This window comes from Carcharodon carcharias, chromosome 7, assembly GCF_017639515.1.
Source record: "Carcharodon carcharias isolate sCarCar2 chromosome 7, sCarCar2.pri, whole genome shotgun sequence".
Taxonomy (NCBI): Eukaryota; Metazoa; Chordata; class Chondrichthyes; order Lamniformes; family Lamnidae; genus Carcharodon; species Carcharodon carcharias.
The window spans coordinates 19,673,117-19,879,510 of record NC_054473.1 but is presented as its reverse complement, the minus strand read 5'-3'; the positions used below and the strand labels follow the sequence as shown (position 1 = coordinate 19,879,510).

The 206,394-nt window shown below is 44.1% G+C and overlaps 1 protein-coding gene across 2 annotated transcripts; it reads right to left on the bottom strand.

The window, feature by feature from the left end:
* Positions 1-4,737: 4,737 nt before the first annotated feature.
* Positions 4,738-153,087, bottom strand: LOC121279971 (sodium-coupled neutral amino acid transporter 3-like). Of its 2 annotated transcripts, XM_041191592.1 has the most exons (16): positions 152,999-153,087; positions 103,497-103,649; positions 99,042-99,129; positions 98,742-98,857; positions 77,465-77,538; positions 76,150-76,242; positions 70,917-70,998; positions 50,183-50,265; positions 44,853-44,911; positions 41,805-41,972; positions 40,214-40,293; positions 38,473-38,573; positions 33,161-33,285; positions 29,369-29,513; positions 10,317-10,420; positions 4,738-6,345 (listed from the first exon to the last, which is right to left on the bottom strand). In XM_041191592.1, the coding sequence occupies exons 2-16, from the start codon at positions 103,604-103,606 to the stop codon at positions 6,241-6,243; spliced, it is 1,533 nt and encodes a 510-aa protein (XP_041047526.1). In that variant the 5' UTR covers positions 103,607-103,649; positions 152,999-153,087; the 3' UTR covers positions 4,738-6,240. The 2 variants fall into 2 exon arrangements, with proteins under 2 accessions (XP_041047526.1, XP_041047528.1); XM_041191594.1 differs by lacking the exons at positions 4,738-6,345; positions 29,369-29,513 and having other exon boundaries at positions 10,323-10,420.
* Between the last annotated feature and the right edge of the window lie 53,307 nt (positions 153,088-206,394).

Sequence of the window (206,394 nt, the reverse complement as noted above, 5' to 3'; positions counted from 1 at the left end):
ATCAAAGATAGGACGAGAAGCTGGTTGGGAGGATAGGTGCAAATTTAGTTTTGGACACTAAATTAACAATGAACAGCACAAGGTGGAAAGAGTGATGCACTGAAGGATTACAGACTGATGGCATGGAGGAAGAATTAAGCTTTAAGGGTTTCAACTAATTGAGACTCAACAGCAGAAGGAGGTATAAAAGGGATGTTATATTTGTATAATTTCTTGCACAAGCTCAGGACCTTATTTAACCTTGAGAGCTTTACAGCCAATTAGCTCCTTTTGATTTGTAATTACTGATTTGTAATCTGGGAAATGGCTGCCAATTTGCACATGACAAGGTTCAGCCACAAACAGCAATGTGATAATGACCGGATAATTGTTTTTATTAGTGATGCTGGTTGAGGAATAAATATTGGCCAAGCAAACTCTTCTTAAAACTAGTGCCCTGGGATTTTCCTACATCCACTCGAAAGGGCAGTTGGCGTAATGCCTCATCCAAAAGACGACGCCTCCAACAGTGCAGCACTCCCTCAACAATGCACTGAGGTGTTAGCTTCATGCAACAGTGAGACTTGATCTCAGAACCTTCTGACTCGGGTGAGAGTGCTAACTACTGAGTCAAAGCTGAATGCATTGACAGGCTGCAGCCTGACTAACACACTGAATGACAAGACAAAAAGAAATTTGTTTAAGGACCAAAACTAACCAATACAGCGAACAGCATAAGTGGCAGAATTGGAGACTGACTGACTGAGCAACAGGATGAGGGATAGAGGGTCTGGCACACTGAAAAAAAGAAGGCAAGTGTCCTGACACATTGCAGGGTTAAAGAATGACACACTGGCAGATCAGAAACAAAAGGCCTAAGGCATATTTACAAGGAAATGAGTTGGATCTCTTATGTGCTTTATAAAAGTTGAGCAAAGTTGTATTGCTGAGGTGGGTATGTGGAAAATGCCAATCTTGACCATATCATGTATGTTAGTTCCCCCCCAACACACATCATGTGACACACATCTCATGTGGAATACTGTACATTCAAAAAGATTCAGCGTTACAATTTACAGAGTACTTGCACAGGATTAATACAAGACACAAGTATGTTGTGTAATTTAGCAAACAGTCAACTACAAAAACATACATAGTTTTTTTCACACAGCCAGATACAGCTCTATAAGGCTTTTCCACAGCTATGCAGAACATAAAATATTAAAAATCTTTAAACCTTTATATTTTCTATTAAATTAAAATTTAATTAAACATTTAATAAAATATAAATATTGTGTATAGGAATCTGACAGATGAGCTTCATTTCTAAACATGACTAATGCAATCTAACAAAAATAAATCCATAAAGCTTTAGAGCAAAGGTTACTGTAGGTTTCCACCAACACTATTAATATTGCATAGACTACACGCGTCAAAAATAAAACCCAGCTCTCATTTAATCAATGTCGTTGACATTATTGTCACAAAATAAAATAATTTTTATCCTTTGCCCTCAGAATTATTACTTTATAAAAGTGCTGAGATGTTTCTGAACCATAAGAAGATAAGTAATGTACTAACTGTCCAGTAGCCATTTTGCTGCACACCCATTATATTAACAGTTCACGGTTACATTCCCAGTGAAGAATGAATCATTTAATTTACTTATTAAAATTCAGACATTAGATGAAATCATTAAATGCATTAGAGAATTACCTCCTTTCCCCTACATTTAAACGAAAACATTTTTAGATTAATAAAAAAAAATCATTCATAGAAATGTTTTTTTTTCTTTCAAATGGCAGCTGTTAAATCCACCTTCTCCCATCTCTCCATCCTACAAACAGATATTACTCTACCACTGGGAAGGTGTGATAGCAGGTCCATCTTCCTAATGGGCTGACCAATCTTTATAATGGGCTGGCCCATCTTCCTGTGGGGTTGGACTATCTTCTTGATGGACTGACCACCGTTGAGTACTATCAGTGCCATACAGGGGAAGGAACATATTTGCCCTGTTCACTGTTTCTAGCAGATGACTTCACAATAGCAGGAATACTGCAGGGATCAGCCTCTCCCTTTATTCATTCAAGGGATGTGGACTTCACTGCATAGGCCAGCACTTATTGCCCATCCCTAATTGCCCTTGGGAAGGTGGTGGTGAGCTGCCTTCTTGAACTGCTGCAGTCCATGTGGTGTAGGTACACCCAGTGCTTTTAGGGAGGAAGTTCCAGGATTTTGACCCAGTGACAGTGAAGGAACGGCGATATATTTCCAAGTCAGGATGGTAACTGGTTGGAGGGGAACTTCCAGGTGGTGGTGTTCCCATGTGTCTGCTGCCCTTGTCTTTCTAGATGGTAGTGGTCGTGGGTTTGGAAGGTGCTGTCTAAGGAGCCTTGTTGAGTTCCTGCAGTGCATATTGTAGATGGTACACACTGCTGCTACTGTGCATCAATGGTGGAGGGAGTGAATGTTTGTGGATGGGGTGCCAATCAAGCATGTTGCTTTGTCTTGGATGGTGTCAAGCTTCTTGAGTGTTGTGGAAGCTGTACTCATCCAGGCAAGGGGAGGGTATTTGATCAAACTCTTGACTTGTGCCTTGTAGATGGTGGACAGGCTTTGGGGAGTCAGGAGATGAGTTACTTGTCACAGGATTCCTAGCCTCTGACCTGCTGTTGCAGCCACAAAATTTATATGGCTAGTCCAGTTCAGTTTCTGGTCAATGATAATCCCCAGGATGATGATAGTGGGGGATTCAGTGATGGTAATGCCATTGAATGTCAAGGGGCAATGTTTAGATTCTCTCTTGTTGGAGATGGTCATTGCCTGGCAGTTGTGTGGAGCGAATGTTACTTGCCACTTGTCAGCACAAGCCTGAATGTTGTCCAGGTCTTGCTGCATTTGGACATGGATTGATCCAGTATCTGAGGAGTCATGAATGATGCTGAGTATTGAGCAATCATCGGTGAACACCCCCACTTCTGACCTTATGATGGAGGGAAGGTCATTGATGAAGCAGCTGAAGATGGTTGGGCCGAGGACACTACCCTGAGGAACTCCTGCAGTGATGTCCTGGAGCTGAGATGACTGACCTCCAACAACCACAACCATCTTCCTTTGTGCTAGGTATGACTCCAGCCAGTGGAGAGTTCTCGCCCAATTCCCATTGACTCCAGTTTTGCTGGGGCTCCTTGATGCCAGACCTGCTCAAATGCTGCTTTGATGTCAAGGGCAGTGACTCTCATCTCACCTTACCTTTCTTTTCTATCCCAGTGCCTTTTCTCTGCTGGGCACTGCATCTGATAGGCGGTAGTAATTCATTCTTCGGTGGATGGGTTGGTGGAAACAAAGACATGGGCGAGAAATATCTTTATTTGATCCTGAGTATTTTAGCTTGAGAAATGATGCAATCAATTCCTTGTACATCGCTCAACTATTTTTTTATTCATTCATGGGATGAGGGCTTCCCTGGCTGGGCCAGCATATTTTGCCCATACCTAATTGCCCTTGAGAAGGTGGTGGTGGGCTGCCTTCTTGAACCACTGCAGTCCATGTGATGTAGGTACACCCACAGTGCAGTTAGGAAGGGAGTTCCAGGATTTTGACCCAGTGACAGTGAAGGGATGGTGATATATTTCCAAGTCAGGAAGGTGAGTGACTTGGAGGGGAACTTCCACATGGTGGTGTTCCCATCTATCTGCTGCCCTTGTCCTTCTAGATGATAGTGATAGTAAGTTTGGGAAGGGGCTGGTCAAGGAGCCTTGGAGAATTCCTGCAGTGCATCTTGTAGATGGTACACACTGCTACTACTGTGCTTCAGTGGTGGAGGGAGTGAATGTTTGAGGATGGGGTGCCAATCAAGTGGGCTGCTTTGTCCTGAGTGTTGTGGGAACTGCACTCATCCAGGCCAGTGGGGAGTATTCCATCATACTCTTAACTTGTGCCTTGAAGATGGTGGACAGGCTTTGGGGAGTCAGGAGTAGAGTTACATGTTGTAGGATTCCTAGACTCTGACCTGGTCTTGTAGCTACAGTATTTATGTGGCTAGTCCAGTTCAGTTTCTGGTCAATGGTAACCCCCAAGATGTTGCTAGTGGGGGATTCAGGGATGGTAATGCCATTGAACATCAAGGGGAGATGGTTGGATTCTCTCTTGTTGAAGATGGTCATTGCCTGGCACTTGTATTGCACAAATATTATTTGCCACTTGTCAGCCCAAACCCAGATATTGTCCAGGTCTTTCTGCATGCGGACATGGACTGCTTCAGTATCTGGGGAGTTGTGAATGTTGCTGAACCTTGTGTAATCATCAGCAAACATCCCCACTTCTGACCTTATGATGGAAGGAAGGTCATTGATGAAGCAGCTGAAGATGGTTGGGCAGAGGACACCACCCTGAGGAACTCCTGCAGTGATGTCCTGGAGCTGAGATGATTGACCTCCAACAACACAACCATCTTAAACTAAAACAAAAATACCTGGAAAAACTCAGCAGGTCTGGTAGCATCTGCAGAGAGGAGCACAGTTAACGTTTCGAGTCCGAATGACCTTTCAACACAACCATCTTCCTTTGTGCTGGATATGACTCCAACCAGCGGAGAATTTTCCCTCTGATTCCTCTTGACTTCAGTTTTGTGAGGGCTCCTTGATGTCACACTTAGTCAAATGTGGCCGTGATGTCAAGGGCGGTCACTCTCACCTTACCTCGGGAGTTCAGCTCCTTTGTCCATGTTTGAACAAAGGCTGTAATGAGGTCAGGAGCTGAGTGGCCCTGGCGGAACCTAAACTGGGCATCAATGAGCAGGTTATTGCTAAGCAAGTGCCGCTTGATAGCACTGTTGATGTTGAATTGGCTCACCTTTCAGGAGTAGTCTCCTGGATTGCAACCCAGGTTTTCCAGTCCCGTGCACAGTGCAGCAAGAAGCTTCACCAGGGTGGCTTGCAGGCAAGTCTTACAAATTGTGTAAAGCAGCCTCACAGACTGGGAAGCCGCATATCTGTTAATGAGTAAGTGTTTCCCGCTGTCAAAACGGCCCACCATAAATAGCCGTCTGTTTTCCAAACTTTATTGTGAACTTACTGTTTTCACGAATGAATATTCAGGCCAGCAAGCTTTCCACTAGCACTGCTGAGCTTGTAATCTATGTGAGATGAAGGCCAAAAAGGACCATTTTCATTTCAAAGAGCAATCTTCCCACTACTGTGTATTTAGAGAGCAAAATCTAAGCGCTCCATTAATCTGCTAAATATCTACCTCTGAATCATTTAAAATATATATCTACATTGCTCAACATGTGACATGTTAAATTATAATTTGATAGATGAGGTCAGTCTTCTCGTACCTCACCCAAGTGGCCAGATTCCACATGAGTGGTCAGTGAGTCTACAGGCTATGTCACCATGGAGACATAACAGTTGAGCTTCAGCATGATTTGATTCAGGATCTACAACATTCTGCAGGGTTGTGGATAGTGGAGCCCCCGACTGATTTTGTTCCCCTCACTAGCCTAGGGAACCCCTTTACCACGACCTGACCGAGACCAGCTCATTCGGCACAGAGAAAGTTTTGCACCAGGAGAACGGCCAGGCATAGATGGTTCACCACCAAACCATGCAATGCATTTACCTACCTATACATCAAAGGCTTTTTTTGTTAAAATTAAGTAATCAGGCATCAGAACTGCTGTTATCTATAACAAAAGGTGCGCACAGCATTTAGCAGGGCCGTTGGAAATGGGAACCGTGAATGGCAGTTCAAAATCTCTTTTTTGTTTTGCAATATTCCGAACCATCTTTAAACATGCTTCTGTATAGTGTTCAGTTGTGTCAAAAGAGCACAATGTAAAATATATATTATAAAAACAAGACTTAGCCGCCAGTATACCCAAGGTGCTAAATTCAGGCCCCAGGCAACGATACCTGTGGCCCTACACTATACTAAGCCAGTTATTTCACAGACTATAACTCTGAAAATGCCGCCTGTGTCCTAGATCTATACAAAATAACTTAGAAATGTTGCAGTTTTATAAAATCTCATGCACACATTTTCATCAATTCATTACTATACAGTTATATGGTATAAAAATTGCTGGTGTGCAAAACTATATATATGTACAGTACTACCAGTGTGTGTCTCATTACAGAGGACGCAGGGTGGGCATTGGGGTTTGTTGGCAGTTTTCTACAGCGATTATCTTGCTCCTTGAGGTTGAGGGGGTGTGGAGGGGGCACTTAGCTCTCAGTGGATGAGGCACTCTGTTGTCTAGTGGCCTCCGTTCACATTACCACCTCCTGTGGACCAGTCGATGAAAATGAAGCTGAGGCTCATGGTCATGAAGAGAACTCCCAGACCCGCAAAACAAGCAGCCTGGAAAATACGGCAAACAGGAGGAAGAAATGGTTAACATGTAGACAGGGCCAAGTTCCCAAACTAACATGGGGCCTGCCAGTGTAAAGGGTGGGGGAGCTCCACCTGTGACCTAACTAGTGTTATATACCAGTCCAGCATGACCCCTAAGCTCTTATATTCTATGTTTCAGCTGAAAAGGACAAGTGTCCCATCAGCCTTCTTGACTGCCTTATCTGCCTGCCCAGCCATCTTCAGGGAGCCTCTGTTCCTCTACACTTCTCAGTATCCTACCATTTATTGGCTATTCCCTTGCCTTGTTAGTCTTCCCCAAATACATTACTCACACTTCTCTGGATTGAACTCCATTTGCCACTGTTCTGCTCACCTGGCTAATCCACTGATGTCTTCCCATTGTCCCCAGTTTTCTTCGGTTTTCTTTGGCCAATTTTTCTATCGTCTGCAAACTTCTTAATCCTACCTCCTGCATTCAAATCCAAACCATTGATACATACCGCAAAAAGCAAGGGACCTAGTACTGAGCCCTGCAGAACCCCACCGGAAGCATCTTTCCAGCCACCAAATTACCCATCAATCATTACCTTTTGCTTCCTGCTTCTGAGTCAGTTTTGGATCCAACTTGTCACTTTGCCTTGGATCCCACTGGCTTTTACTTTCGTGACCAGTCTGCCATGTGGGACCTTATCAAAAACCTCGCTAAAATCCACATAGACCTTTTGACCCTCCAGACATGACGTTCCCTTAACAAATCCATGCTGGCTGTCTTTCTAAATGAAGATTTAGCCTAAACCTCAGAATTTTTCTAATATTTTTCCCATCACTGAGGTTTGGTTGTCTGGTCTGTAATTACTCGGTCCATCCCTTTCTCCCTTTTTAAAATAACTGTACAATGTTAGCAGTCCTCACATCCTCTGGCACCATGGCTGTAGCCAGAGTGGGTTGGAAAATGATGGCTAGAGTCTCTATTTCTTCTCTTGCTTCCTTTAACAGCCTGGGATGTCTTTCATCTGGGTCTGGGGATTTATCCGCTTTCAAAGATGTTAAATGCCTTTATACTTCCTCTCTCACTATATTAATATCACCTAATGTTTCACACTCCTCCCTGATTGCGATGTCAGTATTATCCCTCTCATTTATTTTATTACCAAATCAAGGTCCTGCGCCTCAACATACAGGTTACTTTTATGGTCCCTAATAGGCTGGACTCTTACTATAGTTACCCTCTTCCTCTTTATACATTTATAAGAAATTTTTGGCATTTCCTTGATTTTACTTGTCAATATTTTTTCATGCCCTCTCTTTGCTTTTCTAATTTACTTTTTAATTTCACCCCTACACTTTTTATATTCCTCTTGGTTTACTGCAGTATTGAGTCCCCGGTGTCAATAATAAGTTTCCTTTTCTTTCTTTATCCTCTCCCTTAAGCCACTTGTTATCAAGGGGGCTCTGGATTTGTTCATCCCACCCTTTTTCTTTACTATCTCTGAACCCTCACTTTCTCTTCCTTGAATACCTTCCACTGATCTGGCACTGATTTATCTTCATGTTTCCATTTCACTTTAGCTAAATCGCATTTCAGCTTAATAAAGTAAACTTTTCCCGACAGAGAACTTTTATTCCTGGATTATCTTTACCTTTTTCCATAACTACCCTAAATCTAAACGAATTATGATCGTTTCCACCAAAGTGCTTCCCAGCTGATACCTTTTCCACTTACCCAGCTTCATTCCCTGAAACCAAGTCCAAAACAGTCCTCTCTCTTATTGGGCTTGTTATGGATTGGTAAAAAATTTCTCCTGAATGCATTTTAAGAACTCTGCCCCTCTGTCCTTTTCACTCTAATTTTATCCCTGCTTAACAGTGAGCTATTTTAGTCCTCTGATGAAGAAAGGAGAAACAAACATCACATGGCAAAAAAACCTTCAAAACAGTGAAATAAACATGAGCAGAATGGCACAATAAGTTCATTATCAGGACGTTCCTAGTAACCAAACTCCACCCACATCTGCCATGCAAATATCTTTTTGTGTCAATCCCAAAAGTTAATAGCGTTCACTTGTACATTTTAAAACCTGCTTTTCCAATGACAACTATATTCTGGGTCAGTGCAATCTGTGCTTACATTTCTGTTCCTTAGACAGTGAGCCAGTGAGATGAAGGAGAGAAGAACCAAAAAGGTTTTCTCCTCGAACGCATATGCCTATGTTGGATTTAGAAAGTTGCTCCATTAAGTAAGCTGCATTCAGCTCATACCACCTCTTTCTTTTTGCCTTGAACAGAATACGACAAATATTTACTCTGTCCTAGGTGTGGCATCTAATAATGGCCAATGATTCTGCCACTGTGTCTAGGCTTTTGAGTCCATTTGTAAACATGTTTTCCCTCCAACTGCCTCTGACCAAAATCCAATAAATTTGTCCTTAAACTGTCCCTATCATGCCAGGGTCATGAATGTGACACTAATTGGTGTAGTTTCTGCTCCATATTCTTGGGTTGGCTGTAGCCTATACTGCAGATACAAACTGCCTAAAAAGCATGACATCAGTGGGCAGACTGCACCGGAAATGTCGGACTCACAAACATGACATATTCCAGTTAAAGGTGGGTCGATTACCCCGCTTCTGGCATTGGTGTCTTAGTGTTAGATCCTGTATATATGCAGCAGTTCACTCATGTCTGATACCAAAAAGCTGGTCTATATGCCAGTTCCTGTTGGGCAGTTTGGATGTTGCCTGTCTACATAATAGAGACTGAAATTCAATACCATTCTTGGTTGCAAAGTGCTGCAGGTCATCGTGCGGACAGGGTTTTCCCTTTGGGCTTCTGGACCCCACTGTCAAGGTTAAATGGGGGTCAAAATCCTGCATCCTGTGTGGGAAACTGTCTCTCGGCTGTGAGTTTCCTTGAATTGGCCAATCAGTGCTCAATTGGAGGGTGAGCCTATCCTCTAAGTATGGTGGGTGGGCTCTTGAGACTGGAGGGCCAATGGGAGGTCCTCCAGCTTGAAAGCAGAAGCTCAATGCCAGAGCAGGTTAAGTGAGAGAGGAGGTGCTTCAAAATGGAGTTGCCCTCTCTCCAAACTTCTAAAATTAAAATAAAAAAAATTAATCCAGCAGCTAGGCCACTATTGCTGGGGGGAGTGGGAGGTTAGTGGTAGGGAAAGTGCGGGGGTGTGGCTGGGGGGGTGGAGGTTTTGGGGGGGGTCAGAAGGAACCCTTCCAAATAGCAGTCTGTGGCTGCCATTCGATTCGGGCAGGCTGGGGGGGGGGAGGGGGGGGGGGTGGCAGGGTGGGGGGGGCCTCTTTGCCTGCCTGGAAGACAAGCTTCCTGGTCTGTCTCCAGGAGGCCATCTCCAGTGTTGTTCCCCAGCTGCTGCCTGTGGGGCTCAGGTAGCACCCTGCTACAATTGATCTTAAATGGCTATGAGCAGGGTTAATTGGCTACTGCTGCTTGTGGGTGGGTATCCCTTCCGCCAGCATAATCTGGTAGTGTGTGTAGGTTTCTGCGTATCTCCATGCTGGGTGGGGCCAATTGATTAAAAACCCCAAAAGACCTGCAAGACACATCCAAGGCAAGCCCCTTTAACAACAGCTGCTCCTGTTATTGGCGTTCCAGTAGGTGGACCATTGCGTCCGAGCAGTGTCAGGCACCCTCTGTGTGCTGGTCAGCCTGCATTGTTAGTGAGCCCCATTCCAGCAAAATGGATCAGCTTCGCGACAGCAGGTGCAAGTCCTGCCTCAACTGACCAACAGCAGTGAATCCACCATGGAGGAAAGTTCAGCTCCAAGACCACAATGTTCACTGTGCTGCCTGTGCTATTCATGTCAACAATGCCCTTGAAAACAGAAACCCCAGAAAACTGATTTAACATAGTCCATGGTGAGGTGTCGTTTAGCAAGAAATGCTCTGAAACTGATTAATCTAGACAGTATAGCTTCCGCATTTTTGGGCTTTGCTCATTGGAGACGTACCAGGATTTTTGGATGCGACCTTATTGGCTCTTCTTCTTTTGGCACTATCCGCATGTAGAACACAGCTGGGAAGATGAAAATTAAACATGGGGCAGAGGTAGCACCTGAAGAAAGAGAAGAGGAACCAATGGTCATTAGCATCAGGCTGGCCTTTCAACACACAAGCATTTTTAGAGTTTATATAAATTACACATTTTCCTTAGGCACCAAGTCTTCGTCAAAACTTTATAGTTTTGTTTTAACAAGCATTTCACAAAAAAACGTGTCAACTCTGGGGAATGGGATGTTTGGTTGCTTCCTACACCTTTGTGTCAGCACTGAGTACCGGCTCAGACACAGCTTACATTCAGTGCTAAGTGCATCGCTCCCTCTCTCTGTCAAATAGTCAATCTCCATCCAAACTATTCTAAAGTGGGGAGGAGAAGTACAGCTGAGCCCAGTCCTGTTCTCGCCTAACATTCACGCAAAAGCTTGGCTCACCAGATAGCAGCCAGAGTAGGAAATCTGGCTTATTTCTCCCTTATGTTGACTAGTTGTTACAACTTTCCTGCTTCCTTAGCTGAGAGTAACATACACCATGAATCTGGGATCATATGGTTCTGCGTTGCTGAGCATCACATTGCCCACATCTTTTGGTGGCTTTTTAAATATGGACCAATAGATCTCCCACCATACCGCTTCTGAATATGAGACCTAGAATGCTCGTTTCCTATTTACCAATATCCCAATGGAGTCTGATGCAGTCTAACCTTTGCTGTAAAGTGGCAAATTTACTGAAGCATTGCATCATACAATTGACTGAATCATAGGATTTGCAGCATTTGCTTGCAGCACAAGTACTTGTTTTTTCCCATTATTTACATGGCTATGTAGAAGATACTTTTTGTTGCTTTACTTCCTGTGTGTGATTTGCTGTTGCTGCTGAGATAGCCAGGTGTGGAAATGCCAGGGAGATTTGCCCCATGTCAAGTCCCCATTGCTGTCCCTCCCTCCACAAAGACAGCCTGGCAGTTGCAAGATTTCAAAAATTCTGAAAGGGCACTGCCATCTTGAGGCATCCTCTATCTCCCTTACCTGCATTGAACTCTTTCAGTGCCAGAGGGCCTCCTATTGGTCCTCCAGCTTCCAGAGCCTAGCCGCCATCCTTAATCGGATGGTGAGCGTGCTCTTTGTCCATTAATCAGCCTTTCAATAAAAAACTGTTGTGTAGGTGTCATGCCCATCTCTTGTGGTGTCAGGACCCGGAAATTATCCCGGCGTAGACGTCCCAATCTCAAAATAAAACTTCATCCCTATAACTCCCGTGTCTTATCTTTCTCACACACACGGTATTTCTCCACAGGAGCTAGAACAACCCAGTTATTTCCTACCTTTGGTCACCTAACATGGGCTTCTGTGGATATTATAAAAGCAGGTTTCCTGGGTCAACTGGGAAAGGAGTCACCATAATTAAGAGTCTCCAAACCAAGATGTGCACAGTTTCCATTTGCCCAATGCCATGCGTAAACTTTCTCCTTGCAGGGACACTCCCACTTTCCCAAGTGCAGAGAGCCTTAGTGCAGATTGGCAGAGGCCACATTTTGAGACCCATAGATGAACACAGGGATAATCCATCATTCATCTCTCTGTTGTATGAGAAGGAAGTCGCAAATCCGCAGCACCTCAGCCCAGTGACATTTCTGACTCAAGTTGCAAGTTTCAGACAGAAGGGCCTGCACACCAAGCAACCAAATTCATGGGTAATTTGAGTTTTTTTTTAATGTTATGTTATAAATATTTTTTCTAGCTCTATACAATGATTTGAGTGAAGGATAAAAATGGCGACTGAAAATAGTGTGAAGAAATGATTTGATCAATTTATTAGTTTGTTTTGTGGTATTAGCAGGTACGCAAATAGTAATCTTGAATAGACTTGAGATTTAATTACTCAGTTTTCTGTAGACAATCCTGCAATCATTTGTACTTTTTCATTCCTATATATTTGCATACTTGATAGTTCAAATCATGGTTCATCTGTTGTTACCAATCATAATTTCTTTGCTTTGTTGAGATGTGACATCTTAGTGTGTGACACCCTGAGACATATCTGAGACATGTATTTTCAGATGCAACATCTTTGAAAGCTGTGACAGGATAAGCATACACCATGCGCAAGAATTCAACTATGTAGAAAGATAGGATTATGGGTTTTGCACACAGACAACCTCCACTGACATAAGCGACCACAAAAGGCAAGATTTAAAGAAATTTAACTTCACAAAGCACTATTAGACTGGAATGCTTCAAAGAAAAAACTGGAATGGCTGAGAGGGGATTAACAGAATAGAACATGTTGTGAGAAGATTTTACTTTGTAGTTACTAATATCATGCTTGGAGGTAGAACTGGCAATTTTCAATACCTTGAGTTGTATTCTAAATGTGAAAGGTTACAGCTGTCATTGTTAAAGCATTGTTGCTTTGTGACCTGTAGGGAACACAAGTGACTGGGAAACCATTCTGTTTCACTGGAATTCCATGCTGGATAAGAAATGGATTTCACTGAAGTGCTCTCCATTCCATTGCCTTTATCTCAGAGCCATCTGAATTATAGCCAAGCCACAGGAAGCACTCAAAGATGAAGTGAGGAGGGGTGCCAAAGTCACATTTGTTCTCTTTCTCTCAATTTATACATTACAAGGGCAACCCCGTCAAAAATAAACACTAAACACTTCACGTATTAGTCAACATAAAATATGCTATCCAAGGCAATAAGTACCATATCTCATAAAAGCAAGCTGACTTAAAAATGTACACCTACAAGATTATCACAAGGGCCAGCATTTTCCCCTGGTCATACGGGCTCGGTGGGGGTGGACGGGAGGGATTGGGAAGCCAACCATTGCCCGCGGTCGGACTGTGATTTCACGCTGGCCCAGTGTAAGGCGTGCTTCAGCACTGCCTGTGTGGAGGGTGAGAGCGCAAGTTCGTGCATGCATTTGGGTGAGCACTGGAAAAGCCTCTTGAGGCACAGAGCTGCCTCAGGGAGATGAAGAGTTTTGCAAATTAAAAATAAAGATTTTTAAAATGTTGAAAAACATGTCCCCTCGTGCGACTCTGTCACGTTAGAAATTAGAAATGAAATTAGGATGAAATTTAAAGAAATTTTTTTTAATGACGGATCGAAACCTCATCCTGCCCATGGATGAGATTTTGCAAAAAATGCAAAGGCCACTTGACCTTTTCGCCTGCCCGCCAACTGTAAGGTTGGAAAGGCAGTGAAAAATTGAATTCAATTACATTGTTAGTGGCCTTAATAGGCCTGTTAATTGTCAGCGGGCGTGCTGCCGACTCCTGCGTGTGCCTGCCGACCGAAATATCGCGCGAGTGTGCAATGATGTCGGGACGCTCACCCGACATCATCATGCGTCATTTTATGCTCGAGTGGGTTGGGTACGCGCCTGCCTGCTCAGTGAAAAACCCTGCCCAAGTTGTTTGAACCAATAAAAACACAATGTAAAACAGCTTAATAGATAACATTTAAGATAACAACATCCATCAAAACATTGTCACACAAGATCATTAATCAGCACATAACGCCATCCACCACCACAAAAGATCTTTTATCTCCACACAAGACCGTCAATCACCACACAAGACCATTTATAGAGCATCCATCCCCGTACAAGACCATTTTTCATCAATCACCACCCATTGTCAAACAATGCTACCCATTGCTACACAACATATATAAGCCAAAATCAACCCACACACAAGTTGAAACCATCTCATAAAAAGTGGCCTACAATAAGGTAGCATAAATACAAACTAATGCAACAAAAATACACAACACATTAAGTTGCAACATACATTAGCAGAAACCAAACATTAACAACACATTTATTAGAAAATGCAATTGAAAAAACACAGGTTGCCAGTAACTATTGACCTTGCTAAGTAATATATTGCACAGCATCTAGTACTGTTACTATTTTGAGCAGCTACAAGCACAACTGTGTAATGCCAGCTGTATTATAAGATCCATAACTGTTACAAGGATGTACTTTTAAAGATATAATTTCTATTTTTTTCTTTTTTTGGCTGCATTTTAAAAAACTGGAACCCTCTGAGAGACAATGATGGAACTGCCCAGACTGCAGCAATAACACAGTCGCATTCCACCAAGTGGGGTGAAAGAAAGCAGAGCGTGAGAGACCCAGCCCCTGTTGGCTTCACACCATCCTGAGACTTTTCAAATGTTTCTGAGATGAGACATCAAAATACAATTACCTGTTCCAAAAGAATAACTGCAGGAGACATGGACTAATAGAACTTCTCTGGAATATACAGCCAGCAGAGTACTTTAAGGGACTGCTCCCCAAGCAGGAGGGAGAACAAAATGCCAAACTGAACACAGGCTGTCAAAGCTCTGTGCTCTCTCTGTCTCTCTCTCTCTCTCTCTTGTAAGTGCTGCCCAGTTTGCAAAGTAACCATCCTGAGAAGAGAAATCTACTATGAACTGAGACCTTTTTGGGAATAAAATGTAGAAATCTGTTCCTTACAACTATACCCAGGAAGACAATTGAACAAAACAGCTGCAATGTGGAATTGGGACCAGCCAAGGAACAGCTAACTATATACTCTTCTGTTTTATGTTTCATAAACTGTAAAAATCCTATAAGCCTATCTTCTTACTCTGCGGTCTTTATTGGCGTGTGTGTGAGCCCAGACGAATGCATGTGATGTATGAATGGTAGTTGTGATTTATCTAGTTCTTTTAGTTCAGGCAATAGTTTCAATAAACTGACCTTGTTCTTTGTTTAACCTAAGAAAACCTGTCTAAATCTTTACAGCCTAAAAGTATACATAATGGGACTCTTACAGAATTGGCAAAGCACATCCTCTCTAAATTCACTAAAAAAACACCCTGTTATGGTCAGACCCGGAGCGGGTGAATAGGGGAGTCATTTCAACCCTCCTCACATGGTAACAATAACATTTATTAAAAAAACGTCTGTGCACATTTCTTGTCAACTTTTCCTGCACAAATTCCTACGGTTCCAGTTATAATGGAAACAACCATCCCTGAGCTGCAGTCAATACCCCCAGCACTTTCATTACAAATTTCAGTGATGAAGTGCTTTTCAGGGTTGGGGGCAAGCACCAACTGATGAGTTCATATCCTCTTCATTCAATTCAATATATCTAGTGGACTGTAGGAAAAATTAACCAGATTATAGATGGGAGTGGATTGCTTCAAAATCTATTTATTCTAGTGCTACACAAAATCAGTGATGCTGAATACCTTCTAAAGTGGCCTAGCAAGCTACTCTGCTGTAAAAGCAAATACTTCAAGAAGGTTTTTTTATAAGTTGATCCTAATTCTTTATAATGGTGTTGAGATAGAGAATCAGCAGGATCATAATGAATGGCGGAGCAGACTCGAAGGGCAGAATGGCCTACTCCTGCTCCTAGTGTCTATGTTTCTAGAATGGTTAAAGCAACTCTTCCTTAAAGAAGAGTTGAAATGTTGAGAGCTCCATTAATATATGTGTGCTTTAACTACATTCACACTGATAAATTTACATTAAGGTTTATCCTTATGCATTTAGGCCAAGAGTCTCCAGTGCCTGTAGGGGGCTCTGCAATCCCGGAGGTCTGAGCGGAAGCAGCTTTGAGGAAATTTCCAGCATTACATTTTTAAAAAAATGGCTCCCATCCTTGAAAGTACTTTGGCTTTGCAACTTGTAATAAAGGCAACCTTTACTGCTGATGTTGTTGTACATATTTCGCAAGGATCCCTGTGGTGAGCTCTAGTAATCTTATCCGAACCAGGTCACGGCACTTTAAATAGTAAACACTGTTGGCAAACAAGGAAAAGGGGGAGGAATGGTCACTTTTCCTTCCTTGGTTCATGTGACTGAGAGATAAGGACTCGCCTCCTCTGCCGACTTGCATATTTTAATTCAAAGGCACATTGAAAAGTGACATAAGGGGAGATTTTCCGCTTTAAGTCTATCTGGTCGGATGCTGGGTGTACACACTGAATAATGTGCACCATCAGCCCATGATTTTCTGCTCATTGCAAGTGGAAAAGCCTGCCTGATTCATTCTCCATTGAGGGACTCTGAGAACAGGTTACTTTCCTTTCTCTCAAACTCCTCCATAATATTATAATCCTATAGTTAGCAAGCCAGTATCTGTAGGTGATTGGTCACTTTGGATGGTGGGATGATGAGATAAATGAGATGGCAGGGATACTAACAATTAATTGAAACACAAAAGGCTCTTTGTTACTTTCCACTGAAACAATTACTTACACAGAGTTCATTTTGAACAACTGAGTTTGTTTTTATTTGGGAATGAATAACTGAACACAAGCCCTCGCTCACTGTGCCCTCTAAAAAGGAGCCATGTTCTACCTCTGACACAGTGTGCAGTCTGGTGACTGAAGAAAGAACTTGCATTCATATCATGTCTTTCACAACATCAAAACATCGAGAATGCTTTACAGCTGATTAAGTATTTTTTGTAATGTAGGGACTTTGTTCTACATCTCTCCCCATTTTTATTTGCATTGATTTTAATAAGCAACATAAAATGAGCTGTTAGGTTGCTATTACCAGTTTTTTTACTTCTCTCACGGTCAAAATTGATCCTATTGTCACTGTTGTAATGTTGAAAATGCAGCAGCCAAATTGCACAAAGCAAGATCCCACCAGCTGTACTGAATGAAGTGTCGAGCTCACCTGTTTTTGGAGTTGGTTCAGGGATCACTGTTGGCCAGGGCATCAGGAATACGCCCTGATCTTATTCAAATTGTGCCATTGGGTTTTTATTTACTCCAAAGTGGGCAGATGAGTCCTTGATTTAACAACAGATTCGAAGGATGGTACCTTTGACAGTGCAGTGTTCTCTCAGTACTGCCCTGAAGCGTCAACTTCCATTGTGTGCTCAAGTTCCTGGCATTGGGTTTGAATGCACAACCTCTGAGCTACCCAGATGCCATGGCCTGAATTTTTGCTCCTGTGTCGGGAGCGCAGAGTCTGAACAATTCCCAGGTCCTCAACCTGACCCAGGAGAAAATGCCCCCCAAAGGTCGGATTTTCAGTCCAAGGAAAGGACCAGATGAAAATGGAAGTTGTGGTGGGTGATCCTGGAATAAGTGTGGGGGCTGCTGGGTGCAGAGGTCGACTGGGTGGAAGGCCTACCTTGGTGCACTGGCACTGGGTTACATTTAAAAAAAATACAATGAAACATAAAAATGCCCTCCATTCCTCATCCCTTACAGTCCTTCACCCCACCATACATTCCCCATGCCCTATCCATACCACCTCATGCTCCCACCCATCTTCCATAGTCTCTCAAACCCTCCATGCCAACCTATGCCCCTCTACCCACTCCCTGCAGCCCTTTATAGCCCCTATGCCAACTTAGTACCAACTAATGCCAACCCATGCTCCCAACCACCACCCTTTGCCTTTACACCTACCATGCCAACTCACCCAGTATCCACCAGGGGTAGACCTCAGGGCCCAAGCTCAGATGAGATAAAGTACAGTTCTTAAGGGTCTATTGAAGAATTCACAATTTCAAAAAGAACCATTCTCATTGATAAAAAAAACCCATTCACTACATTTAACTTGCTTTAATCCCTTATTAAAAACAAATATTGGAATTCATAGCCCCACTTCAAACAGTCTATAACCACTTGGAGCTGTCAATCAAACTGTGAATTGAGAGACACTCCAGGTTGTGAAATCATTCATGCGGCACTAATCCAATAATGTTAACTCTCAGGCTTATGCCAAAGACTGAGTGAAATAGCAATTACTGATGTTTTGTAAACACTGAGGAGTTCTTTTCTCAAAAAATTTAAAGGGCAGGAGTTGTAAATGCTTTGACAGCTTGACAGTTCCTTTCGACAGTTCCAATGAGCCTGAGAGTTCCAATGAGTTTATGCACTTTTTATGCACATTCATGTCTACTTTTAACAATCTCAAAGGGCATCTTACCTCTCCCAAAGGTGTCGTGGGACCATATCCAAAAGGGTACCTTACCTTTGCAAACCCCTATCTAAGTAACTCCATAAAGTTTAGACCTGCTCCTACCAGGTGTACTCTGCACATATTGTTTCCCACTCCTAGCTGGTGAAAATCCAACGTGGCTGGAGGCAGCTGCTTTTATATGGGGAGCTGCATCTTTGAACCAAGGATGCAAATGAAAAGCCCTGCCCCCAACCTCCCACCCAACGCCTACACCAATCCTGTGAAAATGGTACATGCTGTGTTCCGGGGACAGGACTTCCAGATCTATGCCTCAGCAGGCATTTTTGTAACGACAGATAGGATCTCCATCTTCACGAGAATTCAGGTCCGTGCAATAGTGTATAAATCAAGTGTCAACCGACTTCAAACTGAATTGGAGAGAGACTACTTTCCTTAAGAAATCTCATGCTCTGTTGCTGCTTTATGAGTTGGGTACTGATTTCCGATTCAGACTGTAATTACATTGTAAAGGCACATTGCAATGAATCCAAACAACTTTGCTATGTTATATTATAGCTCCCTAAGTGTCTTAGACACTGAACTGTGAAAGATAAGAGGTGATAACTACAAGATAACCACGTTTTAGCTGCAAGATGTCAAGTTTTAATTTTGAGAGACTAAACAATTAAAAACAACTCCTGTTCATAAAGCTCCATGAACACAATAAAACATCCCAAGGCACTTCATGGAAACAATATAAAACAAAATATGATACAAAGCTATATGAGGAGATATTGGGTCAGATGACCAATTACTTGGTCAAAGAGGTAGGTTTTAAGGACTGTCTTAATGGAGGAAAGCAAGGCAGAGTGACGTAGGGAGGGAATTCCAGAGCTTAGGGCCTCAGCAACTGCAGGCACGGCCACCAATGGTGGAGTGATTAAAATCAGGAATGTTCAAGAGACCAAGATTATTGAATGATCTTGGATCTTGGAGAGTTGTGAAGCTAGCAGAAATTACAGATATAGGGAAGGGGGAGGCCATGTGGGGATTTGAAAAATAGGATGAGAATTTTAAAAATCAAGATTTTGCCAATGTAGTTCAGCAAGCACAGGGGTAATAGATGAATAGGACTCAGTGCAAGTTGAGACAACAGAGTTTCAGATAACCTCAAGTTTACAGAGGGTAGAATGTGGGAGACCAGCTGTAGGTGAATTGGAGTAGTTAAGCCTAGAGGTAACAAAGGTATGAAAGAGGGTTGCTGAAACAGATGAGTGAAGGCAGGGTTGATGTTACGGAGGTAGAAATAGGCAGTCTTAATGATGACACGATTATGTGGTGGAACCCCATCTTGGGTTACATATGACACTAAGGTGCGAACATATGAATTAGAAGTAGGGATGGGCTATTTGGCCTCTTGAGCCTGCAAGTCGGTGACTAGGGAATGGAATTAAAATCACTGGTGGATTAATACACTTAAAGTTTTATATTATCTCTGCTTTATAAAATGATAAAGCCAGGAACAGAAAAGCACCCTGGAAAGTGTTAGAAATGTGCAGTTTGAGCAGCCTCTGAGAGATAGTAATGGGATAATGTTTCAGATCTACCTCTGATCTGCTGGAGGGTCCCACCAAGAACTTTAAGCCATCTGTTTCTTTCAGACGTCATCACTTCTGACATTTTCTGTGTTTTTGTATTTTGGAATGTACAGCATCTGTAATTTTACACAGTTTCCCCTTTGAGGTTTTTGTTTAACACAAAAGAGCTGCTAAATGTTAGGCTTGTTTAACCAGTGATCAGGCAGACTGGCTCAGAACACTGTGATAGCTGTCCTATGAAAGCCTCACAGTAACACCAGAGCATACAGCTCCTGGGTTGATGACTGTACTACTAACCAACATTAATTGAGCTCCACAAGACTCTTTTACCAAGCCTGGTAACCTCCGGTCCTTTAATGACATCTTCGCAACTCAGTTGAATCAAAATATCATTTTCAAAGAGCAGACCATGGAAGAGATGAGGTAATGTCTTTGGAGGGTCAGGTTGGGGTGCAGGGGGGTGGGGTGCAGTGTGGGATCTGCGTCTTACAAAGAACTTATGTCATCCAAGCTTTTCCCAAGATTCTCTGGAACAGAAGTCCTCTAAGACGTCAGGCTGCCCAGCCAATACATTACCCAACTGGATTTTTCTCCCTAGATTTAGATAATTGGACGCTAATACAATCCAGATGTGGCTCCCGATTGATGTACTCTCTCAGTGAAATGCTTCTTAACTCTGTTACAAATGTAGCATTCCTTAAAAGCGGAGATGGTATTTAACCGTATATACCCAATACCACACATACAGCACCATACACCATCAGCCCCTCTGTGGAATTGCTCACAGTGAGTTAGGGATATGTTTAAAAACAATGGGCAGGATTTTTCGCTCAGCATGTGGATGCGCACTCGATATGCCTGAGCGTAAAATAGCGAGCGACGAGGTCGGGCGAGTGTCTCGATGTTATTTTGGTTGGCGGGCGTGTGTGAGAGTTGGCAGTGCGCCCCCTGCCAATTAAGAGGCCCACAAAGACAAGTAATGCATTAATTAACCTGGACTTTTCGTTGCCCGTCCAACGTTATGGTTGGTGGGTGGGCGAATCGAGGAAACCTCGCCCAAGGGCGGGATGAGGTTTACGATATTAATTGCAACGAAAAATAAAAATGTTTGGGCAGAAATTTTATAATCTACATGTTTAGGTGAGCGAGTCCAATCTGTGGACGTTTTCTTCCCCCTGCATTTTAAAATCTTTATTTGATGGTTTTAAATTCTTCAGCTCCCCTGAGGCAGCTCCCTGCCTTCAGGCAGCTGGCAATGCGCGCTCCCCCAATGCCCGCGCTGGCTTCAGTACTCACCCTCACTCCGGCAGCGCTGAACCTTTCAGCGGGTCTTTCACACTGGCTGCTCATTAATTGGCCGGGGGTGGGGGGGGGAGATCGCGAGTGGTGGGCCACTTCCCGGCCGCTCCCAGGCCCCTTCGCCACGCCCGCTCGACAACCTCAAAATTCTGCCCAATAATGTTACTGTCAACTAAGTGTGATGCCGAAAACGTTACAGCAAATAAGTGCATCGTCCACAGGAATGTGCACTGTCTGCAAGATTTTTAACTATATACACAGTTTTCTCAATCCACCAGGAGGTGGCAACCTTTCAAATGAAGTGGCCACCTTCTCCATTTTAGGGGCCCAGAATCATAGTACAACACAGAAAGAGGCCATTCGATCCACTAAGTCTGTGCTGGCTCTTTTGTGGAGCAATCCAGTTAGTCGCACTCCCCCATGAAAAGAGAACATCTCTGTGCCAAACTGTCTTCTGTCACTCTCGTCACTGCTAATGGTTGTCCAACAAAGGGGAAGGAGGTTTTCGATCTGAAATGTGGCTCTGCACTGGCCGGGGAGGGCCGAGTTGGGGTGGGGGCCTGTTGGCCGCCGGGTCCAATGACGACCTGGCGGCCAGTTTAAAAGTGGCCCAGGCAGCGAGGACGGTCCCTGAACCAACACGATGGACCCGAGTGCGGCTGGCCACAGCTTCTCCCCTGCTTCTCTGATGAGTGCCTCGCTGTCCCCCTGGAGGAGGTGGCTGCCAGGAGGGGCTGCACCTCATCAAGAGGGCATGGGAGGAGGTGGCAGCACTGGTCAGCAGCTGTGACGTGATGCGGCGCTCCTGGGTGCAGTGCCGGAAGTGCTCCAATGACCTGCTGCCTTCAGGAAGGGTGAGTATCCCGTTGGCAATGGTCAGTGTGCAGAAGTGTTATCCCCCCATGGACCTAAGGGGTGTTAGAGTCTGAGTGCCAACTGTCAATCGTGCTGGAGCTGGCCAACAGTGTTAGCCCATTGCTTGGACTGAGTGCCCTGCAGCTTGAGGGCCACGACACAGAAGTGCCCAGCCAGGTGCTCCTTAGCTGGGGTTGGCCAGGCTGTAGTGGCGCTGCATGTCCAGGGTGGACTAATCAATGCTCCTCTGTTGTTTCAGAAGATGGCCCACAACAAAGGTCGTGGACTGGTGGAGTCCCTGCTAGCCTCCTAATGCACTAGAGGAATGAGGTTCACCAGCAGGCGTTCGATCTCCGGACCCTGAAGAGCCACCCCTGACACTGGAGGACCACCGGGTGCCATTTGCACCTGCGCCACACCTGCTCTCTGAAGCAGGCACCAGCGCAGATACCAGCACCTCGTTGGGCATTAGAGTGGCAGCTGGCATCTCAGTGCACATTGGTGAAGGCACCTCACAATCACAATCACAATCACTTGAGGTGCAGGCAGAGGCAGAGAGTGCCCAAGGCACCGGCAGTCGGAGGACTGCTGGGGACCAGGACGATGCTCAGTCGAAGGCTGATGATGAGCCTCTGGAGTCGACCATTAGGAGGCACAAGCTGGATGTCCAGAGGGATGTGCGGGAGGATCAGACGAAGATCCATGCGGGTGTGCATGCCATGGTCTCCATGATGGAGGAGTCCATGTGGAGCGTGAGCACTGCATTGACCAGCAGGGCTGAGCGCACTGCCTCCTCCATTGAAGCAGTGGCAACTCTCATGGAGAGGCAGCTCCAAGGACAGAATGAGGGGTTCCTGAGGTTGCGCTTGGAGCTGCAAGCCCTCACAAAGGCACTGACCTCAGGTGGTCAGTGTCAGTATGGGAGCTAGATGTCCCACCTAGGTGCCCCTCCATCAATGGTATGCAGGAAGGTCCAGAGTGACCTGGCTTTGGTGCACGAGTTGCCTGTGGTCTCTGTGGGCTCCTCTCAGGGCACCCTGGAAGATGGCAGCAGCTCCTCCGCCTTTCCACCAGTGACCGTGCCATCTGATGAGGCTGCAGCGACTGGGGAGATGCCAACCATGGCACTGGCCACGACCTCCCAGGCAGGGCCAACGCAACTGCCCAGAGGACAACCACCAAGGTCATCAAGGCCAACAAGACAGCAAAGTCAGCAGGCTGTCTCCAATGCTACTGTTTACTTTCTGTATACTGGTCTGATGTTGAAACCAGAAACATTTCTGTCAAGATTATTGAACTGCCAGAATGACATAAATTGTGTTTTTGTGGTCATGGTCTGTGAATGCTTCACCTTTTTATCTCATTGTTGCGGGGAACGCCAGTATGTAAAGCTGGATGTAGGTGACTCTGAACTTTATTGCACAGGCACCGAGATTCTTTGGGTTCAAATGAAAGGATACTTTCAGACATCCGGGATGGAAGCGGCAGCCTTGGCATGTGTTTGAAGCTGATCGTGGTAGCCTAGCTGAAGGAGCATTGGATCCTGCAGGTTACTGAGGTCTGGCTCCATGCCCTCAATGTTCTCCTCACCTCGCTCCTCTTCGGACCCACTACTGGACTCATCATCTGTGGTCTGTGGAGCTGCTTCAAGATCCTCTTCCTCCAGTGGGTCCCCCCCTTGTCAGTGCCAGATTGTGGAGAGCATGATATGCAACCACAATCAGTGACACCCACTCTGGGGGTATTACAGTGCACCCCCTGAATGGTCCAGGCATTGGAAGTGCATCTTGAGAAGACCTATGGTCTTCTCTATCACCGCCCTTGTAGAACCATGACTCATATTGTAACGCTTCTCTGCCTCTGCTCTTGGGTGGCGGAGAGGCGGCATGAGCCACCTTTTCAAGGGATAGCCCCTATCACCCAGCAGCCATCCATCCATTCGGGCTGGAGCAGTGAAGAGCCTCGGCACCTGGGAGTGTCTCAGGATGTAAGGGTCATGGGAGCTCAGGGTACCTTGCACAGACTTGCAGGATCTGCATCCTGTGGTCACACACTATCTGGATGTTCATTGGGAATCCCTTCCTGTTGACGAAGGCACCCGGCTGACCCGCTGGCGCCCTGATAGCCACATGTGTGCAGTCGATTGCACCCTGGATGTGGGGGATCCCAGCAATCACTGCAAAGCCTCTGGCTCGCTCAGATCTGGCTGGCCTAGTCCTTATTGTAAAGAATAAAAGTCAGTACCTGCCTGAACAGGGTTTCTGTCACCAACTTGACACAACTGTGGACAGCTAATTGGGAGACTCCACACAGATCCCCCACTGACTCCTGGAAAGAGCCGGAGACATGGAAGTTGAGGGCCACTGTGACCTTCAGAGCCACTGGCATGGGGTGTCCACCCACACAGTCGGAGCTGATCTCAGGCCCAATCATCTGGCAAATGGAAGTCCCTTGAGAGGTGGAACCTCCTTCGGCATTGCACCTCGGGCATATTGAGGTAACTGCATCGTTGCCTGTAAATCCTGAAAGCAGGATAGTGGCATTTCCTGCAGCCCCTTCTGTCTTGGACTTCCTGCTAGCCCTGCGCCCTATGTACTTGCGTGTCTCCTCCCACAGGTCCCTCCCTTGGAAACTGCACAGACACACGTGGCCTCCTCTTCCTTCTGCCCCTCTCTTCCCCCTTAGAGGAGGGGCCTCCAGTGGAGACCACGATCCCCATTACCAGGGTAAGAGGAGGCTGCCTGATACCTGGAAGGCCCCACACGGTCTGAATCCTCGGGGGGCCCGGCAGACAGCAATGAGTCCTGAAATGAGGGGGAAATGCTAAGAATGAAGCCCCGAACAGAGATGAAGCTGCCAAATACCAATAAGCAACCAGCTGCAAACTATCTCCAAAACTCCTCAGTACTCACACCGGCAATGCTGCCGAACCCCTTTTTATCCCGCCCTTTGTGAAAATGTCGGCTGCCCACCTGCCCATTTCGTCCGTGCGGCGAACAGAAAATCACACGGGCAAGGAAAAAAAAAATCACTGTCAATTGAACTGTCAAGGGCCTTAAGTGGCCACTTAATTAATGACGGGCACCGCTCTGGCACCCGCGTGTGCCCACCGAGTGGAATATCGCACGATGGCGTCGGGACACTCGCCCGACATCATCGCGCAGTATTTTACTCCTGTTCGGGTTGGGCCCGCGGGATGAAACATTCTGCCCCTGGAAAATCTCCCTCTCTTCAGGGTTCTCCTGGCACGTTCCTCCGATGACACAAAGCTAGGGAGAAATTTGGAGAAGGAATTGACAACCCACTGGAAGGCTGGAGAATACGCTGGCGCTGTTTTTAATCTTTGTTAGCCTCTGCTTCTCCACACCCCCACCCCCGCCCCCCACCCCACCAACAAGCCCCTTACCCACTGTGTCCAGTTCTATTTCCAGAAGGCTGAAGTCAGACTGCACAAAGATCCCATAAAGTTCATAGTAAGGAAGCAACGGCTTTGTTCCAGTGCATCGTGCACGATCTTTTAAAAACCAAAGAATATTTGAAACAGGGTCACAGACCCGAAACCTTGGGCAATCTTTTCATCCTCAGGTGGAAGCAGCTTTGGGAATGGGCGAGTCGGCAATTCCTCACCACCAGCTGGTGAGCCGATTTGCTGGGATGTTCCCAGCTCTGGCCTATTTTCAGGGAGGTGACTTGTGGTGGTGGTGTGTGGGTGTGCGAGGTGGGGGGGCTTGGGGGGGGGTGGGGGGAGAGGTGACGGTTACCTGCCCACCAGCAGCAGGTAGCCAATTTGGCCAACTAGAGAACTGAAAAGTGCCAATCGGCGGCACTCTTGACTTACTGTCTGGATTTTCCAGATGGAAGGCGTGGCTGGAGCCCGAAGTGTTAAGGGGGCTGCCAGAGGAGCATCCATTGGGCATTTCCATCCTCTGGCGGCCTCTCCCTCTTCAACGATAGCCTGGCAGCTGTGGCCACAACATATTCTGTAGTATTTACCAGTCTTCCTGCGGAGCTGCCAGTTGCCCAGAGTCGCATTTGCTCCCATTGCCCTCTACCATTCCACCCCACACCCCAAACCCCAGATGACTGTGGAATCCACCGACTGTCCTTAACAGGACAGTGTTCCCGGAGGCGGCCTATTCATTGGCCGCCCCCTTGAAAATCTACTTCAGGGTCCCACCATGGGCACTTCCGTGGCATCAGGATCCATACCTTGGAACCAAAATTCAGCTCCTTGGCTCTGTTTCTCGCTCTGCTGATGCCGTCTGACCTGCTGATATGGTCGGGATTTCCTGTCTACATCCAAGATTTCCAGGAATTCCAAAGCATTTTGTAATTTTGTATTTATGCAGATTGGGCTAAAAACATGATTTTGTAAATCGGAAAGAAATATCTAAAAATAAATGTCTTTAGCATCCCAATAAAGTCAAATCTTCACTATGGGCCACAATGGCATGAGGTTTCGTGGGGTCCGGAGCTAAGGCCTTTTTTAAAATTGGCAATAGGGCTTGGATGTTAAGGGAGTGCTTGGTGTTTTAAACAGTTGTCCCTGGCTTGGAGAAATAAATTGCAGTGAACATGGGGATAAGGCATATATGCTAAATAAATATAACGAGTCACAGTGCAACGGTACGAAAATTAATCTTCACTCTGATTGTGCCCCCCACCCCGCCCCCCCTCCAAGACCCTGGTTTCAAATAGGCTTGATCTGCTTTCACTAATAATAAACATGCTGACACTTGGATCTTTCGCAGCCTGTGAATTCAATCGCATGTTACCCTGGTCAAGGTCACACAGAACATGAGCAGAAGTTCCGAGAATGTCAGGGAGGATGGGCAGATTTTGGATGTGTTTGGAAAAGCACAGTTTAACTCAGTTAATGTGGAATAAAATGGCCCCACTGTCTACCCACCCAGAAAAATCCTCAACTTCTTCAGACCAAAATGTGAGGATGTGCAAAGAAGTTAAATTGCTTACCAGCTGCATGTGTACTTAATTATATTCTCCAACTTGTGGTACTGAAAGTTGCTTCAAGGACTGGCTTACAATCAAGTCATGACAAAAATCTTTTCATTCAGCTCTTAGGTAGGGAAGAGATGTGCCACTGTGAGCAAGCATTGTTATAAAGAGGTGCTAAACAATAAGATAGGGGTAGGAAGACACAGCTCATGACAGACATATAGGTGGGCTCAGATTCATCAAGCTGCTGAAATAAATTTAAATAAAGCTACTGGTTAAAGTGGAAGTCTCACACCACTCACACCCTGCACCGCCCACCCCCTCCACTCCCTCACAACTCGTCCCATTTCCTCACCCCTACAATTCAGTCTGCCTTGAAGGAAGGTGGGGCCTCCTGTGATGCAACATGAACTGGCCAGGAGCTGCTGGTACCAGAACAGAGGAAGGTAGGAAAGTATTTGGTCAGAAGGGGCCTGGAGATCCCTGCCGGTGAGACAGTTAACTGCAATACTTTGCATATTTGTATGAACCTACTGGCCCACATACCTAGCAAAGAAAGCACCTGTATACCATCGTTCACAACCTCAGGACATTCCAAAAACGGGTTTACAACCAATGAAGTACTTTTGAAGAATAATCACTGTTGCAATGTAGGAAACATGTGAACAGCAAGATCCCACAATCAACAACAAGATAATGACCGGATCATGAGTTTTAGTGATGGAGCTTGATAGGGATACATTGGACAGAACACTGCGGTGAACTCCCCTGCTTATCACTGAAATACTGCCACATGGGATCTTCTGTCCAGCTGACAGGCAGATCAGGCCTTGGCTTAATGTCCCGTCTCAAATGATGGCACTTCCTCAGTACCGCAATAAAGTGTCAGCGTGGGAGTCTCCGGCGTAGTAACAAAATTGCTGACTCCGGCAAGAGCGCTACCAGTGAGCTAATCAGATACCCGACCCAAATTTTTAACCCTGAGGTTAAGGGGGTAAGGAAACAATTCTCCCCCGAGCAGACAGAGCACCTCAATATCAAAGAAGCTTCCACTGCTTGCCCGTAAAAAATACCAGACATCAGGCCAAATGAGTGTACTCAGTAGCTGATCTCCTCTCAGGCCTAGGCCAATGCCAATCTGAAACATGAGTATCCAGGGTGATTCCCCTTTGATTTTCATTCCCTACTCAGCACTGTACTTGCGATAGAGGACACAGCACACAGGACATTACAGGCACAAAACTGTGGGCTCCTTCCTGTTCTGTAGCAACGGGGCATTTGAGGCTCTACACCTACAGCCCTACCCTCTCATTGTTCCATCCACAACCAGGAGAGGACTTTCCCCCCATTGTGGGGGGGGGGAGGGGGTTGTGCGGGGGGCAGGCGCAGGTGGGTGCGGATCCGATCGGCGCCCCTGATTGGGTCCACTCTGCCACTTTACATGGGCGGGCCTATTAAGGCCTGTGCCCAGCGTGGCGCGTGCCCAGAAGCGCTGTGCGCTCCTTGTGCGGGTGTTGGGGGGAGGGGGTGGAGATTGGGTTCCCTGAGTCAGGAGTGCACTCTTTTGCGCGCAGAGGTGCCTCAGGGAGATAAGTTTTAAGTTTTAAAAATTTTAATAAAGAAAAAAACATTTAAGACATGTCCCCTCATGTGACTGTGTCACATGAGCTGGGACATGTCAATGAACAGTAATGAAACAATGTATTTAATTTATAAACCCTTCATGAAACCTCATCCTGCCTGTGGATGAGGTTCCATGAAAAATGTGAAGGCCGCCTGGGCTCTTCATGTGCCTCCCCCACCCCCCCACCCCCCCCCACCACCCCCCCAGCCCCACCCCCACCTCGCCAACCTGAAGGGTCGACAGGCAGCTTTCTCAAGAGCCTTAACTAGTTAATTAATGGCCTTAATAGGCCTTTGACAGTTCAACAGGTGGGCAGCCCCGCCAAACTGAAAATCTAAACGACACACGGTGAGGTCGAAACGGTGAGGCCCTGCCCCCCATTCACCGAGCTGAAAATTCTCCCCCAGATTTCTCTGATTCAACAAAGGGTGTTTTTTATTCGGTGGGAAGCACCTTTGCTGTTTTTTAAAGGGCTCAGACAAATAGCCCTACTGATGGGGTGTCAATATAGACATTATCGCGTCTGCACATCATACAGTTTCACTGTTAGCAATAAAGCAGTAAAAGCATACATTATATAGCACAGTATCTACATTATCATTGCGTACATGGTTTATAAGGGAGCTATGACCAAGCATCAGTCAGCCTTGTTCAGGTGTTGTAGGATATCTTAGATTAGGTCACTCTCCAAGCTGTTTAACTTTATTACAGCATAACTCTCCATCACCTATTCTAAGTGGCTGCTTCCCACTTACCAATAATTCCAAAGATATCAAGTATGTTTGGTGCAAAGATAACCAGTAAGTTGATCAAAGTAAGCAGGCTGATGGCAATGATGAAATGTCTCAACCAACTAAAGGGTTTATTCTGGAACAGCATTTGCTGGATAGCTCGGCGCACCTGCAAACAAGCAAAATTAAAGAAAAAGATTTAAAAAGGAACATTCCAGAAATATTCCTCCAGATTCTCATTTCTGCCTTTGGCAGTCATGCCCTCCAGCAGTTGTGATGGTGGAACATTGAAGACTGTTGCACTCTTCATGACTGTTAGGAAGTCCAATCCCAACTTGGTGGGACTGTATCTGTCCCCGTGTTAAAAATGCCAGTCTGGCCTTGGCCTGGCCTTAAGGTAGCTGCAATGTAGGAAATACATGAAGAGTTGTTCTGTGTTTTGTTGCATGTACTTACCCCATTGCACAAATTCAACAATAGTAATTAGGAGTGGTATTATGCTACAGTCCCCACTGGAGTTCCAACATCTCCTAGGATATTAGCTTGCTGGACTGAGTTGTGAAGTTCTTAAAAACTATGCCGGCCACAACTGCCATGTCCTTAAGCTTTAACAGTAAATATTTCAATGGTTTGACCAAAGCCAAATTGTCTGGCCATTGTACTGAATTGCGTGCCAATGGATTGTGGAGAATGATAGCTTGAAACACAAGCGCAGTGCCATTTTAATCTTTTGCCGCTTAGCTTCATTGTGGAATGGGTTTCCTAACAAAACCGATTCCCAATAAGCCTTGAGTTACCTGGCATCTCCCACAATAGCCTAAAAGAGCAGCAGATAGATATGCATTTCCGGTGTCATCCTTGTAAATCTTTGCACCCTCTCTCCAGTGCCTCTGCAACTTTTTTATTACGTGTTGACCAGAACTAAGTGTGGTCTAACCAAGGTGTGATACAGATTTAGCAGAACTTCCCTACTTTTCGGTTCCCGCCCTCCAGAAATAAAGCCTCGTGCTTGGTTTACTTTTTTTTATGAACTAGCTAACCTGTGGCTTAAGCATTTACCTATGACAAACTACAGTAGAAGTTACTGTTGACAAAACATTTCAAATAAAACAGGTTAGTTTTTAAAAAAAATTGTTCTTGGGGATTTAGGTGATTCTGGCAATGTCACATTTCCTGCTCATCTCCAGTTGCCTGTGGTTTGTGGTTCCTACCATTTGGCTTCTATTCTGTACGTAGACAGAGAAAGAGAATTGATGGTGGCCCTTCTTCTTAAACTGTTCATAGCGATTGTTTATACAACTTGCTAGGCCTCATCAGAAGTTACCAAAAGGCAACCAGGGAGTGTGGAACTGCAGTCATGTGTAGGCCATTCTGGACAGAGATGGTAACAGTTCCCTTCCCTGAAGGACACAAGAGAGTTTTTACTCATGAGCTGGCAGCTTTCGTGGTCATTTTTCTAATCTATTAGAAAAATGCAGAATGAAGAATTTGGTCCAAGTGCACTTAATAATTTTCTGATAATATCAACGGCAATAATTTCTACCCTTATATGGTATTGCCTAGCTTTGCTATTCACTAATGTTAATTGGTCCTCAATGGGATATGTTCCCAGAGTAAATTACAATATCTTTGCAATAAGCTACACACCAACAACAATAATTTGTACTTATATAGCAACTTTAGCATAATAAAACTTCCCAAGGCACTTGACAGGAGCAACACTTGACAGCAAGTTACATAAGGTGATTTTAGGACCAATGGCCAAATCCTTGATCAAAGAAGATAGGGTTTAAGAGGAGTCTTGAAGGAGGAATAATGCCAGGGATTATCATTACCCTTAGTGAAGAGTTGTCAATAGTGATTTTTTTTTTGGTATAAAACTATTTTAATATTTTTATACATCAAAAGTTGAAAATTCCAGTAATCCATCAATTAGGATTATTTTCTTCTGTCAGCATTTTATTTCCTTTTGATGTTCAGAGATCTAAAACGAATGTTATTACTTTGCTGTGGTACATGAGCCCTGCCATTTGGACTCTGTGCAGTAAAAAAGGGAAACTGTTAACCTTAAAGAGAGAAGAAAAAGGATCGAAAGAGAAACTTTCAAGTGGGAAATAAAGTGGAGAGCATGAAAAATCACAGAATTGTAATGGCGCAGAAGGTGGCCATTCGGCCCATCGTGTCTGCACCAGCTCTCCGAATGAGCAATTCACTTAGTGCCATTCTCCCACCTTCTGCCTGTAACCCTGCACATTCTTCCTTTTCAAAGAACAGCCTGATTTCCTTTACAATGATTCGATTGAACGTGCCTTGACCACACCCTCAGGCAGTGCATTACAGGTCTTAGCCACTCGCCGTGTGAAAAAGATTTTTCTCATATCACTTTTGCTACTTTTGCCGATTACTTTAAATCTGTGCCCTTTCGCTCTTGGTCCTTTCGTGAGTGGGAATAGTTTCTCCCTATCTACTGTGTCCAGACCCCTCATGATTTTGAATACCTCTATCAAATCTCCTCTCAGCTTTATTTTTCCAAGAAAAACAATCCCAACTTCTCCAATCTATCTTCGTAACTGAAGTTCCTCATCCCAGGAACACCACTCTTGTGAATCGTTTCTGCACTCTCTCCAATGCCTTCACATCCTTCATAAAGTGTGTTGCCCAGAACTGGACACAATACTCCAACTGAGGCCAAAGTCATTTCTTATATAAGTTCAAAATAACCTCCTTGCTCTTGTACTCCATGCCCCTTTTAAGAAAGCCCAGAGGCAGGATCGTCCCCCTGTTGGAGGGGGGGGGTGTGGTTGTGCGGGACCGGGCGGGTTCTTGATCGGTGCCCCCAGTTGGGGACGTGCCGCCATTTTACGTGGACGGGCCAATTAAGGTCTGCTCAGTGTGACTTGCACCCGGAAGCACTATGCGCTCCCAGTGTAGGCGGGGGGTGGGGGGGGTGTGATTCCCTGAGCCGGGAGTGTGCACTTTTGCGCATGCGCGCGTAAGAGTGCACAGGTCTCCCTGAGGCTAAGTGCTGCCTCAGGGCGATCGGCTCAAATGTGAAAAACAGATTAAAGAATGGAAAATATTTCACTGACATGTCCCCTCATATGACACTGTCACATGAGCTGGGATTTGTCCTTAACTTTTATTTCAAGAGTATGTTAAGATTTTAAAACCCTCGTGAAACCTCATCCCACCTGTGGATGAGGTTTCATGTTTTTTCTGAAGGCCGCCTGGGCTCTTCGCCTGCCCGCCAACCTTAAGGTCCATTAAGTGTTTTAAGTACCTCACTAATGGCTTTAAGCGGCCGTTGACAGGTTGGCAGGCAGGCAGCTGTGTCGGATGTGCGGCCACCGAACTGGAAATCTAAATGATGCACGGTTATGTCGGGACGCCCGCCCTGCTCCCACTCGCCGAAGGGAGAATTCTGCCCCAGGATACTGTATGCTTTATTAACTGCTATCTCAACCTGTCCTGCCACGTTCAATGACTTATGTACACATACACCCAAGTCCTTCTGCTCCTCCACCCCCCTTCAGAGTTGTACCCTTTATTTTATATTGTTTCTCCATGTTCTTCCCACCAAAATGAATCACCTCACAAGAAAAAGAAACATTATAAAAGGAAATAACAAAGAGAGAGAGAGAGAGAGAGAGAGAGAGGGCGAAAGTAGTAGCATTCAGTACCGAGACCAGAGATTTTATAGTGCGGACCATCAGCTAATAGAAGCTCCTGTTCAATAAATCTGCAAGTTTTCTGATCCCCTGTTCTAGTAACGTAAAATAAATCTGTTCTGAACCAGATTCAGATCCTTGCACTTACCGGGAAGAGCACAATAGGCACTGTGAGGGTTACAGCAATCAGCACAGCTACACGGACACACAGAATCAGTGTATCGAAAGGGTCAATCTTACTGTATGTATGCAGCAGCTCTGGCTCAACTCTGCCTGTAATGAAGAAACAGAGCATCAGATCTGGTGTTCTGTGACAGGAATAGAAAAATGGGTCCATGATTGCAATGAACAGCATGTCAATGGAAATAGGCATCATTGCTGAATAGGCTCAATGTGCTTAATAAAGCATATATATTTTTTCTTTATTCTTTCATGAGATGTGGGCATCGCTGGCAGAGCCAGCATTTGTTGCCCATCCCTAGTTGTCCTTGAACTGAACATTTCAGGGGACATATTGCTGTGGGTCTGGAGTCACATGTAGTCCATATAATCAATATTTGCATACAATTACAGGGAAAAGAAAACTTACATTTATATAGTGCCTTTCACAATCTCAGGACGTCCCAAAGTGCTTTATAGCCAATGAAATGCTTTTGAAATGTAAGAAGCGCAGAAGCCAATTTGTTCACAACAAGGCTCCACAAACAGATAAACTATCTAAACAAAAGCAAAATACCGCAAATGCTGAAAATCTGAAATAAAAACAGAAAATTCTGGAAATACTCAGCAGGCCTGGCAGCATCAGTGGCGAGAGAAACAGAGTTAACGTTTTGAGTCGAGTATGACTCTTGTTCAGAACTATTTGAGTGATATTGGTTGAGGGTTAAATGTTGTGTTGGCCAGGGTGCCATGGAGAGCAACACTGTTCTTCTTTGAAATAACCCATGGGTTTCTTTCTCGTCCACCTCTGAGGGGGGTCAAGGCCTCGGGTGTAACATCTCATCTGAAGAACAGCACCTAAAAAAAAGAGTAGCACTCCTCAATAATGCACTGGGAGTGTCAGCCTGGTTTAGGTGCCAAATCCCTGAAGTGGGACCCTTTTCCAGAGGTGAGAGCGCTCCCAACTGAGCCACAGCTGGCACTGTGTCAACTACCTGTACAAATCAAGTATTTAAAAAATGACAGATGTTTGTAAAATCAACTTTGGCACCAACTTAAAATAATAGGAACACAGGAGCAGGAGTAGGCCATTTGGACTTTTGAGCCTGCTCCGCCATTCTGGTTGTGGTCTCAGCTCCACTTTCCTGTCTGACCCCCCATAACCTTTGACTTCCTTGCCTAACAACAATCTGTCTAACTCTGCCTTAAATAAATTCAAAGGCCCACCCTCCACTGCTTTCTGAGGAAGAGAATTCCACATCAACGACCCTTTGAGAGAGAAAAGTTTCTCCTCATCTCCATTTTAAAAGGGAGTCCTCTTATTTTTAAACTATGTCTCCTAGTTTTAGTCTCTCCCACATGAGGAAACATCTGCCAGGTATCCACCCTACTAAGTTTCCTCAGGATCGTAATATGTTTCAATAAGATCATCTCTCATTCTTCTAAACTCCAAAGGATATAGGCTTAATCTGTTTAGCCTTTCTTTGTAAAACAACCCCTTCATCACAGGAATATGTCCAGTGAATCTTCTCTGAACTGCTTCTAAAACAATTGTATTTTTTTTAAATAAGGAGTCCAAAACGGCATATAGTATTCCAGATGTGGTCTCACCAAGATCCTGTACAACTGTGGTAAAACTTCCCTACATTCCTCTTGCAATAAACACCAACATTCCATTTGCCATCCTAATCATTTGCCAAATCTGCATACTAACTTCATGTCATTCGTGTACCAGGACACCTAGATCCCTTTCTATCACCAAGTTCTGCAATCTCTCTCCATTTAAATAGTATGCTGCTTTTCTATTCTTCCTGCCAAAGTGAAGAAATTCACTTAATAAGTGATGCAATTTCAACACCAACTCAAAACAAGCCCCAAGCTTTCTCCTTTTCCCCTGAATTCTCCAGCAGCTGAGGGCAGGATGGTCTGGATAGTGAAAATCTTCACAGCTACAGTCAATATGACTCTTAAACTGACCCCGCAGGGAAGACCAATCATCTGATTTTGTGTACCACCTTTTTTTTTGAGACAAAATGCCTTGTTTCCATTTGCTGGTTTGTTTGGTGGTCAAAGGAAGCGCTATCAAAAATCAGCAAATGGGAGCTGTTGGCCAATCTGATTGGTGGGCATCTCCATGCATCAGTAAGTTAGTGGGTGATATAATGGAATGAGTTAGTGTATTTAACAGACAGCCATGTAGTTAAACCCAGTGGAAGCGAGTGAGTGCATGACACTACTGTCCTAGGATTGGAACCCAACTGAGGCAAGAATGGACAAGGGACTGGGAGAATACCTTAGGTATTCAAAAGTGATGAGTTGAAAAGATAATCAGCCATCCTGGGGCTCAAAGTTAACTGAGGCACACCATGATCAAGAGACAGAATATGGCTGTAGGTCAGCTGAGTCCAAGAGTATGGGACACAACCACACTTCTTGGGAATGGACCCCAACTAAGTTGAAATGAGAAGAGAAAGGAAGTTGTATCGGGATCTCAGATACAACTGAGCTGAGTGCAGGAGACAAGTGCCCTGGGATTGTCACGGAAGTAAGACATGCCAATGCATGAGGTGACAAGCCTACCTCTGACCTTGTCAAATGCTCAGACCTATATTGTCTCTGACCTCAAATTTCATCACCTGTCTCATTGCTGCTGAAGTAAGTTCTAAGAACTCCTGGCTCTGCCAAAAAGCAGACACTTTTCTTTTGGCAGAAGACATCATCTTGCATGCCTCATTTTAGCCACTGGTTTGGTTGCCAAAATGTGCTAGGAATACATAGTTAGAGTGTAAAAATTCTCACCTAGTTGCTACTTTCCTCATCTCCCACCATCCTGTGCCAGTATAGCCTGGCTGCTGAAATGAATAGCCAAGTACTGTGCAGTGGCTCTAGTGCATTTGTGGAACAAAAAAACTGCTGTTATCTATCTCACTCCCCCTGACTAAATATCACACCTCTGGTGAGCTACTATAAGTGTCCTGGAGACCTTCTGCATATAGTTCATAAAGTAGGTGTTAAGCCAAAATGATTGTGGGATAAAGGGAGAACTAAAACAGGCAATTTGTGAGTGCACACAATTTGTGGGAAATTTTCAGGTGAGGGATGTAACCTAAAGTCTACAGAACCATGGCCACTGGGCTGATGAATATCAAATTATATTTAATCTTGCAAAATTTAAGGTGACTTTGGAAATAGCAAATGTGAATACACAATGGGGGATATATAATTACATAAATTGCAGTACAGAAGAGCTGGCATAATTCCGATTATTGAGTGCTAAAATGCGTGAAGATCAATAACAGACAGCAAAGAGTTACAGAGATCAAAAATGGTTTAAAGGTGCAACAAGAATAGCAAATTGATGAATTATCAAATGAGACCAAGGAACCCAAGTTTGGGAAAACAGGAAAAAAATGATGGAGGGAAGCTGCAATAACTCTCAATGCTAACTGGATCACTTTAACAGTCATTGCCCGAATATTAATGGGGGGGTGGTGGTGGTGGTGGGGGTGGGGGGGGGATGGTGCAAACAGCTCACCCCCTCCCCCCACCCACCCGGACCAAAGCTGGTGTAGAGCCATCCCACTCTGTGCCAGCCTGCCCTGTTGCCATGATGTGCTGCGGGCAGGGTAAACAAAGGCTGACCGCCCTTGGGCGCTGCCAGCTAACCCAACTGGCAATTTGATGGCAGTTCCATCCCTCCCGGCAGCACACCAAGGTCACGTTAGTGGGCATTGTTGGGGCTTCAAGAGGAGGAGGAAGTCCCACAGATCCCCAGAAGCAGGTAAGTCTGGGTCTTGGGCAGGGAGGGTTTGAGCAGGTCAAGGGATAGGGGGTAGCGGGGAGGGGGCAGGGTGGGGCTGGTTTAAGGCTGTGAGCAGGTAGGAAGAAATGGGCGGTCCTATCTTAGAGGGGCCACCACCCAGTCAGCAAATGGCAGCCCCGAAGATAGAACCACTCCCCCTCCCCCGACCTTTGAAGAGATTATTTTAAAAATTGGGTTGCCCACTCCCTTCCAACTGTCCATGCCAAACATTTCATGGCATGGGTGACATATTATCAGGTTCAAATGGCTTGGTAACAAGCCTAATTGATCCTTGGTTATCTATTTAAATAGGTGGGCAGGCTGTCAATTTTGGCAGTCCCCACCCCCCCCCGTATTATGGGGGTGAGCTCATGGGATGGGTGGGAAGGTGGTGAGGTGGTAGAAAGGACCTATTTTTTATTTTTCTTGGACTGTGGCTTTAAAATTGGACTATGACTTTAACAACTACTATGGCTGCAGTTGAAAGACATGTTTACTGCAGCAGGATGAGGAATATCTACAATGTTGCTATCCTGGAACATTGTGTGCCTTGGAGGAAAGGGATGGTGCGGAAAGGACTCCTGGACTAGGGGGATCCGCCTGATGACAGCATTTTAATTGGCTCCTGACCAGGTGACCAGGGATTTTTTTTTGTGTGGTAACTGTGTGGAGAGAACAGCTCCTAGCCTGCAAAGAAGGCCTGAAACCTCTCCCTCCTAGTGTTTCTAAGATTCCAGCAATTCTGCCATATTAGCTAGCTGGCTATCCCTCACATCTCTGTAACCTGCTTTATCTGAAAACCCCTGTCAAGAGGAATAGGGGGAAGAAATCACCACTAGAGACATTGAAAAGTAAGTTTTTCAACCACAGGCTGAAAGTGCTGGGAGCACACCTGTGTTGACAACTGCAGACTGCAAGGAATTTGGAAGATATCAATCAAAATCAACCCATCTAATCCTGCACTCCAGATTGGTGTTATTGAACTGTTTTATCTTACCCTTAAAATCCATGTTTTGTGTGTCTTGTGTGTGCGTGTCTGTGTATAGGGTTTTAAGCAGGGGTAGAGTTTTAAGTTATTGAGTTAGAAATTAGCAGTTCATATTTCTTTCTTTTGCCACTAATTAAAGACAATTTGTTCAGTAATCTGAAGAGTCTGATGATGACATGGGCTTTGGTCTGTTTGATTACAATTAAAAATATTAAAATTGAATATAAAAAAGTTATTTACTTAGAAAGTTTACAAACCTGATGCTCGTATTCTGTTAATTTAAATTAAACAGTTGGTAGAATTGGGACAATCTGGTGGTTTGGTCAAACTTTTTCACATTTTTCGCAGCTCAGGGAACAGCGGGGCTTGATATTACACCGCGCTATTGCCAGTGAGTCGTGACAGTGGCCCCAAACACGCCTGGCGGGGCAGGTAAAGTGCCACCCCTTGTCTCTTCCTCTGTACATGAGAACGAAATGAGACAAAAGATATGTGTATTCTTTGAACTCACCATAAAACGTCAAGTATCCAAAGAGCGCTGCGAGAAAGTACATGACGTACATGACCATGATTGAGATGTTCGACACGTGCTGCATTTTTTTCTTGGATGGGCTGAAATACAATTTGTTCGTTTCAGACATAAATCACCAACAAGCACCTGGAATTGTCATTAAAGAAGAAAACACCACCTGACATTTCATAAGACACTGAATTTAAGCATGCAGCTCTGCCAGAGATACCTTCTTATGTTCCGTAGTAAGTGCCTCAGCATTTTATTTTTTCTGAGAGTTGATTCACACTGGCTTATGTCTACTTGGAAGTATATAGGCCAGAGATGGGACAAAAAAATCCCCATGGTGAACTTAAATGAATAGTTGTGCCTTTTGTCTCTTCAAAGGTGAAATGAGCCATCACTGGCTGACATATTTGATGCAAACAGGTAATGTACTAGAACTCATAATAAGGTGAACATGCAAAACAAGTTAGGACCAAACTCACTTAATACAAACAGTACAACTTATCCTTGTGTATTGATACAAAATAAAGAACATGCCATGTCACTCCACTTCTGTGAAGTGTCTCACTTGACTTCCAGTTCCTTTCGATGGAAAAATCAACAAATCCTGAAATGTGACATGTGGCATAATTTTAATTCACCCAAAACCTATTCACTTACACAGAGTCAGATTCAGGCCCATAATATTTATCTTGTTCTCTCTTCCATCTCCTTTGAAAAAGGGTGATTAATTTGATTTTCGCTCTTCAAAATCAGTTATAAAAAGAGCCTTCTTTCTCTACGTTCTCCCTCCACTCCAAAAGCTCGGGAAAATGCCTTCCTTTTATTTCCGGGATTCCTGGAAAAAACAGAGCTTTTGTCTCTCTCTCTCTCTCTCTCTCTTTTGCTCCCTAATTCTTGGCTCCTGTTCTTCATGGTTCAGAGCCTTTCCTCCCTCCTGCTTCCTGTCTGCTGGGCACCTTCTTTATGCTTCTTGTGCACTAAAGATCTTCATGCGACTGACTTTTTTTTCATTTGTTCATGGTGCCGCTGGCTAGGCCAGGGTTTACTGCCCTCGTTTAGAGGACATTTAAGAGCCAACCTCATTGCTGTGGGTCTGGAGTCACATGTAGGCTAGACCAGTTAAGGACAGCAGATTTCCTTCCCTAAAGCACATTATTGAACCAGATGGGTTTTTATGACAATCAGCAATGGTTTTATGGTCATCATCAGACTTTTAATTCCAGATTTTTATTGAATTCAAATTTCACCATCTGCCAGTCCCCAGAGCATTACCCTGTGTCTCTGGAGTACTAGTCCAGTGACAGTACCGCTAAGCTCCACCTCCCCTTTCTGATTGCAGTAGACTCAACTGCAAGGAAGGCTCACTTCTCGTGACAATCCTAGTCAAGGTCTTCCACTCGCCTGTGATGTTCTCTCCATTTATTTTATTGGAGTGGGAACTCATTTGTCGACAAGCACACAGTGGGAAACGCCTGGCCCCAATGTCTCTCTGCCTGCAAAACCTGCTTTACTCATCAAATGCGGCTGGAGTTTGTTATACCTGAGAAGCATCAGACTAGTAATGTGAGGTCACATCTCACTGAAGCCACCCAATGTCACAGACCATGGAAAGAAAGCTGGATCGTTAAAGTTACAATGACTTCAGGACTCAAAATGCATCAATGCTGCATGGTTGCTCAACCCCCAAGCAAACAGATCCATTTGCCTGATCAAAAACCTCACTTATACATACTTTTTCAGCTCTGTGTAGATAGGTAGTACCTCTGGGTGACAGACAAAGGCAAAGGCCAAGATGGGAATAGTGTACGCAGTCTGCGAATGAGAGACAGAACATTGAATTTATTTAAAACAATGAAGGAGGGATATAAATACCCACAACATCAGAGCCCAATCCACAGCCTCCAGCTTAGTTACTCTTTCTCAATTGGGGAGATCATCATTCACTGCCATTACTGTATCAAACATTGTATTCTTACCGCAAACATTACCATGAGAGATCCTGCAACAAGCATTAAAAAAGACCTATTCAGTAACAGGGGCCGGGGTTTTCCAGCACCACCTTGGCCGGACCCGCCGCAGGAGGTTCACCAGCCCAGCCAAAAGTCCATGTTCGGAGGGACCAGACGATCCTGGCAGTGGGCGGGGCTGGAGAATCCCACCCAGGGGTTCCTCTCAACTAGGACTTCAACTATGTTCAAAGTACAAGTTCTGGAATGCTTTACACATCAATTCTCTGTACTACAGATTCACAGGTCTGGATTTTCACCAAGTCGGGCCGAGGTGGGAGACTCTTAAAAATGACAGGTGGAATCAACTTTGGGATTTCTGGCCCCCATTCCCATTTCCGGCAATTTTTGCTCGCGCATGATGAGCTTGCACCCGCCATTGCCAGCTATATTGCAGGGATAGGCAGCTCAAACCACCATGCAGTTTTGATTCAGTCAGGCCCCTTCCATTAGGAGACATGATTCACGGCTTCTCAGAGGAGTTCTGAACCAAGGGGAACCCTCAGTCCCCAGTGGGGGATGAAAGAAACCAGCCACCTGTTCCTGGAACTCTTTTATTGATAAGTCATTTGCTTTGAAATAGAGGAAAAAAATCTGTCCTTTCAGTTTTAATAGACTCCAGTTGTCTAGAGCTGTAATGATTTGTTTTGACAGCTGAACCCATTATGAATGCTTGGCTGGTGAACCATTTAACTCATCAGACAGTTAAATGCACAGTTTGATTGACAGTTTTAAGTGGTTATTAAAGGGTTATCTGACCTTGATGTGGTTTATACATAGATCTTTGTTTGTTTTACGACTGACAATTGCTTGAGGGAATTTATTCTTTTTTCATTTCTTTTCAGTATGGTGTGTTTGAGTAACAGCTCTATTTGGATTGTTAAAAGATTTTTTCACGTCCATTTCAAAGGCTTCCTACTGCTATTACATGGCTCCTGAGGTCTGTCTATGGTGAATATTGTGTGAGTTGCTATGCAGGATACATGGGGGGGGGGCTATGGGGTGGGTGTGAGGGCTTCAGGGCTTGACTGTTATGACTGGGCCGACATCCCAGTAAACAGAGGTGGACATTCTAGCCAGCCTGCATTGTCATCTGCCCACCTCTGATGCCACCTTGAGCCTGCCTCTGGAGGCAACAGGACCCGGCTCCATCCTGCCTTGCCTCCTCATAACATAAGCATGGCGAGCAGGGGCCTCCTTAATGGGGGCGGGTTTGTGGAGTCAACAATTTTCCCGACTCCCAACACCTGACTTCTTGACGAAAATTCGGCCCACAGTCTCAATGTATTTTCCTTATTGTTCCTGCTGATATGTTACCTGAGAGTTCAAGGTAAACAGCCGTGGGGAGCATTGGTCCTCAGTGACTTTGTGAATGTCGCTGTTGTTGCAGCTGGTAGTATTCTCGTAACTGACGCTGCCCAGAAAGGAACTGTTTGCATGGATGTTAGTAAATGGACAGGGAATCTGGAACTTCTTGTAGATCACCTAAAACATCCAAATAAAGATCAAAATTACTATTGGCAATATTAACATATAAAGACTTTGAGGGCTTGTGTTGAGTTATTTTCTACCATTTTAAGAGAGCCTGATAAAAATAAATCTGTTCATTTGATTAACTCACTAAACCAAGTGAGGGAAGAATGGGACACAACCACATGAAGAATTCAAACAACAATGTCAACCCTATCAGGAATTAATTAATTGGATAGACTTGAATTGTTTTCGTTGGAGCAGAGAAGACTGAGGGACGACCTGATCGAGGTGTACAAGGTTATGAGGGGCATGGACAGGGAGCAGCTGTTCTGCTTAGTTGAAGGGTCAGTCACGAGGGGACACAAGTTCAAGGTGAGGGGCAGGAGGTTTAAGGGGGATGTGAGGAAAAATGTTTTTACCCAGAGGGTGATGATGGTCTGGAATGAGCTGCCTGGGAGGGTGGTGGAGGCCGGTTGCCTCACATCCTTTAAAAAGTACCTGGATGAGCACTTGGCACATCATAACATTCAAGGTTATGGGCCAAGTGCTGGTAAATGGGATTAGGTAGGTAGGTCAGGTGTTTTTCACATGTCGGTGCAGACTCGATGGGCCGAAGGGCCTCATCTGCACTGTGAGATTCTGTGATTCCGTGAATTGAAACTTTCTGCTGGAATCTGACCACGGAGTTCAATTCAGCACCTGAAAATGAAAGACAGACTTGCTCTGAACCAGCCAATGTTTTCTCCTGGGTAGTCAAGGTAATCTCTGTCCCTCCTCTTCTCCCTGCAATCTTTGTACAAATTGTTTGACCTGCGTTCTTCCAAATTGAAACATCAGCAGAACCCCACGACTGACTTATAGGGATGAATTTTACAGTCGGTGGTGGTGTGTGTGTGGGGTTGGTGGGATTGCTTGTCCTCTTGGAAGAATAGTCAGTTGCAAGCCAACCAACTTTAAAAAAAAGGCCACCTCACAGCAATAATACGCTGCGGGCAGTCTAATTAATCTGAGGGTCGGACTTTCTCCCTTCAGTGGAAGGAAATCCCTCCCTTAGGAGCTGCCGGATGATCAGATTCTCAGCAGCACCAGAAGACAGTAGGGACTGCTGGGACTGCAAAGGGGCCCACAATGAAGTGTCATAGACACTGGAGGCAGATAAGTCCTGGGCTCTTTGGGCAGGGAGGGATCGGGCACCCTAGAGAGGGGGCCAGGTTTTGAAGGCCAGACAGAGAGGTATACGATCATGGAGGGGGTGCTCCCAATATGCACAGGGCACACCCCCCCCACCAAAGGATGTACCCCCACTTCCTTACCACCTTCACCTACTTTGGTGAAAAAACAGCCTTACCATATTTCTCACAGCCACCAAGAACACAAGAAATTGGAGCAGTAGACAACATGCCCCATGAGCCTGCTCCATCATTCAGTGCAACCATGGCTAATCTTGGGCTTCAACTCCACTTTCTTGCCCACTCTCCATATCCTTGTCCCAAGAGGTCAAAAATCTGTCTATCCCAGCCATAAATGTATTCAATGATGGAGCATCCCCAACCCTCTGGGGTAGAGAATTCCAAAGATTCACAACCCTTTGAGTTGGGCTCAATGGGCTTTACAGCCAATGAAGTGCTATGGAAATGAAATCACTGTTGCAATGCAGGAAACTCAGCAGCCAATTTGTGCACAGCAAACTCCCAAAAACAGCAATGTGATAATGACAAGATAAAATTATTTTTTGTGATGGTGACTGAGAGTTAAATATTGGGCTAGGGCACCAGGGATAACTCCCTTGTTTTTCTTGGAAACAGTACCATGGTATATTTACATCCACACGAACAGGCTTTGGGACTTGGTTTATTATCTCATCTGAAAGACAGCACTCTCTCAGTATGAGTGTCAGCCATGATTTTTGTGCTCATGTTCTGGAGTGGGAACTGAAATCTTGTGATCCAGAGGCAAGAGTTCCACCAACTAAACCACAGTTGACACAAAATGATGAACAAGAGCAGGTCAGAGGCTAGGAATCCTGTGGCGAGTAACTCACCTCTTGACTTCCCAAGGACTGTCCACAAGGCACAAGTTAGGAGTGTGATGGAATACTCCCCACTTGCCTGGATGAGTGCAACTCCAACAGCACTCCAGAAGCTCGACACCATCCAGGACAAAGCAGCCCGCTTGATTGGTGCCCCATCCACAAACATTAACTCCCTCCACCACCGATACACAGTGGCAGCAATATGCACCATCTACAAGTTACACTGCAGCAACTCACCAAGGCTTCTTAGACAGTATCTTCCAAAACCACGACCACTACCATATAGAAGGGCAAAGGCAGCAGGTAGATGGGAACATCCGCCAACTGTAAGTTCCCCTCAAAGTCACCCATCATTCTGACTTGGAAATATATCACTATTCCTTTACTGTTACTGGGTCAAAATCCTGGAACTCCCTTCTTAACAGCACTGTGGGTGTACCTACGCCACAGAGACTTCAACGGTTCAAGAAGGCAGCTCACCACCACTTTCTCAAGGGCAACTAGGGATGGGCAATGAATACTGGCCCAGCCAGTGAAGCCCACATCCCGTGAATGAATAAAAAAAACATAACTAGCCTTATAATGGCTACTGAACTTTTTAATACTGAGTTCAATAGATTTTTGTAAAAGGTATCAAGGAAATATGAATAAAAGGCACAAAATGGAGTTGAGTTATGGATTAGAATAGCCTAACCCTGTTCCAAATCTATTATTCAATCACTTGTGTGTCGTTGGGCTATCATTGTTTGTAGAATAAAATTCTGCCATACACACGGCCATCACATTGGGAATCCTCTACAGAGGGATATCTCATCTACTTTGACTCCCATCTACCAAGCTATTGATGTTAGCATACTTACCACAATTAGAAAGAAAACCATGCAGCTCAGGGAGAAACCGCTGGTGTATCCCAGGTAGCCTACGATTAAAAGATGCATAGAAAACATTACTCTTCTGAGTGTACCAAAAATATTCAGTAGAATTCCCTCTGATTTGCCCTGTTAGGATGCAGGAAGTGAGATAGTGGAGTTCTGTTGGGCAGTTTTGTTCACTTGAATTGTTACATTAGCTGAAAAGATATGAAAGGCCATATTTTGTGCATTTGAATGCCCTTCTCAGTGCCCTTGGTCCTATGTTTTTCACTTGGCAACTGGTGGCCACAGACTGCCTGTGAGCAGCAATTTCATGGTGAATCTCCCTCCATATGATAGCATAAGACATTAAATGTGGAATTCCAGTTACACTACAAATGGGGCATTCCCACTAGTTGAACTGTTGCTGTCTGGGATATAGGGCAGGAGGGGAACAAGAAGAAGGGAGGATGGGGAGAAGGATGGGGAAGGGAAGGAAGAAGGAGGTCCTACAGATTGTGCCACCTCTTGATGGTTTAAAATGCAAATGCTGGGAACAAGGGAAGTTTGTGAGACATTGGCCACTCTGCAGATATCTCCTCTTCATAGAATAAACAGGTTTTGTTGCAATGCAAATAAATCCCATTAGGGATTGATCCAGTTTCAGGATCAAAGTACAAAAGCCATGGTCACTGAAGACATACAAAAAATCTTCTTGAGAAAGATGGCAGACCAACAATCAACTAGAATGAAGAATTATGACATTAATCCATGGATCTATTGTAGTCCTTTGATAACTATATAAAGCACTTTGGATTAATGTTTACAATACCATTTCAGCTAAAGCATTTGCAAAGAGCTGAGTTTTTTACTGGGAATTTAAACACAAGGATTCTATTCCTTGATCCTTCAGCTTGGACAAAAGGAGGGAGATTATTTGTGCATCAAATCATCAGTTTTTTCATCGCAACTTAAACAGTGAACCAAACCCCCGCAGTGAAGGAAAAAATACATTCTGAGGCTGATTTTGGTTTCTCAACCAGACCATTTTCTTAGTGGGAAGCAGGGTGACAGTGAAATCAAATTCACGATGATGAATTTTCCACTCGATTTACACTGTTGCCTCTCCAGCCATGAGACTGAAGCGAGCCACAAAACAAGCCTCTATGGCTTTCCACAGGAAACATGCAGGAGCCTCAAAAGCGTAAGCAGATCTGGGTCCAATCAGAACAGAACTCTTGAGTGAAAACGAGCTTTCACGTATGCTGTGAAAGCCCCGCACACTCAGTCATGTTAAAAGCAGTCCTTAAGGCTTCTTGCTTTCTCAGAAACACAAAAACTGGGGGGAGAGGGAATGGGGAAGGCTTTGTGACGTTTGCCGATCCAGTTTCCTTTTATCCAAGCTGAAGGCCGAGGACTAGCGGAGATCGGGTCACCACCAAGGTTGTAGAGGAAACTGAAAGACATGGTAGACCAAGCAATCCTCTTCTGGAGCCCTCGGGTCTCAAAATCCTGTAGGCTATAGAAGGCATGGAAGACTGAAGGAGGGGAGGGGTTCCACAATGTTGAAGTCCTGGGAGTGAATGAGTTCAAGTGAGAGGTTTCATTATTAGATCTTCAAAGCACAGGACAGTTGCACTAACATGCAATTTTGTAGTGGGGGGAAGTGATGGGAGATTTCTACAAACACAGCAGCTACTAATTAAATGTTCTTTTTCACGTTCGTTTTGCCTGCTATTACCTATGCCGTGGAAGACAGAACAAGCATTGCCCTTCATTGGACTCAGATTAAAAATCATTTGAAACAACACCCAGATGACAAAACAGAACTTGATTTTTTTAAAATTACTTAATAAAAGGCTCCAGAAACCCTGAGAGGATTATTGAAAAATCGCTGTGACCTATTTCTTTGGTCCAACTCATTACGAAGAATTTAAGTTGAACCTTGTTCAATCTTTCAAATTTCTGCAGTACATCAATAATTAATGAGCATTCAATTTGACAGACAAAGGTCAGACTGTTCATTGTGATGCAAGTACACCTCCTGTGGCTAAGAATTCCTCTTTTCAAATTAGATGCAAGTTCGCAGCCAGTGCTACTAATGTCCCCTTTCACTTGCATTTTGAGAAGGGTTCTCAGGATGTGTCTAAGCTGGTGGGGGCCGGGGTGGGCAGTTGCAGAACAATTTGATGTTCCATTGCACTGGGTGTACATTGCTAGCTCACAGATTTGCAGGGGAGAGAAGGGAATAGAGGGTAATGATGATAGATTCGGATGGGGAAAGATGGGAGGAAGCTTGAGTGGAGTATCAACACTGGTATGGATTAGTTGGGCTGAATGGCCTGTTTCTGTGCCGTATATCCTATGCAATCCTGCAGTCTGCAAGAGATTGTTGAATGGTTTATGATTTCGTTTGCAATATTTCAGTTGTGGGTCCAGGAGCCTGTGATGTTGAAGTTTACAGCTGTTGACCTGTTAGTGAATCTGATAATTTACTTAGATATCAGTTAATTCGTTCCAAATTAGATTACCTTTCCTGAGTGGTTATAACTATCAGGAAAGACTGAACAGGCTTGGACTCTTTCCTCTAGAAAAGAAAAGGCCGAGGGGTGACCTAATAGGCCTTTAAAATTCTGAAGGGGTTTGATGAGGTAGGCATAGTGAAGGCACATTCCATTTGCGAGGGAGACAAAAACTCGAGACCATAAATGTAGTTACTAATAAATGCAAAGGGAATGCAGGAGGTATTTCTTTACCCAGGGAATAGTTAGAATGTGGAACTTACTACCACATGGAGTGGTCGAAGTGAATGGCTCAGATGCACTTAAGGGGAAACCAAATAGGTGCCTAAGGGAGAATAGAAGGATAGACTCATAGACTCAGAGATGTCCACAGCTCAGAAGAAAGCCATTGGCCCATTGTGTCCGCAAGTGAATATCTAAATACGCTGGTGGGTAAGATGAAGTACGGCAGGAGCACAAAAGCTGGCATAGACCAGCTGAGCCAAATGGCCTATTTCTGTGCTCTACTTCACATGCAATTCTGTGAACATTTTTATTATTTCAGCAAATGTCTTCATTTAAACAAAAACCTGAGGAGGGGAGAGGGAGAATCCATAAATGAATCATAATTTTAAGTACACAACTGTCGCAATCACATGCCACCAGTCAATGCTTCAACGTGACTGCTGTTGGCCCTGAACCACATTATCCAGAATAGCTTGCAGCAGAGGCAAGACATTCAGCCAAATGCATGGGGGAAATGTGCTCAGGGGTCACAATGTCACTGGATGCACTTCTGCCACTTTTACTTGCTAACTTGTCAGAAAGAATGAGGCAGCTCTCCTTAGACCTTCATGTATATTTGCACTATTCTTTGCCCAAGAACGGCACTTGGCTGGTAACATACAGCCCTCCAGACCAAGCCAGTATCACTCTAGGGCTGACTAGTGGGTGATGCCCAATGTGGCCTTCGGGGAGGCTCCTTCCAAGATTCCCTTTCTCCCCAGGTTAGATTTTGCCAAACAGGGGGCAGGATTTTCCCCTCGTCGGGTGGGCACGGTGGGCAAGCCCAGGAGCGGTTGCAAAACGACCTTCCACCTGCAATCGGGCCCTGACCGCGATTTCACACTGGCTGGCCAATTAACAGGCAGCCAGCGTGAATTGTGTGCTAATAGCCTCAGCGCTGCTGGGGTGGGGGTGGGGGAGGAGAAGCGTGAGTGCAGAAATCTGCGCATGTGTGGGAGGTGCGCTCACTGAAAGCTCCCTGAAGGCACAGAGCTGCCTCAGGGAGCTGAAGATTTTTAAAGTGAAAAATGAAGATTTTACAAATAATATAAACACGTCCCCACACGTGGCTCAGTAACATGAAGGGGGACATGTTAAAAATGAGTTTAAAACAATTTTTAAAAAATTTATTGTTGTAAATCTCATCCCGCCCCCCACTTAAAATTAGGATTCACTTATTGATTCCCTCTCTCTCCCCGTCAGGTTTTTGTTTAAATGAAGACATTTGCTGAAACCCTGATGAGGTTTCGCAAAAAATGCAAAGGCCGCCTGGCCTATTCGACCGGTTGGACGGGCAGCGAGAAATTCTACTTAATTTGCTGCTTCAGGGCCTTAATAGGCCTCTTGATTGTTGGTGGGCACACTGCCAACTCTCGCTCGCCCCTGCCAACCAAAATATCGTGCACTATTTCACGCTCAGCCGTGTCGGGCACGCCAAGCTGAAAATCCTGGCCAGGGAATTTTTCCCAATGCAGGATGCGACATAATGCATTCAAAGCTGGAGAAAAATGTGCTGGGCGGACTGAGATTTAAATGACTAGCGATCTTTAGCTTTGAACAAAACGACCCTGCCATGGAATTTAAAAATCTAAACACCTGCTACACTCCGCTGATTGACAGGCAATCTGCTTTGAAATGGAAATGAACATCATCTGTACCTTAAAAGAAAGGGCATCTGGTGTTTCAGTTTCAATGGGTTGCATTGTTGACATTTCCCAGGGTTCATTTTGGTAGCTGGGCCAATTATGAATGTTTAGCTGAGTTTCAAAAAGTCCAGAACCACTTATCTCAGCAGGGAACAGTGTTCACATTTTGATTGGCAGTTTTAAGATGTTATCAAAGGATTATCGTCTTTGATGCTTAAGTGGATAAGTGTTTGTTTTTACAACAGAATTACCACTTGAGGGGAATTAACCTTTTTGAATGGGTTTTATGGAGGAGAGGTTTTTTTCAGTATTAAGTGTCTTTGACTATCTCAGCTCTATTAGCTTGTTAGATTTTTTTTTAACATTCATTTTCAAGATATCATGAGGTCTGCCTATATTTGATATTGGGAGGGTGGTTATGGAGAATACGTGGGGGATATGGAGACATGAAGGGAGCACGGCCCCCACATTCCTCCAACTCTGCCTCTGGACCTGGAAATCCCAAGTCTTGCCCGTCCAAATCTCCTGGAGATGAAAATATGGTGGGTATAGGCAGAGGCGATGGGCTCGGGTTTCTGAACTCAGGAAATGCTCCGACTCGCATTTCCCAAGCCCGACACAAAAATCCAGCACAATGTTTCAGGTCGATGAACTTTCACCTGAGCCTGCTGAGTATTTCCAACATGTTCTGTTTTTACTTCAGATTTCCAGCATCTGCAGTATTTTGCACTTGTATTGGTGTTTAATTCCCTAAACAATATAATTATCTTTGGTGGAAAAATTGTTCAAACTTTTACCCTTATCTGGTATCTCAATGTGAAGCATTAATCAATGACAATGAAAGTGGATTTTGTCACACTGTTTCACAGAAATATTACACACACAACGTTCGATTCCTGTGACTAACCGAGTTGCTTCATTAACGCCAGAGGCAAAACGACCGTGGCTGATGCTATGATCACCAGGTAGTTTCCATTCAGGTACCACTCGCTGAAAAAGGAGATAAAATTAAAATGAAAGTTTGCACAGATACATATGTGAGAAATCATCACAAACGACGGGTCAAGTGCAGATTTCTTTTAAAAACCTGAGCTCTGGGAATCTAAAATTTTAACAAAGAATGCTGCAACTACACAACTTGGACAATTTGTAAAGAGAAAAGTGAGCAGGCCTTTTGGGATAGTGACCGTTCTTCAGAGCTCGGGCTGTTAGTGAAGCAAAACCATTTTGGGGAAACATAAGCTTCATCTTAACTTTGACAGTGCAGTTAGGGGTGGGCAAAAGATGCTGGCCCTGCCAGCAATGTTCACATCCCAAGAACGAATAAAAAAAAACTAAGCTTTTAAAGAATATCGAACTTTCCTTTTACTGATATATTTCGCACCCTCCCTCCTTTAAAGCACCTGGAGAAAATGGGTTGGTATTTGAATTAGCTTCCCCCATTTCTCCTTGAAAATAGCCATCAGGGTCCCAGAATAAGCATAGGACCCCACTTAACATATCTAAATGGCCTCTTGCCTGTTTTGAGCGCAAGCGCTGGGTGCCTTTTTAAATTTCTGCCTAGAAAGATGACTCAGGTGAGTTACTGGGCGCACAAGGTCGCCACCAGACTTTCCAGTACTGGTAGCTCATTTTTCAGACCAGAAACAGGCAGCCAGTTGCTGAAAGTCTCTTTCATGGTTTGATGATCTGGCTGAAGCATTCAGCAAATTTTGTGATATAATTAGTATCCCTGCACTCATTGCAACTTGAACAATTCACACTAAAGGTTTCTTCTCCAAATTCCTTGTGGCCAAGTGACCTCTGACAGCGGAGTTCTTGTGCTATGTGAACCCAGGGTGAATCATATGGTGATTTTCATTCTGTCCATGAAAGCTCCTTCCAGTTGTCTCTTTGACTCAGTTTGTCTGAGTTAGAAGTACATTGGTTCAAGTCCCAATCCTTAGGGCTTCAACTCGGCTGACACTTCAGTGCAATAAATGAGAAGTTAAACTGAGACCTTATCTGTCTAATCCTATATTTCAGGAACATGTTGACGATCTTTTGTTGAAGTTCTCCTTCAAGCAAAGCCAGCAAAAGACGGACTGGTCATTAACTGGTCATTTAGCCATTTGATGTTTGTGGGAATCTGCTGATCACAAATTGATGAAATCATTCTGCTTCAAAGTGATTCCTTATACATGAGGCACTTTGAGACATTTTGGAGAGATGTGATAAAGTATTACATAAATGTGAAGTCCCTTTCTCTCTGTGCAATCATGTGGCAAGGATTGGGGTAAACAAATGTTGTATTCTACAGCCCTTCAATTGTATGCACTGGAGAACCAGCACAATGCGCCAACCTTCACCTCTTGTAGAAACTGAATCATTCTGCACTCCTCAATAGACTAACCCCAAAACAGACCTTCTGTGAGTATTAGTAAATCATTGACAATATTCCTTTCATGAAAAGCACCAATGCACTTTATTTCCTAGTCACTGCAGCGTCTCTTGGAAGACAGATGACTGAAGCAGCTCAAGGTAGTCTACATGTCGCTATGTCTCCAGATGAGCATTGCACAAATGTTTTAAAAGTTACTCACCACTAGGTAAGCAGGTCTTTATTCACAACATGCCTAGAATAACATTTCATTGGCCCTTAAAAAAAAGTTATTTCATTGGTTCCCCATTAGTTGAAGGGTCAGTCACGAGGGGACATAAGTTCAAGGTGAGGGGCAGGAGGTTTAGGGGGGATGTGAGGAAAAGTTTTTTTACCCAGAGGGTGGTGATGGTCTGGAATGAGCTGCCTGGGAGAGTGGTGGAGGCAGGTTGCCTCACATCCTTTAAAAAGTATCTGGATGAGCACTTGGCATTTCATAACCTTCAAGGCTATGGGCCAAGTGCTGGTAAATTGGATTAGGTAGTAGGTCAGGCGTTTCTCACATGTCGGTGCAGACTTGATGGGCCGAAGGGCATCTTCTGCACTGTGTGATTCTGTGATTGGGCTGATTTAACGTGGGCAACGGGGGTCTCACCCATCGGTTGACAAACCGGCAGGACACCCACGTCTCTTCCATAGGGGAGGCCCAACCGAATTCAGTGCCTGTCAGGCACGGATCTGGGCAGGTCAGGCATTCACCAGGATTTAGGGCCTAAGGGACAGAAGTTCCACCTGTACAGAGCTGCCAGCCAATCAGAGGCCGGCAGCTCTCCATTGCAGGCAGTGCCACCGGAGGCAGTGACTGCTGCTGGTAATGATCCGTGGGTCGCCATTGGATGGCGAGTGAGGGTGGGATGGGGGTCTCAGGGAAGGGTTTACGAGGGGGTGGGGGTGCAGAGGCTTTGGGGGCAAGAGCAGAGAGTGCCTGACAATGAGGGATCCCACCCCCAGTAGGCCGCTAGCAAATCTGACAGGATGTTTTACAGGGGGGCACGGGAAAGCTGTGCGGATCCCACTTAATCCCTGATCTGCATTAAATTTCGGTGGTTGAGGGATAGTTGGTGACAATTGGCTCATTAATGAGCCTAATTGACAAATCGCTGGGAGCAGGCGAGTTTCTCACATCAGCCCCTTTCTGTCTCTGACTGATTGTGGTAGGTTGTCGCACCACCAGCAGACTGATGCACAGCCTTTCCCATGATTAAATGGGCCTGACCGCAATGTTTCACGCCATGGTTGGGCTGGATTAAATTCCACCCATTCTTTTGATAATTGGACTCATAAATCTGCTTCATAATCGTCAAATCACTTCATAAATTAATTCAGTATGGCCAAGGTTGGTTTCCATTTTCTATCCATTTTCATTGGAAGAGTGATCAGTGCTTGGTCACTCCTTATAAACTCAGGACATTCCAAAGTGCTTTACAGCCAATGAAGTGCTTCTGAAGTGTAGCCACTGTTGTAATGTAGGAAACAATTTACACAAAGCAAGTTCCCACAAACACCAATGAGATTATTGACCAGGCAATCTGGTTTGACATATTTTTGAGAGATAAGTTTGGTCATTGCATTACTCTTCCTCAAAAAGTGCCAGGGATACGTTATATCCACTTGAGAAGGCAGCCTGGGTTTAACATCTCATCCAAAAGATGATACCTTCAACAGTGCAGCATTCTCTCAGTGATACATTGAGGTGTAGGCCTAGATTATGAGGTCAAATCCTGGAGTAGATCTTGAACCCATAATTGGCTGACTCAGAGGCAAAGAGCACTATCACCGAGCCGTGGGCGTCACCTAGTACCACAGAGCTGAAAAGCCACAAATTAATTCAAGGATCAGTTGATGATGTGAGACAGCTTTTAAGAACATAAGAACATAAGAACTAGAAGCAGGATTAGGCCATTCGGCCCCTCAAACCGCCATTCAATAGGATCACGGCTGATCTGCCCCAGGCCTCAACTCCTATTTTGTGCCAGCTCCTCATTACACTCAACTCCCCAATATTTCAAAACTCTATCTACCTCCTCTTACTTTCAGTGATCTAGCCTCCACAACTCTCTGAGGTAGAGAATTCCAGACATTCATTATCCTCAGAGAAGAAATTCCTTCGCATTTCAGTTTTAAATGAGTGCCTCCTTATTCTGTGGGCAGGTTCCCGATCGGCGCCCCCAGTCGGGGGCGTGTCGCCATTTTATGTGGGTGGGCCAATTAAGGCCTGCCCAGCGTGATGTCCGCCAGGAAGCGCTATGCGCTGCGGGAGTGCGCTTTTTCGCGCATGCGTGCAGAAGAGCGCATATATCGCCCTGAGGCTAAGTGCAGCCTCAGGGAGATCAGCTCAGATTTGAAACATTAAATAAAGATGAGAAAAAAAATTTGCTACCATGTGCCCTCCTGTGACACTGTCACATGTGTTGGGACATGTCCATAACTTTTATTTTAAAATATTCTGAAATTTCTAAATCCCTCATGAAACCTCATAGATGAGGTTTCATGTTTTTTCAGAAGCCCACCCGGGCTCCCAGCCTGCCCACCAACCTTAAGGTTGGACGGGCTTGTCCATTAATGATTTCAATTACATTTTTAATGGCCTTAATAAGCCGTTGACAGGTTGGCGAGTGTGCAGCCGAGCTGGCTGCACGCCCGCTGACCTGAGAATGTAAATGACGTGGGGTGATGTCGGGACACCCACCCAACACCACCCTGTGTCATTTTACGCGCCAGAGAGCAGGCCCTGCCCCCCCACTCGCTAACCGGAAGAAGCAGCCCTATGTCCCCTAGTTTGAGATTCCCCCACTAGTGGGAACATCTTCTCAACATCTACCCTGTCAAGCCCCCTCAGAATCTTATACGTTTCATTAAGATCATCCCTCATTCTTCTCAACCCTATTGAATAAAGCCTAACCTGTTTAGCCGTTCTTGATAAGTCAACCTCTTTATCCCAGCAATCAGCCTAGTAAATCTCTTTTGAACTGCCTCCAATGCCAGTATATCCTCTCTTAAATACGGGGACCAGAACTGTGCACAGTACTCCAGGTGCGGCCTCACCAATACCCTGTACATTTGTAACAAGACTTCCCTATTTTTAAACTCTAACTCCCTGGCAATACAGGCCAAAATTCCATTTGCCTTCTTAATTACTTGCCGTGCCTGCATGCTAATTTTTTGTGTTTCATGCACAAGAACATCTAGATCCCTCTGTGCTGCGCTTTTTTGGAGTCTCTCTTCATTTAAATAATAGTCTGCCTTTCAATTTTTCCCACCAAAGTGCATGACTTCACACTTTCCTACGTTAAACTCCATCTGCCAAGTTTTTGACCACTCGCTCAACCTGTCTATATCCCCTTGCAGATGCCTTATGTCCTCATCACAACATGCCCTCCCACATAGCAAATTTGGATCCATTACACTCTGCCCCCTCCTCCAAGCCATTAACATATTGAGGATCAATTAACAATTGAGACCCTAGGACTGATCCTTGTGGCACTCCAATAGTTACATCTTTCCAACCTGAAAAAGACTCATTACTCCCAACTCTGTGTTAACCAATCCTCAATCCATGCTAATACATTACCCTCAATACCGCGAGCTCCGATCTTGTGCAATAACCTTTTATGTAGCACCTTATTGACTGCCTTCTGGAAATCCAAATACGCTACATCTACCTTTATCAGCTCTGCTTGTAATATCCTCAAAAAACTCTAGCAAATTTGCCAAACATGATTTTCCTTTCATAAAACCATGTTGACTCTGTTTGATTGCATTAAGCTTTTCTAAATGTCCTATTTCTTTCTTAATAATGGACTCTAGCATTTTCCCAACGACCGATATTAGGCTGACGAGTCTATAGTTTCCTGCTTTTTGTCTCCCCCCCCCTTCTTGAACAGGGACGTCACATTAGCAGTTTGCCAATCCGCTGGGATCTTCCCGGAATCCAGTGAGTTCTGGGATATTTCGAGCAATGTCTCCAATATCTCTGCAGCCACTTCCTTTAAAATCCTTCGATGCAGGCCAGCAAGTCCTGGTGACTTGTCTGCCTTTAGTCCCATTAGTTTGTCAAATACTTTGTCCCTCGTGATAGAGACTGTTACAAGATCTTTCCTCCCATTAGCTCCTTGCTTATCTGACATCTTTGGAATGTTTATACTGTCCTCCACCATGAAGACTGAGGCAAAATATTGGTTTAAATTATCTGCCATTTCCCTGTTCCCCGTTATCAATTCTCCAGTCGCATCCTCCAAATGTCCCACACTCACTTTAGCTACTCTTTCTTTTTATATATCTGTAGAAGCTCTTGCTGTTTGTTTTTATATTTCTTGCCAATTTACTTTCATAGTCAATTTTCTCTATCTTTGTTAGCTTTTTAGTCATCCACTGCTGGCTCCTAAAATATTCCCAATCCTCTGGCCTACCGCTAGTTTTTGCTGCTTTGTATGCCTCAGTTTTTGATTGGATACTCTCTTTGTCTGCCTTTGTTAACCACGGGTGGTTCATCCTTCTTATCGAGTCCTTGTTTTTGACCAGGATAAATTTTCACTGAGTGTTATAAAATATCTGCTTAAATGTCTGCCACTGCTCATCTACTGACCTTCCCCTCAGTCTTTTGCCAGTCCGCTTTAGACAATTCTTTCTTCATACCTCTGTAATTGCCCTTATTTAAGTTGAGGACATTGGTTTGAGACCCAAGTTGCTTGCCCTCAAACTTAATTTGAAATTCTACCATGTTGCGATTGCTACCCCCTAGGGGATCCTAACTATGAGTTCTCTTATTAATCCTACCTCATTACACATTACTAGATCTAAAATAGCCTGTTCCTGGGTAGGTTCTGCACCATATTGCTCTAAGAAACAAACCCTGATGCAGTCTACAAATTCGTCTTCCATGTTACCCCTGCCAATCTGATTTTTACAGTCAATATACAGATTAAAATCACCCATGACAATTGTAGCACCTTTGTTACATGCCTCCATTATTTTCCGATTTATACTTTGTCCTACAGTGAGGCAACTCTTCTGCCTGTGACTTTATTCCCCTTGCTATTCCTTATTTTTACACAATCTGATTCCACATCATGATCTATGGCACCTATATCACTACTCATCACTGCACTGATACCTTCCTTTATTAACAAAGCTACCCCACCTTCTTTTCCTTTTTGCCTATTTTTCCAGAACATTGAATACCCTTGAGTATTGAGTTCCCAGTCTTGGTCACCTTGCAACCATTTCTCTGTAATAGTTATCAAATCATATTCATTTATTTCCATTTGTGCTGTCAACTCATCTGTCATGTTACAAATGCTGTGTACATTCAGATAAAGAGCCTTAAGCTTTGACTTCTTACCATTATTACTCATTCTGTTCTAATTTCTGCTCCACTCTTCTGCTTATATTTTCTGCCCCTTCCAGTCACATTTTGATTATCGTTCGTCCCTTCACTACCCTACACCTCTGCTCTCTCATTTCTTTTTGAATTTTTAAACTTCCCTTCAAACCTCCCTGCAGTGTGTACCATCTACAAGATGCACTTCAGGAATTAACCAAGGCTCCTTCGACAGCACCTTTCAAACCCACGATCATTACCACCTAGAAGGACAAGCATAGCAGATAGATGGGAACTCCACCATCTAGAATTTCCCCTCCAAGTCACTCACCATCCCGACTTGGAAATATATCGCTGTTCCTTCACTGTCGCGGGGTCAAGACCCTGTAACTCACTTCCTAACAGCAATGTGGGTGCACACACACCACAAGGACTACTGCAGTTTAAGAAGGCAGCTCACCACCACCTTCTCAAGGGCAACTAGGGATGGACAATAAATGCTGGCCTAGCCAGCGTAGCCCACTTCCCATGAACGAATAAAAAAAAATTGACCCCTTCCCCCACTAATTAGTTCAAAGCCCTACCTACAATCCTAGTTATATGACTCGGCAGGACACTGATCCTAGTGTGGTTCAAATGAAGCCTGCCCTAACGGAACAGCTCTGTTCCTCCCTAGTACTGGTGCCAGTGCCCCATGAATCAGAACCCATTTCTTGCACACCAATCTTTGAGCCATGCATCTACACCTCCAATCTTATTTACCTACGCCAATTTGCATGTGGCTCAGGTAGTAATCTGGAGATTATTACCTTTGTGGTTCTGCTTTTTAATTTAGTCCTGAGCTGCTTGTAGTCCCTCAGCAGAACCTCTTCCCTAGTCCTACCTATGTGCCTACATGGTTCACAACAGCTGGATCCTTCCCCTCCCACTCCAAGTTCCTCTCCAGCCCAGGAGAGATGTCTTTAACCTTGGCATCAGGTAGGCAACACAGCCTTTGGGACTCTGTCTTTGCAGCAAAGAACAGTATCTATTCCCCTAACTATGCTATCCTCTATTACTACTACATTTCTCTTTTCTCCTCCCACTTGAATGTACCATGGTGCTGTGGTCTGTTCACCTATCCTGTAGTCTGTGCCCTTGTCCATACCGGAAGCAAGAACCTCATACCTACTGGACAAGGGCACCGGCTGAGGCTCATCCAAAGCTAAGTTCTGGATCCCCATACCTTCCTCACTCACAGTCACACCCTCCTGTCCCTGTACCAAATTTGACGTACTTAATCTAAGGGGTGTGCCTGTCTCCTGAGACTAGTGTCCCGGTAACTCTCCCCCTCCCTGATGTGTCGCAGTGTCTGCAGCTCGGACTCCAGCTCATCAACTCTGAGCCGAAGTTCCTCGAGCAGCCAACACTTGCTGCAGGTGTGGTCACCGTAGATCGCACCGGCGTCCACCAGCTCCCGTATACCACAGCTGCAACACATCGCCTGCCCAGCCATCTCTATTCCATTTAATTAATTAATTTGGATGTTAAATATTTTAACAGTGAATTTCTTAACTGTACTCTAAAGCTGTAGATTTAAACCACTTGGCCAATTGAGACAGGGAAGAGATATCCACCCAATCACCGGCCTGTTTTCCTGAGTCACACTCTGGCTCTGACAGGTAGAAACAGATTGAAGGAGTTCTCTGCTGCCAGTTTTTATCTCCCGCTGCTGCAAGGCTTCTCACACAGGTCTGCTCCCCGTGTGCTCCCAGCTCTCCTCTCGCTGTTTTAAACTGTAAAAATCCCAGCTCTCCTCTCGCTGTTTAAAACTGAAAATCCTGGCTCTCCTCTTGCTGTTTTAAACTGTAAAAATCCTGACTCTCTTCTCGCTGTTTTAAACTGTGAAAATCCCAGCACTCCTCTCGCGGTTTTAAACGGTGAAAATCCCAGCACTCCTCTCGCGGTTTTAAACGGTGAAAATCCTGGCTCTCCTCTCGCTGTTTTAAACGGTGAAAATCCCGGCTCCCTCTTGCTGTTTTAATCTGTGAAAATCCCGGCTCTCCTCTCGCTGTTTTAAACGGTGAAAATCCCGGCTCCCTCTTGCTGTTTTAATCTGTGAAAATCCCGGCTCTCCTCTCGCTGTTTTAAATGGTGAAAATCCCGGCTCCCTCTTGCTGTTTTAAATGGTGAAAATCCTGGCTCTCCTCTCGTTGTTTTAAACTGTGAAAATCCTAGCTCTCCTCTCGCTGTTTTAAACTGTGAAAATCCCAGCTCTCCTCTCGCTGTTTCACACTGACAAAATTAATTTGTCTTTTTGGATGGTTGAGGTAAAATGGGCCAAATAATTGTTTTCTCACCTATATTCACTGTGTAATCTTGTGAAACCTAAATGGCTAAATTTTCATGCATAAAATCACTTGAGTTTTCAGATATGATCTCTCAACAATGGTCTCAGCCATGCTCAGTTGATAGCACACTTGACTCTGAGTCAGAATGTTGGGTTCAAATTCCACTCCAATGATTTGACACTGGGCTGACAGTACTATTGCCTTGTGTCTCAGTTGATAGCACTATTCCCTCTGAGCTCAAAGGCCCTGGGTTCAAATCCCACTGCAGAACTTGCTGGCCATTGGAAGTGGTGTTCGTGATGCAGTTCATCCAGCCTGCAAATCCTTCCTGTGCTCTACACCATTCTCCAGGGGAGAAAGGAGTGTGAACATGTGCAGAAACAACCAAATGCTCAGGGAGTGCTGCACTGTCAGAGGTGCCATCTTACAGATCAATGGAGAGGCCCAAGATCTGCCCATGTTGCAGACTGGGGAAGAAAATGGAGAATTCAGAATATCTCACTAAAATCTATATTTGAAGAAAATGAATGCTTGTTTTAGTTCAGAAGTTACCTACTTATCAATGAATAAAAAAAATCACCATTGACAAACTTAGCAACCACCCATAATTAACTGGACTTTAAAATAGATAAGTCACCAGGAGAGCAGCTTGGGGCTGCTCCTTCATGTCTCCTAGCAACTAGCATAATTGGAGGTGCAAGATCTGAGGAAACCTCAAGAAAGAGGAGAAAGCTAACAAAATTAGGAAGGAAATGATAAATTTTCGAAGAGGCAATAATAACATCTATCAAAAATAATTTTCCTGTTTCAGAGAGAGGTTACGCTTTAGTTGAGTACAGGTTGTGGAACCCCAACATGGTTTGCAGCAACCTTATCAGAAGCAGTCCGATTGTTATGTCAGTGTAGTACATTTCTAAAATTAATATTTACTTTTACCTTTTTCATATTTATTTTTAATTACTCACCTGACATGTTTGAACAGAATTACTGACGACTGCAGATGCATCATCAATTATATCCTACTTGAGGCACTGACCAAACTCACAAGTGACATATGTGGTTCCTTGGGTGTTAACAGGTCAATGCACTCAAGGGACGAAAATTGTAGCCCACAGCCTCTGTGTTTTAAATGGGTGGGAAAGAGATGCGCTTAGATTTTATCCTTTACTATTCAATAATTCCTGCTGAAAAGTGAGAGTGTGGGCTTATTTATATGTGTATTTGTGTGTACACACCAGGTTAGGACAGGATCAGGCTTGTCAGGAGAGTCTGTGTTGTCTCTCTCCCCCCCAACATCAAATAAACCACCTAACATTCCTGTGAAAAATAGCCACTTGATTAAGGCACCAGAAACGAACTGGCGAACATCATGATGAGGCAAAAAACTGGAATGGGATATTTTAAAAATCCAACGGTCAATCTTTTTGCAATTAATTTTTGAACTTGTCAGGTTAGAAATTGACATAAAGAGCCCCCATTTTCCAGGAATCAAAAGGGCACAATGCTGACAAATGTAGCAGTGGGATGGCCCACACACAATGTATGTGAGCACTCGGCCTACCGTGACTTTGGTTGGGGCCAGTTTTGAGGCAAAGCAGACGGCCACCTAAAGCAAGCGTTAGACTTCTTGTGTATACTAATTACGGTCTGATGCCTGTTTAAGGACCCCTCCGGGAATTTGCTTTCCTACGAGCAGAGCAGATGTCGGAAGAACGGTGACTCCTCAACTGACACAGTCAAAGCAGATTGACTGGTGATTCCGCCTCATGTCTGTTTACCAACAAGGCAGCAGTCACGGCAGTTCAAAGAAATTAATTGAGTGGAGCACTTTGAAGACATTTTGACACAGAAAGGTGCTATTCTAGTGCAAGCACCGTCTTTAATAGGGAGCACTCTCAGGCAGCTCGAGTGCTGGGGTCAGCCATGGTTGTGATGTTACAGCTTAGCAGCCAGTGATTTTCCATCAAATACGTCTGAATGAGCCCTCTCAGAGAGCAGCAGCTATCCTCCCGTGTGCCAGGTTCCAGTGGTCATGGAACCTACCACTGATAAGGCCAGGCAGCTGAGCCGAAGGACAGTGGCATGATAGAGACTGAATAAGAGGCTGAAGCTGTAAATCACACAATTCAGATGTCACAGTGTGAAATGTTATTGGATTTAATAGGAAGCACGAATTGTCCAGCATCAAATTTTAAATAAAAATAACTTTGTAAAGACTTATCCAACTGTTTAAGTGCCATTTTCCACAACATGTTTTTTTTTCTTTTGCTGGTTTCTGCTCTTTTTCTTTGGATTGTTGAGGGAGGCCATTTTCTCCCTGGCATCATGCCAGGTCATTGAGATATGTCAAAAATGAATTCACACATGCTCCTCTGTATTTATTCCCCAGCGTCACACTCCACCTGTTTAGAATACATCAGGCTGGATTTTAACTCTGTGCTAGTGGATGGCTTTTGAGCGAGTTAAAATCTTGCCCACTCTGTTCAATGTTCAATGCCAAGGGTGGCTGTGCTTTCCTTTTCAGGCAAGGTGAGAGGCCAAGACTCCTGGTAAATGTCAGGTTGAAAAGAGTAAAAGGGAAGAGGAGGTAGATTTGTGAATAGCGATGAGATGATGCCAAGTTTAGGTTTCCAAAGGAGTATGTCCACACACCTACAAACCCACAGCCCAAAAGATAAATTAAATCTGAACTTCACTTTTCTGTATTGCTAACAGAACTCATGATTCATTAAACTGGAGTTGCAACTCAGTATCCAGATGGTACACTTAATTTAGAAGCATTTGAATCACAGTTCCATATATGTAGCAATACATAGAATTTACAACATGGAGGCAGGACATTCAACCCAACAGGTCTGTGTAGGCATTTACCTGCCTTCTGCTGTACTACTGTGCAGCCTCTGGATGAATAAAGAAGGTGCTATAATAGGTCTGCTGGCTAGACATTTAGATATGTCTCTGCTTACCCAAGTATTAAAAAAAAACCATCTTGACTGGTACTGGGCTGCTGTAAAAATCCAACTGGTTCACTGATGAAGGCAATCCACAATCTTTACCTAGACTGGCTCTCTGCGACTCCTGTCCCGAACCAGTGTGCTTGAATCTTACCTCTGAAGTAGTCTAACAAGCCATTCAGTGGTATCAAACCAGTGCAGAGGTTCAAGATAAACGTCCACCAGCACCTTCTGGAGGCAAATAGGGGTGGGCAATAAATGGTGACCTTGCCAGCAATGCTTACATCTCAAGGCTGAACTTTTAAGCAGTTGTACTCGCAGCCGAAAGTGCGCAGCTACATCAGGCTGAAGGATGTTGTGCCTGTTCTCTGCAGAGGCTTATGTGAGATTCCAGAGGTAAAATGCACAGGGACAGACTTCTAAGGGCAGCTCCTGCCTCACAACTTCAATCCATTGCCTCTGCTGTGAAGGATGCACTTGTGTGAATCTTATATATTTTTTAAGTGCTCTCCGTTGCATTGTGTCAGTGAGATGCCAACAAGAGCTTGAATGCTAGTTTATTTTCTTCCACTGATTTCCATGGGCCTTGTCCTGAAGATAGGGCAGGATTGAGACACCAATAGTACACTCATTCTCGATGTCATTTTGCCTGAAAGAACCCAGTGTTTTCACATTGGCACAGACACTAGCAGCAGTCTTTGGTCTGGGCCTCATAATCCAGTTACATACAGTCTGTTTTATGGTTAAAGGCCTGAATGGGTGACGCTGTTACCGGACTGCTCAACACCTCAGAATAGAGACTGTAATGGGAGTCTGCAGCCAAGTCAAGCTAATCCCTTAACCCCTTCATTGCTAGCATAAGTATATTCATTTCATGAGTTACTAAGGTTGCAGGGGAAGATTTCCTCTTGTGCGCTTTGCATAATAAAATTAATATCCCTTCTATAAAGAACAGATTGATGATTTCATGGCACATAACACCACAGGGGAACTGCTCTGATTACATTTTGAACATCTGTTTTAGATCTAAGAATCAGTGTGGTACTTGAGGAACAGCTTCGATTACTTACATACCAAGCAAGTTTCAAACCTGCATTCGCTCCCTTCTCAGATATTCAAAACCTGAGAAGACATGATGGGGAGGAAGAAAAAAAAGGGAAAAAAATTGAATTGGACTGCAGCTCCCATGTTAAAGCATTAGTATCTTAATTTACTTCAAAGAAAGATTGATTCACCCAGCAACCCAAGCTGCACCAGCGATGAGCAGAAGTTACTCCGCAATTTCAAATCTCTTTCTATGAAAAGCACCAATCAGTGGCCTTAGTTAAGGCCCTCCTCCCAACCTCTTTATAAATGTTTCTGTCTCTATAAAGTTGTATTAATCCTGTTTGAAAGAGGGAAGAAAGCTAAACCCAGCGTTTGCAGGCCAATCAGCCTAACACTGGTGGTGGCGAAACTTCTTAAGGCAATAATCTGGGACAAAATGAATTGTCATTTGGAAAAGTATGGGCTAAATAATGAAAGTCAGAATGGATTTGTTAAAGGCAAATGGTACTTGACCGATGTGTTCTTTGATGAAGGGTTGATGAGGGCAGTGCAGTTGATGTACAGCAATGTGTTTGGGCTTTTGGAAAGTGTTTGACAAAGTACCATATCACTTGTTTGTAAAATAGCCTATGGGATTAAAGAGACACTGGCAGCATGGGTACAAAATTGACCAAGGGACACAAAGCAGAGTGCATTGGTGAACAATTACTTTTCAGACTGGGGCGAAATGTACACTGGGGTCAGTATTAGGTGCATGGGCTTTTATGGTATATATTAGCAGCCTGGACTTGGATATACAGGGCATTATTTCATAGTTTGCAGATGGTAAAAGCTTGGAAATTTAGTAAACAATGAGAAGGATAGGAACAGACTTCATGGCAACATGGACAGGCTGGTGAAACGGGCAGGCACACGGCAGGTGAAATTCAAAGGATTTTAATATGAAGATTGAGGTGTATGCAAACAAATCTTCAAAGGTTGCAGAACAAGTTGAGAAGACTATTAATATACTGTGTAGGACTTTCGGCTTTATTAATAATGGAATAGATTCCAAAAGCAAGGCAGTTTTGTTAAACCTGTATAAAATATTAGTTAGGTCACAGCAAGAATATTGTGTTCAATTCTGGGCACCAAGCTTTACGAAGGATGTCAAGGCCTTGGTGAGGGTACAGGAGAGATGTATTAGAATGGTAAAAGGGATCGGAAACTTTTGGGTGGAGAGACTGAAGAAGCTGGTGTTGTTCTCCTTTGAGCAGAGAAGATTAAGAGGAGACTTAATGAAGGTGTTCAAAGTCAGCAATGGTTTTGATTAGAATAGATAAAGAGAAACTGTTTCTGGTGGCAGAAGGATCGGGAACCAGAAGACACAGACTTAAGGTGATTGACCAGAGGCAACATGGCAAAACATTTTTAACAACGAGTTGTGATCTGGAATGCGTGAAAGTGTGTTGGAAGTAGATTCACTCATAACATTCAAAAGAGAATGTGAGTAATACTTGAACGGAAAATATCTCATGGCTTTGGAGAAAGAGCAACAGATTATTTGGATAGTACTATCAAAGGGTAGGCCCAGGTATGATGGGCCAAATGGCCTCTCTCTGTGCTCTAGCATTCGATGATTCTATGTATTGTGCAAATGAAGTGTTTTTTGTGTGTGTTTTTAATAAATCAATTTTAAATTATATTTTAAGCTGAAATTTGTATATAAATACTTAAGCATTATTTTTGTTGCTGTGGTAATTCCCTCCAACAATATTTTTATTATATTAGATACAGCACAGAAGGCCATTCGCCTTATCATGCTTGTGCCAGCTCTCTGAAAACCTATCAATTAGTTCCACTCCCCTACTCTTTACCCACCTCCCTGCAAAATGTTTCTTGCTAAGGACATACCTTACTCCCTTTGGAAAGCTGCTATTGAATCTGCTTCCACCATCCTTTCAGGCAATGCATTCCAGATCATAACAATTTGTTGAGCGAAAAAATTTAGTTTCATCTCCTGTTGGCTTTTTTTGTCTATTATCTTAAATCTGTGTCCTCTGGTTACCAACCTTCCTGCCAATGGTAATGGTATCTCCCTTTCAACTCTATCAAAACCCCTCATAATTTTGAACCTTATTAAATCCTATTAAATTCCCTATTAAATCTTATCTTAAACTTCTTTGCTCTAAGCTTTGATTCTTTGTTTTGGTCATGCCTTCAGCTGCGTTGGCCCCGAACTCCAGAATTCCCTCCCTACACCTCTCTCCTTCACTTTCCTTCTTTAAGGCACTCCTTAAACCCTAACTCTTTGACCAAGCTTTTGGTCACCTGAGCTAATATTGCCTTATGTGGTTCGGTTTGTTTTATAATGCTCCTTTGAAGCGCCTTGGGATATTTCATTACATTAAAGGTGCTATACAAATAAAAGTTGTTGTTGTTGTAAGGAGGATAATCCCAGCATCTCTAGTCTTGGCATAACTCGATTCCCTTCTTCATGCCATCTTCTCCCTTTTGTCATGTTGATCCAGGATGCGCCATTCGACAGCCAAGTTGGCAGCCAATTTGCCCTCACTATATTTACTCACCCTTGGCCCGGCTACTCAACCCCAACCCCTTAATAACTCTTGTCTACTTTAAATCGGGGGCCCTAAGGGAGCAGCTGCGAATGAATGCCCTCCTGTTTGTTAGTATTAAGGCCTGTTTCACAGCATACTTTCACAATCCTCACTCCCTCCCCTGGGGAGGCTGATGCAAACACTGCTAAAGGTTGCACTTGCTTTAAGCTCCAGCAGCTCAAGAAGGCAGCTCACCATCACCTCCTATCACCTTCTCAAGAGCAATTAAAGATGGGCAACAAATGCTGATCTTGTCTGTGATGTCCGCATTTGTTGAATGAAATAAAGTATCAAACGCAGTCTAAAACTATTGTTGGCATCCTGTAAATACCTGTAAGGCATCTGTGTAACCATGAAACTTCAAGATTCCACCAGTGGAAATCCTGGACTTAAGAGACAGCTTCCAACCACCTGAGCCAACCACAGCTAGAACAGTCCGTATATAGACTGGGCAGTGATCAGTCTCCATATCTCTGCAGCCGTCCTGTTCCCTTCACTGTCAAGGCTTCATTGGGGATTGCATCACTTCTGTGTACATCTAGTCAAATGACAAATGTTATGTCTGCAAGAATGACCCAAACCTCCCTGTCGCTTGCCATTTTAACACTCCACCCTGCTCTCTTGCCCACATGTCTGTCCTTGGCTTGTTCCAGTGAAGCCCAATGCAAACTGGAGGAACAGCACCTCATCTTCCGACTAGGCACTTTACAGCCTTCTGGACTGAATATTGAATTCAACAACTTTAGATCTTGAACTCCCTCCTCCATCCCCACCCCCTTTCTGTTTCTTCCCCCTTCCTTTTGTTTTTTCCAATAATTTATATAGATTTTTCTTTTCCCACCTATTTCCATTATTTTTAAATCTTTTATGCCCTGCTAGCCTTTCCACCCCACCCCCACTAGAGCTGTACCTTGAATGCCCTACCATCCTTTCTTAATTAGCACATTCGTTTAGATAATATCACCACCTTCAACACCTTCCTTTTGTTCTTTTGTCTGTCACATCTTTTGATTATCTGCTCGTATCACTGCTTGCTTGTCCCTACAACCACACCACCTCCCCCACTTCTCTCCCGCCATCCCCCCTCCCACTTTAAACCAGCTTATATTTCACCCCTTTCCTAAGATTCACTCAGTTCTGTTGAAGGGTCATGAGGACTCGAAACGTCAACTCTCTTCTTCTCCGCTGATGCTGCCAGACTTGCTGAGTTTTTCCAGGTAATTCTATTTTTGTTTTGGATTTCCAGCATCTGCAGTTTTTTGTTTTTATGACAAATGTTATGGGACAGCTCTGCTTCAGCACTTGCAAATGCAGAGGTAGGGGTTTTGCACCCAGGTTTAATATTTAACTTTCTTAAGCCGTACTCAAATAAACAAGGCTGAACTCCAAAACAAATCCCACCACCAATGATTTGCCTTTAACAGTTAACCTGCTGAACAAACAGGAAATCATCATTTGGCAAATGCAACAACTGCTGTGACATTTGACTTAATCTCTACCCTGGTGCATAACCAAAAGCACAACAAGGATGCACTGTGCATAACCATTACTCTGCTGAATAAACATGAAGTCAGTAGGTGCCCAGAGCATAACCCTTACTCCTGTTCAATAAACAGCAGCGCCCTTTAGTAACACAGTGAGTAACCCTGACCCTGCTAAGCAAGAGTGGTATCGAGCTTCATGAGCGTAGTTGGAGCCGCACTCATCCAGACATGAGTATTCCATCAAACTCCTGACTTGTGGATGGTGCAGGTTTTGGGGAGTCGGGAGGTAAGTTACTCTTCGTAGAATTCCCAGCCTCTGGCCTGCTCTTGTAGCTACAGTATTTATATGGCTGGTCCTGTTAAATTTCTGGTCAATGGTAGCTTCAAGGAAGTGGATAGTTGGGGATTCAGTGACGGTAATGCCATTGAATGTCAAGGGGGGGATGTTTGAATTCTGTCTTATTGGAGATGGTTATTGCCTGCCACTTGTGTGGCGTGAGTGTTACTTGGCACTTACCTGCTACTTCTTCCATGCTAGGGGGTCTCCTATTGGCCCTCCAGCTTTGAGAGTCCACCCTGCCTCCTTAATTGGACAGTGAGCTCAATAACTGGCCAACATGGGGAAAATCACAGCCGAATGACTGCTCCTCACACAGTGCAGGCCTCTGGTCTCCCCATCTGACCCTGTCAGTTGGGGTCCTGAAGCCCGCGGCAAAAATCCTGCCCTCAATTTCCCTATCATTTGCTCTGCAGAAAGGCCATCTCCATGAATGTTAGTAACCTCCCCTTATCCTGCTAAAACACCTACACAGCAAATGGTCCTTACCCCACTGAGCAAACGAAAACCGTCAGACAAACTGCAGTTCCTAACCTTCACCTTGCTGATCAAACAAGAATATTGTACAGTTCAGCATTGAGCAACTATTTTCCTCTTGAGCCATGAACTCATATTTTTAGCGCTATATCTACTCTGATTGAAAGTTAATATAAACACACATTTTTTCCCTTTCTTTTCTCTTATATCACCATATTCCGGTCTCCAGTGGAATGAACAGGCAGTCAACCTGCTCTCAGTCTCTTCCAGAGCCATTATCAACCAATAATAAATAAGCAACATTGGGCAATTTCTTCCACTTTGGTTAATCGCTACTCTTAGAAATATCCACAGGGTGTTCCCTGATCTTCTGTTATCACATACGTCACTCCCACGGGGTTTTCTTTGATCTTCTGCCAACATTATGTCAAGAGATCGGGAACCCCCTCCCCCCTATGGAACTTCTACCTCCAAGCCTCTGGTGCTCATTTCCAAACTATGTTGTGGTTAATAACGATAAAATTGCCACATAAGATTGTGAAACTTCACACACGGAGACATTAATGCAATGTGCCACCAAAATGGTGGTGCTTTGATGCTACCAACACAGGTCTCTTGTTAGGCCTAGGGTTCTGAAACAAAAGGGCCAATTTTAACTCAGTGCAGATACTTTGGGTGCCAAGATGGTTGGGGGATTGGGGGGGGGGTGGGGTGCAGGTGGCGGAACCATCGAGTCCCTCTTGAAACATGATGCCCAGGAGATTTAATCTTAATGGGCTAATTTGCATGGTCCGTCTCTGACTTCTGCCTTAGCCAGAGGGAATGATTATTTAAATTTAAATAAGGCTTCCGCTTCTCTGAGACAGAGAACCATCCCATACCTGTAGAAGAGAAAGGAAAAATGATGGCGGACAGAGATGTGGTGTGACCTTCTGCCATTTTGCCTCCCCCACCACCTGACCCTCGCCACACTTGGTGGGGATTTAGAATTGGCTGTTAAGATTCTATTTGGATAACACGTTCAAATTTAAAACAAGAAACCAGGTGAAGAGAAAGCCTCTGTATCGTGTTCAAATATCTGTGACAGCCTTCTATCTCTTAAGGAAACGGTTTGCATTGTGTGTTAATCATTGCCTGGTGTGGCTCAGGAGCTCCACTGTGGCAATGCAATCTCTGCTGCATTTGCTGAAAAGGAAGCCTCTGGGCTGGGAAGGTGCATGATTCGCTGGCCTCTGTTTTCTCTGGATCCTTTTCTCGGCCAGTTAGGTTTCTCATTTCTGCTCGCCTCTTCCAATGCCCTTCCAAACAATCAGATTCCGGAGATCAGGACCGTCAGCGACCTTCTCCCCGTTGTCAGTGTTAATATCTGCCATCTTCATATCTCACTTGCAGGTGTCCTTGTGGTGAAGGTATGGACGTCCAGGAAAGTTGTGACCCAGTGGCCAGTTCACCGCACAGATCTTTGGGGTAAACAGCTGTCATCCACGTGGTGAATGTGGCTGAACAAGTGCCGACGTCGTTGGCTTAAAAATGGAATTAGCACACTCCAGGGCCTCTGAATTGGTGACCTTGTCCTGCCAAAAGATACTGAGGATACGTCTGAGACAACAAGACAAAGTTGCCTAACATATGTTGTCCAGGTCTCATCCCTGTAGGGGAATGCACTGAGGACACAGGTTCAGCAGACTCGCAGTTGGTGTTCCCACTCAGGTTGCTGTGGTTCCTAGCTCTCTTACTCAGCTTGGACATAACAGCTGCAGCTTCTGCATTGGGTGTGTTTGTTCAAATGTAACAAGATATTATTTACTAAATACACTTGTGGCACTGGGACTATAGGAGATCAGTACAGCACTGGACTTCATTTTCATTGTATTCACTGGCTCTTAAATTGGACAGCCCGGATCCTTTCTATTTTGTCCAACTGGAATATGAAGCATTTACTGGATAGCTTCCTTCATGGATTAATGGGTAAATACACTGTACGATATGATACCAAGACTATACTGACAGTTCTGTTGAAGGGTCATGAGGACTCGAAACATCAACTCTTTTCTTCTCCGCCGATGCTGCCAGACCTGCTGAGTTTTTCCAGGTAATTCTGTTTTTGTTTTGGATTTCCAGCATCCGCAGTTTTTTTGTTTTTATCTCTATACTGACCAGGAAGCTTTCAGAATTGATACATAATCTGACATTCTTAGTTGAAGTAAAAAGAGTTAATGCTTCGAGTCCAATATAACTATTGGACTCGAAACGTTAACTGTTTCTCTCTCTCTACGGATGCTGCCAGATTGGCTGAGTTTTTCCAGCACTTTGTGTTTTTATTTCAGATCTCCAGCATCTGCAGTATTTTGCTTTTATTCTCAGCTGAAGCACTGCTGAAGTCCTCTAATCAGTGCCTAGGTTCAGTAATGCAACTTATGGCTGTTACCTCACTCTTATTCTAATACTTTAAATATTCCAGAGCTTAAAGAAAGACCATAGGTCAGAATTTACTGGGGGCTTCTTCTGCTCTGCTGGTGGATGTTTGGTGTAAACCCCATTTACACAGATTAAAACGGGGTATACGCTAAGCTGAGCAGCAGTAATGGTTGAGGGATGGGAGCAGACCCTAGGGAATTTACACCATACCCTGAACATTTATTCCACCCTTTCCTGCTTTCAGGAGCTCCTACTCACCCAGCTTTCTCCTCAATGTTCAGAAAGGCCTGTATCACCAGCGGAAGTTCATACTTCACAATGTAGAGATAACTGGACATGGCTGAAAACAGACAAAGGGCATCAGGATGAACTTTCTGCTTAAACACTAGCAATGATCGCAGCAGGGAGCGCACATCTCCTTCTTGGGAACTGGCTCTCTAAAGATTTCAGACTCATTGGTCAGAATTCTACCAGCCCCCGGGAGGCAGGCTGGGAGACACAGAGGGCGGTAAAATTGTGGGGAGACGGGTCGGAGTGGGGAATTTTACTAACAGTGGGATGGGACGCGGCAAGGCTGCTGCCCCGAGCTGGCAGGCAGCTGATTTGCATAATTAGAGGCCCAATTAGGGGGCCATTTTACTGTGCCTTTGGCATTTTGCCTCCAAGAGGGGGGTTAGGGTGTTCATCATGTGGGGAGACTGCCAGCTAAATGCAAGTGGTCTCCCTGTCACAGTCTTGTGGGGACAGGGGGGGAGGGGGGGGGTGGTAAAGCTCCATAGGCACAAGAAGAGGCTGTGGATGGGGAAAGCAGCACTCATGGCCCCAACAACTGTTTTACCCTCTGACCCTTGGCCCTGTCATTCATTTTTTAAACTTACCTCTCGTTGGTTCCAGGTCTCCTGTGTTCCTCAGCTTGCCATTTCCCTCCCCGATTCTGCCGCTTGCTGCCTCTCCTCAACCCTCCTGTTCACTGCTTCCCTCCCCAACCCTCCTGTCCACTACTTCCCCGGCCCTTTCACACCCACTCACAGCTCCTCTGGCTCCCTCTTTCCCTCTTGCCGCCCCTCTCCCAAGTCCTCACTCACAGCGAGGGAAACAGTGAGCGGGAGGGAGCGGCAGAGGGAAGCAGAGAACTCGAAGGAAGCAGCAAGTTTGGGAGGGATTGAGAGAGGTTGGGGGCGGGAGGTCGGAGAGAGGGAGGGACAGCATGCAGAAGGGGCCAGGGAGAAGACGAGGTGGGAGAGGGAAGTGGCAAGTGGGTGGGTTGAGGAGGCAAGCGGTGAGTGGGACGGTCAGGAGAAGGAAGTGGTGAGCCAGAAGGTTGGATGAGGGAAGAGCAAGAGGGTTGGGGAGCAGGAGGGACGGTGAGGAGGAGGTTGAGATGGCATGTGGCAAAGGGCCAGTTTGTTTTTAAAAAAGGCCGAACATGCTCGGTAACCACTCCAAAATAAAAATAGCGGCGGTGCTGTTGGGGAAGTCCCTAATTTACCGATTGTGCTAAAATGAGAATGCGCTATTAGAAACGCACTTTAGACGGGGAGCACCTGCATATATCTACAAGATCTCACAGGCTGTATAAAACCCTTTGGTGGGCTGCAAGTTGGACAGCCCTACCATAGATGGTTATATGGTGAAATTGGCAGGGGCTGAATTCATAGGCAACCTACCAGCATTCTCCAATATAAAGTGGCTAATGGAGAGCTCAGTAAAGAGAACAACAAAAACAGGGGATGTGCTTCAGAGACTTTATTTGCTGTATTGTAATCGTATTTATCAGTGCGAAAACTTAATTGAATTATACGCATGTAAGAAAGTCACAGGCGCTGCCTACTGGATCCACCTACAGAATAAATATTACGTGCAGTGGATCATCATTACACAATATAATTAGGAAGAGTCAAGTTGAGGTCAGTGTGAAAGGTGTGAGTGCACTTGCAGAAGATGCGGTTGTTATGGAGCATATCAGTGAGTACATGATGTCAATATAACAATGAGAACTATGTTGTAATATCCTGGCAGTAATTATACAGGCAGTTTTCATTGAGTAGCAGGGCTGTAGCACATCAATAAGTGGAGCTATAATGAGATGGATAGTGGAAGAGGAATAATAATCTTAGTGAACAAGGACATGGCAGAACAATTAAACAACTACTTTAGTTCTGTCTTCATGGACGGAGACACAAATAACTTCCCAGAAATACAAGAAATCAAGGGTCTAGTGGGAAGGAGGAATTGAAGGAAATTAGTATTACTAAAAAAGTAGTGCTGGAGAAATTATTGGGACTGAAAGCCGATAAATCCCCAGGGCCTGATAATCTACATCCCAGGTGACTAAAGGAGGTGGTCATGGAAATAGTGGATGCGTTCATTGTTATCTTCCACATTTCTGGTGGATTCTGGAATTGTGCCATCAGATTGGAGGGTGGCAAATGTAACCCCAGTATTTAAAAAGGGAGGGAGGGAAAAAACAGTGAATTACAGGCCAGTTAGTCGAACATCAGTGGTAGGGAAAATGCTGGAGTCTATTATAAAGGGTGTGATAACAGGGCACTTAGAAAATATCAACGAGATTAGACAAAGTCAGCATGAGTTTATGAAAGGAAAATCATGGACAGGATTTTCAGGTCGCCAGGTGGGTGTGGCGGACAAGCCTAAGGAGCGGCCGAGAAACGGCCCCCCAACCGCAAGTCCAGGGTGAAAGGCGAACTGAGGAGTTCAGCGCTGCCGGGGTGGGGCGTGGGAGGAGGGCGAGTGCCAAAGCCTGCGCATGCACGGGGGAGTACTCGCTGAAAGCCCCCCGAAAGCAGGGAGCTAAAATATTTTAAACCAATGCATAAAGTTTTTAAAATTCTGGAAAAAATGGCCACACAGCGGACTCACTCATCCTGACACGTATCTTTGAAAAATTCTGCCAAACATTTCTGCTTTTAAATTTAATTACGGAACTCTCACCCTGCCCCGTGGATGAGGTTTCCTTAAAAATCCAAAGGCCACCTGGCTGATTTGCCAGCCTGCCAACCGTAATGTTGGACGGGCAGCAAAAAATACCTATTAATTAATTGATTAATGGCCTTAATAGGCCTCTTAATTGTCGGTGGGTGCGCTGCCGACTCTCGCATGTGCCCAACTGAAATATCGCGCGATGACATTGGGACGCTTGCTCAACGTCATCTCGTGCTATTTCTCGCTCGGGAGTGTCAGGCGTGTGCCTGCACACTGAGTGGAAAATCGTGCTCCATGATTGACCAACCCACTGGGGATTTTGGAGGACATAGCTAGCAGAATAGATAAGGGAGAACCAGTGGATGTAGTGTATTTGGATTTTCAGAAAGCTTTTGATAAAGTCCTACATAAGAGGTTAGTGTGCAAAATTAAAGCACATGGGATTGGGAGTAATATATTGGCATGGATTGAGAATTGGTTAGCAGACAGGAAACATGGAGTAGGAATAAATGGGTCTTTTCGGAGTGGCAGGCAGTGACCAGTGGGGTACCACAGAGATCAGTGCTCGGGCCCCAGCTATTCACAATATATATCAGTGACTTGGATGAGGGAACCAAATGTAATATTTCCAAGTTTGCTGACAACATGAAACTTGGTGGGAATGTGAGTGGTAAGGAGGATGATAATAGGCTTCAAGGTGATTTAGACAGGTTGAGTGAGTGGGCAGATGCAGTATAACGTGGATTAATGTGAAGTTATCCACTTTAGTAGGAAAAACAGAATGGAAGAGTATTATTTAAATGGTGATAAATTGGGAAATGTTGATGGACAAAGGGACCTGGGTGTCCTTGTACACCAATCACTGAAAGCAAGCATGTAGGGGCAGCAAGCAGATGAGAAGGCCAATGGTATGTTGGCTTTCATTGCAAGAGGTCTTGAGTACAGGAGCAAGGATGTCTTACTGCAGCTATAAAGGGCCTTGGTGAGGCCACACCTGGAGTATTGGGTGCAGTTTTGGTCTCCTTACCTAAGGATGGATATACTTGCCATAGAGGGAGTGCAGCGAAGGTTTACCAGGCTGATTCCTGGGACGGTAGGATTGTCATATGAGGGGAGATTGGGCCGATTAGGCCTGCATTCACTGGAGTTTAGAAGAGTGAGGGGGATCTCATTGAAACGTATAAAATTCTGACAGGAATGGACAGGCTGGATGCAGAGATGATGTTTCCTCTGGCTGCGGGGGAGTCTAGAACAAGGGGTCACAATTCAGGATACAGGGTAGGCCATTTAGGACTGAGATGAGGAGAAACTTCTTCACTCAGAGGGTGGTCAACCTGTGGAATTCTCTACCACAGAAGGCTGTGGAGGCCAAGTCGCTGAGTATATTTAAGAAGAAATAGATAGATTTCTACACTCTAAAGGCATCAAGGGGCATGGGGGGAGAGCGGGAATATGGCATTGAGTTAGAGGATCAGCCATGATGGCAGAACAGGCTCGAAGGGCCGAGTGATCTACTCCTGCTTCTATTTTCTATGTTTCTATGTCTCCAGGGGAGGTTGAAATCCCTGTTTTAATGAAAAATGAGTTAATGTCCATTCTTCTCTGTTAGAACAAAATCAAGGGAATACATGTCAATGAAACAGCAATTTCTGAAAATGTGATTTCTTCAATTATGGAGAAATTTAAACCTTCTTCCATGTCATCGTGGAAAGAAGGGTTTCATGTTAATGTTTTGATGGAAGCAGTTCTTTGTGGCTGATGGGTAAAAAGGAAGACTGGCTGATTTGGGTTTTAAAATTCAGTCTGTTCTGAGATGCCCATATAAGGAGTGGAAGTCGTTCAATGGCCATCATGCACAGTGGATGTGCCTCCTTTGGCTAAACTAGGATTTATTTTTCTCTCTGGGATGAGGAGTTAATGGTCTGCAGAAGGTCAGCCTTCCCATGCAGTACTCTCACCAAAAGTAACGGTAACCTTGATATCTCTGATAACTGATGCCTCAAAGATACAGGGATAAAAGCAGGCATTGAGGTCATTTTGGGACATAAGAAAGAGGAGTAGGAGTGGACCTTAGTCCCTTGAGCCACTCAATAAGATCATGGCTGAACTTTTACATCAACTTCATTTTTTCCCTCTACCCCCATATCCTTTGATTCCCTAAAAATCTATCAATCTCTACTTTGAATATATTGAGCATTCACAGATCTATAGGGCAGGAAATTTCATAGACTACCTCGTCTCAGTCGGTGCTACAGCAGGGAACAGCAAGATTTTTCTCGCGATTTTTTTTTAGGGTCTCACTTTCAAATGCTGGATTGTCCCAGTACTGGCTTTTGGTACCGAAAGGTCACCAGTGGACAATGGAAGCAGCAGAACATCTTAAATATGGCACTGTATTGACAGCAAAACAGGATATCATTTCTCAGTTTTCTCCACAAGTCTCACTCCGTGTGCATTGTATTCTTTGTCACCATGCTAACACTATCAAAAGACAAATAGCTGATCTCAACGCTGAGGAATTTTCAAATCATTTGTTTTGACTTCTTACCTCCGATATTCTGTAGGGTGATTGCTACAGCAGCTGCTAACTTTCCAGGAGTCCCAAACGCCCTGAAGCCAAGCTGCTCGTATGCACGGATTCCTGAGAGAGTGAAGTAAAGGTGAAATGAATCAGGAAAAATAAGGCCCAGAGTTTCCAGACGTGCATTTGAATACTTCAAAGGCATTTGTTAAGAACAAAAGGCACTCAGACCTACTCTCCCAGAAGGAAAAGGCAGTAAAACTTGGGAAATGACGAGGACTGGCCCAAACTGGTCTTGTATACCTTAAAATGGAACCTCCAGTTCAGACCAGTACCAGCCACTTCCAAGTTTCCTACCATATCTGCCCAGGTGAAGTGGATTCAGCTGGTCTCATTGAGGGAATAGGTGTAGGAGGAATGGATAATTTGTTGTAAAGTTTTTTATAGGGAAGATACCAGAGCTGAAACTGCATTCTGGTGTAATCCCAACAGAGCATTTGCTCTGAAGAAGAGTCATACGGACTCAAAATGTTAACTCTGTTTCTTTCTTCACAGATGCTGTCAGACCTGCTAAGTTTATCCTGAGCATTTTGTTTCTATTTCAGAGCATTTACGGGACTGTCAAGTCGGTCAAAATCTCACCAAGTCTCAGATACATGAACTTTCTAGATGGTCTTGTGGGATCCCTTGCAATGCCATTGTTATTAAAGGGCACAGAGGGCTGATTCCTGTATCCAGCCTTCAGGTATATGGTCAGGACGAGCATTCATGGCAAAGCTGGAGGTCTCTGAGGTACAGAAGGAATATTTCTCGGTCTAGTGATGGTGCATAACGTGTGGGAACTAAAGCATAGGGGGTTAAACTATGTAGCAGAGTGTCAGAGGCAGCAGGCAGAAGTCTCATTCATGGGCCTCCTTTAGTCCTAGAGCTGCCAACAATGATTGGATGTATTCCTGAACGTTTTACCTCGTGACCTTCCACCTCCAACTGCCTAGGCTGGTATTTAAAGAAAAAACCCTACAAATGTTTTGAAAGCTCCTATGATTTTTCTCTGATTTTGCTGACAGCAGTGTCCAGGAGATTAATCCTAGATTCCTGGAGGTTTGGCAACCTTTAGTGCCACTGGGTGTATGGGAGACCATCCTGCAATTTTCCTTTGGAAAATTACCATATAAGTCATTGTAGCCACGGCCCTTACATGCTCCAAAATAGCAGTAACATCAAAGGAAATTAATAACAGATGTTTTTGCGTTGAGTGAGTTCTTCAGTAAATTAAAGGTGTGTGATTTGTTTCCCCTTGGACAAAATGAAACGTAGATAGGAGCCATGTTAATTCACTTACCAACTACCCCAGAAGCTTTCAGAAGCAAGTGGATGGAATAAGATGAGAGTAAGGCCACAGTCGTCAACAGAAAGCTGAAAGAAAATTGGAGGAAAGGAAAGGCAATGGATCATTTCCAAATCAAACACATTGGCTGTGCACTGTAAAGTCTATGTCATAAAATTAAATTATTGACTATCAGTTTCTCCATTTCTGTATTTAACACGATTTCCTCAAGAATTGTTTTTTGCAGCATGGTGTTTACCCAGTATGGTGTATGATTTTTGATTATGTTCCTTCTTCATAAGTCATGGCATTAATGACTGATAACGCAAGCACACTTCGAAGCTCAACCTCATGCTGTCCCATCCTTCAGTCTTTTTTGAATTGCAACCCTCACAAGGAGTTAGGAGTAGATTCAGGGAGAGGATATGAGGCTGTCACCGGAGATAACGAAGCCCCATATGGAAACTCCCATTCTAATGTGAGCTCTCCTTTGCAGGAAGATGCCTGGAACTTAATCGTTGCAGGGTTAGAATCCACAACTGCTCTGTCTGTGACACTGCTAGTTGGTGCTCTACTGCACCAACCCTTTCTTTATTGCCCTCCCCCTCAGGGTTTCAGCCAATAGCACACTGGGGCTGCCCAATCAAATGTGTAGGAGCATGGGATGGGCTGATACACCCTCCGGCTTACCCCTCTGCTCCCACGTTCTTGTGGAAAGCTTCTCGCTTACACCAATCAACAGCTCAATTAATTGGGAATCACAGGCCCAAATTTTTCCTTTGAGAGACAATGTGTTGGTGTTTCCTGTGGTACAACTAAAACAGGCAAATCTCTTGTTGTCTAATTGAATTGAAGCTTCACTCTAATTTCTCATTCTTGACTGTAAGGGATAAAAGGAAATAGCCTTTCCACATGCTCAGGTTCCAGCCACCACTGGCCTGTTCTCAAAGTGTCAAAGTTTTCAAAGGGCAGAGGTGGCAGCTGTGGGAAACAGGCAATGGGGAAGGTTTATGTTTTGCTATCAACATCCTAGACTGAGTCTCTTAATCACAGAGATTTCTCAGCTCAGGTATTGTTTTTGAGTGCTCTGTGCTCTGGTCATAAAGATGGTGCCATGAGAACGTTCTTCGAATTAGGATCACTTGTGTTTTGAAACATGTGGAATGCACTCATCATGCTTTCCAGTGTTAGGATTGGATAGAAAAAGCCTGTGCAAATGGCCAGATGACTGGATGAAAATGGTACGACTGACAGAGATACTGGGATTAAGAGGCTGTAGACATTGGGCTCTTCCTTCTCTAATAACTAGCCTACAGCCTACCATTGCTTTTGACCACCTTCGCCACCAGCGATCAGTCACATCTGTTCACCGTGCTCTAGTTGTGCTGGAGCCCTCTTTAATTGTCAGAAAGTTGTGTTAGGATTGGGAGAGTGGTGGAAATTTTACACAAGATATCTGGTCTCAGGCAGCACTACATAATAACCCACAGGACAAGGTACATTGACTGGGCCAAGAGCATTTGGTAATACATGGAAATTTGTGGAATTTTGTTCAAATCCCTTAACATTTAAGTCCTTCAATTTACTAAATTGAGGTGTTAATTAATCAGAACAGTTATTTCTTATTCATAGAATCATGGAATGTTGTTGCAGCACAGGAGGAGCCAATTTGGCCCATTATGCCTATGTCAGCTCTTTGGAATAACTATCCATTTAGTCCGACTCCCCTGACGTTTTCCCTATGGCCCTGCAACATTTTTTTCCTTTTTAAGTATATGTCCAATTCCCATTTGAAAGTTATGATTGATTCTGCTTCCACCACCCTTTCAGGCAGTGCATTCATTTTAAAAAAAAAATTACCCTTTTTATTTATCTATTTAACTTTCTATCTCAAGCTAAATGTCACATTCATTGGCTGGGGAGATGGGTGACAGTGCCTCCAGTGTAATTAACCTCCTGATTTTCCCTCCCTCAGCTGAGGTAATGGGGGTTCTTCACTGTTTGTTCCCACTCCCAATACCACAGTCTTCATTTCTAAATAAGGAGGGGTTGGGGAAAATTCTAATCCCCGTCCACCAATCCCCTTTCATCATTTTCTCTCCTAGCCTTCCTGGTGAGGTTGGGAATTGGCAGCGAAATGGAGGAAGGTGGTAGGATGGGAGAGGGCGGGTGGAGGAGTCACAGGGCGGATCCTTAACCAACCACCCAGTTCGACACGGCTTGCTGAATATTTCCATCCCTGCTCTCCTGAACGCCCCCAGACCCTTCCCAACATTTAATTTGCCTCCACCAGTGGTTGCAGTCATCTGGGCATCTCCCAAGTGCTCATCGTGTGTAAACTTAGTCAGAGGCTATACACTGGCTGTTAAAGCCGTAGGGGTTATCACCGTCTCTTGTTACCACCCAACAACTACACTCATGGGCTTTCTGGCGAGGGGCAGCAGATGACAATCAGGGTGAGAAAGATGCCTGACATCCTCCGCAATCATTTCCGGGCCCCACGGGGTTAACTCTGCTGCTGGGGCAGCCGTGATCAGGTAACTCAGCACAGCCCTGAGTTCAGCACTGAACAGGCAATCCCGCTCAGAAGGGAGATGCGGGAAAGGGGAAAATGCCAGGCTAATGCAACAGGGAACGCTCTGCTGAAGATGGAACACTGGGGAGAATTTTAACGCGCAGAATTTTTCACTCAGCGTGCAAGCGCATGCCACGCGCGATAGTTTAGTCAGCGGGCGCGCTAAGCTTGGAAGCGCGTCCGCCGATAATCTAGAGGCCTATTAAGGCCACTAAGGTTGTAATTAATGGAGATTTCTTGGTGCCCGTCCCACATTACGATTGGCAGGTGGGCGAATCAGCCAGGGGGCCTTTGCATTTTTCAGGAAACCTCATCCACGGGCGGGATGAGGTTTCCAAAATTAAATTTAAAAAATTAAAAACGCACGGACAGAGTTTTCATCTTGTATGCGTTCAGGTGACTGATTCTGACCTGTGGCCATTTTTTCCGGAATTTAAAATCTGTTTATATCGCATTTAAATTCTTCAGTTCCCTGAGGCAGCTCTCTGCCTTCAGGGAGCTTTCATTCCGCGCTCCCCCTGCGCCAGCGCTGACTTCAGCGCCCGGCCTCCTCCCTCCCCCACCCCAGCAGCGTTGAGCTTCTCGGTGCGCGTTCCACACTGGCTGGCTGTTAATTGGCCAGCCAGCGTGAAATCGTGGTCGGGGCCGATTGCAGTCGAGGGTCCTTTCCCCAGCTGCTCCTGGGCCTGCTGATCGCGCGTACCCGCTGAATTAAAAACCCTGCCCAACCTTATCCACCTCTCCCCCCCCCAACCCCCCACCCCCCCAGGAAACCAGAGGGATCAGATGTCATGCTGCTTTTACACCCTGCTCGATTTTATTAAACTCACCAGACACCAATTTTGGGCAGGTCGTTAAGCCAATGACGTGACCAACTATGTGAGAATTTGAGTTAGATTAAAATGACCCCCCTTTTTACGAGCACCCGCAGATTAAAGGGATCTTCACTCGGCATCGAAACTTACCAAGGAGTACGCGCTCCCAGCATGGGCTGCAAAGATCGGAGATTGTTTCCATTTGCCAACACTAAGACCCTCAGTCAGCAGGGTAAAGAGGAAAGGGTGGGAGGTGTAGCCCTAGCTAGCTCGCTCTTGCAGGGATCTGGCAAGGGCTTAATTGGCCTGTGCACAGTTCATTGAGAACTGGATACTGCTGAACATGTAACTTTTATAACAAAAAGTGACAACAATGACATGCTTATGAGCTCCGTAGTTTAAGGAAGGGCAGATTTTCTAAAAATTTCTCTTTTCCCTAACAGCAGTGATCAGATGTTTCACAAATTATCAGACAAGTAACTATGCTGTCTGCAACACGATGGTTGCTGAACATACAAATCAGGGTATTCTAACGTCTGGTGCCAGAGTGATTGCCAAAAAGGTTCCATTGACAAAAGCCCTGTTTCTCACAGATAAAAACCCCTTCAGTGTAAGAACATATTCATAATAATTTTAGATACCAGCGCATTCCAAAGCAGTTTTGTTTTCTTTTCTTAAAACACTTTCTCTTTTCAATCCTGTGTGAATTTTTAATTTCGATCCCCTCAGTTTTTTGTTAACTTTGACCTCGGCAGTGCAAGAGGATGGAGCACTTTCCAATCCTTAGCACTCCGAGGGAAGGCTCTGTGCTCCTTCGTCAGGTTGCCAACTCCTATTGTGTGCGCTCTGGAGATTTTATCACACGTCCTTTCTTCCCTGGTATTCAAGATTTTTGAATAACTCGCAAATGGAAGTGAAAAAGCATCTTTTACAAATCCCCATATGATTTTTCTTTAAGGATTAATCTCGAACTCCTGGAGGCTCCGAGGCAACCCTGGAGCATTGGCAACCCTCCTCCCTCACTAACGTATCTCAGCCCCAATCTCACAATAGCATGTAGCCCAATATATTCTTCACACCAGTGTTCTCTAGACGAAACTGCCAGTTTGTGGCTGAACTTTGGCCAATTGCTTGCTACGTAATCATGCCATTAAGGCAGTGTAAAATTATTCCAACTCTTTTTAGCTGGGTGCCCTGTGTAAACTTAGACTTGTTTGCCATCTTAAGAAGTCTTAATGAGCATCCATTAATCAAATGTGGTGCCATTTTATTATTTAGCTTCTAAACTGATGACTGTACTAGCCTGAAATCACCCCCTCCCCCACCACTGACAAATCAAGCCCTACCCTACACTTACTGCTGCTCTGCTGCTCAGCTCATGGTGAGCAAATCATGAGTAGAGCGCAGCACAGTTTGTGCCATCAGATGAGATTGACTGGAACATCTGGGAGAATTAATGCCATGGATTAGCGAAGGAGGAAAAGAATCATCAAATCCTCCTTCCTTTATCAAAGAGCTAAAATCAGGAATTAAATCCCAGTAGCTTTTAAGATGCAAAGAATTTTCAACTCAACTTTCGAAAAAAAGAGCTACATGCCTTATAAAACATTTCACACAGTGTGTAAAAGCAGTCAATTCAATCATATCTGATAGCTGCAATCTATATAACCGTGTTGTGTAAACTCAAGGAGGTTATGTTACCACCACGTTAGAGAAGCTGAGAACTGAGAGCCCAGGCACACTGTCTGTGATGGAAGAGTTTGTATTCACTAATACATCAATACATACTCTGTAATACAGAAACACCCTATTCTCATATCTGTCAAATAAAATATCATAACATTTCAGTTGCAAACGCAAATCCCTTTCTCTGGTAAATATTTTGGTTTAGTCCCATATTACAAGGGTTTCGTAAATTCACTCCTTGATATATAAAACTCAACCCTTTGCCTCCATTAGTCTCTATTATTTACTCCTGACCAGTAACTCTGAGAATGTTGAAGGGTCATGAGGACTCGAAACGTCAACTCTTTTCTTCTCCGCCGATGCTGCCAGACCTGCTGAGTTTTTCCAGGTAATTCTGTTTTTGTTTTGGGTTTCCAGCATCCGCAGTATTTTTGTTTTTAACTCTGAGAATTATTTAAGAGTAACGATGAACTGGGTTTTGCAGTTCACACTCCTGCCCGAGTTCCAAATTCTCCTCAGTATCCGTGATTTGGTGTGCAGTAAATAAGATAAAGATTAATACTGTACATGTGCAGTTTACATTTACATGTGTTGGGGGCGGTGGGGGGAGGGAAATGGGGCTGGTTAATCAAGCTTAAATTGGGAACATTGTATCATCTAACTTCTGCTTGCTGTTCGAGGCTGGCGTATTTTACGGCGTGGTCTCTAAGATTGACATGCAGCTGTGCATGCCCGCACCTTAAAAGGAACGATAAGTGTGTGTGGCGCTTTTGTGCCTTTCATGGTACATTCCCAATTGCTGCATAACCAAGCACCTGCACAGCTTAGCGAGAATTTGGAATGTAGGAACATAGGAATCCAAGGAGGCCATTTAGCTGCTTGGGCCTGGTCTATCATTCTTGAACCGCTGCAGACCATATGGTGTAGGAGGGGGTTCCAGAGGTGTTTAGTGAAGTGAAGCAATGGCAATATAGATCAAAGTCAGGAAAAACTCAGCAGGTCTGGCAGCATCAGTGCAGAGGAACACAGTTAATGTTTCGAGTCCGAATGACCCTTCAACAGAACTAAGTAAAAATAGAATAGAGGTGAAATATAAGCTGGTTTAAGGGGGAGTGGGACAAGTAGAGCTGGATAGAGGGCCAGTGATAGGTGGAGATAACCAAAAAATGTCACAGGCAAAAGGACAAAGAGGTGTTGAAGGTGGTGATATTATCTGAGGAATGTGCTAATTAAGGGTACAAAGCAAGACCAGCAAGGTACAGATAGCCCTCGTGGGGGTGGGGTGGGGTGAAGGAATCAAAAAAGGCTAAAAGGTAGAGATAAAACAATGGATGGAAATACATTTAAAAATAATGGAAGTAGGTGGGAAAAGAAAAATCTATATAAATTATTGGAAAAGGCCGTATTCAACATACCCCCTGACCTTCCCCTCTCTGACATGGAATGTTCAGTGCTCAGCAAAGGACTTAGTTTCATATCCTTACGCCCTCATCTCAATGAATTTCGGGCTCGGCACGATGCTGAACTCTTCTTCCGCTGCCTTGGTCTCCGTGCTCACTTCTTTGGGCAGGAGTCCTCTCCCCGTTCAACGGATCCTTTTACCCACCTCCAATATTCATCTCCACCTGGACCCCTCCCCCTGAATTCTTACCTTCTCTTGATCTTATCATTGAGAACTGTCGGCGCGACATTAGTCGTCTCAATTTCTCTGCTCCTCTCACCCACTCTAACCTATCTCTCTCTGAACTTTCTGCACTCCGTTCTCTCAGATCCAACCCTAACATTGTCATCCAATCCACTGACAAGGGTGGTGCTGTTGTTGTCTGGTGGACTGACCTCTACCATGCAGAGGCTGAGCATCAACTTGCAGACACTTCCTCCTACCTCCCCCTGGACCATGACCCCACCAATGAACATCAAGCCATTGTTTCCAGGACTGTCACTGACCTCATCTCCTCTGGAGATCTTCCTTCCACAGCTTCCAACCTTAGAATAGTCATCCAACCTCAAACGGCCCACTTCTAATTCCTACCCAAAATCCCCAAACAGGACTGTCCCGGCAGACCGATCGTGTCAGCCTGTTCCTGCCCCACGGAACTCATTTCTTACTATCTTGACTCCATTCTCTCTCCCCTTGTCCAGTCCCTTTCCACCTACATCCGTGATTCCTCTGACACCTTACATCATATCAACAATTTCCAGTTCCCTGTCCCCAACTGCCTCCTCTTCACCATGGATGTCCAATCCCTCTACACCTCCATCCCCCACCAGGATAGTCTGGTGGCTCTCCACTTCTTCTCAAACAGAGGCCCGAACAATCCTCATCCACCACTACTCTCCTCCGTCTGGCTGAACGTTCTCACACTGAACAATTTCTCCTTAATCTCCTCTCATTTCCTCCAAATAAAAGGTGTGGCTATGGGTACCCATATGGGCTCCACCTATGCCTGTCTCTTTATGGGGTATGTGGAACATTCCTTGTTCCAGTCCTACTCCAGCCCCCCTCCCACAACTCCTTCTCCGGTACATCAATGATTACTTCGGTGCTGCTTCACGCTCTCGTCTGGACCTGGAAAAATTTATTAATTTTGCTTCCAATTTCCACCCCTCCATCATTTTCACATGGTCCATCTCCGACATTTCCCTTCCCCTCCTTGACCTCGCTGTCTCAATTTCTGGTGATAGACTGTACACCAATATCCATTACAAGCCTACCGACTCCCACAGCTGCCTCGACTACAGCTCCTCACACCCTGCTTCCTGTAAGGACTCCATCCCATTCTCTTAGTTCTTTCACCTCCGTCGCATCTGTTCTGATGATGCCACTTTCAAAAACAGTTCCTCTGACATGTCCTCCTTCTTCCTTAACTGAGGTTTTCCATCCACGGTGGTTGACAGGGCCCTCAACCGTGTCTGGCCCATTTCCCGCGCATCCGCCCTCACGCCTTCTTCTCCCTTCCAGAAACATGATAGGGTCCCCCTTGTCCTCACTTATTACCACACCAGCCTCCGCATTCAAAGGATCATCCTCCGCTATTTCCACCAGCTCCAGCATGATGCCACCACCAAACACATCTTCCCTTCACCCTCCCTGGCTGCATTCCACAGGGATCGTTCCCTCCGTGACACCCTGGTCCACTCCTCCATCACCCCCTACTCCTCAACCCCCTCCCACGGCACCTTCCCATGCAACCGCAGAAGGTTAAACACCTGCCCCTTTACTTCCCCTCTCCTTACCGTCCAAGGGCCCAAACACTCCTTTCAAGTGAAGCAGCATTTCACTTGCATTTCCCCCAACTTAGTCCACTGCATTCGTTGCTCCCAATGCGGTCTCCTCTACATTGGAGAGACCAAACGTAGACTGGGTGACCGCTTTGCAGAACACCTTTGGTCTGTCCGCAAGCATTACCCATTCCTCCCTGTCGCTTGCCATTTCAACACTCCACCCTGCTCTCATGCCCACATATCCGTCCTTGGCCTGCTGCCTTGTTCCAGTGAAGCTCAACGCAAACTGGAGGAACAGCACCTCATCTTCCAACTAGGCACTTTACAGCCTTTTGGACTGAACGTTGAGTTCAACAATTTTAGATCATGAACTCTCTCCTCCATCCCCACCCACTTTCCGATTCCCCCTGCCTTTTTTTCCAAAAATTTATATAGATTTTTCTTTTCCCACCTATTTCCATTATTTTTAAATGTATTTCCATCCATTGTTTTATCTCTACTTTTTAGCCTTTTTTGATTCCTTCACCCCAACCGCACTAGGGCTATCTGTACCTTGCTTGTCCTGCTTTGTACTCTTAATTAGCACATTCCTCAGATAATATCACCACCTTCAACACCTCTTTGTCCTTTTGTCTATGACATATTTTGGTTATCTCCACCTATCACTGGCCCTCTATCCAGCTCTACTTGTCGTTCCCCACCGCCCCCCCCCCCTCCCGTCCCCCACTTAAACTAGCTTATATTTCACCTCTATTCTATTTTTACTTAGTTCTGTTGAAGCGTCATTCGGACTCGAAACGTTAACTGTGCTCCTCTGCACTGATGCTGCCAGACCTGCTGAATTGTTCCAGGTATTTTTGTTTTTGTTTTGGATTTCCAGCATCCGCAGTTTTTTGCTTTTATCTTAGGTCAAAGGCAGGATGGTGTGTGACTTGGAGGGGAGCTTCCAGATGGCGATGTTCCTGTGTATCTATTGCCCTTGTCCTTCTAGGTATTAGAAGTTGTGGTTTTGGAAAGTACCTTTGGAGAAGGCTGCAGTGCATCTTGTAGATGGTACACACTGCTGCCGCTGTGTGCCAGTGGTGTAGGGAGTGAATGTTTGTGGATGGGCTGCTTTGTCCAGAATGGTGTCAAGCTTCTTGAACGCCGTTGGAGCTGCACTCATCCAGTCAAGTGGAGAGTGCATCACACTTCTGACTTGTGCTTTCTAGATGGTGGACAGGGTTAGAGGAGTAAGGAGATGAATTACTTGCTGCAGAATTCCCAGCCTCTGACCTGCTCCTGTAGCCACAGTATTTATATGGCTGGTCCTGTTAAGTTTCTGGTCAGTAGTAATCCTGAAGATATTGATGGTAGGGGTTCAGTAGTGGTAAAGAGGAGATGGTTAGATTATTACTTGTCATAGGTGGTTTTGCCTGGCACTTGTGCGTCTCAAATTGTCCTGGTTACTTACCAGCTCAAGCCTGAACATTGTCCACATCTTGCTGCATGCAGGCATTGACTGCTTCAGTATTTGAGGAGTTATGAATGGCACTGAACACTGTGCAATCATCAGCGAACATCCCCACTTTTGATCTCATGTCTTACTGGGGTGATGGTTAGCTTACCACAAGTGGCAGGTAGCCAAATAGATCAACTAAAGGGCCTATTATGGCTCTTTAGTTCTGAAAAACAGTCATATGGACTCACAACATTAGCTCTGTTTCTCTCTCTCCACAGATGCTGCCAGACCTGCTGAGTAATTTCCAGCACTTTCTGTTTTTATTTCAGACTTCCAGTATCCACAGTATTTTGCTTTTAGCCTTTTAAGGCTACTCTGCAGATGCCGCCCCTCCACAATGATGGCCTGACAGCTGTGGCCTCTTTGATGTTAAGAATTTGTAAAAGCTCTCCGGGGGGGTGCATCCATCTTGTGGGACCCTCTCTTTCCCCACCTGCTCCCAACACTGACAGTGGAGCTGCTAATCTCTCAGTGCTGGAGGGCCTGGAGTCCCAGGAGCCTGCCTGTCTGCTGTCCTTAATTGGACGGGGCTCTCGGAGGTGGCCACTTAATTAGCCACCTCCGCGAAGATCGCCCTCTGGAGCCTGGCGACGGCGTGTGTGGGTTCCCACTTTGCATTTTCTCCCAACAGCGGGATCGTGACCAACAAACAAAAATCCAGCTCACAACACTGTTACTGGATTAAAGGCCTGGAACTCCTTCCCTAATAGCGTACGGGAACACTTTTGCCTTATGGGTTGCAGCAGTTTAAGAAGGCAGCTCAACACCAACTTGAGGGATAGACAATAAATACCAGCCTTGCCAGCGATGCCTGTGTCCTGAAGAATGATAGTGCTGTAGAGCGAGCCACTAGGAGGCATGTGAGCATGCTCCATGCTCACTCACTTATCCCCAATTCCTTGTGGAGAAGCACCTGAATCTTCCCCATTTCTGCTACAGCAAACTTGAAAGAGGTCAACACATTATGTATGCTACTTTTAAGGCATCTTTCAGTCTAACGTACTGCCAAGGGTGCGGGGGCATAAGAATGACAATGATATCTACTCAGTCATGTCTATCAGAACTAATTGTAGGTGGAATGAAGAACATGAAGCAAATCTCAAAAAGCATGTTGGCATTGTTTATCCTTCAGAAGACACAGATGTGACATTCCACTCTAAAGACTTGAATACAAAATCCAGGCTGACACTGCAGTGCAATACTGTGTAGCGCTGCACTGCCACTGGTCACATCTTTTGGATGGGATGTTAAACCATCTGCCCTCTCAGGTGGATGTAAAAGATCCCATGTCACTATTTCGAAGAAGAGTAGAGGAGTTCTCAGTATCCAGGCTAATATTGATCCCTCAAACAACATCACAAAAACAGATTATCTGGATTTTGTCAAATTGCTGTTTGAGGGAGCTTGCGGTGCGCATATTGACAACCGTGTTTCTAACATTGCAACAGTGGCTACAGTTCAAAAATATTTCATTGGCTTTTGAACAGCCTAAGGGCATAAAAATGCTAGATAAATGTAATTTTTCTTTGCTTCATTAGCACTGAACCCGGGCCTGGTCCTGAGCCCAGCCAGAAACTTCCTCAAACGTCTACTTTAAAGATTCAGAAGAGCACTTAAACAGGCAAATACTTAAGGACAAATGGAGGAGAGGGGGGTGGTCTGTCACCCAAAAAAAGTATTTTCTAAAATGAGTTATTAAACTATACAAGGCTGATTCCTTCATGTGACTATCAATCAATCCCTGCTCATGCAGAGAATTTGTATTGTGAATTCTAGCCAGTAAACCTCTCTTCATTTAAAGGTTCATTTTGTAGGCATAAATTTATTTAGTATTTACAATGATTTTGACAGTGTTCATAATCCATCACTTGAAACAACATCTGCATGTTCTAGGGCTTTTCGGCCCTCTGTTAAACACCAACTCATACAAATGAACGTGTGCAGTACAAATGTCAGTAAATATTGGGATAGTCAAATACTCCTGTTGCCAATTTGTGGGAGGACTCCAAGACTAGACTGAGGAGGAGGGGAAAGCGAGGGCATTTGAAAACACAAGGACAAGATTTGAACTCTGATAAGTGCTGCTGGGAAGAACCACTAGACTGAAGGCACTCTTGCCCTGTTGCACCTGATTAATTGTTGCTCTTATTTAAAGAGAGCTGTACTATGCAAGATGACTGAATGAGGACGTCAGTTCAGGCTTCGTGACGTGGTTCAATATTTTGTTTGAATCCCTGCCCATTCCTATCGCAGACACACACAAGCACAAGCCAAACACGTAGACACAACTGAGGGTAAGTTTTAAAAAAAAGAGGGCCAGCAGGAAACAATTTCCATCTGTGCTACAAGGCATCCTTGCCATTGGCAAACTCACAAATGTATTTTTATCCTTTTCAGACTCACATATTACGAATTAAACTTGATTTCTTTTTTCTGCTGTCGGCTTGCCTGCAGGAATTTGCAGGACACAACTGTATAAATCAGTGTTAGGAACATAAGAACATAGGAAATAACAGCAGGTGTAGGCCATTCAGCCCCTTGAGCCAGGCCCACCATTCAATTAGGTCTTCCACCTCAATGTCATTTTCCTCGCTATCCCTATATCCCTTGATGCTTTTAATACATAAAAATCTGTCAATTTCTGTCTCGAACATACTCAATGATTGAGCATCCACAGCCCTCTGGGGCAGAGAATTCATAGGTTTACCACCCTCTGAGTGATGAAATTCCTCATTTCAGTCCTAAATGGCCTGCGTCTTATTCTGAGTCTGTGTCCCATGGTTCTAGACTCCCCAGCCAGGGGAAACATCCTTCCTGCATCTCCTCTGATGAACCCTGTAAGAATTTTGTACATTTGAACGAGATCAGCTCATTCTAAACTCTAGAGAATACAAGCCCAGTATCCTCAATCTCTCCTCAAAGGACAATCTTGCCATCCCAGGAATCAGTTTGCTGAACCTTCATTGCACTCCTTCTGCAGCAAGTATATCCTTCCTTAGGTAAGGGGACCAAAACTGCACACAATACTCCAGGTGAGGCCTCACCAAGTCTCCATACAATTACAGCAAGATTTCTTTACTCCTGTACTCAAATCCTCTTGTAATAAAAGCCAACGTAGTAGCCAGAATTTTACGCTGGTTGTGCGGGTGCGTGCCCGACCTGACAGATTGCAAAATTGCGCGAGAAGAGTTCGGGTGCGCGTCTTGATGCCATCGTGTGCTTGCGCGATATCTCACTCAGCGGGTGTGCATGGCAGTCAAGAGCGCGCCAGCCCACCATTAAGCGGGCAAGTAGGCCTTTTAAGGAAGCAATTGAGATTGATTTTACATGGCCCGTCCACTCTTATGGTTGGCAGACGGGCCAATCGGCCAGGCAGCCTTTACATTTTCGCTGAAACCTCGATCCAGGGCAGAATGAAATGTCTGGGGTGAAATACAGTAAAGAAAGACATCTGGGGACTGATGTTTTTTGAGTTCTGCTGTCAGGTGCTTGAATGTGCTGCATAGACACAGTTTGGTGCATTTTTTTCTTATCATTTGATCTGTCCAAGTCAGCAGCTCTCTGAGGGAACTCGCTACAAGCACCCACCCGCACCCTCACTTTTGTTAGTGCCCACCCAGTTCCCACCCCCCTCAGCAGCGCTGAGGCTTTCTCTGCACGCGTTTCACACTGTCTGGCCATTAATTGGTCAGCCAGCGTGAAATCGTGTTTGTGGGCCAATTGCAGGCGGAAGCGCATTTCGCATCTGCTTCCGGGCCCAGCGATAATGCATGCCTGACGAATGTAAGATTCAGGCCAATATTTGCCTCCCTAATTGCTTGCTGCACTTGCATGTTAGCTTTCAGTGACCCATGAACAAGAACTTTCAGGTCCCTTTGGACATCAACACTTTCCAATCACTCACTCTGCATTTCTGTTTTTCCTATCAAAGCGGATACCTTCACATTTTCCACATTATAATCCATCCGTCATGTTCTTGCCCACTCACTAAGTCTGTTTAAATCCCCTTAAAGCCTCTTTGCATCCTCCTCACCACTCACATTCCCACCTAATTTTGTGTCATCAGCAAACTTGGAAATATTACAATTGATCCCCACATCCAAATCATTGGTACAGATTGTGAACAGCGGGGACCCAAGCACTGATCCTTGCGGTATCCCACTCGCACCGGTGTTATCTCACTGCTGAGCATGAAAATCAAGGCTGACACTCCGGTGCAGTACTGAGGGAGAACTACACTGCCCGAGATGCCACCTTTTGGATGAGGCGTCAAACCCAAGGCTCCATCTAGCTGCTTGGGTGGATATAACAGGTCCCATGGTACTATTTTGAAGAGGAGCAAGGGGAATTATACTGGGTGCCCTGGCTGATATTTATGCCTCAATCAACATAATAAAAACAGATTAGCTGGTTATTATCACATTGCTGTTGTGGGAGCCTGCTGTGCATAACTTGGCTGCTGCATTTCCTATATTGCAAGTGTTTCATTGGTTGTAAAGCGCTTTGAGACATCCAGTGGTCATGAAAAGCGCTATGTACAGTCTTTTTTTTACTCTTGATCAGCTGATAGTCTGTGGTTCTCGATTACCTGGGTCCTACTTGGGCATTGGTGAGAATCAAGCTGACAAGGCCACTTAAATCTTGCTGCCAATTTATGCAATAATGGCAGCAGGGTGCTTTAGGTCAACCTACAGATCAAATGAAAAGATAGAACTAAAACAGTGGAATTAAGTGGTAACCGGGGAGTTTATAGTGTATCCATTTCTCTCCTGGAATCGATTGCTAGCATCCTTGAACATTCACACATCTCCAATTTTATTTTTGAAGGCTTTATTTTCTCTCAGCTATCACCATCTGTGGCCCCAGCCAATAAGATAGGCAGATGACCTACCCCACCCCCACCCCGCCCCCCAGACTGCTGCCAAAGGCTGCTTTGGCACTGCCAAAAAAGGACTGGAAAGTGACCTTCTCTCTCACCCTGTGCATTGAAGCCGCTGGCTCAAACTCTGCATGTCCTGTCCAACATCATCTCTGGGGGGGTAATAGACCTTGTCTTGTGCATAATTATAGCCTCAAATCAGCATCGTGCCAATTTGTGGTCACCACACTGGCCTTTCCATGTGCAAAGCAACTGTGCAACCATCCATCTCTTATTTCAATGAGTGATGCAGGTCAACATATGCTCAATTTATCAACTTATGTACCTGTCTCAAAATGTCCCTCATCCAAACATGGGTATATGCACAGATTAACAATGAATTACTTGTCATAACTTCACATCCTTATTGATGCCAGCAACTAGAATTATCGTTATTCTTGGATTAAGATAGCTTTGTTTAGTAAAACAATTACATTTAAATATGTAATTTCAAAATTAAAAGTGACTACTCTGTTAATCTATTTCTCCATATGAATATGCCTAAGAAGGTGACCATCTTTTTTTAGTTATAGTGGTAATTCAGGTAAGATATTTATTCATGTCATCAATAACAACAACCACTATTGCGTCTTTCACATATATAAAATGTTCCAAAGTGTTTCACGTAAGTATAAGAGAAAGAGACATTGAGCCAAAGGTCAGATTAACCAACAGTTTGGTCAAGGATGGATTTTAAGAAAGATCATGAGGAAAAGATGAGGATTTGTATTTACAAAGTGATTTTCATGCCTTCAGGACGATTACTTTACATCCAATGCAGTGCTTTTGAAATGTAATCACTGTTGACATTTAGTCAAATGCAGTAGGCAACTTGTGCACAGCAACTCCCCACTCCCTCGGGATCGCACTGAACCAATTATAGTGCTTTAGTCTCTGAAAGTGGTCTTGAGCTCAGAAGTGAGAATACTATCACTGAGTCAAGGCTAACACTTAAAGTAGAAGAGGGAGGTGGAGATGTGGAGAGGGTTAGGAAAATTATTCCAGAGAGTGGGACTTAGGTGATTGAAGGCTTGGCCACCAATAGTGGGGTGAAAGGTCATAAGGGTGAATAAGAGAAGTCAGTAGGTAAGACACAGCACAAGCTATAAGAACTAACAACAATGCTTATAGTGGAGCTGTGAGGCACACACTGTAACAAAAATTGGGTGCCATTTGTATTGCATGAGCAAAGATGCCAAGCAACAGACTCTCTTCAGCAGGTTTTCTGTTCCTCTGCTTTGATGGGCATACCAATTGCCCAGGATAACTGAAGGCGGGATTTTCTGGCCCCACAGTGTGCCAGACTGTTCCTTTTCACCCACTCTGTCCTATATAGGAATTGATGTGTTGACAGAAAGGCAGTGAATTCCTTGGGATGGGTGGAGGTGTGGTGGGATTTTCCCAATCAGCTGCTATAACTTTGGCAGAAGATCACCGGAGACCCTGTTTGTACAACTGAAATGAGGTTTCATCCAAAGTCACATCGGCCGGATTGGAGAATCACTGAAGCAAATTCCCTGAGAAAGTTGTACATAAATGTGGAGGAGAGGATTGTTAATTTTTATCCAGGATATTTGTCACTATGTTTATTTTCTGGGTGTAAAGAATGAGAGTTGACATAGATAATTTAATTACTTCCTGTTTGTGGAATCATTCACTCAGAAAAGAGAAACACAGCTTGTTGATTAATTTGCTAAATTGATAACTGTATTGATGCTGTTTCCTGTTCTCACCCTGAACAGGGAAATTTCATCAGCTTGGCTTCCAATTTTCACCCTTCTCTCACATGGTCCATCTCCCACTCTACCCTTTCTCAATTTCTGTCAACCAATATTCACCCTAAGCCCACTCACTCCCATAGCTACCCTACACTTCCTCACACCCCAATTTCTGTAATGATTCCATTCCACTCTCCCAGTTTCTCCGTTTTCGTTGTATCTCTTCTGACAATACAACCTTCCATTCTAAAAGAAACAACATGCGTTTCTTTTTCCTCAACCGAGGACTCCCCCCTTGACCGTGTCTGTCCCATTTCATGCACTTCTGCTCCCACCCTTCTCCTCCCTCCTCCTCACCTTCCAACCCATCAGCCTCCATATTCAACAGATCATCCTCCACCATTGCCGCCACCTCCAGTATGATGCCACCACCCAATACACCTTTTCCTTCCCTGCTCTTGCAGCATTCCAAAGGGAGCATTTCCCCCACAACAACCTGATCCAATCACCCCCCCTCCCACCCACAACACCCTCTCCACTCCCCAAGGCACCTTTCCATGCAAGCACAGGAGAAGTAACCACTGCTCTTTTACCTCATTCTTTCTCACTGTTCAGGCCCCAAAATTACAGGTGAAGCAGCAATTTATGTGTACTTCTTTCAATTTAGTATATTGTATCCACTGCATACGGTGCAGTCTCCTCTACACTGGGAAGACCAAACGTAGATTGGGTGACTGCTTTTCAGAACACCTCCGTTCACTCTGCAAGCGTGATCCTAATATTTCCAGTCACTTGCCGTTTTAATTCTCCATCTTGGTCTCACATTGACCTCACTGTCCTGGGCTTCATGTTGTGTTCGAATACACCTCAGTGTAAGCTTGAGAAACTGCAGCTAATCTTTTGATTAGTCATCTTACAGCCTTCCAGACTTGACACTGAATCCACCAATTTCAGATCATAATCTCTGCCCCCATTTTGTTTCCTTTCCCTTTGTTGGCTTTGGTCTTACTCTATTGCTTTTCTCTCTTTTTTGTTTGTTTTCAGATGACAACTGCCCATGATTCTGCCATTCACACCTTCGCTTGGCACATCTTCTGTTTCTTCACTTGCCCCACTACCACTCCCTTTGGCCTTGCAAAGCTCTTTCGTTATTTAATCCCTCCTGTCTTCAACCTGATCACAGGCCTTCCCTTTTTTATCTTCCCATCTTCCCCACTTTCACTTGTTTCAAACCTATTCCATCTCTAAATTTTCCCAGTTCTGATGAAAGGTCATCAACCTGTTGGGCTGGATTTTGTTACCACAGCAGACATCTTGCCAACGGGCCCATGGGGTGGGAGTGGGGGTTGGTTTGGGGGGGGGGGGGGGGGGGGGGCTCCGAGGCGGTGGTGTGGTGGAGGGGGCGAACCCCCTTCAGTAGTCTGCAGGATGCAGGGCTACATCTTATCCATAGAAGCCAGCTTATTGGCTGCCACTGGGCAGCTGCCACTGTGGCTGCCAGCCAATTGGAGGGCCGGCAGCTCGGCAGCGCCACTGCGAGGGGTGGCCACTGCTGGGGCTGCACCTCGAAGAAGAGGATGCAATGGATGGCTGGCACTCTCAGGATCAGGTAAGTGGGGCCAGTCAGGCAGACCCGGTGTGGAGTGAGGAGGGGAGGGTGTTGGTTGGTGGTGATGAGGGCAGGCAGTGCATTTGCCATAGGAACAGCCTTTGCCGCTGGGGGGGTCCACAGATAAGCAAAAGAGTGCCTGAGTAGGAGAATCCTGCACTGAGACTGCTGGGAGGCCACCGAGGTTCACCAGGTGGTCTCCCTATGCAGTACTGTCCACACGCCACTGGTAAAATGCCAGTGGTGGCAGGAACAGGCCCTTAATTGGCCATTTACGAGGTTGTACTAGCCTCTGGGTGGAAGGGCCATCCTCCAGTACCCCGCTACTTGCAAACTGCCATGGCAGCAGAAGGATGACAGACACTCCACGTCTAACCACCGCTTTCCTCCCACACCAACCACCACACCCCCCCCCACCCCCCAAAAACCAGGTCTTCCCTCACCATTGTACAGCCTCCCAACTGGTCACAAGAGGGCTAGTTAAATGCAGTCCATTAACTCCGTTTCTTTCTCCAAAGATGCTGCCAGACCTGCATTTCCAGCATTTCCTCTTTTCATATCAAGCCTATTCAGTTATGTCTGACACCGTGGAGTTCATGTCCAGCTTCCGTACATGCCGGCTTAATAAGGAACAGTTCAGTCCTGCCCGGTGCTTTCTAAACGATAATTCACGTGTCTTTTCCCCTCAATCACACGGACTTCCTGAGCAGTGAAAGTAGTGAACAATAATCAAGAAAATCAGTGTAAAAGTAAAAGGATGCAGCTTTGAAGTGTGTGTCATTGCTTAAATCACTGCAAAGCTTCTGGAAAAACAAATTAGATGCACATCCCAGTAATTCCTAAGTGTCTACGGATAGAAATAAATTCCCGAAAAGAGGCACAGATCACCCTAGTTCAGCGTTTTGATGGAATATCTCGCATAACTGAACCGATTCTCAGTGTATTTTCTAACACCCCTCAGAATCCATTCTTCAAACCTCAAGCATTCAAACAGTACAGTACATGTATTGTTGATGTAAGCTACGTGCATAAAAGCCCGTCCACAGTACTGACACCATTACTGTAGAAGTCAAAAGCACCTCTTTATGCTAAATCTATTTCCAAGTCAAAACAGTCTCAGATTCAACATAAACATGAAGTCTGACATACCGTCAGATTTAATTTCGGTGCACATTGGTCAAAATGGGAAACAATCATCTCCTTGCCTAGGACTGCTGTAGATGGCAAATGAATTGACTGTGGGAATCTCAGTCCAATTGACAGGCCAGTTAATACCATGCATACAGCCTCCTCCAGCTCTACAATTTTGGCCTCTTGAGCATCCTTGATTTCCTTCCTCCCCACCAGCAGCAGCCGTGCTTCCAGCTACCTAGGCCCTAAGCTCTGAAATTCCCTCCATTAACTTCACTACCTCTCTGCCTGTTTACCCTCCTTTAAGGCGCTTCCTAAAATCTACTTTTTTGACCAGGTTTTTGATCATCTGTCCTAATATCTCCTGTGTGGTTCGATGTCAGATGTTGTTTGTAAAATAAAAGCTTCCTCAAAAATGTGACGGCATGGATAATTTCTCTTGTCAGGCCATGTTAGTATAGCCCAATGCCAATGAGAGCCTTTCCTGAAAATTCAAATGAAATAAGGTCACCTTTGCACTAGTATGCCACATTGTCACGTGAATGTGAATACACTTGTCTATGAGCAGTAAGACAGTCAGAAACACATCAATAGCCAGTAAATGCAGGAATAACTATTACTTGGGTTAGTAGCACCTTCCCATTGCATCTAGTAACACTTATCTTAAATTCTGGGTACTTCCGCTAGCTATGTTTTTATCAATACAAGCAAATATGCCTCCAGACAAGTTATTTACTCTTAGTATTTAGAAGTAGATTAAAGCAGATACCTTAATATGAGGGAAAAATAGAGACATGACTTGGTTCCAGATGGATTTTTATAAACCAGAAGGCCAAATTTCAACTATATTGGATAATCCAAGTTTATCTTTGTTATACAGGTAGTTAACAGGGTTTACCTAGCAATATAAGAGATGTACAATTTCACAGAACTTGGTGATGGTGAAGTGCTGGGGTTGGGAGAATGCCTGTGCAAGATATTGTTTAACTTTAGATTTGTGGTGTGTGGCACTGCCAGCAAAAAGATGAACAAGAACCAAAATGCCAAATTTCAATGCATAAGAAAATTCAAGTTTGCTTGGGTTCTCCCAATTGCCAACCCCAAATAGTGGTACAGACAAGGCAATGGCACCATCACTGTACTTCTCTCATCATCCACAACTGATGTGGAGGAAGAATGTCCAAACTGCTGCCCATGAACTATTTCTAGAACTCAACATTTTATGATATAACAGCTCCAGATATTGGGTTACGCATTGGTGGAGTATGTGCTTGTGCCTGTGATTTACCGGCGAGTGACTGTGGTTTTGGGGAAAGTTTTGGGGAAAACCACTTCTCCAAAAGGAGGGAGGGAAGAAAGCAAGAGGGAAGTCATTCCAGGCTACCCTAACACACTTCTTAACAGCCAGTCAAAGAATAGTACAGACAGGTGCCTAACAGTGGGCAATGCTGTAAAACTCTGGTTAGGCCACAACTAAGGTGACCAGCTCTGGTCACCACACTTTAGGGAGCTTGTGAAGGCTCTTGAGAGGTTTTGGAGGAGATTTACCAGAATGGTTTAAGGGATGAGGAATTTTAATACAAGGTTAAATAGGAAAAGTTGGGGCTGTTCTCCTCAGAGCAAAGAAGATAGAGGGGAGAATTGTTAAGGGTGCACAAGATTATGACAGGTTTATATAGAGTAGCTAAAGAAAAGCTGTTCCTATTAGCTGATGGCACAAGAACTAGTGCTCACACATTAAAGTTTTTGGGCAAGAGATGCAGGGGAGATGTGAGGAAGAACTTATTTATGCAGCAAGTGGTAATAACCTGGAACATGCTGCCTACCAGGGTGGTGGAAGTGGAGACCGCAAATAATTTCAAAAGAAACCTGGGGGTGGGCACTTGAGGGAAATAGCCTTGCAGGGCAACAGGGATAAGGTGTGTGAATGGGGCTGGCTGAATTGCTTTATAGAGAGTCAGCATGGACATGATGGGCCGAATGACCTCCTTCCGTGCCATAGCCATTCTGTGACTCTATGACTGGCCTGTTCCCTCTCTCATGGATGCTGCGTGGCCAAAGCATGGAAGGGGAGAGAAAGGTGACTGATTAAAATAGATAAAAGGTGTACTTACAGGAAAAGGACAATGCCCGTGTTGGCCATCGCATACGCCAGACCCAGAATGCCACTGCCCATGATAGCATTGCTCAGGTTGAATACTGACATTCCAAACGAGGTTTTCCCTTCAAACTGCAATGAGAAAAGTCTTTAAACACCGAAAACCAGGGAGGCTAGAAAAGGTCGAATGATTAACTCTCAGAATTGCCAATCATTCATTTGAGGACCTAAGTTCTGCTCTGATCCAATTGACTAAATTCAGCACTTTCTCCAGTTGAGGAACAAATCTTTCTTCACAAATAACAAAACAACTTACATCTGTGAATCGAGTAGGTTTCTTCTCATTATCTGAATGAGGCAGGAATTCATCGCACTCAGCTGAGTTTCCTTCAGTTTCTTCATACCTTGGTTGGATGGAGAGAAATAAGAATGAAGTGTGCATAAATGTAAAGTTTCTGCAAATGGTTATTTAATCCTAGCTTCACCTCACCCCTACCCCCGTTGCTTTTCATCCCCATGTAATGGAGGGGGTATCTGACTCTTTGGCCGGAATTTTCCAGTGGGAGAACCCACAGGGGGGCTGGTGAGCCACTGAAATCTCCATTCACCAGAAGATCCAGCCAGTGTGCAGGGCTGGAAAATTTCAGCTTCTGTTTCAGGGGAAGGCAGTGACATAGTGGTATTGTCACTGGACTAGTATTTCAGAGGTCCGGGTATTGACCTAGGTTCAAATTCCACCATGGCAGATGGTGAAATTTGAATTCCTTAAAAGAATCTGGAATTAAAAGTCTGATGGTGACCATGAAATCACTGTCAATTGTTGTAAAAACCCATCTGGTTCACAAATGTCCGTTAGGGAAGGAAATCTGCTGTCCTTACCTCATCTGGCCTACATGTGACTCCAGATCCACAGCAATGTGGTTGACTCTTGGCTGCCCTCTGAACTAAGGCAATTAGGGTAATAAATGCTGGCCTAGCCAGCGACACCCATGTCCCATGAATGAATAAAAAAAAATTTCAAAGAGTAGAAGGGGAAATAAATTAAATTAGAGGTTTACTTTTAGTAATATGACATTCCTTCAGTAAAGTTCTTGCTGAGAATTGAGCAAGCCATTACAGATACAATACCATTGATGGCTATTGAGTAGTTTTTTCTTTATTTGGTCATGGGATGTTGACGTCACTGGCAAGGCCAGCATTTGTTTCCCATCTCTAATTGCCCTTGAACTGAGTGGCTTGTTAAGCCATTTCAGAAGGCTGTGAAGAGCCAAGAGTCATGTTGCTGTGATTCTGGTCCACACTGGTCAATCCGCGCTCTTACTCTGAAAGACTCCTACACCTGAATGTTTAGCTACCGTGCCTAATGAGGAACATCAAATGTGCATGTTGTGGGAGGGATGGTACTTTGCTGAAAATAAGCTGCTCCCTCAAGTGACACCTCTAACTGAATACTCCCTGTGCCCAGAATGGAAGGGATAATGTAATTCCACCCTTAAAGGGAGGGGAGCATCTTCTAGTCCATCTCTAATTGCTTTAAATCTTCACATACATGAAAATTCTAAATGAGAAACTAATCCCCTAATATGATAAAATATTCGCCTGTCTGCCTGAAAAATATACTCTCAAACTAACTTTACAAAAAAAAGGGCAAGTGAACTTAAGAAAAAAACACTTGTCATATGGTGGCATTTGACAAAATTGTGTAAAAAAAATTATGGGAGCCGTTCTGACTCTGTTAAGATGCACAATATCTGCTCAGTCACCGGTTAAAAACCTCTCCCAAATTCCGTTTCCCTGGCGAGTTTCTATAGTGGTTGAGCCAGCAGCATCCACTGCACTGCACTTATACCACTGGACTGGCCTATGTGTCATGAGAGCCAAACTGAACAGGCTCCTGATACCAATCAGCGATCCAAACCTCCTTATGTTACTTTTTGGGGATTGGGGGTGGGAAAAAGGTGAAGGCGTACGGTAAACACTCTGACCCTGAATCTTAGGATACTAGCTTCTGAATTCTCACCCTGAAATTCTTCCCTGCACTATCTTAGTGGAGGCCTTAACCTATTTGTTTTAAATGGATTAATTCTGCCAATAAAGGAAAGAAATTGCATTTATATAGCACCTTTCGTGACATCACAATGTCCCTCATCACTTAGCCTCCAATGAAGTATTTTTCAGGTGTAATCACTGTAGGGACATTACACACAGCAAGATCCCACAAACAGCACTCTGATGATGACCAGATAATCTGTTTTAAAATTTTGTAGGATAAATGTTGATCAGAACAAATTCAACTACACTTATTCAGTACTTCGGCATACTTCTAGGAGAGCTTGGTTTAACATCTCATCTGAAAGATGGCATCTCTGACAATGCCATACTCCCTCAGCACTGCACTGGAGAATCAGCCTAGATTTTGTGCTCAAGTCATTGGAGCAGGATTTGAACCCACAACCTTGTGAATCAGAGGTGAACTTGCTACCATTAAGTCACATTTTGGTACAGCTGAGTTATTTAAAAATCCCAGAGGGAAACTTTGAACAACTATCTAACCTATAATTTTAAGTGTTATGTTTGAGATGCAACTCTAAATTCAGGAATCAGACCATTAGTTCTTGAGGTTTTGTATTAAACTAAATGAAACATTTTATTAATTTACACAGGTTAAAATATATGTACACATGGCTCCAAATTACTACCATCATAACTTTTAAGAAATTCCCAGACTAATCTCCATCAAGGCAACAGCAACCCATTCACTTAACCAAACACCAGGCAAAGCATTTTCACCTTACAAATTCAAAATGAGGTTCTTTTCACTTTGGTTCCTGTGGAGACAGTTGGAGGCTTACAGCTACCTTTTGATCTCAGATTGCCTCTGCACAAAACGCTGAAGTTATACCTAGCACATGCTCATTGAATGTAAATTCACATGGTATCACCAGCCTCTTCTAATAATAAAACCCATTTCATAGTACCAATTTTATTAGTAATATAAGCATATTGCTTGGTATCAACCAGGTAGGTGTCAGTTTTCACCTCACTTCTTGAATGCTCTATTCAAAAAAATGCAAATACACGCTATCTCCCTTACACATCAAAACTAGTACACATCAAAGCACCCAGACTAGTTGGCTTTAATCCAATCAAGACACACCCACAGACTAAACCTCTATTTTATTGGAAAAATATTTTCCAATAATATTATGTACATTAATATCTTCATGACACAAGGGAAAAGGAGCAGAAAGGCACACAAATGTATTAAGCATTGCTATGCTAGTACCCTACTTTGCAATTTGAGGGCCAATATATTTTGGGTTGGGGCTGAGAACTTTTAAGTTACGAGAAGTAAAATTAATAAGGACTCCAGAATCGAACATTCAGACACCTTCCAATTTCTTTCCTGTGTCTTTCTCAGTCACATTCTGGAGTGGGAGAGTTGCACCAGCAACTGAAAGGCAGGAATCCCTAGACCCCAAGTCAAATTAACAAGAACAGAATTGATTGCTTTTAAAAACGAGTTTATTAGGAGACATTTCCACAAGTGTGTCATTTCTGAGGGGCAAGAATAAATGTTTATGCAGTGAACCTAAAAATAGAGCAACAAAATATGTCAATTTTAGCTTTGGCTCATTTACCGTATTTATAATAACACCTTCCAAAATAAATATGCAAAGGGTTTTCTGGAGTAAAAGCAAAAAGGATGTAGTTCTCAAGAAGGAAATGGAAATGTCTGGTGTGTTCTACTGTTAGTAAATGATTTCTGAACTGGTCCCTAGGAATTATTCTGTTTCCAAACCAATTGACTCTAAGTAAAGAAATCCTTAAAGCTCGGTGCAGCAAAGATGTTAGCAGTTAAGAGATCTCGCTTGGAGATCCTAAAATAATGACAAGAGCTATGCATATCAGAGGCTGACTGATGCTTGGGGCTGGAGACACATGCAGAACGATACTCTAGAGGAGTCTAAAACAGACTGGTCCAATTACCACTCATCTGAGAAATATATCCCTATATCTAAAGGGGAGAATAACTCCAGGCATGGAGTGGGTGGACAATGGGCAGAATGCCCCTCCATTCCTGCTGGCAGCAGGCTTGATTGGGCACCACCTTCGGCTCAGGACTGGCAAAAATTCGGCCAGCTCTGAACCACATCCAGATGACAGGAGGTGGTTCTGGGGAGTGGTGGGAGCAATTCCCAAGGAGGGAGGCAGGGAAGAGAGCCCAGGGCAGCAGTGTCACCCATTACTGCTGTGGAGCACAGAGAAGAACTCCTACTCCACCATGATAATTTCTTACATATGTTTTTGGAGCCATTTCCTCTTCAAGGCCTTTTCCCTCTAAATTGCATCAGGGTCTTATTTATGTTGCAGGACAATAGTAATGAGGCTTCCTCCTGATTTAGGCAAGCACTGATGACGCATAGTGGAAGGTCCCAGTGAATATGGCAGTGGAGCTAGAGAGATGGCTTCAGGAGGAGACAGGTTTGATTCGCCTTCTGTTTGATTTGACAGATGGCTGGGAGCAAACTACAGTCTCAGCCACGCATGATGCTTGACACGGGGGAGGCCAGGGGCAACAGCGAGTGGAGATATTATCTAGAATAATTTGCAATTATTGTTTTAATTGGGCATAAAAGGCCATTGTGTTGCTACAACAACCATGCACGTGTCTCAGCACCAGCAATAAGAACTTCCAGAAGCTGCGACCATTTTTTTGTGAAAATAACAAACCTAGTTTTGCCAACAGTATTCAGTTGCCATCACTTACCTGTCCTCCTCAGGTGGCATTTTGATTGGTACAGTCAGATCTTCCACATGATTGCCATTTGGAATAATTTCCACCATTTCAGCCTCTTTGGCCACCTGAACGCACTCCATGTTACTCCGCTTGTTGTCCAAACACGCGTGGAAATTACTAGTACTGCAAATACAAAAAAATGAAAACATTTTAAAAAATATATTGTCAGCTGTGATCTTTATTTCTCATTGGGCCAGATTTGGCCCTCAGCAGCAAGCATACTTTACACTTATATTTGCCCATTGTTGTTTTACACTGGAACTATCTGTGAGTTCAAAGCCATTTCAATGCAGCAGCCTCCACAGGGTATTAGAGACCTATGTGAACAGGCGAAGCAACTGTGTATCATCTTAGCCAATCAGATTGAAGGTTTCTTACTGAGCAGCACAGAGTCTGAACCAGGAAGTGTTAGCTAGAATATAAGACCATAAGACCATAAGACATAGGAGCAGAAATTAGGCCATTCGGCCCATCGAGTCTGCTCCACCATTCAATCATGGCTGATAAGTTTCTCAACCCCATTCTCTCACCTGCTCCCCGTAACCTTTGATCCCCTTACCAATCAAGAACCTATCTATCTCGGTCTTAAATACACTCAATGACCAGGCCTCCACAGCCTTCTGTGGCAATGAATTCCATAGATTCACCACTCTCTGGCGAAAGAAGTTTCTCCTCATCTCTGTTCTAAAAGATCTTCCCTTTTCTCTGAGGCATTGCCCTCGGGTCCTAGTCTCTCCTACTAATGGAAACATCTTCCCCACGTCCACTCTATCCAGGCCTTTCAGTATTCTGTAAGTTTCAATCTGATCCCCCCTCATCCTTCTAAACTCCATCGAGTATAGACCCAGAGTCCTCAAACGTTCCTCATATGTTAAGCCTTTCATTCCTGGGATCGTTCTTGTGAACCTCCTCTGGACCCTCTCCAGGGCCAGAACATCCTTCCTGAGATACGGGGCCCAAAATTGCTCACAATATTCTAAATATGGTCTGACCAGAGCCTTATAAAGCCTCAGCAGCACATCCCTGCTTTTATATTCTAGTCCTCTCGAAATAAATGCCAACATTGCATTTGCCTTCCTAACTACCGACACAACCTGCAAATTAACCTTAAGAGAATCCTGGACTAGGACTCCCAAGTCCCTTTGAACTCCAGATTTCTGAATTCTCTCCCCATTTAGAAAATAGTCTACGCCTCTATTCTTCCTACCAAAGTGCATGACCTCACACTTCCCCACGTTGTATTCCATCTGCCATTTTTTTGTCCATTCTCCTAACCTGTCCAAATCCTTCTGCAGCCTCCCTGCCTCCTCAATATTATATGTCCCTCCACCTATCTTTGTATCATCTGCAAAGTTAGCCAGGATGCCCTCAGTTCCTTCATCTAGATCATTAATGTATAAAGTGAAAAGTTGTGGTCCCAACACTGACCCCTAAGGAACTCCACTAGTCACCGGCCGCCATTCTGAGAAGGACTCCCTTATCCCCACTCTCTGCCTCCTGCCAGACAACCAATCTTCTATCCATGCTAGTACCTTGCCTCTAACGCCATGGGCTCTTATCTTACTGAGCAGCCTCCTGTGCGGCACCTTGTCAAAGGCCTTCTGGAATTCCAAGTAGATAACATCCATTGACTTTCCTTTGTCTAATCTACTCGTTACCTCCTCAAAGAATTCTAACAGATTTGTCAGGCATGATCTCCTGTTGATGAAACCATGTTGACTTTGCCCTATTTTACCATGCACTTCCAAGTATTCTGAAATCTCATCCTTAATAATGGACTCCAAAATCTTACCCAACGACCGAGGTCAGGCTAATCGGCCTGTAATTTCCCATCTTTTGCCTCACTCCCTTCTTAAACAGGGGGGTTACATTAGCGATTTTCCAGAACTCTGGGACCCTCCCTGGCTCAAGTGATTCTTGAAAGATCACCGCTAACGCCTCCACTATCTCTTCAGCTATCTACTTCAGAACTCTGGGGCGTAATTCATTTGGCCCAGGTGATTTATCCACCTTCAGACCTTTCAGCTTTCCTAGCACCTTCTCCTTGGTAATGGCCACCATACTCACCTCTGCCCCCGACTCTCTTGAACTTTGGGGATGTCTTCCACCGTGAAGACTGACGCAAAGTACCTATTCAGTTCCTCTGCCATTTCTTTGTTCCCCACTACTACTTCTCCAGCGTCATTTTCCAGCGGCCCAATGTCCATTATTGCCTCTCTTACCCTTTATATACCTAAAAAAACTCATGCAATCTTCTTTTATATTACTGGCTAGTGTACCCTCATATTTAATCTTCTCCCTCCTTATTTCTTTTTTTGTTGTCCTCTGTTGGTCTTTGTAGGCTTCCCAATCCCCTGGTTTCCCACTGCTCTTCGCTGCATTGTATGCTTTCTCTTTAGCTTTTATGCTGTCCCTGACTTCCCTTGTCAGCCATGGTTGCCTCGTCCTCCCTTTAGTATGCTTCTTCTTCCTAGGGATGAATTTTTGCTGTGTCTCCCAAATTAGTCCCAGAAACTCCTGCCATTGCTGTTCCACTGTCTTTCCTGCTAGGTTCATCTCCCAGTCAATTCTGGCCAGCTCCTCCCTCATGCCTCTGTAGTTGCCTTTATTCAACTCTAATACCGTTACATCTGATTCCAGCTTTTTCCTCTCAAACTGCAGGGTAAATTCTATCATATTATGGTCACTTCCTCCTAAGGGTTCCTTCACCTTAAGCTCCCTTATCAAATCTGCCTCATTACACATCACTAAATCTAGAATTGCCTGTTCCCTAGTGGACTCCACCACAAGCTGCTCCTAAAAGCCATCTCGTAGACATTCCACAAATCCCTTTTCTTGAGATCCACTACCAACCTGATTTTCCCAGTCTGCATATTGAAATCTTCCATGATCACTGTAACCTTGCATTTCTTATACGCCTTTTCTATCTCCTGGTGTATCTTGTGCCCCACATCCTGACTACTGTTCGGAGGCCTGTACATAACTCCCATTATGGTTTTTATACCTTTGCAGTTCTTCAACTCTACCTGCACAGATTCTATTTCATCTGACCCTACGTCATTTCTTGCTATCGATTTAATTTCATTTCTTACTAAGAAAGCAACCACATCTCCTCTGCCAACCTGCCTATCTTTTTGATAGGATGTATATCCTTGGATATTTAGCTCCAGTCCTGATCCCCTTGCAGCCATGTCTCCGTGATGCCCACCACATCATACCTGCCAATTTCAATCTGCACCACAAGCTCATTTACCTTATTTTGTATACTGTGTACACTCAGATACAACACCTTCAGCCCTGTATTTCCCATCCTCTTTCTCATTGTCATCCCTTTATCTGATGTGCTTGAATTTAGATTCCTAGCCCCATCCAAACACTCTGTCCTATTTTGTGTTCTGGAGACTTTAATAGCCTCTCCTGGACTCTCCTTTCTTTTCAGTTTTTTCATAATTTTCCATGAAATTGAATCCACCCCCCATCCCACCACCAACCCCCCCACCCCACCCCCCACCCCCACCCCCACACACACATGCTAACCTGCTGCTTTGTTTCCCATTAGTCATACTTCTCTTCCCTCCCACTTATATCCCCACCCCACCAATATTCACTAATATTGAATTAAATGTCAGATCAGATACAGTCAGCAAAACAAAGAGAGGGAAGAAGGATAGAATAAGAGACAGAAAGAAAAAGTTTAAAAAGATAATATTTTTTATTTTATAAAAATAGTACAAAGGGATGAGTCTTCACACTTATAAAAGTTAATTTTCAGGGCCAGGGAGGTTGTTTAGTCGTAATTAAAACTTACCACACCTTTAAAAATGTACTTACACTGGAATGGACAAACCCTAACTTTTTTTGGCAAACTTAGTGGGTATCATCACATAAGCACAGCAACCTGATGCAGTTCCATGTGTTTCAATGTAGGGTCTTTCAGCAAGACACCAGTATAAGGAAGCTTTGAAGGAGCAGTGAAACTCGGGCTGCAATTTCCTGCAATCTCCAAAAGTTACCAACTAATTCAGGCTTTAATATCAATAAGTGCTGATAGCCTCAGCCTTAATTTAAAATCCAGGCTATTATTTTCTCAACATCTTCAGGCTTGCTATGCTGCACCTTAATTCTATGGTAAAGGGACAGGTCAAGCAGTTTCGGCCAGAGCTTAGGACCTTCTAGAAGAGGATGGAGGGGACAGGAAAACTAAATTATTGGAGTTTGAATCTATTTAGATTTCACATGCTACATTTCAAGTAAGTAATAGAGGTGGAATCAGCTGACAGGACTCAATGGATTGATAGTTAGTCCAGATCAGTGACTGCCCTACATAGTGATTGGCTGAGTATTTACCTCTCTGAAGTTCTGCTTAAGCTCTGAAATTACCCCTGACTGCAGATCTCCGATTGAGAGAAAAATTAAAAAGGAAATGAATGGCAAGTCACCAGAAGGCATTCCTTTGGCTTATTAAAAGTTAGATCCAAAGTGCCATTGGCAGAAGCCAGGAGGTAGACTAACCACCAGGTCCTCTTAGTTGGTGACATTGTTGGAGGAAAATGAGATTGGGAAAAACTAAGACACTCTGAGGGTAAATTTCAACTTTGGTAGGGCACAAAATGAGCAGTAGTGAATTGACCACCCATTATACACTTGGCAGAGTTTTTCTTTCCAATGTTGGGACATGCTTTCCCATGTCTAATGACACATGAGGCAGACAAAGTACATTCTTATGTCCATTTCCATAGCTAGTTTTTCCTGGAACAAGTCACCTGAGGCTATAGTTTGAGGAGCGCCGCTCCAACATCAAGCATGGCTGACCAGGGGACTCTCTCACTCATACCACCTGCCATAGGCATATTGGAAGGAGTTACATGTTGACAATCAACCTGTTTGGCCATGGTATGAAAACACCTTCTATGACCATCAAGTCCCCGAGCTGTACTCAAACCCAAAGCTGCTGGCCCAGAGGCAGGGAATCAACCCACTGTGCCACAAGTCCTCCTCAAGGGTGTATAACTAGTGGTTAATTTGCTATTGTCTGTTTTGCACCCCCACTAAAGTTAAATTGGTCCCATGTTATAGACATATAAATCTCAGCAGAGATTTCCCTCATACCTGAGCAAATATTATCATACACAATGGTACTGCAATCTTCCTCTTTCCTGTACTCAAGATAACACAAAAAGAAGCTAGTTTCAATAGCCTGTTGGATTTTTTTTCATGCATAGATTTTTAAAGAGACAATTGTGCTTGATGAACCTTTTTGAATTCTTTGTGAGGTGGTAAATGGGCTAAATGCTGTGGGTGTAGTATACTTGGGCTTCCGGGAAATCTCTGACAAGATATTGCTTAAAATGTTACTAGAGCAGATTAAGGGGTATGATATCAGGAGAGGATAGCAAACAGGATTAAAACTTGTGTGGGAAGGAGAAAATGGAGGGTAAGGGTTAAGGACAGTTTTTCAGGTTGTTCAAGTAGTGGTGTCCCACAAGGTTTAGTTCACGGCCACTTCTGTACTATATGCCCATAGAGAGAGTGCTGCCGAAATTTGCAAATGTTACCAAAGTAGGAAGTACAGTTAATTTTTTGGATGAAAGGAGGCTTGATGCTGTAGAAGAGCAGGGTTTTCTAGGTACAGCTTCACAGGGTATTGAAGGCAGCATCTCAGCTTGATAAAGCCATTAAAATGTCTAGTGAAATTCTAGGTTTTATCACGTTATCTAGAATTTAAAAGTCACAAGGTAATGATAGTAAACCCAATAAAAACTCAATCAGACTAATGTGTGCAGTACTGAGCTCCATACTACAGGGAAGATATTAGGGAAAGGCACAATGCAGGTTCACTAGGATGCTGCCTGGTATGATGAAATACAGAAACAAAGAAAGACTTGATTAACTGGGGATTTTTTCATTAAAACAATGTAGGGTGTTTAAAGTTATGGAAGGATGAAACAGGGAAGACTTTATTCTTTCATTGAATGTGGACACCACTGAAGACCAGCATTTGCTGTCCATCCCTAATTACCCTTGGCTCCTTAGACCATTTTAGAGAGCAATCAAGAGTCAGTTACATTGCTGGAGTCACAAGTAGGCCATTCTGGGTAAGAATGGCAGATTTCTTTCCCTAAAGAACATTAGTGAACCAGGTGGGTTTTTATGACAACCAACAATAGTTGTCATAGTCACCATTACTGAGACTAGCTTTACATTCCAGATATTAACTGAATTTAAATTCCACTAACTGCCCTAATGGGATTTGAACTCATGCCCCCAGAACATTAGCCTGGGTCTTCTGGATTACTAGTCTAGTGACATTACCACTACACCACCATCACTCTTTAACAAGAGACTATAGAAACCAAATTAAATGTAAGGGATTTAACAAAAAAGGCAGGCGGGAAGTGCTTGAGGTGGTTGAATTCACATCCAGGGATAGTAGCTGAAGTAGAAACCAGGTCAACATTGAAGAATAGGTAGGAGAAAATGAAGCAAAAGAAGATGAAAAGGTGCTCGAAATAGGTGGGTAAATGTGATTCGGAATATTTGTTCATTCGGGAGGTAAATGATGACATGGGCTGAATAGCACGTTTCTATGTTGTAATTCCATGTATCCTACGATTACCAGGTCAGCCAGAGTTGTTTCAGTGCCAAAGTGGTGAGGCTGATGAGCCTCCTGAAGCCAGAACGGGAGTAGAGGACATTGTGGTGGGCCTCCACAGCATCCACAAGGCATCCCAGGGATGCGTCACTGAATCAGCGGCTGCACTCTTCTTGGCTTTTGGGGCTATGTCTTCACCAGAGCAGTCCTGGGCTGCAAGTATTGAGAAGTGTGTGTGTGGCTGCAGTTTAAATATGGCGCCCAGCGTGAGGAAGCAGCGAAGTAACAGCGTGGCGGACCAATCGGAGGCTGTCCTCCAGCGAGACGGCAAGTTTCCTGTGGCTACATAATTAATGAGGTGGGAAGCAGAAGATGTGGTGTGAAAACCCTCTTTTGCGGCTGGTGGGTAAAAGGTCTTTCTCACACCTGATACCGCACTTAGTGCAAATCCGGGACAATTCTGCCCAGTATCTCTTTCACATACTACACAGCAGTTACTTTAGAATAACACCTACGTATTTGAGCTTGCACAAGAGAGGTGGGCGGTGGCATGTAAGTACAGGGAAATGTTACTAAGGGACTGGCATCTCTCTCCAACTTTATTTTAACCAATGTTTGCTTGGACATCTGTCAAAGGTCTTTTTGGATGCCAACATGTGTTTAGACATGGACTTGCTGCTCTTTGTAACTAGTTGATGTATCACTGACCTATGATAGCGAGTGGGTCTTCCTTTGCATAAAACTTGGATCTGTGCACTGTAAATAATTCCTCAGTTCACGGAGCACAAACTGGATCAACTAAAATGCTTTCAGCTGCAGTCCCTCTCTATTTCATGCTCTGATTAGACACCTTAGATTTAAAGGCCAACAACCCTTTGGATTTCACACTCATACCTATGTATCAGAACAACACGTTATAAGAATTAACAGCCAATTGATATCTACTTTAAATCTGTACTTGGCTGGTTTTCTATTTTTCTCTTGCCTTTAATCTCCTTAAATACATGATCCCAGATGGTGGCTGGAGTCTAGAACAAACTACCTGAAAGGGTGGTGGAGGCAGGTTCCATCGAGTTATTCAAAAGGGAATTGGATTGCTACCTGCGGAAAAATTGTCCCCCCATCAGGTGGGGTAGTGCGGAAGCAGGAGCACCTCTAATCGGCGCCCCCAATCAGGGGTGCAGCGCCATTTTACGCCAATTAAGGCCCACCAAGTGTGATGTCCGCCAGGAAGCGCTATGTGCTCCCTGTGCGAGCGGGGGGAGGGGATTCCCTCAGCTGCATGCACGCGAAAGAGCGCACTGATCTCCCTGAGGCTAAGGGCTGCCTCAGGGTGATCAGCTCCAAATTAAAATTTGCAATGCAAATGATAGAAAAATTTTCCTGTAATGTCCACTCATGTGACATTGTCTCGTGAGTTGGGATATGTCCATAACTTTAACTGAACCTTTTATTAAAAATTTAAATGCCCTCATGAAACCTCATCCCACCCCTGGATGAGGTTTCATGCTTTTTCTGAAGCTCACCAGAGCTCCCGGCCTGTCCGCCAACCTTAAGGTTGGACGGGCAGGTCCATTAATGATTTTAATTAGTTTCTCAATGGCCTCAGTAGGCCATTGACAGGTCAGCGAGAGCACAGCTGATTCGGCTGTGCCCCTGCCGACCTGAAAATGCAAAAGACACGGGGTGATGTTGGGAGTTCCAGCCGACATCATCCCGGGTCATTTTACACGTTGGCAAGCGGGACCGGTCCCCATTTGCCAACCGGAAGATCCTGCCCCTGAAAAGAGAGAATGTGCAAGGTTACGGGGATAAGGCAGGGGAGTGGGACTAGGTGGAATGCTCTTTCAGAGAGCCAGTGCAGACTTGATGGGCCGAATGGCCTCCTTCTGCACTGTAAAGATTCTGTGATACATACACCCGATGGATTGCATAACTTATAAGGTTTATAACATAAATATAATTTTCAAATGTGCTGCATCACAGTGAACATACAGAGGTTAGTTGGATAATGCATTCAAATCCTATTTACGTTCCATTTAACTCAAAACTTACCACAAAGCATAGAGAATGATAAATGGCTGGGAATTCATTACAAGGCTGCTAAAATCAGCAAAGCCTAAAAAGTTAGTAATTTAAAAATGGTCTATGTTATGGGTTCATCATAAAACAATGTCTGTCTCACAGTTTTACAGTAGTGCCATGCTGGGAAAGGTGGAACAATAGTTGGTGTCATGGGATGTTGGGATGTTAGCATGTCACTACAAGTAAGTGCTGAGGCAAGGCCACATTGACCAATTAAGAGTTGAGCTACAAAAGCAAAATACTGCAAGACTGGAAGCCAAAAGTGCGGCATGTCCTGATCAGAGAGCTTCTGTTTGTTGATGATGCTGCACTAGTTGCCTAGGTAGAAGGCCAGCTCCAAAGGTTCATGGATTGTCCATCCCATGTCTGTATCATGTTCTCCCTCATCATCGGTGTCAAGAAAACTGTAGGTATGGGACAGGTTGTTGTGTCGCCGCCTGTGATCAGACTCAACAACACACCACTGGAAGCAGTCAGCAAATTCTGGAAGCAGTCAGCAAATTCTGCTTCCTTGGGTCAATGGTGACATACAATCTGTCTCTTGACGAAGAGCTCAGTGCACACATTGGAAAGGCAGCAATAAAAGCAAAGAACTGTGGATGCTGGAAATCCAAAACAAAAACAGAAACAGAAATACCTGGAAAAACTCACAGGTCTGGCAGCATCGGCGGAGAAGAGCACAGTTGACATTTCGAGTCCTCATGACCCTTCAACAGAACTAAGTAAAAATAGGAAAGGGGTGAAATATAAGCTGGTTTAAGGGGAGGGCGTTGTTGGGACAAGAAGCCAGTAATAGGTGGAGATAACCAAAAGATGTCACTGACAAAAGGACAAAGAGTTGTTGAAGGTCGTGATATTATCTAAAGGAATGTGCTAATTAAGAGTAGAAAGCAGGACAAACAAGGTACAGATAGACCTAGTGGGGGTGGGGTGGGGTGAAGGAATACTAAAAAGGCTAAAAGGTAGAGATAAACAATGGGTGGAAGTACATTTAAAAATAAGGGAAATAGGTGGAAAAAGAAAAATCTATATAAATTATTGAAAAAAACAAAAAGGAGGGGGATGAAACAGAAAGGGGGTGGGAATGGAGGAGAGAGTTCATTATCTAAAATTGTGGAACTCAACATTCAGTCCGAAAGGCTGTAAAGTGCTGTTAAAGGCTGGAAGATGAGGTGCTGTTCCTCCGGTTTGCGTTGAGCTTCACTGGAACAAGGCAGCAAGCCAAGGACAGACACGTGGCTTGAGAGCAGGGTGGAGTGTTGAAATGGCAAGCGACAGGGAGGTCTGGGTAATGCTTGCAGACAGACCAAAGGTGTTCCGCAAAGTGGTCACCCAGTCTGCGTTTGGTCTCTCCAATGTAGAGGAAACTGCATTGGGAGCAACGAATGCAGTAGACTAAGTTGAGGGAAGTGCAAGTGAAATGGTGCTTTACTTGAAAGGAGTGTTTGGGCCCTTGGACAGTGAGGAGAGAGGAAGTGAAGGGGCAGGTGTTGCATCTTCTGCGGTTGCATGGGAAGGTGCCGTGGGAGGGGGTTGAGGAGTAGGGGGTGATGGAGGAGTGGACCAGGGTGTCACGGAGGGAACGATCCCTACGGAATGCCGCCGGGGGGTGAAGGGAAGATGTGTTTGGTGGTGGCATCATGCTGGAGTTGGCGGAAATGGCAGAGGATGATCCTTTGAATGCGGAGGCTGGTGGGGTGATAAGTGAGGACAAGGGGGACCCTATCATGTTTCTGGGAGGGAGGAGAAGGCATGAGGGCAGATGCACTGGAGATGGGCTGGACACAGTTGAGGGCCCTGTCAACCACCGTGGGTGGAAAACCTCAGTTAAGGAAGAAGGAGGACATGTCAGAGGAACTGTTTTTGAAGGTAGCATCATCAGAACAGATGCGACGGAGGTGGAGGAACTGAGAGAAGCGGGGTGTGAGGAGCTGTAGTCGAGGTAGCTGTGGGAGTCGGTAAGCATGTAATGGATATTGGTGGACAGTCTATCACCAGAAATTGAGACAGAGAGGTCAAGGAAGAGAAGGGAAGTGTCAGATATGGACCATGTGAAATGCTTTCAACCTGATAGTCACCCAACCTCAGATGGCCCGCTTCTACCTCCTACCCAAAATCCACAAACAGGACTGTCCTGGCAGACCGATCGTGTCAGCCTGTTCCTGCCCCATGGAACTCATTTCTCGCTATCTTGACTCCCTTCTCTCTCCCCTTGACCAGTCCCTTCCCACCTACATCCGTGATTCCTCTGACACCTTACGTCACATCAACAATTTCCAGTTCCCTGGCCCCAACCGCCTCCTCTTCACCAGGGACGTCCAATCTCTCTACACCTCCATCCCCCACCAGGATGGTCTGGTGGCTCTCCGCTTCTTCCTCGAACAGAGGCCTGAACAATCCCCATCCACCACTACTCTCCTCCGTCTGGCTGAACTTGTTCTCACACTGAACAATTTCTCCTTTAACTCCTCTCACTTCCTCCAAATAAAAGGTGTGGCTATGGGTACCCGCATGGGCCCCAGTTATGCGTGTCTCTTTATGGGGTATGTGGAACATTCCTTGTTCCAGTCTTACTCCGGCCCTCTCCCACAACTCTTTCTCCGGTACATCGATGATTACTTCGATGCTGCTTCATGCTCCTGTCGGGACCTGGAAAAATTTATTAATTTTGCTGCCAATCTCCACCCCTCCATCATTTTCACATGGTCCATCTCTGACACTTCCCTTCCCTTCCTTGACCTCTCTGTCTCAATTTCTGGTGATAGACTGTACTCAATATTCATTACAAGCCTACCGACTGCCACAGCTACCTCGACTACAGCTCCTCACACCCTGCTTCCTGTAAGGACTCCATCCCATTCTCTCAGTCCCTTCGTCTCCATCGCATCTGTTCTGATGATGCCATTTTCCAAAACAGTCCCTCTGACATGTCTTCCTTCTTCCTTAAACGAGGTTTTCCACCCACGGTGCTTGACAGGGCCCTCAACCGTGTCCGGCCCATCTCCCGTGCATCCGCCCTCACACCTTCTTCTCCCTCCCAGAAACATGATAGGGGCCCCCTTGTCCTCACTTTTCACCCCACCAGCCTCCGCATTCAAAGGGATCATCCTCTGCCATTTCCACCAACTCCAGCATGATACCACTACCAGACACATCTTCCCTTCACCCACCCAGCGACATTCCGTAGGGATTGTTCCCTCCGTGACACCCTGGTCCACTCCTCCATCACCCTCTACTCCTCAACCCCCTCCCACGGCACCTTCCCATGCAACCGCAGAAGATGCAACACCTGCCCCTTCACTTCCTCTCTCCTCACCATCCAAAGGCCCAAATACTCCTTTCAAGTGAAGCACCATTTCACTTGCACTTCCCTCAATTTAGTCTACTGCATTCGTTGCTCCCAATGCGGTTTCCTCTACATTGGAGAGACCAAACGCAGACTGGGTGACCACTTTGCAGAACACCTTTGGTCTGTCCGCAAGCATTACCCAGACCTCCCTGTCGCTTGCCATTTCAACACTCCACCCTGCTTTCATGCCCACATGTCTGTCCTTGGTTTGCTGCATTGTTCCAGTGAAGCTCAATGCAAACTGGAGGAACAGCACCTCATCTTCTGACTAGGCACTTTACAGCCTTTCGGACTGAATATTGAGTTCCACAATTTTAGATAATGAACTCTCTCCTCCATCCCCACCCCCTTTCTGTTTCTTCCCCTCCTTTTTGTTTTTTCCAGTGATTTATATAGATTTTTCTTTTCCCACCTATTTCCCTTATTTTTAAATGTATTTCCACCCATTGTTTATCTCTTCCTTTTAGCCTTTTTAGTATTCCTTCACCCCACCCCATCCCCACTAGGGCGACGTGTACCTTGTTTGTCCTGCTGTCTACTCTTAATTAGCACATTCCTTTAGATAATATCACCACCCTCAACACCTCGACACTCAAGTTCTGTCGAAGGGTCATGAGGACTTGAAACGTCAACTCTTTTCTTCTCCGCCGACGCTGCCAGACCTGCTGAGTTTTTCCAGGTAATTCTGTTTTTGTTTTACCTTCAACACCTCGTTGTCCTTTTGTCTGTGACATCTTTTGGTTATCTCCACCTATTACTGGCTTCTTGTCCCAACAACCGCCACCACCCCACCCCCCCTTTGAACCAGCTTATATTTCACCCCTTTCCTATTTTTACTTAGTTCTGTTGAAGGGTCATGAGGACTCGAAACGTCAACTGTGCTTTTCTCCGCCGCTGCTGCCAGACCTGCTGAGTTTTTCCAGGTATTTCTGTTTCTGTGTTTGTTTTGGAAAGGCAGCCACCAGCTTCGGCCAACTAACAGAATGGAACAACAAAAACATCCACAGGACCAAGATGCTTATCTACAAGGTCCATCAACACATTGCTGCGTGGCAGCGAAGCCTGGACAACTTACACCTATCAAGAGAAAAGACTCAATAACTTGCATCTCCAGTGTCTACAATGCATCCCTGGCATCATATGGAAAGACAAAGTCACCCCTGAAGCAGTCTGTTCTAGTGCAAACATGCTAAGCGTGCTAGATCTAATCAAGCAAAGAAGGCTTTGTTGGCTTGAACTTGTGCATACGATGGAAAGTGGCCACATCCCCAAGGGTGTGCTATATGGGGAGGTTGCCCCTGCCAAGAAACCAGCAGGGTGCCCAAAGCTCCACTTCAAGAATGCTGTCAAAAGAGACATGGAAGTCCTCCACACCAATCATGGCAAGTGGGAAACTCTAGCTGACGATCGAAGCCAATGGTGACATGTGGTTTCAGAAGCTCCAAAGCTGACTCCAGCCCTGCAAACAAGGCGGCAGCAGAGATCATCCCACACCACCAGCAAGGGACGGCCTCATGTGCAGCACTTGTGGCAGGCTTTGCCTTTCCAGAATCAGCTTGTTCAGCTATCAAAAGAAATGCAGCAGATGGTCTCACCAAATTTGAAGGCTGCATTCCCATTATTTCTTGCAGATGGAGGGACGCCGACAAGCAAGTGCTGAGCCAAAGCCCCCTTGTCTAATTAAAAGTGGAGTTACAAAAGCAAAATACTGCAGGTGCAAATAATATGGAAATGAAAACAAAATATGCTGGAAATATTCTGCAGGTCTGGCAGCATCTGTGGGGAGAAACAGAGTTAATTTTTCAGCTTGATGATCTTTCATCTGAACTGGGAGAAGTTGGAGATGTAGCAGGTTTTAAGAAAATGAACAGATGGCATTCAACGTAAGTTCGAGGAGCAGCACCTCATCCATTGATGATGCACTTAATAGGCTCAGCATTGAGTTCAACAATTTCAGATCATAACATCTGCCCCATTTCTTTCTTTTTTCTTTGCTAGTTTTGATTTCTCTCCCTTATTTTTCTCTTTATGGGCAGCAGTTGTTCATGGTTCTGCCATTTATACCTCCTCCAGACACATCTTTTGTTTCTTTACTTGCCCCATTACCACTCCCTTTAGCCCTGCACCATCAATTCTTTTGCCATTTAATCTCTCCCGCCTTCCACCCTATCAGAGACCTTCCTTCTGTTCACCATCTCACCAGCTTCTGCTAGATCAGTGCACCTCCCTTTCCCTTCCCATTCCCAACTTTGTAGCTTGTTGTTGTTAAGGTTAGAGTTAAAGTAGCAGCATTTAAGGGAATCTGAAAATTTGACTCTCAATAAGATAGAGAACTTCTTCAATGAATGGGATTGAATTGTGGGACAGTGAAGATTGCAAAAGAACTTTCATTCCTCTGTGAGGTGATGTGTCCCTCTATTTTCAGGTTTTCTCTCCTTCTTTTCCAGAATTTCCTGGAGCACATACTAACTGTGTGTACGAAAGAACATTGGTAATATGCCTACTAACTCTGATCTTCATCTACCCTCTGTGAGATGTTAGCAAGTAACCTGTTATTAACTGATTTTCCATTTCCACCTCCTGCTCCCCCCTCAAATGATGAACTTTTCTGACCTTGCCTCAGCAGCATTATAATCCACATCTTAAGACTCCATGGAACCAACTCTGGTGCTATATGGCACCATAATAAACCCCTGGTCCTTATTCCCTTACATGGTCATCAGGTGCATTACTGTAGCTAGGAGCTGGATGCTGGGAAATGAAGCATGAAGGTTAAATGTAAATGTGCTGCCAATAGTTTGTACTGTAGCAGTTGAGCAAGAGTTAGCAAAAGCTACAGGAGGTATTTGTGGAGCTGGCTCTCATTCCACAGCAAAATGATTAACAAAAGCAGAATACTATAGGCCAAAGTTGCCTTGAATCAAAGTTGGCTTTTGTTACATTCCTGTGCTTAATTTATGGATGTTGTGTTGAGAATATACATTATAAAATTATTCAATCATGGTGAGATGGTGGGGGGGGAGGAGGGGGAGAATTGCAATTCCACAGACGATGAGCTCCTGATCTCAGCAATGTGATCATGGAAAGTTACAAGTCATAACCCTGACTGTATGATCCATTGCTTTGGAGGATGTATGCTCCACTCCATCTCAAGTACGTACTACAAACAATTGCTAAGGGTTGTCTTCAAGGCTCTCAACTTGTCAAAGCTGCATACGGTTTTTAGAACTCATACTTCTCTTTCTCTTACTGTATTCTGACGTCTGAAGTGTAGGATAAAGCCACAGTTCCTTGACACCATTATTCTGTGCACATCCATCAATTAGGTGATTATTAAGAGAAGTTAAAAATGGTACAAGATTAATGGAAGAGGCTCATAAATTTTGACAAAAAGAGTGGTAAACCTGAGGGTTGGGAGGAATATAGAATTCAGCAAAGGAGTTGATAAAGAGAGATAAAATAAAATCTGATAATAATCATGAAGAGACATAGAAACAGATTGTAAAAGTTCCTATTGGTATGTAAAAAGGAAGAGATTTGCGAAGTATACATGGATCCCATACAGGTACAGACAGGAAAAATTATAATGGGGAAGGAGGAAATGGCAGAGGCATTAGACAAATATTTTGTACCTGTCTTCACAGTAGAAGATACAAAAAATGTCCAGAAATAGTGGGGAACCAAAAGTCTAGTGGAAATGAGGAACTTAGGCATATTATTAATAGTAAAGAAATAATACTACAGAAATTAATCAAACTTAATGTCACCAAATCCCCTGGACCTGATCGTCTGCATCAACAGCTAAACAACAAATATATAAACATAAGTTGTTGTTGTTGTATACTAGGGTTTTAAACGAGGTAGTTACAAACATAGTGGATGCATTGATTTTGATATTCCAGGTATTCCCTGGATTCTAGAACAGTCCCCATGGATTAGAAGGTAGCAAATGTGACCCATTACTCAAGAAAGGAGGGAGAGAGAAAATAGTGACGTATAAGCCAGTTAGCCTGATGTCAATGGTAAGGAAAATGCTAGAATCTATTACCAGGGATGTGCTAACAGACCACTTAGAGAATCATATGATTAGGCAGAGTCAACGCAGATTTCTGAAAGGGAAATCACGTTTGACAATCCCGCTGGAGTTTTTTTGAGGCTGTAACTAGCAGAGGGAATAAGAGCGAGCCAGTGGATGAGGTATATTTGAATTTTCAAAAAGCATTTTATAAAATGGCAGACAAAAGGTTATTACACAAAATTAAGGGCTCATGGGATTGGGGTAATATATTAGCATGGATAGAGGATTGGTTAACAGACAGAAAACAGGGAGTAGGAATAAGCAGGTCATTTCATCTTGGCACACTCTAACTAGTGAGGTACAATAAGGGTTGATACTGGGGCCTCAGCTATTTATAAGCTACATGTCAGACGTCTAAAATATGGCTGTCTGAAAAGGGAATTGTCCAAAAACCAGACATTTTTGAAAATATTCAAATTTGATTTCATAAATGCCTAATCTACCCTGGTGCATTAATGATAACTCTATGAAGAGTTTTACAGCTGGTAAATTAAATTAATCATCAAATGGTTTATCATTTTCTCTTGAAAGATCTAGGTGCTGCTCTTGGAGCAAAGTGCGGGAATGAAGAGGTCATTCTCGTGCTGATCCCAGAGGACGGAATCAGCGAATGCTGTGTGCACACAGGACCTGAGTCCATTTAAGATCTGTCTCCCCGCTCTAGCCCTCCCTATTCTCTGGACATAAAGCTGCCTGTTCCACAGGCGGCTAGTTGGGGATTCTCCATACTTGCGACTGCAACATTCCCGGGCACTTTCAGGGGATAGGATCTGAAATCAGTTGTTTCTCCTTGGGAAGTCTGTGTGAAGGAGTTGGTTGGTAATCTATATGTTTTTGCTTTTACAGTGAGCTGATATTTGCTCTGTTTTAAATTGCTGAACCTATTATCCAAAGTCTGGGAAAATCCGAAATCCGGCAAGCGCTTGGTCCTGAGGGTGCGGGATTTTGGACATTGAACATTAATAACTTAGACAAAGAAATCAAGTTTAAATTTGCTGATGCTCCAAATTTAGATGAGAAAATAATCTGTGAGGAGCATGCAAGGAGGCTGTAGTGGGATACAGACAGGTTAAGTGAGTGGGCAAGAACATGGCAAATATCATGGGAAATGTGAAGTTATCCACTTTGGAAGGAAAAATAGAATCACAGAATCACACAATGCAGAAGAGGCCCTTCGGCCCATCGAGTCTGCACCGACACGTGAGAAACACCTGACCTACCTACCTAATCCCATTTACCAGCACTTGGCCCATAGCCTTGAATGTTATAACATGCCAAGTGCTCATCCAGGTACTTTTTAAAGGATGTGAGGCAACCTTCCTCCACCACCCTTCCAGACCGTCACCACCATCTGGGTAAAAAAGTTTCCCCTCACATTCCTCCCTAAACCTCCTGCCCCTCTCCGGAATATTTTTTAAAATTTCAGAGACTGGGAAATAGTTTTTACAGGAATCCGGGTGTCCTTGTACACAAATCACAGGAAGTTAACATGCAGACACAGCAAGCAATTAGGGAAACAAATAGTATGTTAGTCTTTCTTACAAAGCAATTGCAGTATGAGTGAATAAGTCTTACTGCTATTGTATAAGGACTTGGTGAGTCCACAGCTGACGTACTGTGTACAGCTTTGATCTCCTTCGCTAAGGAAGGAACTAGCCTTGGAAGGAATGCAGCAAATGTTCACTAGACTGATCCCTGGGATGATGGGATTGTCCTATGAGTAGAGATTGAATAGAATGGGCCTACATGCATTGAAAAGAATGAGAGGTGATCTCACTGAAACATATCACGTTTTTGATATAGTAGACACTGGCTGGGGAGTCTAGCCATCATAATCTCAGAATAAGAGGTCAGCCATTTAGGACTGAGATGAGGAAAAATTTCTTTGTTCAAAGGGTTGTGGATCTTTGGATTTCTCTGCCCCAGAGAACAGTGGATGTTCAGTCGTTGAACATATTCAGGGCAGAGATTGACAGATTTTTGGATACAAAGGGAATTATGGGACATGATCTTAGTACAAGCAGGTGGAATTAAGGTAGAAGACTGGTATGATTATATAGAATGGCAGGGCTGGCTTGAAGGGCCGAATGGCCTACTCCTGTTCCAGTTCCTCATATTTTTATGTTCTCATATATAATCAATGTTACCCTTCCGAGGATTATTCCTCCTTGCTCATTCAAAGCTATCCATTGTTCTACATGGCAAAACATGTTAAACTAAATATAGAACCTTTGTTAGATCACAGTTCAAGGATGGTGCATAATTCTGGTCTCCAGATTATAAAAAAACACATATAGACGCACTGGAAAGTTCTAAAAGATCTATAAAGATGATACCAAGCTGAGAGGTTCTAATTGTCAGGTAAGACTGAAGAGGCTGGGACTTTTTCTCTATGAAAGAATGAGGTAATATAATACAGGTCTTTAACAGTTTGAAGATGCTTGATAGAGTAAATGTAGAGATGGTGTTTCCACTTGTGGGGAACCTAAAACTACATGTCATAAATGTCACTCATAAGTCCAATAAGGATTTCAGCAGAAACATTTTTACCCAGAGAGTGGGGGTTAGAATGTGGAACCTGCTGCTGCATGGAGGTGAATAACATAAATACATTTAGGGGAAAAGCTAGATAAACACAGGAAGGAGAAAGGAATAGAAAGTTATGCTGATCGGGTAGATGAAGTAAGTTAGGAGGAGAGTCATGTGGTGCATTAGCGCTGGCATAGACCAGTTAGAACAAATGGTCTGATTTCTGTGCCGTAATTTTTATGAAGTTCTAGCTAAATTCAGTGATCCGACATTCCAAGTGGGGAGTCACATTTGGTCAAAGCACCAATCAGAGAATCAATAGTTCTGTCTCCAACCTAAGCTCCCTTTGATTTCAGATTCCCTGCTGGGAAGGCAGGATTGATGGATTTCCCAAGTGAACCCCTCAATCAAGTTTCGGCCTTTGATTTGTACTCCTTCACATCTAAAATTCTCTCTCCGGATTTAAGCTTTGGGAACAGAGGCCACTATGTGTGGCTGAATATTTGAGCAGCACAATGCTGATGTTTCCTTTCCCCTACTTTTCTCTGGAACTCTAACTGACACCGGCTTTGAGCTGAACTGACATTTGCTAACGAATCTCTGCCTAAAGTTTTGTTTACTTGCATTTCTCCTTCAAAATACGTTAAACATAAAATAGATTTTCCTACCTATGCCAGCAAAAGCCGTGACCTTTATTTTGGCCTTGAGCTGCCTATCATCATGTCAATACTTTCCATTAATTTTGCTGTTTTTCTTATCTGTTAGGTTCTGGACTGGGCTAAGTTTTGCGACTTCTAAGGTGCTTCACATTCCACTTGTTCACTGATCACTTTGCTACAAAGAAAGTGTTGTAACTTAGGCCTGCTGATTGCTTCTATCAAAATACATTTTCACCACATTGCCCCAATGTTTGTAGATTAATTCCTGATCAACCCTTGCTAGGTTTTCTTTCACTCTAAATGTTTCTGCTCAGTTACTTCTGGAAAGCGAAGTTGGAGGTTAGGGGGGGTCAGTGAAAAACTTCTTAAATGCTTTGCCTCCGACATACTGACTTATGGGGTAAATTCAGGGATCTGGCGCTCTCTGTGGGCAGCCATGCCTTCAAGGTAGCATGGGTCAGAGATGGGATCATAGGAACAGGACAAGGCTGTTGCTACCTCTCCGGCCTGTTTCATTAATACAGTTAGAGCAAGGCTGATCTATACCTCAACTCCCATTTATCTGTCTTTGCTACAAATCCCTCGCCTTATCAAAATTCAGGTTTTCAAATGACCTCGCCTCCAACATCTTTTCGAGGAAGAGAATTCCAGATTTCCACTAGACTTTGTGTGAAGAGTTTCTTCCTGTCATTATCCCTGAATGGCCTAGCACTAATTTAAATGATATTCCCTTTTGTTCTAGACTCCCCCACCAGTGGAAATAAATGCTCTCTATCTACCCGATCATATCGGTTCATTGTGTGGAAAATTGTTTAAATATGTGACACATGCAATTGTGATTGTGCAGCTGCTATTAAACTTGTATGGTTAATCCCCTTCCTAGTTGAGAATGATTTTACCCTATAATAAATTAAGGAGCTTCTGTGACAATATTAACCACTCATTTTTGCACACGTCTGACAACTGCCTGCGTGCTCTCGTGGAGTCAGTGAGTGCTCAGCGTGAGATCCTCTTGCCGCGGAATGGCAAGAAGAGGCCATCCCATCAGACCAAGAGGGCTTGGATGGAGGTGGCTGCCCAGGTGAGCGGGTATGATGTTGTCTGCCACACATCGATTCAATGCCGGAAAAGGTTCAATGATCTGCACTCCGCAAGGGTGAATACCAACTTGGCATGGAACTGTGTATAGACGTCTTGGAGAGTGGCTATTCTTCGTGGCGCTCAGAGGAGTGAGATGCACTGGGCCGACCAAGGTTAGGAGATATGCCATTTGCTTTGGGTGTGCACAAGGGTGAGCTGTGCCAATCTGATGGGCACCTCAACCTAGGTCTCCAGGGGTTTGGGGGCCAGATTGGTATGCTGTTGCAGGCAAAGGATGGACTAATGAACACACTTTTGTCCGTACAGAAGAAGGGAAGCCATAATGTGCTGGAGTGCACACCAACAGGCAGTGGGCTGGCCAACCTCCTGATCCTTTTAAAGTTGGAGTTGGACGCCCTTGGCTTGGAATGTGAGTGTGGAGCAAGGTCCATAGGTCGGAGAGAGGAAGGGGTCTCAGAGGAAGGTAAGAGTCCAGTGGACAGGTGAGAGACTGGGGGAGTGTGGAAGAGATGGAGGGTTGTGACATCTCCAATGAGAATTTCAAATCAAGAATCCCCATTGCTCATCCAATCACAATGCCTCAATGAGGCCGTTGTCCATTGTGACAAGCAACCGTCATGCAAGCACAGTCACTTTGTTATGACGTTATCAACTGACATATTCTCTTCCTCCTTCAGATGCACCATTGTCATGATGCCCCGAGGACTCTCCCTTGACACCCAAGGAGGAGCCGTGGACAGATGCACCCCCATCACATCCTCTCGCTGAACCAAGCACCAGCGCAGATCCAGGCATGTTGGTGGGCAATTGTGCATTGGTTTAGTTAGCAGTGCACAATGGTGAGGGCATGTCACATTCGCATGAAGAGCTGGTAGAGGCAGAGAGTGCCCAGTCGGAGGACTGCTGGAGACCAGGAGCATGCTGAGTCCGAGGCAGCTGATGAACCTCTGGAGTTGTTTATCAGGTGGCAAATGCTGGATGTCCAAAGGGATGTGCATGAAGATCTGGCGGAGGTCCCTGAGGGTCTGCTTGCCTCTGTCTTGAAGGAGCATGGCGTTGACCCAGAGCTCTGAGTGCACAGCCTCTGCCATAGAGAGAGGGTGGAGACTGTCATGGAAAGGAAGCTTCAGGTACAGAATCAAGGGTTTCTGGGGTTACGCTTGGACTTGCAAGCCCACACACCAGCAGTAGCCTCAGGAGGTCACTGCCTGTGTGAGAGACGGATGAGGTACCTGGTCATTCTGCTAGCTAACTCCTCTCAGGGTGCTCCAGCCGAAGGCAGCAGCTCCTCAACCCCTCTGCCAGCCCTCGTCACACCTGATGAGGCTGTGACAACGGAGGAATGCCCAGGCATGGTGCTGGACGCTCCCTCCCAGACGGAGCCGACGCAGGCTTCGCCGGCCAGAGGACGTCCGCCAAGGTCATCAAGGCCGACAGGACATCGCAGTCAGCGGGCTGTCTCTGATGCTGCTGCCAGCGAGGGGTGGGGGGAGAGGGAGGGGGGCACCAATGTGCAGCACTCGCAAGCAGAAGTTTAAGGCACTATAAATAGAAGAGGGGTTGTCACGAGTTATATAACTTCAGTTAATATAGTCCTATGTACAAATTGTTTTAATGGGACTGACCACCATATAAAGATCTCATGATGTATCATGGCCTGAATGTGCTTCATGTTTTTCATAGGTGCTGGGCACGGGAGTCGCTTGTGACAGACGGAAAGGGCTGCTGACTTTATTTCAGAGGTCACTGGACCTCAGACATGTCCAGGTAGCTACAGCGCTGCCTTTAGACTCTGGCTTCAGGTTAAGGTGTCTTTCGTGGACCCTCCCACCTTGCACTTCATGCAGACCCTGCATCCCCTCTGGCTGCTCCTCGCTTCACACAGTTCACTTTCTGGGATGCTGCCTGAGACATGTGGCCTCCTCTCCCTTCTGGCCCTCTCCTCCTCAACGGAGGAGGTTACTCCAGCAGGGTAGGCAATGCCCATTTGCTGAAATACAGATGGCAAAGGACAATGTCCTGAAGGGGGCATTCAGTAGAAAGCCTCTCAGAAAACTTGTAAGCCAAACAGTCCTCCAGAAAACACAGAAAATGTAATGAACTGCCTGAAAACCACCTCCAACCAACTCACGCCTAAACTCCTACCTACTCAAATTGCCTCGGCCCTGGTTGACTTTTATCCCGCCCTGGATCGAGTGTCAATTAAAAACGGGGTGACCACCTGGGCAAGTGTCCTGTGCGCCAACCACTAAATTGCACGGGCCACATAAAATTTCCGACAACTGCCTTTTTAATGGGCTTAATTGCCCCTTTAACTGCCAGCGGGCGCGCTTCCAACTCTCACGCGGCCTGCCAAACGTAATATTGCACAATGACGCCGGGAAACCTGTCCAACGCCTTCTTGAGCAATTTCATGTGAGTTCGGGTCTGCCGCATGCCTGCTTCGGGACTATAAATTTCTGGCCATGATCTTTTAGAAGAAGCAGGGTTAATGGGATAAGAACGTAGTTTGTTCGATGGGAATAGCTTGAGAATTTTGTGAGATTGGCTGCGGCTCCTTCTCCTCTTGCCCTTCACCCCACAGTCTCAGTTGTAGGTACTCGTATTACCCTATGACCCACTGGACTGTTAGGGCAAAAGAAATACTAGACAACTATAACTCCACTCTCACTAGGCTGCACATTGGCCAGCAAAGCCTCCTTATACTGTCCCATGAATCACCAACGATTGCTACTTCCGCACTTGGGTGGCTTAAACTGCCATTATAAAAGTTTGTTGTCCCTTCTAATTGCCGATAACACTTGCCTTGCAGTGCCAATTCCCAGCCACTGCATATACACATTGGCATGCGTCACATATTCAGTTTTGTTTACTTCTAAAATGTACCACCATCTTCCCACAAGGCTAGTTCTTTAACCTCAGCCAGCCAACAAAAACAGCTTGACAACTGTACAGTGCCTTAACACAAAACAAAACGTCCCAGGGCGCCTTAAAGCAGGAGTGATGGATATCAAGGGGGAAATAGGAATTAACTTGAGGAAGGTGATCAATCACACAGCAAAAGTGGTTAGCTTCGAGGAGGCTTCTGAAAGAGAGGAGAGTAAAGAGATTTAGGAAGAAAATTCTAGAGTGAAGAGGCAGCAACCATATTAGGGAATGTCACAAGTCGCTTCAGAGCTTCACCAAAGGAAAAGTGCTAAATTTAAAAACATTATAACTAAGGATAGAGCCATATGGAATACTCTTGTGCATCTCGCAAAGGCTGGTTCAGGAACGTCCTTAACAGGGGACTAGAAAAGATTATCTGTTAGGGCTCTAAGCTTCAAATTGCTCGGACACAGTGGGAGAACGAAGATGACAATTCTTTTTTGGAACACGAAGAATCCCCATGTTGGTAACGGTGTGTGGGCGAACTGAACGATCTGTGCACTGACCCAGTGTGACGATGAAAATTCTTCATGCACAGCATGGGTAAAAGTTGATCCATACACACAGATTTCTGCTTTCAAAAAAAAAATCTTGGCCTCCCTGCAAGTATGTCATTCACAGTGCTGAACAGAACAGGTTGGAAGGTTGGAATGATTACTAATGATATTAAGGCTCCAGGAAAAACAATGAATGTATTTGAAATGCAGCAACACCGTAAAATAGTTGCTTTTAGTTCCGTAACCTTTGAATAGTAGGCACTGTTCATAAGTTTTTAAACCCTGTAAGACAGGACTAAAGACCTGTGTTTGGCTTTCAAAATACATGTGTTTTCCTTTTATATTATGATATCTAAATCTGCTAGAAATAATATGGCAATTGCCACTAGAAACTTACAAAGCGGAAATAGAGCTGCGCAAAAAATCAGCAAATACATCTTAAAGTTACAGCATTGGAGAGTTTTCAAACAGGTTCAATTCTTTGAAGTAGCCAGCACTGAAATCTCCTTTCAAAATGTTATCTGATTGGACAAAAGAATGGTTTGTGTCACACTTCCCCAAAACAAGCCCTTTGCAAAGAGCTTTCATTTTCTTAATCTTTACGCTTAATCGAATGTTAATTTCTAATTAAAGGCCCAATTAGTGATGTAGCCACACCTTACGTCAGCACTAAATAGGTCACTCTGCAATCTTCACAATATACACCTGGCAAAGTGCCTCACGTACGTGACAATAATAGCAAAAGAAAAATACTGTATTTATCTACAAAACATTTTACTGCCAATGGAGTACTTTTGAAGTCTAGTCACCAGGAAACGTGGCAGCCAATATGTGCACAGCAAATTCCCATGAACAGCAACATGATCATTATCAGATAATCTGTTTAATTAATGTTGATTGAGGGATAAATATTGGCCAGGACATCGGGAGGCGCTCCCCTGCTCTTCTTTGAAATAGAGCCTTGGGATCTTTTGTGCCCCCCCTGAGAGGGCAGGCAGAACTTCAATTTAACGCCTCATCTGTGGCACGGTACCTCCAACGGTGCAGCGTCCCCTCAGTACTGCACTGGAATGTACCCTTAGATTATGTGCTCAAGTCTCTGGAATTGGACTTGAACGCACAACTTTCAAGTGTGGTTATAATTTACACTATTTCTCTGGCCAATGCAAGATGGCCGCCAATAGCTGTCTGAACATATGCACATGGTCTGTGCATGTGCGGGAGTCGCTCGCAGTGACATAACAGAGTAAAACATTAGAACTGCGCAAGCATAGCACTGGTAACAAACACAGCCTATAATTGATACTTAATTCACTTAAACGGCAACCTGTAAATTTTGTTCCCATTTTACTACCTGACTCAAAAATCTGCTTAAATCCTCAATGGGTTAAACCACCCACAGAGAATCTCTCTTTACTCAATCAGTTTGATTTTTTAGACTACAAGTAACCATGGAGCTATCAGCTTGTCGTTGCTTCACTAACTTTCTGCCTTTACTGGCCTATATGTGACTCCGGTCCCGCACAACATGGTTGATTTTTAACTGTGCTTTGAAATGCCCCAGCAAGTCATTAAATGGCAATTAAGGGTGAGCAATAAACACCAGTCTTGGCAGTGACACCCACACCATAAGGGCAGTCATTCGAAAGTGTACATGCTGCAGTGCATTGCATTACTTAATTGAACATTGTACTAACAAAGTGATGCTTGTGAATCAGAATTATCCTGTTAGACAATTAGATTATCACACACTCCCTGACCCGTGAAGGGCCTAAAGAGTTAAAAAAGACGACATCTGACAAAGTTGACCATTTGAATGATATCTATATATATTGTATAAGATTCAAACAGCACAACTGAGGTCAAACGTTGGTAAATTCTCATTTTTTTTATTCATTCATGGGATGTGGGTGTCGCTGGCTAGGCCAGCATTTATTGCCCATCCCTAATTGCCTTGAGAAGTTGGTGGTGAGGTGCCTTCTTGAACCTCTGCAGTCCATGTGGTGTAGGTACACCCACAGTGCAAATAGGTAGGGAGTTCCAGGATTTTACCCCAGCGACAGTGAAGGAACGGTGATATATTTCCAAGTCAGGATGGTGAGTGGCTTGGAGGGGAACTTCCAGGTGGTGCTGTTCCCATCTGTCTGCTGCCCTTGTCCTTCTAGATGGTAGTGTTCGTGGGTTTGGAAGGTGCTGCCGAAGGAGCCTTGATGAATTCCTGCAATGCATCTTGTAGATGGTACACACAGTTGCAACTGTGCATCAGTGGTGGAGGGAGTGAGTGTTTGTGTAGGCTGCCAATCAAATGGGCTGCTTTGTCCTGAATGGTAGCTTCTTGAGTGTTGTAGGAGCTGTACTCATCCAGGCAAGTGGGGAGTATTCCATTACACTCATGACTTGTGCCTTGTAGAGGATGGACAGGCTTTGGGGAGTCCGGAGGTGAGTTACTCACTGCAGGATTCCTAGCCTTTGACCAGCTCTTGGAGCCACAGTATTTATGTGGCTAGTCTAGTTAAGTTTCTGGTCAATGGTAACTCCCCAGGATGTTGATAGTGGGGGATTCAGCAATGGTAGTGCCATTGGATATCATGGGGCAATGTTAGATTCTCTCTTGGAGATGGTCATTGCCTGGCAAGAGTGTGGCGCGAATGTTAATTGCCATTTGTCACCCCAAGCCTGGATATTGTCCAGGTCTTGCTGCATGTGGACATGGACTGCTTCAGTAACTGAGGAGTCGTGAATGGTGCTGAACATTGTGCAATCATCAGCGAACATCTCTGCTTCTGACCTTGTGATGGAAGGAAGGTCATTGATGAAGCAGCTGAAGAAGATAGTCAGGCTGAGGACACTACCCTGAGGAACTCCTGCTGCTGTATCATGGAACTGAGATGATTGACCTCCAACAGCCACAACCGTCTTCCTTTGTGCTAGGTATGACTCCAATCATCAGAGAATTTTCCACCTGATTCCCATTGACTCCAGTTTGCAAGGGCTCCCTGAAGCCAGAATCGGTCAAATGCTGCCTTAATGTCAAGGGCAGTCACTCTCATCTCACCTCGGGAGCTCAGCTCTTTTGTCTATGTTTGAACCAAGGCTGTAATGAGGTCAGAAGCTGAGTGAACCTGGCACAATCCAAACTGAGCGTCAGTGAGCAGGTTATTTCTAAGAAAGTGCTGCTTGATAGCACTGTTGATGACCCCTTCCATCACTTTATTGATTATCGAGAGTAGGCTGATGGGCGATGATTGGCTGGGTTGGATTTGTCCTACTTTTTGTGTACAGGATATACCTGGGCAATTTTCCACATTGCTGGGTAGATGCCAGTGTTATAGCTGTACTGGAACAGCTTGGCTAGGGGCGTAGCGAGCACTGGAGCACAAGTTTTCAGTATTATTGTCAGAAAGTTGTCAGGTCTAAAGCCTTTGCAGTATCCAGTTTGTTCAGTCATTTCGTGATATCACGTGGAGTGAATCGAATTAGCTGAAGACTGGCATCTGTGATGCTGGGGACCTCCAGAGGAGGCCAAGATGGATCAACCACTCGGCACTTCTGGCTTAAAATTGTTGCAAATGCTTCAGCCCTATCTTTTGCACTGATGTGCTGGGCTACTCCATCATTGAGGATGGGGATATTTGGGGAGCTTCCTCCTCCAGTGAGTTGCTTAAATGGCCACCACCATTCATGAATGGATGTGACAGGACTGCAGAGCTTAGATCTGATCCATTGGTTGTGCGATCGCTTAGCTCTGTCTATCGTTTGCTGATTATGCTGTTTGGCACGCAGGTAGTCCTGAGTTGTAGCTTCACCAGGTTGACAGCTCATTTTTAGGTATGCCTGGTGCTACTCCTGGCATGACCTCCTGGACTCTTCATTGATCCCCTGGCTTGGTGGTAATGGTAGAGTGGGGAATATGCTGGGCCATGATGTTAAAAACTGTGATTGAGTACAACTCTGCTGCTGCTGATGGCCACAGTGCCTCACGTATGTCCAGTCTTGAGTTGCTAGATCTGTTCAATATCTATTCCATTTAGCACAGTGATAATGCCACACAACATGATGCAAGGTGTCCTCAATGTGAAGACACGACTTTGTCTCCCCAAGGACTGTGCAGTGGTTAAGGACAGATGCATCTGTGACAGGCAGATTGATGAGGATGAGGTCAAGTATGTTCTTCCCTCTTGTTGGTTCCTGCCACAGACCCAATCTAGCAGCTATGTCCTTTAGGACTTGGTCAGCTTGGTCAGTAGTGGTGCTACTGAGTCACTCTCGGTGATGGACATTGAAGTCCCCCACCCAAAGTACATTCTGCACCCTTGACATCCTCAGTGCTTCCTCCAAGTGATGTTCATCATGGAGGAGCTCTGACTCATCAGCTGAATCAGCAGGAGGTTTCCTTGCCCATGTTTGACCTGATGCCACGAGGCTTCATGGGGTCTGAAGTCGATGTTGAGAACTTCCAGGGCAACTCTGTCCCAACTATACACCACTGTGCTGCCGCCTCTGCTGGGTCTGTCCTGTGGAGGGACGGGACATACGCAGGGATGGTGATAGTAATGTCTGGGACATTATGTCTAAGATATGATTCTGTGAGTATCTTGGCACAAGCCCCCAGATGTTAGTAAGGAAGACTTTGCAGGGCCAACAGGGCTGGTATTGCTGTTGTCGTTTCCAGTGCCTAAGTCGATGCCAGGTGATCTGTCAGATTTCATTCCTTATAGACGTCATGATGGTTTGATACAACTGAGTGGCTTGCTCAGCCATTTCAGAGGGCATTTATGAGTCAACCACATTGCTGTGGGTCTGGAGTCACATGTAGGCTAGACCAGGTAAGGATGGCAGATTTCCATTCCTAAAGGGCATTAGTGAATCAGTTGGGTTTTTACAACAATTGACAATGGTCTCATGCTCAACATTAGACTTTCAATTCCAGATTTTTACTGAATTTAAATTCCAAAATGGTGGGATTCAAACCTGAGTCCCACAGCATTACCCTGTGTCCCTGGATTACTAGTCCAGTGATAATACCACCACGCCACCACCTCCCATTAATGGTACATTCTGATTGTACTTTTTGTAACTGTATCCTATTCTGAATCCTGTTAAACAAAAATGGAGTTGCCACTATTGTAAAATTAATCTGTAAAGCCCCCAAAAGTTACATCATCTTCACTATTAAAGGCTCATCACCTGCAGATCAGTTTGATATTGCAGATATGCAGGATGTAGGAAGCACCAAAGAGAAGAGTCAGAGCAAAACCCTGTGTAAGAGGGAAAAGGAGCATGTGCCAACCCACAAAGAAATTATGGATCAAACCAGGAAATTTGGTTTCCCGAATGTCCCCTCTAATCCTTGTTATACTAAAGGAGAGATAGGACTGGGGGCATAGGACAGGAATCCAATATACACTAGATCTGTAAAAGGGTCAAGTTTCATCAAATTTCCAATATACATCATTCACGTTTCTTTCACTGTTACAGCAAAAGATGCATCCCGCACAGGAATACACCATAAAGTCTCTGAATAGTAGATTCAGATACCAGGGTTGCTGCATACCATGCCCCTATGCTTCTTGTACAATCGGAATTCAGACCATCCCACATAGTTAATACAATGCCTTATTCTTCAAAAGCTGAAAGACTTTGCAATCCTACCTAATGCACTATATATTGAATTGTGTCATTCTTTTCATCTTTAAATGAAAACTTAATTTATGCCCATTCCCTCCTTGTTCCATTTAGTCCTTTGGGTTCTCAACCCAGCCAGTGCCAACTCCTCACGCCCCCTCAACTTGTCTCTGTTTCAAATACAGCATCTGACATGTCACCAGGCTGAGTTCTCACATCTGCGTGCCTGGGAAACTGGGTCAATCTATAAGTGGATGCGATGCAGCAATAATCTGCTCATTTGCTTCTCTTCCAATGTAATGGCTGTGCCTGAGGTACAAAAGAGGTGGAAACTTCCGATTAATTGGTTGAACGTTTAACTCAATATCGTAACAATATTACTGATAATAAAGCAAACTATTAGAATGTTAGCTACTTTATGGTGAACCGCACACGTATCAAGGTGGCTTTGCACATATATGGGGTCCACTATTTGAAAGGGGGATTTGTTTGTTTTCTTCTTGTATTTTCATTCCTAAAGTGCTTTCCCAGTTAGGAAAACAGGTCTACCTAATCTATGCCAACAATGCTCTGTAGCCAGCTGCTAGGATTTACCCTGACACTCACCGCTACAGCTTTCCAGCTTGGTTGGATTTGTGCCTCAGTGCTTTATGCCTCACAATTGAGATTGTAAATTCACTACAACGAAAATCTTGGCTTACGTCATGTCATGTCATTGAGTGCCAACGCTTGGCTGTGAGGTTTTTGGGCTGAATTTTGCCACTAGCATGCTGATCATGCCGCTGCGATGAATTCTGGGTTGGGAACCTGGAAGAGCAGCGGCATACCGGGTGCCATCTTCCCCGAGACGGTCAATTAAGAAGCCACCTCCGGGAGTACCGTCCAATCAGGGATGGTGGGTAGGCACCAGAAGTAGGAGGTCCAATCAGAGTGGCTGAAGGGAAGGCAGGTCGGGAGGCCCACAAAGAATGGTGCATGCTGCTCAGGTAAGCCAAGAGGGATAGGGCGCCACAAGATGGAGGCGTGCTACTAATGCCGGAGCCAGCAGACAAATCCTAATGCTAAGAATATCAGGTGGATCTCTCTGCAAGGGAAATGCTTCCACTTGAAAGCATTTGCTTGCAGATGTGCTGAATGAAACCTATATTTTCAGTTAAAAATAACTCTGCATAAGCATTCCATGAAGCTCTGACTGCTTGCTGTGCTCTTGCCTCCTGTGAGAAGATGAGCTGCAGACACAGCAGGGATCTCATGCGCCCCTGGCAAACTGTCATTGTTCTAGGAACATGCCAGTTAATTGGCGCTCTAATGGTCTTGACTGGTTTTCTATCGTTACTGAGGGTTGCCTTCCCGGCACATGGCTCATTCCTGGAAAAGCGACCAGCAGTGGGAAAACATTCGGAAGCATGCCCAATGTACTTTTAAAAAATATTACCACCCCCTCCGCCCCCAGTGCACCTCCAAGGGGCTAGGAGAAATCCCCCCTTTGTCTCTGTGAACATTGTATGATATCAAGCCGCATATGGCATCTTAGGTAGGGTGAGTTTTAATCTAACTTGCCCAGGTAGGGAAACCACTGGATCAGGTGGAATTATGTTTCATACCTCAGCCAATGTTACTCCCTGTTAACTGGTCTGGGTCAAAATCTTGGAAATCCTTTCCCAAAAGCATTATGGGTATACCTACAACAGATGGACTGCAGCAGTTCATGAAGGCAGCTCACCAGCACCTTCTCAAGGGCAATTAGGGATGGGCAATGCCTTGCCAGTGATGCTCACGTCCCATGAAATAATTTTTAAAAACTTAAATGGAGACTAAAATCAAGGGGTAATATGAACCAGCTTGCGCCCAATCCTGTCAAGTTCCCGGGCGGTAGGTTAGGTACTCCAATGCTGGTACTGTAGGAGAGACATTCAGAAAAGGAAGTTTGCTGTGTATACACACTGACACCATTACAAACCAAATATTAAAGCTGCTTACATAAAGAAGTTTAAAAAATATTTGAATGAAGCAATACTTGCTATTCACAACTGGCCTGTTGGTTACAGTAAATTCCATTTACCTGTGGACCACTGTGAAATGTGGCAACTCAAAAAGACGCATAAACATATTCCAACACAAATACACAGGTGATGAAATAGATTCTCTGCCACAAGAAGCATGTTGTAACAGTTTTACATCTCGGGCTGAATTTTGTAGCGGCGGCCATACTGTTCACCCACACCCACCTCCCCCCGCCTCACCCGATTCCATCTCCCCCAAACCAGGAAGGGACCAACGTTCAACAAGGCAGCCCCACAGCCATAACGAGCTTCGGTTGGCCTTAAGGAGGTGAGCGTCGGACTTCCATGCCTCAGCTGAAAGACGTCCAGCTCTCGAGAGCCCTTGGCCAATCTGATTGGCCAGCAGCTCTGTAGCGGGTGCTGCTGGGATTGCAAGGTGTCCCCGAGATGAAGACAGCCATGGCGTCTGGACCCAGGTAAGTCTGGGGTTTTGGACAAGGAGCCTGGGGAAGGGGGTGAGGGTGAGAGGTGTGGGGGCCAAATTTTGAAGGCCAGGCTGGGAGGAATAAAGAGGGAGTAACATCTTGTTGGGGGGGGGGGCGGTGGGGTGTGCTCCCAATGTGCACAAGGCACCCTCCGAACAATGTGCCCCCTTCCTTCCTGCCTTTTCAAGGAAGTAGACTAAAAAACAGCCTTTTGACTCCTGTCCAACGTCCCACGCCAACTGTATTATGGCATGGACAGCACATTTTTCAGGTCAATTGGCTTGTTAACAAGCTCAATGGCCTTTTAATAATCTTTTTAAAAGTGGTGGGTGGATGCCGGTGTTGGCGTCTTCCCACCTGCTGTTTTATGGGGGCCGGGTCGGGGATCTGCCCTCGTATTTTACATGCTCCTCCTGCTGTCATCACCCTCCCCCCTCCTTCACCGAAAACACACCCCAGTGTGGGGGTGGGGGCTGCGGGGGTCAGGGTGGGGTTAAATCTAGCCCCTTGTGTCACAACTAATAGTAATCTACTTATTGTAATGATCCTATGGGGCTGGCCTATGGGAAGGTGGAGATGTAGCTCCTCTCACCTCTGGAGATGAGGAAGGGGAAGCCTCAAATGATTGTGTGTGAAAGTGGTGGTGATCATGACTATGGATTAATTCATGTTTGTCATTGACTTGAAGCTCAGTTGCCATTTATTATTAAACATATTGATCTGTGTTTAACTGGATCTGACACTTATTTGGAAGAAGTTGAAGATACTACCATCAGAATCTTCACAGTATCATTAATGCACTTTTAATATTGGTGGACCAATGTCTTATTGCAGCCCCATGTCTTCTATCAGTTACAGTCCAAATATCAATTACCATCAGACTGAAGTTCAAGCCCTGTGGAAGCTTAATTTACATTGATATCTCAAAGAACTGTCATCATCATGAGAACTTCTACAACTTTAGTTAAGAAGGAAATCGCCACTCCAAAAAAACATCCAATATTTTTGTCAAATACTATGATGACACATGCGCTACGTTTCAGATGGTAACATTTCCTAGGAAAAGATTCCAGAGGCTGAGAAAGCAATTCACAAAAGGTCATCACTGTCATTCCATCAAATTATTCTATCCTGTCTTATATACTTTTTTCACTACGAAGCATTTAAAAGTGCCATCACTATCAATTTGGTAATGTTGGTTACAGGTAATTACTAATCTTCTGATTCTGCTGCCAGGAAGTTGACCAAATCACTTTATTTTGTTGAGTTTAATACAGTTATGATCCTACCACCCTTCCACTTAGAAAAATGGGGGAGTTATCGCTGGCTAGCTATGTGACCTGCTTCTCAAGGAATGTGTAGGGTAGTGAAGCATGGGTGAGAGGTTTGCTATCAAAGCTGAAACTCTATTGTAGCTAGTAGTTAGCTGAGGATGGGAAGTTATGTCTTAGGACGGATGTGAGTACATTAAAAACTTAATGTAAAATCTGTTAGATTTCGCATAAAAGTCGCGCCTAACGGTATATCCTTCAAAATGTTAAGGCTCGTACAAATAGCATCTGCAATTTACAAGACATAAAAACGTGGACTTACACAGCAGACTTAATAATATATTTAACACATCAGACTTATCAAATGTACTGATACAGCAGTATTCATAACGTGGTTCAGGTCCTCGATATAGTACTTATGAAATCCATGGGTGGAATTTTACAGCAGTGGGATTTCACATCCCCGTTAACATCAGTGGAGTTCAGAATGGCTCGCTGCATTTTACAGCCCAGTCCCAAAGGGGATGGGACTGTAAAATTCCAGCCTGTATGTCTTTCAGTGCCTGTGATGTTGGAATGGTGTATTGGTTTGCAATTTTAATATAATTTTAATTCAATCTTCCTTTTTTAATATCCTGTCCACCACTTCCCTATTAGCTGCTGAATTTCTTCATCCATTATTGTTATTACATGATTGACACGTTTCCATGGTTTTAACTTGATTAACTTGAGTCAGTATATGAGTTTTATGAATTTTTTGATATAAAATTACACTGCAAATCAGCCTTTGGGCCGCGAAAATGAATAAAATGCCATCCTTACTATCAATCTTTTCAGAGTTATGGGGAGAGTGCCAGTTACTTGCACCATGGTCTTGAGTTCCTGGTAGCTGCCTACAACAACCTTCTAGTTCATTTTTCGCCCTTTGTTCCCTTGAAGTTCCCAGGGTACCAGACCTTGTGAGTTTGTTGGGGGAAACGCTGCTGAACATGGCAGCAACTACCCAAGCTCCTTGAGTGAATATCGGATAAAAGCCCTATAAACAAAAACAGCCTGAGGGTGGAATCATCCAGTCCTGTTGGCAGCGGGTGTCATGGTGGCATGAGTGGACAACACGGCGAGAAGGTTTTATGCCGAAATGAAGCCAGTTTGTGACTGTCCACTCCACCCATCAATAGCAGGCCGCATTTCCCGCCGCCGCATGTTGGGAACCTCATTTTAATACTTTAGCATCTCATTATAAGCCCTGCTTGCCGGAAACATCTGCCTATGTCAAATTTACTGTCCACTTCGGTGTGACTTCAGAACGGCGTGCTAGACAACTGTCTTTAAAAGGTGTGCACCTGGCAACCTGAATTTCGAGGAGAACTCGGAGGTGAGTGCGCAGAGCTCGCGAGCATCGCCCGAGGGGCATCAAGGAAGCGGCACCCGACATTCAGGGTCGGTTGTGGGGGGGGGGGGGGTGGTGGTGGTGGTGGTGGTGGTGGTGGTCGGTCACAGGCAAGTTGCCTTCTCCTGGCTGTCTTCCAGTGCGATGCCGGGCCAAGGGCTCCAGTGCGGGTGAGGATCGGGGGCAAGGCAGTACAGACGGAAGGAAGTGCACAATCACATGTCGGGGGAGGGTGATGGGTTGGGGGGGCGGTGGTGGGGAGGGAAGGGGCCACACATTTGGAAAAGCTTGTCAAAAGTGAGCATTCTTCGGCAGCTGAGGCTGTTCAGCTGCAGCTCCATTGACGTGCTTGGAGTGGGACCTCTGAAGCTTTTCCGCCCACTCAAGCAACGCAAAAGCATGAAAGTGCCACCAAATGCTCCAGAACTTTTTGGCCCTCAGGCGCAGACTGCAAATTAATGTGCGTTTTAGGGGGCAGCAGAGCAATTGGCCAACTAGGCAAGTTGTAGAATCTCTTGTGAAAGGTGGCTATGGTGCAGTCACTGGTGGAAGCACTCACAGCCCCTTACAATGTCTTTATTAAGGTGTGGACCAATATCCATCATGGTTCAAGCTAACAATGCAGCCTTGCAGTTTGGGTTCGGGGAATGCCTGTACCTGAGCTGAGAGCACAGAATGCAGTCCAGTGCCCGAAGCTGCCACCAATCAGTCAAGTGGAGTGGGGCAGACGAGTGTGGAGTTTTGGACAGTTAATGAGCACACAATACACTGGCCATCCAAGTGGTGGCTAGCCCTCTCCTGTATGCGTGAAGGGGCCTTCAGACTTAACCAAGAGAGGTTCTTATGACACACATACTAACCCATGTGTCTCTCTCTTTGATCCTGCAGGAGGAGGACATTGGGATCATTGAGCCTGGCATCTACCCGACTATGTGGAAAATTGTCCAGGTATGTCCTGTACACAAAAAGCAGGACAAACTCAACCCGGCCTATTACCGCCCCATCAGTCTACCCTCGATCATCAGTAAAGTAAAGGAAGGGGTCATCAACAATGCTATCAAGCGGCACTTGCTAAGCAATAACCTGTTCACTGATGCCCAGTTTGGGTTCCGCCAGGGCCACCCAGCTCCTGACCTCATTACAGCCTTGGTTCAAACATGGACAAAAGAGCTGAACTCCCGAGGTGAGGTGAGAGTGACTGCCCTTAACACCAAGGCAGCATTTGACCGAGTGTGGCATCAAGGAGCCTTAGCAAAACTGGAGTCAATGGGAATCAGGGGGGATCTCTCCACTGGTTGGAGTTATACATAGCACAAAGGAAGATGTTGGAGGTCAGTCATCTCAGCTCCGGACATCACTGCAGGAGTTCCTCAGGCTGGTGTCCTAAGCCTAATCATCTTCAGCTGCTTCATCAATGACTTTCCTTGCATTATAAGATCAGAAGTGGGGATATTTGCTGATGATTGCACAATGTTCAGCACCATTCGGGATTCCTCAGATATTGAAGCAGTCCATGTCCAAATGCAGCAAGACCTGAACAATATCCAGGCTTAGGCTGACAAGTGACAAATAACATTCGCACCACACAAGTGTCAGGCAATGACCATCTCCAACAAGATGTTCCTTGATGTTCAATGGCTTTATCATCACTGAATCCCCCCACTATCAACATTCTGGGAATTACCATTGACCATAAACTGAACTGGACTAGTCATATAAATGCTGTGGCTACAACAGCAGGTCAGAGGCTAGGAATCGTGCGACTAGTAACTCGCCTCTTGACTCCCCAAAGCCCGTACACCATCTATAAGGCACAAGTCAGGAATGTGATGGAATACTCCCCACTTGCCTGGATGAGTGCAGTTCCAACAACAATCAAAAAGCTGGACACCTTCCAGGATAAAGCAGTCTACTTGGTTGGCACCACATCCACAAACATTCACTCCCTCCAACCCCTGAAGCACAGTAGCAGCAGTGTGTCCCATCTACAAGATGCACTGCTGCAATTCACCAAGTCCCCTTAGACAGCGCCTTCCAAACTCACGACTACTACCACCTAGAAGGACAAAGACAGCAGATAGATGGGAACACCACCACCTGGAAGTTCCCCTCCAAGTCACTCATCATCCTGACTTGGAAATATATCGCCGTTCCTTCACTGTCGCTGGGTCAAATCCTGGAATTCCCTTCCTAACAGCACTGTGGGTGTACCTACACCACAGGGACTGCAACGGTTCAAGAAGGCAGCTCACCACCACCTTCTCAAGGGCAACTAGGGATGGGCAATAAATGCTGGCCCAGCCAGCGAAGCCCACATCCCGTGAATAAATTTTTAATAATTTAGCGGTATGCCTCATGGCTTACAGGGAGCAGAGAAGAAAAGAAGAGAGTGAAGGAGGCGCCCGGCTCGGCAAAGGGAGGAGCACCACCCTCAAGTTGAAGGGGTGGCAGGGCCTGCTTTACACGCAGCTGAAGAGGCACAAAGAGCCGTCGCTCGCAGCTGCTTCACTAGACCCAGGGTCTATAGATAGAGCTTGTCATTCCTGCAGATGACTGAGAATCAGTGTCGCCGAAGACTGCGCATGTCTAGGGACACATACGCCACCTGCTACAGGATTTAGTGCCATGGGAACACGGAGGGCATCCACCACCAGTGGCCGTGAAAGTGACTGTGGCATTCAAATTTTATGCCAGTGGCACCTTCCAGGGCTCCACAGGCGACCTGTGCAAGATATTGCAAGACTCCACACACAAGTGCATCCAGGAGGTCACGGACGCCATCTTCGTGAAGGCACAGAACTTCGACTAGGATCACCAGAAAGCAAGGGCACTGGGACTTGCGCAGATCTCGGGTTTCCCACAGGGGCAGGGTACCATCAACTACACTCACCTGGCGCTTAGATCTCCGTGACAACAAGCAGTCAACTGCGTCTACCGCAAAGGCTTCCGCTCGCTAAATGTTCAGCTGATGTGTGACCACAACAAACACATCCTACAGGTCTGCGCACAATTCCCAGGGAGCATCCATGACTCCTACATCCTTAGTAGGTCTTAGATCCTTGACATCTTCCAGGGTCTACAGAGGCTGCAGGGTTAGCTCCTCGAGGACAAGGGCTACCCAAAGAGGACGTGGCCGATGATGCCTGTGTGGCAGCCTCAGACTGCAGCAGATCGACAGTATAACAAGGCTCATGCGGCAAACCAGGCTTTGGTGGAGCAAATGGTAGGCACCTTGAAATTGAGATTCTGGTCCCTCAACAGGTCCAATGGAATACTGCAATACAGTCCCCAGAAGGTGCTGCACATTATCGTAGCCTGCTGCGCACTACACAACCTGGCGCTGCAACGAGGGGAAGACCTGGCTGAGGAGGAGATGGAGGAGCTGCATGCCTCCTCCGATGAGGAGGACGTCAAAGGGGATGACAGTGGTGAGGTCCTCAAAGGCGAGGATGCTACGACTCTCGAATGGAGTGAGGACCTTGGTGTCTGCCACTCCACCCCCCAGTCTGGGTCCTCTCCCGCTGCATAAAGACAGATGGAGAGAGTGTGAGCAAGGCGCATGCTGGGCTAAATGAGAAGGATGCCAGGCATGCGTGTATGCTGAGTGGAGCCATGGATGGGATGAAGAGGCTATCTTCAGAAGAGATGAGGCCAGATGGAGACGTGAGGGTGTGTGTGAAGGAGTGAGTGGTAATGTCCCTTGAGCTGGCAGTGAGTGAGATGCCAGTGAATGTGTGTGAGTGGGTGAGTTAAGATTAATGGGATGATTGACTTACCCTGGCGGTACGGATGAAATCATTTATCAGTTTTTGGCACTGGATGGCCGACCTCCGTGTGCAGCATTGGCACTGACCACCTCTGCCACTGCCTCCCAAGCCAGAGAGGTGAGGCTGATGGGCCCCCTGCAGCCAGAGCAGGGATAGAAGACAACGCGGCGTTCAGAAGGTGTCCCAGAATCGGGGGAGCTGCAGTCTTCTTGGCTTTTGGGGCCATGTATTCACTGGAGCAGTCCTGGGCTAAAGGCATTGAGAAGTATGCACGCGGCTGCATTTTAAATATGGTGCCCAGTGTGAGGAAGCAGTGAGGCAATGGCGTGGCGGGCCAATTGGAGGAAGGCTGTCAGTGAGATGGCGTGTTTCTTGTGACTGCATAATTAATAAACGGAGGAGGGGAACAATATGGCACGAAAACCCACCATTGCAGTCAGCGGGTAAAACGTCTTTTTTCACGCCTGCTCCCGCACTTAGTGCATATCTGGGATGAGTCCGCCCTTCATATTCCAAAGTATCCTTTGGTTGCACTGCTCCAGACCCCAGAACGCCAAGAGAGAACAACTAGTATTTTAAATGATGCTGAAATAAGCATATACTCCTATACTTGGGACTACCAGATATCAAGGAGATTTGAACATACCTAAAAAGAAAATAAATAAAATTTGGTTCCGCATACTTATAACCTTTTCCTTGCTCTCATCTGTCAGTCCACTCTCAGCAGATGTAAATACTTGAGCTCAGGACTATTAGGCTGTACATGATCCAGATGGATGGTGAATATTTTGTGTAAAATAATCAGGCAGAGCCACCAGCAATATCTCTCACCAGCAAAAGTGACAATTTGTAAACACTTTCAAGGGTATGGAATTTTGTTTATTTTTAATGTTGCTAAAATGAATTATATTTTTTAACCAAAATGAACGATTGTCACTGCTAATAAGTGATATTCGGCATTCTCTGTAAAGCAGACAGTATATTCAATTATAATAACACCACATTTGCAATGCTTCCAATTCTTTTTAGACAGTGTTTAGCTTTTAACAGTATATACACAAAGTTATTTATAAGCTAAGGGAAGCATAATTCATTCCCCAAGAGCAGGGAGCCCTGCATAATCCACCCTTGCAAATAAAATTTGCTGAAGATTTGCTGTAAAATTATATAAATGTTAAGAAACTTTAGTGCCACTAAGCACCAAAACAGCCCCACTTTTTATTACAAGTATGTTCTCGAGGCTATTAGTCTTTGTCAGTTTTTTAAAAAAACATATAAGTTGTGCTGCTTCTGAATGCACATAACTATTGTTAATTAACAATACTCAGTTACTTTACTCCTTGAATGTCATATATCAGTTTCAACTGTGGCTACAATATTTAAGTGCATCTCATGGGGAACTGCATAGTGATCGCTGCTCATCACTGTTAACTAAGTATTCCTCAGCAGATTTCCAAGTGCTTTGTTCTATATCCATTGTTTTTATAAAGTGCTTAGGGCTAGAAAAAGAAAGTAACTGAACTAGCTAATATAAGGCCTAAAGAGCAAATACATTGAAATCTGAATGTTCATTGATCTTCTGGCCCTGATGAAACAGCATGTATCAGGCCCCATGAATATTCAGCTAAATTTATATCTGTATAGCACCTATAGTGTATTAAAATACCTCACAGTGCCTATCAGTCAGGATTATACACAAGCAGGGATAGAAAGGAAATTAGGGTAGGTGGTCGAAGACATTTCTGAGGGGTCTTGACAAGGTCGATGTGGAGAGGGTGTTTCCTCTTGTGGGAGAATCTTGTACTGGGGCCACTACTTAAAAATAAGGGGTCGCCCATTTAGGACAGAGATGAGGAGAAATTTTTTCTTTCAGAGTCTTTGGAACTCTCTTCCTCTAAAGGCAGTGGGAGAAGAGTCTTTGAATATTTTTAAGGCAGAGGTAGATAGATTCTTGATAAGCAAGGGGGTGAAAGGTTATCGGAGTAAGTAGGAATGTGGAGTTGAGGTTACAATCAGGTCAGCCACGATCTTACTGAATAGCGGAGCAGGCACGAGGGGCCAAGTGGCCCACTCCTGCTCCTAATTTGTATGTTTGTAGAACTACGTGTTAAGAAGGCCTTAGAAAATGGCGAGCGGTGGAAAGATTCAGGGAAGGAGTTCCAGAGTTTGAGAGTTCCAGCATGCAGCTGAAGATTTTATCACTGGCGGCAGTTTAACTTGAGGAGGGGCTACCCACTCCGATCACCAGGGCCTGCCTGCTTAGTCCTAGCACAGCAACAAATTTCTTACCTCCAGTTTGAGACAGCCTCAAAATGGAAGTGTCCTTTCATTCTCCTTGCAGCCTTAGCAATGGCCAGCTCGCTTGGTGGTGCTGCCAATGCTACAGAGGTCCAGCCCTCTGATTGGGCCACAATATGGAGCACCAGCCCACTGCCCTTAATTGGACACTGTGCCCAACAGCAGCCTCTCAATTAAAGAATCAAAGAATGACAAGGCACAGAAAGAGGCCATTCAGCCCATCAAGTCTTCGAAAGAGCTCTCCAATTAAATCAGCTCCCTTTCTCCTTCAAGACAATGCTGAAAAGTTTTCTATTTCAGGTATATATCCCAGTACCTTTTGGAAGAAGTTACAATTGAAGCTGCTTCACACTGCATAAAAAATATCGTCCACATCTCCTCCCAGCCTTTTGCCAACTATTTTAAATCTGTGTTTAGTTACTAACCCCACCGCCAGCGGAAATAATTTCCTCCATCCACTCCACAAAACCCTTTATATCTTTGAACATCTCTATAAACTCTCCCCTTAATCTTCTCTGCTCTATGGAGAACAATCCAGCTTCTCCAGCCTCACTATTGGATAAACGCCTCTGTTTCCTTTCCAAGTTGAAAACTGAAGTGAGCTGCTCAACAGCCATGCAGTCTTTTGAATTCTGTCAGTGTCAGGAGCTTCGGTAATATGCACTTACAATTTTATGCATCCAGAGCATAAAACAACAACAACTTGAATTTATTTAGCACCTTTAACATTATAAAACACTCCAAGGTTCTTCACAGGACCGTTGTAAAGCAAAAATTGATGCCGAGGCAAATAATGAGATATTACACCAGATGACCAAAAAGTTTGGTCAAAGAGGTAAGTTTTAAAGATTGTTTGAAAGGAGGGAAGAGTGATAGAGAGGTGGAGAGATTTAGTGAAATTACCCGCTAAAAAGAGATAAATCAAGAGTTAGAGACAGGTTGCAGGAAATAAGAAATACAGAATTATCTAGAGCAGAAAGCAACCACGGGCTCCAGAGGACCAGACTGCAGTACAAACAGAGAGAAGAACACATAAGAACATAAGGATTAACAGCAGGAATAGGCCATTCAGCCCCTTGAACCTGCTCTGCCATTCATGGCTGATCTGATTGAAGCCTCAACTCCACTTTCCTCTCTGCCCCCCATAATCCATGACTGTCTTGTTGATCAAATACTTATCTAACTCCCTTGGATACATTCAAAGACCCAGCCACCACTGCTTTCTGGAGAGGAGAATTCCACAGACTGACCCTCTGAGAGAAAATATTCTCCTCATCTCCGTCTTAAATGGATGACCCCTAATTATTAAACTGTGTTCCCATATTCTATACTCCCCAACAAGGGGAAATACCTTCTCAGCATTCACCCTGTCAACCCCCTCAGGATCTCATATGTTTCAATAAGATCCCCTCTCATTCTTCTAAATTCCTATGCATATAGGCACAACCTGCTTAATCTATCCTCATATGACAACCCCTTCATCCCAGGAATCAGTCAAGTGAACCTTCTCTAAACTGCTTCCAATGCAATTATATCCTTTCCTTAGTATGGAGACCAAATCTGTACATAGTACTGCAGATGCAGTCTCACTAAAGCCCTATGCAGCTGTAGCTTTTATACTTCATTCCCCTTGCAATAAACACCAACATTCCATTTGCCTTCCTAATCATTTGCTGTACCTGCACACAGTGTGATTCATGTAATAAGTCACCCAGATCCCTCTGTACCGTAGAGTTCTTCAGTCCCTCTTTATTTAAGTATTATACTGCTTTTTTATTCTTCTCGCCGAAGTTCACATTTTCCCACATTATACGCCATCTGCCAATTTTTTGCCCACTCACTTCACCCATCCAAGTCACTTTGTAGGCTCTTTATGTCCTCCTCACAACTTACTTTCCTACCTATCCTTGTATAATCAACAAATTTAGCTACCATACATTCAGTCCCTTCAGCCAAGTCATTGATGCAGAATGTAAATAGCTGAGGCATCAGATCCCTGTGGCACTCCAATCATTACAGCTTGCCATCTGAAAATGATCTACTTATCCCAATTCTCTGCTTCTTGTGAGCGAGCCAATCCTCTATCCACAACATGTTACCCCCCCCTCAAAAACTTTGAGCTCTTATCTTATGTAGTAACCTTTGATATGGCAACTTATCAAATGACTTTTGAAAATCTAAGTACAGCATATCCACAGGTTCCCTTTAACTCAACTTTCTTGTTACTTCCTCAAATAACTCTAATAAATTAGTCGAACATGATTTCCCTTTTGCAAAATTCTGAACTCAATTGACTCTGCCTGATTGTATAATGATTTTCTAAATGTCCTGCTATTACCTCCTCAGTAATAGATTCTAGCATTTTCCCCCTGACAGATGTTAAGCTAAGAGGCCAAACGTTTGCTGCTTTTTGTCTCCCTCCTTTCTTGAATAGAGGTATTACATTTGTAATTTTCCAATCTGCTGAAACCTTTCCAGCATCCAGGGAAATTTTGGAAGATCAGAATGCATCTACCATCTCTGCAGCCACTTCCTTTAAGGCCCTAGGAGGAAAGTCGTCAGGCAATGGGGGCTTGTCAGCCTTTAGTTCTACTAGTTTTCCCAGTACCTTTGCCCTAATGATTGTGATTGTTTTAAGTTCCTCCCATCCTTTCACCTTTTGCTTTCCATGTATTTTTAGGATGTTTTTTCTTTCATCTACAGTGAAGACAGACACACAATATCTGTTCAACACTTCTGCCACTTCCTTATTTCCCAATATTAATTCTCCAATCTCACCTTCCAAGGGAACCAACACCCACTTTAGTTACTTTTATCCCTTTTTTAATACTTATAGAAACTCTTACTATCTGTTTCTTTATTTCTAGCTAGCTTTCTCTCATACTCGGATTTCTCCCTCCTTACTTTTTTAGCCATTCTTTGCTGGTTTCTAAAATCTGCTGAATTTTCTGACCTACCACTGATCTTCGCAGTATTGTAGGCTTTTTCTTTCAATTTGATACTATCCTTGACTTCTTTGGTTGGCCATGGATGGTGCATCCTTCTCATAGAGTCTTTCTTTCTTAATGGAATGTATATTTGCTGAGAGTTATGAAATATCCCCTTAAAAGTCTGCCACTGCATCTCTCTAATTATACTTGGAAAAACTCAGCAGGTCTGGCAGCATCTGTGGAGAGAAGCACAGTTAATGTTTCGAGTCCGCATGACTCTTCAACAGAACTGCCAGACCTGCTGAGTTTTTCCAGGTATTTTTGTTTCTGTTCTGGATTTCCAGCATCCGCAGTTTTTTGCTTTTATCTCTCTAATTATAGTTGCCTCTCCAGTAGGGAGATTGTTCATCCCTAACTGTGACTGAAAGAAACTTTAACAGTAAATTATAGTTAAATGCTAAATGCAAACTAGACTAGATTTTAGAAAGGCATTAACCCTTAAAACTACTCCTTAAAATTCCCTCAGCCACCAAATTCTGAAGTAATGAGATGAGAGTAATTAAAGATCTCATAGTGAAGGCACCCACAAGTAGCAGCAATCATAATATGATTGAATTTTACATTCAGTTTGAGGGAGAGGGTCTGAGACTACGTTTTTAAACTTAAATAAGGTCAATTATGAGAGCACGAAAGCTGAGCTGGCTAAAGTGAATTGGCAAATTATGTTAAGGGATAGGTCAATAGAGATGCAGTTGTAAATATTTAAGGGGATATTTCAGAATGTATAGAATAGATACATTCCAATGAGTAAGAAAAAGTCCAAGGGAAGGACACACTACCCGTAGTTAACTAGAAAGGTTAAAGCTAGTATCAAACTTAAAGAAAAAGCAAAGACAAGTGGTAAGACAGAAGATTGGACAGAATATAAGGAACAGCAAAGAATGATTAAAAGACTAATTAGGAGGGAAAAATTAGAGTATGACAGAAAGCTAGCCAGAAACATAAAAACAGATAGTAAGAGTTTTTATAAATATTTAAAAAAAAAAAGAGTTAACAAAGTGAGCGTTGGTCCTATAGAAAGTGAGTCTGAAGAATTGATAATGGAAAACAAGGGGATGGAAGATGAATTGGACAGGTATTTTGCATCAGTTTTCACTATAAAGGATATTAGTAACATCCCAGCAGCAGCTATAAACCGGGAAATGGAAGTGGGGAAGGAAGTCAGGAAGATTAAGTCATCAAAGAAATAGTACTGAAAAAATTGTCGGAGCTGCAGGCTGACAAGAGCACAGGTTCTGATAGACTTCATCCCAGGGTCTTAAAAGAAGTGTCTAGTGAGATAGATGATGCATTGGTTTTAATTTTCCAAAACTCCCCAGATTCGGGGAAGGTCCCATTAGATTGGAAGATAGCAAATGTAACTCCAATATTCAAAAAGGGAGGGAGACAGAAAGTGGGAAACTACAGGCCAGATAGCTTAACATCTATAATAGGGAAAATGTTAGAAGCTATTATTAAAGTTCTAGTAGGGCACTTGGATAAGTTCAAGGTCAAGGTCATCAGGCAAAGTCAGCAAGGGAAATCATGTTTAACCAACTTATTGGAGTACTTTAAGGAAGTAACACATGCTGTGGATAAAGGGGAACCAGTGGATGCACAGTACTTAGATTTCCAGAAGACATTTGATAAAGTGTGACATCAAAAGCTAATGTGGAAAATAAAAGCTCATGGTATAGGCGGTAACATATTGGCATGGATAGAAGATTGGTTAACTAACAGGAAGCAGAGAGTAGTCATAAATGGGTCTTATTCAGGTTCACAAGATGTAACGAGTGGCATGCCACCGGGATCAGTGCTGGGACCTCAACTGTTTACAATTTATATAAATGACTTGGATAAAGGGATTGAAGGTGTGGTTGCCAAATTTGCTGATGACACAAAGATAGGTAGGAAAATAAGTTGTGAAGAGGAAATAAGGAGGCTACAAAAAGATATAGATAGGTTAAGTGAGTGGGCAAAGATCTGGCAGATGGAGTGCATTGTGGGAAAATGTTAAATTGTCCATGTTGGCAGGAAGAATAAAAGAGAAGCATATTATCCAAATGGTGAGAGATTGCAGAGCTCTAATATACGAGGGATCTGGGTGTCTTCGTGCATGAATCACAAAAGGCTAATATGCAAGTACAGCAATTAAATAGGAAAGCTCATAGAATGATATCATTTATTGTGAGGGTAATTGAATACATAAGTAGGGAGGTTATGCTTCAGTTGTACAGGGCACTACTGAGACCACCTTTGGAGTACTGTGTACACTATTGGTCACCTTATTTGAGAAAGATGTAAATGCGTTGGAAACAATTCCGAGGAGGTTTACCAGATTAATACCTGAAATGGGTGGGTTGTCTTATGAGGAAAGGTTGGACAGGCTAGGCTTGTATCTGCTGGAGTTTAGACAAGTAAGAGGTGACTTGATTGAAACATATAAGATCCTGAGCGATCTTGACAGGGTGGATGCGGAGAGAGTATTTCCTCTTGTGGAAGAATCTAGAACTAGGGGTCACTGTTTAAAAATAGAGGATTGCCCATTTAATACAGAGGTGAGATGAATTTTTTCACTCAAGAGATTCATGAGTCTTTGGAACTCTCTTCCTGAAAAGGTGGTGGAGCAGAGTCTTTGAATATTTTTAAGGCAGAGGTGGATAGATTCTTGTTAAGCAAGGGGGTGATAGGATATCGGGGGTAGGTGGGATGCAGATATCAGGTTACTATCAAATCAGCCATAGTCTTATTAAATGGCGTAGCAGGTTTGAGGGGCTGAATGGCCTACTCCTGCTCCTTCTTTGTGTGTTTGTAGGCTCATACTCTGTTTTGAGCTGCACTCAGTGATGAACTGCTATCTTCATGTTTTCTTACTTTGTGCGCTTTGCAAAACCACCTGTACTTATACTAACTGAAATTCTACTGAGATGAGTCAGCACTGCTGACTACAGTTCTAATTAGCTATCTATTTAACTAACTGTAGTGGCCTCTCCAATAGGGAGCTTGTCTATCCATAAGGCCATAAAAAGCTTAATTTAACAGTAAATTGTAGTTAAATTCTAAATGCAAATTAGAATACCTTTTTCAGATAATGAGCCAAATCTCTTTTGAAAACTTCAACTGATTCTGCCTTCATCACACTCTCAGGCAGTGCATTCCAGATCCTTATTACTAGCTGTGTGAAAAAGTTTTTCCTCATGTTACTATTGCTTCTTTAGCCAATTACTTTTAATCTGTGCCCTCTGGTCCTTGATCCTTCCACCAATGGGAAACAGTTTCTCCCTATGTACTCTGTCTAGAGCTCTCTTGGTTTTGAATACCTCTATCAAATCTCCTTTCTGCCTTTTCTTCTCCAAGGAGAACAGTCCCAACTTCTCCAATCTTTCTGCATAACTGAAGTTCCTCATCCCTGAAGCCATTCTCATGAATCTTCCCTGCACCCTCTCTAATGCTTTCACATCCTTCTTAAAGTGTGGTGCCCAGAACTGGATACAACACTCAAGTTCAGGCCAAATGATTATTTTATACAGTTTTAATACAATTTCCTTGCTTTTGTACTCTATGTCCCTATTGATAAAGCCCAGGATGCCATATGTTTTATTAATTATGCTCTCAACCTGTCCTGCCACCTTCAAAGGTTTAAGCACATATACACCCAGGTCCCTCTGCTCCTGCACTCACTTTAGAATTATTCCCTTTATTTTATATTGTCTCTCTGAGTTCTGTCTACCCAAATGAAGTCGTTTCACACTTCTCTGCATTAAATTTCATCTGCCACTTGTCCATCCATTCCACCACCCGGTCTATATCTTTTTGACGTTCTACATTATCCTCCTCATGGTTCACTATATTTCCAAGTTTTGCATCATCTGCAAATTTTGAAATGGTGCCCTGTACACCAAGGTCTAGGTCATTAATACATATCAGGAAGAGCAAGGGTCCTAACACCAACCCCCGGGAAATGCCACTATAAACCTTCCTCCAATCTGAAAAGCAACCATTCACCACTACTCTTTATTTTCTGTCACTCAGCCAATTTTGAATGCATGTTGCTACTGTCCCTTCTTTCTCATGGGCCTGAATCTTACGTTCATTTGGCGCTCATGATTGGCCGGCGCGGAAGCAGTCGTGAAATGCACTTCCGGCTGCGATCGGACCGTGAGCGCAATTTCATGCTGGCTGGCCAATCAGCGCTGCCAAGGGGTGCGGGAAGAGTGGGGGGGGTGGTGGGGTGGCGCCAAAAGAAGGGAGGGTGTAGGCTCCTTGAAAGCTGACAGACGCTGTGGAGGTGCCTCAGGGGGCTACATTAATTTAAAAATGAAATGAGCTCAATAAACCACTGCAAACTGAGACAATACTGCAAGCACCTGGCAGCAGGCTGCTTAGCAGATCATCCCTCAAATGTCTCCTTTTATTTCATTTAATCCCAGACATTTCATCCCACCCTGGGTGTAGTTTGTAGTGAAAACAGGAAGGTCGCCTGGCCGTTTAGCTGTTCGCCAACCATGAAAATAATGGGCCACGTAAAATCGCTGACAAGTGGCTCCTCAGTGGGCTTAATTGCCCGCTTAATTGTTGGCGGCACGCTTTCAACTCTTGCGCGTGCCTGCCAACTGTAATGTTGTTTGCAAGCGCGATGACATTGGGCCGCACGCGTGTGATTCTAGCGAGCAGCATAAGATTCTGATCATGAGCTCTAACTTGGCTCACAAGCCTATCATGCGGCACTTTATCAAATGCGTTTTGGAAATCCATTTACACCACGTCAACAACACTTACCTCATCAGCCCTCTCTTTTACCTCATCAAAAAAACTCAAGCAAGTTGGTTAAACGCAATTTGCCCTTAACAAATCCATCTGCACAAATCCATGGTCACAGGACAGTCAGTTATACTATTTGCTTGTACTGTCATGCATGTGCACTCACATGTGTACTCAAACACATACCTCAAGTGCAGTTTTACTGCAACATTTTCAAATCAATAGAAAATAGAAAGCTTTTTGTACCGACAGTTTTAAGAATAGTAAATACAACGTGGGCTTCACACCAGTCACAATCGCACCACACAGTCCACATGTGACAGTTCTTGGACAAGATTTCATCCACATTGGTACTGACCAGATTAAACTGGCATAGGCAGCATTAAACTCCACTCTTGTTGCTGGCACACACACAGACACACACAATCTTAACATGGCGATGACACTAAAAATACAGCTTAAGCACAGGGTAAGAGGTCACAGTAATCCTGCAACCCATGCCAAACCCAAGAAGTGTGAGCATAGCTTCTCCAGGCAACTCTCAGAATACCAAGTGTCGCAGGTTCTCCAACTTCATGCCTGAATTTCATTGCACAATTTGGAAGAAGGGATAGAAAATGCATCATATCACTGGTTGTGAAGCAGAGAAACAGGCACAGGTACAGAAAAAAGTGCAAAATCACACACACACACACTCTCTCTCTCACACACACACAGAATCACTAGCACTGGGTCAGTCAGCGACCAGTGGAGTTAAGTTCCTGGTTAGAATTTCAATACCCTGCCCAACAAAGCTCTGCTATGATTTCAGGCTTTAACTCAGTGGCAATGTTCATTTGTCCGGCTCATGCCTGGGACCCTGGCATTTGCACATTTCTCCCCATTTCCACATGGTCACCAAGAACAAAAAGGAAACTTGAAGGGGCACCGAAGTAAAAGTTCACAAAAACAGCTCGTGTACGTGCAAACGCGCGCCTTTCCGTTCAAGCAACAGAAATCAAACCCGCACCGGCCCCGGCTGGATTTTTCTTTTTTTTTCTCTCTGTCTCTTATTGTTGCACATCTCCCACACATGTGCTGCTTACCCGGTTTCAGTGTGTCTGGTTGCTGTTCCCTGACTCTGGTCTCTGGTGTTGTTCCTGGGCAGTCAGGGAATGTGGCTGCTGCTGCTGCTGCTCCAGATGTCACGCGGGCGTACAGATGGATCAAGGTCTCAGTCCTAAGCCGGCGACCGTCTGAGGAGTAATGTATCGCGGATGCGTCTGTCCTTCCCACCAATGCCTGTCAGCGTGCTATGTTATAGTGTTGGATCCGCCTCCCTGAGGCCGAACGCCCTCTCCAGCCACTCGCAGCCCCTTTTACCCCACCTCCCAGCGTCACATCTACACACGAACAGTAACATCATTCATTAACCATATAAACCTGATTACCAGGCACAAGACACTATGTGTCTATATAAATACACGACTTTATAGACATATTAGATGCATCAAGTCTTTATATAAACATATATCTTAAGAATCTATGTATTTTATATATCAAGTCGATACAGATTATCAATCTCGAGTTTATATATATGGAATCTATATAAATATGCATATATCTTAAGAGTTTATATAATGTTATCTCAATGGTCTATATATTATCTCAGTTTACATGTAGATCGAGACTTTATGTCCTAAGTTTGAGTTTATATATTGTATACATCAAGCATCGATATATTGTCTCGTGTTTATATATGGATCGAGTCTTTTATAACTATGTACAACTATGAAGAGTTTATTATATATTTAACCGTCAATGTACACGAATCTCAAATTTATATGTCGAGTTTTACATAGGTAGTATGCATATTGCTTAAGAGTTTATATAAAGAATCGATATATTATACATGTATGAGTTTTTTTACACATACTAGTCTTTATATATTACATATATGTCCGCTCTCCCTCTTATGATGGTTTTACTTTTTCATTATTTGTTTCACAAACTGGACAAAATGGTTGAGATAAATTCCATTTGTTTTTTCCAACAATTTCTTCAAAAACAGTCTTGTTTCTCGGTGTTTTAAATCATGATCTCAATTCCAAGAACAGCTCTGAAAAATGCTCTCTATTCGAGTCTACTGACTGAGGTGTTATCTGGATGATGAACATCTGGCACAGTGTGAACTTTAACAGTGCAAGCGTGAGATTTTTTTCCCCTCTAGTTAAAGGGTACAAATAATCCAGGAGGCTGATTGTATTCAGGAAGCAATCTTAGTATCAATACTGCTGAGTCAAAACCGGGATTAAACAAGATTGTGACATTCTCGTTACATTGGTTCTCCATCTGTTACATCAAGTAGTCCAGACAGCAGGGTTATTCTTTTCGTTCAGTCTGGTTGTTTCAGAATTTAAAATTGATAATCCGGATGCATGAATTAGGCAGGTCAGACTTACTCATTGCGGTAGTTTTTCAGCAAACTACCAGTCTCACCATGTACTATATCACCCATCTTTATAAAGCCTGCTAATGATACTTCAGTCATGTGGATATTATCATTTCAAATGGTCCAATAATTTGAATGAAGACATTTGCAAACGCAGCAAAATGGGAATTAGTGCTAAAATGTTAATTACTGAATGATTTGAATGAAACAAGTTTACATTAAGAGGAGTGGAATGTAAATTTTGTAAATTATTTTTTCAACAAAAAATTAATATGTAACTCTTTTTTTGTTCATTCATGGGATGTGAGCATGCTGGCAGGCCAGCCTTGACAGAATCACAACATTTTAATGGCATCGATTTGGGCCATCATGTCTGCACCGACTCTCCAAATGAGCACTATGACCTTGTGCCATTGCCCTGCCTTTTCCCCTTGCCCACTGTTTCTATTCAAATAATCATCTAGTGCCCTTTTGAATGCCTCAATTGAACATGCCTCCACCACACTTCCAGGCAGTGCATTCCAGACCTGAACTACTCACGTGAAAAAGTTCTTTTCTCGTGTCATATTTGCTTCTTTTGCAAAGCACTTTAAGTCGGTACCCTCTAGCTCTTGATCCTTTTATGAGCAGGAACAGCTTCTCCCTATCTACTCTGTCGACCCCCCCCCCCCCCCCCCCCCCCGCCCCCCCCCCCCAACCCCACCTCATGATTTTGGACATCTCCATCAAATCTCTTCTTAGCCTTCTTCTCTCCAAGGAGAACAGTCCCGGCCTCTCCAATCTATCATAGCTGAAGTTTCTCATCCCTGAAACCATTCCTGTAAACCTCTTCTGCACTCTCTCCAATGCGTTCACATCCTTCCTATAATGTGGTGCCTAGTACTGTACACAATATTCCAGGTGATGCCTAACGAGTGCCTTATATAAATTCAGCATTACCTCCCTGCTCTTGTACTCTATGCCCCTATTAATAAAGCCCAGGATACTATATGCTTTATCAACTGCTCTCTCCAACTGTCCTGCCACCTTAAATGATCTGTATGCATATATACCCAAGTCTTTCTGCTCCTGCACCCCCTTCTAAATTTCACCCCTTATTTTATATTGTCTGTCCATGTTCTTCCTAGCAAAATGCATAACCTCACACATTGAACCTCATCTGCCATCTATCAGCCCACTCCACCAACTTGTCTATGTCCTCTTGAAGTTCCACACCGCCCTTCCTTGCAGTTCACAACACTCCCAAGCTTTCTATCATCCACAAACTTTGAAATTGTCCCCTCCACACCAAGATCTAGATCATTAATATATATCAGGAAAAGCAAGGGTCCCAATACCGACCCTTGGGGAACTCCACTACAAACCTCCCTCCAGCCTGAAAAATATCCATTGATCATTACCCTCTGCTTCCTATTTTTCAGCCAATTTTGTATCCATTCCTAATTGCCCTTGAGGTGGTAGTGAACCACTTTCTTGAATACTGCAGTCCAACTGATGTAGGTAGCCCACAGTGCTATTAGGCAGTGAAGTGTTCTGTGGGTGTTTATTTTCACAAAAGGATTCTTTGGGTGTTGTTGTGACAATAGGCCTGACTTCAACATTGATTTGAATTAGTTGCTGTGTAGAGTGGAAATAGTGAAGAAAATCTCCTTAATTGTATTTTTAAATATAAGGATATCTTTAATTTGCTGAGACATTCAGGAGCATCTTAACTTCAAAGGGTGAATTTTCCCGTTTTGAATATGGGAATGCTCTTGATAGTTAATATGAATGATTTCTATGTCTTTCCAACTGGCATTGAAGATTCACATTCAGGTCATCTTGTTTAATGATGGGAGGTTTGGAATGTTGTACTGTTTTATCTGGTTACCAAGTTGGAGCATTCTATAAAGGTTGAATTTTTGGTTTCCATGCTTAGTAAATTCTGCAAATCATTCTTTGCATTTTGGAAATGTAAGTTGTTTTTGAGCTTTTTAAAACAAAGATGCATGATATCCTTGAATCTTCACCATTTTGAAATGGAACGGTTGTATTTTGCTGAAGACGAGAAGAACCTAGTACGTTATACTTCATTGCATTGATTGTGTGCGACATTATTTAGAGAACATAGATTTGATTTCTGATTTGTAAAGAAATATACATTGGTCTAGTTCTTGCTGCTGAAGAGCTTATCTGTATGTGAAGAAAAACAGCTCCAGGTCTTCTGGAGTGTGGTCAATTTTGTTTCGGAAGTCTGTGAGAGGATTGTTAATTTGTTGATTAAAAGACTGAGGTAACATCCAGCATGGACGTTTTGTTCTGCTGTCTTTCATTATGAACTTTGCCAGTACCCTGGAGTTTTACGTTTTCAGGAGACCTGAGTTCTTCATTGCAGGCAATATTGAATGGTTTTGATTGACTGATGATGGGTGTTGCTATGGTGCTATGAATGTGAAAAGTGCTTCTGTGCTTTGTTGGTAATGGGCATGAAGGAGGACAGTTGAAATTATGCCATCATTGTGTATGGATGTAGATGTGTCACATGCCCCATCACACAATTTCAGGAATGCAAACTGTGCTAAGTTTAGCAAATAAAATATCAAAATTCAACCTACATGTACAGTGAAAATATAGGATAAACAACATTGACCAGCGAAATATGTAAATTTAATGTCTGAGTGGTATCTCACACATAACTCAGAAGTACCATCAGTAAACTGCCAGTAAGCAGTATGTATTCTTCATGTATAATTTGATGATCTCCCATTCAGTTACTCAGGGACAAACTACAACAGTAGTTGGGTCTCTTATATTTTAACTGTTTCTCTGCTTCTTGTCCAGTCTCTAGCTCCTACTGTTGCCCTCTGTCTTTGGGTTCCTCTCTCATTTCCCCACGTGGCTGTCAGACATTTTTCTTACTGTACTGTCTGCACCGTTCTGTTTGTTTCTCACTTTTCCTCCATCACATTTTTGATAAGTATCTTCTTTCCACAGCCTCCTCTCTTCTGTATGTCTCCCCATGCCGGCCAATGCCTCATTTGGCTCTCACACATGCTCTGATATTGCTGTCACCAATTTAAATACCTTACTTTTGCTAAAGCTCATGATTGAAAGCCAGGTTGGGCAACTGGGATGTTGGGTTGATGGCTGAGGCTAGTTCTTGAGACAGGTGAAACAAAGCGTTAAATGTTGGGGGCTTGGGAAGGAGTGGATTTTGCATGGCTCACATGAGGGTTTGAGATTGGTGAGAATGTGGACCTTGCTACCACATGGAATGGTTGAGGTGAATGGCACAGATACTTTTAATAGGAAGTTGGGTAAACGCATGAGAAAGAATGGAATAGAACGTTACAGTGACTGGGTGAAATAAAATTAGAAATGTAATGACCTTTAAGCAAGTGAAATTGGGGAGGGTGAAAAAAAGGTGAGGCCTGTAATAGGGCAGGTGATGGAAGATATTAAGTGACGAGTAAAAAAACAGTAGATGTGCCTAGAAGAGGTGCCGTCCGAAGGCAAATCAGAATAAAAACAAAATTAAGAAAAGGAAACAAAATGGGGGCGTGGATTACAATCTGAAGTTGCTGAACTCAATGTTGAGTCCAAAAGGCTACAAAGTGCCTAATCAAAAGGTGATGTAATGTTCCTCAAGGTTGCGTTAAGCTTCTTTGGAACACGGCTGTAGGCTCACGACAGAGAGGTCAGTGTGACAGCAAGGTGGAGAATTAAAATAACAGGTCAAAAGAAGCTCAGCGTCATGCTTGTGGACTTAACGGAGGTGTTCTGCAAAGCAGTCACCCAATATGGATTTGCTCTCTCCAGTGGAGAGGAGACCATATTGTGAGTAGCGAATACAGTATACTAAATTGAAAGTATATGTAAATTGCTGTTTCACCTGGAAGGAGTGTTTGGGGTCTTGGATGGTGAGGAGGGAGGAGGTAATAGGGTAGGTGTTGCATCTCCTGCATTTGCATGGAAAGGAGCTGTGGAAAGGGGAGGGCTGTTGGGGGTAACTGAGGAGCTGGCCAGGATATTGTGGAGGGAATGGTCCCTTTGGGACGCTGACAGGGGAGGGAAGGAAAAAATGTGTTTGGTGGTAGCGTCATGCTGGGGATGGTGGAAATGGTGAAGCATGATGCTTTAAATAGAGGCTGGCGGGAAGAAAAGTGAAGACAAAGGGAATTCTATCATGGTTCTGTGAGGGAGGAGAAGAGGTGAGAGAAGAAGTGTGGGAAATGGGTCGGAGATGGTTGAGGGCTCTGTCAACCATGATGGGGGTATTCCTTGGTTGAGGAGAAAAGAATACGCATCAGAAGCGCTGACGTGGAAGGTTGCATCATCAGAACAGATGTGATGGAGTTGAAGAAACTTGGTGAATGGAATGGAATTCTTACAGGAAGCAAGGTGTGAGGAAGTACAGCAGAAGCAGCTATAGGTTTATAATGAATATTAGTTGATAGCCTACCCACAGACACCTACTAAGCACATCCTTTGTCATTTAATTTTAATTTGTTATTTAATGTCTCCCATCTTCCACCCTATCACCCTTTTGTTCTTTTTCCACCCTCCCTCCTTTCACTTGCTGAAAACATATTACATTTCCAGTTGCGATGAAAGTTCATCGGCCTGAATAATTAACCCTGTTGTTTCTCCACAGATGCTGCTAGACCTATTGAGTATATCCAGCATTTTGTGTTTTGATTTCAGATTTCCTCAAACTTAGCTGTTCCTGGGCTCCAGAATCTGGGAATTGCTGCTGCTGTGGACTTCTTCCTGAGCAATGGGCAGAAGTCCCATTCCTCAGCTAACTAATCTTCCTCAGAACCCTGCCATCTGAAATATCCTGCCCACTGTCAACATTATTGAGGCTAGCTTTCAATGCCAGATTTTTATACAACTAAAATTATTAATTAATTGAATTTAAATCTCACCAGCTGCCATGATGGGACTTGAACCTGTGCCCTTATGGGCCTCTCCCACTACACCACCATCTGCCATAATTTCACCAACTATATCAATAGGGAGTGCCATTCCTACCTAGCAATGACTGTGGGTGTTTAGCTCCAGAGGCTGTAGGTCATTAAATTCTAGAAAGTTCTTCAAACAACTAGGAATATAAACAAAAATCCTTGAAAGGTTTTGGTTAAGATGTGGTTATTTATTTCCTGGAGTGATCAACTGTACAGGCTAATTTTATCCTGAGCATTAATCATCCAGATAAAACAGGATGGGATTTGCAGCGTCATTGGGACAGAAGGTAATTAAAGAAAGATTTACATCCTAGCACATAGTATTTACAGCACAGAAACGGGCCACTCAGCCCAAGAGGTCCATGACAGTGTTTATACTCCACACAAGCCTCCTGCCGTCTGCATCAGAGCAACAGATTCTTCTAATTCTTTCTCCCCTATGTGTTTATCATGCTTTTAAATACATCTGTGCCAGTTGCCTCACTACTCCTTGTGGTGGTGAGTTCCACTTCCTAACCATTCTCTGGGTAAATTTCTGAATAGGACTTATGAGAAACAATCTCATTCCTCTGGCCCCTAGTTCTGGTCTCCCTGTAAATGGCAACATTTTCTCTACATTTCCCTATCAAACCCTTTCACAATTCAAAACTGCTCTAAAAGGCCAGCCCTCTGTCTACTCTTTTCTACAGAAAAGAACCCCAGCTTGTTCAATCTTTCCTGATAGGTATAACCTCTCAGTTCTGATATTACTTGAGTGAATATTTTTTGCACCTTCTCCAGTGTCCCTGTTTCCTTTTTATAATATGGAGATCAGAGCTGTTCACAGTACTCCACATTCGTCTGATCAAGATTCCATACAAATTTAAAATAAATTCTCTGTCTTTCAGTTGTATTAATACTGAAATAAAGGCTAGTGCTTTTATTTCTATGGCCCTATTAACCTGCATCACTACTTTTAGTGATTCATATATCAGTACTCCCAGATCCCTCTGCTCTTCCCCCTAAGGTAGACATTTAGGGATAAATTTTCCATTGGGTGCAGGGCTCCAACATCAGGCCCATATGGGGCTCCCATGCCCGCCCATGTCATCAGCATGCCAACTGGCACAACCTTCTGGGAGGCAGCCTCCCAATTACCCGCCTTTGTGTTCGCTTTCCTATTAAAGATGGTTGGTGAGTTCTCAAAGATGAAGCCCCAGTTAGGTGGCTGGCAGGCCACATCACCCAGCCCCCAGAAGAGGTAGGCTCTGCTGAGGTGGTAGGCGCTGCTTGGGCAGGCAGGTGAGTGTAAGGGCGCCTCATCGTAGACACGCCCTTGCTTGCCTGCATTGAAAGCATCAAATAATAAGGCCTGAAGCCGTTAGAGTCATTGGGGTGGAGGGGAAACCCCTCAACAGGAGTAGTGACACACGCAGTTGCAACCTTTCAATCGTGCAGCCCCATCACTGGGGCATTGGGCCTCTGGCTCCAATGCCTACCAGGCCTGTTACCAGGAGGTCACCTTGACTGAAATGGTGGCCACTGAACTCGGCAGGGACCATTCTGACAGTGGTAAAATACTGGTACCATCGCAGAATGGCGCCTAATTGGCTGTCGGCCTCTATGGAGCTGGCAGCCAACCTAGTTCTCAGACTGCCCATTGGAAAGTCCTCCAGAGGCAGGAGCGCACCGGGGAGCCATCCTGTTATGGCTTTCTTCTGTTTTTCCAGCCCTCAATCCCCCAGTCCCATTTCCACAGGAACAAGAAAATTCAGGCCTGATTTTCCAAGGACCATGTCACCTTCTTAATCTTCCTACCAAAATATACCATCTCACACGCATCTCTATTGAAGTTTATTTGCTAATTACATGCCCAACCTGCAAGTTTATTAACATCTTATATTTTGTCATAGTCTTCCTCTGTTTTGCACAAATTTTGTATCTTCTGCAAATTTTGAAATTGTATTTCTGATTCTCGAGTCCATATTGATTATGTAAAAGGTGAACAACAGTGATCCCAGCACTGATCTTTGTAGAACACCACTACCTACTTTCTGCCAGTCTGAGTAATACCTTAACTCCTATTTTCTGTTTTGGAGCTAGCTTTCTATCCATTTCCTCTGACTCTACATTTTCTGACTTTACTCATGAGGCCATTATGAGGTCCTTTCTCAATATGATTAGGCAGAGCCAACATGAATTTATGAAAGAGAAATCTGTTCGACAACCTGTTAAGGGTTTTTTTGAGAATGTAACTATGAGGGTGGATAAGGTGGAAACAGCAGATGTAGTGTATTTGATTTTCAAAAAGCATTTGACAAGGTGCCAAAAGGATATTGCATAAGATAAGGGCTCATGGGATTAGAGGGTAACATACCAGCATAGACTGAGGATTGGTTTCTGGACAGAAAACAGAGAAGGAAAAGACAAGTCACTTTCTGCAGCTAATGGGTTTTCCACAAGGATTACTGCTTAGACCTTACTTATTTACAATCTATATCAATGGCTTAGATTAGGGGATCAAATGTAGTGTATCCAGGTTTGTTGACAATACAAAGTAAGTTGTGAGGAGGATGCAGAGAGGCTGCAAAAGAATTTAGACAGGTTAAGTGAGTAGGCAAGAAAGTGGAAGATGATGAAATGTGAAGCTATTCCCTTTGGTAGGAAAAATAGAAAAGCAGAATGTTTTTAAAAAATTCAGAGACCAGGAAATGTTGATATTCAACATTAGTTGAGTTTCCTGTATAAATATTACATGAGTTGGAAGTAATGCTCTTCGGGACCAAACCACACAATGAGTTTGCTCTAAAATCTCCCTTAGCAATTCATTTTCCTTATGTCCACTACTCCATACACACCCATTCTGCTTCCCTTCATAACCCAAACATGAGTTTCATGTATATGCTTATAGTGAAAAATCAGATACCTGTCTGGAAATTGAAGCTCATAATGCATCTTGTTGCCTAGCAACTGATGTACACAGTCCCAACTCATTAATATTTTATGAATCATTCAATTAACACGTTGCCTTTGCAAAGTATGGAAATTAATTCTTGCAGCTTTGTAGGGTGTAAGGAATAACACAGCACATGAAACTGGGAGGGAGGGTTTTTTTGAGAAAATTAAAGATTGTTTGGTTTTTGGTGCTGTAACCATATAAAGTTTAGTTTAAAAAATAGAGGAAATTAAATGATATTGACTGCCCTTTGGGTAAAACCAAGAAAACTTTAATACCTGCGGAAGGAACAAATAATTTGTCACAAAATTCTATGCTTGGCATGCATTGTTATTTTTGCATTAAAATCCATGGAATTTGGTGAACTGATAAATTCGAAGCAAAAGCAAAATGCTTGCCAGATTCCATTTTCCAGAATGATTATCAAATATAAGCAAGTTTAATACAGGTGCATTCAGAAAAAAAATTGGAAACCACTTTCATCCTGAAATTTGTTGTTTGCTTGTTGCCATTCATGAGCAGAATGTAAGTTGGAAAAAGCTCTGTCACATGATTAATATTTTTGAAGTTGTGAAAGCTAATTAAAATAAGTTTACATTTGGATTCCTCTTGTTTTTTTTTTCTATTATAGGAGCAATTTAGCATTTCCAACACAGCCACACTCACAAGGAACTTGGGTTGAATAATGCTAAAATGTTATGGACCTGTTCTTTAAAATAGTTGCTCTCAGCATGTGGGCTGGTAAAACCTCAATTTTCATTATCCATCCCTTGTTGCCCAGATGAGATGGTGGTGGACCTTCTCCTTAGACCACTACAGTATTTGTGATGATGGTTTGCCCACAATGGGGAAATCCAGTGATAGCGAAGCAATGATGATATCTGTCTCAGTTAGTAAGCTGTGTGACCTATGACATGATAGTCTTGTCATAATATTACTGTCCTTCTCCTTCCTTGTGCAGGAAATTGTGGAGCTGAGTGGTGCTGTTGAAGTAAGCTTGGTGAGTTGTAGCAATGTATCCTGAGCTGGTGGAAGGGGTACATTTTGAGCCTAGGGAGCAAGAGAACTGCTACGTCCTGAACGATGTTGGCTTTCTTATGTGCTTTTGTGGCTGTGCCCACATCCTTGCAAATGGTGGGTATCCCATCATTCTCCTGCCTTGTGGAGAAGCTTTGAGTGAAGGTGACTATTAATTAGCATTTACTTATCAGAAATGTTACCTAACACTTGTCAGCCTGAGCCAGGATATTGTCCAGGTCAAACTGTAAACTGGAAGAGTAAGTGAAGCTGGAAGAATATGTAGAGCTGAACACTAAAATCGCTGATAAAGGTGACAAAGATAGTTGGGGCCTGGTTACTTTTATAAGGAATTCCTACAGTGATATCCTGGGGCTCTGATGATTGATTTCCAACAACTATGACCACCTTTCTTTATGTGGAATCCACAGCATTAAAAAAGACCTTTTAGCCTAACTGGTCTTTACCAGCATTTATAAGCTTTTTGCCATCCATCTTTATCTAACCCTGTCAGCATATCCTTCCATTTCTTTCATCGACAATTGTTTATCAAGCTTCCCTTTAAATGTATGCTATTTACCTCAACTACCCCTTGTGGTAACACATTCCACAGTCGTATTACTCTTTGGGTAAGGAGGTTCCTCTGTTGGAATAATTAGTGACTACCTTATATTTATGTCCTCTAGTTTTGGACAGAGCATAAGTGGAAAGACTTTCTCCTATCAATTCTTCTTTAACCTTAAAGGCCTCCATCAGGTCACCTCTCAGTCTCAGAAAAGTGCACCAGACTTTCATGATTATATACACTTTTTGCTTGGATATTATCCTTGTGAATCTCTTTTGCACCTTCAGTGCCTTTATATCCTTCGTATCATATGGAGTCCATAATTGTTCACAGCATCATGCCCCCATCCCTACCCATATTCTATGCAAGTTTAACATAAACTGTTTTTCAATTCTGCTCCTACAGAAATGAAACCCATTTCATGGTTTACCTTATTAATCTGCATTATTACTTTTAGTGATTTGTACCCCTAAATGACTTTCCTCTTCTACTCTGTTTATACTCTAATGCTCCAACGTATGTGGTTTTATACTTTTCCTATAGAATTTGAATATTGCTGAAAAGAGAGATATGTTGCTGAAGCTTTTCATCTTGCACTCATCGACTCAAGCCATATGCAAGGACCTGTTCTCTGCAAACAAAAGGGATATGTTCAAGCTTTGCACCTTTTATGAAGTACCCGGGAGCTTGGGGAGCCTATAGTTCCCTGTTGCTTTCTCCATGACAACACCTCAGCTAATCAAAGTTGACTTGTCAACGAATCAGCGCCCTTTTCCTCTGTAGGATAAATTGTTGTGATTGTTTGAAATTCGGTATGCTTGCACTTGTCCTGATGAGTGTAAGACGAAAAGCATCAGCAACCTGTCTCCCTTTTCAGCAATATTCTTTCTACCAAAATTCATCACCTCACACTTAACTAAACTGAAATTAATTTGACAATTGTACACCATTTAACAAGTTTATTAATGTCTTCTTGTATTCTGTTGCATTCTTCCTCAGTATTAATTATTCTATCACCCTCAAACATGCATATACAACACATGGCTTTAGCTATGAAGGTTTTGCCCTCACCCACTTTTTACCACAGGTTTGCCAACGATCCTTAGTACCATAGTTGGCTGAATGCTGCCTTGGCTTTGAGGGCAGCAATTTTCAGCTCACTTCTGGTGTTGTGCTCTTGTGCCCATGTCTGGATCAAGGCTGTGAAGAGATCTGGAGCTGGATGTTTCTGGAGGAACATTAACTAAATTCCAGCGAGAAGATTAAGTAGTGTTACTTCATGGCACTGTCAAAAGCTCCTTTTCATAATTTTGCTGATGACAAAGAAGAGGTTAAAAGGTAGTAATTAGCGGCTAGAGTTCTCCCGTTTTGTGTAGTTAGAACTTATTTCTTTTATCCCTGCAGGTGTACCGGCAGATTGCCAAGCCACAAATTGCCATGAAATTTGAACTGATACAAAACCCATTGATATGAAGGAAAGATTTTCTTTGTGCTCCATTTGTAATTAAATTGTTGATACAGATAGAGAACAGAAGAAATCTCCTTGCTAGGTTTCTAGGTCTCACTTCATTGTGTGTGTTACAGAGGAATAGGGGAGATGTGGGGGAAATATTAGCAGTCAAAATTGTATTTTAAAAAACTAATTCTTTAATATGTTGTTTTAAACACAAATGCAATTTGCCTGATATAGAACATAGATGTAGAAACTAGGAGCAGGAGTAGGCCATTTGGCCCTTCGAGCCTGCTCAGCCATTCATTATGATCATGGCTGATCATCCAACTCAATAGCCTGCTCCTGCTTTCTCCCCATTTCCTTTGATCCCTTTCACCCCAACAGCTATGTCTAATTCCTTCTTGAAAACATACAATGTTTTGGCCTCAACTACTTTCTGTGGCTGCGAATTCCACAGGCTCACCACTGTCTGGGTGAAGAAATTTCTCCTCATCTCAGTCCTAAATGGTCTACCCTGTATCCTCAGACTGTGGCCCCTGGTTCTGGACTCCCCCAACATCGGGAACATCCTTCCTGCATCCACCCTGTCCAGCCCTGTTAGAATTTTATAGGATTCTATGAGATCCCCCCTCATTCTTCTGAACTCCAGCAGATATAATCCTAATCGACTCAATCTCTCCTCATATGTCAGTCCCGCCATCCCAGGAATCAATCTGGTAAACCTTTGCTGCACTCCCTCTGTAGCAAGAACATCCTTCCTCAGATAAGGAGACCAAAAGTGCACACAATATTCCAAGTGTGGTCTCACCAAGACCCTGTATAATTGCAGCAAGACATCCCTGCTCCTGTACTCGAATCCTCTCACTATGAAGGCCAACACACCATTTGCCTTCTTTACCGCCTGCTGCACCTGCACGCTTACCTTCAGCGACTGGTGTACAAGGACACCCAGGTCTCGTTGCACATTTCCCTCTCTCAATTTATAGCCATTCAGGTAATAATCTGCCTTTCTGTGTTTTCTACCAAAGTGGATGACGTCACATTTATCCATATTATACTGCATCTGCCATGCATTTGCCCACACACTCAGCTTGTCCAAATCACACTGAAGCATCTTTGCATCCTCCTCACAGCTCACCCTCCCACCCAGCTTTGTGTCATTTGCAAATTTGTAGATATTACATTTAATTCCCTCATCTAAATCATTAATATATATTGTGAACAGCTGGGTCCCAGCACCGATTCCTGCGGTACCTCACTAGTCACTGCCTGCCATTCAGAAAAAGACCCCTTTATTCCTACTCTTTGTTTCCTGTCTGCCAACCAGTTTTCTATCCATCTCAATACACTATCTCCAATCCCATGCGCTTTAATTTTACACGCCAATCTCTTATGTGGGACTTTGTTGAAAGCCTTCTTAAAGTCCAAATAAATCACATCCACTGCACCCCCCCCCCCATCAACTGTACTAGTTACATTCTTGAAAAATTCCTGTAGATTTGTCAAGCATGATTTCCCTTTTGTAAATCCATGCTGACTCTGTCCGATTCTGCCACTGTTTTCCAAGTGCTCAGCTATTAAATCTTTTATAATGGTCTCTAGAATTTTCTCCACTACCGACATCAGGCTGACTGGTCAATAATTCCCTGTTTTCTCTCTACCTCCCTTTTTAAATAGTGGGGTTACATTAGCTACCCTCCTATCCATAGGGGCTGTTCCAGGGTCTATAGAATCTTGGAAGATGATCACCAATGCATCCACTATTTCTAGGGCTGCTTCCTTAAATACTCTGGGATGTAGATTATCAGACCCCGGGGATTTATCGGCCTTCAATCCCATCAATTTCTCCAACATTATTTCCCTACGAACACTGATTTCTTTCAGTTCCTCCCTCTCACTAAACCCTGTGTTCCCCAACATTTCTGGTATGTTATTTGTGTCCTCCTTTGTGAAGACAGAACCAAAGTATGCATTTAGTTGGTCAGACATTTCTTTGTTCCCCGTTATAAATTCCCCTATTTCTGACTGTAAGGGACCTACATTTGTCTTCACCAACCTCTTTCTCTTCACATACCTATAGAAACTTTTACAGTCAGTTTTTATGTTCCCCGCAAGCTGACTTTCGTACACTATTTTCCCCTTCTTAATCAATCCCTTGGTCCTTGAATGGTTGCTGTGGTGTTGCCACACCATACAATGCAATATGTGATGTTGTGGAGATTTGTTATAATACAAATGAGACAAGGTATAGCAGTCCTGATTATCAGCTCACTCCCAATGCTTCCTTTATATTCTTAAATAATTATGCGGTATCTTTTTGGATGCTGCAAGTTTTTTTTTACATTCTTTCATGGGTTGCAGGCATTGCTGGCCAGGCCAGCACTTATTGCCCACATTTAATTGCCCTTGAAAAGGTGGTAGTGAACTGCAGTCCATCTGGTTAGGGAGGGAATGCCAGGATTTTGACTCAAAAGGAACAGCGATATTGTTCCAGGTCAGGATGGTGTGTGGTTCGGAGGGGGACTTGCAGCTGGTGGTGTTCCCATGCATCTGCTGCCCTTGTCCTTCTAGGTGGTAGAGGTTTTGGGTTTGGAAGGTGTTGTTGAAGGAGCCTTGGTGAGTTGTTGCAGTGCATCTTGTATGTAGAATTTGTATATAGAACACTGTGCATTTGTGCTGGAGGGAGTGAATATTTAAGGTGGTGGAAGGGGTGCTAATCAAGCAGATTGCTTTGTCCTGCATGGTGTCGAGCTTCTTGAGCATTGTAGGAGCTGCACTCATTCAGGCAATTGGGCAATATTCCATCACACTCTGGACTGGCATTGGGGAGTCAGGAGGTGAGATCCTCAGAATTTCCAGTCTCTGACCTGCTCTTGTTGCCAGCATATTTAAATGGCCGGCCCATTTCAGTTTCGGGTCAATGATAGCCCCCAGGACTTAACACTGATCACCACAGTGCAAAGTAAGCCACATTCTGATAATTCAGTTTGCAAAAAGTATTCTATAATCTCTTCCTTTATGGATCTAATATTTATCTTGAGATTATGACTTCTTGCCTTCAATTTAACCTAGCATTGAAAATAATTTATGTATATCTTGTCTGTTCTATAGGCACCTCTTTGTATGAACCATTTTTGTTCACCTTATACTGGAATGTATATGTTTTACTAGGACTTTATAACCTTAGTTACCTCATTTTCCAGATCAAAAAGATACCGCTTGTGTTTGTCTACACTTTCGTCAGTGTTTCAATGTTTCCTCGGAGAAACGACCCTGAGAGCACACGGTGTACTCTCTGACAATATTGACAGTGATGACTAAAGTGTTTTTTTTAAATTATATATTTATTGTCTTTTGAAAGGTTTATAACAAAATGGAAATGTACACAGTTATTCCAGTAATATGTGATTCACCCATTGTGTCCTTTATTAATACAGTTCAGTCTCCAGGAAACTTCATGCTGGAACATGGCCAAGAGTGCCAATTTTATGTCACTGCCCTTGCTTGGCCCTACTGCAATTTGTCCCAATGAAACCAGCACAGCTCGTGGAAAGGCTACCCCTTCCATTCTACATGTGTACCCTGGATTCCTTCTATTCCTCATCTAAACACTGCGCTCTTTCCCTTGCCTTGCCCTTCTTCTGGGTCAGCTTTCATTTGTTTGCTTTGAAACTGAGCTGCCACTCTTTACCAATACCTATAACTCTATAGCCACTACAGCATTTTCTGGCTGCTTACTAAGGCCTGGATAAGCAAGATCTTTTTTCAACTTAGTATCAACAAGACTGAAGCCATCGTTTTTGGCCATTGCCAATTCTGAACCACTCCAAAGGTGATTTTTATTCAGATTTTTCTGTATTTCTTTATGCCCAACTCCTATTTCGCAATCTTCATCCCTTTTTCTATTTCTCCTTTCCTCGGTCTTGTCTTTATATTATCGGTCTCCAATTTCCTTTGAGCATTGCTCAATTATTTTATTTACTTACTCAGTTTTTATCCCTACCTTTTTAAAAGGCCAGGGAATTTCACCACAGCTGTGCCTTCGGTTACCTGGTGCCAAGCTCTGGCAATTCCTCCCTAAATCTCTTCGTATCTCTATCTCTCTCTCTCCTCCATTAGGATGCTGCTTAAAACCTACTTCTATCCCCTGTCCCGATATTTCCTCATGCGGCTGAGTGTCAAATTTTGTATAAGAGCCCTCCTGTGAAGTACTTCAGGATGTTGCACTACGTTAAAGGCACTATATAAACGCAGGATGTTGTGGTACATAGCAAGTTGGAAGGCTGGATGAACTGGGTTGGTTAACAAGACAGGGCCATGGCAAGAGAGGACAGCGCTGGGGGCAGGTTGGCATTGGCAGGGTAGGAGCAAGTGGGAGAGAAAGTGGGGCCAGGGCTTGGACTGGGTGGGTAGTTCAGGTCAAAGGGAGGGAGCAAAGAGAATTGAGATTTTTCACTCCTCTTACTGACGAGCAAAGCAGCTTAAAAAAATGTAAAATATATAAACACATTTACCTTTCTGACAACAGGGATTCTCCTCTGGAACAAGAACAGGTGCCACCTGTGGGAATAGGATAAATACTCTGGCAGAATTTTCTCATCCCTCTCGTGGCAGGTTTTGTGATGGGCAGGAGCAGAGAATCTAGCAGGAGCCAAAAAAATCGGAAACCCGCTGGCATAAAAATAGTTTGCAATTCCTCCCGATGGCAGTTTAATGGCACGTTGGTTATCCCACTGACTAGTGGCATGAACACCATTGGCATTCATTAACATCTCATGACAGCTGCCCCCCCCGGCATCTCCTCATGCCTTCCATTCTTGCGTTGCACCAGCATGACATCGGCCTCAAATCCGTTTGAAAATGAGTGGCGTGCACAAGTTGGGACTTACCATTAGGGCCTTGCTCAGCTCGCAGGCATCCGACGAGAGGATGATTATGGAGGCTGGCAGCTATCGGACCCTGGAGGAAGACATGCATCACATGGTAGGTGGAACTTCATCCACATGGCTCCTCCACGAAGGTGGGAGATCTCCACGCTGCAACTTCGACTTCACTGTGGCTTTGGACTTTCATGGACCTCGCTGAGGCTTCAGACCAACCTTCAGGGACCTCTCTGAAGCTTTGTACCATCTTACAGGGACTTTGGCATGGGCTCGGGCATTCTTCCATCGTCTTTGGCATGGGGGATGAAAGCCTCAAGCTGAGGAATGGAAGGTACTAATGGGCAGTGAAGGAGGCCAGGTTGGGGATTGGTGGTTGGGGGGGGGGGGGGCGGTGAGAAGTCGTGGAGGTCAGTGTGAACAGGGATGGGATGCTCTGGAAGGAAGGGAGCATGCATGTTCACCTGGACATCCCGGAAGGAGAAGGGTTCGGGCTGGAGGGTGACAGTGGGGAGGTCAAAGGTGAAGCCAGGGAGGTGGAGGATGGTGGTGGGGGGGGGAGGGGGCCGGTGCTATCAATGGTGATGGGGGAAAGGACATGGGGGACTGGGGGAGGGGAAATTGTGGGGATACCCAAAAAAGTGACCACTACTATCGTTCTCAAATCGGAAGTGAGTGGCGCCTCATGTCGGATGGGCACAGATGCTGCAGGAGAGTTGGGTCAGTACAATCACAGCAGGTATTATTGAATATGCTAGTGAAATGAGTTTGATGGATGGAGGCTCTGCACATGCAGGAGAGTGCTTGCAAGAGGCTCTGAAAGGCACTGCCGCAGACCTTTCTTCCTGCAGGTTCAGTCCTGGGGTCAGCTGCGTGCAGAAGAACTGCTTGGCGGGGGTTGGGGTGGTGGGGTAGGGAGTGTGGTTGGTGGGCATCGCAAAGCCTTTAGAAGGGTGCTGAAAGAAAACAGTAGACAATATGCAGTGGAAGTGAATATATTTATAGACATTCAATTAGTGACAATTATTGTCTTCACCCTTGCAACAAGCTGTGATCAAAATGTTTTGATTTCTCTAGGTCTTCCACTCCTTCTAGGAGCTGCCTGAATCCGCAGCAGGTTGGAGGCAGCACGCCAAGTTGTTTGTCCTCTTGCCTTTGGTGACTTCGGCGGTGGTCCTCTTCGAGGGCTTCAAATACCGCTGGATGATGTTTCCCCGCCTCTTGCTGACTATCCACCATGAGCTGGGAAAGCCGTTTCCAGAGGCTCATCAACTGACTCGGACTGAGCTGGCAGCTGTTCTCCAGCAGCCCCCTGAGTGCCAGAGACCTGGCCTGTCCCTGCCTCTAAATGCTGCAGGGAGGTGTCAGTGAAACCTTCTTCAGAAAGTGAGGCCGAGCCTCACCGAGAGATGTGCCCCACTGCTGGAGGGCGCAGGTGAGCTCTGTGAAGTTTCTTCATCCTCTTCCTCCTTGGATGTGGTCTGAGGTCTGGGAATTCTGGTGGTGACCCTTGTGGGCCTCGATCTGCAGGTGCCTATAAGTTAGAGAATGGAGTTTTAGTAGATGAGCATGAGGGATATAAGACTGAATGTCACTCACTGAGATTGTCGGGATGTGATGAACTCACGAAGGAGTGATTCATACTGGGTTGCTGAGACAATGCGCTCTCCCCTTCGTCACTGTCCTCCCCAACGATCTGGCCTGCAGCCTCCAGGACCTCTGTGAGGTCAATGATATCAGCTGTGCCCACACCCAACCACCCCCGCCCCCTCCAGGTTTGGGAACTTTCCTGCCTGCTGTAGACAAGCTTGGCCTGGATGAAGACACAAGAAAAGCACGTGATGAGAAGGGACGGAGCATTGGTTAGCAAAGATTCTTGCCCCCCCCGTGGCCTGAATTAACGGCCAGCCAGCGTGAAATGTGCCCGGAGAAAGGCTCAGCACTCCTTTTGGGGGCAGGATGAGGGCGGGCATCAACGTCTCCGTGGGTGCTGGTGAGCACTTCCTCTGAGCCTTCAGAGAGCAGCAGACCTCCAAATAATAAAATAAAGCACAAAAGTGATGCAAAACATGTCCATGCAGCACAATCAAGTACCTGAAAGCATACCTCATTAAAAAAAACAGGTTCCCCCCCACCACCACCAGATATTTCTTTTTATTTTAAATCCTTACGGAGATTTCATCCCCCCCCCCCAACCCAAACCTTGGATGAGGTGTCATCAAAAATGTAAAGCCCGCCTAACCGACTGGCCTGTCCACCAACCATAAGGTTGGATGGGCCACGAAAAATCGCTTTCAGTTGGGCCGTTAATAGACTTAATTGCCCGCTTAATTGTTGGCGGGCGCGCTTCCAACATTTGCGGCACCCGCCGAGCGAAATATCACACGAGTGCGCGATGACCTCGGGACGCTCGCCTTACGTCATCTTTTGCCTGTTCGGGTTGGGTGCGCACCAGATCTCGGAACGCAAAATTCTGGCCTGTGTGTGTGGTGAGCCCTCCCCAACAGGTCTGAGGATGGAGAGTGTACAGCATGACAGATGGGAACAGTGGTGATGTAAAAGATTCCTTTAGTCTATCAGTGTTGATATGTGTCCCCTGCTAATGGCTGTGTGAGATCCCTGAAGAGAGTAGCCATTTGAGTGCATGATGCTATGATGAGAGTTTGATATTAGAGGGAGTTGAAGGATGACTTACCCTGGTGGAGCAGATGAGATCATTCATCCTCTTCCTGCACTGGATCTTGTTCCAGGCACAGCTGGAAGCCGCGTTGACCTCCTTGACGATGACTTTCCAGGCCCGAGAGGAGAGGCTGGTGTGCTTCCTGGAACGATCCCTTGGATAGAGAACATCTCTATGCATCTGCACTCGTCTGATCAAGGCTTGGAGGGTGCCATGGCTGAACCGGAGTGCTGCCTTTTTCTTGTGTGTGGAAGACATCTATAACAGTCTCCTGGAGACGGGTGGACTGTAGAGAGTGGGATGTGTGTGTTCGACAGGCTCTTAAATATGGTGCCTGGACCTTCGAACCCGCCAGCTGATGACGGAGCGTACAAATCAGCTCCCGACCCACCAGGTCATTCAACTCGATACTTGCCTGGGCATAATTAATCAGTTGCCAAGCATTCTGCCCATTCCGAGCAGCGGAGTGGGAGCTGCCAAAACCACCCACCACCGCACATAGTCGTATAAAAGGGAAACTCCACCCTCTATTTCTGTCTCTCTCACATCAGGGGTTATCTTACCCTCCCTCTCCTTTCTTCCCGAGCCAAACAAAATCTAACCACATTCTTTTTCTTCTTCCATCCCAGCAACCCACAACAAATTTTTGGGATGGCATGGATTGGGGAAGGAGGAAATAAAGTGAAGTGACATTATCTCCACTGCAAGTGAGAGGAGGTGGGCACAGAAGTCTCTGTGGGGTCCGCAACTCCATATTTATGCCAGAAGCTCTGCCTTTTGGGCAAAAGTGACTATGGGATGGAACATAAGAATTATGGTATACAAGGTTGTGATTAATCCCACTCTCCCTGTGCAAAGTTCTCAATTTGAGCACTTCACTGTAATCCCATTTCCCTGCCTTTTCCACCTTAATATGAAGACAACGTGCCTTTGAATGTATAATACTTAGTTAGGAATTATGCAACGATATTGATAATAGGTGCTCATCTTCCAATGTTCCCTCACCTTCACAGTAGCAATGAGACTGGCTAAAATACTGAGCAATAACTTTCTTGTTTGAAGAACCATTAATAAGTGCCGGATTATTCTTTAAACCTTTGGCTTGTTATTGCCATGAGTATTGTTGTCAACATTCACGGTCCTACCTCGGGTTGTCTGCTGACAGTTGGTGGAAGGAGGGATGGAGGCGTGACACAGGCTGGCTATCTGCCATGCATTTATGTGACATATCAGAAAGGGTGAACTCTCAAAGCCCCTTATCAAAAAAAAATCTTTGTATCTTTTTAAAATATAATTGAAAGATATATTTTCCCTTTATGTAAATTATTGTCTCTATTCTTTTAAGTTACCTCTTCTAAATGCCCACCAGAAACTATCAACACCCTGGCCTGAAAACTATTCAGCATTTTAATCTCAGATGAGAGAAGAATAAACAGTTACCCAAGAATAGAATGGATCAACTTACCAAGCCTAATATTTTCTGATCGACCTACTCTTCTTGGAACATTTTTTTTGGATTATACCTCTGAAGTGCTTTGGATCATTTTTCTCTACTCCCATGACACTATTTCAAAGAAGGGCAGAGGAATTTTTCCCAGTGTCCTAGTCAACATGTATCTCTCAATCTGTTCTAATGCTGTTGGTTAAGCACTTTATGGATTCATTGCATTACAAGCAATGCCTCTATCAATCAGAGTCCAATTGCCAACCAATCAGCACTCTCTTCAGTATAAATTGTAGTTTTCCCCTCACATTGTTATTCTTGCGATGTGTCCTGATGAGTGCAAGTCGAAAGACTTAGACATGGCTCTTTTTCCAGCAATACTCAAGTTCTGTATTAAAACGTTAACTTTGTCTCTCTATCCACCTGCTGAGCATCTCCTGCATTTTCAATTTAAGGTTCAGATTTCTAGCATCTGCAGTATTTTGCTTTTGTGTCATTCAACAGATTATCTGGTCAAAGATTGTTGTATGAGAGAGCTTGCTACGCTCAAATTGGCTGCCACATTTCCTACCTTGACAACACTTCAAAGTGCTTCATTGACTGTAAAGGTGTTTTAGGACTTTGTGAAAGGACCTATATAACTGCAGGGTAATTTGGAGCCACTATATCATTGGGCAGAATATTGAGCTCGGCAGGCAGGCACACGCCTGACACGGCCAAGCGTAAAATGATGCGTGATGACGTCGGGTGAGCATCCTGATGTCATTGTGTAGTGCCACGATATTTCGAACGGTGGGCGCACGGAGTTGGCCGCTGACAATTGCAAGACCATTAATAAGGTAATTAAATTCAAATTTACACTGCCCGTCCAATCTTACGGTTGGTGGGCAGGCGAAAACACCAAGGGACCTTTGCGCTTTTTAGGAAACCTCACCCATGGGCGGGATCAGGTTTCCTAAAGCAAATAAAAATAAAATGAAAAATTTTACACTTGTATTAAAAACATGTCCCTGCTCGTGTGACAGCTACATGAGGGGACATGTTTTATGTCAGTTTTATTTTGTTCATTAGCTTTTTTCAAAAAGCGCTTCATATCCTTGAGGCTGCTTCATGCCTCAGGGAGATTGAAGAGCTCTTTTGCGCTCACGCACTCTTTCGCACTAGGCCTGCTCGCCCTCCTCCTCCCTGCCTGCACAGGCAGTGCTGAGTGCTGCCGCTCATGTTCCTTGCTGGGCGGGCCTTAAATCGCCCCTGCCGAGCAACCCGCCAAGGGCAAAATCCTGGCCCATTTTTTTTCCCTTGCATCTACCCCCTTCTCCAACTGCAATCAGAAGCTCAAAGAGGAGAAAGGGTAACCTATGCTGCTGCAGAGCACTGTAAGTGTTATACCCCATTTTTAAACAGCAAAATAAAAACTTTCAAATCTGAAATAATAAAAGAAACAGAAAAAAGCAGAATCACTGATCGTATAACACTTGTAGAAAAGCGGGAGGACAGGTCAGGGTCAAATTCAACATCGGTATGGGTCACAGAAGGGCAGAAGTGGATCAACCACTCTACACCCTGTCTGATCTTCCTTTCAATTGCACTCAATCCACTACCATCCATTTTGCACCCTTGTCGAAATTGCATTTCTCTTTCATTATATTTCAGTTACTGCTGCTACAATTTAAAATAAATCCATTTCTTCTGATATGCCTTTCAATTTTTGAAAATGTTGAAAACCCAAATAATGACATTAACTATATATCAGAGAGACAGTATTGGTGACTGGCACCTAAAACATTGTTACTATGCTGTGTGGATATGCACTTACTAAACATAACATGTACCTGCAGTGTTCAGTGTATGATTAAGGCCTGCTGTGGGATATAATCATTAGTGTCGTAAAGTTTTACTTACCTTGACTCCTGGGATGCAAAACTTGACCAATGAAAATTTGACAAACTTTTAAAGGATTAAAATGGTTCCAAGCAAGGTTACTAACGTACATATAAAGACACTTATTGCTGAAAAAAGAGACATGTTGAAGCTTTCCGTCTTGCATTCATCTGGACACTCTGCAAGAATACCAATATAAGGGGAAAACAACCACAAAACATTTATATAAAATCCCTTTGTGCAATATTTAATACGAATGTCAACTATTCCCTACAATGAATATTAATACTGCACAGCAAACGTTTAATACAGAAATGCTGTCCTGGATAGCTAGTTAGTTTTATTAGTTGAACAGCTATAGTGCCTCTCACAAATAATTTCAATTTCAGAGCAAAATAATGTATTTATTTTAAACTCCCAGCATACATAACAATGGCATTGCACAAATGGCCCATCAGAATCCAGGAATGTGTGACTTTTGCAACGTTGCAACATAAAAATAAAGAGCATGACAGATCTTTGGCAGCTACTGAGTCATAACTAAAATGTGAAATTGAGCCCGGCTGACAGGCATTTCAATACGGAGGACCAAGCTTTAATCGTAACATCACCTGATTTTTACATGAATAGTCATACACATATATTTAGCCACAAGCTTTTTTATGTCAAATTAAAACCCATTGGTTATTTTATTCATCAGTTCAACACATTTTAAGACAATGTTTGGTAATTGATTTCAGGCACCAAAATAGCAAAGCCTAGGGCTCTAATCCCTCTTTTTATTTCAAACACCCAACTGCAGCCGAGAAAAGAGACTTGTGTTTTGCAAACATCTTTCACGACTACAAAACATCCCAAAGCACTTTGCAGCCAGTGAGGTTCTTTTGAAGTGTAGTCACTGTTGTTATGTTGGAAACGTGGCAGCCAGTTTGCACACAGCAAGATCCCGCATCACCATCTCAGATAGAGATAAAATATCCCCTGGAACTATTCAAAGGGGGGCAGTTGATTTTCTCCAGTGTCGGGGCCATTATTTATTCCTCACATAATGCACTAAGAACTGGCAAACTGTACATATATTTTATTGATGTAAGTGGGATCTTGTTATGTGTAAATTGGCTGCTTTATTTCTGCATTGTTGATTACAACTGAACAGTACTCCATTGGCTGTGATGTGCTTTGAGACATCATGAAATAATGAAAAGCATTATACAAGGGGCAGGCGGTATTTATGGAGCCAACATGGGTCTCCCCTGCCAGCTGGAGAACTGAGGAGAGTCCTATGTCGCCTCCTTTGGGGAAACGCTGCCACATTAAGTGCCATTCAGTGCTCACTTAACTGGGCAGCAGCAGGCCTTCCCAGGCATCAAGGATCCCCAAGGACATGGGGGGGGGGGGGGGTGGGCGGGTGGTGGTGGTGGTGGTGGTGCAGTGGTGGGTGGCAGAAGTTTTCATTGACCAGCAGTGCCACTGATGGCTGCTGCTGGTACTACACCCACTCGAGGCCTAGGATCACCATGGGCCTAGGCACAGGTGAGTGATGGCGGGAGTGGGGGTTTTGGGGCGGGGAGTCATTGGGTAGGGACGGTCAGCAGCAACGGTGGGGTTGGCTCTCAGTGGGCCCCAGCCCACCTTCCTCCCGATGCTGAATCCCTGGGTCAGATCATGTGTTTGAATTCCTTTAAATGAGGGATTCCCCCCAGCAGCCTGCAAGCAAACACACCATGGTTTGGTTTTCAGGCTTCCCACATAGAAAGTCCCCAGCCTGCTAGTAGGTGAATACCAGTTGAGGTGGGATGATGCCCTTAAGTGGCCATTAATTGCCCACTTAAGGGCTTCAACTGGCAGCGGGGCAGGAAGGTTTAATATATTTTTAATATATATTTACAACCCTATTATAAATGTTGTTTTCCAAAGCACTGAGGTACTTGCTTTCCTGAAACATCCCACCACTACCCCATCATCAATAACACACTGCTGTCGATCAATTTTTTTTTGAGAAGGTTAAAAACAAAATGGATTGGAGCATTTTTTTTAATGCCAGGCATGTTGCATAGTAGGAATGTGCTGGGCAAAAGGGCAGACAATATGTGTGATTAGATCCTAAGACTACTGCACAATCCGTTATAAAGTTAAGTTAAAAAAATATATATATATTACAGTTCAGCTGAGTAAACTTTGAGAGGCCATTTGGCACTAAATCTTTGTATTTTACCACAATTTACACACAAAACTAGAAGCCAAATTGGGTTCAATTTCCTCTATTCCACAGGAGAGTGCAAGAGGAGGACCCTGGGACAGGCAGTCAGCAGCACCTAGAGGAGAGATTGGCAGAGGTTGAAAAAGAGCAGGCGCTGACAGTCAGAGCAGAGTTTTAAAAAAAGCGGGAGCTGAGAGTCAGAGCAGAAATTTAAAAAGAACGGGCGCTGAGAGTCAGAGCAGAGGTTTAAAAAGAGCAGGAGCTGAGAGTCAGAGCGGAGATTTAAAAAGAGCGGGAGCTGAGAGTCAGAGCGGAGATTTAAAAAGAGCGAGGGCTGAGAGTGACAGTGGAGATTTAAAAAGAGCAGGAGCTGAGAGTCAAAGCGGAGATTTAAAAAGAGCGAAGGCTGAGAGTGACAGCGGAGATTTAAAAAGAGCAGGAGCTGACAGTGACAGCAGAGATTTAAAAAGAGCGGGAGCTGAGAGTCAGAGCGGCAATTTAAAAAGAGCGGGAGCTAGACTTGGGGCTGAAAGCGGCGCAAGGACATCACGATTCAGAAGGTGACGCAATGCAGGGGAGGCAGCTGATTGGTAAGTACAGTCAGGTGAAAACTTTTACTTCTACTTGTGCTACTACTTACACTGCTGCAGTCCATTAGCTTAAATAAAATAAGGTGAGGACTTTGGACTGTAGTGAGAGTGTTTGGATTAGAATAAGGCCCCTAGCATAATTAGTATTCTTTAAAGAGAGTAATTCATAAGCTTAATCTAAAGGGAAGTCATGGCAGCAGAGCTCGCACCTGTGATATGCTTCTCCTACGCTATGTGGGAAGTCATGGACACTTCCAGTGTCCCTGGCAACCATGTGTGCAGGAAGTGTGTCCAGCTGCAGCTACTGGCTAACTGGAGCTGGAGCTGCGGGTGGATTCACTGTAGAGCTTCCGTGATCCTGAGATTATCGTGGACAGCATGTTCAGTGAGGTGGTCACACTGCAGGTAAAGACTGAACAGCAGAAAGGGGTTGGGTGACCACCAGGCAGAGTAGTGGAAGGCAAGTAGTACAGGAGTCCCCTGTGGCTGTCCCCCTCTCTAACAGATATGCCGTTTTGGATACTGTTAGAGGAGATGACTGCTTGGGGGAAAGCAGCAGGAGCCAACTCCTTGGCACCACAGGTGGCTCTGCTGCACAAGGTGGGAGGAAGACGAGTGGCAGGGCTTTGATGATATGGGATTCAATAGTAAGGGGAATAGGCAGGTGTTTCTGCGGCCACAAAAGAGACTCCAGGATGGTATGTTGAGAGGGTTAAGGATGTCTCGGAGAGGCTGCAGGGCATTCTGAAGGGGAGGGTGAACAGCCAGTGGTCGTGGTACATATTGGTACCAATGACATAGGTAAAAAAAAGGGATGAGGTCCTACAAGCTGAATAGAGGGAGTTAGGATGTAAATTAAAAAGTAGGACCTCAAAGGTAGTAATCTCAGGGTTACTACCAGTGTCACGTGCTAGCGACAGTAGAAATAACAGGATATATCAGATGAATATGTGGCTGAAGAAATGGTGTAGTGGGAGGGATTCAGATTCCTGGGACATTGGGACAGGTTCTGGAGAAGGTGGGACCATTACAAACAGGACGGGTTGCATCTGGGCAGGGCTGGGACTAGTATCCTCTGGGGGGTGTTGGCCTTCATTGCAAGGGGATTTGAGTTCAGAAGTAAGGATGTCTTACTGCAATTATCCAGGGCCTTGGTGAGACCACACCTGGAGTATTGTGTGCAGTTTTGGTCTCCCTACCCTAAGAAAGGATACACTTGTCATAGAGGGAGTGCAGTGAAGGTTCACTAGGCTGATACAGGGGATGGCAGGATTGTCATATGTGGAGAGATTGGTTTGACTGGGCCTGTATTCACTAGAGTTTAGAAGAATGAGAGGGGTTCTGATTGAAACGTATAAAATCCTAACAGGGCTAGACAGACTGGGTGAAGGGAGGATGTAACACCTGGTTGGAGAGTCTAGAACCAGGGGTTACAGTCTCAGGATATGGGGCAGGACATTTAGGACTGAGATAAGGAAAACTTTCTTCACTCAACGGGCGGTCAACCTGTGGAATTCTCTACCACAGAAGGCTGTGGAAGCCAGGTCAGAGTATATTCAAGAAAGAAATTGATAACATTTTGGATATTAGGGGCACCAAAGAGTATGGGGAGAAAGCAGGAATATGGCGTTGAAATAGAGGACCAGCCATGATTAAATTGAATGGCTCGAAGGGCTGAATGGACTATTCCTGCTCCTAGTTTCTATGCTTTAGCATTGTGTTTATGAGTTTGCATAAATGCCTATCTGTGTTGGTTTAACATTGTTGTTACCTGCTTATTTTAAACAGGTTGACAATTGTGTAAAGACAAATCACTGAGCTAAAAAAGGAATACTGCACAGAGGAATGTAAATCTACAAAGCTCTTGGCACAAAAAGCACCCAACAATTATGGGTTGGAAACCACCTTTTGCTGAGGTCTATGCCAGCAGGGACATGTGGGTAGGAACCACTTGTGCTTGGATCTGTTTGAAAAGGGGCACAAGATTTTACTGTCAGACCCACACCATGGCCTTGCTGCAGTAATGTTTAAAAAATATATCAAATGCACCTCCTCAAAAGCTAATTTTTAAAAAATGTCCTCCTTTTAATTCTGTCTGTAATTGCTTATGTCCAATCTGCATCATAAACTCATTTTCTTTTTAATGTATTTATAAACTTACTTGTAATTATGATCTTTCGGAAGGTATAGAAGGGAAGAGGGACGATCAATTCACCTTCCAGGTCATTAATATAATACACAATTTATTTTTTCCATTTTTTCTGAGAAACAGGGCTTGCCAAATTGCTATAGACAAAACTAATCTCTAGAACCACAAACCTTGCACTACAAATGTGCAGAGAGTATTATCAGTGGATATTAAAGACTTAGTTCTTTTATAGTTTATTCTAAGAAGAATCTGAATTAAATGCTCTGGAGATTTCTTTAATTATCCGAGTTTAGTGGAAGGAAACAGTTATTTAAATGCTCCTCTAAGTATATGACGATTTCCAGATTTCAAATCATCTTGAGTTGCTACTCAGAACAAATTTGTATCAAACATTAAGCCTCCATGAGTCATATCAGTGAGGGCATGCACAACAGTGATTTTTGTTTGAGAAAACATTTTCTCCTCCATTTTCAGGGGGTGCAGAATCATGCCAGGGGTTAATGGTTGCACAAGTACTTCACCACATGGCCATGTTAGCAGCTCTTTCAGCTGTCAGTTCAAGTTCAACCGTTAAAAGAGTAAAAAAGTGCCTTTTTAAAAATGTAAGTGCTAATTGTAATTTGACAGAGGTGTTCAAAATGATGAGGGGCCTGGACAGATTAGGTAGGGAGAAACTGTTTCCATTGTCAGAAGGGTTGAGAACCAGAGAACATAGGATTAAAGTGACTGGTGAAAGAGCCTAAGGTGACACGAGGGAAAACTTTTTTTTAAACACAGTGAGTGGTTCGGATCTGGAATGCACTGCCTGACAGTGCGGTGAAGGCAGATCAATCATAGATCTCAAAAAGGAATTGGATAATTATCCGAAAGGAAAAAAATTGCAGGGGCGCACGGCATCCTTCTGTGCTGTAACCATTCTATGTTTCTATTAAGCACAATGCGACCTTGACGAGATATTGACAGAATGCCACCTTGGCCAGTCATTGACAGACACTCATTTCCATCAGCCATGACTGATTTTCTTTTCCTTTGCATTACCAAAGGTAATTTATTTAAAAAGTCATGCAGCACGGGCGCAAAACGATCTTGCAGAGCAACAAAATTTTGATATATTGTTCTGGCCTTAAAATATGCATCCTTTTCCTTTAAATAGACACAGTACATTTGTGGAATATAAGGATAGATATTTCCTCAATATTTTCCAGAGTATCCCACGGGTAGTGTTTTTAAACAAGTCAGGAATCTAACTATATTCGATGTTCTCAATTTCAATTATTGTACAATCGGACAGAACCGTTTTGGGTTTGGAACCCAACCCTCTGAATAGCGTGCCCAGCAGTTGCTCTTTACCAGAGCAAACCAACTGTCATCCTGCCTCTGAGCTCCCTGATCAGAAAGTGGGAGGACCATCCATTATGTCAAAGGAAGGATTTCTAATTAAAGAGATCACAGCAAGGGTTAGACTGGCTCAACTGGACATGGATTTTTGAGGCTGCAGAAACTGCACAAATAGACTCGAGAATCGGGAAGGCTGCTCCCCGGGTCTCCCAATCTTACCCGCAGGGTCCACCTGACGGGTGAGGGGCTGCAGTGAGGTAAGCTCACCCAAGGACCGGAGCAAGGGGACAATTTCGCCAACCAAATAGGTCTGGATGTAAGTGGCCGAGGAAGACAGGAGCAGGAGTGTGCTCCATCCAACCTTGAGAAAGTGCATCCTGAATTCAGGACCTCATAAGGACATGACAGGTGAGAGACATAGCACTTTCAGACGCCAAGCCTCACACTTTGACCTTCCCCAGCATTCCTCTGCACAGTACTCTTCAGGTCAACACACCTTGCGGTGCCACTCGTTCTTCACATTGTTATGAGACCCAGACTTAACCCATCGTCGGGAAGCTGAGAACTATACCTCCCAGCATTCCTCGGGAGTTTTGCGCATGTGTGGACTGGGAGCTGGTGGGCTGGTGCTGGAGTGCAGACTCGGGAATCGAAGGGAATGGAGTCTCAGGAGATGAGATGAAACCCTGCAGAGTATGCAGTCATTGAGGCAGAAAGTTGGAGAGAATTCCAAGACGTGGTGAAGACTGGAATCCCTTGTGAGAGACACGGTTTCAATGAGATTAGTTGGCTCACGGTGTTTGCTGACATCTGGGTCAGTTCTTGATAAATCTGTGGAATTTGTCGTGGTTGCACCTGCCATTTATTGTGCAGTGTGGTATGTTAGACCACAATTTGCCTGTTAATTCACATGTACCTCATATTAATCCTGAATGTTAGAGTATAAGATAGGTATTGTACACTGTGTTAACTTTATGACCTTGTGACTTCATTCTCTTAGCAAGTGTCTTGAATCTCAAACTTTGTCCACTTTAAACAAAAAAATGATTGGTTCCTAACCAGATCTTAGCAAAAACTTGGGGGTCTGGTCCAGGATCATGACAGCACCCGTGTCTAAGGAGCTAATGCACCCCCATTCTCTTACCTTCTCAGTCCATGTCTCACAGTCACCCCGCACAAATGATGTCCTTTACTCCCTCTGCAACAAGTCATTATGACCACTCACACTCCTGTGCTTTCTCTCTTTGAAGAGAGCACAGTACTTAGTGAGAGGCAGAGACCTGATGTAAGGGGAAAAAAGGGTAGCCCTCTAGTGACAGGCACCTTGTCAGCCATTGCTAATGTGTTCCCACCTGCTCCACTGGGAAGCAGGTCATATTCCAGGAGGCTGCAGATGTCAGCAGTGACCTGCTGTGAAGGCACAAGCCTTTTGAGGCACTGGTGCTCATAGCTGTCAAGAGAGTTGATCCTCTGCCTGTAGACCCCTTTTGGGCATCCCACCTACTTCTAGCTGTATCTGTGTCCATCCCTCTGCTCTGTGGAGGAGCATGGGGCTGAGAACAAGGCAGTTGCTGCTGCTCCTGCTGGCGTGAGCTGCAGAAGCTCTTGGTGAAGGCTGACCACAGAGAAGTGTAGCCTAAGGTGAGTGAATTTCTAGACACAAGTGCCTTTCAAGAAATTGTCAATCATCTGTCAAGTGGTGATAACATTCAGAGAAGAAGTGCTTTGAATCGCAGTCTCTCACCTGCTCAGGGCTGGTGCTCTTCAATGTAACTGATCAATGCCTTCACTGCTTGTCAGTTTCATTGAGGAAGCTCTTCCTGCTGTGCACTGGTTTCAGTGACCCCGGTGGGTTTCTGACAAGTCAGGAAACGGGTTCCATGGCTTGGAAATTGAACATACGAACAAGGAGCAGGAGTAGGCCATTCAGCCCCTCAGGCCCGCTCTGCCATTTAATAAGATCTTGGCTGATCTGATAGCAACCTGAAATCTGCATCCCACCTATCCCCGATAACCTATCACCCCCTTGCTTACCAAGTATCTATCCACCTCTGCCTTAAAAATATTCAAAGACTCTGCTTCCACCATCTTTTTAGGAAGAAAGTGCCAAAGACTGATGAACCTCTTGAGTGAAAAAATTTTGCCTCATCTGTTTTAAATGGGTGACTCCTTATTTTAAAACAGTGACCTCGAGTTCTAGATTCTTCCACAAGAGGGAACATCCTCTCCACATCCACCCTGTCAAGACCCCTCAGGATCTGTCTTATATGTTTCAATCAAGTTGCCTCTCACTCTTCTATACTCCAGCGGATACAAACCTAGCCTGTCTAACCTTTCCTCATAATACAGCCCACCCATTCCAAGTATTTGTCTGGTAAGCCTTTTCTGAACTGCTTCCAATGCAGTTACATCCTTCCTTAAATAGGGTGACCAAAACTGTACACAGTACTCCAGGATTTGGGGCTAAAGCAGCTCATAATTGGCTTCTTAACAACACAACAATTAGTCACTCGACAGATCCAAGGGATTCCCCATTGAGCTGCAATATCTCACCAGGGAAAGCAGAAGACGGCAAGGTCATGACATGATTCCGTTGCAATGTCAATTGCCAGAATGTTCCCACCCTGCTCAACATCAAACCCACCTTCAGCAGGCTGGGAAAATTCTGCCCACAATTTCAAAGGTTGTGGAATTTTACCTAACACTGGTATCTGCCAATCCCCGATTGAACACTCCCACGAGAAAACATTTATCTTTTTACAGGCATAAATTTGATTAATAAGAGATTAATTATGTATGCTGTCAGTTCCAAAAAAACATTTGGTGCTCAGTAGGCAAATAAGCTCCTGGCTTAAAAACTGGCAGCTGTATCAGTGTGATGAAAATACTGTGGGGATACATGGCATTCTATACTAATTGCCAGCACACCATTGTCTATTTTTAAGACGTGTATGACAGCGGACCCGCCACAGAAACAACTAGATATCAAGGCCAGGATTTTCCATTCCTAGCCCTCGGTAGGGGCGGGAACCAGGAGTATCTTCCGCTGCAGAGTACAGTGGGAATTTGTGCTGAATTGTGCGATGCTGGGCTCATTAATCATGCAGCCAGAGGTTCCCCGACATATTGTGCAGCAGGGCAAGCTGGATGACACGTGCCCCACTGTCATATCCAGGTGCCATATTTAAAAGGGGCCTGGACATCAACTTCTCCTTCGCGAACCCACTGTGGAAGGAGGGGAAGCCGGTCCCCAGATTCAGCGACGCTTCTCTCGACGTGCTGCTTGGAGCAGTGGAGGCCAGGCGGGGCGTCCTGTACCCAGACGATGGAAGGAGGAGGCAGAGCCTCATGGGAGGAAGTCACCAGGATGGTCTGCGTACAAGGCCTCCACTGCAGGACTGCCCCACTGTAATCCATCTAGCCTGCAGGTGGAGAGACCACTGCGGGTCCCTGACTCTTCCACGCATACGTCAGGAAGGTATAGGGCTGAATTCTCCGGTCGGCGAGTGGGGGTGGGGCCTGTTTGCCGACGCATAAAATGACACATCGGGCAGGCGAACTGATGTCATTGCACGTCATTTAGATTTCCAGTTTGGCGGGCGCGCAGCCGAGTTGGCTGCACACCAGAACTGTCAAAGGCCTGGTAAAAACGAATTAATGCAATTAAATGAACTGCCCGTCCAATCTTAAGGTTCGTGGGCAGGCGAAGAGCCCAAGCGTCCTTCGTATTTTTCATGAAATCTCATCCACGGGATGAGGTTTCATGAAGGTTTTGAAATTCAATAAAAAAATTTTAAAATAATTCTTTGACAGTGTCACATGAGGGGACATGTTTTAAAAGTTTTTAAATGCTTTATTTCAGGTTTTAAATGTCAAACTGATCTCCGAGGCACAGAGGTGCCTCAGGGAGATTTCTGTACTCTTTTGCACACATGCCTGGATGGTGGAACATCAGGGAGAGGTGTCGGAGGCCCTAAATGGAGTGAGTCCTTCCGCCGGGTCTCTGTTGAAGTGGTTCCAACCTGTGTACGCATGGAGGTCACCATGGGGAGGATGGCGGATGCCATGGAGAACCTCTCCCAGCTGAACGTCAGGTTTATGTCGGAGATGCACATGGACCTGCCCTCCATCGCTGTTGCCATTGATGGAATCTTGCAGTAGCTACGTGATGGGGAGGACAGGGCACCTCGGTCTCTCTCCTGGTGCCCCTTCTCCTCAAGGGGTCAGGCAGGGGCCCTCAGGCACCCAAAGGTAGGAGGAGCGCCCTGGGATCTCCACTCGGCACTCTCCGAGGGTATCCAGCCTTTTGGAATCCCCCTGGCCTGTAACCCTACCTTCATCCTCTGTGACTGCAGAGGGAGCAGCTGCCACACAGCAGAGAGCCAAAGTTACTTGGGGCCCTCCAGGCCTCAGGTCTTCAGAGGATGCCTGCCAAGGTCATCCAAGACTAATAGGGCAGACTGGTCAGCAGGCTGTCTCCACCCCTGCTGCAGATGTCAAGGAAGCAACTAGAAGAAGTGGTAGGGAATGAAAGATTAATAAGTTAAGATTTCACATGTGATTGTACAGGTGCACTAAAATTGTTTATGTTCTTGGGTTTGTTGAGACAGGGGGTTGAAGAGACTTCTGCAGGCTTCAAAACTGTCCCAAAACGCAACCTCATTATCGAGCCAGCACGATTCCAAAGGCCAGGGGAATCCATTAAATGTAAGTTCCAGGTGGTACAAATCTTAAAGTGAAAGATCAGAGAAGCATTATCCTTTGTCACAAAAGCGATAGGTTGTTGGGACCCTCTATGTCATGTAAAATCAAACCATAGCTTTACTGAATGGAAATGTATGTGTGCAACTGGGCATTCTGAAAATAGTAGATGACAACTTACAGCAGGGCAGCTTTTGTGTAGGAATTTCCAAAATCAGCTGCAGAACAGGTGACTTTCCATTCAACAGCAGCTGGTGAGGTTTATTCATTGAGCGGTGGATCATCCTCCAGCACAGAGACACCATCCACTGGACCCTGGGAGATTGAGATTGTAGATCTCTCAGTTCTTTTTGAGGACAGGCTGGAAGGTGCAGAAACAGAAGGCACTGCAGCCACAGTGACCATTCACAAGAGGACCTAGGTTGGCTTTCTCCTGAAGAAGGTTATGAGAAAGAAGCTGCTGTGGCAACAAATGATCCGTTGGAAGATGAGGTCCTAGAGGTTGGTACGCTCTTTGAATCTACTGCCAAAACATATGAAGTCTCCGTTTTTCCTGGAGGAGTCAGCTGTGTTTGCAGTAGAAGAGCAGAATTCATATATTTGTCCCACTGAACCCACCAATGAGATGCACTGTACATCGTTGGCTGACCACAGAGAGTTGTCCAGGGAGAACAAAATGCTCGATTCCATAGTGGATCACACTGCCAGAGTGGTGGTAGAGCTTATTAGTTTGGGTGAAACTAGATTAATGCCCACACTTCAATCTCATCCGAAAGTCATCCTTCCACTTAATGTTGTCCTTCAGCGCAGAAGCAGAGGCCAATCTACAGAGCTTCTATGGCTGAAAAGTCCCATCCAAGAATTTTGTCTTACATTTATATATAGTTCTGTTCTATACTTAGCTCTGGAGATTCATTCCATTTGCTGAAGATGGCATTGTCTAATCTTCTTATGATGTAGCATTGTTTCCAGTGCCTATAGCAGAGCAGCCTCAGGCTGAAACAAGTGTGGCAATGTTACCACTACCTACAAAAAGTAAAAATAGTTTCCAAAGTGTTGATGGGAAGTCATATTTTCTTAATTTCTTGAAATGTCTACAGGAATTTTGTCGTTCTTCTTGTCGTTCATATTTATTCAAATCCTCAATGCAGCTGTGAATGATACAGTTGTGAAATTCTTCTTTGGAGCTGAAGATACTTCATCTCCTCAGGCCTTTCTCTGATGTGCTAAGTTGGAGCAGAAGATACCTGAGCCAATGCTTGTCTATCCTCATCCTGTTCAAGAGAGTGCAATTGTCTAAGTCCTGAAGTCTTCCCTCCTGGATCAGTCTTTCATTGGAAGGGTTTCATGATTCTTACAGTTCAGTTGTCATGGAGATATCCACAACGTGGACGAGGAGGAGGAGGGTGCGAGAGGAGTACCCTGGCACAGGCAATCAGCAGCACATAGAGGAGAGCGCAAGAGGAGGACCTGTTTCTATCTGTCAGAGCCAAAGTGTGACGTCAAAGGAAAACAGATAGGTGATTGGTGGGTATCTCTTCCGTGTCTCTTTTGATTGGCCAAGTGGTTTAAATCAGGAGATGTTATTACAGCTGAAGAGTACGGTTTCAAAAAATCACGTAAAATACTTAATCTCCAAATTAATTAATTAAATAGAGATGACTGGGCAGGCGATGTGTTGCAGCTGTGGTTTGTGGGGTGCTGGTGGATGCCGGTGCGACCCACAGTGACCACATCTGTAGCAATTGTTGGCTGCTTGAGGAACTTCGGCTCAAAGTCGATGAGCTGGAGCCCGAGCTGCGGACACTGCAACAAATCAGGGAGGGGGAAAGTTACCTGGACCCTGTGCTTCTGGAGACAGTCACACACCTTAGATTAATTACATCAAATTTGAACCGTGGTCAGGGACAGGAGAGTGTGACTACGAGTGAGGCAGGTATGGGGATCCAAAATTTAGCTTTGGAGGAGACTCAGCCAGTGCCCTTGTCCAACAGGTACAAGGTTCTCGCTCCCAGTGTGGACAAGGGCACAGACTGCAGGGAGGATAAACGAACAGACCACAGCATTGTGGTAAAAAGAGCCATTCTAGAGGGGGGAGAAAAGAGAAATGAAGTAGTAATAGAGGATAGCATAGTTAGGGGAATAGATACTGTTCTTTGCAGCAAAGACAGAGAGTCCTGAAGGCTGTGTTGCCTACCTGGCACCAGGGTTAAGGACATCTCTTCTGGGCTGGAGAGGAACTTGGGAGTGGGAGGGGAAGTATCCAGTTGTTGTGGTCCAGGTAGGTACCAATGACATAGGTACGATTAGGAAAGAGGTTCTGCTGTGGGACTACAAGCAGCTCAGGGCTAAATTAAAAAGCAGAACCACAAAGGTAATAATCTCCGGATTACTACCTGAGCCACATGCAAATTGGCGTAGGTAAATAAGATTAGAAAGGTAAATGCATGGCTCAAAGATTGGTGTGTGAGAAATGGTTCCAATTCATGGGGCACTGGCAGCAGTACTGGGGAAGGAGAGGGCTGTTCCACTGGGACAGGCTTCACTTGGATCATGTTGGAACCAGTATCCTGGAGAATTGTATAACTAGGGTTATAGGTAGGCCTTTAAACTAATTAGTGGGGGCGGAGGGTTCAATTGAAGGGAAATTTAAAAAATCAAAAAGAAACGAGAGAGCAGAGGGGCAAGGTAGTGAAGGGGCGAATGATAATCAAAGTGTGACAGGAAGGGGCAGAAAATATGAGCAGAGGAGTGCAGCAGAAATCAGGACCCGAACGAGTAATAATGGTAAAAAGTCAAAGCTTAAGGCTTTTTATCTTAATGCATGCAGCATTTGTAACAAGGTAGGTGAGTTGACAACACAAATAGAAATAAATGAATATGACTTGATAGCTATTACAGTGACGTGGTTGCAAGATGACCAAGACTGGGAACTCAATATTCAAGGGTATTCGACGTTCTGGAAAAATAGACAAAAATGAAGAGATGGGGGTAGCTTTGTTAATAAAGGAAGGTATCAGTGTGGTGGTGAGTAGTGAAATAGGTGCAATAGATCATGGTATGGAATCAGTTTGGGTGGAAATAAGGAATAGCTAGGGGAAGAAGTCACAGGTGGGAGGCATCTATAGGCCCCTGAAGAGTTGTCTCACTGTAGGACAAAATATAAATCAGGAAAAAATGGAGGCCTGTAAGAAGGGTGCTACAATTGTTATTGGTGATTTTAATTTGCATATTGAGTGGACAAATGAGATTGGCAGGGGTAACATGGAAGACGAATTTGTTGAGTGCATCAGGGATTGTTTCTTAGAGCAATACGTTGCAGAACCTACACAGGAACAGGCTACTTTAGATCTAGTAATGCACAATGAGGTGGGATTAATAAGAGATCTTGTAGTTAAGGATCCCCTAGGGGGTAGCGATCACAACTTGGTAGAATTTCAAATTCATTTGGAGGGTGAGCAACTCGGACTTCAAACCAGTGTCCTCAACTTAAATAAGGGCAATTAGAGATTATGAAGAAAGAATTTTCTAAAGTGGGCTGGGAAATAGATTAAGGGGAAGGTCAGTAGATGAGCACTGGCAGACATTTAAGCAATTATTTCATAATGCTCAGCAAAAATGTATTGCAGTCAAAAAAGGACTCGATGAGCAGGATGAACCACCTGTGGTTAACAAAGGTGGTCAAGGAGAGTATCCAATCAAAAACTAAGGCATTCAAAGCAAGTAGTGGTAGGCCAGAGGATTGGGAACTTCTTAGGAACCAGCAGCAGATGACTAAAAAGCTAATAAAGAAGGAGAAAATTGATTATGAAAATAAATTGGCAAGAAATATAAAAACAAAGAGCAAGAGCTTCTACAGGTATATAAAAGAAAGAGAGTGGCTAAAGTGAGCATGGGACCCTTGGAGGATGTGACTGAAGAATTGATAACGGGGAACCGGGAAATGGGAGATAATTTAAACCAATATTTTGCATCGGTCTTCATGGTGGAGAACAGTATAAACATTCCAAAGATATCAGATAAGCAAGGAACTAATGGGAGGAAAGAACTTGTAACAGTCTCCATCACGAGGGACAAAGTATTTGAGAAGCTAATGGGCCTGCATCCAAGGTTTTTAAAGGAAGTGGCTGCAGAGATAGTGGCAGCATTGGTTGAAATATTCCAGAACTCACTGGGTTCCTGGAGGATCACAGTGGATTTGAAAACTGCTAATTGTGACACCTCTGTTCAAGAGGGGAGGGAGACAAAAAGCAGGAAACTCTTGGCCAGTCAGCCTAATATCTGTCGTTGGGAAAATGCTAGAGTCCACTATTAAAGGAAGAAATAGCAGGACATTAAGGAAAGCTTAGCTCAATCAAACAGAGTCAACATGGCTTTGTGAAAGGGAAATCAAGTTTGGCAAATTTGCTAGAGTTCTTTGAGGATATAACAAGCAGAGTTGATAAAGGGGAACTTGTAGATGTAGTGTATTTGGATTTCCAGAAAGCATTCAATAAGGTGCTACATAAAAGGTTATTGCACAAGATAGGAGCTCACAGTTTTGAGGGTAATATATTAGCATGGATTGAGGATTGGGTAACACACAGAGACAGAGTTATGAAAAATAGGTCTTTTTCAGGTTGGAAAGACAACTCGTAGAGTGCCACAAGGATCAGTCCTAGTGCCTCAATTATTTGCTATCTATATTAATGACTTGGGAGAGGAGACAAAGTGTAACGTATCCAAATTTGCTGATGATATAAACATAGTGGGAGGGCATGTTGTGATGAGCACATAAGGAATCTGCAAGGGGATATAGATAGGTTGAGTGAGAGGGTGAAAACTTGGCAGAGGGAGTTTAATGTCGGAAGGTGTGAGGTCATGCACTTTGGTAGGAAAAATCAAAAGGCAGGCTATTATTAAAATGGAGAGAGAAAGGCTCCCAAGAGTGCAGCAGAGGGATCTAGGTGTTCTTGTGCATAAAACACAAAAAGTTAGCATGCAGTTGCGGCAAGTAATTAAGAGGGCAAATGGAATTTTGGCCTGTACTGCTAGTGAGTTGGAATTTTAAAATAGGGAAGTCCTGTTACAACTGTAACCAGGTGAGGCCGCACCTGGAGTTGGATAGAACCTTTAACAGTAAAGGAAGTCACAGAAGCTCAAAATAGTTTAACATTGTTATTAAAAAACAAGTTGACATTATACCTGGGGAAGATTTAGCATATGGGTTAATAGTTATGGTAATGAGATAGGGATGTGTATCATGATGTAAGAGTGACTTCAGCAGTTGTGTACTCGAGACTCTGTAGTGAAGATGGAATAGTCTGCACACAAGAGATGTACTTACCTAGTATCTTATTATGTATATAGTGTAAAGAAAGTAGTTTTGAAGAAACCTACCTGAGTTAGACCTAAGTCATTCATGAGTAGAGGGAAACCTTCCTAGTGTAAATTAGGCCACGAGGTAACCCACAAAACATACACCATATTATTGTCAGCCATGGTTCAGTGATAGCATTCAGATTGGAGTCAGAAGGTTGTATGTTCAAGTTCCACCCCAGAGCATAGAATTTAGGCTGACACTTCCAGAACTGAGGCACTATTGCACTATTGGAGGTGTTGTCCTTGATGAGATGCTAAACCTCTCAGGTGAACATAAAAGATCCCATAGCACTAGTTCAACAAAGGACAGAGAGTTCTCCCCAGTGTCCTGACCAATGTTTCTCTCTCAACCAACATTGCTTAAAGCAGATCATCTGGGCATTATCTCAATGCTGTTTGTGGGATCTTTCTGTTGACAAATTGGTTGCTGCATTTCCTGCATTACAACAGTGACAATGCTTCCAAAATACTTGTTTAACTATAAAACACTCTAGTACATCCCAAGGTTGTGAAAGGTGATATATAAATGGAAATCCATCTTTCTTTCAATAATACTTGGGAAATGCTGAAAGTGTTATGCTTTACTATCTGGGAGCTGCATTCTGTGTAGTCGAAGTGTTCATTTGATAGGCTTCTTTCTAAACATAGTGTAAAGCAATTTAAGATTGGCTCCTTCTTTATCAACATAGAGTAACGTGCTATTAAATATTAATTCTTCTGTTACTTAACTCATTGGCTTAGTAATCCTATTAGATGTGATAACTGCAAGACAGTTGGATTTTTCTTTGGCTACATCTTGTAAAAAAAATTCAATGGACATGCAGTTATAAACTTAAGCAGGGCACTTAACTCAGATTCAGGATGTATGCAAATCACAAGGTGGTTAGAAAAGCAAATTTAGGAAATCACCAGGGATTACAGCACTATTTATAACCATAGACTATGTAGAACAGTGAAGCACCCAAAGTTAATTTTTAAATATTTATTGGGGATTATTATTCAAGGGCTGAATTTTTATGGGACCTTTGGGGATGGGCTTGGAGGTTGGAAAGCTGGCAAAATAGTATGGGAAAGCGCTGGAGGGATGCCCAATGCCTTCTGCTACCATGACATTTTGCCAGCAGCAGGAAAGATGGCAGACAGCCCACCTGCATAGATCCCAATTGAGCCAGTTAAGGGGCCAATTGAGGGCCTTTTTCTGCATCTGTTGGTATTTTACCAGCTGTGGGGGATACTACGCTGTGGGAGGAGACTGCAAGATAAACCCCAGATGCCTCCCAGCTGGCTCCAAAGCGGGGGGCGGGGGGGAGGAGGTCAGGAGGAAAAGCACAAAGGGTCTCTTTTGGACACTTGAGTCCTCTTCTTGGGTCACTAATGGCAACCCCACCCTCCCTCCCCCTCACCAGGTCCTGCCTGATTGGCTCTTGTGTCCCTGCTTACCTGGTTATGAAGGGCAACACTGCATCCTCTTCCTCCAGGTGCAGCCCCAGCCATGACCACTGCTCCTGGTAGCGCTGTTAAGCTGCCAAATCTCTGATGGGCCGGCAACTCTCGGTGGTAGGTGGGTGGCCATCCTGAATAGAATGGCTGCCCATAAAATGCAGCCCTGGTTGAGGCGGCTCAGGGGCGCTGTGAAATCCCATCCAAACTGACCCCTGTTTTATCTTTTTGTTACAGTGCCCCTTTAAGAGCCTGTCAATTTGTTTAATTAGTTTATTCATTTTATTGTTTTTCAGAAGAGTATAAAGAGAGTCAGCTGGGACACTGTGTTGGTAGTTAGGAGGCAAAGATCTGTAATGCTGCATCCTGTGTGATAAGGAGGAGGAGTTGCATGATTGCTCTACTGCAGCTCTGTCTACTGTCTGGAGTTTCAACAAAACTTAAAATGCAGCTCTGGGTTTTGCTACCTGCTGAAGTGGGGGGACACCCATCTTCCCAGCACAGAAAAAGTGCCAAGTTTAGCTTGATAGCATTCCTGTGAAGCTTCTTGAAACATTCTATTATGTTAAAGGAGTTATCTAAATAAAACTTCTTCTTGTAGAATATCAAATTAATATTTATATATTATCAAATTTTAATTAGATATATATGTCAAATTTAATATCTATATAGCTATATATTCTACAACTGCAATTATTTATATAGCTCCTTTAACAAAATTAAATATACATCAAATGTTTTATATCAAATATTATATTAAAATCAACACAAGCAAGATCCAAGTTAATGTTTTGATTTTGTTTGACCCTTCGTCGGAGCTCTGAAGAAGGGTCATACAGACTTGAAACTCGAACTTGGTTTCTCTCTCCACAGATGCTGTCAGACTTGTTGAGTTTTTCCAATATTTTCTGATGTATTTCAGATTTCCAGCATCTGCAGTATTTTGCTCTTACACAAGCAAAATCCAATTTCTTGCAACTCCATCTTGTCTCTTCTCTCTTCTGAATCAACATTCAAAATGTTTATAGTAGCAACATGCAGCATAAACCTGTCCCTGTAATCAGTAACAACCAACCACAATGTACTTTAATCTACACCCCCCACCCCCCATTGGTGTACAGATGTTCTGTGATGTTCACATTACATTGCACCATGGATAAATTTCCTTTAAACATCAAGCATTGCATTCTGCGAGAAATGCGAATTACCCAGTGCTCAATTTAAAGCAGTTTCAAAAATTGTTCCTACACTTGAACGTGCAGTGGAACACAAACACGAACCACGTGCAAACAGCCTTCTGTGTTTTTCCACAACTTCAGTCACTACCTTTGTGCTCAAGGCTGGGTGAGATAGGCTTTTGATAGACAAGGGAGTCAAGGGTTATGGAGGGCAGACAGGAAAGTGAAGTTGCAATCACTATCAGGTTAGCCATAATCTTATCAAATGGTGGAGCAGACTTGAGAAGCTGAATAGCCTACCCCTGGAGTTTTGCTGGCATGGATTTTGGAGGCACTAAAAAAATGCACCTCCTTGAATAGTTTGTGACCACTGGGGGAAGCCTGCTGAGGAGTCCAGAACATTCTGAAAAGTAAGTGTAAAATATTTTAACATCTTCAAATATCACTATTAGATGCTGTATTCTAATGTAAATGTGCTTTTGATGTAGTGAATCAATATAGGGATCTGTCCTTACATTGACCACCATTGTATAAGCATTACAATACTTTTTTCATTGAAGAAAGTGCCATAATGAATTTTTTAAAAATGTAAAAAAAAGTCCCATCAGCCCCTGCTGTCATGTTTTGTGCTGTGATTTAAATTGACTGACAGCGCTGGTTGCTAAAGAAAACCCTGCTTTTCAAAACTGAAAAAAAATCTCTGCACCTGCTCCTCTCCATTGATTGAAATGGAAATAGAACACTATTCTATTCTGTTGGTTTCAGGCAATGTAGCTGGAAGCTTTTGTTATAGCAGCCATAGTCATTATGAATGCTTAGCCAGGTTTCAAAAGCTGCTAACGGCTTCAGCTCAACAAGTGGTCTATTGATCCAAGAATGATTGGTGCATTTTAAAAGCCAAAACAACAGATTATGCCTACAATGTGGTTTCTTGTTTGTTTATAAACCTAATAGGCACTTAAAAGCATTACAATTTGTTTTGCATTGGAGTCTTTTTTTCTTTCCAGCATCAATGATAGTGGGCTTGAATTTAGGGTTCTACTAGATTGTTAGATATTTAATTTTTTCCCCCTATGATTTTAAAATAATTTTAATTGCTAGTGCATGGTTCCCAATGACTGTACATAGTAGAAACAGTTTAATTGATTATGGATGATACATGGGGGAGCATGGGTGGTGATTGGAGGGGAGGTTTCATAAGATCATTAAAAAAAGCAGAGGTAGGCTATTCGATCCATTGAGCCTGCGTTCAATCAGCTGATGTGACTGTGGACTTTCCTGCCTGTCCCCTATACCTTTTGAATCAGTTGTTAGTCAAGAATCTATTTACCTCTGCCTCAAAACTATTCAATGACCCTGCCTCCATTGCTCTCTGGGGAAGAGAATTCCACAGACTCAATACTCAAAAAAATTCTCCTTATCTCTGTCTTAAATGGGAGACCCCCTCATTTTTACACTGTGTCCCCAATTTCTAGTCTCTCCCACAAGTGGAAGCATCTTCCCAGGATCCACCCTGTCAAGTCTCTTAGGATCTTGTATAATTCAATAAGATCACCGCTCATTCTTCTAAACGCCAATGGATCCATTGCATTTTTCAAATCTTTCCAACCTTTCCAGAACCTAGGGAGTTTTGGAAAATTAAAATCAATGCATCTACTACCTCTACCTTTTAGGACCTTTGGATGAAGTCCACCAGGATTCTGGGGACTTGTCAGCTTTTAGTTCTAATAATGTTCTCAGTACCCTTTCCCTGGTGATTTTAATTGTTTTAAGTTCCTCCTTCCCTTTCACTTCTTGATTTACAGGGCAGAATTTTGCCGTCGGCGAGCATGGGGTGGGGCCCGTTCGCTGATGGGTAAAATGACGCGGGATGATGTCGGGCGGAAACCCCGCCTTCATCTCGCCCCATTTAAATTTTCAGGAAGGCGGGGACACAGCAAAATCAGCTGCGGGCCCGCCGACCTGTCAATGGCCAATTGAGGCCATGGACAGGATCATTTGAACAATTAAAGGACCTGCCCGTCCAACCTTAAGGCTGGTGGCCAGGCCAGGAGCCCCGGTGGGCAATAGAAAACACATGAAACCTCAATCAGCGGCCGGATGAGGTTTCATGCAGGGTTCTAAAAATTTTAATACAGTTTTACTGTAATTTATGAACATGTCCCATCTCATGTGATATTGTCACATGAGGGGGACATGTTAGGGAATTTTGTTTTTTCTATTTTTAATCTTTTTAAATGTGTAAGCGATTTCCCTGAGGGAGATGTGCATTCTTTCGTGTACATGCGTGAAAGAGCGCACTCTTGCTTTTGGGGAATCACACCCCCCCACCTCCCCCGCCCAGGAAGTGCATAGCGCTTCCCTCCGGATGTCACACCTTAATTGGCCTGCCCACATAAAATGGCGGCAGAGCCCGCTTCTCCGGCGGGGATTGTCTTCCCGCCCGCTGGAGATGGGGTCGGGCCCACCCGGCAGGCAGAAAATTCTGCCCAAAATTATCTCTGGGATGTTATTTGTATCCTCTACAGTGAAGACAGACACAAAATATCTGTTCAATTCATCCACCATTTCCTTATTTTCCATTATTAATTCCCCAGACTCTCACTCTAGAGGACCAGCACTCACTTTACTTACTCTTCTCCTTTTTAAATAGCTATTTAAAAAGAGTACTGTTTTTATATTTCTAGCTAGCTTTCTCTCATTCTCTAATTTCTCCTAATTTTTGCTGTTCTTATATGCTGTCCAATCTTCTGCCCTGCCACTAATCTTCATGGAATTTAAGTTGTTTTTTCAATTTGATGCTCTTTAATTTCCTTAGTTAGCCATGGATGATGCGTCCTTCCCTTTCTTTCTCATTGGAATGTATCTTTGCTGAGTGTTATGAAATATCTCCGTAAATATCTGCCATTGCACTTCTACTGATCTATCGCTTAATCTAATTCCCCAGTTTACCTTAGCCAGCTCTGTCTTCATACCCTCATAATTGCCCATATTTAAGTTTAAAACACTAGTCTTAGAACCATTGTTCTCTCCCTCAAACTGGATGCAAATCCAATCATGTTATGATCATTGCTACCAAGGAGTGCCTTTACTATGAGGTAATTAATTAATCCTGTCTCATTGCACATTACCGGATCTAGAATAGCCTGCTCTCTGGTTGGCTGTAGAATGCGCTGCTCAAAGAAACTGTCCTGAAAATACTCTATGAACTCATCTTCCAGGCTACCTTTGCCAATCTGATTTGGCTAATCTATATGTAGATTAAAATAACCCATGATTATCACCATACCTTTGTCACAAGTCCCCATTATTTCTTCCTGTAAACCCCATCCTACAGTGCGGTTACTGTTGTGGGAATAGTTTATAGCCCCCCTACTACAACTACATTCCTACTAAAACACTGCTTGAATGGTCAGTTCACTCATCCACTCTATTTTTGTCCATATCAGTTGTAAGCACCTCAAACTTGTTGGACAATTGCAAATATCGAGACTTCTACCTTCTCAATTCCTTTACTTCATTAGTCACACCCTCCTATCCCTGACCACTGGCCAAATCAGAAGTCCCTATTCTAAGGGGTGTGACCACCTTCTGGAATAAGTGTCCAGGTAACCTACCCCTTCCCTGATGCATCGCAATGTCCATAGCTTGTCCTTCAGCCCAATGACTGAGTGAAGCTCCTCAAGCCACAGACGCTTACTGCACATATTTGATCTGGATCTCAGAGTCTAGGAGCTCCCATATTCAGTAGTTGCAACACATCACCTGCTCTGCCATCTTTATTATGTGTTAATGAATTATTTTTCTTAATTTATAATTAATAAACCCTACTACTCCCAATAAGTTTTACCGCTGCTAATAAACCTTACTACTGCTAATAAATTACGACTTTTGAAAGATAAGAGAAAATACACACCAACCACTTACCTGTTCCCCTGTGACGTCACACTTTGACTTTTTTCCAAACGCAGTCAGTCCACAGGTGAGCCCATGACCCCTATCATCCCCCAACTATCCCACCTCTCCCACACCTCCACCCACTGCTGCTAGTTGTTTTAACCCTTCCCTTTTGCACTGCTTTAAGCTTCTTGCTTAAATTCAATTAAAAAAAAAATTTTTATTCATTCAATTTATTGAAATTGAATTCAATAAAAAAATCTGGAATTCAAAGTCTGATGACAACAATGAAACCATTGCCATATGAAATAATTATAAGATTAGTTAACCAGAATAATTACCAGATGTGATTAACTAGGATAAAACCCCCTCAGACCCTCACACTTGCAAGTAATTAGGCCCATCACCCTGCAATTCATATCCCAGTAATTCATTGCTTAGTGGCGAGTGCCCAATGCAGAAGTCCTCTCTCTCCCAGCCTCCAAATCGTTTTTTTAAACTAAATATCATGTATATTTAAGCTGTCCTAATACTGTAAAAAGAAAGCAAATATTTATGAAACAAAGGTTCACTGCTGCTCATCAACGACCTCAGGTTCTTGTGCAATATGCCCCTTTGCATCTTCTACCTGATTACTCCAGAGGCCTTATTAAAATCCGACATAGTTAGTCTAATAAAATCTAATAGTGTTCACCAAGGCACGATTTTAAAAATCCAGTCTGTAGTCAAGTAGGTTTAATGCTGGTGCTTTCCTGCTAACTTAGGTTTCCATCAAAATATTTTCTTTTAAATAAAAGTCTGCATATACACAGGGAGATATGCAATGAATAACGTGTGCTGCAAGCATACATGCTGTACACAATTTAATTTGGGAATGGCATTACAAATTTATAATTCAAGTTTAAATGGGTCAGCTCCACTAATTCACCCACAAGGATTTAACTTCTAAACCCAGATTACTGGTCTTATCTGGAAAGATGTATTAGAGACACTCTGCTGTACAGTTCAATCTCAAAAGGAACAGATCCTATGCGCAATGAATTACTGAGTCATCATTGTGTACCTGGCTGTACTGCCTTAGTTTGGACAGTTTTTACTTTCTAATGAGATGAACGATTCATTATTTCTGTAACAGTTCTATTGAGCTCTGGTCGTTTTGGCTTTTGTTTCCAACTGTAGTACAGAACTGTCCTCCGTAAATGCCAGATTAGCTCAGTGGTAGTATCCTCACCTTAGTCAGAAGGCTATGGTTTCAAGATTCACTACAGGATTTAAGTACATAATCTAGGCTGACACTTCAAATGCAGTATGGAGGGAGGTGCTGTCTTCCAAGGGAGGCATTAAGGCAAGTCACATGTGCCTGTTTAAAAGGTCCTCTGGTACAATTCAAACAAAACAAGGGAGTTCCTCCTGGCCAAAACTTATCCTTCAATAAACATACTCTCAAATAGATTAATTGGTCATTGTCTCAGTTGTTGTTTGTGGCATAATGTGAATGCTATTGTTACAATCTGCTTAGGGACCATTAACGTTTAAAGAAGAAATCCAAACACCCAGCAATTTACTGAAATACACCACAAAATTCCACTTTTTAAAAATATAAAAATGGTATAATTTCTCTTTTAAAATAAAGTAAGCAATATTAACTTAAGTGATACCTAACACAAAGGAAGATGGTTGTGGTTGTTGGAGGTCAATCATCTCAGTTCCAGGCCATCACTACAGTAGTTACTCAGGGTAGTGTCCTAGGCCCAACTATCTTCAGCTGCTTCATCAATGACATTCCTTTCATCATAAGGTTAGAAGTGGGGATGTTCGATGATGATTGCACAATGTTTAGCACCATTCGCAACTCCTCAGATACTGAAGCTGTCCATGTCCAAATGAAGCAATATCCAGGCTTGAGCTGACAAGTGGCAAGTAACACTCATGCCACACAAGTGCCAGGCATTGACCATCTCCAACAAAAAAATCTAATCATTGCCCTGTGACATTCAATTGCATTACCATTGCTGAATCCCCCACTATCAACATCCTGAGGGTTACCATTGACCAGAAGCTGAACTGTACTAGTCATATAAATACTGTGGCTATGACAGCAAGTCAGAGGCTAGAAATCCTGCAGTGAGTAACTCACTTTTTGACTCCCCAAAGCCTGTCGACCATCTACAAGGCACAAGTCAGGAGTGTGATGGAATACTCTCCACTTGCCTGGATGAGCGCAGCTCCAACAATACTCAAGAAGCTTGACACCATCCAGGACATAGCAGCCCGCTTGATTAGCAGCCCATCCACAAACATTCACTCCCTCCACCACCGACGCACAGTGGCCGCAATATGTACTTTCTAAAAGATGCACTGCAGGAACTCACCAAGGCTCCTTAGACAGCACCTTCCAAACTCATGACCACAGCCATCTATAAGAACAAGGGCAGCAGAAGCATGGAAACACGACCACCTGGAAGTTCTCTAAGCCACTCACCATCCTGCCTTGGAAATATATTGCTGCTCCTTCACTTTCACTAGGTCAAAATCCTGGAACTCCCTCTAATAGCATTGAGTGTACCTATGCCACAAAGACTGCAGCTGTTCAAGGCAGCAGCTCATCACCACCTTCTCAAGGACAATTAGGGATGAACATTAAATGCTGGCCTAGCCAGAAATGCCACATCCCATGAATGAATAAAAAAAACTTTGTACTCCCCCCACCCCGTGTGGCTCAATTACATGTGCTAGAAGCTACATATCTTAATACACGGGCCCTGTGCAGACAGAAAGAACATGTGCATACATTGAGCCTTTTCAACTAAACAAGGTAGTTGGCGGCCATTCTCTGCTCATGGCATTCCCCTGGGGAATGAACCAGAGTCAACATTTAAGTTATGAAGAGAGGTCGGATAGACTTGGGTTGTTTTCGTCGGAGCAGAGAAGACTGAGGGGTGACCAGATCGAGGTGTAAAAGATTATGAGGGGCATGGACAAGATGGACGGGGAGCAGCTGTTCCCCTTAGTTCAAGGTGAGGGGCAGGAGGTTTAGGGGGGATGTGAGGAAAAACTTTTTTTTAACCAAGAGGGTGGTGACTGTCTGGAATGCACTGCCTGGGAGGGTGATGGAGGTGGGTTGCTTCACATCCTTTCAAAAGTACCTAGATGAGCACTTGGCACGTCATAACATTCAAAGCTATGGGCCAAGTGCTGGTAATAGGGATTAGGTAGGTAGGTCATGTGTTTCTCACGTGTCAGTGCAGACTTGATGGACTAAAGGGCCTCTTCTGCACTGTGAGATTCTGTAATTCTGTGAAGAAGTCTGGCCACGGCTCAGTCCATCAAGCTAATAATTACACTGAAGAACAGAGAAGCATTGCCTAATGAATCACTAGTGTGAAATATACGTTGTATGTCCAACTGTACTTGGGCACAGCAGTAACTTTAAGTGAGCTAAGTATCTTAAAGCAGACAGGGAGATTAGTGAGCACCAGAAACAAAACAAAATTCATCAGGTAAACCATATACAACATCTTTGAAATTGCCAGTTGGCAATTAGCATGCTTACAAATAAGGAACCTAAATAGGGCAAAGCATGCAAAGTAGTCAGTGTGAAGACTAAAAATGTCAAGTGAGGGATGCTTAATATAGTAACCAAAGGATCATTATGACTGTTAAAAACACGTATAATAGCAAAATGATTAACTTTAAAGATAAATATTACTTGGTAAATTGGGACTGATGCTGACTGAGACTGGTCACAGTACCACAAAAATGCCATAAAAGCAAAGATATGCCAAGAACAGGATACAGTCCTGCTGTGCAACTCTGTAAATGGGGTCTGTGTGTTCTGGGCACTGACGGAAATCTCGTGACTTATGAATGAATTCACTAGTTCCAGTAAGTCCTTGCATCTTTCACTTGTTCACGGTGGTGTCATGCCCTGGAAATATTGGATAACCAAACATTGCACTTGTAGCCCTAACCAGCTTTTCTGCTCCAGATGGATCAATCTGGGTTCAGGCACTGTTTATTTTCCTATCTCCACAAATATTTTGCTAAAGAGGTACTATAGTTGCTTCGATGAGAGTTAGCATTGAACAGAGAATTAACAATTGGAAAGTCATTATTACAAGTTCATCGAGAAGTTGTAGCTCATTATTGGGAAGTAAGTTTTTTAAAAATCCTATAAATACTGTTAAATTTAACATGCGAAACTACACTATTATGCACTTTTTCCACATATATTGTAGATATAAAAGGGAGCAACTTATGACATTTCAATATGACAGCTTAATAGAATGGTAAGTATAGAGGCATGACAATTTGAATGCTATCATTTGTTAGATTATGACTATGGCTTTGCTTATTCTTCAATTGCTCGCCGAATGTACAACTAATATCCATGTAGCATTTTATTCTGTAACTGAACTCAATAGATGAGTAGCATAGTTCACTTCTCTTTATTTGAAGGGAGTGATTTCTGCTGGAGCATGGTCCAATATCACAAGTGTTTGTTCTTCGAACAGAAGCCTGGACACTGAGTAAACAGTGTCAGCCAAGCTCAGTCCTGTCCTGAACTAATGTCCACATTTGTGGGCTCTGTGGAGGTCACTGGATTATAACCATAAACCAGAATTCCCAATTTAGCCTCCTTAGCCATGCTGCTATACATCAGCTGACATCTTTTAAGAATTTTTTTAAAGCTTGCATCTCAGCCTAGCAGGGCTCTTGTACCATCTTGTGGCCAGTATTTAAAATTCAAACAGTTTAGTTTTTAACCTATTAGATAAGTTTTTTTCATCTTACTTCCATGTCCAAAGATCTTTCTGTAACTGGCTACCAGAAATCCCTGGAGAAAGGCCAACATGAGAGGATACTCCTTTATTTTGTGCTGCACAAAATAAATCTTAAATTTTGCACCAAAACACACCATTTAGCTCAAAAAGTTTAAACTGGCCATGTTATAAAATCCCATTCTCCTGCTGGTTCCCAATAATATAAGAATCTGCTTTTTCAAAAAAATGCCCAATTCTCTTAAAATAATTTTTGGCTCTTTATTATATCATTGCAAAGACAAATATCTACGCTCTTAACAGTAAAATGCTACTTGCTACCTTAAAATGTCCTAGCATTTCCGAAAATTAGCACAAACTCTTTCTAATCTTGAACCAATGAAGATAATGGGCAAAACTTTTTTGGGTGGCAAGATTTACTTAAACTGTTAACTGCCAGGGGGGTTGAGATCGGAGAGGGTGGGGGTTGGGATGGCAAGAACAGGCAGACCTTGGGGGAAGGGCCAGATCAGGAGAGAGGACCAGTCATGGAAGCATACCCTTTTCAATCTGAGGTCAGGTGGGAAGTGGCCAATAATAGGCCACTTAGGGGCCTCAACTCGGGCAAGGACAGGCAGGCTGACCAAGACATTACCCGCCCCTGTAAAACTGCAACAGTTCGGGAGGGGTGGGAAGACCACCGGAGAATTTTACGGATCCTTCCCCACATAACGATAATATTGCTATTTTGAAATGTGTAAACGTTGTGTATAATTTTAAAAAATAATTTTATAGTGGACATTTACTGTGAACTCAAAGGGCAGAATTTTACGGGCCCCCTCCGGCAGGATCACAATTGGAGTAAAAATCCCAACTCAGCCCACCTGCCTTGGAGAAAGTGCCAGGAAAGTCAGGATTTTCATTCTGGGGGTCCGGATGTGGGCTGCAGTCGTCAGCAGACCTGAGAAAAAGTTCGGAGGCAGGCTACTAGGTGCAAAGGTGTTGTGGGACTTATTCTCAGTTACATTGAAAAAAGGCCCTCTAGCCCACGGCCCTCTCACCACATCCAAGTCTTATACCCTCCACACACCCATGGCCCCTCATGCCAAGCTATAGCAATGCTATGCCTATTCACCATCCATACATTGTATAGAGTCAATGAGCCCTATAGTGACAACAGGACATATATAAAAAGCTTTTTAAAAATTCAGTTAACTTTCCACTTTTAAAACTTCTTTTAACTACAGCCCAATAAAAGTGTCAATCATCCAGACCATTTAAAATATCAATAGCTGAAACTTCAACCACCTGAAACCTCTATCGTGTGTAAATGAACATTATACAATTGATAGAGATCAGAGAGATTAATCAGCCAAGAATGCATAGAGGCTTGGCTGGGGAGGTCTGGTGACGCAGTGGGTTGTGTTCCTGCCTGTGAATTGGATGCTCCAGTTTCAAATCCCACCCCAGGACTTGACGGGCAAGGAAGGCCAAACAAGTTGATAGGCATATTGGAAGGATTTACAGGTTGACCATGGCAGGTGCTAAGAGTCGGAGAGGCTCCTGGTCAACCATGCTTGATACAGAGTGGCACCCCTCAAGCCAAAGCTTCTGGCTTTAGGCCACAGTGACCTATTCCAGGGAATACTGATAAAGGCTTGACTGAGAGCCCAGAAATCCAAAAGACTGTTGAAACACCCGAGTACCTAGGGAAAACACGGCTTGATTGACAGCTCTGGCTCTCTGATCTCTTCTGTCAATCGCACAATGTTTATTTGCACAAGATAGAGGTTTCAAGTGCCTACAGTTTCAGCTATTGATACTTTATAGAGTCTCGATCATTGACACTTTTGTTGACCTGTTAAGGAGTTTTTTTTTTAAAAAGTGGAAAATTATCAATGAATGACTTTTTAAAGAAGCTTTATTTTATTACACATCCTATTGTCACTATAGATTTCATTGATTCTGAGCAGTGTATTGTTGGTGAATGGGCATGGAAGTGCCATAGCTTGCCATGGGGAGCATGAGGACCACCACTGTTTGAACTTACCTTTCAAAAAGGTTTCCTCATGCAGACTATGGTTCACGATACCTTTAAGGCACTGTGAACCATGACTCCATGAAAATTGTAGAGGACAAAGGCATGCCTATCCTCACAATGGAGCCAGCCAGGTCAGGTGCGCAGGCTTGTGACCCAAACCGGCCAGAACCTATGAAAGACTATCTACTGAAAATCGGAAACTCTAGGAATGGGGTCAGGAATCCTGGAATCAGGTCCTGGCCATTGTTTTCATCTCTCCAGGGAGTCTCACCGGCTCCATAAAAATCTAGCTCATTAATCAGGTTTCTCTCCCTACAGATGCTGCTTGACCCCTGAGTATTTCCAGCATTTTCCATTTTTATTTCAGATTTCCAATGCCCACAGTATTTTGCTATTGTTATCACTATGCATATTTAGAACATTAGCATATATGCTTTAGTGCTACATAGATAAATCTCAAATTGCTTCCACCATCAATGTAGACCTATATTCACCAGGATCTGCATTGCACAGCTCTAAACTATCACACCTGGTACAATGCTTGTTTAGAAGGTGCAGATTTATAAACAGTAAATTATTCAGTAACTAAGTAAA

What these genes read in the sequence shown, in the direction of transcription:
- LOC121279971 (XM_041191592.1), bottom strand. Translation starts at nt 103,606, where the DNA reads ATGGAGTGCGTTCAGGTGGCCAAAGAGGCTGAAATGGTGGAAATTATT. An exon ending in ATGCCACCTGAGGAGGACAG is followed by an intron (nt 99,130 to 103,496) that starts GTAAGTGATGGC and finishes CATCCAACCAAG; the next exon opens with GTATGAAGAAACTGAAGGAA. An exon ending in TGCCTATTGTGCTCTTCCCG is followed by an intron (nt 29,514 to 33,160) that starts GTAAGTGCAAGG and finishes GCTTGTTTGCAG; the next exon opens with GTGCGCCGAGCTATCCAGCA.